Below are 255,794 nucleotides of genomic sequence, written 5' to 3'. Positions count from 1 at the left end.
GAAAGAAGGGGGTGGAAAGAGACAGAGAGAGAGGGAGAGAGCGAATTTCAAGCCGACTCCACCCTGACCGCAGAGCCTGATGCGGGGCTTGACCTCACAATCCTGAGATCATGACCTGAGCCGAGGTCAAGATTGAGCCACCCAGGTACCCCTACCCTTCCTTAGTGCTCCTACCATGTTCATGCTCCTAAATGCCTTAATTTAGCATCTGCTCTGACCCAAGGCAGCAAACCAACTATTTTATATTTTGGAGACATTAGGGCACCTGGAGGACAAATTTCATCTTTCAGATCTTGCACAAGACCTGTCTCAAGAGCAATCCATTAAAAATGACCCACTTTCGGGGCACCTGGGTGGCTCAGTCATTAGGTGTCTGCTTTCAGCTTGGGTCATGATCCCGGAATCCTGGGATCGAGCCCCGTATCGGGCTCTCTGCTCGGCGGGAGGCCTGCTTCTCCCTCTCCTCCTCCCCCTGCTTATGTTCCCTCTCCCGCTGTGTCTCTCTCTGTCAAGTAAAAAAATAAAATCTTTAAAAAAAAATTTTTTTTAATTAAAATGACCCACTTTCCTAGCCAGATACTTACCAGTTCCTTTTTCCATGTCTATTCACCATAGCAGTAGACAAACCAAGGCAGATTTTGCTTTTCCTCCATTTGGACTTGCCCTTCACTAGGAGTCCACCTGCAAGGCACTCATTCCTGACAAGTCCTGGTATGACTGGTTACCATGCCCCAGACCACCTTGCTGTTTCTGAATGATATGGTATCCTCCCCTGTCAGCCAGGCCTGGCTGGAGCCTCTCACTTTTGCATTTCAGGAGGGCCCCTCATGAACCCCAACAACACTAAATTGAGGATAGATGGCATGTTCCTCCTAATAGAAGATGTGGCATTGTCAGGATAGGAGGATTCTGTACAAAATCATTTAACAATGTCTTCTAAATACCTATCAATGCATAATAAAAAAGGCCATATTTAGAGAAAATGAAAGTTGAAATTGGGGTGTATAGCCTTCTATGCACATAAAGATAATTTTATAGCTGAAAGACAATCATAATCTTGACAGCTGTGGTAGGCAGTATAATGGCCCCCAAAGAGAGCCACATCTCAATCTCTGCAACCTGGAAATATGTCACCTTCCATGCCAAAAGGGACTTTGAAGAAGTGATTAAGGTTAAGTTCTTAGAGACTGAGAGTACCTTGGATCATCCAGGTGGGCTAACGTAATCATATGAATCCTTAAAAGCAGAGAACCTTTCCTGACCATAATCAGTGGGAGATGTGACTACAGAAGAAGGGTCAGAGGGATGGGAGACGTTGCTGCTCTTGAAGATGGAAGGAGGGTCCAGGAGTCAAAAAATATAAGGGAGACTCTAGAAGCTAGAAAAGGCAACAACAACAACAAGAAGAACAGATTATCCTCTAGAGCCTCTAGAAAGGAATGTAGCCCTGCTAACACCTTGACTTTAGCCCAGTGTGATCCATGTGGGACTTTTAACCCACTGAACTTTGAGATAATAAACTTGTTGTTTTTTATGCCCCCTCCCTGCAAAAAAACAACAGGAAACATCATGAAAATAGAGCCCTGTGCTACTCCTGTTACCTCAGAGCAGAACCTGTGCCGACATATGAAGGGCATCTAGGAGAAGTTGGATGGGCTACCAAGACATTTGGCCTGGTCTCTAGAGATGGTGTGGAATGACAGATGTTTTTAAGTGATGGAACCTTTGAATGCTGAAGAAATTGGCCCAGTTATCCTTCAGTCCTTCAGGCTATTAGAAGGCCACTGAACCAGAGAGTGATCTATCAATGATACCCTTGGGTTTGGAAAGAGGCGATGTGCTTCCCCAGTCTTGCCTCCTGGCCACGCATGTCCCCTTGGCAGAGCCAAATGTCCTCAGCAGACTGGTGGGTTTACATATAGTGCATCTCAGCTTCGATCACTTCCTGGACAGAACTTGGTTGCTGAGCCCAAGCATAGCTCCAATGTCAGGAGGCAGAAAGGGAATTGCTTTCAAAAAACAGGGAGCAAAGCTCACAGCATTAACCAGGCTTCCCTTATACATAGGCAGATAGATAACCATGATAACAACCAACCTTGATGGGACACTTAAAATGTGCTAAGCACAGGGCTAAGCATTTGATATACATTCCCTCCTTTAAGGCAGTCTGCATGAATAAGACAAAATGGCATTTTCCAACAACACCCTGTTCTTAGTATATTTATTTCAAAAAGTATCCAGATACAGTGTGAAGCTATTATAAAGCCCTTCCCTTTTGCACAGATGCAGTGATGATGGTTCAGCCCACCACTGCCCTCCTAGTGCAGAACACACAGGGCTTCCCACTAAAGCCAGGAAGCTTTGTCAGCCTCCCCTGTCGCCAGCCCTGGACCTTTGCTCATCTGGACTTTGACAGGCTTCCTAAAATCTTCCCAGAGGAGAATGTCTGCAGGCTGCAGGTTTCCTCCTCATTCACTCAGTGCACGTTTACTGAGCCAGTAGCATGTGTCAGGCCCTGTACTTGGTGCTTGGAATACATTAGGAAATGACGCATTGATCCCTGCCCTCAAAGAACTTACATTCTAGTGGGGGGGGGCAATAACAAATAACATAATAAATAATTAAATTATATAGTATGCTGAAGGTTGAAAAAGGACCATGGGGAAAAGGCAGAGCAGGAAAAGGTAGGAAAGGGGAAAGCAAAGGATGGGAATGCAAGTTGCAGTTTTAAATAGAGTAGTCACAGTGGGCCTCAATGAGGAGGTGACTTTGAGCAGACTTGAAGGAAGTGAGGGAGTTAGCCATTCTATCTATGGGAACAGCATTTAGGCAAAGGGAATGGTCAGTGCAAAGGCCCTGTGTTGGGAGTATGTCTGGTGTGTTGGGAGTATGTCTGGTGTGTTGGAAGAGGAACAAGACTAGTGAGACTGAAGTGGAGTTAGGGCAGAGGAAAGGAGTAGCTGTATTCAGAGAGGGAAGAGGGATAGGCAAGCAATTTGGAGCCCATGTGGCCACTGCCAGGCCTCACAGGATGAGAGTCACTGAGACTTTGGAGCAGAGGAGGGGCAGAATCTAATTTTCATGTTAAAAGCTTTATTCTGTCAGGAATAGAATGAACTTGGTCAGAGTTGAGAATAGAATGAAGTGGTCAGAGTTAGCTTTGGAGGAGGTGAGACATAGGCAGTTTATGGTTCTCTTTTGAAAGTAGAGCCCACAGGATGTCCTGATGGATTCTCTCATCACCTGTGGGAGCTGAGAGAAATCTTTCCTGTAGGTCCATGTTTCTTTCTATGCTACCAGTCAACATTTTAAATACTTTCCAGAAGGAAAGAGTTTTCTTCACTTCACAAGAACTTTCCTAATAAGATGAACAGCAACATCACGCCAAGATGCTGGGCTGTTGGCCAAGTGCACTCAAGAGCTAAGCCTCTCAGAACAGGTGTCAAGCCTGTGCCTCAATAAAACCCCCTATCTCTACCTGGCTCCTGTGTGGTCCATGTTGCAGGTGTGCAGGGGGGAGGTGTTGTTAAGAGTAGAGTTCTAAAACCAAACTGCCTGCATTCAAAGCCCAACATGAACACTTACTACTTTTGTAACCTTGAACAAAGGACTTTCAACCCCAGTTTAACACTATTCCTCATAGCATTATGAGCATAATGGCCCATGCTAATGATCCTATGTTTGCAGTCTGGACACATTCTCAAATATGGCCAAAACCAGCCAGAAGAGACATAAGGCTCTGCAAACGCTCCCAAAACCTGCCCAACCCTACTTCCTCGTCTCAAATGTAACAAGTGCACCACCCAGCAAATCCTTAGCAGCACCACCTAAGGGTGGCCTTGTCCTTCCCCAGCAAGGGAGGTGCCTGGATGGCTCAGTCATTAAACGTCTGCCTTCTGCTCAGATCATGAACCCAGGGTCCTGGGATTGAGCCCTGCATCGGGCTCCCTGCTCCGTGGGAAGCCTGCTTCTCCCTCTCCCACTCCCCCTGCTTGTGTTCCCTCTCTCGCTATGTCTCTCTCTGTCAAATAAATAAATAAAATCTTAAAAAAAAAAAAGAAATGCAGAGTTGGGGCCATTTTTTCTTCAGGAACTTCCAAGGCCATGAGCACCTTCATGTTGTGTGTGGAAAAAAAACTTCAGAAGGACATTAAGATCCAGTGGAGTCAGGCATCTCTACATGCAGAGAGATGTAATTTGCAAATACTCCCACAAGAATGGAGGTTCTTTCCCTTTTAAAGGGCCCTTATGAACCCAGGCTTGCTGAGTAATAGCCATATAAGTGAACCGAAGAACAAAAGATGATGGATTCTTTTTTAAAACAAAACAAAACAAAACAACATTTTATTCATTTATTTAGAGAGAGAGAGAAAGCACGCAGGGGGAGGGGCAGAGGGAGAGGGAGAGAATCCTCAAGCAGACTCCCTGCTGAGTATGGAACCTGATGCAGGGCTTGATCTCACAACCCTGAGATCATGACCTGAGCGGAAATCAACAGTCAGACACTTAACTGACTGAGCCTCCAGGCGCCCCATGGGATGATGGATTCTTTGTGGGGATATAGTGGTGATGTGTAGGATGCTAAAGAATATTTTTCACACCAAATGTGTGAGAATAGCTGAAATGTCAACACTATGTTTCAGTGACATCTGCTTTTCTTCATCTGATATCTCCCTTTTATTTTGTTATATTAAGTATTCCTTATGTTTCAGAATAATCTTCCTTTCACAGTGTAAACAAATGCCTGGAAAAAATTAATTTAAAAAAATGACTTTAGTCATTTGGAGCAGCAAAAGCAAAAGTACCACCTGCATTGAAGCCAACTTAAAATGAAATTGCTGGTACTTGCCTAGAGTTTAGATAAGTAAAGGTAATGTAAACATTGCATTATTATTAGGAATGAACGGGGACACCTCTGATCTAGAAATGTATGGGAAGAAGGGGGGGGGATTGGGTTCTTCCATATCACTGACCCTGGCATGGCTTCTGAATCAACTGTAACCTTCCTTAGGACCCAGTAACGCTAGGTACATCCTCTGTCACAGTTATATAACACACCACTACACACGTGTGTGTGCAAGCATGTGATCACACACAGAAACTGCAAACACACACCTACATGGTATGCATGCATACACACCCCCAGTGTGACACAGGTGTGTAGTACACCTCCCCAGAAGCACACACCCCTGGACAACACACAGGCTCAAAAAACACATGCCCACAAAACACACATGCACACATAGAGACCTCTTAAACATGTGTGCATCACCCCTGTGCCAACAGCACATGAGCACTACATACCCACATACGACATGTGTAACACAGCTGCACCAAAACACACACACACACACACACACACACACACACACACTGACTTTTCTCTTAAAGCCCCAGTCTTAAGCCCCAGTCTCAATATCTTGATAGAAACAGCTCACATGGGCATGGAAAGGGCTGCGTAGACCATCTCAGCTTTGGTTTTGCCACAACTTACCGTGTTTCCAGTAATCTAAAAGACTACTAAAATATCTCCAAATCATCACAGTGGAGTCACATCAGTATCTTAGTCCCAGGACAGTTGTGAAGCCTTTAGAATTAAAACTAAGACACCATGGACTAGGGATGGGACAATGTGTTCTTTCTATAAAAAACTGAACACAGCATTAAGTGCTGACTTGACACAGTTGTTTGAGTGGAGTATGAGAGCAGGTATGAGTGAGTGAAACGTGGGACAAGTGGTTTGAATGAAAAATTTTGCAGCAAGAGAAATCTTTTCACGTACAGGACCTGGACTCGAATTCTCAATATACCCCTATGTATTTCATGGCTTTAAAAAATATATACAAATGTATTATCTGTGATTTTATTAAGCTGTCAAGTGACAGATAACTCAAATTGTAGTGACTTGAACAAGACAGAAGTGGAAATATCCTCTGTCTCATGTGAATATAGGGTGTCCAGAGCTGGTACAGGGACTCCATGATCATCAAGGACCCAGTCTTCTTCTCTCTTGTTGTTCTAACACCTTCAGGTTCAGGATACAAGATAGCTGCTCCGCCTCCAGCCATCATGCTCAAATTCCAGCAAGCAAGAAGGAAGAAGGAGAAGGACATGCCCCTTCCTTTCAGGAACACTTTCTGGAAGGTGCCATACAACACATCCATTTGTATCTCACTGGTCAGAATAGTTAAATGACCACACTTAACTGCAAGAGATGCCTAGAAATATGCTTCTTATTCTAGTGCCCAGCTAAAATTGGAGGTTCCATTACTACAGAATAAAAAGAGAATGGATACTGGAAGACAGCTATTTGTTTCTGCCAATGCACTCAATATGACACATTTTTTAAAAGGATAAATATAGCCTCCACTCAGAAGTAATCACTGTTAACATTTTGATTTGTAGCATATGTATACATTTACATATATATAATTTCTTTTACAAAACTGAGTCCATAGTGTATACACTGGTTTTGTTGTTGGTGTTGTTTTTATTTTAGGAATGTCTCTTTATGACTATACATAGACATCTATCCTTTTTTAAAATTTCAAAAGAAAAATCCAATTAATCCACCTCCACCTAATAAAATAAGCATGTTATAAGTGTAATTCAAATCAATTATTCCTGCTGGAAGCATCATTCAGTTTGGGGTACAGGATAGAGATGTAAATCTACATCAAGTAAAAAGCCAGGAGGGTGTGAGAACCTATGAGAGGGCAGGGTCCCTAGCTGAAGGAACACCAGGCCCCCGACACCCTGAGAATGCAGGCTTAAAGAAGACCCTCAGTGAGGACTGTCCCCTGTGTACATGGAAGGATGTCTGGAGGGAGGGGGAGAGGGCAGAGCCCCGCGAACTCCCTCCTCACCCGCCAAACCCTCAAGTGCTGCTGGCTGGATTATTGAGCTCATGATATTTTGGGAAAATTATTTTATGGATTCAGCTGTTTGTGATACTTAGGGCTTTATTCCCTTAGCAACCTCTCCCAGGTTTTAGAATCCTTCTCAAAAGATCAGAGGATTACACTTCAGATAAGCATCCAGAATGGTGAGTTACCTTAGCTGCAATTCAGAAGTATCAGTTCCTGATTGCTCTCATTGACCGAGCCTGCGTTATTTGCTTGGTCCCTACAAGTGTGTCACAGAAAAGCAGCACTTTCTGCTCTCCACTCCCTGCTGTCTTCCTGAAGCATCAATTCAAATCATCTCTCTGCTCAGAATCTGCCCCGAGTCCCTATTTCTTCTTGCACCAAATCCAAATTCTTCCACTTGACCTGTAGGATCCTCCAAAATTTGCTCACTGCCCCTGATTCCCTTCTCCCCAGGCCACACATTGCATGGAAGCCAAGACACCTCAGCTCCCCTTTCCAGAGCCGAGATCTTTTCTAACGAAGTGAGACTTCGAGAATCAAATGGACTCCCCCTTAGAAGCTGTGTAGCAGTGAATTTTCTCTAACCCCCTTGAGCCTCTTTTCTTCATGTGTTAAGTGGGAGTAATAAACAACAGTCCCACAGGACCTATCGGTGGGTAAAATGATGTGCCTGGCCCATTGCCCACGGCAAGGGTCTAAATGAAGGTGACTTTCCTCTCCCCCTCCTCTTCTCCTGTAATTACTTCCGTCTGTTTAGGGCTTCTTTTCTGTTCAGAGTTTGAAGTGGGTTGTGTTCAAACCAGATGCCCCCCTTGTCCAAGGCTAGTCTATACCGGGCTCCAACTGGGCTGGGCTCTTCCATTACCCAGAGCCTACCGGCCTCCCTGTAGCTGAGGTCCTAATCTCTGACCTCCCTGAGGATCTCTGTGCCATAACGTGAGAGCTATGCTCTCCCAGCCCTGCCCAAAGGCTCTGCTGCTCATGTGCCAATACCTTCCTTGGTTATACCTATAGGCTTTGGCCAGAGAGTTGGGCTTTCAACACTCAGAGGAGACTGCAACCTCCCTAGGGTCCAGCCCTCCCAGGACCTTTTGTCTCCCCAGAGAGATTCTGTCCTCTCTCTTCTCTAATATATGTCAGAAAAATTCTACTCTAAAGCCAGGTATCTGCCTTTCTTAAGCTAGAAACTGAAGTATATATTATCTTTAAAAAAAATTTTATAAAATGCAATGCTCTTGAACAATCAAAACTAAAGGGAGAAAAGCGAAAATTTCCCTCAAGTTTGACATGCAAAAGATTAATATCTAACAGTAGACTTGATCAGCTATATAAAACCAGCTTTAAGTCCTAACAGACAGAGGTTAAGAATAGATCGTTCAAATAAAAGAAAATTCAAATTGTTTAAAGAAAGAGAGACAAATGGTCTACCTTAGTGGAAATCATATAAATATAATTTCAAATCATTAATGAGGTACCACATATACCCTTTGAACTGAAAGAACTTTTTTAAAATAATAAAACCCAGTGCTATAAAAGCTGCGGAGAAATCTGTATACTCACAGAGTGCTCTTGGCATTGTAAATTATTATAGTCGTTCTGAAAAGCAATTTGGCAGTGCATTTCAAGAGCCATGAAAATGTTTCTGCCCTTTGGCTGACAATTTTCATGTCGAGATAATCATACAAAGCAAAAATAATTATGCTCATGAAAGTCATCTTTGCAGAGTTATCTACAATAGCAAACATAAACAATCTAAATGTCTCACTGTAGGAGAATGGTAAATTAAATGCCACTCTATATCTTCAATATAATATTGTACAGCCATCAAAATGATAACTGTAAAGACCCCTTCCGTTTACCATCTATTAGCTGAGGTCCTCCTCCTCAAATTTCACAAAGAATTAGAAGTGATCAATTGAGTTTCTGGCTCCCCACTTAAAATTCACGTGTATGGCTCCATCTGGACCCCTCTTCATTCCTGCCCTTCCACCTGTGTTCAGACCCTCTATGTCTTTGTTCCCCACCATATCACCCCCTCAAATAGCTGCTTTCTCTGAAATCAACCTTGGCCTCTCAGCCATCTCTTTTCCCTTCAAATGTCTTCCATTTTTAAGGAATAGCTCTCCCTTGAACCGACATCTCTATCTAGCTACTGCCCTATTATTCTCTTCCCCTTGGAGCCAAACTGCACTCTCCTTTCGCACCTTTCATTTACAGCCCATTCACTACAGCCATGCTGCCCGCCCTTCCTGCACTTTCAGTGAAGTCACCAATAACCTCCTGAAAAGTGTTCAGCTAACATTTTTTCTTCTTTGACTTCTCTGGATATAATTTGGCTCTCTTCCTCCTGGAACTCACTCTTACTTTGATTTCCACACCCAAGCTCTACTCTCTGACCGAGGCTGAGCTTCCATGATATGTACTGCTTCTCTAACGGCTCTTCTCAACTTCCTCTGTGGTGACCTCTTCATCTCCCCGTCAGTAAAGACTGCATTCCCCAAGGGACTGTCTCTAGTCTTCTTTGCTTAGGTTTATCAACTCCCTTCATCTGGAGTCAAATGAATGATATTCAAATTCTGACTCTCAATTTCCAACTGTGTGGCAAAGTTATTTCACCCCCTAATCCTCAGTATCTCTTCTGTAAATGAGGAGTACAATAAAATCCACCCCACAGGGTACCTTAGTAAATCGTACAAATTCAATGAATGGTAGCCTTATTATTATTTATTATTATTATTATTATTATTATTATTATTATTATTATATAGTATTTTAACCTATGTTTCCAATCTACACTTTCTGCTGAGTTTTAGAACAACCCCTCTATTCATCTTTACTGGAGATCTGCACCTGGATGTCCCACCCCAAACTCAGTATATTCACAGTTGCCACACTGCCTCTCTCCAATCCCACTCCCGTCCACACCTGAAAACTGGAAGTCATCCTTGATACCTTCTCTCCATTTATCTGTGTCTGTCTACCTCCCCACCCACTTCAAGGCATGTCCCATAAAATACTCCAGGTAGAATTCTCCAAGCTCATTTCCTAATCACCAGAATGGGGAAAGGCTAAAATGGTGAATGCTGAAAACCTAAAGTCCTAGAGGAGGGTAGAACTAAAGATAGAAGGAGCTGGGTTTCTGCACTGACCGTGTGAAAGGCTGTCTGCCCATCAGAAAACTTGTTTTGAATTTCATGTGAGTAAGAAACAATATTCTAGTATGTTATGTCAGCAAGATCTGAAGAAGTATCTTTCACAGCATCTAAATTTGCTTTAATTAATACAATATCTAAAACATGCAACAGATCCATCAACTTCTCCAATCTCCTCCATCACTACCCCGTTAGGCCCCTAGAATCTCCTGTAGAGATCCCTGCAACAGCTTCCCCACAGGTTTGCCTAACTCCACTCTTACCCTTCTCTACTCCATTCATCATATAGTTGTTGGTAAGTAAGAGGGATCAAATCTGATTATATTAATCACCCTTGCTTAAGAAAAACCTGTCACATGGGGCGCCTGGGTGACTCAGTTGGTTAAGCGACTGCCTTCGGCTCAGGTCATGATCCTAGGGTCCTGGGATAGAGCCCCATATCAGGCTCCCTGCTCGGCGGGAAGCCTGTTTCTCCCTCTCCTACTCCCCCCTGCTTGTATTCCTTCTCTCGCTGTCTCTCTCTCTGTGTCAATTAAATAAATAAAATCTTTAAAAAAAAAAAGGAAAGAAAGAAAATCTGTCACTGGCTCCTCATCACCTTCAGGATAAAACCCAATGTCTGCCATGGCATAGGAGGCCAGCCCTTCATGAGTTGGTTCCACCTATCTGGTGTATCTCTTGCTCTTGTGTCTGACATACCACAATCCTCTGACCTGTGCCAGGTGTCTTTTGACTTCATGCCTCTGCACACGTAGCTCTTTCTGCCTGGAACACTTCCTCCTAATCTAAATGACTGCTACTCATCCTTCAAAATTCAGCTTGGGCAACATCTCCTCGGGGAGGCCTTTCCTGACTCCTCCAGGGGCAGTGAGAGTCTTCTCTTGAGTGTCCCCATTACTCCACACTGTTTTCATAGAATCTATTTACTTGTTTCTGCGGATAGGCACTTTTTTTGGTATCTTCATTTTCTGGCACAATGTCTAGCATGTAGTAGATGCTCAATAAATGTTTATTGAGTGAATGATGAAGCAAAAGTAACTATAAAATAACTAGAATGCAACATATAAAAATATTGACAACATACTCTTTGTTATGAAGTAAAAATTTAAATTGTACACTATAGATAGAGTACATGCACACTATGCAATATACCTACATAAGATATGTATGCATGTGGTAAATTCTGAAAACAGTCATTCATTAGACATTTATTGAGTACCAGTCCGGTACCAGATAGATCATACCGACAGAAAGATTCACTGGAGCTGGTTCAACCCTCAAGAAGTTTATGATCCGGAAAAAAAAAGAAAAGCAATCCTAGTTAACTGATGGGAATGTGGGTGAAAGTTTATCTTGCAAAATTCCCTTTAATTTTTTTACAATACATTTAAAAAGCAGTTTATAAAGCAGCAAAAGCTCATCTGTAAACACCTGTTCATAGTAATACTGAAGTTATAAAATACAACCTCCATCATTTTGAATACATCTATTCCAAGTAAAGCCTCTTAGAGTTTTGGAGTCTACACACCTTTGCATACACTGAATGATATTTGTTTTGTTTTCCCATAATATTGCTGATATCTTATATATAAGGTACCTCTGGTGTCCTGTGTGCCTTTGAACAATTCACTTCACCCCTCTGAACTTCAGTTGCCCCATCTGCAAAGAAAATAGCCCTAAAATCCATGTAATTGTTTTAAAGAAAGATATAAGATAAAGAGTATGAACTTGCTGTGTGAGGTCCAAAGCACTTTGAAAATGTAGGGCATGGCAAATTAGAAGATTTCTTCTGTGTTACTTTTCAAAAATACCAGCAGAGCCAACTTTGTCATTCTCATGCTAAGTCAGTACTAATCTAGTCTAACAGAATCTAACTTGTAACATTATACATATCTCCATGGAACCCCATGAAAGTTATTTTTGCTCTTTATGAAAAAGGACATATGTCTTTAAATGCTACTATCTTTCCTAATTTGTTTCTCGGCAAAAAAAAAAAAAAAAAAAAAAAATGTTGCTCACCACTGAATTAAATAAAAAATTTCAACTGTCCTGCACGATGTTTTGCATTTTGTGGACATGTAACGATAATAATTGTGGTCTGCTCCTTTCCTAAATTTGGTGGGAACATCAGGTTATGCTGACCTCCCAGAATGACAGCCCTTTGGAGGAAAGGCTACGCACTTGGCATGAAGCAGGAATATCCCTAATGTGTTTGGACATGCTGAAGCAGTAGGTAGGTACTTTGGGCATCATGACACATTTCCAGTGCCTGGAGACAGGTGAGAGCAGAGAAATTAAGATATTTTGAATATCATTCAACTGTCTTAACATGTGTCCCCAAAAGATTACACTCCATCCAATATCCTGGATCTGGACAAACAATGTAGGCTATTCAATGGCCCTTTGTGATTGCTGCCTCTTTCAGCAACAATCTTTCTTAATAACAGCTTCATACATCTCACTAAACACCTGCTCTCTTCCTGAGCTGTCAGCATAAGTATCTGTGTACTACCAAATAGACTTATACTTTCCAGTAGAAAACTATATTGCTTGTTTCTAAGAACCACATAGAGCGAGTGTGTGTGTGTGTGTGTGTGTGTGTGTGTGTGTGTGTGTATAGGTAGGATGTCTGCAGATGCCCAGAGACATGGGCCAGAATTGCTAGCTTGGGTCTTTCCAACTTAGTTTTATAAGGTTTAGACAGTTTGACTGACTGCAGCTCTAATTTTATAAAACAGAATTGATTTGCAAAAATCTGGGCCAGGAGAAGGCACACCTGGGAAACGACTGTGAACACAGAACAAAGAAGGAGACAGATGTTGAGGCATCCCGAGAGAGTTACAGAAAAATAGAGGGCCCAGGGCAACCAGAGTTTAGATTTCCCTGATGGGAGGCATTGAATTCATCTGAGCCAAAAGGGAACCAAGTGTCAGCAATCATCTTGGGCCATAATGGAGGTTCTTTTGGGTGTGGAAAATTAAGTTTGCAGAGGATATCTGGCTAGTGCTTTAAATCTGAAATTAAGTGACTGGATTGTTGCTAAAACTCCTTTGTTGCAATCATTCCAAACTCCAATCCACCATTTCAGGAGTTTTGCTGCAAGCTAAACTGATAAGGAAGGAGATTGTACAATTGCTTAGACAATGTTCTCAACCCTGGCTTTCTATTAGAGAAAATTTTCTTTAGAAAATTTGATGCTCAGTCCTCACTCTAGATCAAATGAATCAGAATCTTTGGGTGAGGGATCCAGGAATGAATAGTTTTTTAAAAGCTTTCTAGGTAATTCTAATGCACAGCCAGTCTTGGGAACCACTGGCTTAGGCTGAAATGGGCAAGAGTTACCCAGGGGAGCCAGAGAAAGAGTTGTAATTGAGAGGTTGTAATTTCTGGGCATAACCTCAGACAAGGAAAGCATTCTCATGTTAGTGCTTAGATAGTGCTAGAATAGAAAGGCACCAGAGGATATGATGGGCATGACACAGGGTTGGCAAGGATGAATTTAACCCGTGACTACAAGCCAGAAACCAAATTTTGCATGCCCCAAAACATAACCAGAACTAGACAAGCTGGTAGATGAATAATACATTTCATCAAGTACCAGTGATTACAGAACAGAAATTCACTCAAGGTAGCTCAAGATTAGGAAGGTTTGTAGTAGAGACACAAATGGCAATTTCAAGGCATCTAGAGATCCAGACTCCCAGAGTCAGGAACTAGACACTCAGTGACTAAAGTCATCCCCTCCATCTCTCAGTCATTTGATCTTCATCTCTGTTCGTCTCTGCACATCTGCTTTATTCTTTCATTGCACCTGGCTTCCTCTGATTACTCATTTCACACAAGGCTCAACGTGAGCGCTCCAGCCCTAACCTGTAATGATCTTTTACATCCAAAGTCAACATTGATTGACCCTAGTCACAAAGTGTCTTAGTTCAAATTTTCAAGAAGAGGAATCTGGTCACCAGTTCAGCAAAGGATGGCTGGTCTTATTTAGCCTTGGGTCAGGTGTCAATCTCCTCCCATAAGCTGGGCTGGGAGTGGAAAATGTCATATGGCTCATAGGCTGAACATTTTAGAAGACCACTGGAAGGGCAGATACTTGTGAGGAGCTGTTAGGAGAGTAGGTAACGAAGTATGTGTAATATTCATTCATAGCTAATGAACCACATAACGTTTCTTCTTTCCCATCTCTGTCTCCCAGGAGATGAGTTGGCATGGGGGAGATAAGGAGGAGCTTGAAAGAACGTGTTCTGTCTGCTTTCAAGGTTCAACCTAGCATCTGAAAGCGGTAACCACAGACTGGCATGATGAAAAGACAGCCTACAAACCCTCAACCTGCATCTATGTACATAATTCTACATGTACTATCTTCCTCCTGAAACCACCAAAAATTCCACTATTGGCAATGGTGAAAGCCTGAGGGTGTACAAAACACCCTCTTTGTTCAGGTTGAATCTCACACTTTCTGCTGCATTGTGGCATGTAAAAATGTAACACATATAGACATTAAGAAGGATTCTCCTCCTCTTGGGCCTTTATCTGATTGTCTGGAAAATTTGTAATTAACATGTTGTTACAGTGGTTTGGCTGTTCACTTGACAGCTCTGAAATAACATTCTTGGCTTTTACATGAGAGTCTTTTACTGAAATTCAAAATGGCTCTTTTCAGAAACTTAGAACTTCAGTCAGTTTGGGGATTCACGAAAATGGTGGTTGGAGAATTTTATAAACTTCCAACGTAGAGAAATTGTGTATAAACTCATTCTATTGTCCACACTGGCTATTGCAGCAAAGAATTGAATGGTCCTATGGTTGTCTTTTTTCCCTCTAGTTTAAGTTCAGCTGCATTGAGGCAGGGTGTCCAGAAGGAGTCTGGACTTGGGGGTTATGTTTAGAGAGAAAAAGCCAGGGTAAAAATCTACCTCCCACCCCAGCCTGTACACAGCCTGAGTTTTATTTTGTTTGTTTTGTTTTTTCCTTGTAGAGCCCATGGGGCTAGAGGGAAAGTGAAGCGAGGAAAGGGAAGAGGGAAAAGTAGGGGAAGCACCAATAGCAAATGTTGTCTATTTTCACTTTACCCAGAGCATGTGGTCCCTGAAAGTCATGGCTGTGACCTCGGTATTATGCCATCATGCCAACATTCAATCATTTATTTTAGAGCCTTCGAAGGAGTCAATTATTTCACCTTTTGCCCAAGTACAACTATTGGAGATTCTGATTGATTGAATAAAAGAAGAAGTCTACTACTTGTATTTTACTGACAAAACAAAACACCTTTAAACCAAAGGGATGATTTATCTGGGCTGAAAATAAAACTCCTGCCTACTGAAGTCTGGTGCAGCTGAGTTATCACTATTTTCATCCTGTAATTTGTTTTATAGGGTACTAATTAACAGGGCAAAGTCTGTTGCCAGGAAAGTAAATCACATTTTGCTGTTTTCTTCTTTTCTAACAAGACACAGACCTGGTATTTAATTGAAGAGCAAGTTCCAAGGGCACTATCCACACTGAAATTGGGAAACAGTGAGCTGGGAAATCATGGTGAAACCTGCTGTATAGAGTTCCAGAAAAACAGTGGGTGGGAGAGGAAGGAACGGAGGGAAAGAGAGAGAGAGGAATTGCACAGGTAACTTCCAAAAAGGCTGTTCTCCTCAAATGTCCCATCTTTTCTCTCTTTCTTCAATTCTACATTTCTCCTCTGGCTCTATTCAACTGACACACAGTACCACAAACATCCTCTCAGAAAGCTCATTTTCCCCCTAGTTCATTCATTCCTGCTCTCAACACAGTACTGCATCTTTTTTAAAGGTAGCAACTCTGTGGTCAGACCTCCCTGCTCTTACCTCCCCTTTCTCAGGGGCGCGTACTTCGACCTGAGCTTCTCAGTGACCTTTGACCGTGGGCTACGCGGCCCGGCCCAGCAGCTCACACCTGGTCCCTCCCCTCCCAGCTCACCCTCCTCAAAGACTTCATTCCTCTCTCCCTCTCCTCGGTCCCTCATCCCATTCCTGGACGTTCTGGACTGGAAGCGGCCGCTCCGGCTTCTCCTCCCTCCTTGAACCCTCTGACACGTATTTTGGGGGAGGAGAGACGGGGGTGGGGGGTTAGCGATGGGCGGTGGAGCAGAGTGAGTGCCGCCTCGCACCCAGGAGCCGAGAGCCTGACGTCACCGCGCCCTGCCTGTCAGTCTCCAGCGGGCGCGCTACTCCTAGCCGCCTTTTCTGCCTCTGACTGTGTCTGTCACTCTCGGCGGCGCCCGCACAGCCACAGGCGCCCGGCGCTCTGCTCCGCGCGGGCCCGACCACCCCGCAGGCATAGGCTCAGACCGCGCGGGAAGCGCAGCCTGGCGCCCCGCCGCAGCGCTCATGATCAGCGACTTCCTGAAGCCCTGACTCCCCAGGTGAGCAGCCCGGCTCCCGAGAGGAACTTTGAGGGTGTGGAGTGGGGAAGGGGTGAAGGATGGCCAGGGGATGAGTCCTTAAAGCCGGAGAAATGGGGCCACGCTTGGCTCCACATCCCCCCAATACACAGACACCCAGCTTCCCTCCCCAAAACTCCTTTCCCAGGGACCTCTGTGGCCTTCAGGGCCCGCTGGACTCCGCAACCTCAGAAACTTCGATTTCAGCACCGCGGACAGCGACTCCGCCGCCCAGTTTAGGAAAACGCCTAACCCCCTCGGCGGGAGCCGAGGCGGGACTCGCGAAGGCTGATACCCGTAGCTCGGGGCAAACGGGTGCGTGTGCAATTACAGGCACACTTACGGGACTGATCTGTGTGCAGGCGAGTGCATGTTATCCGTGTACACTTTTGTGCAAAAACTCAGCTCTATTTCTGCGGGCATTCGTGTGCATTTCACTCACACGTTCGCTCAGTCACTCAACAGGTAATTAATTAAATAAAACAATACTGTTTCCTCGCTCCGCTCTGGGGTCTTCGGGTGGGATGAGCAATATGAGCCAGGCACCCGGGGAAGTTCCCTGGAGATTTGAACCACACACCTGACCCTTGCTCTCCCTTTTCCACGCAGGGTGCAGCCAGAGGCCGCGATGAACGCGAGCGCCTCCTCGCTGAACGAGTCCCAGGTGGTGGCAGTGACGGCCGAGGGAGCGGCGGCGGCGGCCACAGCGGCAGGGGCGCGGGACAGCGGTGAATGGGGGCCCCCTGCGGCGGCGGCGCTGGGGGGCGGCGGCGCGGCTAACGTGTCCCTGGAGCTGTCTTCTCAGCTGCCGGCCGGGCCGCCAGGGCTGCTGCTGTCGGCGGTGAATCCTTGGGACGTGCTCCTGTGCGTGTCGGGGACGGTGATCGCAGGCGAAAACGCGCTCGTAGTGGCGCTAATCGCGTCCACCCCCGCGCTGCGCACGCCCATGTTCGTGCTGGTGGGCAGCCTGGCCACCGCCGACCTGCTGGCGGGCTGCGGCCTCATCCTTCACTTCGTGTTCCAGTACGTGGTGCCCTCAGAGACGGTGAGCCTGCTCACGGTAGGCTTCCTCGTGGCCTCCTTCGCTGCCTCGGTCAGCAGCCTGCTGGCCATCACGGTGGACCGCTACCTGTCTCTCTACAACGCGCTCACCTACTACTCGCGGCGGACCCTGCTGGGAGTGCACTTCCTGCTCGCCGCCACCTGGACGGTGTCCCTAGGCCTCGGGTTGCTGCCGGTGCTCGGCTGGAACTGCCTAGCAGAGCGCGCCACCTGCAGCGTGGTGCGCCCGCTGACACGCAGCCACGTGGCGCTGCTCTCCGCCGCGTTCTTTGCGGTCTTTGGCATCATGCTGCACCTGTACGTGCGCATCTGCCAGGTGGTCTGGCGCCACGCACACCAGATCGCGCTGCAGCAGCACTGCCTGGCGCCGCCCCACCTCGCAGCCACCAGAAAGGGTGTGGGTACCCTGGCTGTGGTGCTGGGCACTTTTGGCGCCAGTTGGCTGCCCTTCGCCATCTACTGCGTGGTAGGCAGCCGCGAGGACCCGGCAGTCTATACCTACGCCACCCTGCTGCCCGCCACCTACAACTCCATGATCAATCCTATCATCTATGCCTTCCGCAACCAGGAGATTCAGCGTGCCCTGTGGCTCCTGTTCTGTGGCTGTTTCCAGTCCAAAGTGCCCTTCCGTTCTAGGTCCCCCAGTGAGGTCTGAAGGCTCCCTCCGGCCTCTCACCAACACCACACCCACAACAAGCCAGCCTTTAGTGAGCTTCTCGGTGCCTGCTGCTGAACTCAGAGATCCCAGTAGTGTGATTCTGACTTTGGAAAGAAAGAAAGCAAGAATAAACATAAATACATCAAACTCAAAAGACAAAGAGGCTCTTTGGCACTTTACATATACAGTGTATACATGTGTACATATATATACAAATCTTTGTATCTTCTGGAGGTGTTCAGGTCAGGATGTGGGATTTCCTGTTCTGTGAAAAAACTAACAAAGATGTGGTTGTATACTCAAATTGTACATCACATTGTCAAGTGAAGACATTCCAATACTGCTTAATTATAGCACTTTATTTTTAGCTGCTGAACTGCCAAAACAGTGTTGCCATTTTCAGGGGCGGGGGGAAGAAGAATAAAAGGTGTATTTTTGTTGTATGTGATAGTATATTTTGCTGCACATGCATCAGTAAATTACAACATATTTTGTACACAAGTAAACACATAATAAAAATGTAATTTGGGGCATGTGACTACCTGATTACTATTTAAGAGCTGGAATATTAGTACTTTTACTTAAAAAGTTCATTATGTATCCTCTCCCTCCAATGAAATCTTAATGTAGAAAACCATATGCATTTGCACGTTGTTCATAAATTGTCACTGAAATACCTAATACACATTTGAGGGGGGGTGCTGAGAGGGAGTAAGATAGTCACATTAACAGTATTCATAGGACACCAAAGGGTTACTGGTGTTATCTGTGCAAATTAATCTACTCCTTGGTTTCTGGGTTCAGAAGACAAACTCCAGAGGATATCTGAAACCATTCCTTCCTCTTACCACATGAGTGCACTTATGAGTTCTGAAACCACAACTTTTACTTGTAGCTTTTCCAGTCTGGAAAGAATTTTAAATGTTTAAAATTCATATTGACTGAGTATATTCTTGCTGGCCAATTCTTGTAGCAAAATGCACAGCCTTATAAAATAAAATAAATTCTTCAAAGACAGGATTCTAAGATACATTGTGTTCATGCGGTAAGTGAAGGTATGTCCCGCAGCCCTTTTGAGGTGCTCATATCTTCAAAACACAGGGCATTAAGATTCCCAAGGACTAAACATTCCAATTCCAACAACGGCTCTGAGTTATAGTTAAATGGTTCCCCTCCTCCCCTTCTTACAGGGTGATGTGAGGATAAATAAAATAACATATGTGGACATGCTCTGAGCATCTGTGAAGAAATATGCACACTAGCACAAGTTGTTATTGATCTTAGGCCTTAGGAAAATCCCACAAGCAATTTTTTTTCCTACCGTCCACAAATATTTGTTGAGTGCCTACTGTTTGCTAGACACAATTCCAAGGCTGGTAATACAGAAGTGAACAAAATAGACAAAAAGTTTCTGTGCTCATAGTGTTACATTCTAGCGAAGGAGATGACCTACGGCAAATAAACACACACACATAGAGAGAGAGATTTATTACAAAGAGTTGGCTCATGCAATTTTCAAGGTTGAGAAGTCCCAAGATCTCTTGTCAAAAAGCCAGAGACACAAGAAAGCTGATGGTATTGTTCCAGTCTGTCTCCAAAGGCCTGAGAACCAGGAGAGCCCATGGGCTCAAGACCCAAGAAGAATTGATGCTTCAATTTGATACCAAATGCAGGAAAAGACCAATGCTCCAGCTCAAGACATTCAGGCAACAGAAATTCCCTCTTACTTAGCCCTTTTATTCTTTTCTGGCCTTCAGTTGATTGGATGAGGCCTACCTACATTAGTGAAGGCAATCTATTTATTCATTCTACCAGCAAATGTTAATCCCATCCAAAAACAACTCAGGAATAAGGCTTGACCAAATGTCTGTGCATCCTGTGGTTTAGTCATGTTGACACATAAAATTAACCATTGCACCAAGAGAGCACAATGATCCAAAATAAAGAAGAAACGGTGCTTAAGGATGAAGCAGTCAACTGTGCCAAATGTTGCTGAGAAGATAAGTAAAATAAGGATTCAAAATAACGACTATAGATTTTTTAATGTCAATATCATTGGTGAACTTGACAAGAGAAACTTCAGGAGAGTAAAGGGGAAAAATAGCTTGATTATAGAAGATACAAAAGAATGTGCATGAACAACCTAGTCTCCAACATCTTGCAACAGAGATCTGACCTTTTTAACACTATGAAATATGCTAAGTTTTACAGACAAATGGTTTTATAGTGTCTGTAAATTTAGAGCCAGGAAGATCAGCATTATTGCTCATTCATCAAATTAACATTTTCTAAAGAACTAACCTTCATAGACTATTCAGCATCATCAGACACTTTCAAGCACTATTAGTATCTAGAATGCATTCAAGCATACTGAAATAACAAAAGCTCTGGCTGTAAACATTTCCAAACACGTGGTGGAGAAAAACAATAGAATTTCAGAGATGGAACAAAGAAGTCAATATTATTATACATTTTATAATTACAGAGAAAAATTCCTTGCTATCAGTGAATTAAGAAAGTTCAACACTGGGATAATAACACAGGGACCATGGATCTGACTTTAATCCATTTGGTATTAATATTCAACTTTAGCCCTAGTCCTAATCAAAATGTTTGAGAGAGCCAAGAACAAGAAGATATTAAACAATCAGGTTGTTAATATCCTGACTTACGCAGTTGGCAAAGCTGTGTAATGTTAATAGGATTCAAATTAACCAACTTGACTATGTGAGGATATAAAAGTGTGAATAGATCTTGAAATACTTCTATGGAGGAATGTCACATATTCATCTGACTTATCAAATATTAACAATCTCCTATTTCAAGACCCTATGCTAGTTGCTGGAAGACAGTCTTTAAAGAAGGGCAAGATTCACTGTGTAATGCTGTGTAATGGGCATCCAAAATATCCTACATTTAAAATTGGGCCACTGATCTTTTACCCCAAGAACCTGCTCTTTTTCCCTTTCTTACTATCTAGGTTAATGGCAATGTCATCTTTCCAGGTGTTCAGGCCAGAAACCTTGGAATCACACTTACCGTTCTCTTTCTCTCATACCTCCTAGTCAATGTAGCAGCAGAGCCTATTATCTTTACTTTCCAAAATATATCTAGAGTCCAGCCTTTTCTTACCATCTCCACCACTATCATCATCTCTTGCCTGAATTACTATAGAAGCCTTTCTCTGGTCTCCTAGCTTCCATCCTTGTGCCCTTCATTCTACTGTCTTACAGAGTGGCTCACCTCCACAAACAGTTGCTCCCTTGAATACCTTTCAGATCCAGGCATGAGCCCACCAGCAGTCTGTCTCAAAAGGACAAACTTGGGGAAAGAAATATTTAGGCCTGGAAATAGACCTTGAGTAAAAATTTCTTGAGTAAAGAATTCTGGACTGGATACCTGATGCCTGGCTTAGATGTGGGGACATAGATTCACCCCAAGAGAAGGAACACAGCTGGAAGAGTCCTAGAGCAGGACCCTCTAAGGCATGAAGGGTCCTGCATGCCCCGGGATATTAGTTTTCTATTGCTGCTGTAACAAATGAACACAAACTTGATAGCTTTAAACAATACACATTTACAGGTGCCTGGGTGGCTCCGTCGGCTAAGCATCTGCCTTGAGCTCAGGTCATGATCTCAGGGTCCTGGGATGGAGCCCTCATCAGACTCCCTACTTGGCGGGGAGTCTTCTTCTCCCCCTGCCCCCCCCCACTCTTGCTCTCTCTCTCAAATGAATAAATAAAGTCTTAAAAAAATACACATTTTTATTCTTCATAGTTACGGAGATCAGAAGTCTGAAATAAATTTCACTGGGCTGAAATCAAGGTGTCAGCAAGGCTAAACTCCCTCTGGAGGTTCTAGAGAGAGAATCGGTTTCCTTACCTTTTCCATCTTTTAGAGTAGCATTCCTTAGCCAGTGGCCCCTTTCTCCATCTTTTGTGTCAAATCTCCCCCTTTTAAGGAAATTTAGGACTACATGTAGGGCCTGCCCAGGTCATCCAGGAAAACCGCCCCATCTAAAAATCCTTAACTTAATCCCATCTGCAAAGTCTCTTTTGCCATCTAAGGTAACAGTCACAGCTCAGAGAGCAAAATTACAATAATAAAAGTAAATACAGACTGGCAAGGATCCCGCAGGAAGGTTAGAGAAATCCTATGGAAGACTCCACTAGAGCGGCAATACTGAGCCGAGTCCAGAAGAACAGAAGAAGTTTGCATGGCAAAAGACATGGAAGGGGGTCATTTCAGACCAAGGGGACAATGTGAAGTACAAAAGTGTGGCCCATTTAGGGAAATGTATGCCATTCAATATGGCTGGAGTGTATAAGATTGAGAGCTCAGAGAGGAAGTAGCAGGAGGTAAGTCTGGAGAGAGAGGCAGGAGCCAGATTACAAAGAGAAGTTTTGGAAATGGATTGAAGGTGGGAAAGACTGAAAGCCAAGAGAACACTTTGGAGGCTGGTTGCAGCAATCCCGGTCAACAGTGATGTGAGCCTGAGCTAAGAAGGGCAAAAAGGGTGGGGAAAAGAAGATGAACTTGAGGGATTTCAAAGAAGTAGAGTGTGTCTAACTCAGTGAATGATTGTGGGGACTGAGGAACAGTTTAGGGGTTGAGGATATTCAACTGGGTGGATTCACTGAGATGGGAACATAGGGGGAGAGGCAGATTTGAGGAAGAGGTTGGTGAATCAAGTTTCTACATATTACATTTCAGGATCCGTGGGATAGTTATTTACAGGAAGCTAGTGACTTTGAAGCTTACAAAGATGTCTGGGATGGAGACAACATTTTGGTAATTATCAGTCTTAAATTAAGGTAGAAGTGAAGCTATGGGAAGGAATGAAGAGAGGCCAAGGTCACAGTCTGGGCACAATAATATAGGAGAGTACAATGCAGGAAAGCAAAAGAAAACAGGAGACCAAGGAGGAACATCCGAGGGAGACCCTTGGAAAACCAAGAGGAAAAATGTTTTAAGAAGGTAGTGACCAAGTTGCATAAAGTCTGCCCAGAGGTTAAGTAAGAGAGGATTTAGAAAATGTTAGATTTAGGAACATGTTGGTCATGAGAATCTAAGGGAAAGCAGCTTCAGTGGAGAGCAAGATGAAAGCTAGATTGCAGTGACCTGAAGAGGAAATGGAAATTTCCCCATTTTTCCCCCAATAAATTTAACTTTAAATGAAAGAAGAGAGATAGGGTAATATCTAGAGGACAATAAGGGGTCACAAGATAGTCTTTGTTTTATTTCTTAAAGATAGGCAAAAACTGACCATATTATTAGGCTGAGGGGCAAGTACAATACAATGAGAAAAGCAGATGAGAGCAGAGAGAAGAAAGATGGCTGACAGGGTGGGGCTTCAGAGAAGAAGAATGGGGTCCAGGGCAGGGTGTCACAGGGAGAGAGGGACTTAACCAGAAGGAGGTGGAAACACAGCTCCCCTGCTCTGACAGGAGGCAAGGTGGGAATGATTGGTACTGATAGAGCTAAGTTTATAAGTGGTGGGAGGAGGTGCACAGAGTTCCTATCTGACAACCTCAATTTATCTGAAGGAGGAGTGCCAGTTAAGACATTATTGCAAGAAGTATCAAGAACCCAAGTTAACAACATTGGGAATAAAGCTGTGAACTTGAGATAGCATAATCATTTCATCAAAATTAAAGGTCAGACCATACCATATTGATGGTGGGAATGTAAGATGGTACAAGACTTTGGGAAACCTTTTGGTAGTTTCTTAAAAAGCTAAACCTACTCCTACCATACAACCCAGCCATTCCACTCCTAAGTAGGTACCCAAGAGAAGTAAAGCATATGTCCATATTAAGACTTGCACATTGTTGTTCACAACAGTTTTATCTGGAATAACCAAAAACTGGTAAGAGCTCAAATGTCTTTCAAAAGGTAAACGAATAAACAAATTGTGGTACAGCCATACAATGGCACAACTAGAAATTACAAAGAAAGTACTACTATTGCATGCAACAATATGGCAGAATCCAAACAACATGTGCTGAGCAAAAGAAGGCAGACCAAAAAAAAGTACATATTATAAATTCCATTTATATAAAATTCTTGAAAATGTATAGTGATAGAAAGCAGGTCTTGTTTGGGATTGAGAGAGTAGGGACAAGAAAGACAGAGAGACAAGGATCACAATGGGGCACAAGAAAACTTTTTCAAGTGATGGATACGTTCACTAACCAAATTGTGATGATGATTTCATGGGTGTACACATATGTCAAAGCTCATCAAATTGTGTACTTTAAATATGTACAGTTCACCATATGTCGATTATAATCTCAATACAGTTGTAATAAATAAAGTTCAGAGAAAAAATCACAGTAAAATAGCAGCTAATTAAAAATAATACTATATGAAAATAAAGTGCAAAGTTTCAATATGACATGGTGTATTAATCAGAATAGGCTAAGTTATGCTGTAGTAATAAACAGCCCAAATCATAACGACTTAACACAAAAAGAAATTCTCGGGGCACCTGGGTGGCTCAGATGGTTAAGCGTCTGCCTTCGGCTCAAGTCATGATCCCAGGGTCCTGGGATCGAGTCCCGCATCGGGCTCCCTGCTCCTTGGGAGCCTGCTTCTCCCTCTGCTTCTCTCTCTCTCTCTCTCTCTCCCCACCTCTGTCGCTCATGAATAAATAAATAAAATCATTAAAAAAAAAAAAAGAAATTCTCACTTGTACACAGTTAACCGCACTACCTGTGTGACTTCCCAAGGTAACTGTTCCTTATCCAGCAAGATAGCCATTCATCTTCTGGCTCTATTCCTGCAACATGAAGCCTTCTCTACATTCACTGGGGCAAGGGAAGGGAACACTGGAAAGTATCATGCCAGCAATGAAATGCTTTCTTTGGTCCATAAATTACACTTCTACTCACAACCCATTGGGAAGAACTAGTTATATAGGGCCCCTAACTACAAGGGTGTGGGGAAGTGTAACACTGTCGAGCGCTCAGAAAGAAAGGCGAAGGGGCGCCTGGGTGACTCAGTCATTAAGCGTCTGCCTTCGGCTCGGGTCATGGTCCCGGGGTCCTGGGATCGAGCCCCGCATCGAAGAGCCTGCTTCTCCCTCTCCCACTCCCCCTGCTTGTGTTCCCTCTCTCGCTGTGTCTCTCTCTGTCAAATAAAGAAAAGAAAAGAAAAGAAAAGAAAAGAAAAGAAAAGAAAAGAAAAGAAAAGAAAGAAAGAAAGAAAGAAAGAAAGAAAGAAAGAAAGAAAGAAAGAAAGAAAGAAAGAAAGAAAGAAAGAAAGAAAGAAAGAAAGAAAGAAAGAAAGAAAGAAGGAAAGAAAGAAAGAAAGGGAGAGAGAGAGAAAGGCGAATCAGAAATGGACAAATTCAAGAATATTTTACCATTCATGGCTTCAAGAATAAATACATTGCCTTTACCATTCCAAACTGACCATCAAGTTGTAAACAGAGAAGAGATTCTCAAGATTCAAAGTCCAAATTTTCAAGTATTATTTAATATGAGAGCATTTGATATATGAGGACTGTTGAGTTAGCAGAACTCTGTATGAAAACAGTCAAGACTTGAGGTGAGCATGAAGGAAGTGTTGTGCCAGAGAGGAGCCTGATGTTCTTACTCAATCAGACTTTGCCTCTGGTCATACAGGAGGGGAGAATTATGAAGGTTTAGCACAAACCCTTCTCTGAAAACAGACAGACAATCCTAAACCCATGCTGTTGGATTTTTGTGGATATGCAAACTGAGGGTAAGAATGCATTTAATGATAGTGATCAGAGGATCCAGAAATACCTGAATTCCACCCACAACCTTATTAAGCACCTTAGGGAAATAGTCAGAGACAATATCAAGTCAAAATTTATAGTTGTTGGAGGAAGGGAGGGAGAAAATTTGCTGTGACTGTGAGCTGTGGCTCTGGCGTCTCACCTAAAAGCAGAGCATCCTTGGAGGCTGGGTTTTGTCATACAAACTGTCCTTTTTCCTGAAGCCAGGCAGGCCGAAAGAGGCTCCTCCAAAACATTGACTTGCTTTGCCCAATTTAAGCCCCCAATACTCAAATCCCCGGTCTCAGATCTTGGCATTAATGGCTACAAAGGAAAACAAACCAACATCAAATTTGCAGACCTGAGGAGAAGAGAATCAGAATGAGAGAGAGAAACACAGAAATGGCCAATGTCCAGTTAGCCTGGACCTGGTTGCCTGGGAGGATAGGCAAAAGGAACTGGCCGAGCCTCCAGACAGGAATGCCACTGTCTCTACCACTCCAGCCAGAAGGAAGAGAACGTGAAGTGGGCCACTTACTAGATGGACCAATCAGATTAGCACTCCTGCCATTTAAGGATGAAGTGAGAAAGGAAATGGGAAGAAGAGAACTGTGTCTTACAGGGTAGTCTCCCGACTTTCTAACTAGCTGTGAGATCTTAGGCAAATGCTCAGCTGTACAGTGGGAAATCATAATAATAACTACCTGCTAGCGTTGTTGTAAGTATTAAATGAGTTAATGTATAAAGGCCAAACTGTGCCTGGCATGTGGTAGCATCAGAAATACCACTACCGTGACTGTTGGTGATGTTGTTATTAAGCAGTCTTTATGAATGCTGAATTCCACATAGTCTAGATTTTATAGCCTGAAGTGCATTTTGTTTCTCAAGTTGCCCTCTTTCATATTTTTCTATGTTACCTGTTTTCAGTAATCTGTATATCCCAAAAATTGTCATTTCAACATCTTTAGCTGCTGCTCTGAAAATAATATGAATACAACATATGATATTTATATAACATTTTTGACACATAGCTAAGATTTACCTCCAAAACAGCAATCCAAATCGATATGTATGCCCATTTTTTCCAGTGGACTGAAATTAAGATCTGAATATTTGTCATAAAATATTGATCTTTAGGGCACCTGGGTGGTGCAGTCAGCTGAGCATCCAACTCTTGGTTTCAGCTCAGGTTGTGATCTCAGGGTCGTGAGATTGAGCTCCACCCTCAGTGCAGAGTCGGCTTGGGATTCTCTCTCCTCCCTCTGTTCCTCACACTTGTGCTATCTCTCTCTCTGTCTTTCTAAAATAAATAAATAAATCTTTAAAAATAAATAAATACATAAAATATTGATCTTTAATTTTCAAACAGAACCTTGATACTTAGGAATATTTGAACAGAGTAACATTAATGCTGATTATGTCTCTTCAGCTTCCTCAAACCAGATTCTTTGTACAAAAAAACAAAAAACTAACCAGTAAATATACACAGTCTCTCTGTCTTTGTCTCTGTCTCGCTCTAATGCGCGCGCGCGCGCGCGCACACACACACACACACACACACACACACACACACACACACTATGTAATATACCTGGGAGTCCCTGTGATTCCCAGGACTCACTCACTAGGAGGACACACTACACACCCAGTAGTAGTTTGTGTTCAAGGATGCTCTCCGGAACTGGATTATTTTCTAGAGAAGTGTAGCCATAAGGAAGAAATTTGTTGGGATCCACTCCAGAGGTGTACATGACCAGCAGAGCGAACATTCCCAGGCAGAGTGGTGGCCAAATGAACACACTTAAATAGAGCCATGCAAGTGACAGGAGTCGGGAGAAGGACCTATCGTCACTGAGAGAACACTCTGGGTACAGTTACTTAGGCTGGGAATGCTGTGGTAAGGGAAAGGGTCTACATAGTACAAGCCATTTGGCTGTGCAGGTGACAGCTGTGTCCTCGAAGCCTCCCTGTGTGTTGGGTTAAGTCATAGTGTAACCAAATCCAAGAATGAGTTCAATGCCTGATAGTGGGGTGTTACTGTAATATTTAAATAAGCCTTACAGTAAAAGAACCATTGCCCAGATGTTATGATGACTAATATTAATGGGAACACACAGTAGATAAGCAGGAGACAGCATTCTCTCTTTTGCCGGAAGTGTGTGAAATTTGTTTTGCACATATTTTACACAAAGGTGCCTACAAAAACCATGGCAGAAGGTAAAGACAGCTAAACAATCATTTGTTTCATAACATTTTGATAAATTACATTTCCACCTCCCTGACTGCACATCCACTTTATTACTGAAATGGTGACAGCTGATAACATTATCTTTTGTTGCTGAGACATTTAATCAGTGATTGGTGTCACTGGACAGGCTGGTACCAAGCCGGCAGAACTTTCTATATCATGCAATGTGCATGTGGAAACCAACCTGCCTGGGCTCTGCAGATTGCACATAATTCCAGGAGTCTGTGGCTCCCTCCTTTTTTCTCCACATAGGGGCCGCCTTCTCTGTCCAGAGAGGCACTGCTGATGGTTTGGGTTACAGAATCAGAGAGGGTCAGGGCCGGAAGGGACTTCAGAGGACATCTGGTACAGTTGCCTTGGGTTTCAGATAATGATACTGGGCCTCAGAGAAAGTGGGTCACTTACCCAAGATTGCACAGCTAGTAAATGTGGAGGACACATCTGGAGCTCAGTTTATCCAAGGTTCCTGGTGTTTCTCCCCTGTTACAGGAGGTGTTTGGTGATCTGTCAACCATACAGACTCAGGTGTGCTCTCATCTGTCTGTATAGCCTCTCTTGGCCCCTCCCTGTGGGCTCAGATGTCCCTTCCTTACTCTTAGAAAAGCAGCTGGGCCAGGACTCCCCACTAACCCTAGTGCCTGCACTGAGCTCTGAGCATTGTAGGGCTGGTGACCCAGGCCTGATCTTCGGCAAAGGGCTGCTGATGGAACTGTTTGCAAAGCCTGACACTCTCTCTTCCGGACTACAAACCCAAGGTCCCACTGCTTCAGAAGCCTGGTTCTTTGGTGTAATGGAGGAAGGGAGTTTTGACCCCAGACTCTGCTTATCATTCTCTCAAAACTCAAAGTTTGGCTGCTTTTCTTCTTTCCATCAGAGCCCACAAGACGGAATGAAACCATTCAGGAAGCAGAGCTTGGTGGCAGCTTCCAGCTCCATTGTTGGGGATGACAATCTTTGGCTAAACATCCGATGAGTTGGTAGACAAGCTGAGTCATCAGCCCTAACACCAGAGCCAAACTCTCTTGTGCCCTGTAATTCAATCCAAGACTTGTTCTGTGTTTTGTTTGGTGCTTTAATAACTAAATCATGCAGTTGACCATCTTAAGGACTTTAGGTAAATCTTTTAGTCTAATGAGTCAAGAGTTTTCTACCTCCCCCAATTAACTTTAATACAGATTAATGAGTTAAAAGTTAAATTTTTAGGGGCGCCTGGGTAGCTCAGTTGGTTAAGCGTCTGCCTTTGGCTCAGGTCATGATCTAGGGGTCCCGGCATCAAGCCCCGCATCGGGCTCTCTGCTCAGCCAGAAGTCTGCTTCTCCCACTCCATCTCCCTCTGTGTGCACTCTCTCTCAAATAAATAAATAAATAAAATCTTTTTTAAAAAGTTAAGTTTTTATTCTATTAAAAAATTAAAAGAAAATCCAAGTGAGTCCCTATCCATGACACGTCTAGAGAAGGGAGGACTCTCTGAGTTTAGAAACGATGAGCAAAATTACAAGGTACATAAGAAATTAAAGTATGTGTGCTAAAACAAACCTGCCATAAGCAAAATTAAAAGAAGAAGAACATAGTAGAGAAAATATTTTTATAGTATGTATGACAAAAGTGTTACTCTCTTACATCTGAAGAAATTTTACAAACCAAGATGATATTAATGAACCCTACAGGAAAATTGACAAAAACATGAAAGGCATTTCACAAAGAAAGGTAAACAAGTGTTCAATTATATTACCCAAAGAATGTAAATTAAAATGAGATGCCAGCTTTCATCTAGCAAGTCAGGTAATTTTAAATGAAATTATCAAATACAAAACAAAACGGGGGCACCTGGGTGGTGCAGTTGGTTAAGTATCTGACTCTTGATTTCAGCTCAGGTCATCATCTCAGGTTCATGAGATGCAGCCCCACGTAGGGCTCCGCCCCCAGTGCAGAGTCTGCCTGAGACTCTCTCTCCCTCTTCCTCTGCCCATCCACTATGAGTGCACTCTCTTTCTCAAATAAATAAATTTTATTTTATATATATAATATATATTTATATATATAAAATATATATATGTAAAACAAAACAATATAAAAAATATATATATATATAAAACAAAACAATAATCACACTGTCTTGTTGGGTCTTAAATATATGTAGAGGGGCACCTGGGTGACTCAGTCGGTTAAGCATCTGCTTTCAGCTCAGCTCACGATCCCGGAGTTGGGGGGATGGAGTCCTGGGATAGAGTCCCGCATTGGGCTCCCTGCTTCTCCCTCTGCCCCTCCCCCTACTTGTGCTCACTCACTCTCTCTCAAAAATAAATAAATAAATAAAAATTACAATATATGTAGAACTAACATGTAAGATAGCAATAACATCTTGTTGTCTAAGAGTGGAAACTTATCAATTAGAAAAAATGCATGGTGGAGAAAACAGTCTCTGCATTGTTTGGGAAATGGTAACAGCGCTGTATTAGTTTCATTTAGCTGCCATAACAAATTACTACAAACTGGGTAGCTTAAAGCAACAGATGTGTATTCTCTCACAGTTCTGGAGGCCGAAAGTCAAATCAAGGTGTAGGCAGGGCCCTGCTCCCTTTGAAGGTTCTGAGAGAACACTTCCTTGCCTATTCCAGCTTTTGGTGGTCCTATGCATTCCTTAGCTTGTGGCTACATCCCTCCAATCTCTGCTTCCATCTTCACATGGCCTTCTAGATAGAACCTGCGTGTCTTCTCCTCTTCTGTCTCTGATAAGGACCCACCCAGATAATCCCAGATGATCTCATCTACTGAGATCCTTAAGGACATCTACAAAGATCCCTTTCCTAAGTAAAGCCACATGCAAACATTTCATTCAGCTTGTATAGTTGTTCTGGGTGGCAGAACTGGTTTCTCACAAGCTAGGCCTCTGTCACAGACAGAGGTTCCTGATATGTTTTTCATGAGTGACTTCAATGAGTTACCATGTTGTTTGGGTAGACTCCTGCAGAATGTGTGCTTTCTGTGTGTGGGTTTTCGATGTACACTGGTGGTGTTGGGCTGTGTGACTCACCTTGTATCTCTCCCCCGTCTCTCTCGGCACTGTGCCTCTACAGCTGTCCTTACGGCTGCTGTGGACCAAAGAGTATGCTGCTCACAGGCTGCATCTCAATGTAGGCCCCATGCCAGTCTCCCAGTAACAACGCTCAGATTGCTCCCAACTTTCTACAACCGCAAATAGTATTGAAAGGAACATTCCCAGCTATGTCCCCTTATTAACCAGCCTGAAAATTTCTTTGAATTTTATATACCCAGGAGTAGAATTACTATATCATTTGACTCAGAATTTCTTTGTATATTTGCTAAATCTACAAAATAATTGCTAAATTTGACTAAGTAATACTATATTGTTCTCCAAATGGCTTTTTTTTTATTTAAATTCAATTACCCAACATAGAGTACATCATTAGTTTCAGATGTAGTGTTCAATAATTCATCAGTTGTTTTATAACACCCAGTGCTCATCACAACACGTGCTCTCCTTAATGCCCGTCACCCAGTTACCCCATCCCCCCACACCCCCTTCCCCTCCAGCAACGCTGGTTTTGTTTCCTAGAGTTAAGAGTCTCTCATGGTTTGTTTCCCTCTCTCATGACTTCCCGTTCAGTTTTCCCTCCCTTCTCCTATGATCCTCTGTGCTATTTCTCATATTCCACATATGAGTGAAACCATATGATGATTGTCTTTCTCTGACTGACTTATTTCACTCAGCAAATGGCTTTATCTCTATATGAATTGTCCGGTATCCCAGAAGTATCAGTAGTTGGGAGTTTTCCTGGTAGCAGGATACATACAGCAGTGATGCTGATCATCATGGTCTCACCCCTGCCACACGCACACCTGCTTCTTACTCTGGCCTCCTTAATTTTACCACATGAACTGGCCCCACAGGCCACAGTGGATAGCACAAGGGTGGACACCGAGGCCATGCTGAGCCAATAGGATACTCTCTACCAAGAATCTGGGATAAGGACACTGAAAGACCCAGTTAGAGGATGTGGACGCTCGAATTGGAAGTTTATATGAAGTCAGAAGTGGACTGGTTCCACCCCCTTCAGCACTTTTTGCACTGAGAGCTAAGCAGGGAGAATAAGCAGAGAGCTTCTGACAAGGGACCTGACCTTCGGCTCTGCCAGCGATGAAAGAAGCACTTTATCTCCTTGACTCTCTGGACCAGGTCCTTGTGGGCCTGGCTGCATGTTTGTTTCCCATTTTTGGATGTCTACAAGACTAGTTTCATGTTAAATCCTCAAAAACAAAAATTGACCAATGCTAGCTTAAACAGGCTAAGTTTCTAGTAACCAAATAGCTCCTAAAAACATATATAGCTTGTTTTCCTGTCTTTGTAGATAGAGCACCTTGTTTTCATAAGTAGTGTTCTTGGTAGACAGCTAACTCATTCATTTATGTATTGTCTACAATTCGCACCTGCCGAGGCAGAGTTGTGACTGTATGGCTCACAAAGTCTAAACTATTATCTAGACCTTTGCGGAAAAATTTTGCCGACCCCAGCTTATTCTTTAGATAACCCACTGGCATCATTATATTATCCGTTGCAGTCAGGACTTCTTGAGGTGTCCAGAGGGCTGTTTGTGCCACACTAAATGTCCCCAGAGAGCTGAGATGCTCTGGTGACTGGTTTTTTCTCTCTCCCACTCATGGCCATTGTGCTCTTCGGGTGGGATGGCGGCACCATGGTAACTATTCCTGTGTCTCTCGCCACCTCTGATACCTGCTGGGCCCTCCCCCTTGCTCCTTCTTTCTTCCTTCTCCTTTCCCTGCAGCTTCTCACTTTGCATTTTTGCCTTTGAACCTTGGTTTTAGGGCCAGCACCAGGCCTCCCGTGCTCTGCTGACAAGCGCTCTAGACATATTGCATCTCCTTCAGTCTTCTTCTCTGAGGTTCTTACTGATCGTTTTAATCATAATTTAGTTTTCTCTGGTGTTCAGGCTCCTGATTACCTCAACATTGTAGAAAATGCTGGAAACAGAGCAGTAGAAAGATACAAAAAGGACTCTAACAGTTCTCCAGGACCCGTCAGATACTAGGCTTTGGAACAAGTGTGGGGTTGGGCCACCCATCCTGTGCATCTTCACCTGGACTCTGCTTAGCCCCCTGCCCACACTTCTGCCCCAACTCTTCCCACTTCCACACAGGGAAGGCTGGGCTAGACTTCCAGATAGGCTTCTGTACAGATTGTCTGGGCACACAAAGATCCCACCCTGCTCTTTAGAATCATCATTCTGGCCATCTTTGGGGGTGAAGAATGCAAAGACAGAGGCCCTAGACACCCAGATCCCTCCACAGCCTTCAAGAGGCAGTAAGGTCCTTGAAAATTAGGGGGTTATGATGTCTGCTTCCTGGAGGATGGCACCTTGAAAGTCAGACTTGAGTCTCCACCCTGACTCTTCCCTTGAGTTGCTGTGTGACCTCAGGTGAGGCCCTTCACCTCTCAGGACCTCAGCTTGTTCACCAGCAAAACGAGGGGTTCTAATGGAAGCAAGTTCTAAGTTCTCTTTTAGCCCTGCCACTCTGTTTTGAGCAGCTCACCAGCCAAGATCCTATCTGTGATGGAGCGTAGAGAGATGTCGTGTTGGCTGAGAATCAGCTTATTCATCAGGATCTCAGGGGATCCCTTGCTTAAATACCTTAGGAGGGGGGTTCATTATATCCAGTGGCTCCTCCGTGCTTTCTGGCTCTGACTTAGGCAGAAATGCTTTGAAAATCGGTGGAATTTCATGTTCTAGAAGTTCACCATACAGCTCCAACCCCATTAGAGAAAGGTGTATGAAGAGCAGAAAAGTGAGCTAAGCTTGTCAGCTCCTCTGCTCTATTCCAAATTATTTCTGATGTGGCACATTACCAACGGAAATACACATTTATAATAAGGTATAAAATGGGGGATGTATTGTCCAGTATTAAAAACAATATAGTATTATGACCTTATAAAAGTTACAAATGTAATACTTGGCCTCTTGTTCCAAATTTCTAGTTGAGTTTCCTGCCAGTATTCTCCGCACACAGTAGCAAGGTCAACTCTTTATCAACTCTTAATCATCGTAGCGAGACCTGGGATGGTGTGGGCTTGCAGCAATCATCTCTCTGTAAGAACAACCATCCTGCAACACATTTTAAGATTAAGAATGAGTCACTCAAAAATACACTTGCTGGTGGAGTTTTACAGAAAGTCATAGCAGCAAATAGTCGAAGCCATGGTACATGGGAGCCCAGTGAGGAGAAAGGCCAGCTCTTATCCATGGAGGTTTTAAAAGGCTTAAAGAGGAACATTTTCTTCTGTTAGGTGAATTAATTCTAAATTAAGAATTCATTTGGAAATTGAACAAGACAAGAGAGCTGATGTTTACTGTTCTGTTTAAGAATACACAGGATGAGGAAGGTGAAAATCTGAGCTGATTACAGGAATTTTGTGTTTAGTTAATGTCTGCTTATTTTTAAGCAGAAGGTCTTTAGTACCTCCAAGATTATTTCCAATGTGTATTAGTCTCCTACTGTGGCTGTAACAAATCATCACAAATTTAGTGGCTTAAAACAACACACACTTATTCTTTTGCAGCTCTGGAGGTCAGAAGTCTGCAATCAATCTCTACTGGGCTCAAGTCAGCAGGGCTGGTTGCTTCCAGAGGCTCTAGGAGAGAACACAGTGCTTGCTTTTTCCATCTTCTTGAGGCTATCCTTCCTTGGCTCCCTGCTCCCCAGCACCTCTCTTCATCTCCCACTGTCTCCATCATTACATGGCCTTCTTTGTCTGACTCCGACCATCCTGACTCCCTCTTATAAGGACCCTTGTGATGGCATTGGACCCATGCATTTAATCCAGAATAATCTCCCCATCTCAAGATCCTTAACTTAATCACATCTTCAAAGTCCCTTTTGTCATGTACGGTAATGTTCACAGGTTTCAAGGAATATGACATGAACCACTTTGGGGCCCAGGAGGTGGAGGACAGTCAGTATTCCACCTACCACACTATGTATACCAAAATTCTCTATTTGGTAAAAATCAACAAAACTTTTGAAAATAAAGAGAGCAAACAGTTTTTTAGTTTAAAAAAGTGTTTTAATATCTGTTATATGTGATAATTATATTACAATGCAGCAACAAGAGAAGTGCCCAAATTAGAGAGGACTCAGATTTTAATTTTTCCTGACAAAGACGGAAATTTTAAATAAAAGCAGCACTTGTCTCAGCTGTGAAGGTCAAGAATTTTTTAGATGATTAAAAAATGCTTATTTTAAAATTAAAATATTGACTAAATTGAGTCTTCTTGATTAGAAATGAATCAATTTTATTCTAAAATCTCAGAGTTTCTAACCATCATGACATCCTCCATATGTGCCCTGTAATTCCTGTGATAAATGCAAGATTGTGATCGGCATCCTTTCTGTTAGTCTAAAGAGAAACCGCTATGTGGTACAGATAATATTGCTCCAGCTTGGAACAGCCCTGACCTATCTGGAACCCAGTTAAGAACTAGGAGGTGAGCAGGACTGAACTCTGAGCCTCCAAAGCGAGGGGTCCTGAAGATCCCCACTCAGCATCCTGTACTCCATTCTCAGGAGAGCCATCAGGCCCACACACAGAGCCACACTACTTTACCTTAGACAGCTTTCTAATACAAATGTGATCACCTGATTTCCCCAGGAGATAGGAGATGATAGGAGAAGGGAGTGATTTACCATAGCAGACACAATGGCCACAGCAACAGTTAGGTCTGGGGATGAAGATATGTGTGGGAATCTCAACGAGCACACATGCTCACACACAGCCACACTTCCCGAGTCTCCTTTCCAGCAGACAAATAGCCCAGGCCACTTCAGAGTACCCTGAATATTGGCGAAATAACAGTTGTTCAACAAATTAGCTTCGTATCACCTAGGAAAGGAAAATGATGTGTGGTTAGCTCTCCTTAAGAAAACAGAGAAGGGGGTGCCCAAGTGGCTCCGTCAGTTAAGTGTCCAACTCTTGATCTCAGCTCAGGTCTTGGTCTCAGGGTCGTGAGTTCAAGGCCTGCATTGTGCTCCACACAAGGCATGGAGCCTACTTGAAGAAGAAGAAGAAGAAGAAGAAGAAGAAGAAGAAGAAGAAGAAGAAGAAGAAGCAGTAAAGAAAGACAACAGAGAAGTGTATGGATGATTTTAGAAGTTTCACAAAAATTAAGAAATGCTCCCTCTCCCCCCTCTAATTTGCTTGAAAGGATAAAGCCTCAACCACCCGGAAAACTTGGTCCCCCCCAATGACTTACTCTCTGTTATCTAGGTAGCTATGATTGTTTTATAAATTAAATTTTCATTAATTTGCATTCTACTCATTCAGAATTTTTGATAATTCTTTCTTGGTTGAAATGACTAAAATTTTGCTTTTGTATAGCATACAAAGAAAAGGTATGCCAAACAAACTAATAACATAAATAAGACTTTAGAGAGATATAGTTAGTCTGCTTATCAAACGATGTAAATAAAATCCCTTGAAACACTTCTATACAAATAGAATCTACTCATATGTATTTTCTGTTCATTACTCTTAATGTGGGAACATCTCAATATCAGTTCTAGTTTATGTACATAAAAAATAGTTTTAAAAAAATACATTTCTTTAAATATTTAAATTCAGACTCGCCACCTCAGTTTGTCCACGTTAATGAGTTTTTTTCTTTCCCGTGTATTATATTACAATTAAATCAGTGAAAACTAAATAGTTTGAAAACTATTTATGTAAAATGAAGATTTTTTTAAAGACATAATCACCATTTATGATAATTCAGGATATGAATTGTATTTTAAAGCCTTTCTTTGTTAAATTGAAAATAACAAACACCGTTTGAATTGAAAAATGTACCCCAATATATTCAAACTAAACACCTCAATATATACAAAAGCTTCATAAATGTTTGCGCATTGTCCTAATTTTTCTTCACCTTAAAACAATGAAAAAACAATATTCACATTCTAAATCACAGACCAACAGAGGAAACGCTGAAATTGTAGATTGGAAAGAGTTGCGTATATCTTTGGGGGATCATCAAGGCCCTGGAGTTGCTCACACAGATGCAGATAGAAACACATCTGGGACATGCGTCTGGAAGGTGAGGCTGGTCTTTAACATTTCTAATTTAAAATTAGTTTAAGGGCGCCTGGGTGGCTCAGTCAGTTAAGCGTCTGCCTTCGGCTCAGGTCATGATCCCAGGGTCCTGGAATCGAGCCCCGCATCAGGCTCCTTGCTCAGCAGAGAGCCTGCTTCCTCTCCCTCTACCCTTGCCCCTGCTCAAGCTCTCTCTCCCTCACTCTCTCTCAAATAAATAAATAAAATCTTTTTAAAAATAAAATAAAATATAATCGGTTTAGCGCCTTGCTACTTTAGGTTCAGAAGAGTTTACAAACAGCAGTTGTATCTGACTACACAAACTATTTTGGAAAAAGAAGTTAAATTCAGCCCCAACAATTATTTTATTTCCTCTGGCAGCTGAATTTGGTCACATCCAATGGTTTATAACCGGACGGTAATCAAGTTAGTACTTCTGACTTCTAAATGGTTGATTATTTAAATGATGGTTTAGAAAACAAACGGTTTTACTAAGTATTATTATACCTGCAATTTGCTTTGCATTAAACCAGGAGTGGAGATGGATTACTATGGATGAAAAAGATGGGCCGTGAGTTGAGAGCTGCCGAGGGTGGGGGATGAGTACGTAGGGATTGGTTACACTCCTCTCTCTACTTTTGGTATGTTTGACGTTTTCCATAATAAAAAGGAAAAAGGAAAAACTATTTATGTTGAAGACAGTTGAAAGAAATTAAGACTAATTACTAGAATCAGAAAAGGAAAAGTGAACCTGAACTGTGGTTTATTAGCCTCATTTTCTTAAATGGTCTCTCCAGTCTCTAAACTGTGGACATCTACGGATAGTTCAGACAGTGCAGTCCAGAACTGAGTCTTCAGGCCTGCTGGACCCACCACACAAGTGTGGGTGAGTCAGTCCCAGAATGCTGGCAGCTTGGGTGCCAACATGGGATTCCTTTTCCACAGCATCTGGTTGGTCCCTGGGCAACTTCAGCCCACCTGCCATCCGGATATGATTAGGCCCAAGGAATTCATGGGTGAACACTATGAGATTTTCACATAATAATGATTCTGTGATTTTTCCAAGCCCTCAGGCCCTTCATTGGCTTTGACCATGATTCAATACCTGATTCTCACTGAACATGGGCAAATATGTACAAGCACACATGCACTTGCACATTTAAAAACGTCTAATTATACCCCTCCCTTGTTCCCAAAAGGATTTAAGGTATTTGTGCACATGTGAAATAAAACTTAAATTAGTTTTGCCATTTAAAATTTCTCTCTCTAAAATAAAGCCCCATGAATATTTATCTCATATTTGCATAAAAAAGGCAAACACCTTGTCATGAGACCCTTTTGTTCAGTTGCCTCACATCACTCAAGCTCAGGATGAGGAACTTTCCTATTTATATACAGAATGTTAGATTTGCTCTTGATTGAAATGTGGTTAAGATCAGAAAAGTTGCCCTGTTAAGAATTTTATGTTTCCTCAGTGACATCCACTTCAAATTCTGATCTCATGACTCCTCAGGTTGGTTTTGGTCATGGACATAGAGGTCCATGCCTTGTAAACAGACACACATAAGTACAAATGTTCCAGTAACTCTTGGGTAGAGGGACACCTTCTGCTGGAGATTAGTCTGCATTCCTCTTTGTCATCTCATCACCCATCATCAATAAGTCTCAGAATCAAAAAGTAGGAAGCAATTTTCTTACTAAACTAGACCCAAATCTCCAAAGATGACTTTGACCATTCAAAGGCTAAAGCGTTGGAAAAATGTTCTGCTTGAGCACCATGAGCAGGGATATTACACCATTACACCCACTTCCGATCAGTGCATAAATGCAGCCTCACTTGGCCAAAATTCTCCTGTTAGTTTGCAGACAATCGAAGCTTGACCTGCCTGAGTAGCAGAGGGGCAGGGCATGCTCCAGGCATGGCCACTCCAGCCGGAAGAACCAAGGACCATGGAGACAGTGGGAATTCATTTCAAATCAAGTTAAGCTGGAATAAGGAATTACAATCACTTTTTTCCCCTTCAACTTTATCAAACAGCTATCAGTGCTAGGCACTAATTATGTGTTAAGAATTCAAGGATGTCTACCTTCTGGTCCCTGCCCTCACTGTGTCCCTGAGACATGAGATCATAACCTGAGCTGAAATCAGGAGTTGGATGCATAACCGACTAAGCCACCCTGGCGCCCCCAGGCATAGGTATTTTTTAAAAAACTGCCCAGGGGCGCCTGGGTGGCTCGGATGGTTGGGCGTCTGCCTTCAGCTCAGGTCATGATCTCCAGGTCCTGGGATCGAGCCCCATGTCGGGCTCCCTGCTCAGCGGGGAGTCTGCTTCTCCCTCTTCCTCTGCCATTCCCCACTGCTCCTGCTCTCTCTCTCTCTCTGTATCTCTCTGTCTCAAATGAATAAATAAAAAATTCTAAAAACAGACAAACAAAAAACCCTGCCCAGATGATTCCAATATGAACCCAAGTTGAAAAGCCAGTATTTTACATTTGTGATCTCATTTCATCATTAAAATAACCTCATGAGGTGAATGTTTCCCATTCCTATCCTACACAGGAAGGAATAAGCTCAGAGAGGTCTTGAAATTTATAGGTAGTTTCGATCCTACATTTGTCTTATGCCAAAACTAAGGTTAGAACAAGGGCTTTCATCACATTATTATCTAAGGAAAACAGCTATTCAGACGTTGATCCTAATGTATCAGAATTCAATGACACATCAACAGATTAGTTTATCAGCCTCCGAAGCAAAAAGCAATACTTAGGGAGTATAGTGAATAGAGCCCAGGAAGGCAATTTTTCATAACAGGAAGAGGTTGGGGTGTTCTGGACTTTAGGTTATGATGACACCATGACTCCTTAGCCCCATGGCCTGAGGTATGTCTCTTGTCTGAATATTGGGTTGATTGTGTTGCACTGTAATCTGGTTAGGGCCTGACAGATGGAGGCTCTTCCCCTGAAGAAGAAATTGCCCGAAGCAACAAACAGGATGTCAGTGGGAGAAAGAACTCTTTCTCTCTCGAGTTAGGTGTTCTAGGAGTCCAGAGCTCTTCAAGGATGGTCTGGGTGGTGGAGGGAAACTGGAATATGCCTTAATGAAGCAGTCTGAGGCCAAGCAGCTGGGTACTGCGTATTCTTACACCTGGTTACACATCCCGGTCCTTGGACAGACCTTTTTAAATATGCAAATTCCCAGGCTCCACCCCAGTCCTATGGGCCAATTCCTAAGGATGGGGTAGAAATGTCTTTTTTTTTAAGTGGAAATCCCTTAGAAAGAGGCCCTATGGACTGAAGATTAATGCATCATATCTTATAAGTAACTACATTTTCCTCCCTGTATTTCTGTCCCTTGTGTCTTCCCCCAGCCCATCGCATAGCTTGTTTCAAATTCTAGCCTAGTCTACGGTGTACTATGAGTTGTGTATCCAGACTCATGCCAAAATATGAGAAGTGAAGTAACACCACCCCCAGGCTAGTGTAATGGTAGAAGTGGTGTCTGAGAGCTGCCCATCAGCAGTTAAATTCGAACTAGAAAAACCAGGTCCAAATCCTGACAGTTATGTCGGCTCAGAGATCAGCGTTCATCTCTCTGACCACTGGTTTCCTCGCCTGTTAAATAGTGAATGAAATAAAGCATGCACATAATGCATTTAACACAATGCCTCTAGGTTTCCAAAGCACAGTATTTTTTTAAAAACCAGCTGCCTTCTCTATGTGGCAATAAGTAAAAATGTTCTCATTTCTGCCAGCTTTTTGCTGTGAAAAGCAACCGTTTCCTCCCATCCCTGGTTAAGGAGAGCTATACCCAGATGCAGGATTTTACCAACCAATTGGGCAGGGAGGTCGGCCCAAGGACACTGGACCCAGGTCATGCATTGGACATGTACAAAAATATAAACTTGTATCTGAATGACGGAGGATTCATTATTCATTACTCACATTTCATAATAGATGTTATAGAAAATGGCCACAAGTGGGATTTCTTCAATCTGCCAGCCCCCTGGTATATAAAAAAGAATTTAGTCTGCACAGAGCTTTCTGAGGAAATCGTCTCCTGCATTAGACAAGATCAGGACTTATCTTTATGAAAGAGAAATTTCCAAGTGTAAAACCAAGTGCGAAGATAAGTGATCAGCTGGGAGCTCTACCAGCTCTCATTTTCCAAGTTTTTGGACTAATTCATCCTTTAAAGTAGACCCAAACCACCAGAGGCTACCATTGTATTTGGCAACTATTATCCATTACACCCGTGGCATTGTGCTAGGGGATGGGGCCAGTTTGGGTGGGGGTGGAGGACTGGAGCCCCGAAGAGAAATAGCGCATCCCCTGCCAGGAGAGTGAGGCAGGGATTGCACTAAGAATAGGAGCATCCCCTCCCTTTGCTACTCCGAGCCTCCTGCTACCTGCTCTGTCCCCCTCTCACTGTCCTCCCCGGGGCTCACCCTGCTCTGCCTCACTGGCCCCTTTGCTGTCCCCATCCCAAGTTTGTTCCCACTGCAGGACCTTTGCCATGTGGTGCCCTCCACCTAGGGTGCCCTCTCCACCCCACTCACTTTTCACAGACCCTCCTTCTCTTGATCGGAGGGAACCTGGCACTGTTAACCCTCCAGTTCAAATGAACATCCCCTCTCCTCTCCTCTCCTGTTAATCTCTCTCTCAATCCCTTGCTGGATTCCTTCATAGTATGATATATCTCATCATGTATCATTTATTTATGTGTCTGTTAAATCCCTCACAAGAACGTAAAGCCCGCTATGATATTCCCAGTGCCTATCACTGTGCTTGGGACACAGTTAGTTAGTGTCCAACAAATATCTTTAAACACATGAATGAGTAAAAAGTCATGGCAAAGCAAGAGGAAGATTTGAAATTAGAGAAATTAAAGAGATCTGAGTTGAGAGAAGAAAGGGAGAGCCCCCTGGTGCTGTGGTCCCTATGCTGAGTGGTATCAGGTCACTCGTCTCACTAGATTTGTGGGAATGGGTGTTGACCACATCCCTGGTCATCTCATGGCAGAGCGCAACAAGGGTAGTCATCTAAGAAGCCACTGGGTGTTTGTGTTATCTCAGTAAGATGCCAGAAGACAGGACAGGTTACGCTAACCCTGTTTCATCAGTATGCATTTGCCTCTGAGGAACCCAGGCTGAGTAATCCTGGAAGGCCATCCTCTAGATCATGACCCAGATCTCCTCAGTGCCTACAGCGTTCTTGCTCTCACACTGCACATTAAGAGCTCACATTTATCGCGTACCTTCTTATGGGTTAGGCACTAGCTTTATTGTTTAGTGCCATAGCAACCCTATACAGCGGGTATCACTGAGGAAACTAAGGCCAGAAAGTAATCCAGTAACTTACCAGGGTCACCTGGACTAGGAAGTGATAATGCTAGGATTCAGTCCCAAGCATCTGGCTCCAGAAACTGTTCTCCGAACCCCTGCACCACGCTGCCTCCCAAAACTGTTCACACACACACACTGTTGATCGATTTTACTCCTAGCCACTCTAGCTCAAATGGAGTTTGCTAAATATTGAAAAGCAGTTTTTGAGTCGGATAACCTATTTTGGGAAATTCTGTGAACCTTCCCTTTTGAGAATGGAGGAGCTCAATTAATTGATCTTTGACAGTGGAGGACGTCTTCACATATGCTAGGATGGTTTTAACAACCTGACTCTTCAGCATCTTCCCAGCACAGGGAAAGATGCTGTGGTGGCCTCAGCCAGCTTTGGAGCGGCAGGGTCAGTCTGCTGATTTGTTGAAAGTCCTCAGAGGTGTCCTTCTACCACTTGACGAATCCTCCTCCTCCTCCACAAGCTGCCTTTTGGATTTCTTCCCCCATCTTGGCTGGTATACCGTCTCAAATTAAAATGCCAGCTGGAGGACTGGCACACAAAGTCATGCGCTAAAAGCTCACGTGGAACAGTCAGCGCTGCTATTCCCGAGAAGCTGCTGGAAGCATGCAAGGGGCCAAAGCACAAATCCTTGATCTTTCTCATCCAAAATGATACCGAGGCAAAAACGCACAAGTTCGCTGGAAGCTCAAGGTGGTGTTGGGCTTTTTTGTTCAATGTTGGCACACCGTCCTTGGAGCTGTGCGTGCTGTTGGGACTGCGTGGGGAGCGGGGGCGGGGGGGAGTACATCGCTTCAGCTCCCTGCATAGAACTGCCGTGTAAACTCATCCTTTCCGATATCAACATCTGGATCTATTAGGAGAGAGTACAGGGGAGACAAGAGCCTCCTGTTGTCTTTTCCCCACACGAGTGTCAGCTCTCACAGGGACCAGGTAGGCCCAGAGTTCTACTGCTTTTTATCCCAAAACGCTTTGTTCCGCTAGAATGTACATAAAGGTTTAAAGAGGTTTAAAAGGGGGTCAGTATAGTGTCCCACCCAGAGTTACAGAATCCCATGTGGCCAGAAACGCGCGCTTTTTCTAACGTAGGTCTGTTGCAATTCAAAACAGGATTTTTTTTTCCCTTATCAGCCTATAGAAAAATATACATCTGCCTATGGCCAAATTGTAGAAAACTACTGAAAGACATTTTTCATCTTAGGTGAAGCATCAAATTATACCTTTTTTTCTTTTCTGTTTACTTATAGTTACAAAGCCATTCCAACAAGTTCTTCTGGAGACATTTCTTAAAAGGCCTTAATTTGAAGCAGGCAGAGCTGAGTCTTCTTGCAAAACACGGATTTTCATATACAACTTGCGATATGTTATCAGTGGTCACCTGGTGGTGGGGCTCCCAAAACGGCATGACTAGTAATAGAAGATGTCAGATCCTGAATTCGGCTACCTCGTTGGTGATATATTTTTACAGTATCTTTGAAAAATGGTTTTGCTATTGAAATATTTTAGTATTTAAAAAAATATTTTTAAAAAAATAAAAAATAAAATAAATATCTTAGCTACTAAAGTTGGACAGATGCGTACCCTGCACCTCAGCCATTTTCACTGACAGAAAATTGGAATTTTCTAAGGTGGAGGCCCAGGCACTGTAACTGTCAAGTGCTTCAGATAGGCTGACGTGTGTGAGAATATTCATAGCAGCACTCTTTGTAAGAGTCAAAAACCAGAAGCAACCATAATGTCTCTCAACAGTAGAATGGATAAAGGACGTCTGGTCACAGAAGAGAATTCTACACAACCGTGAAAATGAAAAACTATTGCTACATGCAACAACGACACACAACAACATGAATAACCTCATGAACAGTGTTGCGTGTAAGAAGCCAGACAAAAAGGAAGGTATATTGTTTGAGTCTTCTTGTACAACGGAGTTCAAAAATCTCCAGCAGTAGTGGATACCGTGGTGTTTGCTTTGTAATCATGACGTGGGCTATATAGTGTGTGTTTGCTGTTCTTTTCCAGACGTGAGTTATATATACTTCACAACAACAATGAAATGATTTTTTGGAAGAAAATAAATAGGAAGTAACTAAAGTCAATGCCTGTGGTCCACATTCTCCAACAATTTGGAAAAAAAAATCTGGTTTCGTCTTCATCCTTGTACCCATTCAAAGCTGGATCAACGAGGCTGGAAACCAGAGGCAAAAGTGAGTCTTCCCAAGGACCTTTATTATTGCTGTAAATCAAATCAGCTCCCCAGTTGCAAGTCCCACTTGGGGAAGATACTTAGTCTTGAACTCTGGAGTCTCAAATTCCATGTGACCAGCTTCCTAAAGGCTTTTTACTTGATGAACAAATTGCACTGCCAAGAAAGCGTCAAAATTCTATCAAGCTTAATTATGCAATTTCTGTCTGTAAATGACATCCCTCCTGTACCCGGTGAGACCCACCCATGCACTAATAAGATGTGACAGCTACATCACCAACAAAGCTTCCCCCGCGTTCGATTCTCTTCAGAGGTGAATGTCTCCTGCTTGGGAGGCACTGACAGGCCCTGTAAGTAACATGAATTCACTGAAGTCTCAAATTGGGACAGTGTGACCACCCAGGCTCACCCAAGGGCCATGCTGTACCACCAATGGCTGCACATAGAGATGAGGAGAAGGGATTCACCACATTTTTACCTTTTCAGACCAAAATACGTTCTTGATGGAAGTTGTGGTATTCTTTTCATGATTTTTTTTTGCTCGGTTGGGTTTTTCTTTGGTCAAGGTCATATGCAGGGTATTCCTGTCAAGAGATCTGGAAACCCAAAGGCACCCTTCCGTGAGCATCCTGGACTGAGGGTTTATCTAACCTCATACTGTTACCACCTGTAAGGCAAAAGGGAAAATATTTGTTCCAAGGATTTTCCTTGTTGCTTTGCTCATTCACTCATTTGAGTGAATGAGCAAATGGCTGAAAGCTTAGGTTGCTGATCTCAACAGAAGTAAAAGTTCTTTCAGTGCTGGCTACAAACATATTCCTTCCCGATATATTTGGGTTGGGGAAAGGAAACATCCAGTGAGCTAGAAAGAAAAAAGGAACAGTCCCCTCCCCAACTCCTCTGAACCACACACACAGTCCCTCCCTCAATTCTCCACTTGCTTGGAGTCCAATGGAAGATGCCAGAAGAAATTAGAGATCAATCCACATATGCGCCCCCCATGCCCACCCCCTATCACTGGCTCTCTTGGAACTTCCTTGGAAATACAGAAGGTGCTAACTAGAAGAAGGAACTATAAGGTAACAGGGCTGGATGCTTGTGTATGTTTCACTAGTAGTACCCAAGCAACCTCTATATCCAAAGATGCAAATTCTCGTGGAGGCTCTGACATTATCCCATTGGTGCTGATCCTGCTGAAAACATTTTGGTAATAGTTCTTTTGAAATTGTTGTTGCATGCACTGATGCCCTTTTGCAATGTAAGGATTTGGGGAAGTGTGTGTGGATGATTTTATGGAGCTAGGTCAAAGAAAGGGACATGTTCTTGGCTTTCCCTAGTAGTTTCATGGCGGGGGGGGGCGGGGGAAGAGGGAGGAAATGTCAGGAATGATAAAGGGAAAACTCAGGGCTGGAAAATTCTCTAAATCAGTGGTTCTCAAAGTGTGGTCCTTGACTGGCAGCCTCATGATCACCTGGGAATTTTTAGAAATGCATGTTCCCCACTCCCCTTCAGACCTATCTAATCCAAGTTTCTAAATGTCCCAGGTTTCTTTTTTAAGTCTGATTTCATTTTCATTTTCTTTTCTTTATGTAAAAATAACTCCTAACACCTTTGGATTTCTTTCTAGCCATCATTTGGGGATCTGTGTGTGAATGGATCCTGTCCTCTCCATTTTAAACTGTATGATTTGATTTCACATTAATACAGAATAACCCAGTCCCGCTTTCCTGTGTGTCATTAGGCTGCTCAGTGTGAACTGGGTCACTTCTGCAGCTCACTGATCTGGTTTTCCCATAGCTAGTGGGAAAAAAAGAAAAACTACCCAATGCAATGTTCCCCTCAAGAAGCAGCTAGCTTCTCATCTTTAATTAATTGTCCTTTCCTTGCAGAAACCCTATTTGAGTTAAATCAGGATTTCCTGACCCTCTGTGAGAGAAAAAGAGCTATTTCCCTATCCCAGGGTCCTTGAGAACTCCTAGGAGTGGGGGATGGGCTTGGTGGAGGAGAGGGAGGTGGCAGAGGGCACGAGGTATAAGGGAAGGTAGTAGTAAGTCCAGAGAAGATCAGGGGAGGCGGACAATGAGATGCTCCACTGAAGGAAACAGATCTGGAAGCCGCAGTAAGAGGAGGCCTGTCTGACTCCATCTGAGATGTACTTTCTCTTTATAAAACCATTTCAGCGCCTTTTGTAAAGTAAATTCAAATAAATGAAGAAGCATTACATGACGATAGATGCGGTCTCTCCAGCAGTGCTTCTATCCTTACTCTATTTCACCACAGAGCTATTAGTTACCGGATAGATGTTTGTGATTTCAATATGGAGGATGACAATGTCATGAAAGAATACATACAAAAAATGCCAGCTTCTTTCAACAATTTCTAATGACTTTTGGAAAGGGTTGGAAAACTCAAAGCATTTATGAAACCAAGATCTGCTTTGGGAAACCCTGAATAATTTTCAAACTTCTCTAACAGGTTTGTTTCCACAGAAGAGAGAAACAAATGGATAAACAAAATATGGTGTAGCCATACAATGGAATATTATTCAGTCATAGAAGGAATGAAGTTCTGGTATATGCTACAATATGGATGAGCTTCGAAACCGTTATACTAAGCGAAAGAAGCCAGGCACAAAAGCCTGCATATTGCATGATTCCATTCCCCAAACAGGGAAGTCTATATAGAGAAAGTGGATTTGTGGTGCTCAGGGCTGGGGGCACAGGGAAGTGGGGAATAATTAGATGAGCGTTAAGGGTATGGAGTTTCTTTTTGAGGTGATGAAAATGCTTTAAAATTGTGATAATGGTTGTACAGATCTGCGAATACACTAAAGAGCAAGGAATTGTATCCTTTAATTGGGTGAATTGTATGGCAGTATGTGAATTATATCTCAATAAAGCTATTTTTTTAAAACTCTGTTGTCATAAATTGTTAAGTTTTTGACAGGAAACAGACCCCATGGTGCTAGAATGAGAACACCTTTGTGAGATGAATGATTATTACTTCATATAAAGCAAGTTTCACAGGGCTTGACTCTAATCCCATAAAATAAAATCCGGAGAAAAATTGAAGCCCAGGCTTTGGGGCATTGAAAAGAAATGGTACAAACCAAGTGAATAGAAAAGTAGAGAAATGAGGTGAGGAAAAGTTACATGAAAAGCAGCATGAGGAGCCAGCCCTGTGTTTGGGGTGTTCAGGGATATGAAAATGATGCCCGAATGAAGACTCCAGGCCCTCAGTGACCCAGAGGCCAGCCACGGCGAGGACTGGATGGAATAAGCAAGCACTGGCAGGTAACCCGGCAACACGCGTGAGGTGGGGCCCCGGGCAGACTGGACGTGGGGGCCAGAAGCAATAACTGGATGGCCCAGCCGTAACCACCACTCCACCTACGGGCCCATCTGCTGGCTGAAGGTCACAGGGCCGTGGCTGGCACTCAGCAAAAGGCCCTCAGCCCATAGAGGCAAAACCCCCAAACTGACCGAGTTAAAAAGCAGCACCCTGACACAGACCTTGGCTAAGGTTCCAACCTGGAACACAGGTGCATGCAGCCTTTGAGAAAAAGTACACGACGTGGTGTCAAAGGGCTGCACTATCCTAATTCCTAGTGGGCGAGGAGGCTGGCTGGTTATGCGGCTGAACAAGCAGGACACTGCCCAATCCTCCCCTGAGGTGTAGTGGACAGCCAAACCGCGCCCCCCCCCCCCCACCGACCCATTAGCACTGGCAGACACACAGGCTCCATGGGATTTTGAGGAAAGCTGCTATAGGAAGGGCCAGAGGCCAGCAGTGAGCTCGACTCTTGAACCCCCGGAGGGAGGGCTCCCTACACTCTCCAATCTGGTCAGCCCAAGGCAGCGGTTTTCAAAGAACAGTCTGGGAACGTGTTAGAAATGCACATTCCTGCTGAATCAGAAACTCTGTTTTAACAGGGTGCACTGAAGCTGTAGAACCATTATCCAAGCCGCTTCCTCCTCTGGTGACCCTAATCCTATGCACCTGGGAGCTGAATCCTGCAAACTTTCTGAGGAAGGATCAGTAGGAGAGTCAGCAGCGACAGTGTCTGAGGAAAAGAAATGCCCCAGTAACGTGCCCCAAGGACAGAAAAACCCCGAGGTTTACCTGAACCCAGCAACCCATGCTGGGCCTTCCACTGACTCCCTCTTGTAAGCAGCGCCCAAAGGGTGAGCCGAGGTCCTGCACAAACACATCTCCCCACCCTACCCTGCCCTCCCCTCAGTTCCCACAGGGTGATGATTCCTGACAGTCCTGCCCTTCAGATAGGGCTTTTTGGTTATGAGGTCCACTCTCGGATTTGCGTGGCTTGAGTTATTCCATGCAAGAGCCTTGTGAGGTAGGGCTTTCCCTGCAGACATGAGAAAAACGGGGCTCAACTCAAGATCACCTGGCTGGGAGAGAGGGGTACCAGGGCTACACCTCGTCCTCTCTCTCAGGTCAGAGTGCTGGCCTGTCCCCTGAACTGCTACCTTCCTAGGGAAAGGGCTCCCAAAAGCTTACACAGCTGATGCAAAGCCTGGTGGCCTGCAAAACGAAAGCAGATGTTCTAGGTTTCTTCACTCTTTCTCTGAGTGGCCTTAATCCCTTCCAGAATCTACTACCATCCTGGTCCATGAGGCGCTTCTGCTCCTAAGCCACCCTGGCTGGGTGTGGGTGGTCGAGACTGTGTTCATGTGCCTGGGAGCACCCACCATGCATGCACCCTTGTTTCAGGCGTACTGACCCCAAGAGAGCCCTTGCTTCCAGCCTTGGGCCATTTAAATGGCCTGTAGGGGGATTTTATCTTATCTCCTTTGCCCCTCCCCAGTCATTCCGCAGTTCTGGATCCCAGTAAATCCTCTGCCATGTTTGTGTTTGATAATAGTAGAGGCTGGTAGTGTTTCACTTAATAACGAGTTATTGTAGAAATTGTTCCACACAATTCCAGCATTTCACAACCGTGTGTGTGTGTGTGTGTGTGTGTGTGTGTGAGAGAGAGAGAGAGAGAGAGAGAGAGAGATTGTTACATGACCAAGAGGTACCTATGGGAAATACTGTGTATTACACTCCCACTTTACAAAGCACATTAGCTTGTTAAGGGCTCTGAGAATTTCTGTAATCAAGAAATCCATTGAACTTTATTTGCACATTTCCCCCCAAAATATATTTGATTACAGAACTATTTCTCAAGGGAGACTTATTTCTCAGGGCAGGAGTGTCCCATAGAATGCATTTAGGGTGATGGGATCCTACATTCTCCCCCAGCCCATACTGGGGGGTTTGTCTGAAGCATGCTCACGATCTGCAGCCTTCAGAGGACTGGGGCTCTTACTCTTGGACTTTGCCCTAGCCCAGCTTTCTAGCTGTGGAACCAGCCTGTCCCTTGGAGCCTGGCTGCTTTGCATTAGCCCCTCCCCACTTAGAGGGAGGGCAGAATAGCCTTTAAGTCCACCGCCCACTGAGACTCCCCACCGAGTTCCTGGTTTCCCATCTAAAGGGTGTTTCTGGTGTTTCCTTAATTCTAGGACAGAGAAGACTGTGGTGTGCTAAGCTTGGTGCATGGCCGACCCTTCGTGAGGCAGGACCCCCCACCCCTACCCCGAATTCCTTTGGTGAAGGATAGGTCAGGCATAGTCTCCCATTTGTTGGAGATGTAGAATCACAGAAACAAAGCAGCCTCCAGGGACATTAACATGGAGACTTGTAGGAAATGACTAAAATGTAGGCCTGGGCTTGGGAAGGGAGGTCAGGGCCAGAGCTAGAGCACAGAGCTCAGGAGGGAGAACACTGAGGACAGCAGAGCTTCCTCAAGGGCAGAATGTGAGACTTGAAGTATGAGGACCAGACTCTGAAGAGAATCGGAGACTTCACTTGGCATCCTGGACCTGAAAAATCTCTCATTTGTTCTCATTAGACCCATTAAATCAAGCACAGTTTAGAAAGGCCTAGAGTTGGCACTACAAATACTGAGAAATTTCACAGTAAAAAAGGGAGGAGGCAAACACCGAATTACCATTTTCAAATTTTTAGCAAAGGTACAAAGAATTGATGAAACAGAAAACTTCTCAAAGAGTAACATTTTATGGAATGTTTTCCTGCATACCTTTGGGAAGCCGAGAAAGGAAAACACATGTGAAGTAACTACTATAGAAGAGTTGCAATAAAAACTCTGGGTATCTTTTACAACTCCTTATAAGTGACAACCCATCTTTAAGCTCAGGATGACTTTCATGTCACCATGCCTCTACTATTATCAAACACAGCTTCTATCCAAACTCTGCAAACCATCTCCAGTCTACACATTCCTCACTTCCAAGCACTGTGGGGTTTAGAGCTCTTTATTTCCAAGGAAATATTCTGGTAGAGATGTCCCAGAGGAGCCAGCCAACAATATTAGAAAGAACAGATGCAATTAGTTATTAAAAATAATTCGACTATAAAACAAAAATGTATTTTAAAACCGGATTCACACAACACCAGCTCAAAATGATTTGAACAATGGAGTAGAGGGAAGAAAAGAGGAAAAATTCATAGTCTTGGTGATCTTTAAAACATTTGCTATTTAGAATAGAATAGACATTTTTCTCCTGCATTGAACAAATAGCCCCTAACTGCCTCCTTTGAGACTTTCGCAAAAGATTACTCCCAAGGCAGGAACACCAAACCTAATGCACTCGTTGTCGTGAAAGCTAAGACTACATTATATGTCTTCTAAATTGGTCAGCTAATGAGATTGACTCCAGGTAAAAATCTAAAGTGTGTCCTCTTGCTATCTTTAACTCTTGTTAAGGGAGGGTCCCTCCGTTGCCTTTCAAAAAGTCAAAAGCCCCTTAGTGGCTTACAGAATTATATGCAGCTTCTCTCTGGCACTTTCTCAAATTTAGCACTTGCTTTGGAACATCAGTGAAGATAACTAGGGGTCTGACTGGGTATATGTGCAGCATGCTTGAACAGGAGCCCACATTTTTGTCCGTGGCCCATGGAGATCTCTGCTCTTGGGGCCAGCTGTCAATCATCATTGGTAAGATTCTTTTATCCATAGACTTGTTAAGACAAAAATTAAAAGGAAGTGTTAGCAATGAAACAGTCCCTGTTCCTCTCTAAAATGTATCTGGGATTTTTCTTAATCATTGATGGTAAGACACACAGACATGGAAATGACTGTTAGGAAAACATTTTTACTGGCAGATTCCTAGAAATAGGAGGCGTGGTGTACCACATGCGGCCACACTGGGAAGCACCAGGGTTGGTCAGGAGCCAGAACGAGTGAAGGGAAAGCCTAGGACAAAGACTTTATCATGGTTTTCCCAGAAAGGAATGGACACAGGAAGGTGATTGAGGGCAGGGGACACATTGGGTTGGCATGTGAGAGAGATAAAGGAGGTGATTGGGAGTATGGACTTTGGATTGGTTGCTTTGCCTATGAAAGGCCTGCGCATAGGCAAGTTGTTTACTGTCTCTAGGAATTAGCTAACCCTGGGGAGGAACAGTCTCTCCAGGATTAGCGAGGCCCCAAGATGTCAAAGCATCATAAAATACAGAAAATAAAAAAATCACCTGATGTCCTTCCCTGCAATTCTCATTTCCTCCTCTCTCCTCTCCAACAAGGGACCAGACTAGTCTGTACAGGCTCACTAGGCCCTGGATGTGCAGTACTATCCTCTCACCCATGCAGGAACCCTTCCAACATCCTGGTTAAGAAAAATTTTAAGACACCTGTATGTCAAAATCACTTGGGGTAATTTATTAAAAATAACAGTTCCTTGATCTAATTCCAGACCCATAAAATCAAAAGTCTCCAAGGTAGAACCAAGGCCTTCTGAGATGGCTAATCTTGTGTCAAACTGACTGGGCCCCAGGGCACCCAGATATCTAATTAAACAATATTTTGGGGGGGGGGGGCGCCTGGATGGCTCAGTCGGTTAAGCATCTGCCTTCAGCTCGGGGCATGATCCCAGGGCTCTGGGATGGAGCCCACATCGGGCTCCTGCTTAGCAGGGAGCCTGCTTCTCCCTCTCCTTCTTCTGCTCCCCCTGCTTGTGCTCTCTCTCTCTCTCTGTCAAATAAATAAATAAACTATTTTTAAAAAATAAAATAAACGATATTCTTTTTTTAATAGGTTTGGGGTTTTAATTAATTAATTCATTTATTTATTTATGTGAAAGAGTGCATGTGCATGAGCGGGGGAGGGGCAAGGGGAGAGGGAGAGGAAGAGAATCTCAAGCAGACTCCACCGAGCATGGATCCCAATCTCACAACCCTGAGATCGTGACCTGAGCCAAAACCAAGAGTCAGACACTTAACCAACTGAGCCCTCCAGGAGGCCCTAATTAAATAATATTCTGAAGGTGTTTCTGGATGAGATTTGAATCAGTAGACTGAGTAAAGCAGATTGCCCTTCCCAATATGGATAGGTCTCATCCAATCCATTGAAGGCTTCGATAAGACACAAAAGGCTGAGTAAAGAATTTGCTCTCTCTGTTTGACTATCTTTGACCTGGGGCACCACCAGCCTACTCCTTCCTTTGGACTCAGAGTAAGATTAACACTACTAGCTCTCTTGGTTCTCAAGACTTCAGACTAAAGCTGGAACTGTACTATCCACTCTCCTGGGTCTCTAGCTTGCTGAATGCAGGTCTGGGGATTTCTCAACCTTCATAACTATATCTATCTCCTATAGATTCTGTTTCTCTGGAGAACCCAGACAAATACACCTTGGAATTCCGTCAAGTATTTCAGATCTGCAGATTAAATCTGGGGTGTTTACCCTCTGGTCCCCCGTCCCTTCTGGCCCATAAAGACTTCTCTGCCTCAGCTCGCACAGAGTTCTCCTTTCTCTTAGCTGCTTGGTACACTAATGCCCAGAACTACCCATTTTTCTCTATATCTATGTTTGCACTGTCCTGACTACCATAGCTTTATATTAACTCACAAAATCAAGCAGTATAAATAAAGAACTCCAGGGCGCCTGGGTGGCTCAGATGGTTAAGCATCTGCCTTCAGCTCAGGTCATGATCCCAGGGTCCTGGGATCGAGTCCCACATCGGGCTCCCTGCTCCTTGGGAGCTTGCTTCTCCCTCTGCTTCTCTCTCTCTCTCCCCCTCTCTCTCCCCCTCTTTCTCTCATGAATAAATAAATAAAATATTTTTAAAAAAAAGAACTCCAAATTTATTCTTTTTATTCAAAATCAACTTTTCATTCAAAAGTGTTTTGGCTATTCTAAGTCCTTACCATTTTCCTATACGTTTCAGAATCAGCTTGCAATTTCTGCAAAACTCCTTCTGGAAATTTGGCTGGAAATGAGTTGAATCTATAGAGCAATTGGAGGAGAACTGACATCTTAATAATATTGAGTCTTTCCATCCATAAGCATGGTATATTATCTACATTTATTTAGATTCTCTTTAATTCCTCTAAGCAATGTTTTACACTTTTCACTCTATAGGTCTTGCACATATTTTGCTAAATTTATTCCTAAATATTTCATAATTTTGATGCCATTATAAATGGTATTACTCTTATACTATTACTAAATTATTCATTGATAATTCATAAAAATTCAATCCTTTTTGTATACTGGCCTTGTATCCGGCAACCTTGCTAAATTCATTGATTCTAGTAGATTTTTTAGGATTTCTTTACTTAGACAATCATGTCATCTATAAATAAATACAGTTTTATTTCTTCATTTCTGATCCATATATCTTTTATTTATTTTCTAATCTTATTAGACTGGTTAAAATCAGTACAATGTTGAATAGTAGTGATAAGAATAGACATTCTTACTCTGTTCCCAATCTTAGGGGGCTTGCATTCAGTCTTTATTTAGTATGATGATAACTATAGGTTTTTTGTTGATGATCTTTATCTAGATGAGAATATGTCCTTCTAATCTGAGTTTACTGAGGGTTTTTTTTTTAAATCTGCACTGATAATGCTTTTTATACATTAGATCTGTTGAGATGATTATATCACTTTTCATTTTCAGTCTGTTTAATGTGATGGATTACATTGACTAATTTTTGTATGTTAAACCAACCTTGCATTCCTGGGATAAACCCCCAGTTGGTCACAATGGTTTTCTTTGCTGGATTTAATTAGGTAATGTTTTTAAAGAATTTCTGTGTCTTTGTTCAAGAGAGATATTGCTCTTGAGCACTTTTTATGTGCCTAATATCTGCATTAGCTTATTTTGAGTCTCACAAAAAGCTTATGAAGATAAAATGTCCATGCATCTTAAAGGGGATATAGGCCTTTAAAATCCCTGTCAGTCAGGCACTTGTGCTGACTTTTTTCTTTCTTTCTATTATTTATTGATAATTTTTAGATGAGAAAACTGAGGGTCAAGAATTGAGTAACTTGTCCAGGTGTTAGAGCTGGTATTCAAACCCAGGTCTGTCTGACTACCACCATAATTCATGCTGCCTTTAGAGCGAAGTGATTCCTTTTCTCCTTGTGTAAGGATTCTGTGTCAGTTAGAAATGCATTTGGCTGCAAAGAACAGAAAACATAACAGACAATGACTTGTTCAAAGGACTTTTTTTTTCATTTTAAGAAAGTCCAGATTTATGAGGTTCAGAGTTGGCATGCTGGCTCCTCAATGCCACAGGGACCCAGGTTCCTTCTGTCTCTCCAATCAGCTCTCTCTAGTGTTTGCCTGTCACCTCATGGGCATAAGCTGGCTGGTCCATCCTCAGCACTGTGACAAGTTATAGGCAGGAAAGAAAGGATAGGCAGATAGCAAAAGGAGATTGCGGTCCAAGTCTGCCCCCCGCCTTTTTTTAAAGATTTTATTTATTTATTCGACAGAGAGAATGAGAGAGTACAAGCAGGGAGGAGTAGTAGAGGGAGAGAGAGAAGCAGGCTTCCCGCTGAGCAGGGAGACCGACTTGGGACTCGATCCCAAGACCCTGAGATCATGACCTGAGCCGAAGGCAGACACCCAACCATCTGAGCCACCCAGGCGCCCCAAGTCTGCCCCCTTTTAAAGAGTGTCCCAGAAACAACAATTAATTCCTTGTCACATGGCCACCCATAGTTACAAGAAAGACTGGGAAATGTAGTGTTTCCCCTTAAGCACACTGTCTACCCCCTCAGGGAACATTGCCACCCTTTGCAAAACGAGGTATGATTAACACATTGATTAGAAAGAGAGTAAACTTCTGCTTGGACTATTTCCCACAGGCCATCAAATTACAATATAATGTGTATATGATCACATATACACGAATTTAACTGAATTGTAGTCGGTGGCTCTCCTTAGAAGTGTGGCTTATCTCTCCAGCTCAAGCATTCCATAAATGGGGTTTCTGTGAGACCATCTGCAGTCTAAGGCTGAACTAGAGTTTGTAAAGAGACTTGAGTTGAAAGTTCACTGAGTCGTTAAAGCAGGGTTTGGCCTGCTACCAGTTTTTAAAAATAAAATTTTATTGAAACATAGCCAAGCCCATTTGCTTACATATTGTCTCTGGCTGTTTTCAGTCAATAGAGTGTTAAATACTGCAACTGAAGCCTAAGGCTCACAAAGCTGAAAATATTAGTTTGGCTCTTTACAAAAAAAGTCTGTTGACCTATGCTTTAAAGCAATGCTGCCCAATAGAACTTTCTTTGATGGCAGAAATGTTCTATATCTGTCCAATATGCTAGCCACTAGCCATCTGTGGTGGTTGAGTGCTTGAAATGTGACTTAATAGGACTGAGCAACTAAAATTTAAATTTTATTTCATTTTAATTAATTTAAATAGCTTCATATAGCAGTGGCTACTGTATTGGACAATGCAGCTTTAAAACAGTGCATCTTAAAGTAGATATAAGCCTTCAAAATCCCTGTCAGTCAGGTACTTATACTGAGTTAAAAAAAATTTTCTTGCTATCATTTCTTGTATTAAAAAGTTCCTTATGGGGCACCTGGGTGGCTCAGTCATTGAGCATCTGCCTTCGGCTCAGATCATGATCCCAGTGTCCTGGGATCGAATCCCACATCCGCTCCCTGCTCCACAGGAAGCCTGCTTCTCCCTCTCCCACTCCCCCTCCTTGTGTTCCCTCTCTCGCTGTCTCTGCCAAATAAATAAATAAAATCTTAAAAAAAAAAGTTCCTTTACATCTTTGCAGCTGAAGAAATGGAGATTCATCCCAATTAACCAACTTGCCTAGAGTTACAGTGTTAGCCGATGATAGATCCCAGAGTCAGACAGTCTCCACACGGCCTCTGTGTAATGTTTGCCAAGAGGTATGTGAATCCATATTTGGGTTCTTTTGGAGTTATAGAGGTAATGTGGGGGGCTTTGCCCCACATAGTCCTGCCCTCAGTGAAATGTGTGTTATTAACATCTTGTCCATTCTTGGCTCGCTATTGTTTTTTCTCATATAAGATGATAGAAGGATTTCTGCTATAAAAGATACTCATTATTTTATTGTGAATAGTCTTCTTGGGAAGTTTTCAAAGAACTGCTTATGCTCCAGATTGTTCATTATGACCATTCTCTCCCTGGAGAGAGGAAACAAAGGAGTCCCCAGTGACTTCCATTCCTTTGGTGGGGAGCAGTACCTGCATGTAAGTTGCTCCCAAGAGGTACCAGCATAGGGGGTCCATAAAGGGTGCTGACTGTATGACCCTTCCAGCCAAATGTAAGGGGCTGTACCCAGAATGCCCTCAAGGAATCAGTCCAGTGCAAGTACAAAATGCAACATTCCCTCCCGTGTGTGGGCATCTGTGGACTCATTCTGTTTTTCCTTGGTTAAGTGGTAGGTGCTGACAGTCATTCCTGGATCGGTTACAGAATACCATTCCTCTCTCTCCTTTCCCCCTCCTCCTGCCCAGCTCCCCATCCACACTGACCTGGAGAACTGCTTTCCCCATAAAATGAGATAGTGGGGAAGAAACATAATTTATGTTCATATCCATGTCAGCACAAAAGGAAAGGGTGCCCTGGCTGTGACAGGGCCTAAGTCAGGCAATGGTAGATTTTGACTGCTGCATGGACCTGCAATTTGTGGACATTAAAACAGATTTTAACATGCTTGGGGTGCCTCCCAAAGGAATCCTCTGATGTAGCCTCAGCGGGAAAAGATGCACTCACAACAGCAACAATACACTGAACGTACTTAGAGGCTTCATCTTCCATGTATGAGACCTGTATACAGACAATAAGAAGGCTTTGTGACAGACATGGATAAAGACGGGTGCTGTACAAGCCCTTAATATGGAAATGGAACCTGAGAGGATGGCTAAGGATAATGTGCCAAATTGTTCTCTTATTATGAGTAATAATAATTCTACCTTATGGATTGTGGCAAAGGTTAAATGGAATGGTATAAATAAAGAGCAAGGTCAATACTCGCTATATACTATTAGGACTTTTCATTAATTTTAACCAAACAAAACGTGATTTTAAAGGGACACAGAGAGAATTAGTTCTACCAGATATTTAAATACAATATAAAGGATTAAGTAAAAGCAGCAGGCTACTGACAAAAAGGTGGACATGTAAATAAACAGAGACTAGAAAGTATTGGAGACTTACTCTGATTGTGAGAACTTAATAAATAATAAAGGAGCCATCACAAAATGATGATGAAAAGAAGGATCCCTTAAGTATTCTTGGGATAAGATCAAGGTATTATTGCAAAAAATAATTTAGATTAACCTTCATACCATGCACTGAGAATAAGTTCCATATGTGTACTAAAGAGTTAATCATTGTTTTACAAAACACAGAAAAACTAGCAGAAAGCAAAACAGAACGACTATAAGGTCTCTCGTGGATTAATTAGCTTAAAAAGCTATAAAGTGATCAAAGTGTTAAAAACAAGACAATAGGTCCAAAATAGAGTAACTTATGCTAAGTCCCCACATCACCAAACCAAGAAAACTTAATTAACAATTTTGGCTCTCCTAGAAAGGGAAATATAAGCCAGTCAATCGGGAATCACCTGACCAGCACTGGTTAGATGATCTGCCTGACAGACCCGTGCCACACTTTATAGGAAAGTAACCCTGCAACAACCAATCCCTTTTTTGCCTAGGGTAACTTCCTTGTTCCTACTCCGTTCTGGCTATAGAAGTCTTTCTTTTTGTGTAGCTCCTCAAAGCTCCTTTCTATCTGCTAGATGGAATGCTGCCCAATTCATGAATCATTGAATAAAGCCAGTAAGATCTTTAAAATTTTCCCAGTTGAAATTTGTTTCTTAATGAAAGAAAATACAAAAGTAAAGATCAATAGAACAGACTACATAAAAGTTTGAAAAGACAAAAACTGAAAGAACAGTACATTAGAGAAAACATCTTTATTAAAAATCCAAAGGATTAAGATTTATATTACATGAGTAACTCACAAAGATTTATTAAGAAAACATTAAATCTCTGACTTATAAATAAGAAATGATACATACAATCCACACAGAAAAGATATAATGAGCAAAATATATAAGGAACATGTTCACATTCCCCCATCTCTTAAAATAACCACCAAACCAAAATATTAACCTAAAAAGGAGGAACTAGAGCATATGTATTAAATCGACAAAATGTAGAAAATCTGATAAAACCCAATATTGCTGAGACTAACAAAACTTGTACATTCGTACACTGTTAAGTGTTACTGCAATTTGATACAGAATTTTGGAAATCAATTTGTCAATACATATTAAAAACTATAAAAATCTTCAAATCTTTTGATCATGCATTGTGTGTGTGTGCGCGTGCGCGCACGCGCCCGCGCTTTCTCGCGCGCCTTGTGTATATTACGTTTTGATGTCTTAAAAAAGCCTTCTGGCTAAGGAGAGATTGCCCCTCTTTGGCTAGCCAGTTCTTAGAGACAACAAAGGACTCAGTTGGGAGCATGGCTTTGATATGCAAACTAACCAATCCTGTCCTCTATCTGGCCTGGTCATCCCACAAAGCAACATTCCTCTGCCTTAATTCATTCAGGGCCACCATTCAGCATAAAAGCAGAATACAAGAACAAAATAATGAAAGCAGTTTGATATATTGTGGTGAAAATATTATGAGTGAATTTTTTTCCATTTTATACTAGTAACTATTAATGTCGTCTGTGCAATAGAAAAATTAAAAGTTTCATAGCTGATAAATGTAAATAACTTCTAACATTAGGGGATATAGGATTCTCAAGAATATAATATGAAAACATCTGTACCCACTTGAATTATTACTTTTCATCCTTTAATTTAATTAAAATATAAAATGGAAAAGATCTTTCCCTAGAATTAGTATCTATTTTAATATGATTTTCAAATTGTGAATCTTTCGAGAATGATGACTGGAGTGGTGAATGCCAATCTTCCCCGAAAGCCTACTAGAATACCTCATATGGCCCATGATGCCCTGGAAGAATCCACTGCCCCAGCTCTGGATTCCCACAATCCTTCACTTCTCCACCAGGTGCCAGAGAGGCAATCTTATCTCAGTCACATTTGAGCCCAGAAAGTCTGTTCCTCTCTGGGATCCGCTTACACAAGGGTTACTTCTCCTCTCAACCTTGGTCTTAGAAATGATTTTTTGAATATGACACCCAAAGTACAGGCAACAAAAAAAAAATACGTAAGTGGGACTACATCAAACTAAAAGGCTTCTGCACAGCCAGAAAAACAATCAACAAAATGGAGAGGCAGGCACTTTTGAAATAGAAGAAAATATTTGCAAACTGATATCTGATAAGGGGTTAATATCCAAACCACGTATCTAATAAGGAACGCACACAGCTCAGTAGCAAAAAAGCCAACAATCCCATTTTAAAAATGGGCAAAGGACTTGAGTAGACATTTTTCCAAAGAAGATATGCAAATGGCCAACAGGTACATGAAGAGGTGTTTAATATCACTAATATCACTAATCATCAGGGAAATGCAAATCAAAACCACAAGGAGGTATCACCTCATGCCTATTAGAATGGCTATTATCAAAAAGACAAGAAACAACAGGTGTTGGTGAGGATGTGGAGAAAAAGGAACCCTCGTGCCCTGTTGGTGGGAAACGTAAACTGGTGCAGTCACTGTAGAAAACAGTATGGAGGTTCCTCAAAAAGTTAAAAGTAGAAGTACCGTATGATCAAGCAATCTCACCTCTAGGTACATATCTGAAGGAAATTAAATCACTATCTCAAAGAGCTATCTGTACTCCTGTGCTCACTGCAGCATTATTTACAAAAGCCAAGATATGGAAGCAATCTAAGTGTCCATCAACAGATGAATGGATAAAAATGTGGCATATATATATATATATATACATTGGAAAGTCTCCTTTTTGCTTAACCACTTTTCTCAGAAAGCTGATATGATAAATATACCATTTTTAGCAACAGACTTGTTTTCTCCTGTGGCCACTGTGATTACACTATGATTATGTTCCCTTTTTTGCTTCGGTTGCTAGGAAGCTCAAAGTCAATTTTGCAGCCTGTTTCTGCTGTAGAGGAATTAATGGTCAGTAACTACCTCTGTGTTTCTACCTCACCTCTAACTTTATCTGCTTTTCCTTCCATTTATTTTCCCTTTATTTCAGTTTTCTCAACTACTTATCTTTTATGCTGGTTGCAGATAATTTTATAAAATGACTCCAATCCATTTTTGAAAGAAGGAAGCAGAGAGATTAATCAAATAAGGAATTATGCCTATTGTCAGAGTTTCTGACCCTCCTCCTTTAGGCATCTGACAATCTAAAGAAGGACAGCTAGGGACAAACTGTAAGTTTTGACAAATGCAGACACCTTAGAGATCAATCACCCCAATCGAGATGTAGCAATTTTCCATCACTTCAAAATTTTCCTTGTGCTACTTTCCAGTCAATCCCTCACCCCACATCCTATTCCTGCTACCACTTAACTGCTCTCTATCATAAATTAGCTTTCCCTGTAAAGTTTCATATGGTTTGATGTAAGATTCTAGATTTGTTTTTTTTCCAAATGGATACCGGCATCATCTGTTGAAAAGACTATCCTTTTGGGGTGCCTGGCTGGCTCATTTGGTAGAGCAGGCAAGTCTTGATCTCTGGGTTGTAAGGTCGAGCCCCACACTGGGTGTAGAGATTACTTAAAAATAAAATCTTTAAAAAAAAAGAAAAGACTATCCTTTCCCCATTGAGTTACGGTAGCACCTGAAAATATGTTACTGAAAATCAAATTACCGTATTTATGCGGATCTATTCCTGGGCATTTATTCTGTTTCACTAATGGTTGTAGCTACATTACGTCGATACCACACCATCTTGATGACAGTAGCTGTACAGGAAGCCATGTAGTCAAATAGTATAAAATCTCCAGATTTGTTCTGTCTCCAAATAGTTTCGGCTACTTGAGGTCATTTTGTATTTTCATACAAATTTTGAATCAACTTGTGAATTTCTATTTTTAAAAAATGTCTGCTAGAATTTTGATTTGAATTGCATTCACTCTATTAATCAGTTGGGGAGAATTGACATCCTAACCATACTGAAGCTTTGGGTCGCCTGGGTGGGTCAGTTGGTTAAGTGTCCAACTCTTGGTTTCGGCTCGGGCAATGATCTTGGGGTTGTGGGATCGAGCCCCGCCTTGGGCTCTGTGCTCAGTACAGAGTCTGCTTCAGATTCTTTCTCCCTCTCCCTCGCGCACTCTCTCTCTCAAATAAATAAATAAATAAAATCTTTAAGGAAAATAAAACATATTGAAGTTTCTAATCCGTGAACATAAGTAATGAAACACTGTCTAATTTCTAAAGGGCAAAGTATTAAGATCTTGAGTGAACCTTCTGTTGCCATGTTTTTCATACTTGTGCTTTATTTCTCACTGAATGTTTAAAATGATATTATTGTATTTATTTAAAGAAAGCACTAAAATGTGATAAAGTAAGTAATCTGCTTTATATTTTTAAAAATGGTATAGTTCTCCTTTATGTAGGTGTTCTTTAATTTTTTCTGAGCAACATTTTATAGTTTCCTGCGAAGAGGATTTGGCTGTACTTTAGTATTTCATCTTTTTTGATACTGTTGTAAATAAACAAATGGCGTTATCTTTAAGTTTTTATATTTCAACTGTTTGTTGCTAGTATATAAAAATATAATTCACTTTTGCATACTGACATTGTATTGAGCAACCCTGTTAAACTCAGTTTTTATTTCTAATAGATTTTTGTTGATTCTCTAGGATAGCCTATATATGTGATCACTCTATCTGTAAATACAGGCAGTTTAATTCTTGACCCTTTAATTTGTATGGCTTTTATTTCTTCTTCCTGCCTTATTGTACTGGGCAGGATTTCCAGTAAAATATTAAATCAGAGTTGGAGAGCAGAAACTTTGCCTTCTTGATATGAGGGAAAAAGTATTGTCTTTCACCATTAAGTAAGTTGTGAGTAGTAGGATTTTCATAAATGCCCTTTTTGTATATGGATAGGTTCAACTTACTGCTAATCTTTAATAGCTCTGTACTTATTTCTGAGGACACATGGGGCCATGAAACTGACCCTTTGGCCAAGATAAGAATGAGATATATTATTTAGTAATTCATAATGTGCTACTTAAAGTCCAAAACTCTCCTAAAGGGCCCCTGTATCAACTTGTCGACATTGTTTATTGAAAATGTGTAGAGTGATAACCTGCCCCTGGTTTACTGTACATACAGTCTGGTTTTGGATACATGAGAGCAGAGAAAGGAAACTGGTTTGGGTGACTGTGTGAAGGGGCCTGAGTGAGGGTTCCTGTGCAGGGGGAGAGGGGCCTGCATGGTTTGAACGTCCCCAAAGCAGGGAGCATCTGGGTTTTCTATGGGTTTGTCCAGATGTGGATCAGAAGGGGAAGAGGAAGGAGTGAGGCTTAAAAGCTGTCAGCAAACATCAAATAATGGAGTCAGACACATCTGAGGAATTGACCCATATTACCTAAATTGTCAGATTTAATGACATGAAATTATTTATAATATTCCTATAGTATCCTTTTAATGACTCTAGAATCTGTAGTGATGTTTTTCCTTTCATTCCTTGTATTGGCAGTTTGTGTCTCTTTTTTGCTTGATTGGTCCAGTATAGGTATATCAGTTTTATTTAGTCTTTCAAAGAACCAGCTTGGGTTTCATTAATTTTATTTATTGCTTATCCATTTCCTATTTCATCAATTTTCTCTTTATTATCTCCATTCTTCTCTTGTCTTTATATTTACTCATGTTTTTCTAGCTTCTTAACATGAAAGCTTAGGTTGTTCATTTTAGACCTTTCCTTTTTTCCCCCAGCTTTATTGAGGTATAATTAATATATATAAAAATGTATATATTTAAGGTGTACAACGTGATGTTTTGATATATGTATTCATAGTATTATCTTTTTTCTTTCTTAATATAGGCATTGAAAGCTAAAAATTTTCTTCTAAGCACAGCTTTAGCTGCACCCCACACATTTTGGTATGTTGCATTTTCATTATCATTCAATGAGAAAATTTTCTTTTAACTTTAAAAATATTCTCTAATTTCCATTATGATGTGTTCTTTGACCCATGGGTTGTTTAGAAAAGAGTCACTTAATTCCAAATACTTGGAGATTTTCTAGATTTCTTTTTGTTAGTGGTTCTTTTTTTTTAAGATTTTATTTATTTATTTGAGAGAGAGAATGAGTGACAGAGAGCAAGAGAGAAAGCACCAGTGGGGGGAAGGGACAGAGGGAGAGGGAGAAGCAGATTCCCTGCTGATCAGGGAGCCAACATGGGCTCCACCCCAGGACCCCAGGATCATGACCTGAGCCAGAGGCAGACGCTTAACTAACTGAGCCACCCAGGCACCCCTTTTTTTAGTGGTTTCTAATTTAATTTTATTGTGGTCAAAGAATATACTCTATATTGAGTCAGCCCTTTTAATTTATTGAGACATGATTTATGGCCACCACATAGCCTACTGTGATAAATGATCCACGCATAACTTGAAAAGAGTGAGTAGTCCGCCATAGTTAGGTGGAATGCTCTACACACGGTGGCAGACTTAGAGCAGTCTGGGAGGGCTTTTCAGGGAAGGTGATTGTTCAAATTATAAATGACACAGAGGAAGCAACCAAGTAGAGACCAGGGTAAGGGCAGGCAGAACAGAGGGAGGGGCTGGTGCAAAGACCCTGAGGTGCAAGGTGGGCCCCATAACAGCTGCTGTCACTGGACGGATAGACTCTCATAACTCGTGCTCACTCAAGTGTTGGAGAGCAGCTGTTACACCTGGACTGGTTCTTTACAGCCATAATCCTCCTTTCTCTCCTGACCAGAGGCTGGTGGAACTGAAGGGGTAGGCATCCAGTTACCCAGATGGAGGACCTCTGGTCTTTGCCCCAGTTGTGATTCCCAGGCAGCTGCCTTATTCCCAAGACTCACTAAAATAATAATTCTAAAATAATGACAGCAGTTATCATATATTACACGATACCCAAGATATAAGCCCGGCAGATTTCACTTAATCCTCACAACAACTCTATGAATTAGGTGTCATTATCCCTTATCCATGTAAGGAAAGTGAAGTTCAGTGGGGCTGGAGAACGTGTACAAATTCATGCAGCTCGGAAGTGGCAGAGTTAGATTTTAAGCCCATATTGCACTGATTGTAAAGCCCATACTTTTAACCCTTAGACCACATTGCCTCTACTCTCCGACCTTGGCTACACCAGTTATAATCCCTGAATTCCCCAAGTTTTTCAGCACACTGAACGTGGGGCACTGCCTTGTTCCTGCTAACTCTCCTGGCCTACACACAAACCCATGACCATAACCTGCTCTATTTTGACATCCCCAGTCCCACCGCCCACCTCACTGTGTGACCCTGGTCTACACCCAGATCTCCTGGGGTCACATCAAGGGCTATGAACACTTTACCCGTGGGATTTGGTTTTTGGCCCCTGGCCTCGGCTTCCCTCTGGACTTTCTGACTAGGAAATGGGGCCAGTTCCAGGCCTCAGCCTGTCACCATTAGCTTCATGCCTCTGTGGCTCCCTGGACCCTGGATATGACAGAATTCCCACTGCCCTCCAGCTCCCACCTTCTTCTGGGGTTCTCTGTAGTTTATAATCCTGATGTTTATAGGGACTCCATGTGCCCTCCACTCGCCCTTCCCTGAACATCATCTTCAGCAGTAGATATCCAACTAATTTTATCACAAATCCCATCAGTAAAACATTTTTGTACCTGTACCCCCATATATATACATTTAATTATATATAAACTATAGACACACCCCTACTGTACCAATATTTTATACACGCCAGAAAGCACAAAAATATGGAACATGTTAAAGAATGAGATAAAGTACTCTCATTTTTTAATATTCATATGTTGCATATTATATACTATATACACAGCATTTAGGTATGCACACTAATATTTTATATATATTATGTAATATACACACTAATATTTTCCACCTTAAGAATTCCACCTTGGGGCACCTGGATGGCTTAGTTGGTTAAGCTTCCAACTCTTGATTTCGGCTCAGGTCATGATCTCAGGGTCGTGAGATCACGCCCCTTGTAGGGCTCAGCACTGGACATGAGCCTGCTTAAGAGTCTCTCTCTCCCTCTGCCCCTTCCTGCCTCTCTCTCTCAAAAATAAATAAATAAATAAATAAATTTAAAAAATAAAGAATTCTACCTTAAAAATATGTCTGTGTGTGTGTGAGAGAGGGAGTGTTTCATTTTATCTCATTCTTCAACACTTTTTATATTTTTGTGCTTTATAAAAGCATATAATCTACCAGTATAGTAGTGCATGTTTAATACACACACACACACACACACACACACATATATATATACACACATTAATTTTTCTATACCAAGGATTTTCATGTGGTTCAGTTGAAGTATACCACCCTCCTCTGGAGATCCCTTAACCACAGGATCCAAACCAAGCCCTTCAGGGGCTGTCCTGTCTCTCTGTAGACTGACTTGACACCTTCTCCACCCTAGTCTAGATCTCTTCATCTGTCAGGCAGCTCACCCCACTCCCCCCCGCTCCAAGTTTTAGAGTCAGAACAACCTGGGATTAAGCGCAGACTGCAGTTTACCAGCTGTGTGAGCATGGACACTGTGTGTAACTTCACTGGGCCTCGGTTCTCATTGGTAAAATTGGACAATAGCACCAACTATTCGTGGTGAGGAAAAGAGAAGAAACACTTAGAATGGAACCTGGCCCAGAGAGGGTGGTCAGTGAACGATGACCATCGCCATCAGTTTGCCAGGGGATCAATCCTGCCTCCAGCCCAGTCCATGCTGATCCATCCTACTCTGCTGGGGGCCCCTTACCTTCTAGTTCAAGGGCTACCTTTACTGATCACTCCCACCCACATAGACTCCCCTCACCCCACCCAGCTACTGTCCTTCATCCGGACCCCCGGACCTTCCGTACTTAGGCATAGGCATCCCCTGATTGCCAATTAACTATTTCTATCTATCCTCACTTCCCAACCGCTTCCACGCTCCTGGAGGGAGGGCCACATAGGTCCTGCTTCTTTGTTGCCACTGCAGGTGGCGCTCAGGCAAAGCAGTTGAAGTGGGCACATGCCCTTAACAGCACGGATCCAAAGTCTTCCCGAACCCCCACCTCCCGGCATTTTACCACCTTCTGTCCCTTTGCTGAAATCACAAGGTTGCATCCAATGGCCTATGAAATCCCACAGGCTCCTGCAGAAGAGGCCACTCCAACCAGACACTCCAGCAGGTTCTGCCGAGCAGGGATCTGCATCTAATCATGTTTCCATCACAACACAGTGAGAAACGTGTGACTGGCCCTTAGCAACGGTCTCTCAAGACAGCTACCCCTATAGAGAGCTCATTAAGTTAGCTGAGCACACGTGAGGCACAATCTAAAAACAGACCTGTGCTGTCTGAAGTCTCATGCAGCACGTGGCAGAAGCTGGAAAGGGCAAGGATGGAGCCTCGCTCCCAGTAAGGGCAGGGAAAGAGAGAGTCTGCTGGGCAGGCAGCCCCCGAGGGAGTCCAATTCCCTGAGCAAGATAGCTCTGGACTCTCACTGGGCTGAAGACCCTGAGGGCGGGCCGGACTAGCCGCCCCTACCCGCCCCCCCCCCCCACACACAGAGATGGCTTCTCCCAGTATGGGGAGCTCTCCTCCACCTCCTAAACCCCTAGTTCATTTGGAACCCAGGACATGGCACCGCCGGAAATTGGCTCTGAAGAGTATTTGAAATAGGATTTAAAATTTTAAATTCACTACCATTCAGCAAACCCCAGGGACCTACCACGCTGTAGATGTGTGCCCTAGGTGACACTCCTCATCCTTAAGAGGTTTACATGCATGGGTAGGACATGTAACAAATATCCCACAACTCAGGATAACACACAGTAAACACTCTAAGGGAGGGGCAGGCAGAGCATTCTGGGATCAGGGAGGAGCAAGGAGGAGTAACACCAGATGGGAAATGGGCTCTCATGGAGGGCTGCATAGAAGAAGCAGGGCTTGCCCTGAGACTGGGTTCCTGACCCCTGGCACCTGCAAGTTGTCTTCCTCAGTGCTCAGTTGAATTCAGCAAGGACTAGTTAACTGGTTAAATAAGAAAGTGTCCAGGAACTTGGTTGTCGCTTATGGCTGGTTGCGGAGGGCAGCCTTGAAGTGCTACAGCTTCTTTGGTCTTTATGGATCCAGCTGGAAGTCTAAAGGGACTCAGACCTCCAAGAGCCACACCCAAGGACCCTGCAGCTTTGTAATCTTTGCTAGGTGTCTGCCTTTCTTATGGAGACCATGGAGTAAAACAGGCTTCTTGGCTCACTTTGATGTAAAAATATGATGGTAAACTAGGGCAGCACGTGCTGGTGATTTATTGCTTTTAAAGTGGTTTTGAAATGCGAAACAGTCTCAGCCACTTTGGCTGAATGCTTGCCTTCAAGCAAAAGCGGCCGAGGGGTCAACACTAATCCTTCTGCCTGAAGTGTATGAAAAGCAATCTTTCCGCAGTCAAGGGGCAGCAAACGTGGAAAGAGAGGCAAGGAGGGGTATGCGTTCCACCTCTGACAGGCGGTATGTTTTCAAAAGGACTCAGAAGAGCAGGTGCCGGAACAGGCATCCTTAAGCTGAAGGTCTAAGCAGACCATAAGGACAATAGGAAACCGGGTCAGAAAAAGAACAAAGCACTCACCCATGCAAGTGCACGTGTGCCTGCTCGCGAGCCTACACCCGGACAGAGAGGGAACTTTCAAGAGTCTGCGGAGTTTAACCCAGGACAGCGGACATCCGGGCCACTGGAGCGTGGGTCAGAGATCTGGATCCACTGCAGCTCATGAGGGTGTGAAGAAAACTATGGAGGCCCCTGCGGGGTGTCAGCCGTGAGAATTCAGCTGTCACCTACAAAGTCACCGGGAGGCTCCATCCCCAAGGGGCACACCCCTGAAGCAAGGGGTAGCTCACGCCTGCCTCAGACAGAGCCACAGTCAAAGCTGGAACATGCCGAGGATTATCTCTCAGACCCATGGACCAGGTAGAAGTTGGCGACCTAGGGGCTGGAAAGACCTGGAGAGGGTGGCAGAGCTTTTGGGTAAAGAAGCGCTTTGTACACACCGTGAAGCACCATACAAATGTCAGGTTTTCATTTTTAAGGAAATTCACTTCAATTGGAACAGCCGATTCCCAGCCTCTTAGCAGCTAGTGCTGTTGGCTTCACTGCCACCGTCCTCTCTGAGAATTAACTGCTTCGTGTATTTATTCCTTTCCTCAATTCCTTCGAGAACTGAGCCCCTCACATGCGCTAGCTCCACCAGCATGAACAGGACATGGCTGATGCCCTCAGGAGATCCCCAGCCTGAAACAACAGATGTTGGAGGGGATGCGGAGAAAGGGGAACGCTCCTGCGCTGTTGGTGGGAATGCAAGCTGGTGCAGCCCCTCTGGAAAACAGTATGGAGGTTCCTCAAACAGTTGAAAATAGAGCTACCCTAGACCCAGCAATTGCACTACTGGGTATTTATCCCAAAGATACAAATCTTTGTATCTCTTTCCACGTTTGCTGCCCCTTAGTGATCCGAAGGGGTACGTGCACCCTAATGTTTATAGCAGCAATGTCCACAATAGCCAAACTACGGAAAGAGCCAAGATGTCCATCGACAGATGAATGGATAAAGAAGATGTGGTATATATACACAATGGAATATTATGCAGCCATCAAAAAACCGAAATCTTGCCATTTGCAACGACATGGATGGAACTAGAGGGTATTATGCTGAGTGAAATAAGTCATTCAGAGAAAGACATGTATCATATGACCTCACTGATATGAGGAATTCTTAATCTCAGGAAACAAACTGAGGGTTGCTGGAGTGGTGGGGGTGGGAGGGATGGGGTGGCTGGGTGATGGACACTGGGGAGGGTATGTGCTATGGTGAGCGCTGTGAATTGTGCAAGACTGTTGAATCACAGACCTGTACCTCTGATACAAATAATACATTACATGTTTAAAAAGAAGAAGAAGAAGAAGATAGTAGGAAGAGAAAAATGAAGGGGGGAAATAAGAGGGGGAGACGAACCATGAGAGGCTATGGACTCTGAGAAACTGAGGGTTCTAGAGGGGAGGGGAGAGAGGGGTGGGTTAGCCCGGTGATGGGTATTAAAGAGGGCATGTACTCCATTCAGTGGAGCACTGGGTGTTATACAGGAACAATGAATCATGGAACACTATGTCAAAAACTAATGATGTAATGTATGGTGATTAACATAACATAACAAAATAAAATTTAAAAAAAGAAAAAAGAAATCCCCAGCCTGGTAGAAATGCTCGAAAGTTACCCATTTCGCCGAGTGCACAGGAATCCAAAAGGAGGTGAGGATGGCTTGCCCTGGAGAGGGGAGAAGGATGGGGGCATTGCTGAATTCTTTACCAGGGAAAGACCGGGCTGTGGCACACCCGAGTGTACCTCCGATTCGTCCAAATCGGCTCCACTGTGAGTGGCCTTTCCACAGGCAACAAAATGTAAACGGTTGTTTTGACTTCAGAATAAGCCGCTATTTCCATTAGAACTTTCAGGAAAACGGACGTGGCGGCTTGTGGCAGCCGTTTCTCGGCCGGCTCCTGAGTGAACCCTGCAGGTTGCCTGAGCACTAAACAACATTTAATTATTTCCTATTTCATGCGGTCCGCTCAGAGGCCAGGCGAGTCCTACTTCATGTGAATGGAGCTCCTCGGACTCATTTTAGTTCTATTTTCAACTTCCTGTCGACCCAAATCCCTCTCTGGCCCCAGGAGTTAAGACTCCCTGTTCCAGTTACATAAATTCTAGGCCTCAGAAGAGCCATGCATGCTGACAGTCGTTTGCCCTGTCCCCTGGGCCCCAGAGCCCGCTGTCTTGCTCGGATGACCACAACACCTGTCAGCCCTCACAGGTGGGCAGGGCTGGGAGCCTGAGAAAGGTCTCTGGAGGGGAGGCCCAGACCACCCAGCCAGGCATCCTGACTCACGGTGCCCACTCCCCATTAGAGGACACGGGGAAGAAGGTTCTTCACTGTCTTCTGAGAAGTTTTAAGCAAGAGGAAGTATCTCTAACCTCAGTATTTTGAGGATGTGAGAATAAGAGTTGTATTAGTTGGCTACAGCTGCCGTCGCAAAATACCACAGATTGGGCGGCTTAAACAAGTCCAAGAGGTCTGGAAGTCCAAGGTCAAAGTGCCTGCAGAATTACTTTCCCCACGGAGGCCTCTGTGCTGGGTTTGCAGGTGGCGCCCTCTTGCTGTTTCTTTGAAGGGTCATACCTCTGTGCACGCATGCCCCTGGTGACTCTCGGTGTGTCCTAACCCTCTCTTTGGGATTGGGGCAACACTAACAGCCTCATTTTAATATAATCTCCTCTTTAAATACAATCTCCAAATACAGGCACATTCTGAGGTTGTAGAATGTTAGGGCTTCAGTGTATAGATTTGGGGGACACATTTCTGCCCGTGAGAGTCTTCTTGAAATAGACTGTTTTATCAGTATTCACCAGTCCCGTCTGAAACCCTCCCTGGGTGTGTGGAGTCAAAGTGAGGATGGCTACAGTCTCCTTTCTTCTCCTTAGCTTCCTCGTCACCACCCAGCATTCTCCAGGAAGCAGCTGATTCTACAGGCCCAAAGGCCCCTAGCAAGGAGAGCCATGCCGTTGGTTGTTCTGTCTGCTGCGATCTGCTGAGAAGCAGACAGGATGAGGAGGTATGGGCGAGGGATGGGCAAGAAGAAGGGGGAAGAGAAGATTAAAAAAAAGAGAGAGGAGAAAGACAAAGGGTGAAAGCAGTGATAGCTCAGAAGGGAGAGGCCTACTAGCCTTTGTTTCCAGAATCAGGGGAGATTCTAACCCCACCCAGTCTAGAAAGCCAGACCCAGGCTTTGGAGCCAGACCCAGGCTACATGGATTATGAGCTGTGTGGTTGTGGGTCAACCACTTACATTCACGGTGCCTCTGTTCACTCCTTTGTTCACTAGTTCATTCATTCTACAGAATAAGTATTGTCTTTCAGACACTGTCCTAGGTATTATTTTCTTATTGGTAAAATGGGAATAATAATCCGCATCTGCAGAGCGGTTGGGAGGATTCGAGATAAATAGGGAGTACAGTGTCTAGCACATCATATAGTACTGCTTTGCGAGTCCCTCCTCATGTGAATGTAAGCCTGTGAGGATGGGGACTTGATCTGTATTTGTTCCCTTCTGAATCCCAGCACCTGGCAAATGGCTAGTTACTCAGGGATATTTGAGGAAGGGAGAAAGATGGAGGAGAGGGAAAGAGGCAAGCATGACACACTGGCCGTTACCATCATTGCTACCACCTGGGATGGCCCAGATCCTGGGGCATCCTGAGAACAGAGTCACAACAGCACCAGATCCCAGAGCCACATCCCTTCCCTTCTTCCTCAGCAAGGCTTCTGTGAACGGAAGATCATAGGTTATTTGAGAGATTCTGGGTCAGCTTTAGACTAGCCCACGAAACAACTGGAATTTCTCTTTGACACTCTTCCAACTTCATGCCCATTTTAAGTTGTCCCTCATTCCTGATGCCAGGAGTTTCTTGTCACTCACAGGCTGCTAGGGCCCCTCACCCTGAAGGAAAGGGGTGGAGAGGCCAGGGCTCTGAACTCCCCCCCACACTGTCCCCCGCAACACTTGACAAGGCTGGTCTCCTTCCTGATAATCCCAGACATCAAGTCTGTGGAATTAGCTGATGAACAAATTCTCACTAGGGCGTGAATAAACATGGCAGCCTGGCGTTACCCCTCCCAAGGGTACTTGCCCTACGGCAGGGCCTGTGTGTTACCAAAGACAACCATTATTTGCAGCCCCACAAAAACATAAAAACTAATCCTGAGCCCCTAAACAGAATGTCTCATGTGACTTGTGACCACCTGAACCCCAATTTCCCTATAAGCCAGGCTATTTGGTGCTGACCGACGTTTTTGGCTTGGCAGAGACAAGCAAAGAAATTTTCTGTCTCACTGCCTTCTCAACACCCTCCAACACTGCCAGGTATTGCCTATTATCACTTTTAATTTGACAGGAAGTAATTTCCTGACAGTGGACCCCTCCCAAGAAACCACTCACACAAGTTGAGCTGAAAAACTGGAACACCGGAAACCAGCTCATACAAGACCTTCGATGTCAACCCCCTTCCTCCCACACGCTCCTCTTTGGAAGAGAAACAGAGTTTGCCTTCCTTCTCCTCTGGGCAGAATGAGACAGCTGCTTCCAACGCTATCTTTATAGCTAGACAATCGAGGGTCTGCATGTATCTTAGCAAAGGAGCTGGGGAGTTCACAGCAGGTCCGGCTGACTCCGTCCTGGGCCCAAGGCTAAAGTGACAGTAGTCCCAGCTCAGGGGGAGCCACACGGAGGCCTGTCCCTGCCACGTGTGAATGCCACACAGTAGCTAACCACAGAGCCAAGACAGGAAGAGGCTCTGCTTCCTTGGACAAACTAAAATTTGGGTTTCATGGGACATTTTATGTGGTCTGCAGTTACTTCCACGTGCTGCGAGATTATTGCTGGCCGCCCTGAGGAATGGCCTCCAGGAAATCTCCTGCTGCCCCCTCAGCATTCTCATTTGACCTCCTGACACAAAGGTGCAAGGCCAGGGGTTGCGTAGCAGGGCGAGCACATTCTGGAAGTCTGGGATAGTGAAGGAGAGCCAAGATCTGGAACGTATGAAGCCAGAAACAAGTCTGGAAAATCCACCCAGTTCTTAAGAGCTCACATAGAAAAGAAACTTGATAGCAGTTTTCAAACACTGACAGCAAGCCTAAACATGACATTGCCAATGAAGATTTGTGAAGTTGGAAGAAACCTTACTAAAATATCATCATGAAAAAAAAAAAAACGTTGATCAGCCAGATTTGATAAAAAATGAAGTATCTTTCTCTTTTCTCCATAAAAAAAAAATTACAAAGTCACTGAGTGTGCAAGAAAAAAAACAAACAAAAAATACCCAAAACTAAAAAGGAATAGTGTTATAAGGGCATTTCAGAGATTGAATGAAAATAGTATATTGTTTGAATTTTATAATGTTTGTGTTCTTTTTTGTGATTTCTCATTCTAAATAAATACTCACTTTTATACCTAATTTTGTAATGTGTGTTTTTGTTTCTAAGAGGGCCTCCAAAATTAAGTAAACTTTGGGTCCCACAAAGCCTGGATGGAACCCTGGCAGGGAGTCACTAAAGAAATCATTTAAACCCATCAGAAAGAAGTCAGCCATGTAACAACAGCAATGATGTTCTCCCTGCTGCAGCCCCAAACAGCTATTCCACATATGAAAGGCAATTGAGCATGGAGAAGCTTTAGTTCATAAGTAACAGAGAGTTCCCTCGTTAAAGGAAACATTCTCACTTGCAGATGGATGATGCACATTACCCTGTGCATGGGTACAAGGTGAGCTGATACAATGTGAGTTGTGGGTTAGTAGCTGGGACCTCCAAAGGAAGGCAAGATCCAACCTTAAGTGAACTTTGACCCTGGTTCTGGCTGGGTGCGGCTGGGGTGAACCCCATGGGAACGGGGGAAGTCTGTCTCCTGCCCGGGATGCTGAAAGGCAGGGGAGCTTCCCCTGACCTGGGTCAGAGGAGAGGAACACTCAAACATCTCTGGCACGAATCTGAGCCTTATGAGCCGAATGAATGCTTTTAATCACCCGAGTCTACTTTGACAGCCCATTTTCCCTTGGCTTTCATTTTCTTCCTTTCTTTTCAAGTTATTTTATGTTTGGGGAAATGACACATCAGCAAAAAGTCAGATCAACAGCAACACACATCTGCAGGTTGGGAGGGTGGCAAGAGTCCACGCTGGGGCTGGGTGGGGACTGGATCTTAACAGGGCCCCGGGGAAGGCTCAGTTAGGGCAAATGGCATGCCCTCTCCTCTGCCTGTTTTTTAGAATGTTCGCCAGTTTCTTTAGTAACTACTTTTTAAATTATTATACAAGAAAATGAAATAAATGCTTGTGTTTTTTTAAAAACAAAAATCCACTGCACGCTCTGTAGCAGGACCAGCAAGCACAGTTTGAGACCCCAGTGAAGGGGCAACCGGTGAGGTCACAAGGTCACCTTCCCCCAAATCACCCAGAACTTCCGAGTCAGAGTTTCTGAGAGGACATGGGGCCCTGAAACTGCATTTTTAACAAAGTGTCGTGCACCTTTCTCACCCAGAATCTGTGAGCTGAGAGCAAGGGCCCTGGACCAGGCCATCCCTTTGTGTGTCCCGGAGTTTGAGGGCCCTCAGTCCTGGGACCCCAATCGCAACCTCCTCTCAGGAGGCTCTTCTGGCTTCTTGGGAGTATCTCAGTTACCAGGGGCCCACTGAAAGGTCTGGGGAGAAGTAGGGAGGCAGGCGCCCAGCAGTGGCCACACAAGGATGGTGACGAGTAGCTGTGGAGATCTACCACCACCGCCAGAGTAGGTCTAGCACTCAAACCCCTCTGGCTCCAGCTTTGGTCACTTCCTACTCAAGCTCGCTTTCGGTCGGAAGACTTACAGCCTAGGGATCTGAGGCAACTCATAGATGTATCTAATACATTATTATTCTGTGTTGGGAAGAACGGCTATCTGGGTTCTAGGGCTGTGACTGGTGGTCTGAGTTTTTGTTTTTGTTTTGTTGTTTTTTTATTGAAGTATAGTTGACATGCAGTGTTATATTAGTTTCAGGTGTACAACATAGTGATTCGACAATTCTATACATTACTCCATGCTCACCATCTATCACCATACAATGTTATTATAATATGATTGACTTTTTATTAACCCCATACCTTGGCGAAAAGCACTCCACTTCCCTGTATGTGGCAGAGTTACATGGGTAAAGAAACATTCTCACTTGGAGATGAATAATGCACATGAATTTATAGGATTTGGCCAGCTGTGATCCCAAAAGGAAGTCAAGACAGGGTTGGACCTCTGAGTTTCGGGATAAGAGAGGCACCTGAACCCTGGTTTCAAATGCAGCCTCGGGCCCTGCCCGAGGTCCTGGTGCAGTTCTGAGGAAGACCCTGGAAGTCTGCACTTTAAGAAGCCTCCAGGTGATTCTGGTGAAGGTGGCTGCTGACCTCACTGAGACTTAAAGTAGATTAAATTCACAAAAGTGCTCGGAGTGGTACTTCATACATCGCAAAACGCCAAATAAACTTACCGTCACTCTCCTCCATTCTGGGCTAGGTTTGGGGGAGATAGCAGGGAACCAGATAAACGTGCTACCTGCCCTCCAGATGTTGAAGATAGAGTGATGTCAAGAGCTATGCGGTCAGGGGTTTTGCCAAGGCCTAGTTTCTAACTGTAGAAGCTTTTCTGGGCCACAGGCAGGAGCTCCCTAGCCTTACCTGAGGTGATGATCTTGGCTCTAGATTTGTACGTAGCAAGATTCTAAGCGTCAGGCTTGTCGGAAGGTGGGTAGGAGAGGTGTCTTATTCTTGTTTGCATGGCTCTGTACAGAAGATCGAAAAAGAGATGTCAGTTTCTCATCAAACCCTGGCAGTGGAAGGAGAGGCTGCTTCCCAGAGCTCGAGAGGAGGAGACCAGGCAGGAAGCTGCTAATCTACCAGGCATGACACTAGGTCCTTTCACAGAAAACTCACCATTTGATCTCATAGCAACCTGGTCAAACAGGCTGTATCATTGCATTTTTTTGGTGAAGATTTATTTATTTATTTGAGAGAGCACAAGAGAGAGCACAAGTGGGGGGTGGGCAGAGGGAGAGGGAGAAGCACACCCAACACAGGGCTCCATCCCAGGACCCTGGGATCATGACCTGAGCTGAAGGCAGATGCCTAACTGACTGAGCCACCCACGCACCCCTCACTGCATCTTTATATGTGAGAAAGCCAAGTCTCAGAGAGGGGGCACTAAGTCTAAGTTTCCACAGCTAAAGAAATGGCCACTGTGTCTAACTCCAAAGCTGCTGTCCTTCCCATCACAAAATAGTAATCTATTAGGTACATCTCATGAGCTGCCTTGGATGCTCTAAGCTCTAAGTCTTCCCACCCCCAGCTACCCTTGTTACCACTCTGCCAGATGGTCCATTGCTTGAGGCTGACACCTGGCATCTAAGACTCCCTACAGCACCCCTGGACCTGGGAGGGAGAGCAACGCCACAGGACATGGCGTAAGATTCCTCAGCAGCCACCCCAAGGGCCAGGGGACACAACCCAACAGCGTGGAGCATTTAATTCCACAGAGGATGAACTTGCACCAGTGAGGGTTTAAGAGTCAGGAGGGACCCAGGAGATAAATGCCTCCTCAATGCCCCCTCCTCTCATCCAACAGACATCTCATGGGGCCAACTAACAGGTGGGTCTCCTCTGAAGCCTTGGCCAAAGCTGGCCCATACTTGCCTCCCCACCCTCCCCGCCTCGCCCCAGCTGCCCCAAGGTTGCATTTCCTGATAAAGTGTTAACACTTAGGCTTTGCTTCACGTTCTGCTTTCCAGGGAACCCAGGCTGAGACTAAAAAAGAGCAACGTTCAGATCGAATTACCTCATTTAATCCTTATGACCCACATAAGGTATTATGATCACAGTTTTACAAATAAAGTAACATGTGGTTAAAGTCCCACAGCTTTGTGAGCAGTGCAACCAGCATACTTGACTCCAGATCCCACACTTGTGACTCTGCCCCAGGGAGTGTATGTCCCTACCAGCCACCCTCACCTATCTGGTCCTTCATGTGCCTCCCCTCTGGTTCATATTTTCCGTGGCAGAGAATGCTAGATGTATGCCATTATTCATTCTCTCCATCTTATAAAAGAATAAAATTGTAGGCGGTTCCCACTCTACTCCCAGCCTCCCTTGCAGCTAGGTACAGCCGTGTGCCTAAGTGCTGGGAGCGGTTGCATAAGAAGGATTAATGTGAGCCATTTCCAGAAGGTGCCCTCAAAGGGAGGGAGACTCCCTCTTCTCCCCAAGCGGGAATGCAGACATGGTCCTTGGAATTCGAGCAGCTCACACCATAAGAGGGAAGCTGAGTGCTGAGAGCAGCCAGCACGCAGATGAAGGGTGCCTGGGTGCCCACCCCATGGTCACCATGCTGGTCCTGGACTGCTGTGCTCAGCCTGGGATGTAAGAGAAATACTCTTTGAGCTTGTTTGTCTGCTCTTCCTTCAATCTCTGCTACCATACCCAAACTTGCATCCCAGTCTACTTTCCAGTAGGTAGTATGGCACGTCTGGATGGAAGCAGGCTTCTGGGTTAGACAGATCTGGGTTCAAATCCTGACTCCATCCAGGAGGATGGCTCTGACTCTTGTATTCATCTTCTTTGACAGCCACTTTGTAGACCTACTTAAGTGACCATTATTCATGTATCATATGTCTTCAGCATGACCTGGGCTCAGTGGCTGAGCCCAAGGACTCAGACTGTTGGGCTCAAACTCTAGATCCCTATGTTTCAACTGTATTATCTCAGACAGGTTACTCAACTTTTCTGTGCCTCAATTTCTCTATATGTAAATGAGGATCCTAATAGTGTAAGTTAGGGAAGACCACAGTCACCCAATATGAATGCAGAGCAGACTCAGTTTCCTAAGACTTAAAGATTCCTGGCACAGGACTTTGTATATGATAAGCATTCAATAAATGTTAGCTGTTGCAGCTGCTGATGATTATGATTATTATTATTTTTATTATATTATTATTATTATCATCATCATTCCTATGCTGAGCACAAAGCCTGGTACATAAGAGGCATCAGTGAATGCTTTCAAAAGGATTGAATGAAGATCCAAACCATATTCTGTGGAGTGGGAGAAGTCACAAAAACGAACCAAATAATCAAAATGAGACGTTTCACCCCAATGCAAGATCAGTATCTATCAGTGTCCCTGAAAAAATTCTGCTCCTCAGTCTGCAGACCTTCACCAGCATCCCTCAAGCTTGAAATAAGGGGGTTCGGTATTGTTTAGGCCAAATCAAAGCCTAGACTAAGATTTCAGATGGACCTCCCCAATAATGGGGCTCCCATACAGCTCCGGGGGACTGTTCAGAAAATGCAAATATCCGGTCCACTTCTACTCCGGGTATTGACTTGTGCTATTTGGTGAAGCCATGGAAATCTAAGATTGTTGTCATTCCAAAATGGTGAGTGTAATTCTCACCAAGGAGGCCCTGGTTAGGCACCAGAGGCACATAGTAAGGCCACAATAAATGTTTACTATGATCCCTGCGCTTATTTTTTGGCTGGGGCACGCCAGCGGGACGCAGGGGTCTGCGTGTGCTCTGCCCTCCTTCCTGTCCTGCCCTCGCTCCAGCCCAACGACCCTGCAGGCTCCGCCCCGCTCACCAGACAGGGCCTCCCCCCGCGCCCCCTCCCCGCGCCCCCTGTGGTCCGCTGCCGCTGGGAACACCTTTCCAGGTCTCACCCCTACGTCAAGTATGCCCCGCGATGTTTTTAAATTCAAAGTGAAGGGAAAAGAAATCTTTCCAAACATTTTATAAATTAAACTTGAAGTAACAGTCCAGTTGAGCCCAGCCTACTTGGCTTTGCTTTTTCCTTCTCTCAGTTCTTTCCCCTCAAAGAGATGAGGGCAGATTGCTCTGGAGGAGGGCACTTTGCCCCAGGGGCACTGCCAGGCACCATCTCCTCCCTTCAGCTTGGCAACGTTTCTAGAGAAGTTCTTAAACGGTGTTCTACCCCGAGGCTCAGGAACCATACCCCTGGGCTCTTCGGGCTAACGGGACTGCATAAGGCAGGGAAATACTGCCACCTGTTGATCATTCAGAATCCTTGTTAGAGCGCCGACCAATTTCCGGGCACAGGCACTTCCTAAAAATTAATCTAGGCTTTTTACTAGCGCTGAATACTTAGAAAATTCAGTATCTTATATTCTTCCTCCATGCGTCAGTTTTTACACAAATAACTCGTGAATAGACTTAAAAATCACCTTTCAACGCCAGTTCCTTATTGGAAAAGTCACCTCTGAATAAGCCGATGCCCACTTCACACACATTTATAAAAGTTGTATAAGGGTCAGAGGAATAAAGGAGTCTCGAGCTTCAAGTTCAAGAGTTCCGGGCTCTGTTTTTGCATGACCACTGTTAGCTGTGGGGCTGACCAAGCCCCTTCCCCTGACAGGCCCTCTGGTAAGTGGGGAAAGTGGGGACTTGCAGCTCCAATCCTATAGGTTCTGGGTACCTAGTAACACCTAATGTAACAATACATTACAAGTGGATTTTAGGAAAATTATACTGCAGGAGTTCTACTTTAAGAAATTCAATAGAAAGGCTCTCTTTGAGGCTTCTTTGGTGTATCATTACGACACTGCCACAGTTCATTGAGCAGGTGGAAAAGGGGTGCCTCAAATCAAGAGGATGACTGGGGCATGGCTGCACATTCATCTTCCCCACATTTATTGGAATGGTTCCCTCCCATCCTTTCAAACAGAAGGTGAGGTGTGCTCAAACCACCTTGGCTGCTGCTATCTCTAGGAGCCCAGATCTGCCCTGCTCATCACACACACACACACACACACACACACACACACACACACACACACACACACCCTGCAGGGAGGAACTGGGGCTTCCCCACATGAAGAACCCCCAGGGCCAGAGAGCCCTCAGAGCTTATGAGCACTGACTGGCAGCAAGCAGGAGCCCGCCCTACTGCCCCAGACCCCCGTATATGTACGTGGCCCCGGAGCTTTGAAGGTTTAGAGCACCAGGTAGGACTTTCTCTCACACCTGGAAAAACAGGGCCTTGTGAGTTGCAGAGTCAGCCACAGAAATGGAAGAACAAAAGGGGTTCCGAGGTACCTGTACAGCCCTGATTTGTTACGTCTTAAAATAAAAATGTAACTACACATTTGCTAGAATAAGAAAATCAGTTGCAAATTACAGCAATCAAAAAAGAACCTTTTATCCTAACATTTTCAAAATACTGCCTACACTTGTTAAGCACATGGGTTATGTCTAAAACGTGTTTACTTATTTCACCTCACTCATTCTCAGCTGTCCCGCCTTAGAATCCGGCTTAGTTATTCCATGCCTCGGACCCGAGTGGTTAGAAGAGCTTGTCAGCCATGCCTGCCAACGGCAAACCTCTTTTCTCAGTGAAGGCCCCCTGGGCGATGACTTGAGAATCTGAGGCATATTCTCCCCAAAGGAGAGGATATAGTTTTTAATGTGGGAAAAAAAGGCAGAGGAAAAATTATTAAATTTCTTTACTACCTAGAGCCTATTGACAAGTCCTTGAAACAGGCAGAGTGACCGTCCTCTAGGGACTCAATCAGGTTTTTGAAAAAATAGTAATATGAGAAAATATTAGTGGTATAATACTAAATGAAAAAAAGTGGATACTAAATTGTCCAACTGTGTAAAGCAGTATATACAGAAGGAGGGAAATACACCAAATAAACATTTTGAGTACTTTTATACGTGAGGCCTTGAGGCCAATACATATATTATTTTACCTAACCCTTATGTGATAGATACGATTTTTAAAAAGATTTTATTTATTTATTTAATATGGAGCATTAAATGTTATTCATGATATAAAACTTATTATTTTAATATTCTGCAGAGGTTAACCCCAAGTTGTCTTTTCCATCCTCAGAGCCCTGAGAAAGCCTTGGGAGAGTTTCCCCTGTTGTGCTGACTGCAGGAGTCACAGCTTATTCTTGCAAAATAGGAGAGTAAGAGAAGTCTGGGAAGGAGGACCAGGAGCAAGGAAATATGATCTGGGCAGATGAGGCTGACAAGGGAGCCGAGGGCGAGGTGCGGGGGCGGGGGGTAGTTGAGGGGACACGCAGTCCATCTCCGGCTGAAATCACCCACCCCGCGAGCCCTCTTGGAAAAGCAGGTTGAGCCCGGGGCGTGGGAATGGACGGCCGTGCTCCATGTAGGCGGCTGAGCCCTGCAGCGCCCGTCCGACCTCGTGTGGCTGGAGAGACCTACCACTCCGGGGAAAGAAGGGGTGGGGGGTCCCGGGAGTCTGAAAAGATGAGCATCGACTCCATCCAGACCCGCCCAAGGGGCAACCGCAGCCAACGGTGCACTTTGCTCTGGTCTTCCGCTTGTCGTTGAGGCTTAGCGGGAGACAGCGCGCCTCAGGAAAAGATGCGAGGAAGTGAAAGTCTGTTTTCACCGCCCCGTTCAGTTTCCCTCTCCCACCCTAATCCTCCCTTCCTGGCCCCGTTCGCTCAGCTGCTGACTGCCTTGTGAGGAATCCGCACACCCAAGAGGACTGGCCCATCTGCTTCAACTAAGAATTCCTTTCAAAAAGCAATTTGCGCTTTATTAATGGGCCCAGAGAGACCGAGAAGCCTTCAAGAAAGCAGCCGTCAGGGCAGGCGTGTGGGGGCAGAGGTTGGGTGGCCACCTTGGAGGGGGAGGGGGGCCGGGGTCTGGACCAAACCAGGCTGAGGCGATGGAAAACAGAAGCCCAGCACACGGGTGTCTGCCACATAGAGGGTGAGCACCTTCTTCGGAGGACAAAACAAGAGATAATGCGTTTACATGTCAGCACAAAATATATACTGATACAGAAAAAAGCTGCAGATGACAATAATTATTTTAAACGATCCACCGCCCTGGAATGGGCTGTCCTCTCATTGTCTGACTTAGTGACTTTCTTTTCTTTCCTTCTCAGATGCGATATATTTCTTAGATTTATCTTTTTAATTAAACAGATTAATCTAGAATTTCGCTTTTAGATTATCCTTTAAACTTCATTATATGAGATCTCCTGAGACATTATGGTGGGAACAATTTGGAAGTGACAGGATTTTTCTTTTAATGTTTGCACAAAGCAAATTCATCAAAATTGACTTGGTTAAGCAGAAACTTCTCCAGCAACATGTTTATTGAAATGACCTCTACCCAGCTGTTTATATGAGTTCCACACACTTTCTCTTTGTTCATTTGTTCATTCATTTTTAAAAGTTTATTCCTGGGGCGCCTGGGTGGCTCAGTCGTTGGGCGTCTGCCTTTGGCTCTGATCGTGATCCCAGGGTCCTGGGATCGAGCCCCGCATCGGGCTCCCTGCTCAGTGGGAAGACTGCTTCTCCCTCCCCCACTCCCCCTCCTTGTTTTCTCTCTCTCTGTCAAATAAATAAATAAATAAAATCTTTAAAAAAATAAAAGTTTATTCCTTTATCTTCATATCCCACATAATGCAGTATTTTTCATGTATGTATTTTTGCAAATCTGTGTTCCTATAAAACGTATGTTGTTTTATCCATATGGGTGAGACTGCGTTCTGAAGTTCACTGTCTTTGTGACTTTTTTCACTGAGCAATATGTTTTCGGTGTCCATCCAAGCTACTATCTCAGTAACCAGGTGAGTACCAGGACTTCAAAGTAGACAGGCAACATCTCATCTCATTTAGCACTGTCCTCCTTATCAGGGACCCAGAGATCGTTTACAACTCTCTGCCCTCACAAACAATTCTGTAAAGAGCAATCTCCTTAAGGATCTCAGGAGAGTTTCTCTTGCCTAGCACTCAGGAGAGAATTGATGGGTCATGGCAGGATGCATATACCCCATTTTTCTAAGTAGGACCAGAAACCTTTCTGCTTTTTCCAGAAGAATCTGAACCAAATCATTCCTTCCCTTGAGTGGTGCCTAAGGGTTCCTACATCCTTACAAATACCTGGCATTATCTAACTTCATATTTTTGCCAGGCTAATGAGTAGAAATTAACATCTCATCGTTGCTTTAATTTCCATTGTCTGATTGCTAATTATCTGAAGCATCTCTCCATCTGCATTACATAGTGGTGTACAATTCGCTATTGGGGTGGATATAAATGGTTGACCCTATCCTTTGCTTGTTTTTTCCATTAGGGCTTCTGTCATTTTATTTTTTATTTGCCAGAGGTTCTTGTGTGCCTAGATATTAATCCAAAGTCTAGTTGAGACTTTGAAATGTTGTCTGTCATCCTATCATCTCTTCATTAACTTCGTTTTTCATTGAACAGTAATGTTTAATTTTGAGTTAAGTCAACTCATTTGTTTGTTGTTTGTTTTGCAATGTGATTTGTGCTTTCAAAGTTTTGTTTAAAAATTCTTTCCCTGGGGTGCCTGAGTGGCTCAGTCTGCCTTCGGCTCAGGTCATGATCCCCGGGTCCTGGAATTGAGCCCTGCATCAGTCTCCCTGCTCGGCGGGAAGCCTGGCGGGAAGCCTGGCGGGAAGCCTGCTGCTCCCTCTCCCCCTCCCCCAGCTTGTGTTCCCTCTCTCGATGTGTCTCTCTCTCTGTGTCAAATAAATAAACAAAATCTTTAAAAAAAAATTCTTTCCCTGTTTCTGGGTCACCAAAGTAACTCTTTGTATTTTCTTGGATTAACTCTGTAGTTTTGTCTTTTATATTCTGGGTTTTAGTTCCTCTCCAGTCCCCTGGTGATGTGGTGTGAAGTAGGATCCAGTTGTATTTTTCTCTACATAGTGTATCAGACTTCCCATTTGTACTAAATAATCTCTCCCTTCGCACTGGTCTTTGGTGTCACTGCTATACCATTAGTTTACACACACACTTGCACTTGTCTCTGGGCTCTCCTGTTGATCCTTTTGTCTGTTCTTACTCCAAAACTACATTTAAAACAAGTAATAATGGCTTGGGAGTGTGTCAGGAACTCTAGGATTGGTCTCCTCCCTGTCTTTACTCTTCTTTTTTAAGGCAGATTAGTCATGAATCTTTATTCTTTCATATAAATGTTAGAGTAAATTAACCGAGTTCCTCAAAAAAAAAAAAAATCCAGCTGGCATATTGATTGAAATCACATTTGATTTATAGCTTACTTTGAGGAATAATTGACATCTTGATAATATCCTATCATGCCATCCAAGAGTATGGACTCTCTCTTCTTTCACTGACATATTATATGGTGTTTGTAACAGTTTAAAAGTTTTCTCCTCAGAGTTATCATATAGTCTCGGTCAAGTGAATTTCTGGATAATTTATTGTTTTTCATTTTTATTATAAATAGTATCTTAATTCTGATTATATAATGTAAAAATATTATTAATATTTACAGGTTGATCTTATCCAGCACATTGCTAAATTTGTATTACTGCTAATAATTTATAATTCCTGTTGATTTTTCTAGAAAGACCATTGAAAATAAAAGACTATTGGAAACAATGAAACTTTCAACTCTACCCTTTCAATCTTTACACATATTTTTTCCTTCCCTTTGAATATTATTCGGGACCTCTAGTCATCAGTAAGATAGTATTAAGGGGTATCTGTAATAGCAGGAGTAGTGTTTATTCGTATGTAAGGGGCATTATTGTTCTGATCCTTATCTTAAAGGAGCCACAGATAAACTCTTCCTGTTATGTGTAAGTATGTATCTGCTGTAAGATGTTGGTACATAAGCTTTATCAACCTAAGAAATTCCTTTCTATTCCTAACTTGATAAGAGTTTTTATCATAAATAAGTATTAATCCTTTCCGAAAGCTTTTTCTGCAAAGATTGAGATCATTATATAATTCTTTACATGGGTAGAATGTGAGGGATTATATTGATTAATTTTCTGATGTTGAGCCATCCTTTCATTTCTGGGATAATCCTCACTTGATTTTGATGTATTATTTTTTTTAAAGATTTTATTTGTCAGAGAAATGGTGCACAAGCTGGGGGAGTGGGGGAGGCAGAAGGAGAAGCAGGCCCCCCGCTGAGCAGGGCAGCGGATCCGGGGCTCGATCCCAGGACCCTGAGATCATGACCTGAGCCGAAGGCAGATGCTTAACCAACTGAGCCACCCAGGCACCACTTGATGTATCATCTTTTTAAATAAACTCAGTATTCAGCCAGTATTTTACTCTCTGCTTATATATCTACGTTCATAGAGGAAATGAGTCTATAATTTTCTTTATCTTCTGTCTTTGGAATCAAGGTGATACTAAATTCATAAAATGACCTGGGCAGGTTTCGTTCTTCCTCTTTGTGGATACAACCGGTGGAACTGCACAAGATAGGAGTATCTGCTCCTTGAAAGTTTCCTGAAATTCACCTGTGAATCTGTCTGAGCCTGGGATGTGGGGGGAGGTAGGTCTTTGATCTTTGATCTTTTCAATTTGTTTCATGCTTATTGCTCTAGTTCAAGCTCTTTCTTTCCTATGCCAACTTTAACATTTCATATTTTTTCTATGAATTCATTTCTTTCATCCTGGCTTTCAAATTTAGTGGCAGATAGGTATGCATGTGTCCTTCCATTCCTCTTTGTTCTTTCTGTTGTAGTTCTTTCCCTCTTCTTATTCTGTATCTTGAAATTACATCTACTCTTTTTTCCTTAATCAGTCTTGCCAAGGATCTGTCTTGTTAATTCCTGAAAACATGTTTTGTCATCCTGTCAATTGCTCTTTGTGTTTCAGTACTTTATTGATTTCTGCCCTTATAAACATTTCCTTCTTTCTTGTTTGCTCTGTTGCTCTCTTCCAAATTCTCTTATTGATTGCTCACTTCATTTATTATTCACATTTGCTTCCTGATAAATGTATTGAAAGCTATAAATTTTTCTGAAACCTTCAGCGGGGGCCCACAGTTCTGATGTGCAGCATTCACGGTAGTTCCGCTATTCCTTAAATTCCTTTATGATTTTCTCTGTAACTCAAAGGCTGTTCAGTAGCATATTATTTTGTTTCCTAACAAAAGGAATTGTTTGGTTCTGTGTTTATTCGTTTCTGAATGTATTCATTTTTAATTTGTTGCCTAGAACATGATCTGTTTTTGTAAATGTTCCAGTATGGTTGAAAAGAAATCTTTGTTTTAATCTTTATTTTACTTTATTGTTAGGTCATTGATAGCGCTGCTTTCTTTTTTTTTTAAGTAGGATTATCTGTTTCTCTCTGCCATTCTTTCAGTGGGTTGGAATATTTCTGAAGATTTCTTAATAGTATATGTGTTTATAACAGGTTTATCTTTTCTTTATTCTTTTTTGCACATATAATGTCAATCATCTGTGTCTTGTGATATCTTTTGCCTTAAATTCTTATTTTGTAAGATATTAATGTATTGCTGTCCCAATTTTCTTTTTGTTCATGATTGCCTGGTATATATTTTTATCTATGTTTATTGTCAATTTTCTATATTTTTGTCATACGTGTGTCTTGTATAGACAATATATTATATCATATTTTGTTTGTTTTTGAACATACTCTGAGAGCCTCTACCTCTGGTAAGTTTAGCCTTTTTGCTGCCACGTTAGGATTTAGTTCCACTATCTTATTTATTTTTTATTACTTTTTATAGTCACCCTGGTGTACATTGTATGCCCGGGATTTATTTATCTTATAACCAAAGTTGGTACTTTTTGATCACTTTCACCCATTTCACCACCAACCCCACCCCCCTCCTCTGGCAACCACCACCCTGTTCTCTGTATCTATGAATTCGGTTTTTGCTTTGTTTTGTTTTGTTTTAAGATTCCCACATATAAGTGAGATCGTACAGTATTTATCTTTTTCCATCTGACTTACTTCACTTAGCATTGTGCCCGGACGTCCATCCATGTTATCTCCACTGTGTGTTTTCCATTTGTTCTACTTGCTTTCTCTTTCGTTCTTTTCTCTGTTCCTAAATTCTACTGACTGTGTCAGGTTTTCTTCTGTAAGACTGAAATGATACATTCTGGTTTTTTCCTTATGGCGATTGACCTTAAGCCCCATCCTCCTGTTTACCTCTCTTCTCCTAAATGCATTGCTCTATCGCCCCACTTCTTTTAGTAGATCTCACATCCTCTTGAGCTCCCTCCCACTCTGGCCCCACATAATGTGGACAGAATTTTTTTTCTGGGTTATTATGTGAGAAGGTTTTTTTCCCTTTTGACACCAAATACATAATGTTTTTTCCAACACTACTTCTTCAACTCTGTAACACCAACTTCAAGTCTTACTTATAATTCTGACACTACCCAGAGTTAGTTGGATTCTACAGGTTCAAGCCCCTTGCCCTCCAAAATGGCCCTCCCTTCAGATGCCCGTCACAAGTATCGGGTTCCTGGGTCACCCACGCTTCTGTCCAACTTGGCTATAGAGTCAGGGGTTTTCACAACCTCCCCTCCCCCCACAGGTTCAATGAAGAAGGCACACAGGTCGGTGTCCTGAACACAGGAGCTTCTGTCCATGTGGAGTTGGGGTGCACCACCCTCCCTGTGCTCACCAACTTGGAAGTTCCCCAAACCCCATCGTTTAGGGGTTTTTACAGAAGTTTCACTTCATAGACATGATTGATGAAATCATTGGCCATTGGTGATTAACTCCATCTCCAGCCCCTCTTCCCTTTCGGAGGTTGGAAAGTAAGGTTGAAAGTTCCAAGCTTCTAAGCAAGGCTTGGTTTCTCTGGCCATGAGCCCCCATCCTGAAGCTATCTAGGGGCCTGCCAGAAGTTGTCTCATTAGGCACAAAAGATGGTCTTACCACCTTATTACAAGAGTTGTAAGAGCTCTGTGCCAGCAATCGGGGACAAAGACCAAATATCTTTCTTATTATATCACATTATGTAAATATATTTCCTTCCAGCCTAGCTTTTAAGACAATAGAAAACTTTACCAAGATACATGATCACTTTTGTTCCCCACAACTCTTGCTTCCTGGTCAGGATTTATTTCTCCTATTATCTAAGTACTTCTTCCAAAAGTATTATCAGTATGGATCTTCAGTGGCAAAACCTCTGAAGCTTTATATGCCTGAGAACATTTTTTGTGTGTCCTTACATTTGAATAATAGATTGGCCAGATAAAATAATTTAGTATCAGAAAATTTATCTTTACTATTTCTTCAAATATTGCCTTTTCTTGTTTTTATTTTCTCCATCTCTAGGACTCTAATTATGTGGTTGTAGACATTTCTCTATCTTCTATTTCTTTTAGCCTTATTTTTTAAATACCTATTTCCTTTCTCATCTTACCCTTTTCTGTTGCATTCTGGGAGAATTTCTCAATCTGATCTTCCAACTCACTGATGGTTTTTTAGCTGTATCAATCCTACTAGTTATCCCATGTATGCTGTTCATAATTTTATTGCTTACCTTTTGCACACCTAATATTTTCTACTTTGTTCTTTTTGGTGATTTTTTTTATTCTTGCTAATATCTTCTTTATTTCTTTATGTGTATTTATAGTGCTTGTTTTAAATTCTTGGTCCATCTGTTCAAATACTTCTGCCCAGTGGGATACGTTGTACAGTTTATTTACCTATTTATTTAGCCGTTGTATTTCTCCAGTCACTTTGGCTCATGAGCTTCTCTTCCTCTCCTCTCCTCTACTTATTTCACCTGTTAATATTTCCTCTACTCTGTTTTGTAATATGTTTTCTTAATACATAGGGCCAAAGACACTAGACTGTATCAGTTCCAGTGAGTTTAAGGTGGAAGGGAGGGGTGGAGCTGGGGATCAGAGAGTCCCCAGTCTCCTCAGTAGAGAGTCCCCAGCTGTGGAGTAGAGAGTCCCCAGTAGCATGGGATCACTATAATTCTTCAAGGCTCTTGGCCTTCCATCAGGCAACAACTTTGGTCAAGCTTTCATCTCTGAATCTTTAGGATAAGGCAGGATTGAGAGGAGGTCGTCTCCTAGCATTCAATTACCCATCCTTGGGGGTGTAGAGAGGGAGGACGAAAGGATGACTCTCAGAGATTAGCTGTTGGGTCCACATCCATTTTTTTTTTTTAGGATTTTATTAATTTATTTGACAGGGAGAGAGAGAGAGAGAGAGCAAGTGTGTGCAAGAGAGCACAAGCAAGGAAAGCAGAAGAGGGAGAGGGAGAAGCAGACTCCCCACTGAGCAAGGAGCCCGATGCAGGGCTTGATCCCAGGTCCCTGGGATCATGACCTGAGCCGAAGGCAGAGGCTTAACCAACTGAGCCACCCAGGCGCCCCTGGTCCACATCCATTTTCATCACTTCTTCCCCCTGGTTGGCTTTTGTGCTGCCATGACTTTGCCCTGCACACACCTATACCAATAGTCCCGGCTGCAGCCACAGGATCTGCGTTGAAGAGGCAGCCTATGAGTGCCATGAGGCTACTCTAGGGAGATGCGAGGACAGCCTTTAAAAGGCTTTTCTCCAGTTGGTCTCCTCACTGTGCTGCTTCTGGTTTCCTCCACATAAGAGTTCAAGACAACTTTCCCAGGGGCTTGTTGGGAGTTTTGTTTGTTTCTTTTGTTGTTGTTTTGGGGTTTGGTTTTTTTTGTTGTTGTTGCTGTTGTTGTTTTTCCCAAATGCACATTTTCTTCTTGCTTCTGTGTTTCTTCAGTATTGATTGGCAAGTGGCCTGATCTAGTCTGCCATCCTGGTAGGAATCTAACATAGTAAATATTTAATAAATGTTTGTGGTTGATTAGCAAACCTACCAGAGAAGCTTGTCTTTCTGTCCAGGTGTTTGTTTGTTTGTTTGCTTTAGACAGGAAAAGGTTTTCAACTGGTTATAAGGTTTCGGTTTATCCCTGGGGGATAAGAAAGAGAAAGAAAGGGATTTTTCATTGTGTGCCCACTGGGTGCTGGGCGCTTGCTAGGTGCTAAATATGTGATGTGGGTATGAAATTTACTCCACAAAGTTTGTTTCATTTCTTTATTTCTCTAAATCAGATAACCACTCTGGGCCTCCCCCCACCTGGCTAGTGGGGAAAAAATCTATCTCAGTGATGGAGGGAGCTTTCCCTCCCTAGTCATGCAGAAGTCCCAGGAGAATGAGATTTTATGCAGCTTAGAATGTTCTGGAAAGGGCATCTACTTTTCAGTTCCTACAGGCTTCTCCTGGAGGACTCTATGCAGTCTTCGGACAGAGGCGGTTCTGCTGCTTTTCTGCCAGGCATCAGCCCAGAGGGTTTTCTCCAAGATTGCCAAAGCAACAACTGGAAATGTACAATCTCCGTCCTCTCAAATGCACACCCCATCTGCTGGGGCTAAATAGAAGGGGGAGGAGACCAACCCTCACAAATCAGAATCCACGTCCACTGATCTTTCCTCAGTTGTAGGAAATTTCTCTTCCCTTCCCTTTAAAATCAAGACTATTCCCATCTCTTTACCTCCAAACAGGCCTCCATCTTCTCCGGGCTGGGACCATCCAGCCTGCTCCCCATAAATGAATTTGAAACATGAAAGCTTTTTCTCTCCCCTGCAGGGTGTTGAGTTTAAGGATGACAGTTCAGAACTTTAATAACACAATGCCACTTTTTCCAAGGACAAGGTTGGGAAAAGATGAACTAGGTCAGTTTTGTTTATTTGTTTATTTTTAATTCTTACCTTATTATAGAGAGGTCATGTCATTTGATTTCCTCCAACACCTTGTAATAGTTGCTGCAGTTCACTGCCTAGATCCCCCCAAGCTGTTGGAGGTGGGGGTGGGGGGTGTTTGAGTCACTTTCCTTACCCAAGGTCACATTCTCTCCCCAGGGACGGCCAGTGTCCAGTGGCTGGTTGATGAGGAATAATGAGTGAGGTGCAAAGGCCTGGCCCCTCTTGATTCAAGGTGGCACAGCTCAGAAAGGCTAAGGTTGGAGCTCCCTGTGAAGCTGGCAGAGGCCTTGTGACTGGCTGTCCCAATCTCTCCTGCTGCCCAGTCCTGCTTCCTTCCCATTCCCCTACGTGTGTTGGCCCCAGGGCCTTTCTTCCTGCACACGGATCTCTGCCTCAAAGTCTTTTCCTAAGACTAGCACAAAGAGATAGCTATCATGTCTTCACACTTTACAGATGTGGAAACCAAGGCTCTGGGAGCTTAAGTACTTGGTCAAAGGGGAAACTTGGTATTTGACTATAAAGTCTGTCTGACTCTCAGGACTTTGGATACGGTTTTGGTCTGAGGGTTTCCTGGGCAGGAATGTGGAGTAAATAACATTCATTCAACTGTTGGCTCCCAGATCCTCCCTACCTGGCACCATGCCCCAAACCTATAATTACATCACACAAACACACACACACTTCTTTGCACACTTCTTTGCACTACCATCTCTTCCATGTCAAAAATTCCCAAAGAGAAGGGGGAGCTGCAGGCTCTGAAGGTTTGCCTCAAATGCCTTTGCAACTTCAGCAACATAATGCCAGGCTCTGGGGCTGGGAAAGGGGCCCTGGCTGCCTGGCATTCCCCTCAGGGCTGACAGAGTCCTGAGCGGGGAGAGCCACCCACCAGGCTCCAAGAATCGCTGCTGCCCCCATGAGGGCGTCGCCACTTCTCTTGTCCTCCGCCCCCGCTGCCGAAGAGAGCAGCGTTAGGGCCACACTGGTTTTCAGACAGAACCAGGAGTTGATTGAGTCTTTAAGAACAAATGCCATCAGGTCAGAGCACAGCTAATGACTCTCCCCATGGCCTCCGCCGCCGTAACTCACTCACTTACTCTCTCTCCCTCCCCCGAAAGCCCACATTAATGTGCTGTGTGCTGAAATCTTTTCTAAGGGTAAACATGTTTGCTTTTTGCCTAGGACCCTTTTAAAGAGATGGTCCTGTTGTGTTGGAGCAGAAACACCCTGAGCTTGCCTGATGTCAGAAAGGCACCCTGAGCTGGGAGGTCAACCTCACCCCACACGGAGGGCTGGCTGCACCCCCACAGCAAAACCCAGCCTCCAAAGCAGCTCCTGCTGGATTTCTAACCACTAGGTCATCGTGGGTACAGTCTGCGCTGCTCGTCTCACCCAGGGGATCCAAAATTCCTGAGGCACTGTGTGTGGCTTGGCTCTGGCCCACCCTCTGCTTTCCTGGTGCTGGTAGAGCCCATGGAGAGAAGACGGGGGCCTGGGTGGCGGGGGGGGGGGGGGGGGCGGGAAGACCACAGCCAGAAATGCTCTGGGGCTCTTAGAGCCACTGGACAGAGGTTCAGGGTCAGGCCCCACATGCCAGCCGAGGGCCCACAGCTTAGAGTAGTGGCCTTTTCTGTTGGGCGTTGAGGTGACCTCCCCATGTCCTGCTTGGCTTTTTTTTTTTTTCCTAAAAGTTTTATTAAAATACTGGAAAGAGAGTCGAGGAAGTCACCTTAAATACTTAGAAGAGTTACGCCGTTTTGGTAGCAGAAAGGACATTACCAACATCAGAGCACAGCAGCTTGCGGGGGGGGGGGGGGGGCCAGCCTCAGCAGGTGCGTGTCCGCTCCTCTTGGGGGAGCAGCTGTGGTCCCTGCACCCGCTGTCTGTGCACTTCCCCTGCTCGGCTGCTCCTCCCACTTCCTGGACACCCATATGGCCCTCATGTGCTCCGCAGGATATTTCTGGAGCCGCAACCCAGAGCCAAGCCCTGCACTGGAGCTGGGAACAGGATGGCAAGGGGGAAAATAAATTTAAAACCCATCACAGAACTTACCAAGTCTAGGGAGGAAAAGCAACACTAAACACAAAATTAGACAAATAGAAGTCAAGCTTTCATTGGACCAAGTGCCGAGAAAAGGAGGTGTGCATGGTACCGCGAGAGTATGAGATGGAGGACTTGAGCTAGTCAGGCTCCCCTAGGGAGCAGTGGCTGAGCTGACTCTGGAGGAGGAGCAGGCAAAGCGGGTGATGACCATTCTAGGCAGTGGGGACAGCAGTGGGGACAGCAGTGGGGAGAACAGTGGCAAGAGGGAGCACGAGCGTGTAAGGGCAGAAAGATGGTCAGGAGTGGTAGGAGGGGTGTGCTGTGAGCCTGGAGAGGGGCCAGATCAGCCAGAAAATGTGTAGTCCTTAACATCTGTGAACCGGTCACATGAAATAATCAGATTTGCATTTAAAAAATCAGGATTCTAAAGAGGGCACGTGTCGTGATGAGCCCTGGGTGTTATGTGCAACTAATGAATTGCTGAACACTACATCAAAAACTAATGATGTACTATATGTTGGCTAATTGAACATAATAATAAAAAAAAATCGGGATTTGCTGCAGCAGAGAACAAAACAGGAAAAGATGATGTAGACCAGTTAGGAGTTACCACTTGGACCAGAGTGATAGTACAGATGGACAGGAGGGAACAGGTTTTGGAGATCTTTTGAAGAAGGGTCAGCGAGACTTGGCAATAAGTTTCATGTGGGGGTGAGGGAGAGGGAATGTCAGGGAGGACACATGGGTTTTGGCTTCATAACCGGTGGTATAGTAAGAAGAGGATCATATCTGAAAGTGAAAGAAAATAAATACATTTCAGACTTGAGATTGAGGTGCTTAGAGACACCCAAGTTGCACAGTCAAAGAGGCAGCTGGGTACCTGGGGCAGGAGCTCTGGGCGAAGCATCTAATTTGTGATGGGGGTGGTTTCCAAAGCCCTGGGCACAGACATGCTCACCCAGGGAGCAATTACAGAACAGGAGGAGAGAGAGGGCTGTGGACCATGGAGGGACTCTAACAGTATGAGCCTGCAAGGCTCAAGAGGAGCTTCTAGAGAAGCAGGAGACAAAGCCAGAGAATGTCAGGTCATGGAACCCAATTGGAAGGAACATGTCCCCTGAAGAAGAGGACTCCACTTCCGGCCACAATGGAGTAACAGGACCAGATTTACCCTCCTGCTTGTATCACAAAAAATGACAAGGTATACACAACAGTGGTTTTCAGACTTAGAAAAACAGAAGGCACAAGAAAGCCATGCCCGAGAGAAGAGAGGTAAATGAGGTGAGCCCTGCACTTGACACAGTCCACAGCCTGGAGAGAGTTTCTAGGAAAACCTAAGCAGAGCCTGATGGTCTTCCTGTTCCAGGAGACAGAAGTGAGAGTTCAGGGAGACCGCCTGAGTCATTCTTTTTTCTTCTTCCAGAGATCCTGAAAAGTGTTTTGAAATCTGGGTCTCGTGTGTGTGTGTGTGTGTGTGTGTGTGTGTGTGTGTGTGTGTGTGGAGTGGGGGGCAGACTGTTTAGAACCAGCTGCAAGGAGCCTAGAGAGCAGATAAAAATAGAGCATGCAGCCTGGCTGGGAGAGTTGACAGAGAGGCCCCGTTCTTCTTGGAAAGTCCAGGTGCAGGGGAAAGAGGTGTAGCCTTCGCGGGGGTGAGGGGCGGGCTGAGAAGGGCAGACGCAGCCCTTGGCAATTTCTACAGCCTGTTGGCGCTTTGGGGGCACTGGCCACACAAGTGTCTCTCCCCGACCCTGGGGTAGCTCTTCCTCAGGCTTGTCTTTGGAAAACCTCTCTGGAAACTCAACATTACATCTACGTTTGCTAACTTCCCAGTAAGAAAGAGCCGACAGAAGCCTACCCACCAGGCAGAAGCCCCCTCCTGTGGAAGAGACACAGCAACCATGTTTTTCCTCTGAATGTTCTTCTTTGCATGTTCTGGTTCCTGCAGTCCCAGGCTGACCTTCCCCATGGGTGGCCCAGCCTGGCATACCGCCGAGGCAGGGACAGGGAGAGGCTTCCTGTCAGTTTTTAGGACCAATATCTTCACACAGAGGAAATGATCCCCAAATTAGTCTGCCAGAGGGCATGCTCACTAGGCCTCAGAGGGCCAGCGCCCACCCACCCACCCCCGCAGCCGGGCAGCCCAGCGGGGAACGCACAAAACCAAGAATCTCCAGCCAGAAAGCCAGCTCAGAGAGGGGCCAGAGCCCTGCTCCCTCCCAGCAGCACTTGCAGCCAGGCCAGGGAGCCTGGGGAGGATGAGAAGATGGGACCAGGTGGGAAGGGAGAGCCAGAGTCCTGCAGAGCCCTGTCACCACGCCTGCCCCGGGACGCTGAACTGGATCCAGCTCCGGTCTGTGGTCTGCGCACGCGCTTTCCTTGAGAGCTGGGTGAAGCGAGAGCTACATGCTGTTCATCCCCCCACTCTATTAGTTTTCTGAATTTCTACTTAGAACACTGGTGTCTGTCAGCTAAGAGAGGAGCTCAATTAGGCTCCAAGTGTCACAATTTCTAGTAATTACCGTCACGCACAAACAATGGAAAAAAACTCAACAATGGGTCTGATTTGAATCATTAAGTTTTCAAAAATGCTCACAAATGAATCATTTCATCTACAATCAACTTCGGTTTGATATTTTTTCTCCTAGAGATAGAAAATAGATAATTACTGAGAGAAGAATTGGGAAAACTTTCCACGTGCATAATTTGTGTTCAGAAACATGGAAACAAACATTTCTCTGGAATGCACAAAACGATTCCACGTACAATCTGTTATCATTGTAGAAAACCTTCTAAAATGGATTTAGTGCGAGAAATCGTAGTTGAAAAGTGTCTGTGATGTAAAGCACATCGAATGTGAAATATGCATGTATGGGTGTGTTTGTGTATGTGTGTGCTCCTCACTTTGTGTAGCCCCCACATACGTGGGCATGAATTGCTTAATAACAAACCCCCAGGCTGCTGTACCCAAGAGGAATGTCTGATAGGCGACACAAGAAAAGGAGCATAGAGTCAGGGACTACTACGCGGCTGGGCGTGGGGGGTGGGGGGGGAGATTGGTAACTATAGCAACTTGCTTTAGAAGTTGGCCTTTCCCAGCGGAAGTTCAGGTAGGCCCTGTCAGCCCTCCCACCTTCACACCCAAGGGAGAGAGAAGCCATTCAGCAAGGGTGGCAGGCCAGCCACACAAAGGGCACACCAAGGAAAGTGAACCCCTTTTAAGTGCCAGCACCACATGGCTCTATGAAGCCGCAGACTAGGAACAAGAATGAGTAGTGTGGTTGAGGAAGGCTCAACAGAAAGAGTGGGTTTTGAACTCCTGCAAACAGAATGAGAAGTCTTCCTAATGAATATGTCAGCCCAGGGGTGGCCATTCTCATGCAAACTAGGTTGGGACCCAGAAAAATATCAGCAGGGAGGCGGAGCAAGATGGCGGAGGAGTAGGAGACCTGGATATCGTCTGGTCTCAGGAATTCAGCTGAATGGGGATCAAACCATTCTGAACACCTACGAACTCAACAGGAGATCGAAGAAGAGAGTAGCAACAACTTTCTGAAGAGAGAAGCGACCACTTACTGGAAGGTAGGACGTGCGGAGAAGTGAATCCGAGGCGATATTTGGGAGGATAGACGGTGGGGGAGGGGGCCTCCGACGGCTGCTTCTGGCAAGTGATAGAGCGCAGAGCACAAAATCGGAACTTTTAGAAGCCGGCTCCGCGGAGGGACGTCGCTCCAGTGGCTAAGCGGGGGGTGCAACCCTCGTGGGTCAGTGTGGTCTCAGGACCCTCGGGGTCACAGAAAGACCGGGGGTGCCTGAGTGCAGCAGAGCTCCCAGGGATCGGAGCGGGGAAGCCGGCTGCAGAGACGGAGCCGAGGCGCGGGCTCTCAGCTTGGGGTTGCCATAAACTGTGATCCGCCACACAGTCAGGACACTCCTCCTCCAGCAGGGACCCAACAAGCAGCAGAGCCGGGGAGACTCCCCTTCCTGCCCCAGGAGGAGCGGCGCGGGAGTGCACCGCAGGGATCTGCTGGGTTTGGAGACTCCACACGGGGTCGGGGGCCAGAGATAGAAACGCTCGGTCACAGGCCGGGTGAGCACGGAGTGCGGCCAGAGACTGGGGAGACGGGAGTGATTGACTGCTTTTCTCTGGGGGGGAACTGAGGAGCGGGACCCCGAGTTCTCGGCTCCTCCAGGCGGAGATTGGGAGGCCACCAATTTCACTCTCATCCTCCAAAGCTGTACCGAGAGCTTGCAGGGAACAAAAGCTCCGGAGAGCAAACCCGAGCAGATTGCTTAGCCCGGACCGACAAGGGTGGGGCAATTCCGCCTCCGACAAAGACATTTGGGAACCTCGGCAACAGGCCCCTCCCCCAGAAGATCAGCATGAACAGCCAGCAAGCCAATTCCAAGTTTACCGATCAGGGAGAACGGGAGAACTCCAGGGCTAGGGGAATACTGCACATAGAATTCATGGCTTTTTTACCATGATTCATTAGTTTTTCAAAGTTAATTTTTTTAACTTTTTTTTTAATTTTTCTTTTTCCCTTTTTCAACCAACATCTTATCAATTCCTTTAAAAAAAACATTTTTATTTTTCATTTTTAGAGTCATATTCTATCCCTTCATAGTACTTACCCTTATTTTTGGCATATATATATAAGCTGTTCTCTCTTTAAAATTTTGAGATACAGTTTCTTCTAACAGATCAAAATATACCCTAAATCTCTAGTGTATGGCTTTGTTCTAGTCTCCTGCCTGATTACATTCTCTCCTTTTTTTTTAAATCTTCTTCTTTCTTTTTTCAAACAACTTCTTATCAATTCCTTTTATAAAATCTTTTATAATTTTCATCTTTACAGTCATCTTCCATCCCTTCATTGTATCAACCCTTGTTTTGTACATATATAAGTCTTTCTTTCTTTACAATTTTAGGAGGCACTATCTTCTAACAGACCAAAATACACCCAAAATCTACTGTGTGGCACTGATCTATGCACTAGCCTGATCATATTTGATCATATTCTGTGTTTTTTTTGTTGTTTTGTTCTGTTTTTGTTTGTTTTTATCTTTTTCTTTTTCTTTTTTTTCCTCTTTCTTTTTTCTTTCTTTCCCTTTCTTTTCCCCTGGTTTCAGGTCTTTTCTGATTTGTTTAGAGTATATTTTCTGGGGACGTTGTTAACCTGTTAGCATTTTGTTCACTCGTTCATCTATTCTCCTCTGGACAAAATGACAAGACGAAAGAAATCACCTCAGCAAAAAGAACAAGAGGTAGTACCGTCTGCCAGGGACCTACTCAATACGGACATTAGTACGATGTCAGACCTAGAGTTCAGAATCATGATTTTAAAGATACTAGCTGGGCTTGAAAAAAGCATGGAAGTTATTAGAGACACCCTTCCTGGAGAAATAAAAGAACTAAAATCTAACCAAATCGAAATCAAAAAGGCTATTAATGAGGTGCAATCAAAAATGGGGGCACTAACTGGTAGGATAAATGAGGCAGAAGAGAGAATTAGCAATATAGAAGACCAAGTGATGGAAAATAAAGAAGCTGAGAAAAAGAGAGATAAACAACTACTGGATCACGAGGGCAGAATTTGAGAGATAAGCGATACCATAAACATTTTCTTACCATAACGAAACAACATTAGAATAATTGGGATCCCAGAAGAAGAAGAAAGAGAGAGAGGGGCAGAAGGTATATTGGAGCAAATTATAGCAGAGAACTTCCCTAATGTGGGGAAGGAAACAGGCATCAAAATCCAAGTGGCACAGAGAACCCCTCTCAAAATCAATAAAAATAGGTCAACACCCTGACATCTAATACTAAAACTTATGAGTCTCAGAGACAAAGAGAAAATCTTGAAAGCAGCTCAGGAGAAGAGATATGTAACCTATAAAGATAGAAACATTAGATTGGCAACAGACCTATCCACAGAGACCTGGCAGGCCAAAAAGGACTGGCATGATATCTTCAGAACACTAAACGAGAAAAATATGCAGCCAAGAATACTATATCCAGCTAGGCTCTCATTGAAAATTGAAGGGGAGATAAAAAGCTTCCAGGACAAACAAAAACTAAAGGAATTTGCAAACACGAAACCAGCCCTACAAGAAATATTGAAAGGGGTCCTCTAAGCAAAGAGAGAGCCTAAAGCAGCACAGATCAGAAAGGAACAGAGACAATATACAGTAACAGTCACCTTACAGGCAATACAAAGGCACTAAATTCATATCTTTCAATAGTTACCCTGAATGTAAATGGGCTCAATGCCCCAATCAAAAGACACAGGCTATCAGATTGGATTAAAAAACAAGACCCATCGATATGCTGTCCACAAGAGACTCATTTTAGACCCAAAGACACCCCCACATTGAAAGTGAAGGGGTGGAAAACAATTTGCCATGCTAATGGACACCAAAAGGGGTGGCAATCCTTATATCAGACAAATTAGATTTTAAAACAAAGACTGTAATAAGAGATGAGGAAGGACACTATATCCTACTTAAAGGGTCTATCCAACAAGAAGATCTAACAATTGTAAATATCTATGCCCCTAACATGGGAGCAGCCAATTATATAAGGCAATTAATAACAAAAGCAAAGAAACACATTGACAACAATACAATAATAGTGGGGGACTTAAACACCCCCCTGACTGAAATGGACAGATCATCTAAGCAAAAGATCAACAAGGAAATAAAGACTTTAAATGACACACTGGACCAAATGGACTTCACAGACATATTCAGAACATTCCATCCCAAAGCAACGCAATACACATTCTTCTCTAGTGCCCATGGAACATTCTCCAGAATTGATCACATCCTAGGTCACAAATCAGGTCTCAATCGGTACCAAAAGATTGGGATCATTCCCTGCATATTTTCAGACCACAATGCTTTGAAACTAGAACTCAACCACAAGAGGAAAGTCGGAAAGAACTCAAATACATGGAGGCTAAAGAGCATCCTACTAAAGAATGAATGGGTCAACCAGGAAATTAAAGAAGAATTAAAAAAATTCATGGAAACCAATGAAAATGAAAACACAACTGTTCAAAATCTTTGGGATACAGCAAAGGCAGTCCTGAGAGGAAAGTATATAGCAATACAAGCCTTTCTCAAGAAACAAGAAAGGTCTCAAATACACAACCTAACCCTACATCTAAAGGAGCTGGAGAAAAAACAGCAAATAAAGCCTAAACCCAGCAGGAGAAGAGAAATAATAAAGATCAGAGCAGAAATCAATGAAATAGAAACCAAAAGAACAGTAGAACAGATCAACGAAACTAGGAGCTGGTTCTTTGAAAGAATTAACAAGATTGATAAACCCCTGGCCAGACTTATCAAAAAGAAAAGAGAAATGACCCAAATCAACAAAATCATGAATGAAAGAGGAGAGATCACAACCAACACCAAAGAAATACAAACAATTATAAGAACATATTATGAGCAACTCTATGCCAGCAAATTAGATAACCTGGAAGAAATGAGTGCATTCCTAGAGATGTATCAACTACCAAAATTGAACCAGGAAGAAATAGAAAACCTGAACAGACCTATAACCACTAAGGAAATTGAAGCAGTCATCAAAAATCTCTGAACAAACAAAAGCCCAGGGCCAGATGGCTTCCCAGGGGAATTCTACCAAACATTTAAAGAAGAATTAATACCTATTCTCCTGAAACTGTTCCAAAAAAAATAGAAATGGAAGGAAAACTTCCAAACTCATTTTATGAGGCCAGCATTACCTTGATCCCAAAACCAGACAAAGACCCCATCAAAAAGGAGAATTACAGACCAATATCCTTGATGAACATGGATGCAAAAATTCTCACCAAATACTAGCCAATAGGATCCAACAGTACATTAAAAGGATTATTCACCATGACCAAGTGGGATTTATCCCTGGGCTGCAAGGTTGGTTCAACATCCGCAAATCAATCAACGTGATACAATACATTAACAAAAGAAAGAACAAGAATCATATGATCCTCTCAATAGATGCAGAAAAAGCATTTGACAAAGTACAGCATCCTTTCCTGATCAAAACTCTTCAGAGTATAGGGATAGAGGGTACATACCTCAATATCATAAAAGCCATCTATGAAAAACCTACAGCAAATATCATCCTCAATGGGGAAAAGCTGAGAGCTTTCCCCCTAAGGTCAGGAACGCGGCAGGGATGTCCACTATCACCACTGCTATTCAACATAGTATTAGAAGTCCTAGCCACAGCAATCAGACAACAAAAATAAATCAAAGGCATCCAAATCGGCAAAGAGGAAGTCAAACTCTCACTCTTTGCAGATATGATACTTTATGTGGAAAACCCAAGACTCCACCCCAAAACTTCTAGGACTCATACAGGAATTCAGTAAAGTGGCAGGATATAAAATCAATGCACAGAAATCAGTGGCATTACTATACACCAACAACAAGAGAGAAGAGAGACAAATTAAGAAGTTGATCCCATTTACAATTGTACCCAAAACCATAAGATACCTAGGAATAAATTTAACCAAAGAGGCAAAGGATCTGTACTCAGAAAACTATAAAATACTCATGAAAGAAATTGAGGAAGACACAAAGAAATGGAAAAATGTTCCATGCTCATGGATTGGAAGAACAAATATTGTGAAGATGTCAATGCTACCTAGAGCAATCTACACATTCAATGCAATCCCCATCAAAATACCAACCACTTTTTTCAAAGAAATGGAACAAATAATCCTAAAATTTGTATGGAACCAGAAGAGACCCCGAATAGCCAGAGGAATGTTGAAAAAGAAAAGCAAAGCTGGCGGCATCACAATTCTGGACTTCCAGCTCTATTACAAAGTTGTCATCATCAAGACAGTATGGTACTGGCACAAAAACAGACACATAGATCAATGGAACAGAATAGAGAGCCCAGAAATGGACTCGCAACTCTATGGTCAACTAATATTCGACAAAGCAGGAAGGAATGTCCAATGGAAAAAAGACAGTCTCTTCAACAAATGGTGTTGGGAAAATTGGACAGCCACATGCAGAAGAATGAAACTGGACCATTTCCTTACACCACACACAAAAATAGACTCCAAATGGTTGAAAGACCTAAACGTGAGACAGGAGTCCATCAAAATCCTAAAGGAGAACACAGGCAGCAACCTCTTCGACCTCAGCTGCAGCAACTTCTTCCTAGAAACATCGCCAAAGGCAAGGGAAGCCAGGGCAAAAATGAACTATTGGGATTTCATCAAGATAAAAAGCTTTTGCACAGCAAAAGAAACAGTCCACAAAACCAAAAGACAACCGACAGAATGGGAGAAGATATTTGCAAATGACATATCCGATAAAGGGCTCGTATCCAAAATCTATAAAGAACTTATCAAACTCAACACCCAAAGAACAAATAATCCAATCAAGAAATGGGCAGAAGACATGAACAGACATTTTTGCAAAGAAGACATCCAAATGGCCAACAGACACATGAAAAAGTGCTCAACATCGCTCAGCATCAGGGAAATCCAAATCAAAACCTCAATGAGATACCACCTAACACCAGTCAGAATGGCTAAAATTAACAAGTCAGGAAACAACAGATGTTGGCGGGGATGCGGAGAAAGGGGAACCCTCCTACACTGTTGGTGGGAATGCAAGCTGGTGCAACCACTCTGGAAAACAATATGGAGGTTCCTCAAACAGTTGAAAACAGAGCTACCCTACGATCCAGCAATTGCACTACTGGGTATTTACCCCAAAGATACTAATGTAGGGACCCGAAGGGGTACGTGTACTCCAATGTTTATAGCAGCAATGTGCACAATAGCCAAACTGTGGAAAGAGCCAAGATGTCCATCAACAGATGAATGGATAAAGAAGATGTGGTATATATACACAATGGAATATTATGCAGCCATCAAAAGGAATGAGATCTTGCCATTTGCAGGGACGTGGATGGAACTGGAGGGTGTTATGCTGAGTGAAATAAGTCAATCAGAGAAAGACATGTATCATATGACCTCACTGATATGAGGAATTCTTAATCTCAGGAAACAAACTGAGGGTTGCTGGAGTGGTGGGGGTGTGGGAGGGATGGGGTGGCTGGGTGACAGACATTGGGGAGGGTATGTGCTATGGTGAGCGCTGTGAATTGTGCAAGACTGTTGAATCACAGATCTGTACCTTTGAAACAAATAATGCAATATATGTTAAGGGAAAAAAGAAGAAGAAGAAGATAGCAGGAGGGGAAGAATGAAGGGGAGTAAATTGAAGGGGGAGAGGAACCATGAGAGACTCTGGACTCTGAGAAACAAACTGAGGGTTCTAGAGGGGAGGGGGGTCGGGGGATGGGTTAGCCTGGTGATGGGTATTAAAGAGGGCACGTTCTGAGTGGAGCAGTGGGTGTTATGCACAAACAATGAATCATGGAACACTACATCAAAAACTAATGATGTAATGTATGGTGATTAACATAACAATAAAAAAACTTTAAAAATATCAGCACGCAATCAAGAAGAGAGAATTGAGGGGAAAGAAAAAACAAGAGAGAACATAGGGTTTCTGGGGGCAGGGTATTTCCTCCTGGATAAGGCTCCACCCATTCAAGAGGAAGGAGGGACTGGAGTTAAGCCCAGAACCCCACCATTCACTAGATAGAGTTTGTAGCTGTTGCAAAAATTGTATGTTTAACTGTCAGTAAACAGCAGAGAGTTGATTCCATAGGGTGAGCTCATTTCTTCTCCTCATACCCATGATAGTTGTCATGAGAAAATCTGGAGTGAAAGGAGCTCCTCAAATAGAGTTAGACTAAGTCCAGTGACCATTAGCAATCTGTCTGAAGAGGGGGAGCACCCCTCGCATTGAAAAGGGCCTAGCGAGCGGCATCTCAATGAGGACTCAGGCTCAGTTTACTCATCTCATTGCAGCACTTCTGATTGCTGCCTCTGTCCCTTAACATTTCCTCCACTTGACTTCCAGAGATCCCACTCTCCTGTTTCCCTCTGAGCTGGCTGACTGCTCTTGTTCACTCCCCTTTCTTTGCAGGATCTTCCATTCTTCCCCAACTCTAGCTGACCCAGGGCTTGGCAGTCCTCCCCTCATCCACCTTCATACCCTGTGTGATCTCACTCACCATCAGCATGCTCACTACTTCTGCATGCTGATGACGCCTAGGTTGATGCCTACAGCTCTTAGACTCCACACAGATGTAGCCCATCTCACTGGGGGCCCGTGGAGGTCCAGCAGGCATCACACACACAGCAGGGCCCCGACCATCCTCCTGAAGCAGACGGGGGGGCTCCACCATTGAAGTACATCCCAGCTATGAGCACTTCTCACCCCTGCCCAGCCCCCATCCTGATGGGCACCGTCATCTCGTGCCTGGATTTGCACTAACGCTGTCCTGAGTTCTCCTCTTTTGCCTTTTCTCTTTCCTACAGTCTATTCTCCACGTGGCAACTAGAATCTTTGAACACCACAAATCAGCTCCTATCGCTACCTTGCTCAAATGTCTTCTGGTTCCAGTAAGAATCAAACCTGGAGTTCTTCCCAGGGCCTCTGGGGTCCACCGTGAGGGGGTGTGCCTGCCTCTCAGAGCACCCTCCCCTTTGCTCACTCTGCTCCTGACACGCTGGCTTTCTTTGCTGCTTCAAGCGTGACGTCAGAGCCTCACACTTGCTAGAACCTCTGCCGGAAACACCAGGCAGAGCTCATTCCCCCTCTCCAGGTTTCTGCTCTCTCTCAGACCCTCCCTGCCTATTCTACCGAACACCCTTCAGCCCCACATTCCCTTCTGTCCCTTTATCCTGCTTTACCTCTCTCTGCCACACTGATCACTACCTGTGTTCTCATAAGGGTTTGTCTCCCTCCGGAGAATGTGAGGTTCATAGAAACAGGGACTTTTTGTGGTCGTTCATTGCTTTTCTCCCGGGCCTCAGAAGAGTGCCTGGCACATGGTGGAGGACCAGCAGATATTTGTAAATGAATGAATACACACACGCATGAAGAAAACAACTGTTCGTCTGTGTACTACATTGGCTGTGACATGTAATGGTCTAGTGGTTTTTAAGCTACTTTTGATTTTGTTGCTAAATGATCTGGCTCTGGTAACAAATGAGGTGGTAAAATAAATCGTTCTGCCAGAGAATTAAAAACATCTGGGGTCAAAACATGGTGCTAGCCCATGTCTCTGACAGAAAAGAGGTTTCAGAAATTCAGCTAACGGGAGCCTGTAGAGAAGTAGAGCAATGGGATTTGGAGGTAAAAGAGACCTGTCTCCTCAAGGGATACGTACACCCTCCTCCTCCGAAGCAAATGCAAACTGTTCCTCCCATCCTGTGTCCTATGGGCTCACGGGCCCCAGGCTCACTCACCACACTGTCCTCCCAATACAGGTGCCTCACCCAGAGGAACCTTCCTTCTAGTTGCTAAAAAAAAAATTCTCTCCATATCATTACAGAATTACAGACTATTTAATAATAGCACCACGAGTTGAGCATGAACTAACATACTTGCCGTTCACTTGTTTGGTCCTCAAACAACCCTCTGAGGTGGTACTGTTAGTAGTCCTATTTCACAGATGAGGAGACCGAAGCACAGACCGGTTAAATGGCTCATCCAAGGTTATGAAGCTAGTAAGATGCGGAGCCAGGATTCAGCCAGAGGTTGGATTTTGGCATCCACACTCTTCATCACCTGCATAACCCCCCTGTTTTTAGCTGGAAGGGTTTCTCATTTTAAAGATGAAAAAGCTAAGGCAGGGGTGCCTGGGTGGCTTAGTCTGTTAAGCGTCTGCCTTGAGCTCAGGTCATGATCCTGGGGTCCCAGTATCGAGCCCCACATTGGGCTCCCTGCTCAGTGGGGAGTCTGCTTCTCCCTCTGCTGCTTGCTCTCTCTCTCAAATAAATAAATAAAATCTTAAAAAAAAAAAGAAAGAAAGAAAAAAAGAATAAGCTAAGGCAATTACAAGCAGGGTGACTTGGCCAAGGTCACACAGCAGACAATGGATGAATGTGGACACATCCAGGTCTACGTTTCTTGTTCTCTCCAGTTGGCTTGAAAGATCTCAGGGAGATATTTCTGCCCCTGGTGAGTGGGCAGCGGGGAGGTTTTATAGTGGAACCAGTCCTAACTACTGTTAAACAGTAAAACCACCAACAGAAGAAATTGCCTCGAGCATTTTTTAAAAGGGTTAAGATTAATCAAAGCAAGTATCCAGAACTTAATCTTAGTTTAAGTGGAAAAGCATGCCTTTTGTATTTGGAATTTTTTCCTTTTTACTTCTTTCACTACAAAGTATTGTGTGATGTCTGCTTAAAAGGTACCTTTAACCGAGTTTGCTCTGCTGTCCCCCATGAGTAAGTATACTTATTTTTAGACCTGGTGCAGATGCACCGTCTGTGTTCCTTAACTGTATCACTTTCAAAGACTCACTACTGTGTGTGGCCCTCATGGAGTCTTGGGGGCTGAATAGCATTGCCAGCCCTTGTCCTGGTCCTCGTGCCTAAACATACAAGGTGAAAGATGGGATACAATCATTGTCCCCATCGCATAAATGAAGAAACTAAAGCCTAGACAGGTTAAGAAACTTGCCCAAGGTCACACGCGAGCGGGGGGGAGGGGCAGAGGGAGAGGGAGAGAGAGTCCTCAAGCAGACTCCCCGCTGAGCATGGAACCCCACATGGGCCTTGATCCCATGACCCAGAGATCACGACCTGAGCTGAAACCAAGAGTTGGAAACTTAACTGACTGCGCCACCCAGGAGTCCCCCGAATGGTAACCTTCTCAACACTGATCAATAACGTGCTTTATCCCCCCTTTCCCTTCTATCTCCAAAATTAAGCATAGAGGTGCTTCTTCTTTTAGGTTTTTTCAAAGGGGAATGAGAAGGATAACGATAAGGCTCATCCAGAGGATCCAGAACCTTGAAAGTTGTCATAGTCTGATTTCTGCGTCCCTTGTCCCGTAGTACCAGGAGCTTTTGGCTCTCTTTCTCTCTTCTGTGGCTGAGGGTGCAGCTCTCCAAATCTCCTCCCCCAGCCTCCTGGGTCCCTGACACCACTCAGTGCTTTGTACTGTCCTTTTTTGTGAAAGTGCCTCTCACTAGGAAGCGGTTCTGAGCTTATAGTTACGGTGAAACAATGCTTATGAACAGCAGGGCGCTCAGGGGCATCCTACTCTCATTCAGGAATCATACATCTCAGAGCCATTTGTGATCCATGGTCACCCCGGGCAAGCTGTCACTTAGTAACTTTGGCAAGTGACAAGAGTCTGAGCTATGATGTTAAAAGTCGGATTTCAAGGGGAGGCGTAAGTAAAAGAAAGAATGCAAAGAGAAACGCAACGCAACTTGATACCTGACTAGTTCATAGATGGAGAGAAAGGAGTGAACAACTGTCTATGCCCTAGAATCCAAGACTTGAAGCTCAAGCAGCCAGAAGATCGGTGGGGTCAGAGTTAAACAAGACATCCTTTGTAAAGGGCTTTCAAAGCTTCATTTTTTCTAGGCTGAATACTGTACTTCTCAAATTTCCGAGGTGGACCAGGCATGGGAAAGTCTAGGAGGTAATGGAGTTTTCTCAGCCCTTCTCTGCACCTTTTCTGCTGGATTCCATGGGCTGTTCTGCCCCTCGGCTGCCTGTCCTCTAACCCCTGGTCAACTGATGAGCAGTATCAGGTGCAGGCTGATAAAGGCAAAAGCTGTTCCCTCTCCCAGGGGAAGCCACATTTTAAAAGGAGTCTCAGGAAGAAACAAAGCCTTAAGACAAAAAAAAGGATGCACCTACAAGAGTGGAATTAATGGGTCCTAGGGTTCATTTTTTCAGATGAGCTGGTAGTCCTAAAATCATACAACTGGTTAATCACAAGATTAATTCTGTTCTATTGAGACCACTTAATTTCAAAGCTTTTCTTGCCTGACCAACTATTGCTTATCACTGGAGCTTTAGTCCTATTATTGTGGGAGGTACAAAATTGCTTTCTAACCATCCATTTATTTATTTTAAGAGATAACAGTAGAGTTTGAATAAGTTTCTTCCATATTTTCTGACAGTCTGTTCTGGTGGGGTTTTCTGTGGTCCATAAGAAGTCCTCTCTTACTGGGAAAATGTCATGTTTAATGTCTCATTGAAGAAGACCAAAAACTCCATCACCACATCCAGAGGTTTAGTAGAGACACATGGCTCTTCTAAGAGAGACAATTCCCCACATCCGCAGTTAAGTGGAATGCAACAGAACGAGCTGATCTGTTATCACGAGCAAGTACACTCAGACCAGAACAGGAACTCAATAATGCATGCATGCATACAGCAGTCATCAATTCCAATGCAGCTGGGTTAGAGGTCCAGCTAGAGAAGACGCTTACTGCCTCACCTCCTCCAGGCATCCAACACTGAAAATGTTCATGCTGTATAAGTAGAAGGGTAGAGCGGTGCAGAGTATGGGCTCTGGAGCCAGGCTATTTGGGTTCAAAGACTAGATCTGCCAATCACTACTTGGGTGACCTCAAGACATTTAGTTAACCTGCTGTGCCTTGGATTCTGTAAAATGGGGACCATATTAATACCTACCCTACAGGGTGGTTGCGAAGATGAAATGACATACTGTATGTAGAGCTGTTAGTGTTAGCTTTTAATGATTTTACTGACTGAAACATTTCTTATTATTTCAGATTTTGCAGGCATTCAATTTTGCAATTGATTTTAGTTAAAATGAGACAAAAGAAAGTAAAATAGTATCTAGCATCTTTCTTTAATCATTTCCAGTTTCCCTCTGATGTCTCATGGTCTAGTAACGATGTCCACACGTGACAGGCCACACACTCAACGGCAGGCATGTCTGGGGACCCTTTAGAGTCATCCTTCAATTCTCATTGCCCATCAGGGCAACATAAACCCTTTCCATATCCCTTCACTGTCACACTGTCCTCCCTGGCAGAGCATCCAGTTTTGACTGTACTCAGCCAACAATTTCTCACTTCCGCTTCAAGCAAGCACCCCTGACAACAGAGACATGATCGTTCAAAGACACCACATTGAGATATATTCCACATCCATGTCTTAAAAAAAATAATGTATATGCCAAAGTGAGATTTTTAAAAAGTGACATGCTAATATTAGTTTCCTCAACTAAAGGAGATACAGGGTCCATATACGTACACATATACAAACACACACGATGGTATGTGTGTGTATCTTTCCTTCCCTCCTACCTCAGGCTGGCCCTAGCTGGTGATTCTAACGCAGCATCAGTGTGGTCTTCTGCAGATTTTTTTTTTCCTGTGATACCTCAGGATATGGAGAAAATTGATACCATTGAGGACTAAGGAACATCTGAAGACACATTGAATGAATGGGTCTTTTTCATCATGATGTTTTATTATTATTGTGCTGTGGAGCTATACAAATATTTATTGAATATTTATGCTTGGTGTTTTCCCTGTATGTGAAATGCCTCTCACGGGTTAATTAATGTTTGTTGATCTGTTGAAAAGTAATGGTAATCTTAAGCATTTAAATTGGGTGGTTGAAAATTATTTAGAAGGATTGTCATCTAGATACTATATCCTCTGTGTTCTGGCATCTAACCAGGGTAGCTTTTTCTAAAATACAATAGCAGAAAAAAATTTTACTCCATGTATTTTTTAAGTTTCTATTTTTGTGGAATTCAGCAGGATTCCAGGAAAGAAATATAGTGAGTTTAGTATTTTACCTTTTAGCTTAGCTAACGAATATCAAATTAAAGCCACATATAATTCAAGACAGTTTGTACTGCTATTGATAAAAAATTTACTTTGATAGCATTATTTTTAGATATGAAAATGGAACATATTTGAAAGAACTCCAGAGATTACACATTTTCTTTGAGAAGACGAATCATTTCCTGCTGAAAATATAAGGCTGAGTCAAATACTGATGTTAGAGGTCTAATAAATCTTATTGACAAATTACAGAAGTACATAAATATATCTGAAAGGTAGTTCATTTTAGAAGACTGTATTAAATAAATTTACATGTATAACATGTATTTCCTTCCTTCAATCTACTTTCCCAGAAACTGAATGAAGTATTTTAAGTTTAAACCAGCCCAGAGATAGCTGTTTTATATCCTGTATTACCTAATCTCTTATTCTTTTATCTTATTTCTAGAAAGACTAGATCTCTGGATAATGGGATACCTGGCACAATTTAATTTAACCAAAGATCTCAAAAGGCTACATCTAGAATAACATGAGTCTTACCAAAGAAAAGTAGGGTTCTTCAGGGTCATGTAACATGCGAGGTTAGGGTTGGAGGAGCTCAACTGACACAGCTGGATTCAGCATGATGTTCCTTCCTCTACAGCTGTGTTTACTGGACATCACGTATAGGTTCTCTCGCAGTATTAAAATCACAAGATAACCCAAGACACCTCAAGTCTTGGGGGTGAGTTGAGAGGCATCCAGGAAACCTCGGCCCCACACTTTCCTGAAATGCCAAAATTCACCTGTTAAATTATCATTCTTTTGGTTCAAGCTTTTCCAGTCTTCACTTTCTCCTGTTAAAGATGCTATAGGTAATAAACTATTAGCAACAAACCTTATGGGTGATTAGCTTATTGACTTACAGATAGTGCACAATAAGCCCACTCAAGATACAGAAGAGGACTAGTGCATTTTGTTGGTGAGACGGGGATGAAGCATTATGGGGGTGTGTGCCCAGTGGTGTTAGGGAGCTGCCGAGTTGCCAGCATAGTGGACGGAGGCAGCACTGAGGTAGTTAGGAAGGGGTATGTGAGGTGGGATGAGATGGAGAGGCCCTTATGACTGAGGGGGAAAATTTATTCCAGGAGAGAATGGAAGGTATAAAAAGTAAACATTTTGTCCCTGCATATACGTATATGTATACATAACGTGTGTGTGTATGTGTGTGTGTGTTTGTGTGTGTGTGTGTGTGTATGTGTGTATCTTTCCTTCCCTCCTACCTCAAGCTGGCCCTGGCTGGTGATTCTCACCTAGCATCAGTGTGGTCTTCTGCAGATTTTTTAAAGCTCTAAAGTATGGTTTTTTAAAATAAATCTTATTTTTGAAATTAAATTTTTATGTGGAAAATACATATAATCTGTAGAAAGAAGTGGCAATCTTATGATCTAGAGATATATCTGATATATAGTTCATTCAAGAGTTCTGTGTTTTATAATTTTTGCATAATTGGGATTATGTCTGTAAGATTTTTAAGAATCTGGATATATGTTTCTTTGTTTTTAAGGATTTATTTATTTATTTGACAGAGAGAGCGAGCATGGGGGCTGATAGGGGCAGAGGGAGAGGGAGAGAGTCTCAGGTAGACTCTGCGTTGAGTGCAGAGTCAGTCTTGGGGCTCCATCTCATGACCCCAAGATCATGACCTGAGCCAAAACCAAGAGTCAGATGTTTAACCGACTGCACCACCCAAGTGCCCCTGTTTCTTCAATGTTAAAAACAAAACAAAACAAACATTAAATGTTAGGAATTATGATTGCAATTATTGTTGTTGATTTTTTTTTTTAAATCTTGTTTTTTCCCCTAGGGATAAAACCTAAGTTTCATGGCATACCTCTCCTTCCTCCAAACTCTTGCCCATTTGTCATGGTTTAATCATTGGCTTTGGTTTACTTTTAGCTGTTATTTGGAAGCCCCCCTTCCCCACCCCCACCCCCACGAGACAAGGTTAATCTCACCTAAACAGTCAACTCCCTTGTGCTCATGATTTTACTTCACTCTCTCTGTCATAGTTGAATCCCTGTCCCTTCCCCTTTCCCTGTAACGTAGCATGACTCTTGTGGGTTGTAATCTTTACTGTAGTACAAAGCAAATCTTAAGTAACTCAAATGGTTGACAGATTGAACTGTCTTGTTCAGACCACGCTGTGAGTGCCTTCCTTAGCTTTCAGCCCTCAGGATGGAAAGGGGGCAAGATGGACACTGTTTGCCTGCCCGAGGGCTTATTAAACCCATGTTAAATTGAGTTCTTTCAGACAAGCTGTCCTTGTTTCTGGAGTAGCATGATATTTCCCTGTCTGGACCCAAGTACACCTTTCCGACACCAAAATTGCTTTCCACGCTTTGAGCTCTGCTAAGAAATCACCAATATGCTTTTTCTTCTGGCCCTGGTACCCCAGCTCTTTACCCAATGTACTAATCAGAGCCAACCATCTCCACTAGCAGATTCCAACCTTCAAGTTTATTCTTCCTTGTCCTTGCCATTCGCATTCTTAACTTAGTGAGCTGAGTGTCTCCAGCCTCTCTCTCTATTCAGAATTATCTCACTCCAATTCCCAGGGGTGTTATGTCTACCTACATCTTCTCTGAAAAGCCTCCTATCTCTGTATACCCTGTCTCTGTCCCTGGGATATCTAAGTTGTATCAGGGAAGGTCATCCTTCATGAATCACATTGTTCATGTACACATTAGCATGTTAGAAAGTTTCCTGGGAAAACAGAAATTTCATATGCTTCAGTTTACATATTTTATAAATTTTATATATTGCAAAACATATAAAAAGAAAATGCCTTCCAGCTTTTGCTACAACAAGCTAGTTCAGATATTTTATTAAAGTGAGCTGAAATTTTCATAGAATCATTTGTTATTTGCCTTCCCAAAATGTAAAATTCTGGTAAGAAGGTCCTGGTTTTATTTTCTTAGGAAGATAGCTTCCATGTCATTTTAAGTTAATGTGACACTCTCCAAGTACAAGTCACAGTAGGAAACTTCAATCCTAATTAAAACCAGCTCCTTTCTTTCTTAAAACTAACCGTGTTATTAATGTGGATCCGGCACTAAGTTTTTAAACTGATATAAGCAAACTTGCTCTGATTTCTGCTACGTTTCTATTCACGTTTCAGTGTCATAAATCACCACGGGCCAGTAAGAAAATCATGTTTTAATGAAATGTAACCACCGTTAGTATTTCTGAATTTATGAATTTTTCCTTAAAATATTCAGAGACTATCTTCTGTCGTATTTACCTGGCAGCAGATTGGTGCCAAGACCATGCCCACAGAATCCCAGATAACTAAAAAATTAACCTGTTATCACCTGGTTTGCTTGTCCCTTTCCTTTAAGCTACTTTTCTTTTTTGTACATGCTAGACTGGTACTACATGCAGTTACGGCAACCCACAACTAATGTCTGTGTGGCATTGGCATTTGCAAAGGGTTTTCAACCTGTGATAATCAGTCAGAATTCCTTTGTGGTGGTTTTCTAATACAAATCATTTGTCACTAACATCTATAAGATCTGAAAAAATTAAGTAAATATTTAAAAATCATACATTCCTGGGCCCCTGGGTGGCTCAGTCGTTAAGCGCCTGCCTTCGGCTCAGGTCGTGGTCCCAGGGTCCTGGGATCGAGCCCCGCATCGGGCTCCCTGCTCAGCTGGGAGTCTGCTTCTCCCTCTCCCACTCCCCCTGCTTGTTCCGTCTCTCTTTCAAATAAATAAATAAAGTATTATTAAAAAAAAAAACATACATTCCAAATAACAGACACCATGAACTTTAAATTAGATCTCATCCTAAGGAAGGAACGAAATTTATTTATTTATTTATTGTGTAGATTTTATTTATTTACAGCGAGAGAGGGGACACAAGCTGGGAGAGTGGGAGGAGAAGCAGGCTCCCTGATGTGGGGCTCGATCCCAGGATCCTGGGACCATGACCTGAGCTGAAGGCAGATGCTTAACGACTGAGCTACCCAGCACCCCTGGAAGGAATGAAATTTAAAAAAATTAATGATACCTCTAGAAATCATGCTTTGAAGACAATAGCAAATTATACATGTGGAACTATGATATAAAATATCATAATATTCCTGTGAGGTGAAAATAAATTTACTGGAGAAATACTAGGTGTTCAAGCTCCCAACCACCAAGTTCCTTATTAAATTCTCAAGATCAGGGTGCCTGGGTGGTTCAGTTGTTAAGTGTCTGCCTTCAGCTCAGGTCATGATCCCAGGGTCCTGGGATCGAGCCCTGCATTGGGCTCCCTGCTCCACAGGAAGTCTGCTTCTCCCTCTCCCACTCCCCCGGCTTGTGTTCCCTCTCGCTGTCTCTGTCAAAAAATAAAGTCTTTAAAAAAATAAAAATAAGTTCTCAAGATAATAAAGATGTTCTGAGTATATAGCAACTTCAGGCTAACATTATTCACAATAGAATGGAATTAAGTGTAAGCTTATATACAAGAGGTATCTGGATGTTCTTTGTACTATTTCTTATTCTTCTAAGTTTTCAAAAGTTTGAGATTATTTTCAAATAAAACATATTTTAAAAGTTAATTGGCCAGTTTGTGGGTTTAAGGGAGAAAGAGGGTAGGAAGAAGGAAGGTGAAGAAAAGGGGCAGATGTTAAGTTTCCAACCAAGCACACAGGAGTCAGCTGAGGCCTAGACCCTGTAAGTTCTAGTTCTGATACTGGCTGTCATCTCTCATTAATTACAGGAAGAAAGATTTTATATGGCAAATTTTCTGACCAAAAAAAAAAGTGTTCCTTTGGTCTTGGTTCAGAGTCCCAAACCCCAGTTCTAAAAGGTCCTCCTCTAAGATACGCCCAATTTTCACAATGTTCCTGCAATGATGTAAACAGGTTGGTCACAAAAAAATAAATCATTTGTGATGGTTCCAGTTGCAGGCAAGTCCCAGACAACCTCATTGGCTGCATGGTTACAGTTTAGTCTGTCAAGAACTGTAAAGGATCTGAGATTTCATCCTATTTGCAAGCTATTTTCCTGGATGCTGACAGAAGACATGAGACAGCTAAGTAAAAAGTGAAATACTTTATTACTCACAGCAAAAGCAGTAGCTAGAGTGTCAGATGTTGTCAATGGTTCCCCAAGCTCCGGGTCCCACTGGGGGGGATGTGAATGGGCCTAGATGTAGATGAACCTGCATACCCACTGGGTTATATTCCGGGAGAACAATACTGAGATTGGGGTACCCATGTTTTAGAGCAGGAAGCAAGCAAGTTTGCTCTTTGCTGGGGAGAGAGATATTACCTCATCCCTCAAGGTTGCTCACTGCAAAACAACCCTGAGAAATGGCCCAGGTAAACAGCAGTCTGGGGCTTGCTGGAGTGCAAGAGTATAGAGGACTATCTCTCAGCAGAGTCCCTTCTCAGTAACAGATAGCTAGTGAGTAGTACAGTGCAGGTTATCAGTCATAACCAAAACATTTTCGAATGGAGCTAATGGAGTGGATTGTGTAGGAAAATAATCGGTAGAAGTGGATGGGCAGACAAGTACAGCTCATCCAAGGTTTTATCTTTGATGAAGAAATAGAAAGGGTAGGAGAGAGCAGGAACTTACCAATTAGAGGCTGGAACCTCCCAACGAGGGTAGGAAAGGTCTCTTTCACTTGTACTGTTTCTTTCCCTTAGCAGCTGCTTCTTCCTACCCGAGCCTCTCCTTTTGTCCTCTATGGAATGGCACTTTGGTGGCTGGCCCTGCTTTGGACTGCTTTCCTCTGAGATGTTTTTCAGTCCTTGATATTAGGTGCAGTCATTTGCATCTTGTCCCTCCTTTGTATCTTAGACTTTACTGAAGGTTCTAGTCTCACATTGAAATGAATAGAATTTAATTTCTCAAATATCCAAAAACTTCTCTTGCAGTCCCAAGATCTCAAAAGTACAGAGATACTCAATGTTTTTATTTTTTTAATCAAGAATTAAAAAATCACATATGGCTTCCATACATTCCACAAAACATTTATTAATCACTTTCTCTATCCTGGTACTGTGTTAATGCTAGAGATATCACATTTATCAAGACAGGTGCCTATTCCCAAAGATTTTACAATCTCTTGCCTTATAAACAAGGATTGTAAGGTATATGTAAACAGGATGTTGAATGGGACTTTTCTGGTGCGTCATCCCAGAACTGTTAAGACTGAAAGTGAGGTCAAGAGTAATCAAGTACACTACCTACAGGAACACTACCATGAACCAAACACATTTGGGACGGCTCTTCCCTCTAGGGAATACAGAATTACCACCATCCACCTCTACTCCTGCTCAGTGTATTAGGTAAAGCATTTTACAAAGACAAAGAAGGAGTGGTCAGCAGTAAACTTAAGAGGAGTGTGGTAATTCATGGTTAGCTAAGTGGGGAGTAGAGAGGGCAGTTGGTTCAAGAGAGGCTAATAGTTTGGAGATGCCTAACAGTGAGTTCTCTATTGGTTGCTGACTGAGCTGCAAAATTTGTAGGCCAACTCAAGACTGTTAACCAAGTGTGGAAAGGGAGTTCTTGGGAGTGGCTCGGCATGTGTTCCCTGGACAGTGGGGTCATATTCTATCTTTACAGTCTATGCATAGATAGCAATCTATGCAATTTCAATCAAAATCTCAAAAAAAGTATTCATGGCGTTTGCTAAGTTGGTCTTAAAGCTCATTTGAAAGATTAGAGGGCCAGAAATAGCTAATATTCTTCTTAGGAAACGTCAAAAGATATTTGGCCTACCAGAAATCAAGACTTAGAAACTGTAAACAGGAAAATGTATTGTTGTAGAGAAAGACTAATATACCACCATTCTCATTCATACACTGGAATGTGATATGTAAGAGTAGGTGGCATTACAATTCAGTGGCGATAGGAAGGACTGTATAATTGTTTTTTATTCATAAAGAAAAGTGATTCTTTCTCTCATACTCCAAACAAAAATAAATTCCAGATAGTTAAAGGCCTACTGTGAAAAGGCTAACTTCTAAAATTTTCAGAAGAAATTATACGACAGTATCTGTACAACCTCAGGGTACAAAAATCTGTCTTTAATCAGCCATGAAAAATACAACCATAAAGAAAAATAGTAACAAGTTTACACATTAAAACTGAAAACTTCTGTATGATAAACTCTTCATACTCAAAGTTAAAGGCAAGGCACAGATTGGGAGAAGATATTTACAGTTCATATTATTGTATAATATAAATCAATAAGAGAAACACAAATATTCTATCAGAAAAATTGGCAAAGGATACGAACAGATACAGATGAAGAAACTCAAATGGCCAATAAAGATATGAAAGAAAATAACTAAAGAGATATTATTTCACATTCACCAGAACTGCAAAGAGTGTCAGTACCTATCCTTGCTGGAATAAGAGACAGGGAATTTTAAAACAACAATGATTACTATGTTAAAGACTACCAGAAAAGGTAGACAACACACATAAGCAGAAGGGGAATTTCAGTAGAGAGATGGAAATGATAAGAAAGATGAAATGGAAATGCTAGAAATAAAAAGCCCAGTAAGGAGCTGCAATGCGTTGGATGTTAGTAACCTGACACAGCCAAAGATGAAATCTGCAAACCTCACAGATAAGGCAATAGAAATTACCCGATCTGAAACACAAAAGAAAAAAAAGGAGTTTCTGGGAGGGTGGGTAAGAAAACAGAACAGAGCATCCAGGGGCTGTGGGACAGTATCAAATAATCAAGCGTATGTAATTAAAATCCCAGAGGAAGACGAGAAAGAAAACAGGGTGGAAAAGAAATATGCTGAGATAATGGCTGAGAGGTTTCTAAAAGTTCCATAGATGAACCTGATGATCAGCCAAGTTTAAAAACCACTGGGTAAAGGATAGGCAATTCTTCCTCACTCCACGAACTAATAATGCAAGTGAACTGGAAGTGTAGATAGAAGCTTTATAAGAGGTATCTGTATTCACTGCGTTAATGACGCATCAATCGTGCCGACAAGTCAACATAATAGAACAGTAGAGGATTTTGTTTAGAGCCAGAAGATTCTCTATGATAAGGCTATTTCCGTCTCTAATTTCTAACAATTTTTTTTTCTGGAAAGAACCAAACCCTCTTACCCTTCCTAAAAGAGGTGCAGCGGTACGAGCTTCACTCTTTTATGAGGAGATGATTGTAAGCCACTTTAGATCTGGGTCTTTCTTTTCTTTACAAGCACATGATAATCATATGCACCTGACACATAGCAACAATTTGTAAATATTTTTTGAATGACAGAAAGAAGTGAGCAAAAAAGAAAAATGACACCTGGAACTTTTCTCAAAGGGAAAAATTTAAGTACAAGGATGGACACACTAACCTTTTAGCTTCATGCACCACAAACTCCCTTAGATCTGCTTTTTAGCACCTCACAATAACTAATACTGAAAATAGTGACACTAACTCATTCTTTCATTATTTTAACATTCACTAAAGGCCTCCAGAGCCCTCTATGAAGCTAGGGCTTATACTATATGTAAGTATACTGTATACTGTATAAAGATACAAAAATGAACAAGTTGGACTTCTCAAGATGCTCACAGTCTAATATAAGGAGATAGTAATATATACACATAATTACAATACATTCTTTTAAGTGTCATGTTAGTATCATTTTTTAAAATGGAAATGATATCCACAATATCCTTTCTTAAAAGGTAGAAAATTCACAGTAGCTTTCAACAGTAACAGTAACTAAGGACATGGGTTTGGAGTCAGACAGACCTGGATTCAAATTCAGACTTTACTCCTGATAAGCTGTGAGACATGGGTCACAACTTCTCTGAAACTCAGCTCCTTCCTCTGCAAAATGGTGATAATACTAGTTCCTACCTCATTCTGTTGTTAGGAGGATTAAATGAGATAAAGAGTGTAAACTACACCAACACAATGAAAAGACAGCCTACTGAATGGGAAAAGGTATGTACAAATGATTATCCAATCAGGGGTTAATATCCAAAATATATAAAGAACTTATACAACTTAATACCAAAAATAATCCGATTTTATTTGTGCCCCACAAATAATCCAATTAAAATGGGCAGAGGACCAGAATAAACATTTTTCCAAAGTCATACAGATGACCAACAGACACATGAAAAGATGCTCAACATCACTAATCGTCAGGGAAACGCAAATCACAATCACAATGAGATACCACCTCATACCTGTCAGAAATAAAAAAAAAAACAACACAAGAAACAAGTGTTCGTGAGGATGTGGAAAAAAGGAACCCTCATACACTCTTAGGAATTAAATTGGTGCAGACACTGTGGAAAACAGTATGGAGGTTCCTCAAAAAATTAAAAATAGAAATGCCATATCATCTAGTAATTCCACTACTGGGTATTTACCCAAAGAAAATGAAAACACTAATTCAAAAAATATATGCAGGGCGCCTGGGTGGCTCAGTTGGTTAAGCGACTGCCTTCGGCTCAGGTCATGATCCCGGAGTCTCGGGATCGAGTCCCGCATCGGGCTCCCTGCTCCGCAGGGAGTCTGCTTTTCCCTCTGACCCTTCCCCCTCTCATGTGCTCTCTCTCTTATTCTCTCTCTCAAATAAATAAATAAAATCTTTGAAAAAAGATATATGCACCATTATGTTTACTGATATGAAAGCAATCCAAGGGTCCACTGATAGATGAATGGATAAAGATGGGGTACACACCAAACACACACACACACATAGGAATATTACTCGGCCATAAAAAAGAATGAGATTTTACCACTTTCAACACAAATGGCTAGGCCTAGAGGGTAATATGCTAAATGAAATAAGTCAGAGAAAGGTAAATACCATATGATTTCATGTATATATAGAGTCTAAAAAGCAAAACAAATGAACAAACAAACAAAAAAACAGAAACAGACTCATAAATACAGAGAACTGGTGGTTGCCAGATGGGAGGGTGTGGGGGGATGGGTGAAATAGGTGAAGGGGATTAAGAGGTACAAACTTCCCATTATAAAATAAATAAGTTACAGAGATGAAAAGTACAGCACCAGCAAAGTAGTGAGTAATATAATAATAATGTTGTATGGTGACAGATGGTGACTAAATTTATCATGGTGAGCACCGAGTAATTTAATGTATAGAACTGTCAAATCATTATGTTATACTCCTGAAACTAATATAACCTTATACAACTATATTTCAATAATAAAAATAAAAAATAAAAATAAACAAATAAAGGTACACTTCAACAGAGGAAAAAAATGTCAACTACTTAGGACAGTGCCTAAACAGATGGTTGGTGGGGGTAGGGGGTGGTAATGGTAGTAATAGTAATATACTTCCTTTATAATGTGTAAAGTTTTAATCCTTCATTATCTGGAAAGATTTACCCAGAATGATTTATTTTTCATGAATTCTAGATAGCTTATATTTTAACAAACATATATTATACCAACAACCAGAAGTAGAAAGATGTATCCTCTAGGAGAGATATTATCAGTATTATCAGGTATTATCTTAGGGCACCATTTATAATCCACTGAGACTCTCGTCACCAGAAAGTTAAAATAGAATTGGAAGTACAAATAAATGCTTCAAGTACAAACCTTCTTCCCTCAAGCAAGACCGCTTCAAAGAAAAGTGCCACTGGGGAATTTTAATTTATGATGAAGTTTTTACAATATGTGTAACTTCAAATAGCATCCTATAAGTCCCCAAGCAGTAAATTGGGAGCCATTTGACAGATCTGTCACTTGCTTTTCCTCATTCTTCGAAACCTCCAGGGATGCACTGTCTCCACTTACATAAACTTCTGTATCTATGCTTTTGAACGCTTCTCTTTGTTAGTTAAAAATAACCTGGATTGGGTGCCTGGGTGGCTCAGTTGGTTAAGCGACTGCCTTCGGCTCAGGTCATGATCCCGGAGTCCCGGGATCGAGTCCCGCATCGGGCTCCCTGCTCGGCGGGGAGTCTGCTTCTCCCTCTGGCCCTCCCCCCTCTCATGTGCTCTCTCTCTCTCATTCTCTCTGTCTCAAATAAACAAATAAATAAATAAATCTTTAAAAAAAAAAACCTGGATTGTTCACAGTTCTCTTTTTTTGTTCTGATGTGTCTTTAAATACAGCTGCATGCAGTTTCACAGTGAACAGTCTAATTGTGAGCTTAAAAAACTCAGTTAAAATTTGGAAATTGTGCATTTTATGTAACATGTTCAAGATGGAAAAATGTTTGGTTATTAATTTTAACTTTTCTTAAGTTCCAAAAATGGACTTCACATTAATTTTCTTTTTGTTGATAAAGGAACAAAAAAAGAGATTGGGCTGACCAATCTCTTCTGCTAATGGGGCACTAGGTAATTTGGATCTACCTTCTTGCTGAGGACAATTAGAAAGCTGGACAAAACATTAAAGATACATGCTTGAAACTACCTGAGAGATAACAAAATAGTAAAGAATTGGCAGGCCAAGATCTGGGGGAATTTGATGGCACAGTCACTTTCTCTTAGATGAATTGAATGATTCTGGAAGGGGCTATTGAGAAAATAAGCAGTACTTCTAACACCTTTATAGTGCTGGAATATATGGCAACTGGAGTCTGGGACTGGCCACAGGGGAAGGGCAGGTGAACCTCCCCACTTTAGGTTGGGACCCTAAAGGGCTGCCCCCCAGGAGTAAATTCAAATCAGAAGTGGATAGGCTCTGCAAGGACTGCAACTCACTTTGAAACACCTCCATTCCTAAAACTGGATTGAAGTGATCCTATACTGACTGCTGGGCCTGGAAGTAGCAAAAGTAATTCCTCTCTGGAAGATGATAAAAAAAAAAAAAAGGCCTTCGAATTATTTCTCTAAGTACAAATAACTAGGTACATAAAGATATATTGTCTTTATATAAGAAATATATATATAAGAAAACCAACAGAAATAACAAACATTAGAAATATGGAATATTTGACTTATCCAGATTCATTCCAGATCCTGGAATTATCAGATTCATAACTATCCTTACTATTTTCAAGGAGATGAAAGATAAGATTAAAAATTCTGACAAGAGAACTGGAAACTTTTTAAAAATTGGAAATTCTAGAAATGGTAAATACATAGAAATCAGGACTTCATTCAATAGGTATAAAAGCAGATTAGACACAGATTAAGTAAATTACAAAAGAGGTCATAAGAAAATATCCAAATTTAACAGAGAGACAAAAAAATGGAAAATAGGAAACAGATTGAGAGACAAAGAAGAGGCACTGAGGTCTAACATGTATGCAACTGGGAGTTCCAGGAGAAAAAGAAAGAAAATAGGCCAGAACTTTTTAAAGAAATAATGATCGAGAATGTTCCAAAACTGATGATAGATATCAAACCATAGATTCAAGAAGCCCTTTGGACTCCAAGGAAGATTAAAAACAAAAAACAAAAACTTCATATCACCACAGACCTTAAAAGGATAATAAAGACATATTATAAACAACTCTATGCCAGTAAATTCAATAATTTAGATGAAATGGACATAACTGAAAATCTAAATAACCCAACATCAATTAAAGAAGTTAAATCTCTTGTAACAAACCACCCTACAAAGAAAACTCTAAGCCTCCCATTGTTTCATTGGTAAATTTTATCCAACATTTGAAAAAGAGAATGCTCATCTTACAGAAACTGTTTCAGAAAACAGAGAAGGGGATACTTTTATAAAGTTAGCACAACTCTTATGTGAAAATCTGACAAAGACATTCCCCCCCCCAAAAAAAAAAACTATCAGCATTCCTGAAAAGTGTTAAAAAAAAATCTCTAATAAAACATTAGCAAATCAAATCTAACATAAAAAAGGATCATGATCAAGCAAAGGCTTATTCTAGCAAGGTTGATTTAATGTTTGAAAATCAATGTAATCCATCCCAGTAATAAAAGAAAGGAGAAAAATCATATCATCAGTTCAACAGATACAGAAAAAGCATCTGACAAAATGCAACTCAAATTTGGAATGGAAGAGTGCTTACTAAGTCTGGTAGTTTTTTTTTTTACAAAAACGCTGCAGCTAACATCATTTTTTTTTTTTTTTGTAGAAGGATTTTTACAAGCTAACATCATTCTTAATGGTAACATCATACTTAATGAATGCTTTCTCACTGAAGATGGGATCAAAGCAAGGATGTTCGCTCTTACCACTCTTATTCAACATTGCACTAGAAGTCCTAACCAGAGTAATAAAACAAAAATTAAATAAATAAAAGGCATACAGATCAGAAAAGAAAGACATTGTTTCTATTCACAGATGTGATTGTTTACATAAAAATTTCCATGGATTCTATAAAACAACTAGTAGAACTAATAGGTGAGTTTAGCAAGTTGGAAGGACAAAGTCAATACACAAAATTAATTGTACTTCTGTATACTAAGAGCAAATTGGAAAGGGAAATTTAAAAAATTAAATACTGTCAAAAACATGAAATTCTTTAGAAATAAACTTAACAGAAAACATGTAAACCCTCTACACTGAAAACTACAAAATACTGCTGAGAATTGAAGAGGACTTTAAATAGACAGACCATGTTCACTGACAGGAAAACTCAGTATTGTTAATTCTTCTCCAGTTGAGCTATAGATTCAGTGCAATCCTAGTCAAAATTGCCAGAAGAATTTTTTTTGTACAAATTGACAAGCTTATTCTAAAATTCACATGGGAATATAAAGGACCTAGAATATCTAAAGGAATCTTAAAAAGAAGTAATTGAAGGGTTTTTAGTACCTGACTCCAAGACTTACAAAAGGTACCAGTAATCAAAACTGTGGAGGTTGTGGCAGAGGACAAATAAACCAATGGGATAATAAGAGAGCCTTGAAATAAAGCTGTACTCGTATATTCATTTGAATTTGGCAAAGGCACCAAAGCAATCTGTGATAGCCATAAAAATGTACTGAGATCTCCTGCTGGGGGAAGCATAGTTAACTGAGGCCCCAGCTGCTACCCTTCTGGATCAACTATTATGTTCATGCCAAGGCCAAGCTTACCTTATGCTGCTCCTAGCCAATGACTAAGCACAGCAGGGTTAGTAATAGTGGCCCATCCCTCTAACAGGCAACTTTGGAATGAAGACTCCCCATAGGCCTAACCAAAACTTTTAGAATAGCTCTGTAGTCTGAGACACTTTTCAACAAATCTTCCTTTTTCCCTCCTCTCACCATCCAAAGGCCCTCCACATGCCTTCTTTGGTCCCTTTCCCTTTCCCTCCCCTAATAAATATCCTGCACATCTAATCCTGTCTTTCATATGTATCTCAGAGGACCTAAACTAACATAGGTGGAGGCAGGAGTGGTCTAAGAACACAAGTGGTAGGATGGAGTTTTGGACTGGCTTATTCATCACCTGGCAGGCAAAGAGGAATGTTACCCTGAGTGGTATGCGGGGCATGGATACAGCCAAACTGCTACAGATTTCACCTAAGGTGATGTAAGAAAACATCCTGGAGAGGTGATTGCCCTTGCATGCATAATGATTCACACATTTGAATGAAATGAGGAGAACAATGCCTAAAAAGACAGCAGGGTTGGCTGGTTATTGCCAAGTTGCTATGATGTTCTGCAGAGGGCTAATGAGAATGTAAGGGCTGGTAACAAGCAGGTTGAGACTATGGGTGAGAGCTTAGTTGGGTTGCTTACAAAAAGGCCCTTATTTCTGGCTTTGGAGGAGCAGATATAACTGAGCAGCTGACTGAAGATTTGTTCATTTGAGTCACAGAATTTCAGAGACATTTAATTGCTCAGTTGATGGAGGTCTACTATGTGAAGGCCAGGAAAATTTACATGAAGGCATATGAACTGAGCAGCCACTGTGGCAAAAGTGAAGACCACATAGTGGGCTCCCACTTACCAAGGCAAATCTAGCTATAGCTGCATCTAAATGTTCAATCTGTTAGCAGCCAATCTGATTCTAAAATGTATAAAGAGGGGCGCCTGGGTGGCTCAGCTGGTTAAGCGACTGCCTTCGGCTCAGGTCATGATCCTGGAGTCCCTGGATCGAGTCCCGCATTGGGCTCCCTTGCTCAGCGAGGAGCCTGTTTCTCCCTCTAACACTCCCCCCTCTCATGTACTCTCTCTCTCTCTCATTCTCGCTCTCTCAAATAAATAAATCTTTAAAATAAATAAATAAAATAAAGTGTATATAGAAATGCAAAGGGCCAAGAATAATCAATGCAATCCCTATCAAAATACCATCAACTTTTTTCAAAGAAATGGAACAAATAATCCTAAAATTTGTATGGAACCAGAAAAGACCCCGAATAGCCAGAGGAATGTTGAAAAAGAAAAGCAAAGCTGGCGGCATCACAATTCCGGACTTCAAGCTCTAATACAAAGCTGTCATCATCAAGACAGTATGGTACTAGCACAAAAACAAACACATAGATCATTGGAACAGAATAGAGAGCCCAGAAATTGACCCTCAACTCTATGGTCAACTAATATTCGACAAAGCAGGAAAGAATGTCCAATGGAAAAAAGACAGTCTCTTCAACAAATGGTGTTGGGAAAATTGGACAGCCACATGCAGAAGAATGAAACTGGACCATTTCCTTACACCACACACAAAGATAGACTCAAAATGGTTGAAAGATCTAAATGTGAGACAGGAGTCCATCAAAATCCTAAAGGAGAACACAGGTAGCAACCTCTTCGACCTCAATCGCAGCAACTTCTTCCTAGAAACATCGCCAAAGGCAAGGGAAGCCAGGGCAAAAATGAACTATTGGGACTTCATCAAGATAAAAAGCTTTTGCACAGCAAAAGAAACAGTCCACAAAACCAAAAGACAACCAACAGAATGGGAGAAGATATTTGCAAATGACATATCAGATAAAGGGCTAGTATCCAAAATCTATAAAGAACTTATTAAACTCAACACCCAAAGAACAAATGATCCAATCAAGAAATGGGCAGAAGACGAACAGATATTTTTCCAAAGAAGACGTCCAAATGGCCAAAAGACACATGAAAAAGTGCTCAACATCGCTCAGCATCAGGGAAATCCAAATCAAAACCTCAATGAGATACCACCTAACACCAGTCAGAATGGCTAAAATTAACAAGTCAGGAAATGACAGACATTGGCAGGGATGCGGAGAAAGGGGAACCCTCCTACACTGTTGGTGGGAATGCAAGCTGGTGCAGCCACTCTGCAAAACAGTATGGAATTTCCTCAAAAAGTTGAAAATAGAGCTACCATATGATCCAGCAATTCCACTACTGGTATTTACCCCAAAGATACAAATGTAGGGATCCGAAGGGGTATGTGCACCCCGATGTTTATAGCAGCAATGTCCGCAATAGCCAAACTGTGGAAAGAGCCAAGATGTCCATTGACAGATGAATGGATAAAGAAGATGTGGTATATATACACAATGGAATATTATGCAGCCATCAAAAGGAATGAGATCTTGCCATTTGCAACGACGTGGTTGGAACTGGAGGGTGTTATGCTGAGTGAAATGAAATAAGTCAATCAGAGAAAGACATGTATCATATGACCTCACTGATATGAGGAATTCTTAATCTCAGGAAACAAACTGAGGGTTGTTGGAGTGGTGGGGGGGTGGGAGGGATGGGGTGGCTGGGTGATAGACACTGGGGAGGGTATGTGCTATGGTGAGCACTGTGAATTGTGTAAGACTGTTGAATCACAGACCTGTACCTCTGAAACAAATAATACATTATATGTAAAAAAAAAAAAAAAAAGAAGATAGCAGGAGGGGAAGAATGAAGGGGGGGGAAATCAGAGGGGGAGATGAACCATGAGAGACTCTGGACTCTGAGAAACAAACTGAGGGTTCTAGAGGGGAGGGGGGTGGGGAGTGGGTTAGCCTGGTGATGGGTATTAAAGAGGGCACGTTCTACATGGAGCACTGGGGGTTATATGCAAACAATGAATCATGGAACACTACATCAAAAACTAATGATGTAACGTATGGTGATCAACATAACATAATAAAAAAAAAGTAAAGATAATTTTAAAGAAAAACAACAAGGTAAACAGGTTTGCTTTCTTGGATATCAACACTTTCTATAAGACTGTAAACCATTTAAAAAACTGTGATACTGGTTGAAGAATAGACTGGTAGAACAGACTAAGGTCTACAAATAGACTCATTTGTGCATATCTGTACTGTCATCATTATACAGTCATATTATGCAATCATATCAACATAAATACATATGAACTTTTTATAAATTGGTCCTGCAACACAGAGAGGAAAGAATAGTCTTTTCAATAAATGGTGTTAACTAGATTGGATATCCATAGGAAAAGAAAATGACACTTAACTCTGACCTCACATGGCACATAAAAATCAATTCCAGATGGATTACAGATCCAACTGTGAAAGGTAACACAACAAAGTCTCTAGAAGACAGTATAGAGTAATCATTTATAAATTTGGCATAGGGAAATATTTCTTAGAGCACAAAACACACTAATCATGAATAAAACTGATAAAATGGACTACCTGAAAGTTAGTAACTTATTTTCAAAGAGCACCAATAAAGTGAGAATAGAAGCCACAGATGGGGAAAAGATAAAGCTAATAAACAGATGGAAAGATACTCAACCTCATTAGTAATCAGGGAAAAGAAAACAAACCACAATCAGACACTGTCACAAACCCACTAGAATAGCTAAAACTAAACAGAATAATACCAGAAGGTGTGACAAGGATGTGGAGCAACAGGAATTCTCAGACTGCTGGTGGGAGTATAAATTGGTACAACTTCTTTGGAAAACTGTTTGGCATTTTATCTACTAAAGCTGAAGATACTCATGTCCTGTGACTTTGCAATTCCACTTCTAGGTATATACTTAACAGAAATGCCCACACATGAACAAGAAACATATGTAAAAATGTTCACACCAGTACTATTTGTAAAAGCCCGAAACTACAAACTAGAATATCCATCAACAGTAGAATGGATAGTGTGTGACATATTTATAGCATGGACTACTATAAAACAATGAAAACAAACCAAGTAGTTTACATATAACATGGTTGAAACTCACAGACAAAATTTTAAATCAGACACAAAAAAAGCACATATTAAAAGATACCACTGATGTAAAGTTCAAAATATAGGCAAAATTAAACTATTATATTCGAAACACATACTTAGGTGGTGAAAGTCTAAGACAGAAACAAGGAAGTGACTACCATAAATTAGGATAGTGGTTACCCTTGGGGTTGGAGATGAAGAAAGGGCTAGTAGTTAGGAGGGGGCATGAGCTTTCTAGAGTGATAGCAATATTCTATTTCTTGATCTGGATGGTGGTTATACTGGTACTCACGCTGCAGTAAATTACTGAGCTGAAAATTTTATGCACTTTTCTGTTATGCATGTTTCACAATAAAAAAGATTAAACAACCAAACAAAAGGAATCAGCTGGTCTTTGAAATCAAAATAAAAGGCTTAGTGCTTGGTTAGTAGGCCCCACTCTTTATTTTTTTGATAATGGTAAGCAGTTCACATTGAATTATCCAGATTGTTTTACTGAGACCCTATGCCAGACATTTCTGAGATGGGTGGCTATTAATCAATCCAAGAATCAAATCTAAAAATTTGGCCTCATTTTATATGCTCTAAAAAACAAAATCAATAGAATCAAGCATAGAATTTATTTTTTGAGCTGAGGGCAGTATCTTCAAAAGAAAATGGATTCCTGCCGACAAAGTAAACGAGGCAGAGGAGGCAGCTCAGACTTGAAAGGGATAGATAAAAAGTCAAATCCCTTGCTACTTCTTTGTTTTGAATTACAGAACCTTCGTGGCAGAATTATCTTTGACAGAATCCTTAGAAGATTTCTAGATCTGAAAGATAACAAAATAAAGGGTAGCTGAGCACATTAAAATGGGAATAGAGCAGGAATTCTGCAGGTGTGACAGGATAGAAAGGAGAAGCTGCGTAATAAAAGAAAACCAAGACAATACTGAGCATAGGGAAGGTGGAATATAAAGTCTCAAAACAAGAGAAGACTCACCTGTGTGATCTGACAATCTAGAAGAGCCTATGAATGTACTTAATGAGAAAAGGAGATCTAACTAGCATTATGGCAAAATAGAGAAGAACTCCAACATTGGAGCTTAATCATGGAGTTAAGATAGCAAGGAGACCAGTCAGTCTTTCCTAGAGATTGTCCTTCCATATCACAGTACAGTCAAAACCCGATGCTGAAAGAATTCAATGGTTTCCTTCTGGCAACTGTCTCCAGACTCCTAGGGGGGGAAAAAATTCATAGAGTGTACAGCCTGGAGCCACTATAAATTCATGGTCACCAATCTCAACAATGTTTTCAATACGGTCTGACAATTTCCTAATTTAAAGCTCTCCCATTTATCACAATGACTATTGCATTAAACTAGTCGTTTTGAATGACTTCTCTTTTCTTAAAACTGTTGACATTCTTCCTGTCTCCCCAATCACCCAAGGCAGCACTGTCATCTACTTCAAAGAGAAAACAGATCCTCTATTAGAAGGAAACTTTCTCAACTTTTTGGGACCAGTCCTTCCTGCAAAGAGGTTTCCTTTTACAAATCCAAGATTAACTCTTCCCTCCAACCATGTAGGTGATCCTTTCCCTACCTTATGTCCCAAACTGCATCATCCATCCTGCTCCCCCGCTCCTCTAATGGTCTATCAGAAAGCCAGGACTCTGAAGTTATCCTCAATTCCTTCCTCTCTAATTACCAAGTCCAGTGTATTCCACATCCCGAATTTCTCTTGAATCTATCTAATCATCTACCTCTTCTGTCACCACCATCCCTAATTATTATGTCATCTATTACAAAGCCTGACTGGTCTCTTGACCTCCAAGCTTACTACTCTCTAATTCATTTACCACACTGCAGCTGCCAATTATCTTTCCAATATGCTATTCTGATATGTCACTTCTTCAATTTTACTGTCCACGAAATAACTGCAAACTCCTTAATATGGTTCCTAACCCTCTCATGATTTGCTCCTGCTTACCTTTCTCATTTATTTCTACTTATACCCCTCCAACCATGCATGCTTTGTATCAAGCATTTCCAGACATTCATACACCTACTTCCTTTGTCTGGTAGACTGTCCACCCTCACTTCAATATTTATCCGCCTAGGTCCACATCAAACTTTAAATGTCATTTCCTTTGGGAGGCCTTTCCTGACTTCCTAGACTAAGTCTGGTCTCTGTGCTATGTGCTTCCCTAACATAACACTCATTGTTCTTTGTTAGTTTATCAGTATGCTCGGAAAGTAGGGCTCTGTCTATTCACTGCTGTGGCCCCAATGCCCAGCAAAGTAACTCTGTAGGCATCAAAAAAATTTATTGAATAAATGAAAAGAAACATCAAAATATAAAATTAATAAAAACAAAGCATTAATGATAGGAGATGTGCTCCTTCATCTGGAATGGTCTAGATAGATATACTTCCTATAGATTTTCTTTAAAGTTAGAAGTGCAACATTTCATGGATTTCAAAGGTAAGAATAAAATTGATACCTTTAAGTTATATTGGAAGCTATTACAATAGAAGACATATTGTGATTTGATGGTTCTTACGTCTTTTATGTTGTTTCTGAGCCAAAAAGATGGATGGGAAATTTTATTACCCCTGGAGACATCAGTGTCCTATATCAAAAGAGTAGTATTGAAAAAGCTAGCCTAAAGGCAGGATGGATAAGTAAGAAATTTATTAAGAAGTCTTTGAGTATAACACACACATACACTTAAGGAACATATTTATATAGATACTATAAAATATTCAAAATCATTACCACTAAGCAAATTTATCTACAGTAAGAAAGAGGAGAAACTATAAATATCCTGAGAAAGATGACTTGAATACATGGTCAGTGGTTTAAATTTTTTTTCTAAAGGAAAAAAAGAGCAGCTGGCCTTACAATAATGAGAAAAAGGTATTGATAACAAGTCTGTAAAAAAAAAAAAAAAGTGCCTGAAATGTTCATTCAAGGCTGGTATTCATTCTTTATTCACAGCCTGGCTGTCAGGCTTGAAAAGCAAGAGATTACTGATGCATTCTACAGCCAAATCATGGAGAACATAAATAAATTTGTTCTTCATACAGCAATGAATAAAGGGAGGAAAAGACATATTCTTTGTATTTTAAGTGTCTCCTATTTATTGTTTGGCTTCAGTAAGATGATTAGCTTATTAATTACAGTTAAATGATACAACTTAGAAATATCATTCTAGAGGGGAGGGGAGTGGGGGATGGGTTAGCCTGGTGATGGGTATTAAAGAGGGCATGTACTGAATGGAGCACTGGGTGTTATATGCAAACAATGAATCATGGAACACTACATCAAAAACTAATGATGTAATGTATGGTGATTAACATAAAAAAAATCATACTTTGATATTTCATTTTCATTACTTCAATGCAGCAAAGCCATCTTCAAATTCTGATACTGCATGATTAATATCTTGCATTGGTTTATTTACATTTTTTTACTATGTAACATAGACAATACAGAGATCATGAATTGCAAAAAGGAATTTCTTAAACTATTCAGGAGCTTTAAATAATTTATTTTGTACTTGCTTCAGTACTTTTAGGGAGGTAGTTTTAAAAACAGCTGGGGTCAAGGTAAATGCGGTGGAGTGAAAATGAAAAAATAAACAGCAGTAGTATGTTTACTAAGGGCAAAGTTAAAGCTATGTTTTGAAAGTAATTCATGATATTCCCATTAAATAAAAACACTTCATCAATTTTGCTCTCTGCCTTAAGACTTCAGAAATATTAGTAACTTTTAAGTTTTGGCCAGAAGAGGCAATCTTATGCTTTCCATTTCTTAAATTACACACACACACATACATACACACACACACAGTTTTAATGAAGTTAGGACTAGTTTTAGCTCAACTGTGTTACTGAGATTAATGGAGGAAATTTTTCTAAGCAGGAGCAGTGCCTAGGAAGATATGATTTTAAGAGCACCAGGGGACAGAAGAAAAAAAGTTTATTTCGGAATCTGTTTACAAGAAGAGATAATTATGAGTTGCCTGTTTAAGACAAGGCCCCTTTTCTCTTGTGAGTAATCTATTTGGCAAGCTTGAATAGGTAATAACTGTAATGCAAAATGGCATTTAAGTGTACTTGAAGAAGGCTTATAATAAAAGAATTAGAAAAATTGAAAAGGAATATATATGAACTCCAGTCGTGGTGATCTGAGAAGACTTTATGAGAATATGGATGTGAGATGGATGTTGAAGAAAGGGTAGGGCTTTCCGAAAGTGAAAATAAAAGGAGGTGTTTTGTAACTTACAGAACACAATCCAAATGAACATTTTCCTTAATTGTCTTTTAATAAATATTTATAACATGAAAATGCTTCAGAAGTCATCTCATCTGCCTAAATAGGTAAGTTTTGAAAAGCAGTGGTTCTAATTTAAAATTACTTATAAATATGGAACTTACAAATATTCCTTAGAAAAAGTTATAGACACACTTCTTTTCCCTCTATAATGACTGAATGTCCTCCTAAGCTCCACTGCAGCTAAATATTCCCCTCCTCTTCTGTCTTACCATTATTGTGAAGGGGAAAGAACAGCATCACAGACAAAAAAGCCAGAGACAGCTTCAAGGAACAGTGGAGTGAAAATGAGAAATATACACAGAAAACAATACACAGAATATGCACAGAATATATTCTGTATGTATTTTTTACAGACTAAAGGTCAAATAACTTAAGGACTAAAAAGTATTTGTTGAATTTGGCAATATGGGGAGGTAAACGGGTAACAATTCTGACCAAAAAAAGTGAAGCCAATTATTTCTCCATGATATACAATTCATTTTTCCTGCCTCTATGCTCCATGACCTAGTGGAATAGTAATATAATTCAGTAAGAAGAAGACAGTAATTGTCCAGTAACTTTCATTCTTAGGGTATTAAAATTGACCACTGAACAGTTGTTCCAAAATTCTATCACCAAGTTAAGCTGAAATATCTAGACTGAAAGGTTATTCTGCTTTCAAAATAGATATGACACATAAGGCCCCTTCAGTCTACGGGCACTTTCTTATCTTTCAGGAATGTTCCAAACAACAAAATAATCTCATGAACTATTTAGGATATGTACTGCCAGGCTTTAAAGCAGATCCACTTCTATTATTAAGAAACCCCCAACCATTTCCTTTTTTATTACCCGTAACTACTCCAATGCCAGTACCATTACATTTTGGTTACTGGCCCAACTGAGCTTTATAAAAACTATATACTGCCACTGCCTTTTACACACTTAGGAGGATAAACTTTAAATTGTGTCATATTTTCTTGAGTTGAATTCAACATATACATATATATTTGTAAAGTTGAAGGAAATCTCAAATCACTAATCTTTTGAGAGAAAGAGAGAGAGAGAGAGAGCATGTGTGTGCATGTGAGTGGGTGGGTGGGGTGTGGGGGGAGGGGCAGAGGGAGAATCTTAAGCAGGCTTCACACTCAGCACAGAGCCCAACCCAGAGATCATGACCTGAGTCAAAACTAAGAGTCGGATACTTAACCGACTGAGCCACACAGGTGCCCCCACTATCTAATCTCTTGTTCTAGGCAAAGCTACCCAAAAGAACAAAGCAAATCTTCTGTTAATTAGAACTATTAGGAAATTTTTTTTTTAATGTCCAAACTATTGCCACAATAGAACTTAGTTCCTCATTCTTATTCCACAAGGAGTACGGGTCATTAGTTATTTACCTAAATAACCCCCAAATTATCAAGTTACCAATGACCTCATCTATCAGCTATCTATTACTGTTGCACTAATGCTATATGAAATAATCCATCTCAAACCTTAGGTATGAGACAATAAGCATTATTTTTTTGCTCATAAATTTATAGGTTAGTTGAACAATTCTTCTGAGCTGGGCTAATCTTAGCTAATCTTGCTCATCTGTTTACGGCTGGCCAGTGGGTGAGCTTGTGCTTGGCTGGTCTAAGATGGTCTCACTTGGCACAGCTCTCTGTATGAGGTTTCTGATCTTCTAGCAGGCTTAACCTGAGACAATGCTATTGGCTAGAACAAGTCTCAGCAACACTCAGATCCAAGGCGGGGGGGGGGGGTGGTGGAAAAGAACCCATGTCTTGATGGGAGGAGCTAGAAATTGCACTGTAAAAGGATGAAGACTACTGTCACTTTTACAGTCCAACTACAAAAACTTCACATTAAACAATCTAATATTAATGCTGCTTTCCCTCCATCCTTTAATCTGGACTGTGTAAACATTAACAACTCACTTTATCATTGTAAAATATAATTAAGAATGCTGTTAAACTGAAGTCAAGTTGTGTTGAAATTAGACAGCACATTGAGATTTTAATTTAAGAGCATGAGTTAAAAAATACTGATTTTTGTGACCTTAGGATAAAATGATATAAAAGCTACCTTACATACCAGACAACATGAATCTCTTTAATTAAGAGGAAATTATACAGCTTAAGTGGTTTTAACATTTTTTGCTTACTATCTATGTATTAAAAGCCTACTTTATATATATTTGATAAATTATCAGAAACAGTTTGATTCAAAGAGCAACACCCATGAACCTTTAAAATGAACCATTTATTAAATCAGACTGTTAATTCTTAACAGTTAATGTAAGTTACATGTATGTTTATGTCAGAGTATTTCACATGGAAATTTTTTAAACTCTTATAGGCAAGCAAAATCGTACCACACAATATATAAGTGGAAAGGGGGTGCTGCTAAACATTCAAATAAGGCAAATATTTAAAAACGGTAAAACAATAATTAAAAAAAATTCAAGCATTCCTTTAAGAGAATTCAATACTACTAGCTAAGTGTACTTTCTGAGTGTATTCATATAATCAAGGCAGTGTTTCTTCTTTTAAAACATCAGGAAATGGAATAAGGCTCATTAATAGATACAGCTGCCCTCAAGATTTCAATCTCAGTTGCTTTCTTTAAATTAAAATTCACAAAGTGCACAATTAAGATATCTCAAAAAACTGAATCTGCTACTCTAACAACAGCTGTCCATGCTTAATACTTAGTGGTTTTTTGACCAAATTATCTTTTCAGGGAAAAATAAAAAAGATAAGCCACTGTAAAACATTTAGTTTGAAATGTATGCTATTATTTTTCTTAGAAATCAAAAATTATGGAGGATAAGGGTTATTTATCATAAGGAAAAGAAAGCAAAACACTGGAATGACCAAACATTTTCAAAGAACAAGCACCACAAAGGACATTTGCATTCAGTTTTGTAATATTTATCAATGCATTTTTCTTACTCCAACCAATCTACTTCATCAAATTCTGAATCATCTTCTGAATCACTATACTCCACAGCAATACGGCGAGACAGGATGGTGGCAACATCATTTTCAATGCGTTCATGTTTAGCTTCCTGTTCACGCTGCTCTTCTACTTTGCGTAGCTGAATACCTGATATAGAAAAACCAAAGCATTCATTGTAAACCAAAATACTAAATACTACATATTATTAATCTTTCTGGAATAAAATCAAATACATGTGAGAAATACTACCAGGAAAATGAAAAGCAAGATCTATTAAAAAGAATTTGAAGGGATCATATTTGGAATCATATTAATTTGGTCAATTAATTCTTTCATTATCTATAAAACTAGTTGGTCAAACTTACCAGCTATCCCAGTGAGTATCTACAGTTTATTTAGCCATGATGGTCTACTGTGCCTCCCTACTCAGCAGCCCCCCTAAAAAGTTAACCAGTGGTCAAATGAATGTTGTTGAGTATATTTCCTGTGGCTTTATTCTCCCAAGGAATCGAGGGAAAGGCGCTATTATTCATTCTATACTGTTGGTGCCTGGCTTAAAGTAGGTGCCTAGGAAATGCTGGCTGAATAAGAGGAAATGCTGGCTCCTGAGAGAGGAACGTTAATCCTATAAAGGCATCTGGTAGAGCAAGTGTCACTGATACACCAAATGGACAGCCTTAACACTGAAGAAAATACCATTTTTAAAGGAGTTAATATACATATTAAACATAATATAAAGGGTTTTAACTAAATTTTCTGTAAGTCTGATATTTAAATTTCTCATTTATTCCATAAACATTTTAAGAATCCCTACCAAAGTATGAAAATAAAATAATTGTGATATATTTTCTGGAAAATGATTTAAAATATACGTTGAACATAGCTTTCCTTTCTAAAAACCATTTGTGAGGGGCACCTGGGTGGCTCAGATGGTTGTGTGTCTGCCTTCAGCTCAGGTCATGATCCCAGGGTCCTGGGATCGAGGACCCCATTGGGCTCCTGGCTCGGCAGGAAGCCTGCTTCTCCCTCTCCCTCTGCCTCTCCCCCTCCTCATGCTCTCTCTCTCTCTATCTCTCTGTCTCGAATAAATAAAATCTTCTAAAAATAAAGAAAATAAAAAATAAATAAAAACCATTTGTGCAAAAATATCATCTAAAATTTTATAAGTGAGGAAAATGTTACTGTGTCAAATATTTAGAAAGTTTCTAATGCTACCATAGCAATGCTCTCAACGGCCATGAGGCAATTACCTTTTCGTATTGCTTCCAGAAGTACACTCCTGGCGTCACTGATTACAGGTAGAGTTGATGGATGACGCTTTGGCTCAGAAGCAGGTATAACTTGCGATGGAGGAGATGGAGGCATTAATGGAACATGGGGACCTGGGGCAGTAGATGGAGCTGGATGGAGCCCAGAGGGAGGATGGGTAAGAGCTGCAGCTGTGACAGGGGATGGTGGCCGAATGCCAGGCGGAGGCAGAGGAGGCGGTGGTGGGGGTGGGGGCAGCCCCTGGACTTCACCCTGTGGGAGCGGATGAACTGGTACAGTCTCACACACTGGGGCAGCCCTAGCGACTGGCGGAGAGGGCTGTACTAGAGGGGGTGCGATTGGAGGAGGAGCTGGGTGCAGAACTCCAGGGGCAATCTGAAGAGGAGCTGGAGGTGGAGGTACTGCTGGAGCCTGCAAAGCAGTGGCTGGAGGTGGAGGCGGGGGAGGTACTGGTGGGGGAGGAGTCGAAGTCATTGAGGCTCGCAAGGAAGAAGCTGACAAGGCAGATGGAAGAGGTGGTGGAGGAGGTGGGGGAGTGGGGCTCACAAACACAGGTGTCCTGCCTGTAGCTGGTGACTGAGGGCGATTTTCCATCAAACCTGTAGCAGAACTGAAGATAAAGAAATCCTAGCAAGTTATTAAAAGAGAAAGAAAGAACCACAGGAAAGATACAACTATCAGTCATTGTATCAGGGTAGATGCATTAACATGTTCCTAAAGAAATTAAAAATTCTTCAGTATTTAGGGTGAAGGGAAGGTAGCAACAAGAAAATGAAGAGGTGGTGCTTTCGTTTGTAATATTCTAAATGGTCTCATCCTTCCATGCACCTGTCATATACACTCAAGCATTTTATGCTTACTTTGATAAATAAAATGTTCAATTTTATGCTGTGATAGGAGTCTTTATAATGACTCAACATTTATCATATTACAGTATTTGTAGCAATACCTGTGGCCATTAAACGCTGCATTGATACTGAAGCTATTAAGACTCATCATATGTCATTTCAGTTAAATCAATAACAACTAATTACAAGCCACAAAAGGAAATTTATGGCTCTCTTCCTTCCTGAGGATGGAACATCAAATGACTCAGTGACAGAAGGCTGATTTTTTTAACTGAAAATTATAAAGCTGGTCTCTATTTACCTACTAAAAATTTTATAATCTGGGTAACAATGGACAAAATTCAACTTCAAAATTGCTTTACTGAAAGATTATTGCCTCTTTTCTCTCAAATTCTCGGGAGTATTCCCCATAATAGCAAATTAACACTTAGAATCACACCTTTGGTTCCCATTTCTTAGTCCTTTACCACAGTCCAGAAATTCTTAATTTTTATTAATATACTGCACATCATGTGCTTGATAAGAAAGCTATAATAAAATGAAACACACTTTAATCTTTAAAGTAAATTCTCATTCACTAAATTTTCCCCGAGAACGTGTCAACTGCTCTCTGTTTTTGTAAATAAGGTTTCGTTGAAACACAAACAGGCATTTATTTATGTACAGTCTATGGCTATTTTCACGCAACAATGGCAGAGCTGAGTATATAGCTGTGACAGAGAATGTATGCCCACAAAGCCTAAAATATTTACTAACTGGCCTTTCAAGAAAAAGGTTACCAACCCCTAGGAACAAATATCATGTGCCTGTCCCAACATACCTGATACAGGTCGGTATGGGTTTGGCATCCCCTGCTCCATGCATTGGTGGAGGTGGAGGAGGTTCGTGGGGTCTGACTAAGACCCTTTCCTCAGCTCTAGTCAGAAGCTCACTCATCTGACTAAATGGCAAGGCAGAAAGTGAGTAAGATCCATCCATATGGTCCACATATGTCTGAGGTCTAAAAAAAAAAAATACAGTATCAGTGTATTTCTCTTGAATTACTGGTGTAGTAAAGTGTTCTACAGGAGATATTTAACATGTATCCTTTGAATGCCAATATTTTAACCACTACTAAGAAACTTTAGAAATTTATTACTGCTTTTAAAACAAAGAATGCTGCTCACAATGCAACCTACTAATAATACTAATTCAATTCAAAAGAATAAAAAGTATTACATATAGAATCTTATAAACAAGAAAAGAAAGTAATTAACTTTTGGCAAATTGTGTTCAAGGCTATCTGTCTCTCTCATTTTTTTCCTTTAAAACACGATGCCAATGACGAAAAGCTAGAATATGAAAACTGGAATTTTCTACCATTAGGATATCTCGTTGCTCTCTTAAACCTAAATGACTTCCAAATGTCTTTATCAGTGAGAAAGGCCTCCATGATACTAGCACCACGGAGATGGCTAATTATATTGTTTTGTCTTTTTGGTGTTTGTTAGGGTGGTAGGGTACTCAGAAAATAACTGAGTAACAACAAAGCAACACGTGACTTAAGATTTATAAATATTTACTGATTGTAGTGCATGCTGGGGACGAATGTACACAGAGGAAGTTAGAAAATACAGCTGACTTTGAACACAGGTTTGAACTGAGCACATCCACTTATATGAGGTTTTTTATTTTATAGTACAGCACTGTAAATGTATTTTCTTTATGATTTTCTTAACATTTTTTCTGTGGCTTACTTTATTATAAAAGTACAGTATATAATACACATAACATACAAAATATGTGTTAAATGACTATGTTCTCAGTAAGGCTTCCAGTCAACTGTAGTCTATTAGTAGTTAAGTTTTTGGGAAGTCAAAAGTTACATGTGGACTTTTGACTGCAAAAGGGATTGGTGCCCCTAACTCCCTCGTTGTTCAAGGATTAACTGTATTGTACTTATGTTACCGGGTAAGGTAATATCATAATTACTTAACAGTAGTAGAAAAAAATGTTTATCTATAGATTACTTTTTATTTATTTATTTATTTTAAAGATTTTATTTATTTGACAGAGAGAGAGACAGCGAGAGAGGGAACACAAGCAGGGGGAGTGGGAGAGGGAGAAGCAGGCTCTCCGCTGAGCAGGGAGCCGGATGAGGGGCTCGATCCTAGGACCTTGGGGTCATGACCTGAGCCGAAGGCAGACGCTTAACGACTGAGCCACCCAGGCGCCCCTATAGATTACTTTTTAAAATAAATCTCAATCCTTTTTGGTCTTTTTCTTCCAGTAATGCATATAAATAGTATCTTACACGTATATTACTCCTAAACTTGGCCAAGATATGAGCCTAATAATTTACATGTATTATTCCAAAGAAAACTTTAAGCTCTTTTCCATTCAAAAATCAGTAACTATAATATATATAATAATAACTATACTCATTCAACTATACACAAATTCCTTTACAGAAAGATGCTAGTATAATGTTTAGTTAGGATAGCATGTTACTTAGATGGGGCCATGGCTACTGAGAGAGGAAAAAAGACCTATTCTATAGTTCTGCAAAAGGGGATGAGTAATGTTGTTTAAAATTCCTGATGTAACTGAGGTGGGAGATGTGGCATAGAAAGGGAGTCAGGAGAAAGAAAAAGGAACAAAATATTACCCTTTCTCAGCTCCTACTTTATATGTAGTGAATCAGTAATATTTCAAAAACATTCCAGACCCCATTCCTCTATTATGAAATTCTAGCAGACTCTGCCTGAGAAAGCATGGAGACTTCATATGAAAGCTAAAACAACCCTGAAGATCATCTATTCCAACCACCTCTTTCTATAGATGACAAAACTAAAATCCAGGTATGAAAACGACTGGCCCAAGATCAGACTTTAGTAGGCTCACAGTGGTCAGGGTTTCAAAATTATTTCTATAGCTAAAGCAGGGTCTGCTGGTTCAACAATTCAGGACCTAAGAATTAGAGGCATAGATATTAGAAACAGAGCCAGTATTTTATCATTAATTTTGTTAACAAACAAACAAAAAAGAAACCTTGTTTCAAAATGAGAGGCTGGGCCATTAGCAACTTCAATATGCTTATGTAGGAGATCAGCATCATCTTCCGCCAGCTCCGGGCCTTGGGCCAGCTTCTGCCACTCTCTCCGCCTGTCATGAGGCGCTCTCGGCACTTTTTCTGGTTCATGAGGACGATCTAGATTTTTCTGCTATAACAGATGTATTAAAACAAAGCCAAATGCTGAAGGGCTAAGTTTTTAAAAAGATGTTATAACAATCAAAATAAAATTCTAACATTAATACTGAAAAAGACAATGCCATCATAATATAGTCAAAGTAACACAGAGAGTTCATTGGTACATTCAGAATTAAATCTTAGCTAGCTTGCTTCCAATCCCAGTTTCTTTAACCTCTAATTTGAATTGATGCACCAGATAAAAACAGTATGCCTAAATAATAAAATTTGAGGTCAGAAAGTCCTTTCGGATGAAAAAAGATTCACCAATTCTGCTCCCACATCTATTAGTTTTTGCTATAATGAGTGAAATTTCTACCATTAATGGCACTAACTCTAACCAAAACCTGAAAATTTAAGGCTATGTAATCTGGAAAGTGACCAATTAGCTAGCCAATACAATTATCCAATTAACCCATAACAACTGTGTCCCTCATCAGAAACAGGGTATTCAAAAATTAAAACACAAAATAATTCAAATTGTGGGAGAAAGCATAGCGAGGTCTAGAGTTGGTGTAACAAAGTCAAATGCCCAAAGGGGCCAAGCAGATCACATACATGAATGTGAAATGTTAATGTGAACATTGTAAAATGAATGAAGAAAGTCAGGTGTAAGATGGGGATTGTAATGAAAAAACAAAACAAAACCAGGCATGCCCATTCAAGGCTTTCCAGTTCAAGAATTTTAAAACCACTGTGTGTGTCAAACAAAACACTGACTGCAGGCATAACCTGAGCTTCCAGTCACCAGTTTGTAAACTCTGGCTAGAATGCTGGGATACTATCTAGTACAGAAAATAAAATGAAGCCACTATGAGGGAAAGGGAGGAGAGGAGAGATAGTTACAGGAGAAAGAGAGGGATTTTGCCTCCTTCATAATTCTGCCTAAATCCCAATTTTGCTTCCTCTTTCTTTATTTCCAGTTATCATCAACATGGAATAAAGGAGATCCAAGTGAATTTTATTACCAAGTAGGAAATGGCAACACAGCAGACAGACAACAGGAATTTAGTGAGAATATAATAATCTTTCCAAAACATTTAGGATATGATCTGTGGTAAGAAAATATAACTTAATCTACTTTGCCAATATCTGCACAATATTCCTTCGTCCCTTCTTACCAGAATGCCCTTCTCCTTTTCCCTGGTCCACTTAATTCCTGTTTGTTCTGCAATATTTATTATAAGCTTTGTTGAAAGTGTTTACCAACCCTGTCTTCTGGCTAAAGCAGGTACAGTTTTGTGCTACCTAAACCCTCCACACATACCTCTGTTATGGCGCTTATCAGACCATATTGTAATAATCTGATTGCTCACCTGTTCCTCCAGTAGACTGTGATCTTCCTGTGTGGTTATAAAGACCTCAGTATAAAACTGTCAAGATACAAGCCTAAACAAGTTCCCCGTATGCAACAAAACACAAATACACCAAAACTAACTTCAATTTTTTGAATCTCTTTTAATACCTTCTGTTTCCTCTTTTCCTTCCTCTTATCCTCTGTATCTTGCAACATTTTTTCTTTCCATAGATCAAAGAAATACGAAGGATTGGTATAAAACTTCAAACCTTCTTTACCATCATCTCTGAAATATAAAATATCAAAACATATATCAGTAAGACTTAGGCAATCAGAATAATTTTACTAAAATGTTTTTTTCTCTTACATTAATGAAATACAGCATGTGTAAAAATACTGACAAAATAAATTAGAATGCTGCATCAATAAAATATTTCTCACGAATCAGACAAAAAACTAAGGACAATGGAAAAAAAGGTGTTTTTCAGAGTTGGTGTTACTAATCTGAAGAACATCTGGACAAATTTCATCCCTAACTTGTGCTGAATACCAACTTTTCTAAAAGTCCTTTGGGAAATTCCAATAGTTACAAAAGGTTCTGCCAAAGATAAAAGCCTGAAAAGACAATAATATCATTTAGAATAGGGAAATTACACAGGGTTTCTGCCAATACTCTAATTTACTTATTATCTCACCAAATCCCAAAAATATCCTTTAAAACTCATTCTAGTAATCACAGTTATTTTCATCCAATGACTTGCATACTGACAAAACAGTTTGAGATAAATATCTGAATACCATTTTGTTCAGGATATGTGTTGTGTATCTTAAATTACCCATTTAACCAATCATGTGAAAGTACCCCCAAAGAAAGCCTGAGGAATTCCAGATTTTATTTTAAATGGTAAAAAACATTTTAAAAACAGATACTGCATATGCATTTTGTAAAAACTTAATGCATATAGATCAAGAGTAGGCACGAGCAAGCAAAAATGATATTTATTTTGTTACCGTGGTGGAATTTTGAGCTCTTCATTTTTTATTTTTCATCTGACCAGCTATTACATTAAAAAGACAGTAACTCTTTGCCCCTTCATATTAATAAGTCTGCCATTGGCTTTGATTAATAAGACTTCTTAAAACAACTCCCTTGTATAAGTCTTGTCTTCTGTATGCCAGAATCTTAGGAATGTACCTAGTGAATAAAGCAAAAGTTTTCTAAATGTGGTAGATGAAGAGGGTTCTGTGTTGGTGAAAAGCCCAGTGACGTAAAAAATGTTTGGGGATAGACTGCTACAGATTTGGACTGAAATTCTGCAATAAATAGCCAGCCTTCATATTTAGTAGCCCACTGACCTATAAGGAGTGAGTATATTGAGAGGTGGAGGCTGTTCACAAACATCATACGTCTCCTGTAATGGAATAGGCAAAGTCTTGCGGTCGAAAAGCTGCTGATCTTGAATTGTAGAACTTCGGAAAGCTTTCCTCATTGTTATATCTTGCAAAGACACTAAAACAAAAATCAAAAATGTATTTTATTTATTTTACTAAGTGGATTTCACATAAATACAAATTCACAAACTGTATTTGTTTAAGAGTCAGCACAGCTCAGGAAGTTGTGACTGTAGAGGCTTGTAAATCAGGAACCCTATTTTAAATGTTCTATCATTATATCCCAATATCATTCCAACCAGGTAAGTTTGAAGGCACCTTTGATTTCTAAGGCTCAGAAGGCTCTAATGATACCTGAAGCATTATCTACATTTCCCATCAAACATCTTTTTCCTACTTGCCATCCCCAGCCCCCACTAACCCACATTTTTCTTCTTCCTCTTTTTAAATAATCTTTTTTCCCATTTCCCTTTATTACTTTTATTTAGCTTATATCAACAACACTAAAGGAATTACTTAGTCTTCAGTGGCATTCTGGGCTAAATATACTGTTGACCTCTATGCTATCTAGACTATAAATATTATACATATGCTTTAAACTTAAAACAAACTTTGCCATAAAGAAAATATTTTCAAGTACCGGGGAATCTATATCATCATCTATTTCACTTATGTTTTATCTTATACTGTAAGGATCTCTACTTAGCTATAAGCTCTTGAAGACTGACACTGTCTTGCACATTAGTATCTCCAGTAACCAGCAGAGCTCCATCACATACATGATAATCTAAAATAACTTCATTTACTCATTTTCTTTTGGACTATGCAGCATGTTAAAATAAGAAATGTAACAAATTAGTATGTTCTTAATTCTTAGATTGACTTTTTGATATTAAAAAAGTAGGTGATTTCTAACATATTTAATATGGCTTTAAGTATGTAGATAAATGCTTTATACCACAGCAAGGCCAGTACTACACAATTCTAAAATTATTCTTCTCCCTAAAATAGTATCTCTATCATCCTCACAAGTAAAATTCACTCAGCAAGAACCTTTGGATCTAGGAATAGTTGGAGCAAATGTGGCTCTGCAATGGCCACACCAGGACTGTCTTCCTAGTATTCCACTGCTGCAGGATTTCTAACACACTTTCAAAAACAAAGTAAAATTCAGAGAAGGAAAGAAAAAAGTTTTTTCTCATTATCACTAAAGAATGATATGAGATATTTAATGAGTATGGACTATTTGTGCTAAATATTTTCACTAATTTTTATTTTACTTAATATTTGCAACAATTCAATAAGAGAAATTATTACTCTACTTGAAACATAAGAAAACCAAGACTAGGAAACATTATATAACTGGCCCAAGGCAAAATGGTTAATAAGCAATGGAGCCAGAACAGAAAACCCAGATCTGTCTGCCTCTGAGACTGATCCTTTAGCCCTAGCACCACACACTGTTCTCTGGCTCCTGTCAGATGTGGCCTCTGTTTTCTATAATCAAAATGGATCAATTCTTGCCACTCCCCAACCCCACTTATTTACCAGAAGTATATAACCAGGATGGAACCTAGTGTTTAATCTTTCTAAACTTTCTTAGTCAAGGATGTAAAGAATGTATAAAGTAATAAGCACTTTTTTAAAAAACGATTTATTTGAGAGAGAGAGAGCGGGGGGAGGGGCAGAGGGAGAGGGAAAGGGAGAGAGAAACTCTAAGACTCTGCACTGAGGGTGGAGCCCAACATGGGACTTGATCTCATGACCCTGAGACCATGACCTGAGCCGAAACCAAGAGTCCTACACTTGACCAAGTGAGCCACACAGGTGCCCCATTAATTGGCAATTCTCCATCTTTAGCCACTCTCATTTACCATGTGTCTTAACAGGCCACTGTGACAAAAGCCCGTCCAGTTGCCAACAACGACATCTGGTATTTAAGTAGTATTATGTAACACAGAAAGTCAACAAAATATTTGTAAACATAATTAAATATAATTATATGTCTTTGTTTAAAAACTCATTTTTTACACATTTTCTAAATTATAGTCATAGTTCTCACCATTACTTAAATTATTTAACAGTAATTTAGAAAACAAAAATACTAATATTACACTCCATAATTTAGTATTGTCTTCATAATGTTATTTCATGTGAACTGAATTTAAAAATCTAGGTTAAATAACTTTGAAAATTTCTTCTTTCCAACAACCCCAAAACGACATCAGATTAAGCAATTCATCTTTTAGATTCTGAATCCTTCTCCAATGCTCCCCATAATTTTAAAGGAAACTATGAAAAATTGTGACAGTTACTGGCACATTAAAAATTTTTTAAACATTTAAACATATCATTTAAGTTACTTAACTGTTATGTGTATTTTTGTTTTCAATTTTAATTGGGGTACTAAGATATTTGTTGAAATTTAACAGTATTTTGAAACTGAGTGTTAATTTTTATTTCTGTTACATATAGGAACTACCTCTGTATTTCTGTATTATTAGATGGCATATATTTATAACTTAAATGTTTAACTTTAAAAATTTTGGAGGTAAATTATATATTTGAATGTATGGTCATAAAATACTTTTTCGCTAGTAGCAATTATTTCAAGAATTTCTTGAAGTATAATTAATATACATGTACATGCTTCAAAAGATATCACTAAGAAAAATCACCCACAGAACGGGATGTAAATCATATATCTGATAAGAGACTTGGATCAAGAATATATACAGAATTCTTATAACTCAAGAAAAAGAAAAACATTCCAACTTAAAAATGGGAAAAGAACCTCCAAAGAAGATACACATCTGATAAGTCACTTAAACCTGATTTTAAATCCTAGCTTTACCACTTCCTGCTGGATCACTTGTCTTTAAATGGTTACAAGCCATGAGAAAAAGCTCAACATCATTAGTCTTCAGGGAAATGCAAATACATTCTACAACATGAACCAATAATGAAAATATTAGGTTAAATGAAAGAAGTCAATCACTAAAGGCCACATATTATATGATTCCATTCATAAGAAATGTCTAGAATAGGTAAAACCATAGGGACTGAAAGTAGATTAGTGATTGCTAGAGGCTGGGAGAAAGGGAAAATAGGGAGCGACTGCTAATGGGTATATGGTTTCTTTTTTGAGTGATGAAAATGTTCTAAAATTGATTATGCTGATAGTTGCATAACTCTGTGAATATACTGAGAACCACTGAACTGTACACTTTAACTTTAGACAGGTTAATTGTAGGGTGTATGAAATATATCTCAATAATGCTGTTTAAGAAGAAAAACTACTGTTTTGATTTTTCACATCCAGATCTGAGTTTATCACTTTGGAATCAGTAGAAACTTAACATGTTGTCTACTTTTTTAAGCTTTAGATTAGGTTATATCAAAAGAAGTTGGTTCAGTTATGAAGATATTTATCATTACATTCTATTTTTTGCTTTTCCCAGTGATATCTTCTATTGTTTTCATTCAAGTTTAGGTCTATTACACAACTTGCACTTATACTAAAAATGTTATTCGACAAAAAAATATTTTGAAGAAAGGGTTATAAGAGACATACATTAAGTAATTCTCTAGGGAAAATAAGTGGAAATTATGTTCTGAATAGTTCCATTTCTTTTTGTGTAAGAAAAAAAACACCTAAAAAACCAAAAAGAGGAATGTGAGACACAACAGCATTCAATGTATTCTATCGAAGTATAATATGTTGTTTTACCACTGAAGTTTCTACCATTATTTCAGATTGCTATATTGTTTTCTACCTGATATCCCTGGTTTAATACTCAGTATAGAACACTTTTGTCCTATATACAGGCTATTTGGGTATTTTGGGAAATGGTGATTTAAAGTGGGGAGTAACATTCAAATAATTCGTTCAGAATTTAGCAATTTAACAATATGCACACACAAAAGAATATTAAAAGGAATTATATTCTTACAGAATAAAACCTAAAGATTTCAAGTAATTTTCAAACAATTTTTATTTCTAGGACAAAAGTATACAAATAAATTATAAAGGAGAAAAAAAAAGAATGGAGAAAAAGTCTGGCTAAAGTTTTTTTTTTTATGTCAGGGGTGCCTGAATGTCTCAGTTGGTTAACCAAGTGTCCAACTCTTGATTTCGGCTCAGGTCATGATCTCAGGGTCATGAGTTAGAGTTCCATACTCCACACTGTGGAGTGTGCTTGAGATTCTCTCTCCCTCTGCCCTCCCATGCTCACTTTCTCTCTCTAAAATAAGTAAATAAAATCTTCAAAAAAATTTTACGTCAAAAAATTAAAAGCTATTTAATATACAAAAAGAAGAAGCAAAAAAGAAAAAGACAATAGAAAAGCCAGGAGCCATACTAATGATACTTTTAGATAATTCACTGACTTATTACAACATGTACATCAAAGGCCATGGGTAAAAAAGACTTGTAATAAACTGTTTAATACTTTTCTTAAATATATTGCTCATCTCACCAAACCTAAGATATATGTGAAAGAAAATATAATATGAATAAACTTACATTCTTCTTCTTTAGGGTCAAGCTGTGTAACACTAACAGATAAGCGGTCCACACGTTCTTGCAACGAGTTAACTCTGAAGGAAAAACTATGTGCTTCATTGAACAATTCTCCAAATATATCTTCAGCATATTTGCCTATGCAAAAATGAAACATATACCATAAAATTTAATGTGATCAGAGATAAATATCAGACAATTTAACATTTTAAAAGTGCTGTCCTGATGAATTTGGCATTTATTTGGAACTAGTTTATACTTTAAATCCTAAAGTAACCAAACTGAGACAGAGTGGGAAAACAACATAAACCCCGGGAAATCTGGTTTTAAATACTAGTTCTACCACTTCCTGCTAGGTGTCTTGTGCCCAAAATGCAAATACTCTACCTGCTTTATCCATACCTGCCCAGTTGTTAAAGGTAGAGAACATTATGATGTAAAAGTACATACAAATAATACCTCTTTTAAATCAGCATTCATAAATAAACTCTACACTAGAACTGATTTTCAGGCCAAATGGCAAGATCTAAGAGTCTTCACAAGCCCAACAGAAGACCAGTCTCAGATATACCCAAAACATAGATTCTGAAAATTTATGAGATATTTTATATTTTCTTGTTCTATTTTCCTAAAAAAAGCATCATAAATCTACAATCACTATATTTTCTCTAGTCATATAAATTTCTATCACTGAAAAGAATAAGCAAAATAATCCTATTCTAAAGGAGAAAAAAGGAAGAAAAAAATAGAAATTTCTAATCTAGTAAGTAAGCCAGGGAGAAGTTTAGGTAACCTATAATGAAAACATTATTCAAGTATATTTAGAACATATAAAGTAATGCATACTTACAATATAAAGGTGAGTCAATTATTATGTGCACCTTTGAATAAAAAAAACTGATGATCTTCCTAAATAAAGATATTTTAGACCCAAAGATACTGTGTAGGTTAAATCTAGCTTAACAGGAAGCTCTATTGGGACAGTTCCTGAGACAGAGATAATAAATATTTATTAAATGAATTCATTAATCTCACTAGTTTATATTTGAATAATATTGCATTTTTTCAAGGCACTTCAATAAATTATCAGTTAAATCAACAAGTATTTAATGAGGGCTCGCTCTGTGCCAAGCAGGTGGATGACCTTCTGAAAGGCACCAAAAAGTAAAACATAAAATGCCTGTCCTAGAGATTCTATAATCTTTAAGAAAAAAAATCAGAACTTTAAAGTCTCTATAGTAGATTAAGAACTTTAATGTCTACAAAAATATAATAAAAAGAATCATTTTGTATATATTCATTTACTCACATATATCTTTAAACCAAATTGACTGAAAAGGTCTCATGTGCCAGACATTGTACCAGACCCTGGGTATATAAAAATGATGGAAGAAGGTCTCTGCCATTGATGAGTTTTGAACAGAGGGAGAAACAGACATCTAAACAAATACGAAAAGCAATTTAATAAATAAGTCCAAATCTTTATTCCATTCACTTTGAGGCCTTGGTATCAACTTCCTCACCTGTAAAATAGGGATAAAAATATCTGCTTCAAAAAGAATTTATAAGAAAAGGAGACAGTGAGCAAAGAACCTGGTAGGGTTCCACATATAGGGTAGGGGGTCAGCAATAGACATCCCTTACTGTGATTTAAGGTAAAAGCCACAGAACATAGAGAAAAAAGCACCTAACTTTTGGGTGTGGGATGGTGTCTGAGACATTTCCAGAACAGTTTCTCTGGCAGATAAGGAAGGCACCCCAAGTCCCAAGTGTAAGAAAAGGCAGGTATAAAGTTATTCATTTATTCCACTGATGTCAGGGATACAAATGCTAGGAATACAGAGATAGAAGAGACAATTTCTTCTTTAAAAGAGCTTAGTTTAACATAGGGAACCTTAATTTATAAGCTGTAAACCAATGGAAAATTATTCACAGGTTTTTAAATGTTTTTTTCCGGAGGGACCAGAGTTTCTCAAAAGATTTTTTAAAAAGAGTCTATGTTCCCCCCACTACAGGTTTAAGTACTAAAGTACTTCAGTGGATAAAATAAACATCCCATCTGGTCTCTTTTCATATCCCTTCTTAATTTCCAAATTTACCTCCTCTTTCTCTTTGAGGTAAAAGGAATAAAGTTTGTAATGTAAAATTGATTGGGCATGTATCTGAATTTGAATTAACCTGAGAAGTATTATACTTCTTACCCAAGAACCTACTTGTTCTCCTTACTATCTTATCATCTATGGTGTTTAAATCTAAATCAAAATCCTCGCAACTAACATTTTTTCCAAAATCAGGGTCTGCCATATTATCCAATATCATCTGTCCCTTTAATCCCCCTTACATATTTATTTTTGCCTCTATTCATTTGCCTATTCTTGCAAGCTAAAAATGCCTTCCTTCTTCTTTCCTCTCCATTTTCCAAATTCTTTTGTTTCTTAAAGGCCCAATTCAATTCACATTTCATTCAGCAAGACTCTTGTAATGACTTCACCTTATTTTTATCTCTTTTCTCAGTTCCTGTAATCTAAAACTCATTATTTTAATTATATACATGATCACACTGTTCAGAATGGTTTCAGTATTAATCATATTCGACTCTTCAATTCAAAAGGGGTATACTCTTTTCAGACAAGAACCATGTAGCTTTATCACACAGCAAAGTGTTCAGTGTTATCAGTTTATTGTCTATATTTCCAATTAGTCTTATCAGGCCAATCTATTTATCCTCCCTCCTACCTTGCTATCATCTGTCTGTCAAATTTAGGCTCTACCAGCTCATCTTGGCAGCATGAACTGACTGTATTCAACAGAAGGATGGCCTTGGGAAGAGAGAATGGCAAAAGATCCCTCAGGTAATTAGAGACTCAATGGTCATTAAATAAGACAACAATAAAATGGGAAAGAATTTTGGTATAAAAGAAGAAATTTATAGAAAGTGAATTCTATGTTTTCAGTTATTATTTATTATAAAAGAGAATTGTGCTCTACTAGGAAAAACATTTTTGTGAGGAAGAAGACAGGAGGATGTCCCCTAAGACAGGAGGATGTCTCCTGCAATTGACCTTTATTTTGGTGTTCTCTTAACACTTTTGTGCTAACGATAGTACCAAAGTCAACATCTCAATTACCTAGAACCATTTTGGATAGCCAAGTTTACTAAGTAATTCACAGATTATTTAATGCATTAATTATTTTAACTACTTCGGATGAAAACTGATGTAAAATCTATTTTAAGCTTCTCTGTCTTAAGTAGAAATACAAAGTTAAACATAACTTAATCTTTTCTTGAGGACTCAGTAATGAGCTGATTATGAAATCAAAATGTTCTATGTGAGAAGCAGCCTTGAAATGTGTAAGAATATCTGCTTTTACATGAAATGGCCTCTATCCGGTTTTTATATTGCTTCTTCCCTTATGTCTCTTCCTCCTTTGCTGTAAACTACTTCTTTTGACTGGCTTAGGTAATACCTGCTTCTATTTTTATCTCCCCTATACCTCCCTCTTTTAATGTTATGAAGCATAAATGTCTGGAAATCAGATCATCAAACCTGTATGAAATACCAAAGTAAAAGTAAATGACTCTGAGAGAGGAATCAATCGGCTATCTTATGTACATAGTTTTAGTGCATGGGCTTGTTTATTCTGGCTAGCTAGGGGCATTTTAAATTTAATTCTTGATTTCCAACTATGTCAGTAGGAAAACTGTCAGAGAGTTTAATTCCAGGGCAGTAAACTATTGTTACACCTTGCTACAATATTTATGGGTTTTCTTTGTTTTTGAATCTCTACAAACTGCTTAGAAAATGTCTACAATAGTCTCAGACTCCAAATCTGAAGCACCAGTTATATTTTTACAAGGTATTTCTATTTTGAGAGTTTGACTACAACATGACCATGTGCTTGCTGATAGATGTTACTTACAGGGATTATACCAGACTCGAACATTCCTTAAGTTTCCATCTTTAGGTTATATTAAAAAATGGGTTAGTACAGCAAATTAACACTCTTAATTGTTATATTAGCTCTAAATTCTACATTGGAAATATACCTAAAACATCATGCCTGTATTAGATCCAAAATTCACTTTAAGAAACATTTTAACTTGGGGCACCTGGGTGGCTCCGTCGTTAAGCGTCTGCCTTTAGCTCGGGTCATGATCCCGGGGTCCTGGGATTGAGCCCCGCATCGGGCTCCCTGCTTGGTGGGAAGCCTGCTTCTCCCTCTCCCCCTCCCTCTGCTTGTATTCCCTCTCTCGCTTTGTCTCTGTCAGATAAATAAATAAAATTTAAAAAAAATAAAATTTTAACTATATTGTCATTTCTATGCTCTTAATATGTATTTCAATATTAACTGACATACTCATGTACATGCAGTAATACAAATTTTACTTTAGTTTTATTTTTTTAGAAGATTTTATTTATTTATTTGACAGAGATAGAGACAGTGAGAGAGGGAACACAAGCAGGGGGGAGTGGGAGAGGGAGAAGCAGGCCTCCTGCCGAGCAGGGAGCCCGATGGAGGGCTCCATCCCATGACAGGGGCAGAAGGCAGACGCTTAATGACTGAGCCACCCAGGCGCCCTGTAATACAAATTTTATACAAAGTCATGTTAGATTCAATTGGTGCTAGGTCACAAAAAAGGTCAGCAAATGTCTTTAAAAATATCGTTAATTATATACTAATTTGATATCTAGGACTCTTCTTTTGACTTGTCTCGAAAGTATATTCTACATTGACTTTCCCAAGAAAAAAAACAGGTAAATAATATGTTAATGATTCACTGCCAACAACCAACCTGAAAAAATAACCACCGAAAGGGGCAAAGAATATACTTAAATTCAAATAAACATCCTTTTATTTTTAAAACTATTTCACAGGCAATGTAGAAATTTAGTGCTCTCACCAAGAGCATTCAAAGGTAATTTTTATGTTGCTCTAGCTGGATTTATTTTTTAAATTTTCTCGATTTTAAATTTAGAATAATTTACCTAATTCCTTAACTTAGCAGTTCTGTTCTGCAGTCTTATCATGGGAACACATTGCCTACCTCCTCCCCTACCTGTCCCTTTACTATCTGGCCAAGCTGCTTGCCTTTTGTCTGTGAGAGGCCAGGTTCATTTGCTATTTTCACAGCATGCTACATGTCACACTCCTAATGTCCTTTAGACAACTCACTTGACTAACCTAATCCTCTGAGTAGTGACTACCTCACACCTTTTAATTTTAAATATTTAATAATATAAAAATATTTCCTTAGGCTAACAGAATATATGTAAAGAGAGAGATACCAGTGAATAATTGAAGCCTCTAAAAAAGTAACAATGATAATTAGCAAGCTAAAGTACAACCCTGGCACTACCTTTCATAGATCAAATCATATTTTAAAAACAATTTCAGTAATTCTTATCCATCATGTGATCCTGCTCCTAAAATTGTCCTTATTTCTCTTTCCCAGAGGAAACACGCAGAGAAGAAATGATTCTAAAACTCATTAATTTTATTTAAAATGGCTACATTTTTCAAGATAACTCTGTATTCTTCTCATCAAACATTCCCCCAAATTAATCATAAGAACATCTTCTTCATACTCATACTCTAAAGCGTAACATTCTGATTTGCAAGAAATATTTTTCATTGATACAAAAATACTTACTTAGGCTACTTAGTTGTCTAATTATATTTGCCAAGGAAATATTGGTTACACATTCTAGTTCATTCTTAATGCCTCTAGGCAGTGCTGTGTGGCACAAGTGCCTAGGATCAATGTTTCTTTTCACTAATGGCATCTTGTGATCAACCTCTGTGTCAGTTCACCTGTAGGAAATCAAACAATAAATTAACATTATTCAATTGCACCCAACACAGAGTAATACCTCATCTTTCACATTTAATAATAAAATATTTGCTAGTACAAAGACAATGAAAATGGAGTTACTGACTAAATGAATCAAAATTTATTAACCACCTTTTTCATCTTCAATTACTAGAATGTCAACATTATATAAAAATTGAAAAAAAAACTTTCAATGTCATTTGCTTTATAATGAACTCATAAATCACTATCACTATTATTCTCCTAAAACCACAGTTTTTACTTACTACAACTAGATTTTTGTTTTGTTTTCAGAAATGGTGTGAAAGGTCTTCTCTAAGGAAGCACTTAAGAGAATTAAAGCTGGAAGAATAGGATCAAATTTACACTTCCACATAAAATGTATCAGGCGTTCAATGGCTTAGAGATCAAACAGTCCAAGTAATCCTACATCTTCAATCTCATCAACACCGACCATATCTTTAATTGATTAAATAGTTCCACTTTCTTCCATTATAGGCAGCCCTTACTTCCCAGGTCTCACATCCACACAAATTTCAACTATCATAGGTTTAGTTCAAAAATACCAGTTTCCAACAACATGGTTCCAATTTCACTTACCACACTATATTAACTACAACTGCATAAATATAAATTTCCTTGTTAGCACTTCAGTCTACGAAGCACTATGTTAATAAGAGATGTATATTATGATCAGTGACTGATCACTTCCCTTCCAAAGTTGGAAGGTGACTGGTCATTCAATTCACCTGTCTAAAGACAGCAAAGCATGTAACTGGGTTACCTTCTTGCCCCCAAACCCACCTGAAATTTTACAAAATGGGTAACTAAAAGAGAGAATTGGCCAACAGATAAAAGTACAGTAAATAAATGAAAAATGATAAAGCTGGAAGTGAAACTGAGTTCAAATGTAAATAGAGTAATAGAAGAAACAGCCAATTGTGGGAATGTTGCCATTATCACTGTTTGAGAGACTCGAAATCTGCAATCAGAAGAATTTAGTGAAGGTAAACTTATTGACATAAATAAGGAAAGTGGTTGAGACAAAAAAGAAGATGTCCCTGAGGAAGTGAGGCAAGCAAAAAACTTCACATTAAAGAAACTCTTGGAGATATTTCCCGACATTAAAAATCCAAAAATAAAATGTTGGAAGCTGATCCAAATGGACAATTTGCCAAGGCACAGAAAAGATGCTCACTCTGGCTAGATCTACTATTCTAATTTATACAAGGAGATGGTGAAGCACTGTTCAAGCTACACTTGATAAATTTTTTACAAAGAAATAAAACACTTTTAATTCTAATTGTTTTTAATGTTTTATAGTACATTGTATTAAATTAATATAGTTTTACTATTTTTCATTTCCCTATATACATTTTAACCAACATAAGAGAGTTTTTAAACATCTTGACAAAATTTTTTAAAGATCATAGAACAATTATAATTTTTCCCATTGATTAAGATCGTTACATGTGGTTTTATTTTGTATGGTCATTTTTTTGGTCCCACACTACCATGCAAAGTGGGGACTGCCTGTACTCACCCAGTGATTATGGTCATGAAGAATGTTGTTTCAAAATATTACCCTAATCGCAAAAAAAGATGGACAGCTTTTGTTGTAATTAGAGTAGTGCCTTTAGGTAAAATTCAAAAGCGTTTTGTAGAGAAAAACTCTCCTCTTCATCCTTTTACTTCAGTTTCAATATTAGATTCTTTTTCGTATTTTTCTCTCTTATTCCTTGGTGATTTTAATGCTCACTTATCTAACTCAACTATCAAAATCTTGGTGGCAAAAGTAAAATAAAGCCTGACAAATTCATCTCTTAAATCCTGAGAAAACTGTCTAATTTCTGTTTTAGAGAGTTTACAACACTACCTTTAATGCAGGATCATTTGTCATACTGGGAAAGGGTGAAAAAAATCCTAAATGCTAAAAGGTATAATTTAATTAGCAAGTAAAACTAAAATCAAATTCATTTCAGTATTTTTTTAAATACTGCAAATGATAAACAATAAAAAAAATACTGCACAGAATGAACCAATAACATATATGTTAACATCTTTTGATTCACCATTGACTAACTTGCCTTCTTAAGGGTGAAAACCTTTTATTTAATAAAAAAGCTAAAGTATAGTGCTAAGACATAAAACAACTAATTCTAAAAATTGTTCATCTATTTTCTTAGGTCATAACTAAATTTAGCAAACAAAAATTTCCCAACTATTATATAACCTGTGTGGTTATAAAAGTAATTGTTTGCTAAAACAATTCCTAGGCTGCTTCATCTATTTTCCTGGGTTCTCAGCAATTAAACTCCCAATTGTTGAAGCAAACATCAAGAGATTGAGAGAATGCAAACTAAAGTCTACATCCCCTAAAGATTTTAAATTATTTAAGATAAAATAATTCAGCTAAAATTTCAATAAATCTGTTTCTTAATTCAAAGAACATTTCTTATGGGTTTAATTTTAAATCCTAATATGAATGTTAAAACTAAAAACAAAATTAGCTACAATACTGCTAAAGGCATCATGTTTATTTATTAAAAAATTCCATTCATCTATTTATTTGAGAGAGAAAGAGAGAGAGAGAAGAGAGTGCAAGCAGGGGGAGGAGCAGAGGGAAAGGCAGAAGCAGACTCTGCACTGAGTGCAGAGCACGATGCGAGGCTCAGTCTCACGACCTGAGATCATGACCTGAGCCAAAATCAAGAGTTGGACGCTCAAACAACTAAGCCACCCAGGCGCCTCAGGAATCATGTTTTTTAAACTAGTATATTAAAAATCTTCTTACAGAAGAGTAAGGAAAATGAAACTTAAAATCTAACCACTGCAACATGTTTGATAGAATTCTATATTAAAATTATATTTTGGTGATTATTATTAATATCAATATGTCCTCTAAGTTATTTTAAGAATGCTTTTGTTGACCCAAATTGAGACCACATATCTACCTAAAAGTATGAAGCAATATGTAAAGTGTTAAAAATAATCCAAGATCAGACATCACCGTAATTTTATGGCTTTGGAAATCAGAAAAATAAGTTATCCAAATTCTCTTTTTCAGGATTCAAAAATGGACTGTAGAATTTATTTAAAATGTGTAAAAGATTCCTTTAGTAACAACTACAAGAAAAATAAAATAGTTGCTTTTAAAAAAACATAATTATAGTTAATAATTGCCTTGTATGGGTTATATAAAGAACATAAGAAGAGTATTCTATTATGTCATCGATGACAAGTGATTAATTCCTTATACTCATACATCAATGAAGAAAGTAATCTGTGATCATTTAAGGGTGTTTCTGTATTAATAAAATAAGGAAAATTTTATATTAAATTATAGAAAGGCAATTTTCAATTTTCCTAACACTATTCAGACTAAAGGATTATATTGTGACCTAAGAGAATGGGTTAAAATAAAATAACTATTCGAATAAAAACAAATTTCAGTATTTTAAATACTTTAAGAATTTTTAAGGGAACCAGTGATTTTTATTTTATTTTTTTAAAAGATATTATTTATTTGAGAGAGAGAGAATGAGAGAGAGAAAGCACATGGGGGGGGGGTCAGAGGGAGAAGCAGACTCCCTGCTGAGCAGGGAGCCCGATGCGGGACTCAATCAAGGGACTCCAGGACCATGACCTGAGCCGAAGGCAGTCGCTTAACCAACTGAGCCACCCAGGCGCCCAAGAGAGCCAGTGATTTTTAAGAAATGTCCTACTTCCCTAAGAGTAGAAGCTACTTAATTATGTGTAACAGAGCAATTAAATAATTTGAGCACAAGAACGTTTAAGTGGAGATATGTTTTTCATGGCAATAGTTTTCCCAATAAACATCTATCAAATGACAAAATGCTTTATAATTCTGACAGACACAAGGGATTAAAATAATATAAAACATTTTGAAATAAGAATGCATGAAATAGGGTCAGCTGGGTGGTTCAGTTGGTTAAGCGTCTGCCTTCGGCTCAGGGTCCTGGGGGATCAAGTCCCGCATTGGGCTCCTTGCTCAGCAGGGAGTCTGCTTCTCCCTCTGCCTGTTGCTCCCTCTGCTTGTGCTCTGTCTCTCTCTCTGTGTCTCAAATAAAGATAAAATCTTTTTTTTTTAAAAGAATGCATGAAATAAGAGTTCACATTAACAAATATATCAAATCTAATTAAAAATACTTCAATTATGTAAAACCGTAGGTCTTTAAATAAAGTGACAGAATTTAAAATATATAAAAAAGGATATTTAAAATGTATCAAGAACACAATTTTTATAACTTCCCCCAAATCTATACTGTATATAGCCCAAACTGTTTTAATATTATAAATAAACTGAAATAGCAAGTAAATGAACTTATCAGTGAAACAACATAAACTTGTATAAAACAATAGTAGGGATATATAAAAATAACAAATCTCCCTTTTGTTATAAAGAAAACTTCAAAATTACTTATTAATCATAAATCTCTAAAATTCTACACACAAAGATATGGCAAATCCAAATTAGGCACTCATAGGATTAAAGAACTATTAATCATGCTGAACACCTCTATTTATTTGATTGCTTTGAGATGTTCTGGCCCTATTAAAGAATTTGCCCTAAAAAAGTGCTATCCTTACCAAAAATAAATAGGTAGATAATTATATCTTTCATCTTCAGTCACAATAACAAAGTATTAAATTTTGATAGATGAAGGCTGAAAAGAAATGAAGAAATAAGCTACACACTCTGCAATTCATTATGGACATTACTGTTAGACTCAAGAAGAAAACTGGAGGCTAATGAAATAATAAATAGTATTACACACCTATCGAGTGGAATTAAGACTAAGGACAGTCAAATTAGTAATAAGATTCACTAGACAGTAGTAATTATGTGACTCCAAGTCATTTTCAAAGAAAATATGTATTTCTTTTAAATTAATACAACCACAACAGAAAACTTACTTGACAAATCATTATACAAATGTAATATTGCTCCAAGGTTATTTTTAGTGGTTTAAAAGATGTTAATTTGAAATTTGAGGTATGTATACCACAAATGCAGATTAAACTATATGAAAAACAAGATCAAGTATTCTTTACACTATTAAAAAGTAATACTTCTAAAAACAATAATTACCTATGAAATAGGTTGTACTTTAAATGAAAAATTATACTATGGATATACTGCCATCCATCCATTCATCTAGCCATTCATTTATTGAACACCAGACTCAAGCACTGTGCTAAGTGTTTAAAGGGGTGAGCAAAACCAATCTCCCATGGATTAGCTAGAATAAAATATCTAATTATATTTATGATAAGTTCAATGAAGTAAAAGTACTGGGCACTACAAATAGATCTATAAGGAAATAATATTTAAGACCAACAGGATTAGTAGGAGTTAGCTAGCTGGGTCGGGGGAGCGCGCGCGCGCGCGCGCGTGTGTGTGTGTGTATTTTCATTCTAACTTAGACGGTGCATCATATGCAAAGACCCTGTGTGTGTGTGTGTGTGTGTGTGTGTGTGTGTGTGTATTTTCATTCTAACTTAGACGGTGCATCATATGCAAAGACCCTGTGTGTGTGTGTGTGTGTGTGTGTGTGTGTATTTTCATTCTAACTTAGACGGTGCATCATATGCAAAGACCCTGAACTGGGAAGGGGCTTGATTCACCCACACAGTATGATAGCAGTCCAATAGATAGGAGTGTAGTGAGCAGAGATTAAGAGTCAGCAGGCGATCAAGTCAAGTAGGACCTTGAAGGTCATGTCGAAGATTTTCAATTTGATTCTAATGGGAAAGAATTCAAGAATTTTAAGTAAAAGAGTACCAAGATCAGAAATGGCTGTTCATTCTAATTGCTCTGTAGAGACTTAGTGGGGAAAGGGGCAATGGCAGAATAAATGGAGGTAGACCAATTAGAAGACTGAATTAGAAGATGACTGAAATAGTCCAGGTGACTGAGATGGTAGTCATTTGGACACGGTGATGGTGATATAGAAGCATGTCCATTCAAGATACATCCTGAAGGTAGAACCAATAAGATTGACAATGGGTTAGATACACGGGTGAGGTCTAAATTCCTGGCATAAGAAACTTTCTGTGGTCAGCCAAAACTAAAACTAATTTCTGAAGCAGATCTATTATTCCTATCCACAAAATCTATGGGATTAGGAAGAGATTTATGACCAACACTAGTAATAAGTACTTGTGATACCAGATAACTGCGATCACATAGAGAGTAACTTAATGACATCTGGAGTAGAGCACTGTGAGAGAATGATGGCTTTTAAAGCCAAAACTAATCAAGAAGATAAAAGAGTATTTAGTGGCTTTCTTTTTTCCCTTTATTTTTACTTTTTCCTTATATTTCATTATTCTCCTATATGACATGTGCCTACTTTACCTATTTTAGCTCCACAGGAGGAATCTTGTTCCACCTAACTCCTTTGTTCCCCTACATTGTCCCAATCTCTGGACCCTGTAACTCAAGTTCACTTGACTTCTAGACTAGAGGGTCAAAGTGAACACAATATTCCTAGCATGTCACCTTCCAATGTCCCTATCCAAATGAAATGTCCAGTCATCTTCTTTCTGTAGGGGACAGCATGGCAAAAATGTGTACCTGCATTATGAAAAATTCAATTTCTCCAATGTTTAACTGTACCTTTCTTTTCATGTGTACTAAAAACCAAAATGGATTGTGATCACTGACAATGGCAACAGCCACACTATTCTGTGGAACTCTACATTCATTAAGGGACAAATTTCATTTCTTTCTCTTTTGTTGAAGTTTACCACTCAAATGAGCATTTAAAATACCTCCTTAAGTATCTTAAGGCTAACAGTGAAGTGACATACATATAGGAAAACTTGTGATGTTTGTACACTAAAAATTTAATAATGTATTAGCGCTTTTTGAAGGAGGAAAAAATGCTTCAGATTCCTGATACTAACTTAAATTATTTTGAATATAATGTTACTTAGCAGTATACAAATATAAAATCAGATGTAAAATCCTTATGCTTATAAATCTTTATATAAAGTCAAAATAGATTTTTAAATTTTTAAATTTATGTATTTTTTAAAGATTTATTTGAGAGAGAGAGAGAGAGAGAGAGAAAACGCGGGCAGGGGGGTGTGGATGGAAGAAGGAGAGAGAATCCTCAAGCAGACTCCCATGGAGCCAGATGCAGGACTCAATCCCAGGACCCTGAGATCCTGACCTGAGCCAAAGTCCAGAGCTGGCTACTCAACCGCCTGAGCCACCCAGGCAGCCCCAAGCCAAAAGAGATTTAAAATTAAATACAAAAATACAAAACCAATAAAATTCAAAATAACATTATTAAATATGACAAAAATCACTTTGTTTTAACTCAATCATTGCTTGCTATATGAATCTTGTACTGACTGCTCCAAAAATCTCCTTTATTTTGTTCATGCCTGTCCTGCTATGTAACAGCCTTTCCTTTATTTGAACTATCGTGAAATTTTATTCATTTGTTACCTAACTGACACTATTAGGTTTTATTATGTTCAAATACAACAGTTAGGTGCAAGTGTGTCCCTGTAATATCACCATTAGACTGAAACAATTAAAGTTGTACTATCTGGCACCAAAGTTATGCTAAACACAATCATAAACAGATACTAAAATTATTTCCCAGGACTCATCATAAGGTAGACATCCAAATGACTCAGAATATGCTTTCATTAAGTCCTTTCAAAGTAAAGAATTTTTATAACAAAACAAATGAAAAAAACAAAAAGAATCAGAGCTATAAATACAGAGAACTGAAGATTGCCTAAGAGAAGAGGAATGGGGGGTAAAATGGGTAAAGCGGAGTGGGAGATACAAGCTTCCGGTTATGGAATGAGTAAGTCATGGGAATAAAAGGCACAATGTAGGAAGTATAGTCAATGATATTGTAATAGCATTGTATAGTGACAGATGGTAGCTACACTTGTGATGAGGTTAGCATAATGAATTGAGATTCTGAATCATTATGTTGTACACCTGAAACTAATGTAGCACTGTGTCAACTTACTCAAAAAAATTTAAATAAAGAATTTCAAAAATTTTAAAATTCATAGAGAAAACTCACAAACAACCAAAAATATGTCCAGGCTGAGAACCATTCTAGGCCAAGCCAAAGACATCACTCAAGGAGGTACAATGAGTTGTTTAAGAAGTAAGGTTAGGAACAGAACCTATTTGTGTACATGCATGTTTTATCAAACCTTATTGCTTCTTTCATATTAAGATGTATTTACACAATGTGCACTTTAAAAAAACCATTCTAACAATTCACTATTCAGGGACTGAGCAAAATTTCACATAAGAGGAGAAACAAAATGATTCTTTCACAAACCAAAACAGATGAACACATATTTTTAAGAAGTAGGGAAGTACAACAGTTATGTATCATAGATAACAAGCCCACCAACAGACTCCTTCTGTACCTGATTTATGCCAAAATATGGAAAATTTTACCCCCTCCTGACTATCTTTCTTTCATGTTTTCTTTGTTTACCTTCACATACATATTTCCAAATACTGACTATTTATCTCTTTCTGGATATCCTCATGAATAAAACCTCAAAATAACAAGCCCCAAACTAAAGTCATTATTTCTCCCCAGCAAAATTCTAGCTCTTTATTTCTTATAGTAGTTAACAGCTCTTATCAAAGTATAGCCTAGTTAGATACAATCTTCTTTGACTCCTTTCGGTCTTAACAAATCTAACCTGTACAAGAATATCTAATCAATTCCTAGGATATCATCTGATGATATCAAACTGTTGGCATTTTCCTCAAAATTTTTGAAAATCTTCCAAATTTTTGTATAAATTTATATTTCCACATCCTCAAAAACATGTGGGCTTTCTAATACTCATGTTATACTCTGTAAAATATACCATAATTTATTTAACATTCTCCTAATTCTGGACATCTTGGTTACTTCTAAATTTTTATGATAATAAATAATACTTGACAAACTTACATTATATAAATCTTTATACAAGTTCCTGGTTATTTTCTTGGAGTATGAAAAATTCAAGACTCTTAATATTTATTTCCAAATTGCTTCCAATAAAATTATTCTATTTTCTTTTTTACCACACGAGAATATTTTAAACACTTACTGTTTATGAGACCTCTTATAGTTCAATTTCCTCACCTTAAAGTAGGGAGAATACCACCTAACTCAAGGGTATTTTATGAAAGTTAAAATGGTTGTTACATGCAGAGTTTTTAGAAAAGTCCTTGGCACTCCTGGATAACCAACAGGTCAAAAAAGAAATCAAAAGGAAAATCAGAAAATATCCGGAGACAAAAATGAAAACATGACATAACAAAACTTACGGGATACAGCAAAAGCAGTTCTAAGAGGGAATCTGATAGTGATAAACGCCTACATTAAGAAAAAAAAGAAAGATTTCAAATAAATTACACTTCAAGGAATTAAAGAACATGCTAAGTCCAAAGTTAGGAGAAGGAAAAAAAATAAAGTTAGAGCAGAAATAAAATAAAGAAAGACAATAGAAAAAAAACAATGAAATTAAGAGTTGGTTTTTGAAAAGATAAACTGACAAACCTTTAGCTAGACTAACCAAGAAAAAAAAAGAGAAGACTCAAATAAACAAAATCATAACTGAAAGAGGAGACATCACAATTGACACCAGAAACACAAAGGTTCATTTGAGCTACTATGAACAATTATACACCAACAAATTAGATAACCTAGAAAAAAATGGATAAATTCCTAGAAATATACAACCTATGACATAATTAGGAAGAAATAGAAAATACGAACAAACCAATAATGAGAAAGGAGATCAAATCAGTAATCAAAACCCTCTCAACAAAGAAAAGCCCAGGACCAGATGGTTTCACTGGTGATTTCTACCAAACAGTTAAAGAATTAAAGCCAATCCTTCTTAAACTCTTCCCAAATACTGAAGAGTAAAGAATACTCCCAAACTTATTTTATGAGGCCAGCATTACCCTGACCAAAGCCAGACAGAGACTACAAGAAGACTATAGGCCAATCCCCAATGAATACAGACACAAAAATTTGCAGCAGAATACTAGCAAACCAATTTCAACAGCACATTAAAAGGATCATTTACCACGATCAAATGGGATTTATCCCTGAGATGCATGGATTTGAACATATGCAAATCAGCACCACATTCACAAAATGAAGGATAAATAACATCTCAATAGATGCAGAAAAAGCATGTGACAAAATCCAACATGCTTTCATGATAAAGCTGTTCAAAAAACTGGATATAAAAGAAACATATGTCAACATATTAAAGGCCATACATGACAAGACCACAATTATTATAACATTCAACAGTGAAAAGCTAAAAGCTTTTCTTGAAGATCAAGAACACAAGGATGCCCACTCTTAGCACTTCCATTAATGTAGTACTGGAAGTCCTAGCCAGAGTAATTAGGCAAAGAAGAAAGAAAGAGAGAGAGAGAGAGGAAGGGAGGGAGGGAAAGAGCATCTAAATTGGAAAGAAGTAAAACTGTATCTATATGAAGATGACTACTATAACTAGAAAACCCTAAAGACTACCCAAACACACTGTTAGAACTAATAAATTCAGTAAAGTTGCAGAATACAAAATTAATATACAAAAAATCAGTTGTATTTCTATACAGAAACAACAAACCATCTGAGAAAGAAATAAAGGGAACAACCCTATTTACAATAGCATCAAAAACAATAAAATTCTTAAAATTTAACCAAGGAGGTGAAAGATCTGTACAATGAAGACCATAAGACACTGATGAAAGAAACTAAAAAAGGCACAAATAAATGGAAACTACAGATTCAATGCAATCCCTAGTAAAATTCTTATGGCATTTTTCACAGAAATAGAAAAAGCAATCCTAAAATTTGTATGAAGCCACAAAAGATCCCAAGAGCCAAAGCAATCTTGAAGAAGAACAAAGATGGAAGCATCACAATTACTGATTTTAAACAAATCTAGAAAGCTATAATAATTAAAACAGTATCATACTGGCATAAAAATAAACACATAGGTCAAAGGAACAGAAGTGAGAGACAAGAAATAAACCAATGCATATATGGTCAATTAATATTTGACAAGGAAGCCAAGAATCCTCAATGGGGAAAAGATAGTCTTTTCAATAAACAGTGCTGGGAAAACTGGATATTCACATGCAAAAGAATGAAACTAGGCCCCTATCTTACACCACTCACAAAAATTAAGTCAAAATGTATTAAAGATTTAAATGTAAGAACCAAACCCATAAAACTTTTAGAAGAAAACTTAGGAAAAATCTCCTTAACATTGGTCTTGGCAATGATTTTAGGAATATGATACTATGAGCACAAGCAACAAAAGCAAAAACAAACAAGTGTGACTACAGCAAACTAAAACACTTCTGGACAGAAAAAGAAAAAAATCAACAAAATGAAGAGACAACCCATGGAATGGAAAAAAAAATTTGCAAACCATTTATCTGGTAAGGGGTTACTATCCAAAATATATAAGGAATTTACACACTCAATAGCAAAAACCACTAACAATCCAATCAAAAAACAGGAAAAGGAACGAATAGACAGATATTTTTCTAAAGACAATGTACAAATGGCCAATGGGTACATGAAAAGATGCTCAACATCACTAATCTTCAAGGAAATGCAGATCAAAACCATAATGAGGTATCACCTCATACATGTCTGAATGGCTATTATCAAAATACAAAAGGTAAGTGCTGGTGAGGATGAGGAGAAAAGGAAAACTTGTGCATTGTTGGTGGGATTATAAACTGGCACAGCCACTATGAGAACCAGTATGGAAGTTGCTAAAAAAAAAAAACCTAAAAATAGAATTACCATATGATCTAGCAATCTCACTTCTGGGTATATATCCCAAAAAATGCAATCACTATTTTAAAGAAATATCTGCACCCCTAAGTTCACTGCAGCATTATTCACAATAGCCAAGACACGGAAACAACCAAACTGGCCATGGGGAGATGAATGGATAAAAAAGTTGTGGTAAATATATACGATGAAATTTTATTCAGCCATAAAAAATGACATTCTGCCACTTACAACAACATGGATGAACCCTGAGGGCATTATGCTAAGTAAAATAAGTCAGAGAAAGACGAATACAGTATGATTTCACTTACATGTGAAATCTAAAAAAAGCTGAACTAAAAAAAATAATAAAAATAAAAAAGCTGAACTCATAGAAAACAGAGAGCAGAATGGTGCTTGGTAAGGCCTGGGGGTTGAGAGAAATGGGGAAATGTTGGTCAAAGGGTACAAACTTAAAGCTGTAAGACAAATAAGTTCTGGGAATGTAATGTACAGCATGACTACTGTTAACAATATTGTATTATATAATTAAAAATTGCTAAGAGAGTAGATCTTAAATGTGCTCACAACAAAAAGTGGCAATTATGTGAAGTGCTGGGTGTGCTATTATGGTAATCATTTCACAATATATGTGTATCAAATTATCACACTGTTATATGTTACTTACATCTCAAGAAAGCTGGGGGGAAGTCCCTGTTACATAGTAAGTGCACAATAAATATTACTACTATTATAATTTCTCACCAACATTAATCACGAAGAGATAGAATTGACAGTACTCGATGATTAATTTTTTTAAAGATTTATTTAGAGAGAGAGAGTGCAAGAGAGAATGTGGGGGGGAGGGAGAGAGAATATCTCAAGCAGACTGCACTGAGAATGGAGCCCCCCCAACAAGGCTCAATCTCACAACCCTGAGATCATGACCCGAGTGGAAGTCAAGAGTTGGCACTCAACCAACTGAGCCACCCAGGCACCCCTCTTTGACGCATTTTAAAGTGGGAAAAATGATACAGAAGCAACATCAGAGAGCAAAGAAGATACCCATGTCTTTTCTAAGTTTAATATATGTGGGATGTATGAATTTAGGTAGCACTCCCACACAAGAGGGTACAGATGAAACTAATTTTAGGGACTAGCCAGTTATCAGTTAAGGCAAGGAGACTGAAGGTTTAAGTTTGGAAAAGAGAACAAAAATAACTATATATAGGGAAGTTTGCAAGTCACAGAAGCAGAAGCTCTCTGGAGCACAGTGGAAGGATTTGAGAAAGATGGAGAAATGGGTCAAATGAGGAACTGTTCAAAGCAATACAAGATGTGAGTTCAGAAGATAAGAGAACACAAAGGCAGCTTGTACTTCTGCCAGCTGACTCAGAAAAACAGTGGGATGAAACATAATGGAATTATTTCTAGGTCTTTTGAAAAGAATATGGGCATTCTCTTTGGTTTATGCTATGGTCCTGAAGGTGTCCAGAGATGAAGCTATGAAACACAGAAGTAAATATGCTTTCAAACTTTACTACATATTGTCCTAAAGCTAATTACTGGCATTGGAGGGATAATCATCTCACTCCGACTTCCAGTTCAGTTGTTTCCCTCATTATAACAGATTGACATTTTCTCCTAAATTTCATTCCTGGATTTGCAACTAATTACTTGGAATAAGTAATCATATGAATATAGTTTAATTTTTCTTTAGTTGCATTTACCGTTTGCTATGAAAAAGTTGATTTGCTATTTTCCTGCCCACTCGCAGTCTCATGAGATCTTCACATAATTTTTTATTTTGGCATTTCACTACACAGAGGAGTGTTTTGGCATTTCAAACTGGGCATTTCAACATGTACTTTCTGTTCCTGAACATTTTAAAAAATACAAAATATAACTAGTACTGACATTAATTCCCACTGCTAATAGGTTTCAATTCAGAAAACCCAGCTATTTTTAAGAATCTTAAATATATGGAAAATATATGGAAGCCAAATAATTCATCTTTCATTTTTGTAGATGAACAAATTTACCTGAAAAAGTTAAGAAACTTGTCTATTAACAAAATTGACAGCAGAGCTATGATTAGATTTTAGGTTTCCAGATTTTGAATCTACTCTTCTATTTTTAATTTGTTACTATTTTTAAAATCTATTTTATATTCTTGAGAAGTCAGTCTCCCAAATTTCACAATTTTTTCAGTGGTATTTTGAAGTTTCCTAATTCCCAGATTACTACCTCCTTCAACAAATACCTCCAGATTATGTATGATGATCAAAATATAGGTGGTAAAAGAGATATGAAAGAAGTAAAATACCTTACCACCCAAAAGCTTACAAGATAATGAGGAAGCAAAGATATATGCCAAAAACTTAAAAATATAAAAGTTGAACATATGGATAGCTAAGGTTTAAAAGTAGGATAAAACAAATTATTAGGTAAGCAAAGAGAATGAAATCAAAACAAGCTAAAGAGGTTAAGGAAGACAACAGTGATAACAGACCTGTGCTATATTTCACTGCTAGCCCCATGTAGCTAAATTAAAATTAAATCATTTAAAAATCAGTTCTTCAGTCAACTAGCCACATTTAAAGTACTCAAAAGCCACATGTGGCTTGTGGTTGCCACATTTGACAACACAGCTACAGAACATTACACCATTACTGCAGAAAGTTCTATTGGACAGCACTGATGCCCAAGATGGATAAAATGGCAAGGAGACAAGATATGTGAAGTCAGGCATAAGGGAAGAAATACGAGAAAACTTGCTTGAAAGGTACATGGAGGTAGAAATATAAGATAAATGCAATCAAATTGAAGATTTTGAACTTTTTGATATTCAAGGAAGAACACAGGATTCTTCTTAAGGAGAAAAAGATCACAAACAGTGGATTTTAGAGAATTTTAAAGAGATTTTACTGTTTCCTCTGGACTAAATGTGAAAGGATGAGGCAGTAAACTGCTGGATCATATATGTGGTATATATACACATACGTCTGTATCGTTTAGTATCGTTAAATGGTTTCCCAAAGTGCTTGAACCAAATTTATACCCCCACCAGAAATTTATGATAATTCCAGCTATTTGACATCCTTGCTAACACTTGGTATTATACACTAATAATTCTTCTTAAGATTTATTTATTTTAAAGAGAGAGTGAGTGGGAGGGCAAGATGGAGGAAAGAATCTTCAAGCAGACTCCCTGCGGAGTGCGGAGCCTGACACTTGGCTCGACCCTACAGCCCAAGATATTATGATCTGAGCAAAATCAAGAGTCAAATGCTTAACCAACTGAGACACCCAGGTGCCCCTATACATTAAGACATTAAATAATTTGATGACCCAAGCAAGACTAATCACATTTTATTCTAAAGTTTCATCTAGTCTATCAAAAATTTTAATTTCTAAAGTCTTTGGCCATTAAGTAATAATTATAATAAAATATTAAATATATTATTCTTGATTGAATCTTTTCTGGAAAGTAAACAATCAGTAGATAAAACCCCTTCCATGCTATAGAAACACTATTCCCTACATTCTGTAATGTAAGATTTCTGTAAACTAAAGAATTCTATGATTGGTCTAACTAATAACAAGAGCAACAAAATGCACAGCTACACTAAGTCATCTATTATACAAATTTAAATAAAAATAGATATTTTAAAATATTAAATTTATATTTACAGACATACATTAAATCACAATATTAATCACAATTTTGAGTCAATTTGTGAAACTTACAAAATCACCTCTTCTATCATGTTCAATTCTTAGTCACATCCTCACTTTTCTACTGTTTTCTCTCATGACAAGTGAAAGAAAATACAAATATTATTAACATTTTAGTTTTATTCCCTGATTTGGACATGGAAATGCTATGCTAAATCAAACCAGTGAGAATAATCTACATTCTATTTGAGTCTCACAATCATCCCTTTACAAGCATTTATTATCATTACTATTACTTTTTGGTTTTTTGTCCTACTTTTAGGAAAAATATATAAACCTTACTGAGGCATGATATACTACATGTAATAGGCAGAATTCTTAGATGGCCCCCAAATCTCCTCCCCCTAGTGCTACTTTTATGATTATGTTATATTGCATGTTAAGAGAGATTTTGAAGATGTAATTATAGCCATTAATCAGCTAACCTAATGTAGGGAGATTATATACGTGGGCTTACTCTAATCACATGAGCCCTTTAAAAGCAGAGTATTCTCCAGCTGATAGCAGAAGAGGAAGTCAAGAGATTCAAAGCATGAGGGAGATTCACCTGCCATGGCTGGCTTGAAGATGGAGGGGGCCACTTTTTGAAAAGGACCTGAGTGTGGCCCCCAGCAGCTAAGGGCAACCTGACAGCCAGGAATAAAACAGGAATCTGAATTCTATAACTGCAGGAAATGGATTCTGACAACCTGAATGAGCTTATACGCTGATGTTTCTCCAAAGCCTCCAGAAAGGAAACTAACTCAGTTGACACCTTGATTTTGGCCTTGTGAGACCCTAAGCAGAAAAACAGACATGCCCAGCCAGATTTCTTCCTTCCTTCCTTTCCTTCCCTTCCTTCCTTTTATTTTTCTTTCTTTCTTCCTTTCTTTTCTTTCTTTCTCTCGTTTTATTTTTTCTTTCTTTTCTTTTCTCTCTTTTTTTAATATTTTACTTATTTATCTGACAGAGAGGGAACACAAGCAGGGGGAATGGGAGAGGGAGAAGCAGGCTTCCCGCAGAGCAGAGAGCTGGATGTGGGCTGGATCCCAGGACCTTGGGATCATGACCTGAGCCTAAGCAGATGCTTAACGACTGAGCAGTCCAGGCACCCCACCCACCCAGATTTCTGACCTATGAAACTGTTAGATAATTAACAGGAGTTGTTTTAATCTACAAAATTTGTGGTAATTCATTAAGCAGCAAGAGAAAACTAATACACTGCACATAAAGTGTACAGTTTGATCCGTTTTAAAACAATTTTACCACAGTTTAGCACTGTTGAAATCACCAGTCACCCCTTATATTTTGTGTCCCTTGGTAATCCCTCCCTCCACCCATATCCAAAAGCAACCACTGACTTGCCTTTTTTATGCCTGCCTTCTTACCATTCAGCCTAATTATTTTGAGATTCATCAGTATTGTTCCATGTATCAATAATTCATTCATTTTATCAAATAGTATTTCATTGTATGGATACATCATAGTTTATTCATCTGTTGAAGGACATAGGATTATTTTCAGTTTAGAGTTATTGCAAATAAAGTTACTACGAGCATTTTGTACAAGGCTGTGTGTGGCCATATTATTTTTGTTTCTCTTGGGTAATATACCTAAGTTTGTTTTAAGGACCTCGGGGGAGGGAGAGAGAGGTAGGAGAAGAGTTAAGGGTACTTCTGAAGTGAAAAATGAGAGGGATCCGTTTGACTGCCAAAAGTAAATTTCAGGAGCTGTGACCTCTCTTGTATCTGAAGAAATGTTCAAGGAAGTGGTAGTCTACAAACTGGCTGAATGACAGCAAGGAAGATGAGTTGATAGGCAGAGACTTAAGTCCCTTCTTTCTAAATTCTACTTTTCCCTCCCAACATATTTTTCAATGTTTTGATTCTGTTGCTTATATGCCTAATAAAATACAGTATCATACAGATTACATTTAATGCATTTTAATGCATTATTACAAAGATGTCTGCATTCCAGATTTCTCATTTACTATGATGAACAATGTTACTTTATCTTCTATGAACAGGCTATATGACAGCAAGAACCATGGCACAGCCTTAACCTAATCACAGTGGAAGGACACATTTTAGTTAGAACCTAGCCCATATGGGAAGACCTCAATTAATATTTTTATACACATAAGCAAATAAAGAAAAGGGATCCAAAACAAAACATGCAATGAGGAGACGTGGTTACCACCACCTGAACTTAATAAATCCAAAGTTTATTGTTAGGCAATTTTGAAAGAATACACATAAGTGATGAAATTCAGAATTCTGTCTCATAAACGTATCTGAAGTGATTATTGGAAACTTACGTGAGTATATTTCAGAAAACTAATTCAAAGTGTTTTTAAAGAGTAAAAGTGATGTCAACACATCAAGAATGATTAGATGGGTATGAAAAAAATTTTCTATTTTTAGGGACAGGTCCTAGAACATAGGGAGATAAATTCTACTTTACTTCCCCTATTTTTTCCATGATTACTCTTCTGTGAGAGTCCACTCTGACCTAATCACATTTTTGCTTTTTCATTGTACAGTATTCTCAAGATAAGCAAGATATAAACTAAGATATGCCAGGCAGACAGCATATTTCTTCTTCAAAAGTCGTAAAATGAAAGACAGAAGTACAGGGAATACTCCCTAACTCTATGAAGCTAGAGTTACACTAAAACAAAAAGTGGAAAACAACACTTCAAGAAAACTACAGACCAGTATCTCTCATAAACACAGATGCAAAAATCCTCAATAAAATTAGCAAAGTGAATTCAAAAATGTATAAAAAATTATACACCACAACCAAGTGGGATTCATTCCAGTTACAAAAGGCTGATTCAATATTCAAAAATCAATTAATGTAATCCATCACATCTATAGGCTAAAGAAGAAAAATTACAGGATCACATCAGTAGATACAGAAAAAAAATTTGACAAAATCCAATACCCATTCATGATAAACTCAGCAAACTAGGAACAGAAGGTAACTTCCTCAACTTGACGAAGAACATCTACATAAAACCTATAGCTCACATCATACTTAACAGTGAGAAACTAGAAGCTTTCCTGCCAAGATCGGGACAAAGGAAAAGATGTCCCCTCTCATCCCATTATACTGAAAGTCTTAGCTAATGCAATTAAGACAAAAAAAGAAAAAAATATACAGATCGAGAAGGAAGAAATAAAAAAATAAAAAATAAAAAATAAAAGTCTTTACTCACAGATGACATGACTGTCTACACAGAAAATACAAAAGAATCAACAAAAAAACCTCCTGGAACTAAAAAGCAATTATAGCAAGGTTCCAGGATACAAGTTTAATACACAAAACTCAAATTGTTTTTCTATATACAATAATAAACAATTAAAATTTGAAATTAAAAGCACTAACATTGGCATCCAAAACTCCAAAATACTTAGGTATAAATCTAACAAAATACACATAAAATCTGTAGGAGGAAAACTATAAAATTCTGATTTAAAAAATCGATAAAGAACTTATCAAACTCAACACCCAAAGAACAAATGATCCAATCAAGAAATGGGCAGAAGACATGAACAGACATTTTTCCAAAGAAGACATCCAAATGGCCAACAAACACACGAAAAAGTGCTCAACATCGCTCAGCATCAGGGAAATCCAAATCAAAACCTCAATGAGATACCACCTCACACCAGTCAGAATGGCTAAAATTAACAAGTCAGGAAACGACAGATGTTGGCAGGGATGCGGAGAAAGGGGAACCCTCCTACACTGTTGGTGGGAATGCAAGCTGGTGCAGCCACTCTGGAAAACAGTATGGAGGTTCCTCAAAAAGTTGAAAACAGAGCTACCATACGACCCAGCAAGTGCACTACTGGGTGTTTACCCCAAAGATACAAATGCAGTGATCCGAAGGGGTATGTGCACCCCGATCTTTATAGCAGCAATGTCCACAATAGCCAAACTATGGAAAGACCCAAGATGTACATCAACAGATGAATGGATAAAGATGTTGTATATATACACAATGGAATATTATGCAGCCATCAAAAGGAATGACATCTTGCCATTTGCAACAATGTGGATGGAACTGGAGGGTATTATGCTGAGCAAAATATGTCAATCAGAGAAAGACATGTATCATATGACCTCACTGATATGAGAAATTCTTAATCTCAGGAAACAAACTGAGGGTTGTTGGAGTGGTGGGGGGGTGGGAGGGATGGGGTGGCTGGGTGATAGACATTGGGTAGGGTATGTGCTATGGTGAGCACTGTGAATTGTGTAAGACTGCTGAACCACAGACCTGTACCTCTGAAACAAATAATACATTATATGTTAAAAAAAAAAAAAAAAGAAGATAGTAGGAAGGGAAAAATGAAGGGGGGGGAATCGGAGGGGGAGACGAACCATGAGAGACTATGGACTCTGAGAAACAAACTGAGGGTTCTAGAGGGGAGGGGGGTGGGGGGATGGGTTAGCCTGATGATGGGTATTAAAGAGGGCACGTACTAAATGGAGCGCTGGGTGTTATACGCAAACAATGAATCATGGAACACTACATCAAAGACTAATGATGTATGGTGATTAACATAATTAAAAAGAATCAAAGAACTAAATAAATGGAGAAAAATTTCATGTTCAAGGATAGGAAGACTCAATGCTGTTGAATGTCAGTTCTTCCCAACTTGATCTATTGATTCACTGCAATCCTAATAAAAATCTTAGCACGTTATTTAATGGCTATTGACAAATTGATCATAAAGTTTACACAAAAAAGCAAAAGAATCAGCATAGCCAATGCAATACTGAAGGAGAACAAAGTTAGAGGACTGATATACCTGACTTCAAAATTTACTATAAAGCTACAGTAATCAACACAGTGTGGTATTCATGAAAGAATAGACAAATAGATCAGTGGAACAAATAGAGAACCCAGAAATAGAATATACACATAAATATATGTATTATCTTTGACAAAGGAGAAACAATACAATAAAGCAAAGATAAGACTTCTTAATAAATGGTGCTGGAACAACTGAACACCCACATGCAAAAAAAAAAAAAAGAATCTAAACACAGACCTTTTATTAAAAAAGGTTTTATTTATTTGAGAGAGAGAGACAGAGATAGCGAGAGAGCACAAGCCAGGAGAAGGGGGAGAAGCAGGCTCCCCGCTGAGCAGGGAGCCCGACATGGGGCTTGATCCCAGGACCCGGGGATCATGACCTGAGCCAAAGGCAAACACTTAACCAACTGAGCCACCCAGTTGCCCCTAGACACAGATCTTATACCCTTCACAAAAATTAACTCAAAATGGATCACAGACCTAAATGTAAAATGCAAAACCATAAAACTCCTAGAAGATAACACAGAAGAAAATCTAGCTGCCCATGAGTTTGGTGATAACCTTTTAGATACAACACCAGATCCATAAAAAAAATAATAAGCTAGACTTTACAAAAATTAAAAACTTCTGGTCTGTGAAAGACATGGTCAAGAAAATGAGAAGACAAGTCATAGACGGGGAGAAAATATTCACAAAACACTGAAAAAGGACTGTTATCCAAAATATACAGAGAACTCTTAAAACTCAACAGTAAGAAAACTAACAAAAACTAGTTAAAAACTGGGTAAAAGACCTAAGCAGCTTGCCAAAAAGAGATACACAGATGGCAAATAAACATATACAAAGATGCAAAACCTAAGTTGTTAGAGAACTGCAAATTAAAATGAGATACTACCACATACCTATTAGAACGGCCAAAATCTGAGACAATGACAAAATACAAATGCTGAAGAGAATGTGGAACAACAGAAAATCTCATTATCGGTGAGGACACATACTGGTACAGCCACTTTGGGCGACAGTTTGGCAGTTTCTTATAAAACTAAACAAACCCTGACCATATAATCTAGCAATCATACCCAATGAGTTGAAACCTTATGTCCACACAAAAACCTGCACGTAGATGTTTATAGCAGCTTTATTCATAATTGCAAAACTTGGAAGCAACCAAGATGCCCTTCAACAGGTGAGTGCATAAACAGGGTATGGTATATCCAAAAAATGGAATATTAATGCTAAAAAGAAATAAGCTAACAAGCCATGAAAAGATATGGAGGAATCCTAAATGCATATTACTAAGGGAAAGAAGCCAATCTGAAAAGGCTACATACTGTATGATTCCAACTAGATGATGTTCTGAAAAAGGAAAAACTATGGACACAGTAAAAAAATCAGTGGTTGTCAGGGGTTAGGGAGGAGGGGAAAGATGAATAGGCAAAACACAGGATTTTCAGGGCATTCTGTATGATACTAAAATGGTAGATACATGTTATCATACATTTGTCAAAATCTACAGAATATATAACACCAAGATTGAACCTTAAAGTAAATTATGGACTTTGAGTGTAGGTTCACTGACTGTAACAAATGTACCACTGTGGTGCAGGATGTTGAGATGTTGATACTGGGGGAGGCGGTACATGTGTGACCTAAAGGTGAATGTGGGAATTCTCTGTATTTTGTGCTCAATTTTGCCGTAAACCTAAAACTGCTCTAAAAAAGAAAGTATTTTTAAGTCATAAAAAATGTGAATGTACGTAATGCCAAGGAACTATACACTTTCAAAATGGTTAAAATGATAAATTTTGTTATGTATACTTTACCACCATTTTCAAAAAGTCATAAAAGGGTTCCAGCCACATTAGGAACCAAGAAGATATTTTATTTAGATGTCTGTCTCCTCTCCATCTCTTCTTATTCAAACTACTGTCTTAGTCCCTCTGAGCTGCTGTAACAGAATACCATATACTGGATGACCTATAAACAACAGAAATTTATTTCTCACAGTTCTGGAGGCTGGGAAGTCCAGTATCAAGGTAGATCAAGGCTGTCCAAGATCAAGATGTCTGATCAAAGCCCCCTTCCTAATCTATAGATGGCTGTATTCTTACTGTGTCGTCACATGATAGAAAAAGCAAGGGAGCTTTTATTTTTAAAAAATTATCATTTAAGTCTCCTTTAAGGCAATATTTTTTTAACTACTTCCTTCTGGCTTAGACCTTCTATAGCATTGCTCATTTAAAGTGTGGTCCTAAAACCAGCATCAGTAGCATTAACATCACCTAGGAAATTGTAAGAACTACAGAATTTTAGTCCCACCCTGGAGCTTCTGATCAGAATCTGCTTTTTAACAAGATCGCAGGTAGTCAGGATGCATGATTAAGTTGGAGTACAGTATTCTAGAAGACTTAGCACCCCTCTACTTCCTCTGGTAGGTTCCTCACAAGGGGCACGAATTCTAGAAATAAATAAAGGGAGCAAGGTACAAAAGTCAAATGGATAGGCCACGATTTTATCAAAGGAAATGGAATACGGATGCAGTAATGCAAAATTAGATATAAGGGGTATCATGGGGTATAGCTGGGAAAAGAGAAACATTCATGAGAAAAATAGGTGATATAACAAGCCAAGCTGCTTATTTGGTCATTTTTGCAATCTACACAGACCTACATATTGTGTATTATGTTAAGGTCTTTTGGAAAATAAAACTCTTACTTTGTGCCAGGAACTTTGATAAATGCTATATACATGTAGATGTGTATGTTTTTATGTATTTAATCATTAAAATAAGTCCTTACAAAAAGTCCTTAAGGGAGAGATAGGGTATTCCTACTTTACACGAAGGGAAATTGAAGTTTAGGAAGCTAGTAACTAGCCCAAAATACTCTTACTTATACACAGCTGAATCAAAACTGGAAATCAGGTATTATATAGTTCAATGTTTTTTCCCACTGTATCATCCTATGTTGTCTGGAAATTGATTACAAGATCCTAGTGATCCTATAACACACTCTTTCCTGGCACACCACTCTTTTCCACTGTAGGGCCGTTGTATGCACTGTTTCCCCCTAGCATTTCTGGCTCCTTTTCATTTCTCAAGGCTCAGAAAGGCCTTTCCTAATTCCTCTTAAATAGATCCCCTTGTTATCCTATTATAGTGTCCTATTTATTTCCTTCATAGCATGTTTTCAACTTATAAATATATATTTACTTATTTGTTATATCTTTCCTACGAGACTATAAATGCCCTGAGAGTAGAATCTATGTTTCATTAATTACTGTCCCAATACTTAGCATATTGCTTGCTACAAAGCAAGTATTCAGTAAGTATTTAAAAAATAAGCAATGTTTACTTTCTGTATGGCACCATATTGGTTTATTCTCCAATAGCAGATAGTGAAAGAAGAAGGGACAAAACTAAATTCACCACAGGGAATTAAAATGAAAAGGTCTCCAGGGTCAATACTGAACATGAAAATAAAATTTATTACCTGAAAATAAGTACCTGTCACCATCACCTAAATTATTAATTGTCTGACAAATAAAACCTAGTTCCTATGTGCCTAGAGTATCTAGGATAACCATTTTGCTACTTCGAAACACAGGGTAATCATAACACTGCTAGTGTGACTTTGTGACTTCACAATAGGCTTTTCACTTTTCCTATTTCACTATAAGAGTATTTGCCAGGTTAAATACTTGTTGAAACACACAGAAATGAAATTTATATACTAATTCCCAAACACAGCACAGTGTAGTTCCAAAGACAAGATTACACTGTTTCTGGCATTAAAGCAGTAACTGTGTTGAAATAGATTTTTAAATAATGGTTGTTTTTCAGGCAGTTGAAAAGAGGGAATTTCTAAGGTCAGTTATTTTAAAGGGGAATAACATGTCTGTATGGCATGCAAATTAAAATAGTGAACTAAATTTAAGTAGGTCACTAATTTAAAAAAATTGTATCAAACAGTAGTTAGCAGTGAACGAAGTGTTCCAAATATATTCAGAAACAACCAACCTTTTAATTTTGTGAAATAACATTTACTGCTGCTGGTTACATCAATATGTTTCTTGAAGGAAATTTGGGAAATATTCATATACATAAAAATAAAAATCATCTCAAATCCCAGCAACTAGAGAACAGTTAACATCTTATTCAACAAATAACTATATTTCAGATTGACTACAGTATTATGTAGATATACTCTTAAAGAGACTAATTCTCTCTATATATTGTGCCTATTCATTTACAGATTTTTGTTCATGCCATTCTCTCTTCAACGAATGAACCCAATCTTAAACTACTTAAGATTGAGAGCTATTTAACATCTCTGAGCATCTGTTTTACCACAAGATTTTTGTGGGATTTACAGGCTTCCAGTTTTGGATGAATAAATCATGGGATTAGGGAATATAGTCCATGACATTGTAATAACATTGTATGGTGACAGATGGTAGCTACACTTGTGGTAAGCATAACATACAGAGTTGCTGAATTGCTATGTTGCTCACCAGAAACTAATGTAACATGGTGTGTCAACTCTACTTCAAGTAAAATAATAATAATAATAATAATACACATTAAGAGCCTAATACAGTAGGTGTTATACAAATGATAGTCACTGTTATAGCTAAATGTCACCTCTTTGGTGGAACTTCCACAGATTATTTCAGTCCGTATACTATTTGTATGTCACTTACATTATGGTACCTCATCATGAGCCAACATATGTCTTATCTCCCTTACTAGGATCTGAGATGATCTGGCAATTCCCACGTCTCCCACATTTTTAGGGTAGATAGAAACTTAAGGTCAATTCAATAATATTTTTTCAAACTATTACCTGTAAACCATTAAACTGAGAGACAAAGAGATGAGCAATAAGTCTCAATTTCTGCCCTCACACAGCTTATAATCTTGTAGTGGGAAAAGAGACGTTATTTAGTGTAAATGACTCTAGATCCACAAACCCTTTTTTTGAAACCCTTGGGAATTAATGTGTTTCAGAATTTAGAATTTCTCTAATTTTAGAAAGGTAATACAACATATATACTCATATTAAATAACTACTCAGTAAGGTCTAAGTCAGTACCATATGATCAAATTTTATTATTTAGGGGCACCTGGGTGGCTCAGTCGTTAAGCGTCTGCCTTCGGCTCAGGTCATGATCCCGGGGTCCTGGGATCGAGCTCTGCATCAGGCTCCCTGCTCAGCAGGAGGCCTGCTTCTCCCTCTCCCACCCCCGGGTTTGTGTTCCCTTTCTCACTGTGTCTCTCTCTGTCAAATAAACAAAATCCTAAAAAAAAAAATTTATTATTTATATAGTAAAAAAAGAGAAAATATATTTACAGTACTGTACTGTAAAAAATACATATATAAGTGGACCTGTGCAGTTCAAACCTATGTTGTTCAAGAGTCACCTGTACAGTACATATTGGAGGAAGAAAGAGAATTGCAGTTTGAACTATATCAAGTAAAATTAAAAGAGTAATTAAAGAAAGTTGAAGGATAGATACAATAGGCTATGTTGCTTGTCAGGATGAAGAGTTTGTCCTTAATCCTGGAGAAAGTAAGTAATTAGGTAGAAATAGTTTGAACAGAGAAATGACATGATATGATTGATGTTACACTGGAGAAAGATTAACTTGGCAGGATTGATTCAAATTGGAAAAAGAAGAATAGCAGACCAGTGACTAACCTAAAGAAGTCATAAGTATCTTAAGTAGGGAGGTTGAGAAGTAGAATAAGATAACTAAAATTCATAAGACATTTTGATCAACATCATTTTTAATAAAAGTAGCTACCAATTATAGTGCTGCATGTTAGATGCTATTCTAAATGCTTTCTATCTCACAAAAGAGTATGAAAGAGTTGAACTCTACTTTATAGATGAGAAGATTAAGGCATAGAAAGTGTAAGTAATCCTACAGTGAGTAAGTAGCATGGCTAGGATTTGAATCAGGTGGATATGACTTCAAAATTTAAAGGAATATGAGCCCAAAATGACAATGTTAATCTGAAAGCTGGATAAATTAATTTGTGAAAAACTCACCATTCCACCTGACAATAAACTATGGTTAAGTTAAAAATGTATACTATTAACTATAAAACAAACACTAAAATATCACAAGGAGTTATAACTATTAAGCCAACAAAGGAGACCAAATACAATCAGTAAGGAATCAGTTAAAAAAAAAAAAAAAACCACACTACTCAATCTAAAAAAAGACAAACAAGGAGATAAATAGGATTGATGAACAGTCAGGACAGCAAGAAAACAAACAGCAAAATATCATGACAGATTTAAACTCTATCATATCAATAATCATGTTAACCATAAATGATCTGAACATGCCAATAAAAAGGTAGAGATTGTCAGACTGGATTAAAAAAAAGCAAGGCCCATCCATATGCTGCCTACAAGAAATCTGCTTTAAATATGAAAACAGAAATAGGTTAAAAGTAAAAGAATGGAAGATGACATATCATGCTAATGCTAATGAATAAAAAGTTGGAGCGACTATTAATATCAGACAAAAAGTCAAAGAATATTACTAGAGCTAGAGATCATTCATAATAATAATCAATTCATCAAAAAGACACAAAAATCTAAAATGTTTATGCAACTTAGAATAAATAGCTTTGGGGGCACCTGGTGGCTCAGTCGGTTGAGCATCCGACTCAGTTTTGGCACCCCTCATGGTCTCAGGATGACGGGATCAGGCCGAGTTCTGCATTCAGTGTGGAGTCTGCTTATCTCTCTCCCTCTGCTCCTCCCCCTGCCCTCTCGCTCTCAAATAAATAAAATCTTTAAAAAAATAATAAAAATAGCTTTAAAGTACAGCAAAGATAGAACTTCAAGGAAAAATAAAGTACACCACTGTTAATCAGAAATTTCAGCATCTCTTTCAATAATTGATAGAACAAGTAGACAGAAAATAAGAATATAGAAGTTCAAAAACACCATTTATTTGAGAGAGAGTGCGAGAGAAAGAGCACAAGTGGGTGGGAGGGGCAGAGAGAGAGAGGGAGCCTGAGGTGGGGCTCCATCCCAGGACCCCAGGATCATGATCTGAGCAGAAGGCAGAAAAATAATGGAAGAAAAAAAAATATGAAACCACAAGCTGGTTCTTTGAGAACATCAGTAAAACTGATAAACCATTAACCAGACTGATCAGGGAAGAAAAAAAAGATACAAATTGCCAATATCCAGAATGCGTAGTGTGATAACACACTCCTATCTATAAATTCTATAGATATTAAAGAATAGTTAGGGAGGGCGTCTGACTGGCTCAGTCGGAAGAACATGCAACTCTTGATCTCATCAGGGTCATGAGCTCAAGCCCCACATTGGGTGTAAATTGAGATCACTTAAATAAATAAATATTTTTAAAAAAGAATAGTTAGGGAATATTATAAACAACTTATCCTAATAAATTCAACATCTTCAAGTGAAATGAACAAATTCCTTGAAAGACACAACTAAAGCTCACTCAAGAAGAAATAAATAACTTAGATAGCCCATTGAAAAAGTAAAATAATAGTGACAGATTTATACTACTGGAATTCAATACTTATTATAAAAATAATCCCACATATATATGGTCAATTAATTTTTCACATAAAAAAAAACTTTGATCTTTACCTCACACCATGTACAAATGGGTCATAGACCTAAATGTAGAATATAAAGTAATATAACTTCTTACAAAAAAACCAAAATCTTTGTGACCTTGGGTTAGGTAAAGATTTCCTAAGTATACCAAAAGTACAATCTATAAAATGAAACACCAGTAAACTAGAATCCATCAAAATTAAGAACTTCTGCTCTTTGAAAGATACTGTTAAGAGAATGAAAAATCTACAGGTTAAGAGAAAATACTTGCAAATCACATGCATCCAGAATAAAAAATTCTGCAAATTCAATTAGAAAACAAATAACCCAATAAATATATAACCAAAGATTTGAACACTTTACAAAAGAAAATATACAAATGGCGTATGAAAAGATGATCAAGATCATTAGTCATTAGGGAAATGCAAATTTAAGCCATAATGAGATACCACTACAAACATATTAAAATGGCTAAAATCAGAATGGTAAGAATGTAGAGCAAATGAACTCATAAGTTTCTTGTAGAAATATAAAATGGCACAGCTGGGGCGCCTGGGTGGCTCAGTTGGTTAAGCCTCTGACTTTGGCTCAGGTCATGATCTCAGGGTCCTGGGATCTGCCTGCACTGGGTTCTGCAATCAGCAGAGTCTGCTTCTTCCTGTGCCTCTGCCCCGCTCCCTGATTCATGCTTGCTTGCTCTTTCTCTCAAATACAAAAATAAAATCTTTTAAAAAAATGTAAGATGGCACAATCACTTTGAAAAACACCTTGGGACGTTCTTATAAAGATAAAAAATGCCTACTATGCGACCCAGCCATTCCACTTCTACATATTTAACTCAGGAGAAATGAAAGCATATGTCCAAACAATGACTTTTACATGAATGGTCACAGCAGCTGTATTTGTAATAGCCAAAACCTGAAAACAACCCAAATGTCCATCAGCAGATGAATGAATAACAAACTGTATCCACTGGAATAGTGTTCATACAATAAAATACCATTCAGTAATAAAATGAACTAATTATGGATGAAACAACTTGGGTGAATTTTAAAATCATTATGTTGAGTGAAAGGAGCCAAACAAAAGAGTATATACTATATGATTCCACTCATATAAAGTTCTAGAAAATGCAAGCTGACCTATAGTAAAAGAAAGTAGATTAGCGGTTGCCTAGGGTGGGAGTTGGGACTGGTGAGGTTGGTGAGGTTGGTGGAAGGTGTAGGGAAAGGTAGGATGCAGAAAATATAAAGAAAGACTAGGAAATTTGGGGGGATTCATTATCTTGTGATGATGGTTTCAAGAAAGCATCCATAAGTCAAAATTTATCCAATTGTGTTATTGTATGTCAATGATATTTCAATAAAGCTATCAAAAATCCATTTCATCAAATAGCATTCATTAACTATTGCAATATAGTCAATACTCATATCACGCTATAAAATGCTTATTTTCTATTACCTATAAACAAAAAATAGATGATTTAAACTTACAATAGTAATATTAGATATCAACTTCGATGTGCAAGAGAATGGTTTTTCAAAAATTTTTCTGGAAATATGCAAGCAAAAAATCTTAAAGACTAACAGATTAACAGTGCAAATTCAGAAAGGTTCAGGTAGATCGGTGAGCTTGGCTATCCTCTGTCCACATACAACAGTCCTATTGATTTGAAAGTAAATACAGTATAATCACTATGGAAAACTGGTTTAAGTGTACAACTTTAATAATTCCCATCCCATCACTAAAAATAATGCACAACTATAAAATAGAAGATGAGTTGGATTACTAGAAATTTGTAATTTGCCTATGTCAAAGTCAAGTATTTTTCCACAGAATCCACTTCACACGGTGGCCAAGTTCCAGACCAGTTCCCAAATCCTATTTAAGCAGTAGGGATTAATTAACCACTCCTTCTGCATCACTGTTTTTCCCTCTACTGGATCACTGCCATCAGCATAGAGACATGCTATAATTTCATCCTTCTTAAAAAAAGATCAAAAACAAAAACATACCTCTCTTGGGCTCACTTCTCCCTCGAGCAATTTTAACCCCTCTCCCATTTCTCTGCACTCTTTTATGGGAATATTCCTTGAATGAGTTCTTGGATTCTCTCCTCTTTCTTACTTAAATCTGTCCCATGCAGACTTTCATTCCCAGTATTGTACCAAACCATCTCACCACTATCAGTTATCTGCTCTAATTCTCAGGCCTCTTCTCACTCAACCTCTAAACTACATCTGACACAGGTGTTCACTCCTTGAAAACGCTTTTTAAATCCTGCTTTCAGGAGACCTCAAGGTCCTGGCTTGCCTCTACCACCTTCTCGTCTTCTGTACGTCTAAATCTTAGAGTACTTCAGGCAGGACTTAGTCCTTGGACCTATTTTCCTTGTTTTTATTTACACTCACTCCATTAGTGAGTTCATATTAAATTTTCTTGAAGTGAGATACATCTATATTTAACTTGAAGAATTTATATGTTTTACTGTCATCCTCAAATAGAATTAACTATAGATAAATCTACCATTATTTGGGGATGCAGCTGCAAATAAAACCAGATTCAAATAGAAACAAAAATATTAAGTAAAATAGGTGACTTCATTTTCAATAAGTTATCACCATCTTTCTTTAACTTCAATATGACTGATACAGGGAGTTACTTTAAAGTTAAAAATAAATTAATGGGTACCAAAACAAATAACTTAGTATTTAGTCTAGTCATTTATTAAATTAGAAACATTTAAATACCCCACTACATATTTCATAAAAATGTCAATGACGGCCTTATCTACAGTCCTAGTCCCGTGGGCCTATGACGTTAGTAACACTCTATATTAATATAGACTTGCTTCAAAAGCCCTTTTACAACAATCACCTCATTTTACCCTACAAAAGACTCCACGAGGATATTACAGTAAATACTGTTTTAACCAGCAGTTTCTGCCCCTAACATGACCGCTCACATAACAGTAAGACTTTTAATGAGTGAATTTAATGAATTTAAAATTAGTTGGGGAATCATAAATCCATCCCCACCACAAGTAATATAGATTAAAATTCATGTTCAACTGATGGCAGGTCATTAATGTCATCTTTCTGTATTTAGTATAACATTACAACAAAAGAAATTTACATTTTCTTTTTTAATGCTAATGAATGAAACCAAGACCTTTATAGACAAATCGGTAGAGACGTGCTTTATTCCATTTACTTCCATGACTAGACTGACAACGAAAATAAGGATTTTTATGATATTAACACTGATCGACTAAGATATAGGTACATGGATGTTGGCTGCCTTTATCACAATGAAAAAGATTTATTTTTGCAAGCAAGGAGAATGCACTTATAATCGAGCACTCACTAGTAGTCCATGACTCCTTTCCCCCCTCCAAGATCTCCACTTCAGATGACATGGCATGTAGTGCTTGCCAACCCCAAACCAAGTGTCAGAAGTATGTAGATTAGAGCAAGGCTTTTCAAAGTGTACCACACTTCTCTTGAGGGCTCCACTGTCAATACTTCCAGACCTGAGCACTGAGGAGTTAGCACCTCCCCTTCTACTAACTATATGAAGTGTCTATGTACACATTCTTATACAGTTCTACCTCAAAGATCTCCATTTCTGAAATGTTCCTTCCTGATTTAAATATTCTATCCTACCCCTTCAATTTCTCATCATAAAATTTTTGTCCTTACACAGTCTTTGTAATCCTTTCACTCTCCTCTATTTTCAAAACCATCAACAACCTTTTGGCTTTGTTTCCCCTCCTACCTCACTAGCATTTCAGATGCCTCTTCAAAGAAAAAGAGCCCCAGACCACAAGACCTTACCTCCTGGTCCCAAAAGCACAGCCATATCAGAATGCAGCATATTATATCCTTTCTGACCACACCTTCAGCATCCCTTTTCTGGTTCTCCTTTTAATTCTTAACTTGTAAATACTAAGTCAGGAGTCAACAGTTTTGTTACACCCCATTCCTTCTACACTCTCTTCTTCATAAACCCATCTATTTTCAAATCTTGAACTACCACCTCAAAATTACTTACACAAACAACCCCAACATCCCTATAAATATTTAATCCTGTGCTATCAGTCTGCCAGACAACAACACAAAAATGTCTCATTAACCCAAATTCAACACATCCAAATTCAAATTCATTTTCCATGACTCCCCAAAAAGAAAATGTACTCATAGTTTGGACTTCTCTATTTCTGGTAATAGCACCAAATCACTTAGAATTTGAGATCACCTGTAAATTAAAGCAAAGTACTGGATTCCTTATTAATCAATTCGCTAATCTTTTGATTGTGTGTGAATTACTGGCAAAAATAACTGCAGGCTCATCAAAGGAATATGATATAGTCATTTTCACTTAATTCCTTTGATGGTACACTAATTTGGTACAATATTTTACTCTGCGCATGGCTTGAACTCTGGAACCAATCTCCAACACATACCTCCAGTTTTGCTACCTAACAAATAAATCAAAATAATTCCATTTTCCCCCTACATCTAGAGAAAGCTTAAGTCAGGTATAAGCATTATGAGAATGGGCAATTCAATTTTGGCTAGTACTGAAGGATTCTGCAGCAGCCTATGCTCAAAGCTTAATTTGTACCTCATAAAAATTAGAACTCCACCTTTCACAGGTTGAGGATTATATTATCACGTATGTCTATCACAGTGCCTAGCATATAATAAGGGCTCAAAAAAATGGTACTGTTATTACTGGTGTCACTATGAAGTCAGGAGTAGTACAGCCAAATGGGAAGCCATTCTGTTTCTCCAGGCGACTGCTTACAGCACACATTTCTTAGTGTTATTTTAAATCAATCTATGTCCTACATTCTCTACAGCAATTCTAATTTAGATTACTGTATTATAATGGTTCTTTTAAACCTTTTAAAGTTCTAAAAGTTCCAACATTTTATCATCTAAACTTCATCTTTCAGCCTGCCTTTCATCCCAGAAGTTAGCATAAAAATTTTTAGATGGTGATGGTAACCATACTTTTGGTTCCCATGTTACACAACAAAATCAAAACTGCAGAAATACTTAAAATGTGTACCTTAAGTAAACACCTGAGGATTCTAGGCAAAGAGGAAGGCCCTGTCTATGCACTAAATTTTTGTACTCTTCTTTTAAAAACTATTACATCTCACTTTACTTCATTCAGGTCTCTGCTCCCCTCACTGAAAGTAGTGGCTCCTCCTATCACTTTCTATATCTATGCCCTGCTTTATTTTTCCTCATAGCACTTATTGCCACCTATCATTATACCACATTGGTATTTGTTTATTGCCTATCTCCCCCACTAGAATGTACGCCCCACATGAGCAAGGATTTTGTTTTGTTCCCCCCTGAATACTCAGCACTTAGCAGAATCTGGCACCTAACAGTTGCTCAATAAGTATTAATTAATTAATTAATTAACAGAGAGGCCAAGACCCTCCAAAGATATATAATCTCATTTGGTTTCCTGGAATGCAGTAGATCAGAAGTGACAATTTAGACAGGGAAGCTATTAGAAGCAGGCATGTAACAATGACAGAGAAACATTAAGAAAGTTCAGGAGCATCCGGGTGGTTCAGTCAGTTAAGCGTCTGACTTCAGCTCAGGCCATGATCCCAGGGTCCTGGATTGAGCCCCATGTGGAACTCCGTGCTCAGAGGGGAGTCTGCTTCTCCCTCTCCCTCTGCCACCCCCCCATTCATTCTCTTCCTCTCTCCCTCAAATAAGTAAAATCTTTTTTTAAAAAAAGGAAGTTCAAAGTGTCAAACACAATAATGTAGGCCAGCAATGTAGGATAACTTATTATATGGATAAATAATCCTATATCCTCTAATAACCAACATCTTTGTATTACAATAAACTAGAATAACAATAGGTTTTCATGAATGAGTCAATTAACCAGTTTAACCCAGAGCATCTATACATATAAGGCTTCAGTAGATGACAAGGAATCTTTATCACTAAGAAAAAATTATATTACATTCCATATACTTTTTTTTAAGGAAATAGAGAACTGTATAATACTTTCAGAACTGTTCCCATAAAAATTAAAAACAAATTTTACTTTTAAAGGGAGAAGATATAATTTTTAGAAAAGACATTTAAGTGGAATCTCTCAATTCTCAGGGAAGTCAGATAAAGGAACCATTACCACATTTTACAAGTTTAAAAATCAACCAAATTTTCTTTTTTTTAATTTCAATATTGACCTATAGATCATTAGATTTGCAATAGCCTATCCTCATCTTTGTTAAGTGTATAAGATTTTATTTTTTTTTTAAAGATTTATTCATTTGAGAGAGAGAGAGAGAGAACATGGTGGGGGGGAGAGGGGGCAGAGGGAGAGGGAGAGAGAGAAGTAGACTCCCCACTGAGCAGGGAGCCCCCTGCAGGGTGATCTCATGACCCTGAGATCCTGACCTGAACTGAAGGCAGATACATAACCAACTGAGCCACCCAGGTGCCCCAAGTGTCTAAGAATTTAAAAATAGATTAGTGCATCTTTCTGTTTAGCACCATTTTGTCAATACTGGTAAAGTTACACTTAACCCAGGATGCACTTCTCTCTTTAAGCCGTAAGCTATTCAGAGATACTATATAGTTAAAAACCTTGACAACAGTCTTTCTCTCTTGCAAGATTTATGCATAGTAAGTCAGAGATTCTGAAACATTAAAGTATATACCAGTTACCCAGGGATCTTGTTAAACTGACTCAGTACTTTCTGATTTAGCAGATATGGAGTAGGCCTAATATTCTGCATTTCTAACAAGCTGCTACTGGTCCACGGATCACGCTTCTGAGTGTCAAGTCACTAAAAACTATGCTACCTTAAAAATTACAATATTATTTGGAGAATAATATTGAAATAAGTGAAATATCTGAATTCTATCTGATTAATAGCCTTATCAAGTGTTTCAGAAATATACTGAATGCCTGCCCAGTTGCAGAACTATATAAAAACAGCTTTCCTTATTTTTCTTAGTTATCTTCATAAAACCTAATGTATTGTATCATATGTTAAACAATATTTCATATCAACTCCCAGCAACATATTAGTCTATCAAGTTTTTGAGGTGTACTTGTTACTTAGCTATCTCCCTCAGGATCAACTGTGCCCCCTTTCTCAGAATTATCAATAAATCATAATATTTACTTTCAAAACACTGTCCTAGGCAGCCTGGTCTCAAGCTAGTTAATTACCAAGGTGCTTGATTATTATTAAGCCTCAGAGTTTATATCATAATATACCTAAGTTACCTAACTTTTACATAGTGTTTCACAGTTTACAAATACCTTCTAATGTATCTTTAATCCTACAACAGCTCTTCCAGGTGGTGGTTATCATTCACATTTTACAAATGAGGAAACTGATCAGAAGTAAAATGGTCCAAGATTACCTAATAAGTGAAAGTACTAAGAATTAAATCCAGTCTTCTGGTTTAAGTATGCCAATTCCCTAATCTCTGGGTAATTACAGGAGATATATATAACTGAGAAATAGCCATTAAAATCAAAATTGCAGTTTATTCAAGGAGAGTTTATTAGAGCATGGCTTGCCATATAAAAGAAAGGAAGCAACCTAAACATCTAACAGTGGGGAACAAATGAAATAAATTTTGGTATATCCGTACAGTGGAATACTACACATTTTTTTTTAAATATAGGATTACTTCCAGGTTCCACTCCAACATGTAAAAAACTTGGAAGTCATCACTCTTCTCTCTCAACAAAATAAAAGTTGAAAAACCTGAAAAATAATGGACTTTTCCTAGATCCTTGAGATACTGAGGCCAGAGGACACTCATCCAAGAAACTAGAAAGAATGTTAAAAACAGAGAATATAGATAAGCTAACCAAAGTAGAAGGCACAGAAGTCAGGAATTGATGTAAACACTTAAATGGTAACTTGAACAAGTTGCTGGGGGCTGACTGTGGACTAGTTTGAGAGTTTAAAACTCCTGGGGATCTAGTCTGAGGAGGCTGATAACACTTTCCAAGGTTTTACGCCCCACAAGTTTCTCACAGTGAGAATCAAAGAAAAATCTCCTTCTCCTTGGCTGGAGTAAGGAAAAAGTAACATTTTGAAACAAGTCCATAGAATTCTCCACAAGAAAAGCCTATCTAGCAAAGGAAAAGACTTCATCAGAGCCTCATCCAACTTGGAGAAATGAAAACTACCCAATTCCTGCCCCCTTTTGCCTTACTGACATACCCATAGTGGGGGGGAAGAGAAGCTGAGAAGCACTTGTGGAGGTCCCGGGGCACAGGCTAAGTAAGAGATTGATATCTAAACATAGAATTATAGGGTTGCCTGGCTGGCTCGGTCCAAAGAGTATGTGACTCTTGAACTTGGGGCTGTAAATTTGAGCCCCACGTTGGGTGTAGAGATTACTTAAAAATAAAATCTTAAAAAAACTCACATAGGATCATAGACTATTTCTTTACTTCCCACACCTTACCACCGTATCAACAGGGCTCCTATATAGTAACAGGATTATAGCTAAAAAAAAAAAAACAAAAAAAAAACTATAAGGCTCAGACTAATATTTAAGAAGGTATTTCTAGGGAAACCAGAAGATAAAAAGGGAAACAAAAACAACACTATAGGAAACTGAAACCTCTGGCACCTACAGCTACAGCAAACAGTCAACACAACCTAATTCCTAGTTAGAGAAATATAAAACCTCATGCAAAAGACCTACCTCCTTCAGTTTCTATTATTATCCTACATATCATGTCTGGCTCTCAACAAAAATTTATAAGGCATGCTAAAAGGAAACAAAAGCATACTGAGAAATGACAAAACAGGGTGCCTGGGTGGCTCAGTTAGTTAAGCGACTGCCTTCGGCTCAGGTCATGATCCTGGAGTTCCAGGATCAAGTCCCGCATCGGGCTCCCTGCTCAGCAGGGAGTCTGCTTCTCCCTCTGACCCTCCCTCATGTGCTCTCTCTCTCTCTCATTCTCTCTCTCAAATAAATAAATAAAATCTTTAAAAAAAAAAAAGAAATGACAAAGCAAGCATCAGAACCAAATTTGGATAAAGCAGATTTTGAAATGATTAGACTGGGAATTTACAATAACTATGATTACCAATGCTAAGGGCTCTAATGGAAAAAGTGGACAACATGCAAAAACAGGTGAAATATAAACAGAAAGATGAAAACTCTATGAACCAATCAAAAAGAAACATTAGAAAAAAAAAAACTGTACCAAAAATGAAGAAGGTCTTTGATAGGATCATCTAAGCTGGACACAGCTGAGGAAAGAATCAATGAGCTCAAAGAAGTATCAATAGAAACTTCCTAAACTAAAATGCAAAGAGAAAAGAGAACGAAAAAAAACAAAAAACAAAAAAACAGAATATCCAAGAACTGTGGGACCATTAAAAGAAGGTGTAACGTATACATAATACCAGAAGAAAAGAGTAGAAGAAATGTTTGAATAATGCCTGACAATTTTCCAAAATTAATGACAGAAGCCAAACCATAAATCCATGAAGCTCAGAAAATATCAAGGAAAGACAAATACCAAAATATCCATACCTAAGCATATAACACTCAAACTGCAGAAAACTAAAAACAAAGAGGAAAACATTGAAAGAAATCAGGAAAAAACAAAACAAAACACTTTACCTATAGAGGAACAATGATAAGAATTCTGTTGGACTTCTCGTCCATAACCATGCAAATAAGAGGGTTGAGTGAAATATTTCAAGTGTTGAAAGAAAAAACCACCAACCTAGAATTTGTCATTAGAGAAATTATCCTTCAAAAATGAAAAGAAATACTTTCTCAGCCAAATAAAAACTGAATTTGTCACCAGTAGACCTGCCTTGCAAGAAAAAAGTTCTCTAGAGAAAAGCAAAATGACATAGGTTAGAAACTCTCCAATCTACATAAAGAAAGAGCTACACTGAATGAAGAAATGAAGGGAAGATAACATATTTTTTTTAATTCCTGAATCTAAAAGATAATTGTTTGTTCAAAGTGATAATAGCCACCAAGTTCCGGGTGATTATAGCATATGGATAAGCGAAATGAATGGCAGCAATGTTCTAAGGGATGGGAGAGAGAAACTGGGAATTCTCCATTATAAGAAACCTGCAATATCTGTGAAGCGGCATTGCGTTATTTATGTTAAGCAGGCAACCTCTAGGACAACCACTAACAAATATTTTAAAAACAAGTATAATTGGAACTCTAAGAGAGGGGAGAAAATGGAACCATATAAAATGCACAATTAAAGCCAGAGAAGGCTGAAAAAGAGGAAAAAAAAAGAAACAAAGAACTTAATGAATAGAAAAGTTACAAATATGACTGACATTAATCCAACTATATCAATAACCACTTTAAATGTAAATGGTTCAAATACACCAATTAAAAGACAATTTCATAACAATCCTTAATGTATATACACCTAACAACAGAGCACCAAAATATGTGAGGCGAAATCTGATAGAACTACAAGGAGAAATGGATGAATTCACTATTACGGAGACTTCAACACCCCTCTATAAGTAACTGACAGATCCAACAGGCAGAAAATTAGTAAGGATAGGGTTAAACTGAACAACATCATCAATCAACTGGATCTAATTGACATTTATATAGTACTTCACCCAACAACAGCAGAAACCACATTCTTCTCAAGTTCATATGGACCTTTCACCCAGAGACAACATTCTGGGCCCTAAAACACACCTTCCAAAAAAAATTTTTTTTAAAGATTTTATTTATTTATTTGACAGAGAGATAGAGCCAGAGAGCACAAGTTGGAGGGAATGGCAGAGGGAGAAGGAGAAGCAGGCTCCCCACTGAACAGGGAGCTCAACTGATGCGGGGTTCAATCTCAGGACCCTGGGATCATGACCTGAGCTGAAGGCAGACACTTACCCATCTGAGCCACCCAGGCGCCCCACACCTTCCAAAATGTAAAAGAATAGACATCATACAATGTATGCTCTCAGACCACAATGGAACTAAAATAGAAAGCAACAGCAGAAAGATAAATTAGAAAATCCTAAAATATCTGGAGATTAAACACCACACTTCTAAGTAACACATGGGTCAAAGAAGTCTCAAGAGAAATTTTAAAACATTTTGAAGTAAGTGAAAATGAAAATACCACTTATCAAAATGTGTGGAATCCATCAAAAGTAGTGTTTAGAAGGAAATTAATAGCACTGAATGCATACAGTAGGAAAGAAGAAAGATCTAAAATCAATAATCTCAGGTTCCATCTTAAGAAACTATAGAAAAAGCAAGCAGAAGCAGCAAAGAAATCAACCAAATTGAAAACAGGAAATCAAGAGGAAACAAATGAAACCAAACGATTCTTTGAAAATATCAACAAAATTGGTAAATTTCTAGCCATGTATTATGATGTATCACAAAGCTTTTATTTTAGTTTTAGAATAAATAAGTGCTAGTCTTCATCCTCAACTAAAATATAAATGCTTCTCTTGTTCCTTTTTAACCTTTCCACAATTTTCTAACATCATTTCTAGCACATGTATGTTACAAAACTAATCCCTGCCCAAAAAAATATACAACACATATAAGATAACAGAGTCTTATTAAAGAGTGGAAAACAAAAAAGCTTACTTTTGTAGCATAATGTAAAAAATAACAGACTTCATATTTTTGGTAGAGAAATCAAATAAGTTAATCTATGCCCTGACATGCAAGCTTTTTCTTTTTCTTTTCAAATGAGTTCATCAGTATAGAAACATTAACTTATTAGAGTAGACCTGAGTAACTGTTACTCAAGAGGAAAGAATGGCAGAAAGCTATACCATTGTCAAACATACCCAAAATAAAGCATTGCTGCCATCATCACCTAATAGGGGTCAACTGCACCCAACCTCCACCTCCTCAGAATTCCATTAGAACCATTAGGTTAAGAAGTGGTACTTTATTGGCACAGGGTAGCAGGAAAAAAATGGGATTTTAAAATCTGTGTTCAAATTTTACCTCTACCATTTTTATTAGCCATGTGACCTTATACAAATTAATCTATGACAAGACTTGGTTGGTTGGCTGCCAAGTACAAGAAATATAATTCCAACTAGTTTATGGGGGGAAAAAAAGGACAACTTATTATAAAAATTAGTAGCAGCAATAATATTAACACTTGGGTGTCTCTTGGAACCCAATCTCAGGACCATGGACAAAGACAGGTGACTACAGCTAAGACTGTGTATCTGCTTCTTTTTTTTTTTTTAAGATTTTATTTATTTATTTGACAGAGAAAGAGACAGCGAGAGCAGGAACACAAGCAGGTGGAGTGGGAGAGGGAGAAGCAGGCTTCCCGCCGAGCAGGGAGCCCAATGCGGGGCTCGATCCCAGGACCCTGGGATCATGACCTGAGCTGAAGGCAGTCGCTTAACAAACTGAGCCACCCAGATGCCCCCTGTATCTGCTTCTCTTGTTCTTTCTTCCAGATGCCCCTGTTTATCTAGTTCACATGACAGGAAACAACACCATTAACAGTTTCTGGATTTTATATCTTACAGTTTCAATCACTAGAGCAAAAAACAAATTATTCAAACCTCTGGGCACTTACAATTCAGGAAAAGCTCTGAGTGTCCTCCTGGCTTAGTGCAGGTGTATAGAACTGCTATAAACTACAGAAATGGGCAGAATTGTGACTGAGATCTCCCAGAGTGATCTTTTTAAAAGACAGATCTGATCCAGTTGTTAACCTGATGAAAACCCTTCATGGCTTTCCCAATATACTTACAATCCACAACCCTAGTTGAAACAAGACTTCTGTGGGCCTTACAGGTCTAGCCCCTGTTTACATTTAACAACCTTGTTACATTAAGCCATAATCCCTCTTGCTAACTATATAGTTGAGTTTTATCTACTTTGGCCTTTTCTTAGTTTTTAGTGGAATCTACCAAGCTCTTTCCCACCTCAAAATTGTTGAACATGTATCTTTTGCATTCTCTTCTTTTTCACATAGCTAACTTCCACTAATTTTTCCTCAAAGAACCCTCCCTGACTCCCAAGGTAAATTAGGTTCCTCGTTCTTTTCCTTTATAGCATTCACTACAATTTCTAATTACAGATATGTGTATTTGTTCAGTATCTGACTCTTACTATACTGTTAACTCCGAGAACTGAGACCTCTGTTTTGCTCTCCATTGTATACTTCTAGCACCCAGCTGGCCTTCAGTAATTATGTGCTAAATGAATAATTGGTTTAGCATAGGACAAGTGGTAACCACCACTAGACTGACCAATTATAGATGAGGGGACGGGTAGCAAGCAGGCAGAATTACTGTTATCAAGTTATTAAAATGGTTGCTCCAGAGTAACTTACTGAGGAAAGGGAAGAGAAAGTGGTTCCCAGAGAACCTGTGCTTCTGATGAGCAGAATAAACAACTTATTTATTTCAGTTAACCCTCTTTTTCCATTAAATTCTAATGGGACTATGATACCAATTAAATAAAATAATAAATACAATGGTAGCTACACAGTGACTTGTACATATAGCAAGCATGTAATTTTTTATCTACTTAGGAAAACATGTTACCTATTATTTTTTGAGTATTATTAACCTCCAAATAAGAAATTAAATAAAAATCTACAAAATACTACAATGTGTATGACCAACACAGCTGTGTTTCATGACCCTTTTTCTCACAGATTCCTGATCTTTCCACCTAAGAGAATTACTTACCTTGTTATTCTCAAATATCTCAAATATCCATTTAACTTACAGAACGAGTTCTAGAAACACAAAAACGAAGCAAAACAAAACCACCAAAACAACAACAAAACTGTTTCTGTTCTCAAGGAATCCATAAACTCCCTTTCTCACACTCTGCCTCCAACCCCACCACAGCCATCCTCCTGCTATGCCCGAAGTTCCAGAGCACCCAGTGTAAGACTGCCAGATTTAACAAGCGAAAATGCAGGATATCCCATACAGTACGTGACAATCCTATTCCCAAGCCTTATTCCATCACTTTACCTTCATAAGCCCATTCCAAAACCTTAGTTCCAATATTTTTCCTTATAAAAACAATTTCTCTGGAGAGTCACTGGATATGATCTTTCTCCAAGGTATAAATAAAATTTACCTTGACTTTATTTAAAGGCTGTCAGTAAAAAACTCAAAAGAAGAAAACAAAGCAAATCATCTTAACTCAGTTTCTTGGTGGTACTAGGAGTTAAAAAATAAAAATGAATAAAAATAAAAGCAGACAACAAACATTACAAAAAACTCCTTTAAAAACCCTAAAAAGTCTTGTTTCCAAGAATAGGCATGTGAGAAAAAAGACTATAATCGTTTCAAAGGTAGATCCAGAGAGAAGAAATTCCCTGAGGGGAAGTACATAAGCAGCAACATTAGAAAGGAAAAATGAACTCTCAGAAAAAAGTGGCTACACTGAGCATCGAAATGCTTTTGAATTTTATTTGTAACTGAAAGGAACCTCAGAGATTATCTACTTCAACCTTCTCATTTTACAATCGAGAAAACCAAAGACCCTGAAAAGTAATGACTTGTCAAATTGTCACATAGAAGACCCCAGCTCCTTCCAATTTCTCTCATTCTCTCACGTCTTGCCCCATATAATGTAAGGCTCACTGAACTTAGGAAGATCCTCCTCTCCATATCCAGTGGATATTAGAGAACAAGTTCCTAATAATGTTGTCATGTCTAACGCAAGAGAAATGCATTCTTAGAACTTCAAAGAAAATTCTGAATGGATTTTCTGAAAGAAAAACTGTTGTATACAGCGTAGGTATTTTCAATATAATATTATCCTAATTACTAATATAATTCTCTAGTATTATAAATCTTATAATTTAGGTACATTAAGGGTTAAATTTGGTGGGCTGCCTGCAAATCTAACCACAAGAATATTGTTTTTGAGGAAGTTCCAAGTTCTAAACCATTTTACAAATTTTAAAATATATATCTCATGCTAAATTAGGAACCAGTAATACAAAATGAATCAAAATTATAAACTGAATGTGATAAATTAAAAATACAAGATTCTTCACTTTATAAAAAGCTCTACCTCAGGGGTCATTTATTTTTAAAACTTGGTATTCAGGCACATTTGGCACAAGATATAATTTACATACATCTTTTTAATAATATTTCACTAGAAAACTGAAGTAAGCAAAAAAAAAAAAAAACAAAACATTTCTATACTTACTAATTTAGGAAAAACAACAAAAAACCTTTAATGCATATTTTCATGAAGTGACCTATAAGAAGTAAGAAAATTAATCATTTTATGAATGAAAGGTTGACAATCTACATTATAGTACACAGATATTTAGTAACCTTCCAAAAAATGTGTGGGTAAAGGAATTCCATCTGAACAGGTAAATAAAGTTCAAAGAACCTCCAAAACATTTTCTCTTTTCTCCTGAAATAAAGCTATGTTTCATGAATTAAAATTTATTAGATAAATCTATTTTTAAAAATTTCTATTCAGTCCATTAAATCAATGGATATTCTTCACTCATTCATTTTATTTGTCTAACAACAACAAAAATGAGCCCCTACTATTTGCTAAACACTATGCTAGCAATTTTGGATTTATGACAATAAGATTCAGGTTAGTTTCTGTCCTCAAGGAGCTTAGAAAAACCTTTAATTACCTGTATTTACCCAAGTGATAATGACAGCTGAATTTTAAGTTGGTCATTTGCAAAAACATTAAAAATGTAATCAAATTCATTCTCAAAAAAAGAAACTATACAATAGTAATTTTAAAGACATTTGAACAAACTCATCATCTATATGAAGTTTCCCTACAAAGTAACCAAAAATATGGCTTTGGTAAAAGTTCTAATAATATATTTTAATAGTAGCTTTTGCTATGAAAATTAACTGAGCTAATAATACCCCAATAAGGAAATCAAAAGCTATTATTACCATCTCTGTGAAAATGAAAACCAAACACTTGGAAATGGGTACCTTAAACTATTCTGAAAATGAAGAAAAATGTATAATTAAATGTAGTATTATACAATATTAATACATTATATCTGAGTATGCAATTATTTACAAACCTGAATAATAAACAAAACTTATCATACCTTATAAATGATCCCAACTATGCATTTTGGATCATGTCATCTGTGAATTTTTCAATGAAGAAGGTCTTAACGTTTTCTGGAAAAATTTTTTTTTTTTTTTTTACAAACTTAATTCAAGATTCTACTTGTTTATTACCAAGTCATGTAACTTTTTTCATCAATGTGAACTATATCTATAGTTATATCTACATATAGGTATTAACTACAGTACCTGTTAAATTTGTAATTATTAAAAACTCTTGATGGATGAGAAACATTTTTCAATTTATAACCATATATCTCCAAAGCAAAATTCAATGTAAATCAGCCATTCTAACATGCCAGGGAGTATCCTAATAACATTTTTTTCCTTGTATTTTAACCTGAAATATTTTCATCACCCATCAGCTAAAATATCTAAATTTTCTTTAAAAGCATTATGAAAACATCTTTACTGAATTTATGCATACTACTCAGTGACATAAATGGATATTATCTCCATTTACATATAAGGAAACCAAGGCACAGAGGTGTCCATTTTGTAAATTGCAAGGTCATTTCCTAACCAAGCAACTGATCCTACACCATCAAGTTATATTGTATGTGCGCCACTTCCAAATGCCATAAAACAATTACTGTACCTTAAAACAACTGCCTCTGCAATGCCTATGGGCAATTCTGTTTTATCAAAAGGGTTATGACAACAAGCTTAAATGAGAAAAGCCAGAAGGGGAGGATTACAAAAAAAAAAACACTTATTTTTGGCAGTGAATCATTTATTTTTAAATAACGAGAGGTAAACAGTTCTTAACATAATAATCAAGTAACCAACAGTTGTTTCTTCCGTTTTCAAAAAAATATTCCATCTTTCAGGTAGATCATGCAAAACTGGAGCCTGCCCATCCTTGGAGAGAGAAGTTAGAAAAAAATGAGAAAAAAAATTCTACAACAAGTAATTAAATACATGATATTGCAAAGAACTGAATGAAAAATATTTAGAGAAATTAGGGAATGCTCATTATGGCAGTTGAAACCCCACCTTAAATATTAAATGCTTCCTTTCTTTCAACTGAAGGCTATGGTCAGCAATAAAATATTACCGAAAAATAACGAAATACAAAACTTTTTATTCAAAACTTGAGAAATTTTATATCAAGTGCTTTATTCAAATATTTGCCATAAATAAAAACACTTTGCTAACAGAAACTTAGAGCATACGGGAAAAACTGTTACTGAGAGTTCAAAGACAGACTACATTTATAATTATGAGATAGTACTATCAACAGAAAGATAAAAGTTACCTATCATCCATATTAAATTTAAGAACATTAGATGGGTTGAATAATCAATAAATCAATTACCGCCCAAGAAATAAGACTTAACTAATGCGTGAATCTAACACCAAAGAAAAAATTAAATTATAATCCAAAGCACACCTTATACAGAAAAGGACAGGATTAGACTGAGTCATATAAAGTATCTAGTCTAGCTGGGGGTTAATTAATCGGCTATAAGACAGGTTGCGAATGTTCAGGTCAGATGTGCTTTCTTTTCATCATTACTCCAGTTCATCACCCGCAAGTGCATGCAAGAGAAGGCGTCAGAGTACCGAAGCTAGGGGGCATGCTGTAGCAAGGGGAAAAGAAAAATGGGAAAGGTGCAATGGATGCTGCATAGTTGAATAATTATCTGGGTGGCACAATGGGCGAGTCCTGCCGACAGCGGAGCTGAGTAAGCGGCTCCCTAACTCTGCCCGAGGCACTCCCCCATTACCAGGCATCGGAGGCGACCTCCCCGCTTCGCCCCCTCTTCCGGGGAAGAAAGGGATCCCCGCACTCGCTTTACCTTTATGTCTGTAATATAAAGACGCGCGGCGCAAACACGCAAACGCACTAGCCGGCTTTACAGAGCCTCCCGCACGTAGCGCAAGCGGGGGCTTCTCTGCCACCCAGTGCTGCAGCCGCCCCCAGAGCGAGGAGGAAAGGGGGTGCCGCCAGGGCAGGGGCGCTCAGGCGGTGACACCCCAGGTGAGACCAGCCGTCTCCCCACCTACAGCAGCCTCGGGCGGTCCCTGCAACCGAGACCCAGGCGCGCCGGCCGGCTGCTGTCTCCCTCGGCACCCAGCCGGGCTGGCGGGTGGGCGGCCGGAGCTCCGGAAACCCGCGAATGGGGGTGGGGGCCGTCGCGGGGGAGGCGCGCCCATCCCCGTCACCTTTGCCGGGCAAGAGCGCCACACACACCTCTCTCCGTTCTGGCCAGTGAGAAAGAGTTCCTCTCCCAGCACCCTGTCCCCACCAAAAAGCAATTCCTGAGAGACTCGCGCTCACCGTGAAATCATGGGAGGCTCTTGCCTTACCCCGTCTTCATGCTTCGGTGGCGGCCGCCGGTGCCCCTCAGCTCCCGGGACTCCACCTAGAGCCTCCAGGAGCGACAGTCTCCGGCGTGGAATCCGCTCGGGGCAGCGGCCGAGGCACCGGGCTACTGGGAACGCCGCCTGCGGCGCCCGCCTGTCGCCGGACCCACCGTGTGCTCGACGCGCGAGCGAACAACACCGAGAGCCGCCGCCGCCGCCGCCCCCCGCCCGCCCCCTCCCCGCGCGCGACACTCCACAACCGGGCGCGGGGATCCGCGCCTGAAGCAGGGGGGACCGCTGGCCCTCGCCACCTAATCTCCCATCCTTCCCAACAGGAGCTATTCTCCACCACTCAAGGTCTTCCAATTTAAGATTCTCACTTTCCTCTTCAGCTCCCGTGCCAGGTGCAGCCGTGGTGGAAAACTCAGCCTCCACCCACTCACCCAACGGAGGGAATGAATACGGCCTTCCCCCCCATTTCCTGAGGCTGTATGGTATTGCCCAATCCTCAATTTGGGGGAAGGGGACGGAGAGAACAGTGCTTGGCCAGAGAGTGAGGGAAGATGATAGCCAATTGAATGAACCATCCATTCAGGGGAGGAGTCAAAGAGAGGCCTGCCCACTTCGCCCCGCCCCTTGCTCCAAACTACACTTCCCATTGTGCCTCTCCCACTTCCCGCCGCGCTGCACGCCGGGAGTGTAGGGCCTCGCGGCCTCAAGGTATTTCGGAACTCGTAGTCTTTAATCTAGCCACATAGGTCCTGAAAGCTATAAGGTATTATAATTCTCTCAATTTCCCTGAATAAATGTTTTCATATTCTCGGTTCTCTTATACGTATTCAAATACTAATTAGTGTACAATTTAAAATTTCGTAAGTGAATTCTTAGCAAAGGAAGTAAATAATGTGTGTTATGGTCATCTGTCAGGACCTGGAAGCTGCTTCTTCCGCCCGGGCCTGGTCTCCGCAGAGGATCTGTTGCCGTCATGTCGGCTGCAATTGCAGCGCTGGCTGCGTCCTATGGTTCCGGTTCAGGGTCCGAATCGGACTCGGACAGTGAGAGCGGACGGTGTTCCCTGCCAGCCGCCGACTCCCTCATGCACTTGAGGAAATCAGCTTCGACCAAGCCCTCTCTGGCAGTGGCGGTGGACTCGGCTCCGGAGGTGGCAGTTAAGGTAAGCTCTTTGGCCACTGATGCAGTGCGGGACTTGTCTGCTTCTGCTCCAAAATCCGGCAGTCTCTTGTTAGGCCCCGGGTTACCTCTTCCTCAGTGCTGAGATATAAGTTGCTTAACGCAACTTTCTTCCTACGTGCATCTGCCTCGGGAGAAGCCGGGACTTGGAAGTTCAGGACAGCTCTCCACTGCTCCCCGCTCTCGCCTCCCGCCAGCAAAAAGTGGGAAGGGGGGGTGGGGGTCGTGAAATTTGAATTTATTGTGATTAGGATGTGGCCTGGGTAGAGCAGGTTTAAATCAGAACTTCCCAAACTAGAGCATGTATCCTCACTTGAAGTGAGTAATGGCCCGGCTTGGTTTTGTTTCTGAAGTCAGAACTAGATTCTGATCCCGGCTCCACCACTTCTGTGAACTTGGGAAAGTTATACAACCTCCACTGTGTCATCACCTGTACAATGGAGATAATTTTAGAAGTACGTGTCTATGTGAGAGGGTTATGTAAAACTTAAGTGAAATGATACAAATGTAGCTTATAGCAAAGAGCCTAGTATCTAATAAAAGTACAATAAATGTTAGTTTAACCCTTGTGATTATATATGTCAGTACAGTGAGAAAAGGCCTTGGGCTTAAGAAACAGTGTGCTTGATCCCAGTTGAGGAAGGTGATAGAGGAAGAAATTGGGTTGTGTGGATCATTTAACAAATATTTACTGAAGACATTATTTGCCAGGAACTCTTCTAGGGGCTGAAAACACAGAGGCCAACAAGCTAGACATCTTTGCATACATGCTCGTGGAAGAGGCAGCCAGTAAAATGTGAGCAAATAAAGTGGTTACAGCTTAGATTGAGTACTATGAAGGAAAAAGAAAAAGAGTTCCATGATAGGGAGTAAGATAGGATTATGACTTCCATAGATTGGTCAGGGAAGTCCTTTCTGAAAAAGCAGCTTTGAAGGAGGAGGAGAAACCAGCCATGTGGTAGATAAGGTGAGAGTTTCCAAAGGAATCAGCAAGCTTTGAGATGACAAAGAGCCTAGGTGTGTTTGAAGATCTGAGGAGAGGTTGGTGTGTCTAGAACCAGAGGAAAGCATCCACCAATTGGTAGTATAAGCTCAGTAGAGCCTAATGGGGGTGATCAGAAGCTCAAGATGTGGTGATGAGAGGCAGTGTGCAAAAATTACTTTGTACTTAAGATGTTTCTTATAGAATTGTCAAATCAGTATGTTGTATGCCCGAAACTAATATAACATTGTATGCGAATTATACTTCAATATAAAAAAAAAATCAAACAAACCAAAAAAGGTGTTCCCAAGTCTAGTGTTATAACTTCAAGTCTTCTGCAAGTTTTATGAATTTTACTTTTTATTAATAGAATGGTTATGAAAGAATGCTTAGGATCCTCCTATCTTTATAAGAAAACAAACTCCCCAAATTTGTATCACTCCAGCAACCTCCTGAGTTGTCATTCTTTGCACAGCTTAGCTTTTTGGAGCTCTCACTTCATCTCATTTTCTCCTCAACCAAGAGCAACCTAGCCCTAGCCTCTTAGGAAACTTACTGTCCCTAAGAAATATTGAGAACGTGTCAGGTTCTGCCATCTGACTTGAATATCTGCATCAAATGACACTATTAAATAGGTCTTGTTTCTTGAAACTTTCTCTCTCTATGGCTTCCATAGGGCCATCCTCAGTCTTCCGAAACCCTGCTCTTCTGTGCTCCTTTGTATGTTTCCTTAGTCCCCCTTCCACCTCTCATATTCTCTCATGCCTTCAACTTCAGTCTATGCTTCTGATGCCTCACAGGTGAACACTGTGAAGTGGTTCACACAGGCTCTGGAATCAAGACTGTTAGGATTCAAATACTGCTCCAGCACTCACCCAAATGGTCACCTTGGATGAGTTACTTTTTTTTTTTTTAAGATTTTAATTATTATTTGAGAGAGAGAGACAGAGAGGACAGAGAGCACAGGTGGGGAGGAGAGGGAGAAGCAGGCTCCCCACTGAGCAGGGAGCCTGACGTGGGGCTAGATCCCAGGACCCTGAGACCGTGACCTGAGCCAAAGGCAGACGCTTAACCGACTGAGCCATCCAGGCGCCCCTTGGATGAGTTACTTAAGTGTTCTGTGCCGAAGGTTTTTCTCATCTGTAAAGTGGAGATGACACTAGGACCCATCTCGTGGATAGACTTGTTCGTAAAGCACATTAAGCACTTATAACACTGTCAGACACACTATCCTTACTATTTCCAACTCTAAACTCCTTGCTAGCTCCAGAACTACCAAACTTCTCTCTCTGGAGGGTTCTCAGGTACCTCCAATCCAATGTGCTGAAAAATTAACACTCCCGCCCCCCCACCACCACCAAGGTCTACCTCACCTGTTTTTCCCATTTTGGTTAATGATCCCACAACCCACTTACCAGACCAAGCCAAAATAGAAGGGTCTTTTCCTTCTTCCTCAGCCCCTGAAGCTAATTGTTCAGCTGGTTCTAACATTTCTGCTTCATTAATTTCTCTCAAATTAATTTTTCCTCTCCATTTGCACTGATACAGCCTTACTTCATGTCTGCATTACTTCTCCCAGAAACCATTCTTGTTTTTCGTTTCTCTTTCATCCCCTGCTTCTGGGTATTGGGTTCTGTCATCGTGATACAATGGTATTTATCAAATATTTTATTTCAGATTCTTATTTCTCTGCAAGACTATAATAATAATAACCTTCTAACTAGTTTTTCTACTTTTTCCTTTCTTGTTTCCTACTTCCATATCCCATTCTTTTCCTTCACAGCGCTCCCAAAGGGATCTTTCTAAAGTCCAGTGTTTTATCACTTCCCTGCCCAAAGACACTGTGTTACTACTGAATAATTTCTAACTTCTTTGTATAACATGAGGCTCGCCAGTCTCCCATGCTGAACTCTCTACAAAGCCCCAAAAGCCTTATTTTCCTCTCAAGATTTTTGGCCATACTAGTCTCTCTGCCTGGAAATCCCTTTCCTGTTCCTCATGCTGCCCCACCCCCCAAAAATCCTACTGCCCTTCTGTCCCAGTGCACATGTTTCCTCGTCCATCTGTCCAGGCAGCCTTCCTTTGTACCTCAGTTGTAGCAGCTGCTGCATTGCTGTGACTTGTTAACTTTTTCTTTACCCTGAACTAGTGGGAGACCCTGGGGACCAGAGATGATTGTGTCTATTTATTTTCACGTCTCCTGTGCCTAGTATACAAGATTGAGGGAAATAATATCTGGTGAAAGAATGAATGAAAGAGTAAGTGAAAAAGAAAGGCTTGAAAAAGCATGTACATTGATTGGGTGGGGGCAAGGGAATGTCTCTAGAACTTGCTTTGTTCAGTCACCTCAATTTTTAAGTAAGATAATCCAGGAAGAGAGGTTGCATAAGTTACCAAAGGTCCATTAGAAGCAGAGCACAGATCTGGAGCTACACAACCCACCCCCCGCCCCGCCCCAGTTGATGAAGGTTCTATGATGAGAGAGTCAGGGACATTAATTATCACTAGTTTATGAACCAGCACGTGCTTATATGCAAAACAAACAAAACCTCTAAACCTTACACATAGGAAATTTACGATAGAAAAATGACCAAGGGAGGAGATGTGAAGCATGCAAATACATTCATCTGTATTTGACTAATTGTATTGTGACAAATAGCAAGCATTTGACAAGAGTATAAACTTATGCAGTGTTTTTAATCCATTTCCCTGAACGCTGAGATTGAACATCTTTTCGTATGTTATTGGTGATTTGATTTTTTTTTTTCTTTTTGAAGTGACCATTGGGTTGTCTTCCTTCTGATTTGTAGATCTTTGTATATTCTAGATAATATCCTGTGTCAGTCACATGTGCTGCAAATATCTTTTCCAGTTTGTGGCTTGTCTTCTCACTCTCTTTACTGTCATGATAAACAGTTGTTTACTTGTCTAGTCTTATCAAATTAGTCTTTTATGAATTGTGGCTTCTGTTTCTTGTTTGAGAGATCCTTTCTTATCCCAAAGTCAAAAGAATATTCTCCCATTTTGTTTTTTGAAAGCACTAAATTTTTGCTTTTTACATTTAAGTCATAAATCCACATGGAATTAATTTTTGTGTATGGTGTGAACATTTTTAATAATATGGCTCGATCTTTTGGTATAGCTTTGCCCCTCACCCCATTTTGTTGTTGTTATTCAAGAACGCTGTGGCTGTTCTTGGCCCCTGTAATTCTTTATACGGTTTAGAATTGACTTGTAGAGTTTTACTAACACCAAGGTGGAATTTTGTTTAATTACATTGAACCATAGATCAGTTTGGAGACAATATCCTATCTATTCCTTTCCTTAGGATTTCTTCAAATTTTTAATTTCTTCCAAAGTTTATAATTTTCTCCATCAACATCTTGCACAGTTTTGCTGCAGGTATTTCTAGGTGTGTCTTATTTTTATGCTAATATATTAATAAATAGCATTGTTTTTTTCTAGTTATTTTATTTATTCTCACTACTTACGTAGTTAGATCAGCTGCAAGTATGACAGTATTCTTCTCTTTATTTGAATCTTTATTTCTTTCATTTTTTTTCTTGCCATGCTTGCTAAGTTTTCCAGAAAGATCAAAAGTAAGTAGTTGGAAAAAGAATATATCCAGCAAAAACTAAATAAAAGAAAGTGACACTGGTTGTATTAAGATCAATAAAGTAGACTTCATAATGATACAAAGGTTCAGTTCACAAAGAGGTGTATGACAGTTTTAAATTCATTTGCACCTAATAATGTAAGCTGAAAGTATTTAAGTAAAAACTGATAGAACTACAACGAAAAATTGACAAATCTACCATCACAGCAGGAGATTTTAATATACCTTTCAATAATTGATAGAACAAGCAAAAAATAGCAGTAATGAAACATTAAATTTGAACAACAAAATTAACAAACTATGTAAAGGGTATGAAGAACTTGCACTCAATGCAGAATATTGTTTTCAAGCACTAATAAAACATTTTTTTAAAAGCTGACCATACACTAGGCCAGGGATTGGTAAACTTCAGTAAAAGGCCAAATAGTAAAGATTTTACGCTGTGCTGTCCACGTACAGTCTTTGTCATTCTTTTTTAAACAAGACTTTAAAATAAACACCATTCTTAGCTTGTTGGTACAAAAACAGACTGTAGGCTAGATTTTGCCCACAAACTAGTTTGCCAACCCCTGTACTAAGCCATAAAATAAGTCTCAGTAAATTTTAAATCATATTATCACATTTTCTGACCACGGTGCTTCTAAGCCAATCAGCTGCAAAAAGGTAACTATATAATTCCCATATTTGAATATTATGAAATTGTACTTGTCAATAACCTATGGGCCAAAATAAAAAATAATGGTAATGGAAAATATTTTGAACTGAACAATAAGGAAAATAATACTCACCAGAACTTGTGAGGTGCAGCCATAGCAATATTTTTTTTTTAAGTATTTTCTTAAATATAGGTAATGGGAAAGAAGACAGAAAGTTAGTATGCTAGGCATCCGTGCTTTTGGGCTGATTTTTTTTTTTTTAATCATTTCATTCTTTTCCTGTACTCATTTGTAAATTATGCCCTTAGTTTCTGTTCTTCGAGTGGTTACCTGTAGACATTAAAACATAACCTGAATTAATTAGTACCTTTGCCTCATACTGAACAGTGCAAAAACCTTAGAACACTTCAATTTTATTAACATTCCCCTACCCTTACTTTAGCTATTATTGCCCTGTATCTTTTAATATTTAAACTTACAAAGATGACGGTGAGCTAAGCTGATTCTTGCATCTCATGCAAGAGGTTTCTTTCTTTCTCCCTATAGTGCATATTTCATGTTCTCTCGTGAGGGTTAATTGGTGGCAACTCCTTGCAGTTTTAGTTTGTCTTTTTTTATTTTTTTAAGATTTATTTATTAGAGAGAGAGAGAGAGAGTGCGCGCGCGCACGCACATGCATTGGGTGGGGAGGGGCAGAGGGAAAGAATCCCAAGCCGACTCCCTGCTGAGCATAGAGCTCCACATAAGGCAGGATCCCATGACCCTGAGATCATGACCTGAGCAGAAATCAAGAGTTGGCTGCTCATCCAACTGAGCCACCACCCAGATGCCCCCTCACTTTGTCTTTAAAATGTTTTTATTTAACCCTCTTTCTTGAAGGATCTTTTCACCGGGTGTAGTTTACTTAGCTAGCAATTTTTTCTCTCAGCATATTTAAAATATTCTATTTTCTGATTTTCTGTGTCACTGATAACAAGTCAGCTGTCAGTGTAGCTTTTTTCTTTTTTTCTTTTTTCTTCCGACTGCTTTTAAGACCCTTACCCTCTGCCCCCGTTTTTTTTGGGGGGGAGGGTGTGGTTTCAGTCTTTATAGTCATTATGGGATACCTCGGTGTGGGTTTCTTTTTGTTTGTCCTGCTTAGAGTTTGTGGGGTGTCTTTAATTGGGAATTGATTGGTTTGGAGTGTAGATCGTCAGTGTTTCTGGAAAGTTCTCAGTTCTTATCTCTTCACATATTATTTTAGTCCTGTTCTCACTTCTCTTCTGCTAGAACTCCAGTTAAACATATTTGTGTTCTCCCATGTTTGACAACAGTTACGTTCTGGTTACAAGTGTATTTTAACGCAACACTGGCACACTTGGCACTTTGGAAATCATGTAATGAACCCTATTGGGTTGCAAAAGTTGCTTGTTAATTGACTTTAAAGTTAAAAAAATAAAAGCAGGCCTGGCTTTCTCTCATTTTAGTCCATGACTGTGTTACTTTTCCCCAATGCATTCCCTGCTTTAACATAGCCAGCTTGAGTAAAATGAAAATTCTGCCTCTGATTTTGAGCATATTTCAAAATTTCTTCTTTTTGGGTGATCTTTCTCATACTTATGAACTTCACATAGATCACCTTTTTCCTCTGCATTTGTTAAGGGCCAAACCCAAAGGACATCTTTATATGAATTTCTGTTCTTTTATCTCATTCATGTAAACTTCCATTTTAGGAAGTTTATTCATTTCTACTTTCTGGGGGGAAAAACTATAAATTGATAACTAGTTCATAGTAATGATTAATATTTGTTTTCTGCTTTATAGTTTACAAAGTGCTTTCCCATCTATTTTCTTATTTGTACGTGAGTAAAAAAATGTGAAAAGGACTCAGAAGTAAATATTATCTCATGATTCTCAAGTTACTTTGAATCAACAGAAGATAACCTGTTCAAACTTATTTGACCCATAGGGTACCCTTCACTCACTGTACTTTAATTTTTATGGATAATTAAAACTGAATAGAAGTCCTCTCTAATTCTGTGGTAATTTCAATTGCATGCTTAATTATTATTAAACTCCTCTTGGGTATTAAAACAAGGTTGCGGTATTGTCCAAGTTTTTCTAATTAAATGTATAATTAATTAATAACTCTTCATTTTCTGGAGGGTTGTTCAATTTGTTCTACAATTTTAGCAGGAACCAGAGACTGGGCCCTATTTACATTTTTTATTCATTGCCACTGTTGTGTATATAAGAGTAATTCTTTTTAAATTGTACTCTGCATTTAAAATTTGGTATCTCCTGGTACTCTGTTCAAAATCAAATTGAAAATACTCATAATCGGAAAGATCTGGTAAACCATATTATAAAGTGGTTCTAGCAACTGTATTGTATGAAATCCACTGGGGAGGTATGAATGTGGCTAAGCCTTGTTATTTTAAGCAGTTTATACTAGAATTAAATATTGAGAAATGCATTTAGTTTTTATGCAGTTGAAGCCATTTGTATATGACCTTTTAATTTTATGGTACTGAATTTTTCTACTCAACATTTGGCAGATACTATCTCTAAGCAATGAAGATTCTAGTGTGCATTCTAGGGTAATAAACAGTTCACCCTTGAACGACGAGGGGTTAGGGACACCAACCCCTCCCCTCCACTGTGCAGTTGAAAATCCGAGTATCACTTTTGACTACCCAGAAACTTAACTACTGATAGCCTGTACTGGTGACGGAAGCCTTACTGATAACATAGTCAGTTAATACATACTTGTCGTGTGTATTATATACTGTATTCTTACAATAAAGGAAGCTAGAGAAAAAATGTTACTAAGAAAATCATAAGAGAAAATACATTTACAGTACTGTACCATGTTTACTGAAAAAAAATCTGCATAAATTCAACCCGTGTTGTTCAGGGGTCCACTGTATATGTATCATATTTTAGGTGGCCCAGCATCTGAATCCCCTCCCTAAGAGTCTTAATGTGAGGAACAGCCCTTGCTGCCCCCAACCTTCAGAGGCCGAGAGCCCAGATTCTTCTTCTCCCAGCTCCTTTTTAGCCAAGGCTCAGGGATGGTAACTTAGGCCGAGCAGACAAATGCACTCACCTAAATTCTAATTTAAAGCCAATCCCCAAAGAAGCAAGGAAAGAGAATATGTTAAGTGGCAGTGGTGGCCAACATGTAGTTTCTCGGGCCGGTAGTCTCAGCAGCAGCATCCGGTGACAGCCACAGTAGTTCAGTAATGGTGAACTCCTGTCCTCGGTGGACTGGTTCTGTGTTATGATCGATTTTCAGTTGTGATTCCATCTGTATACTCACTCTTATTTATACCTCTTTCCTCAAACTGATTCTCTACCCTTCTTGGCAATTCTAAGAAAAAGGATTCGATACTCAGAAGGGCTCGATACTGTTTAATCAGTCTGTAAGGCTTTCAGCTGCTTGCAGCTAAGAACCCTGACTGATAGATAGTCTGCCAGTGATTTTTTTTTTTTGGTTTGGTGCTAATTGGGTGTCTTTAACATCATTCCTTGTGGTTACTTGAAATTTTTCCCCTTCTCATTTATTCTGTGAGCATTTTGGGGTAAATGACTTAATGTTGCTAGTACTTATTTCATAGAAGTGTTGTAGGAATTATATGAGATAATGTGAGACAACACTGAGGTTGTTAAACACTCTTTTTCACTTACCCTCTTCTAGCAAACTATATAATTCACTTACTCTATTGCTTATTGTCCGTCTCCGCCACTAGAATACAAGCCCCACAAGGACAGGGAGCTTTATCTGTTCCCGTGGGCCTAGAACAATGCCTAGCACACAGTAGGCACCCAGTCAATATTTATGGAATGTATGAATGAATTTGAAGTTACCATACTTGCTTTGTGAAGAGGCCTGTGCCCCCAACGACACAAAGAAAATAACACCCGTTGTGAGTCCCCAGCCCTCCCACCGGCTCCAGACATCTATCACCCATCCCCCACCCTGTCTTTGTTGTCTCTGTTTCACCTCACAGAGGGCTCTCCTCTCCTCAGAGCATAACCTTCCAACTGTGCTGGCTTTTTTCCTGCGTTTCTCCCAACTCACTCATATCCTGTAGCTTTAATTGACTAAATCTTGGCTTAGTCTTTTCTTAAGGAGGGAAAAAACAAACTTAATTTTACCTCAAAAATCCTTCAATCTGGCACCCCATCTCCTCTTCTTTTCTTTATCGCCAAATGAGAGAGGAAAAATTCTACTGTCTTGTTTTTCTGAATCCTTAGTTGTACCTCTGCCTCTTACAACTGCTTTTCCATACTCTACCCCGCTGCCGGAATCGCTCTGGCGAAGGTTTTATGTGATGTCATTGCCAAATTTAATGATCTTTAGTCAGCCTTCATCCTCTTTCTCAATGGACTTGACTTTGTCTTTTTTCAGTTAACAAATGTTTATTGAACATGTACTGATTACCCCGCATTCTACTAGACAGTGAGGATATAAAATGTTAGTAAAAGTCATGTGCAACAAGTTATATAACATCGTAATTGCCATAAGGAATTTTGTAAAACATTCCTTAGGATGGGCGCCTGGGTGGCTCAGTCAGTTGGACGACTGCCTTCGGCTCAGGTCATGATCCTGGAGTCCCAGGATCGAGTCCCGCATCGGGCTCCCTGCTCGGCAGGGAGTCTGCTTCTCCCTCTGACCCTCCCCCCTCTCGTGCTCTCTCTCTCTCTCTCTCTCTCATGCTCTCTCTCAAATAAACAAAATCTTTAAAAAAAAAAAAAACATTCCTTAGGATTATGGAAAAGCAGTTTTCCTGAGCCAAGAGAAGGGAAGGTATAAGAGAAAATAAGAAGATGACACGTTATCAGATAGCAAAGGGAAGTGCATAAGGAACATTGCCAACAGCACAGCAAGGGTGAAAGTGCTTGGTATTTTTAAAAATCAGTAATTTGTCTCATAAGGCAAAGGTGGGAGTGTATTACCCGATAAGGAGGTATCATAACAGGCGAGGCAAGGTACGATGAAGTCTGTCCTAGGATAGTGGAGACGGGGGTGTGAAGGACAGTAGAAGCAGGGTTGCCAGAGAAATATTGGAGAGATAGGATCAGTAAGGCTCAGTGCCTTATCTGTTAGTGAGTAAAGGTGGAATCATGGAATGAGACGTAGAGAAGTGTTTGATGCGGTGGAACACCCACAGCATGTAGTTCACTAGGCAGTTAGATACAGAGGCCAGGAGTGTGGTCCCGGCTGCAGATGAAATCGGCGGTGGAGACTGAAGTCCTGAGAAAGACGGGATCAGGTAAAGATAGGGACAGTTTTGCAACTAGAGAGGATGGCAGTTTAAGGGAGTCATACTTGAGGAACGCTGTCTTTGAGAAGTAGAGAAATTAAATTGCCTGCTTTGGGTGAGGGTTACTTTAAAAAGTGGTAAAATCTTGGAATACTGATTGTGTGCCTCGAGTATTACTTTGTTGTTGCTGTTTTCTAGTCTTTGGTCATTAGTTGTTCTAAGACTACCAAATCTTCATTTGTCAGTGGCATTGCTTCTTCTCCAGCATCACTGTCAACTTCATGGTATCTCACCTTTTAAAAAAAAATTTCGATATTACTTTGAATTGTGTTTTGTAATGTGTTGACAGATGTATCCTACGTCAGCAAAAGGCCAACAGAATAAAGACGGTGATATGACAGGGATAATTCTAGGGGTCGAGGATACATTTGTGCATATGACATACAACTTGTGTATCGTATACTTCAGTAAGGGGTGGTAGACTATAAATATATATGTCAGATGATGATAAATATAATGGACAAAAATAAAGCAAGGTAAGAGGAAAGTAGAAAAATTGAACAGAAACCTGATAAAAGGGAGAAAACGATCATGTGGATATCTAGGGAAGGAAAGAACATTCCAGGAAAAGGAAATAGTATATGCAGAGACCCTGAGGCAGGATTGACCTTTGGTGAATTCTAGGAATAGCAAATGAGCCAGTGAGGCTGGAGTTGATGAGCACTGGCACAGGACTTGATGAAGACAGAAGTTTGTGAGGGCAAGTTTGGCGGGGAGAGATTGTTCTGAGATCTCAGAAGAGGACGATAATTCTCAACCAATTAGATTTAACATCCTCATTTTGTAATAGCATTTCTGTAATTCTGCTTTACTGAAATATAATTCATAGATGATATATAACTTCCATAAAAATTTCAAAATATAACTTGAGTGCCCTAATTAAAGGGAAGGTATTTATAGCCTGTTTAATATGTGAATTAAACATGTACAAACAACATGTTTTTTAATATGTAAATACTCAGGCAGGACAATACAGGAAGATAGAAATGCCCTATAACACTACCCTGGGGAGCCATACTTGTTTTCTGAGAACAACTGGTATTGAGCCTGCTGGCTTTCATTAGGCTTTTACTCTGAGTGGAGAAGCTACCTGACGGTTTAGAGCAGGAGTAACATAATCTAATATTTTTTTAAAATCACACAGCTTCCTGCATGGAGTGAGGCTGTGGGGGGATAGAGCAGGGAGCCCAGTTAGAAGGCTATTGTAACAATCTGGTGTGAGTTGGTAAATTGGACTGTGAGATGACTGTGGAAGAGAACTTGAGAAGTGGTTGAACTTTGTATGTATACAGAAGGTAGAGGATTTGCTGATGGATTGGAGATACAACGTGAAAGAAAGAGGAATCAAGGATAACTCTAGGAGTTTCCACCTGAGCAAATGTAAGGCTGGGAAGAAGTCATTGGGGAAGGGGAGACCAGAAGTTCCCTTTGGGATGTATCAAGTTTGAGATGTCTGTTAGGCATCCTGGGAGAAAAGATGTTGAGCTAAACTTTAGATAGACAAGTCTTTAGAGTTCAGAGGAGAGGTCCAGGCAAGAGATACCAATTTGGGAATTATTATATTTGTTGTAGGTGGTGTGGTTACACAAGATAGAGATCACCAGTGATTCTCTAGTGGACATAGATTTTTATGTTCATTAAACTGGGGGGTGAATTTCAGAAGGTTGAAACACTGGCATAGAGTGGAAGATTTAGATTTAGAATATTAGGGCCTTGCCACTTCTGTAGCCTGGAACCGTGGGCCATCTGGGCATATGTCTAATAAGGTTTGCTGCATAAAGAAGGAGTTGTCCTGAATTTGGAACCAGAGGTTAAGTTTTTTGAGTTCATAAAAAAGAGGACTTGGACTCTCTTAATTTAAAGCTTTGAGTAGCTTATTAGCCTATTTAGAAATTTTTAATTTGTTCAGATGGGAGAAGGTCAGCATTTTGAAAGGAAACAATGTTATGCATTCTAACCTTTATACTGCATACATTACTTTTATTAATCTTTGAATTATTAATCATATGGCACAAGTATAAAAATCATAAAATTGGTATTAAAATAGCTAGTGTGACCTTAATATAGTTTCCAAAACAAAATGATTACTTGTCTGATCTTTAATGTTCATTTGGTTTTCTTTTAGGAAGATTTAGAGACTGGAGTTCACCTTGACCCTGCTGTCAAAGAGGTTCAGTATAATCCTACCTATGAGACCATGTTTGCTCCTGAGGTGAGAAAACAATATATTTAAGATTCTGCCTTTTGCTAAAGCATTTGAATTATACATAAGTAGATAAACAGTTGATGAATTTTTCAGAGTTTTCTCACAAGAGTATACTATTTAAACTTTTAAAAACTATGTCCTGTTGTATGTCAGTTATATCTCAATTTTTAAATAAAAGGAAAAGAAAATATACTTTTAAAAATCCACTACTGTTTCTCTACCAACTTGTAACATCTGATAGAATGGAACGATGTCTTTTGAAAAAGGAAATTTTTAAATATCTGATTCTTAGATGTGAACGTAATTAATATGTTCCTCAATATTGTTAAGGGAGTATTATAAATTAACCATAAGGGAAAAAGAATTTGTTTTATTATTAGCATCCTCAATGCATGGTATATTTTGAAACATCTGGTTACAGATGCTCCTGCGCTAAGTGCTAGGAAGAAGTGCCATGCTAATGTGTTTGCTGCTCAACAGTAGTCACAGGTATATTACCTGCTCTGGGTGAGACATCTTATGATGGTGATCATGATGATGGTGATGGTGATGATGATGATGATGATAAATGGTGATGGAAGCATAAAGAAGATGAGAAAGGAAAAAAGGCAAAAAACAGTGAAGATTGTCCATCTAGGAAAGTCTTTGTAGAAAAAATTAAATTTCTAGCTATTTCATTTTTAAAAGGGGAAAGAATACTTGATTGAGAAAATAGAGATGCCAAAAAATGGTCATTATAAAACAAAATAAGCCTTCAGTAGCAGGATCTTTAAGAAACTTTAAAAATGAGGGTGAGGAGCCATATTTTATCGCAACTGGGTGGAGAAAGAGGAACTTTTTAATTTTTTGTTTTTTAGCATGTAGTCATTGTCCCTTTTTTTTCCTTTTTTTTTTGATAAAGCAGAATCATAAAGCTGTTTCATATAATTTGCCTGCTCAGGTTTCTGTAGTCACTTAAAATATGGCAATTGAAATATGTAGCATAGCCGATGATGTCAGTGGTAGTATTTAGACAGTGCTCTAGCAGTTCCCTGGGTGTACAGTAAGCTGAAATCTCTTTCTCATACTCTTGAGACTGCAGCACTTTTAAATTTTATTTTTCTTAAATCATTCTAGCCTGTCGAACCTGTAGACTCATATCCCTTGACACCATTTTAGCTGGCACAGTGAAGAAAGGTCTTATGTTACATGTATGCTTCATGATTTTTTAAATGAAAAGTGCTTCCATAAATTAGGGCCACTAAATTACAGAACAAGAAAATTTGGAAGTAATATGGTGTGTGATGTTCCTATGTCAGTGCATTTTATATGAAATCTGTTTCTCTTCCATTTTTAGATCTTGTGCATAACTAATCAATTGCTGTGTGATTTTAGTTTTCCGAAATTTAAAAGATTAAGATTTTTTTGGTGATATTGATGAGGCATTAGGCCTATCATTCTCTTTGTGAAATTACCAATCCTTTTAGTATTCTGGGGTTTTTTTTCTCATCTAGGGAGCCTCACATTCAAAATATAAATTAATTTATGTTAGGAACACTGATGCTTATTACCAATTTAAGAAAAGAGAGATGAGATTGAAAAGTGAAGAAAAATTACTATATTTCCTGGTTGCCAAATGAATTGTCTGTTACATAATAGATTATTACCTTTGAATTTTATGACTAGGGTCTGTATAATTTGACAAAGTATGGAAAGGTGTTAAGGAACTTTGCTTGTTGAAATTCAAGTTCCCATATCTTAAGAATCCATTGTTAGGGGCGCCTGGGTGGCTCAGTTGGTTAAGCAACTGCCTTCGGTTCAGGTCATGATCCTGGAGTCCCGGGATCGAGTCCCACATCGGGCTCCCTGCTCGGCAGAGAGTCTGCTTCTCCCTCTGACCTTCCCCTCTCTCATGCTCTCTCTCTCTCATTCTCTCTCTCAAATAAATAAATAAGATCTTTAAAAAAAAAAAAAAGAATCCATTGTTAGAAAAAGATATAATCCTCCTCCTCAAGCTACTGTTTACCAGAGATGATATGCTCAGTGTTATTTTTAGAAAGATACAGAGACCAGACTGTTTCCTATAATGCCTAAAGTGCTATTCAAGTTAAGGGAGAGATTGTATCTGGTTGTGAAGATAAGAAAAAGTTGCCTAGAGGAAGAAGTATTTAAAATAAGCAATAAAGTCCAGGTTAAGAACATGAGATTTGGGATTAAATACACTGCTTATTAGCTTCAGTATAACCTTGGATTACCTCAGTTTTCTCATAGATAAAATGAAGACAATTTCTCCTTTACCGAGTTGCATGGATACATGCACTAACGTATGATAGGGTTAGGAAACTCTCTGGTACTCAGTAAGCATTTAGTAAGTAGCAGCGCTTGTTGTTATTTATGTTACTATTATTGGCATTGATGCTAGGAAGGCTTTTACGAGGAAAGAGGAGAAAAGCATTAGCTAAATCATAAAAGATCCAAAGAACAGGAATACTTTAGTCGTCAGTAAGGGAGAATAGGGAGGTCAGACCAAAATGGTAGTTTGTGTAGCATTGCACAGGGATCTGGGAGCCAAGGTTAGCAGTTTGGTCTCGATTTAGTAGAGGATAAATAGATTTTTAAGGTTCTTATTAAAGAGTGGGATAATCAAAGCTGAATTTGTAGGAAGGCTAATTTGATAAGGGTTTGCATGATGGAAAAGAGCAGGGATAGAAATTAATGGAATAAAACAATCATTTATTACTGTATACCAGGTACCATATTGAGGGATTTATATATTTGTGTACCTTATCTCTTTTAGTCTTCACAATAATCCTGTGAAATAAGTACTCTAATCCCTATTTTATAGCGAGGAAACTAAGTCTCAGGTTTTGCTACCAGCAAGTAACGTATTTGGGAATGTGAGTTCACATCACTCCTAACGATTGCTCTGTGGCTGGAAGACCAGTTTGCAGACCATTACAGGGTTTGCATGTTACACCCCTATGCGCATGCTTTGACTTTGCTAGTTCAGGAAATTAACGGAATTGACTATTTTATTTTATAAAATATGTTTTTCCCTCCCAACCAAGGACTTTTCCTAAATGGGCTAACATAGTATCCAGGTAAACTTTCTCATATTATAGACAGAACTTGAAGAGATAATAGCCATTGTTTTAGTCCACTGATTTTCTTCATTTCACTCAATCCTTTTTGGGTCTACTTAGAGAAAAGTGTATTTGTTAGCTTTTCTAGGCTCACGTAAAACCCCTAAGCCTGAAGGAGATTTTCAGATTTAAAATAATAGTACTTTTAGGAATAGAAGATATATCAAAGTTAAAAGGAAAAAAAATCCTAGTTTCTGTTAAAAATCTGGCCATAGGGCTGCTATAAATATTAATGTTAGAATGAACTTTAGAAATTAGATAGTTCAGCTCTTTTATTTTATAGATGAGGAAACTAAGGCTCAAGGTCATAAAACCCACACTAAGAAAATATTCTTATATTAGTAATATTTAAACTATGCTTTTATGTCTTAAAAGACTGAGATATTCTGCCAATAAAATTGAATGGTGGAGATCTTTTCCAAATTTGTGGAAAATAAGTTATTCAACAGGCTCTTCTTACCTTAAAGTTTGTTTATAAGTGTTTAAACATTGATGACTACAATAAATATTAATGAAAAACTTACCAGCAATCTAAGTATAATATGATTATTAGTTCAGTAACTTGGGGGGGGGCATTCTATATGTAAACTTATTGTTATGATTTCATATATTCAGTTTTTACCAGTGTAAGTTCTCAATTCCTGTGATGTAATGTTACACTACTAAGACATCGATCCTCAAGCATTCTACCTTCTGAAGACTTTTGAGAATCACTGCTTTACAATACACAGATTTCTTAGATTTATCTACCAGTGTCTTAACAAGTTAAAAATGCTTTTCTCGAGGCCCCTGGGTGGCTCAGTTGGTTGAGCCTTGGACTCTTGGTTTCGGATCAGGTCGTGATCTCAGGGGTCATGGGATCTGTCTGTGTGGGGCTCCACGCTCCGTGGGGGGTCTGCTTGGGATTCTCTCCCTCGGCCCCTCTCCCCACACGTGCATGCCCTCTCTCCTCTCTCTGTCTCTCAAATAAATAAATCTTTTTAAAAATGCTTTTCTCCTGTTTTATAAATAAATCACTACTTCACTCAGGTGAAAGATGTAAGCATATTCAGGAACATCCTGAGATGTGATCTGAATTATGAATTAATACTTAAATGTATATATTTTATATGGGAGATTAAAGTTATAATTGTGGTATACTTCAGTATGGTCTTAGCTAAAAACTGTTAAATACTCATACCTAACTCAAATATGTATTATTAAAATCCCCTGAATGCACATTTACTCTTAAATTTAATTACCGGAAGTTAAATTTGGAAGTCAGTTTTGTGTGTTTTTTATATGCTTTGTTTTTATTTTTTTTTTTTAAGATTTTATTTTTATGTAATCTCTGCACCCAAAATGGGGCTCAAACTTAACAACCCTGAGATCAAGTGTTGCATGCTTTACTAACTGAGCCCTCCAGGCACTCCTATGCTTTGTTTTGTTTTTTAATGGTTAACCCAGAATTAAAAGAAGTGCATATTCACAGAGACTGGGAACATCTGGGACACATAATTTTTAAGTAATTGGGAAGAGCTGAGTTCTGCGGAATAACATTCTCTCCCTTTCTTTGTTGGCATTTATTTAATGTCTCTGAGGTCAGTTCCAATAACTGCTGGTAACCAAGGCAGTTAAGGTGAGCCAAAAGTAGATAGATCCTCCCACAACCCAGCTTCCTATTAGATTTTTTTGTTGTCTCAGCTTAAATAGCTATAAAATGTAGCACATTTAAATTTTTAGACTGCTTTAGAAATAGCACGCATATAAGATATACTTAGCTATAATATGTGGATCTGTATTCATATAGAAATCAAAGTTCCTTAGCACTGAGAATTTTTCTTTAAAAGATGGAGCTGATTTGATATGTATGACTGATAGAAGAATTGTTCTTTTTTTGTAAAATCTTAATAAAATAAGACTATGGAAATTGTATTTTCCTTTTTCAAATTGGAAAGTATAAACATAATGATTAACTTATTATATGAGTAACAATAAGAGTAATGGAGATTTTTATCATTTTAGATTTTTCCCCCCAGAAATGTTGAACTGCTTTGCAGATGATAGCTGACTATATTAGGTAGAATATCTAGGAAACTTTTAAGTCATTTTATTATCTTTAATTTTATTGGATATTCCTTGTTTTTATAATAAATTTCATGACTGAACGAAGTTACTGTAAGTGCCAGCATTCAGCAGTCTAAATTTTTTTCTCCCCTACATTGCTACCATTAGCAAGGAGGAACTAATATGAGCTATGAAGTCTTGGCACTGTCCTTTATACAGTTCAGAATAAATAGTAATGAAAGTTTTGTATGTAAATCAGATATTTTTAAATTGAATCATTTTAAGTATAGAAATGGAAGCTGTCAATATAAAAGAATATTGTAGTAATTTATTTTCTGAAGCAGAAAAAAACATAAGGCAAGTGTAACAATTAATTTCGGATTTTTGTGCATAGTATAATGTTGATACTAGAGAAGGCAACATTCTGCTTAAGAGAGGATCAATAATTTATATTTATGGCTCTAGAAATGTATCATAGGAAAGTGGTTTCTAAGGGTAGTGACCTAAGATGTTCTAACATCAAAATAACTTCATCATGATACTAGACCTACAGAGTTCAAATAAAAATATCCTGTCTAATTCCACAATTTCCAAAGTGGGAAGTTCATTTTATTCTTTATTTAAAAAGAAAATACAGGGGCACCTGGGTGGCTCAGTCTGTTAAACGTCTGACAGTGGCTCGGGTCATGATCTCAGGTCCTGGGATTGAGCCCCATGTCAGGTTTTCTGCTCAACTGGGAGTCTGCTTCTCCCTCACACTCTCCCTCTGCGCTTGCCCCTCCCAAATAAATAAATAAAATCTTAAAAAAAAAATACAAAATTGGATTTTCCCATTACCATTAAATAAATATCATTAAATTAATAGTGTTTGATATAATTCGGTACTTTTTTACCCAATTTTTTAAAAAGTTAGTATGATTGTACATTTAAGGAATGTCTGATGCAGTAGAATCCTAGACTGGGTGTTGTTCTAACCTGAGTTTGCCAATTAAGAATAAAACTATTGACTCTAGGGCAGATAAAATACATCATCTTTGGCTTTTTTCCTTCCTGCACTTCTAACAAAAAAAGGAGACTACCTCTCTAACTTTCCAGGATTTTTGTACAGACCAAAGTAAATAATGTTTGGAAACCATTATGGAAACTCAAAGCATTATAAACAAACAGATAATGATGTACTATTTTGTGTGAGACTTCATAGTGTGACTTTTCACAATAGAGAAATTTTATTTTCATTTGTAATGTCTTTTCTAGGGACTTTTTCAAGCATTTTACTTTTATTGTCTATTTCCTATGCTCTGCCCCCAGTGGGCAGATTAATCTGATTAATCTTTCCTTCGTTAGTGCTTTCTATATGCCAGGCATTATGGTAAGCATTAAGAATTTTAAGTCTCTACCTTTGAGGAACTCATAATCTAGTGGAGAAGAAACATGTATTTTTTAAAAACTACATCATGGTGCCATTATTGATATAAAAGTCACCAAAAATCATCTTTACAAATTAAAAAAAAAAAGTTACCAAAAATCCCCCAAATCATGGTTTAGACAAAAATATAGTTACTTTAATTATCAAGAGCAGCATTGTCAAGTAGAACTTCCTGCAGTGATGGAAATGTAATAGCCAATAACCACATGTGACTTTTGAAGTCTTAAAGTTTGGTTAGTGTGACTGAGGACCTGAATATTTTATTTTACTTATTTAAATTTAAATAGCCGCACATAGACTTAGGTGAGCTGGATTCTTCTTCTGACCTAGGGACTGACAAACAGTGCTAATCAGCCATTGCCCAGCTGCACTGAACCATGTGTGGTGAGCATGTTCCCAAATAGGTTACTCAGCCCCTAATGATTTAGAGTTGAAAATATATTGTACAATAATTCTAGTAACTCTGGCTTTATATACTCAGAATTTAAGTTTGTTTTTTCTTATAACATTGCAGTTTGGACCAGAAAATCCCTTTAGGACACAGCAAATGGCTGCCCCTAGAAATATGCTTTCTGGATATGCTGAACCAGCTCATATCAATGATTTTATGTTTGAACAACAAAGAAGAACTTTTGCCACATACGGTAAGGTGATTAAGATTTACAGTTTCCAGTTTGACACATTTTTGTGTGGATAATCAGTTTTGTCTTCTTGCTTTTTAAATTTATTAATCTAGATTCCTTTTAAAAAAGGTAGTGTATTTTTCTTAAACACGTCTATAAATATTTATACAAATGGGGAGATGAACTAATATTTTTAGCTATCATTCTAAATTTGCTGTGATTTCTGAATATTAGAAATATTTTGTGGTCTTAAAAACAGAATATTCTCTGTTGTACTTGATAATGAACACTTGTTATTGAATGTCCATCATGTGCAGATTGCTGTTGAAGTTAGTAAATGACCAGATCGGGTTAAGAGGTTACTTTTATTTTTAATTCCAGTATAATTAACATACAGCGTTATATTAGTTTCAGGTGTACAATGTAGTGATTCACCAATTCTATACATTACTCAGTGCTCATCATGATAAGTGTACTGTTAATCCCCTTCACCTATTTCACCCATTCCCCCAGCCACCTCCCTTCTGGTAACCATCAGTTTGTTCTATCTAGTTAAGAGTCTGTTTTTTGCTTTGCCTCTTTTTTTCTTTGTTCATTTCTTTTATTTCTTAAATTCCACATATGAGTGAAATCAAGTGGTATTTGCCTTTCTCTGACCGACCTATTTCGCTTGACCTTATACTCCCTAGATCCATCCGTGTTGTTGCACGTGGCAAGATTTCATTCTCTCTCATGGCTGAGTAATACTCCTTTGTATATATATTACATCTTCTTTATCCATATATCTGTCAGTGGACACTTGGGCTGCTTCCATAATTTGGCTATTGTAAATAATGCTGCAATAAACAGGGTTACATATATCTTTTTGAATTAGTGTTTTCATATTCTTTGGGTAAATAGTAGTAGAATTACTGGATCCTGTGGTAATTCTATTTTTAATTTTTTGAGGAACCTCCATACTGTTTTCCATAATGGCTGTACCAGTTTGTATTCCCACCAAAGGTGGGATCCAAATCCTTGCCAATACCTGTTTCTTGTGTTTTTTATTTTAGCCATTCTGACAGGTGTGACGTGATACTCATTGTGGTTTTGATTTACATTTCCCTGATGATGAGTGATGTTAAGCATGTCTTCATGTGCTGTTGGCCAGCTGGATGTCTTCTTTGGAGAAATGTCTATTCATGTCTTTTGCCCATTTTTCATCGGATTATTTGGTTTTCTGGCACATTCTTTTTATCTTGTTACTTACTGATGGACTTTATTCTGTTTCTCAGATCTTATCTCTGAAATGTTTTCTGTTGTTCACTAAAGGATATCAGGAAGTAGAATGGCCACAGATTCATTGTGTTAAATAATTATATCCTATCAGTGGTAGGATTTAAGAAAGTTAACATGCACACAAGATTGGGAATCTCACTAAAAGAAAATGGTCTTTATAATGTCCTTGTTGATAGTTCGTGGTCACTGATACCAGATGCGCTAATATTTGGCGGTGCCTTTCCTTTCTCTTTCTGTAATCTCACCTGTGTCTTTTGCGTATTGTAGCTGTGATCTTTCTTTATAGTTACTTATGCTAATGTTTCTTTCCCAAAAAAGTAATTGAAAAAGAAAACTTAGAATTTTACAACAGATTTAATAATCACATCTTTAGACATCAGTAAGTTGTCTTTTTTTCCTTTAGTTTTCTTTGCAGTCAGAATTCTACCTCTTCCTTTTATTTCTTCCAGAATTTAAGTTCTGAAGAAATTTTTCTGCCCTCTCTGCCATTAACTCTCATTATAAGACAGGATTAAAAGTTAAAAAAAATAGTGTCATGTGAAATATGTATTCAGTGATGCTTTTTTATTAATAACAGTTATTTTCATTAAATAATAGAAGTAAATTTTATGCTTTTAGGAAAGAGAGAAGAAAAAGTTACCTATAATCCTGCTATCCTAAAATATCTACTCTTAGCATTATATCTTTATCTCTCCAAGTTACTCTATACGATAATCATTCTGTACTGAAAAATTTGCATCTCATTTATTCCAGTGTTCTATCATAAGCATTTTCCAGTGTTAATTTATAATCCGTTTGTCATTTTTAAGAACTATGTAGTGGCTGTACCATAATTTACGTAATTATTCTAATGTTGGAAAGTTACTTTTTTCTAATTTTTAGGGAGTAATAATGTAAACTGACTCTCCTGTAAAGTAGTTTAGAGTTTTAGTACAGATAGTCTTAGTTATTTATCACAATATATCCTTGGAAACTGGTTGTAAAAAGATTGTCATATATTAGATCATATTTCACCGTGACAAGGTTATAATTGACAGTGTGCCAAAAGCTAAGACTGTATACCTCTGAAATCAACCAGAAGGGTTGGACACTTCCAGTCCAAAAAATGGTTATCAGTGCATTGTACCTGTTAATTCATATAAGGGATCCCACGTAAATATCAAGTATATATGCAGCACATAAAAATCAACTTTATTGCATCATGAGTTTGTTATAGTCTAGCCTATAATGAAACAGAATTTTAAAGACGTTTGCTTGTTTTCTTAGACTTTAGAAAGGACTTAAGCAATAATTTAGATAGCTATGACTACTTTAAAACAAAACAGAAAAGAAGAAGTTTAAATAAGTTTATCTGATACCTATTTTCCTTCTTAAATTATCCTATAGTAAGAGTAAGCATTTAAAACTACTCAGTTTTGGGGCTCCTAGGTGGCTCAGTTGGTTAAGTGTCTGCCTTCGGCTCAGGTCATGATCCCGGGGTCCTGGGATGGAGCCCCGCACTGGGCTTCCTGCTCATGGGGAGCCTGCTTCTCCCTCTCCTTCTGCCTGCCACTCCCCCTGCTTGTGCTCTCTGTCAAATAAATAAATAAATAACAACAAAAAAAAAACTACTCAGTTGGCTTTAGACCTGGTTTCAAAAATGGGCCTTTTTTTTTTTTTAATAACAGTGGTTTTTTACCTCTCCCTTTAGGGGGTGGTGGACTAAGACACAGATTGAACTATTTAGTGAGTTACAGACATAAAAAATGAAAGCTAAAACTATCCAACAGATTGTGCCTTAGTGTTAGCACAAGTTAGACTAGTCACTACCTTGGTGGGTGGCCTCAGTGTGTTTGGGTTCAGATTCTACACAGTAATACAATTTCTTGGTGTTTCCAGGTAAGAGTTCTTGGTTTGCACCAATCCCAGGGTGGCCAGAGGGCACCGGACCAGTCTATTCATTTTTCAAAATGCTGTCGTAGACCTGATAGATATATGGAGAGACTTCGGGAGCTCTGTACTTCAGTGACAGCATATAATTTGGGCTTCCTGGCTGTCTGCATAGCTCAGCCAAAATCCAAATGCCATTAGTGAGCTTCAGGAATTGGTACAGCATGTCCTGCCTTTCCACATTCCTTTTGGCAATAGTATAAACATTGTTGTTTTGCAATTTGTTGGGAATAGTGCCAGCATTTAAATGACATTCCTTAACCTGAAACTGAAGCTCATTTTTATTGGGAATATCGTTCCATGTTGCAAGGAAGACCTGGCGCTCCATTTTGCCATCTTCTACGGAAAGCACGTTGAGTGGGATGAGGCAGCTGAAGGAGAAGACATCAATTATTACTTTTCAGAGCTACCTGCAGTTTATTCAAAGGTTCCATCTTCATGACTGGGTCCAAGGTGTTGAGAGTTAGGGAGACATCTGTGCTCTGGTTTGGCATCAGTGGTGTATGGATGGCCAGAGGAGCGCTTGGGATGACACCAAAGCTGTTCTTGTTAAACTGGATTGCAAAGTCTGTCATGTGCTACAGAGCTTTGTTGGTGAAGTTCCTTTCCATATAGATGTGCCCTTGGCGGTGACTAAATGTTCCGGAAATCTCCAAGCCTTTAGCTTTTACTACAGGCAGCGAGACATCCATCAGGTGCTCTCCCCATGGAGAGTTCAAACAGGTCGTTCAGACCACTGTTGACCACAGCAGGAGTAGGTGAAGGAGCAGAGGTTGCAGACACTGATGAGGGGATGAAGGATTGTCCCACCAGACCATCTAGTCCTCCTCCCAAGAGATCCACTGCTCCCATCTGCATGGAGGACCTGTGGCACATTGATTGGGCGGCCGAGGTCAAGGTTTAAGGTTTAAAAGGTCTCCTAGAAGGTCACCTTGAGAGGGGCTAACCTGAGGCTGTTCCAGGTTGGTGGCAGTGGTGTTGCCAGCAGGGCTGTCACCTGCATTAGTGCTCCCATGGTGTATTGGCAAGTGTTTGGGATGGATTCCGTGACTTCCTCCCACAAAAGCATTGGGGGGCTAATGGTATACTGAGGCCAAAGAAGCAATGTGGCAGATTAGCTCATCTAGCAGAGTTGGCTCAAGAAGATCTGTCTCCTCAGACATCAGTGGCTTCTTAGACAAGACTGCTTCTCTGGCTGTGACAGGGTCCATTGAGAAAAGGCACCAATAAATATAGCCCCGGTCTTAAAGGTCAGGATTATCAGAGTCCTGTGTTGCCAAACTCAAGACTTGCTGTACCAGCTCCTGTGTATTTCATGGTTTCTTGAGAAACAGCTTCACTATGGCAGTAAGTAGAGTAAGCTGCACCTGGTGCTTTCATCATGAAAACCCTCCAGGAAGCTCTTCAGTAACTCATCTGCATTGTCTGTTCTCTCAGCATATTCTCCCCAATCCAAATCAGAGCTGCTCGAGCGTCTGGTTCATCCAGCAAGTCTTAAGTTCTCACATAGAGTGGCAGTGATACTTTCATACTTGTTGGAGTATTTGTGAAAGCTGTCCCTGATGGCAACAGTTACCTCTTGGACCACATAATTTCCTTTGGTCCGGATGAGATCAGGCAATATGCGTACATGGTGCCCTGCGGATCACTCCACTTTGATGGCACACCGTCCAATGGCCCACACAGCTTTGCGAACAAAGCCAACATCCACCTCTGTGGCATATTCCTTTAATTCTGCCAGAACAGGGGCAGTGTTGGCTTGGAATGCCAAATGAATCATGATGTCCAACTTCTCTAGTTTAGGATAGATGGGATCGTTGTACTTTACAAAGAAGACTTTGATTTCCTGCTTCAAGATTTTGGGCCCTTTTTTTGACAATTACATTGATATTTCTCAGGGTGACATATTGCACCTCTGGCTCCCCAGACAGCAGAGTGACAAGTGGAGAGGGACAAGTGAAGAACATATTCTTCAGCAGCATATTGTAGTAGTCAGAGTCCTTGGATAACAACTTTAGAAACTTCACTAAGACTTTTACTGCTGAAAGCACCGCTGATGAGTTAGCATGAGACAGCCAGTGAGTTACCCGCTCACAGGTGCTCTGAGCCTTCCGGTCATCTTTAGGGTTGTAACTAGACAGGCAGTCCAAGATGAAAATCCGACCCCATCCAGTGCACTCATGCAGGGCTGTCAGCAGCTTATTAATGCTCTTTGGGTTCAGATCAAGTAGGTTGCTATTTGGGCTAGATTCACTGATTTCAGATCATGCTACTACAGCTTTAGCCTGCACCATTGGGTTTGAATCTACTATGAGATCCCGCAGAGAATCTAAAAATCCCTGATCTTCCACCATTTGGGCATTGATATCATGGAGTTTTGCCACACAGACTGCTGCTGTTTTCCAAACATAGGGATCCTCATCCTTCAGGCACTTGCGGAAGGGTTCACAGAGATATTCTGTAACCTTGGGCACCTGGATGTACCACTATGGTCCTGACGACCAAGGCCCAAATTAGAGGATTGGCATCTTCACAGTCCTTCACAAAGCTGTTGACAGCCGTGATGGCCATGTCTGGCTGACTCGTGGCATAGTTCATCAAACAGAGATGCACAAGCTTCTTTAATTTCAGATTGTCAGTTTACATCTGGAAAGAGAGCTGACATCCTTCCCCACAGTCATGGCAGCAATCACTTTCTTCATAGTCTTCTCCCTCTTTTCTTTCTTTTCATTGTTGAGTTCCGCCTTAATTCAAAGATTTCTCCTTTTTTATTGATTGTGAAGTACTTGGAGTCAGTCGTGGTTTTGGATCTTTAATGTGCACCAGAGGCAAGGGGGAGTGGGGTGGAGGCAGCAGCCAGAGAACATGGCCCAAGTGGTGGTGTAATGGTTTCCTGCATGTAACTGAATATAAATATTTTTAAAGGTCTTGTTATATCTTGTCAATATCTTGCTTTCCAAAAGAATTCTCCCAACTTAACATGGCCACCACCACATGTGCAAATCCTCTTTCTCTTTACCCAAGATCTGTGTGACTGTTTTTCCTTTATTTATGTGATAACAAAAATATATAATATTTAATCTCTTTAATTTGTTTCATTTGGACTGCTAGTAAAGTTGAAGGTTTTTCCATATATTTGTGACCATTCTTTGCAGACTGTTTTTATCTTATTTACACATTGGGATATTAATATTAATGATCTCAAGGATCTAATAATAAAATTGGTATTATTAGAGACTCTTAACTCTAGGAAACTGAGAGTTGCTGTGATGAGGAGGTTGGTGGGGGGGTGGGGTAACTGGGTGATGGGCATTAAGGAGGGCACTTAATGTAATGAGCACTGGGTGTTAAATGCAACTGATGAATCACCTAAATTCTACCTCTGAAACTAATAATACACTATATGTTAATTAAATTGAATTTAAATTAAAAATTTTAAGAAATAGAGCCATTTCAAATAAGACTACAAAGGAAGAAAGTAGACATTAACTGTATTAAAAATATAAAAAGGAAAATAAACTTTAGAAAGATGAGAATATCTCAGAACTAAAATGCAGACATAGTTACTTGAAACATAGAATATTAGAAAACTAATTGGACTAAAATTCTGTAGTGTTAGAATTATATCCTGTTCTGTCACTGGCTGACTTCTGGTAGGGCATATAGCTAAATATTTAACTTCTCTTGTTTGTAAAGGGAAAATATTATTGTCCTTTAATTACCTGAGGTGGGAGGCAGTAGTAGTAGTAATGGTGATAATGGCAGTAAAGATTTATTTTACCATAGATGATGTGGAAAAGGAAGAGAACATAAATTCCTGTGCTCAGAAACAAGACTATGGCCAAATGAGCTGGGGATTGGTGCTTCTGTAGGTATCACAAGAAGTACCAGGCATCTCCCTTTCCTCTCTGCCTCCCATTCCATCCCTCCAAACATAAAATGCAGTGTCATTTGTATAGACATAAATCTCTCTCAAGATCGAATTACATTCTAGGTAAATTTTTATGATTGAGATGGGGATTTTTAACATCAGATATGTTGGTCTAAATTTTATATGAGCCTTATAAAATCTCATTTAAAAAATCCTTTACAGAATACTGTTCTGTACATCAAAGAGACAACAGATAAAATAACTCATGAGATTTGGACCTGTGATTTCAGAGAGTTTACTCCAAAGCGGCTTTTCTACCATCAAACTCTCTCCTCCGGCTAAGAACATATTTTAATACTGAAAAAACTATATGCAATTGAGTTAATAGCCAGGTGGTTAGTTCTATTCTAGCATATCATGAGAGTGAGTTGAACACCTATATCCTTAGCTTGTTTGAAAAGTGTGTTTGATGACAGATCTTTTTCTGTTCCCCAAAAGAAGTTCTCTTTCATCTTTAGCTGGAAAATTAAAGTGTCAACTTTATCCCCTAGGATGTACCCCTTAAAAAACTGGCTAGTACTTTTATATATTTTATGATCACTCACATAGGTCATAGACCGTAAACTGATTAATGACCTAGTCTCTTTGCTGATTACTAAACTAAAATTACTAAAACTAATTTTACCAAACATATATCATGTTAAAGCACCCCCACTTAAGAAAAATTGATTTGAGTTAATATAGATAGATTTTCTTTCCTTAAGTCCCCAGAGACTACATTTATATAGAAAGTAGCTACATACTTTCATCACTTTTTGAAGGAGTGTATTCACATGCCAGTTGATATTCTTACTTAACTTTTCTTACCAAGGAAACATACATAATGATTTATGAAGTAGAAGTGTAATATTTTAAAATTGAGGGGCGCCTGGGTGGCTCAGATGGTTAAGCATTTGCCTTCGGCTCAGGTCGTGATCCCAGAGTCCTGGGCTCATGCCCCATATCCGGCTCCTGGCTCAGCGGGGAGCCTGCTTCTCCCTCTCCCTCTGCCTCTCTCCCTGCTCATGCTCTCTCTCTCTGTATCTCTGTGTCTCAAATGAATAAATAAAATCTTTTAAAAAATAAAATAAAATTGAGAGGGAAGACTGTCTTTACAGAGAATAGTGTTTTCAAAATAATAGCTAGATTTTATATAATTCTTCTTACTCTATTCTGTTTTAAATTATTTAATAGTTTATATAATTTGATAAGCTAAAGCCATGTATTATCTAGTACCAAAAACAAAAAGGAAATGGTTTCTAAACTTCTAAATGTGTGATGTACATATATTTGTAAGATCTTTGAAATTTGACTAAAGTTTGATATCTTGGCCAGAGAGACTGTTAATAATGTAATGTCAACATGCTAAATTCATCCTATAAGATACTTCTTACTCAGCTGAAGTCCTTCATGGTCCACCCTGAGATTTGGCTTAATTGTTCTACATAGGAATATAGCTCAGGAAAGGAAGATCGGTCCTAAGTTAAAGAGACCATTTCAACATCTGGGAAGGAAAATGTGAGATGAGTATATCTGTATAGAAATAAAATGAATTATAAATGGCAAAAATGGAGTCAGTAATGGGTACTTTTTTCCTTCCAGGTTATGCATTAGACCCTTCATTAGATAATCATCAAGTGTCTACTAAATATATTGGTTCGGTAGAAGAAGCTGAAAAAAATCAAGGTAATTTATTCAAATTTATTTGAAATATTTTATGTCAAGTATATGTATATATACACACATACTTATAATTACTGTCTTGCAGATTGATCTGAGGCAGTAGGAAAAACTAGTATTTTAGTAGACTGATTTTATTTTTAAGTTGAAACAAGTAATATAGAGCAGTATAGTTTAGGACTATTATAGTTTAGAGCTTGTTTTTTGCACTTATGAGGCATGCAACCTTGTAGGGAGGATGTTGGGACCTATTATTCTGGGTTGTTATGAGTACTTGGCTGAGTGCCAACCATGTAGAACTCATTCAATAGATTATAATTAATGTGTAGCAAATGTTTACAATTTATCTTTCAACACTAATGTCAAGCTACATTTTTACAGAGCAGAACAAGTTTTATTATACATTGTCAATGGAGATTGTCTTAGGGTTGCTTTGAAGGCTGAGTTTGAATATGTTTTAGGATATGTTTGTGCTCATATTCATTTTGTACTTAGAAGATAAAGCGTTATACTCTAAATGCTAACTTGTCACAAAGCTCATCATTGGAATCTTACCCATAAAATATGCTCATTAGAAAAAGAATATGCTGCTTCTATGAGGATACTTCTGCTTAGCAGCTACAGGCCCTGTATCATCCAGCGACCTTCAGTGTATGAGCTACATTATTGTTAAAATAGAATTTTGACAAGCCGTTGTTGTAGTACACAACCTTATAAAGGACACTGATTTGAATTAATATAGGTAAGCTTTTTTTAAGTTAGACCTCTACAAGCCGTATCTTTTGTGTAGTTAGATTCTCCATTAACAGTTAAATTGTGATTATGACTCCCATAAACCTTTCTTTTTCCAATTTAGTGACGACACACAGCTTGCCACCTCCTACTGATCAGATCAGAATCTCAACCAGAAACATCCTCTTTCCTCTTTTCTTTTTAATCTAAGATTTATGATATTAGAGGTCAAATTTAGATTTAGATCACTTAGAAGAATACCACATTCTTGTGAAACCTTGCTTAGCATATATTTTTAAGTTACAAGTGAATCAAAGTTATTAATTACTTACTATGATTTAATTCAGTTTTTAAATGAAAAATTTTAATGTATTCTTGCTTTCAAAAGTAGCTTTATCTGGGCACCTAGGTGGCTCTCAGTTGAGCATCCCACTTTTGATTTCGGCTCAGGTCATGATCTCAGGGTCATGAGATCAAGACCTGTGTCGGGTTCCATGCTGAGTGTGGAGCGTGTTTGAGATCCTCTCTCTTCCTCTCCCTCTGTCCCTACCCACCACATGCACACTCTCTCTCTATTTATCAAAAAAAAAAAAAAGGCTTTATCATTATTTAGTAAGGTTAATTTGCTGGATTCCTTTCAAAAAGTGGTAAAATCCACTGATATATGTCCTTGATTCATTAAAAGGATTGTGTACCTTGTAGGATTACATAGCCTGGTCTTTTCTTTAAGTATATTAGGACTTGCAAAATATTGCAGTAGTTGAAAGCTTCTCTTCCCAGAAGATTGAGTTTCTTTTTGTATGGTATGAGTTGGTATACCTGGCAGATTCATGTAGATTTTATTTTGTGTTCTTTAATAAATCTTTGGTCACTTGAACAATCACTTTTCTTTAAACATATAAAGTAAAAATTATATATATGCTACTGTTTCTTTAGAAAATATCCATATTTGTGATCTCTGTTTGTTTTTTAATGTAGGTTTAACTGTGTTTGAAACTGGTCAGAAAAAGATAGAAAAGAGGAAAAAGTTCAAAGAAAATGATGCATCTAATATTGATGGTTTCTTGGGACCGTGGGCAAAATATGTGGATGAAAAAGATGTAGCCAAACCCTCAGAAGTAAGTTTTGATGTTTTTCATTGCCAATTCAGGTAGATGCTGTGTGTCTGTGAAGGATATCTAGAATAATAAACTTGAGATTTCCTTAGAGAACCAAATGATGACTCATCAATATTTCTCTGCCATGGTTGATTGAGAAAATAAAGTAAGATTTTTAAATTTTTCTTGGGAAAATAAAATAATAAAATAAATTTTTCTTGGGAATATTTTTAATTCATCCTCTTCTGATTTATTTTCTTCCATATTTTTAATTAAAATGCAATATTGGACAATTTTAATAAAATTTTTAAATTTCATAAAAATTGATAATGCTATTAAGCTATGGTGGCAGCTGCTCTTGATACCAGATACTCAGATAGTAACCACAGAATCAGCCTCTCTGTAATTTTAGAATTGATGGTGGGTTTTATTTGTAAATTAACTTGTTTAAAAATTTTACCAAATAATCTATATTTAAAAAAAAAATACTATGAAGTTCTATAAAGTAAAACCATAGCACCCTACCTGTCCTTCTCCATCTCCTAATCCTAATGTCTCTGTGAGCCAGTGACTGACTGTCCTAGGTCTTAGGGGTATAGCAGTGAACAAGATCAAGAAAATCCTGTTCTCATGAAGCTTATATTCTAGCTGTATCTTTGATCCATGTATGTCAATCATACACATGTGCTGCTTTTTATTTACATTAGACATGGTTGACTTCTTTTTATTATAATAGAGATTTACTACTATCCCACCTTCCTTCCTCTGCTCCTCCCATAAAAGTTGTGTCAAAAATCTGTAGTCATTGCTTATATCCTCATGACTTAGGAAAATCTGTTTACTAGAGAACAACATTGTGTATGCAAATTGAGTTTCCAAATACTAGATTTTTTAACCACTTTGTCTTTTTGTTTACATAATTAGCATAATACAATAAATTTGTTTCTAGGTGTTCCAAAAAGATGGGTTTTGTATGAAATGAGTTTAAAAGTATTAACTAGTACCCATTATGTGTTAATGTCATTTTGTAATCTGTCAAAGAGTTGAAACTGTTATCCCAGGAGACATACTTACAGCTCTTGCTTCACCCAAAATTGGACCTCATTATAAAGTATTTACAACCAGCTTTGGGTACAGTGGAGTTCCAAAACATCCATTTTAAAGTTCACTCCTTAATTTCCTTAGGAAGAACAAAAAGAATTGGATGAAATCACAGCGAAGAGGCAGAAAAAAGGCAAACAGGAAGAAGAGAAGCCTGGGGAGGAGAAGACAATCTTACATGGTAATATATTTTTTATGCCTCTTCATTTTTATGATAAATTTTCAGATATTCACTCTGTTCTCTGTTCATGTAGTGTCAATTGTCTTTACTAATCAGCTGGTGTACTTCACTATATTAAGAATAATTGTATTTCACTATTTGCATCTCAAAAAAATTACAGCAGACTCTTCCATATTCTAATAAAGGAGAAAAAATAGCATGATTAATGATTGCCACAGATGATTCTTTGAAGTACTAGTGGATTTTTAAAAATAGTAGATAAAGAAGAAATCTGAATTGTCCATAATCTGTTGTTTCCTAACAGACTCTTTCCCTAGTCATTTATCCTTTTGTTTTTAACCCAAGTCAGATATTCTCCAGATATCCACATAATTCATAACTATTAGTAAATTATATATATACTTTAAAAGAAAAACTTTGTTTTTCGTGTGAATAGACTGGAGATTAAGATTCTCATACTAATTTTGACATGTGGAAGGAAATGCATATTCAGGAAATGTCTTCCAAAATAAATTATAAATAATAATAATGTAATACTAATATAATATTAATAATTAGTTATATTTGGAAAATTATGTAGTTATTATCAAACCATAAAGAATAATTTAGTACCGATGTATTGATTATTCTAATGTTAGATCACATATCAAATATTTAGGTTTGATGAGGCCGTATTTGGTTTCTCAAACTCCAGCTTTCTTTCCAAGGACACTATTTAATGCTGTGGTGCTTGCTGCTTGCAGCTATAATAAAAATAACAGCCGACATCTATTGAGGACTTACTTTGTGCCAGGCAAGTTACTAAATGCTTTATATACACTATGTCATTTAAGTCCCACAAGGGACTTCACTGCAAACTTTGTGTTGAAAGTGTCAAAGAGAATGGAAAAGGAACCTGGACGGGCGTAAAAGAGGAAGGCAGGGAAAAAGGATAGTTGATATTTTTGCTTTAACTTCTTTTCTATCCGGTTTTGCTTCTGGGTTTTTGCCGGTGACTCAGAAGGCCCAAGTATTTTCTTTTCTTCCCTCGCTGTAATTATGTTACGGTGAAGTCTTTTTTATATATCATTAAAATGTGTAACTAAGTAAAAGAAGTATAGATTTTATTTAAAGGTCTGGTATTCTCTGGGTAGTTAGAAATTCCAAAATACTACCTCTAATTGTAAATAATAGCAGTGATTTCAAGCAGCTAGATTTTAGCTGACTCTTGGTCTTAACTTCATCAGAGTGTTATTACCTCAACCTTAATAAGGAACAATATCCGTATGAGTAAATCGTTATCATTAAGGATATAGATCTTATGACTGTAGCTTGTTTATTTGTTCACTGCTTTCCTTTGTCTTCTTGTTTTAGTTAAAGAAATGTATGACTACCAAGGTAGATCCTATCTTCACATACCTCAGGATGTTGGTGTTAATCTTCGGTCCACTGTGCCACCTGAGAAGTGTTACCTTCCCAAAAAACAAATTCATGTGTGGTCTGGACATACAAAGGTAAGCAGATTAGTCGAGGGATTGACCATGACATAACATTCATAATTTGGTGTTCTGGTAGCCCAAGCCTTTCCCCACAAATTCCTGCCACAATCTACTTTTTCTGGGCTAACATGTCAGTGAGTAATGGATTGGTAGTAGCACCAAAACCTCAGTAATTTTGCCTTAGCTCTTGGGATTATCATGCTTAAGATTAGATGGTTTCTGGTTTATAAACTATGGTCATATTGAAACTAATGCAGAGGGGCGCCTGGGTGGCTCAGTCGTTAAGCGTCTGCCTTCGGCTCAGGTCATGATCCCGAGTTCCTAGGATCAAGCCCCGCATCGGGCTCCCTGCTCCACGGGAAGCCTGCTTCTCCCTCTCTCACTCCCCCTGCTTGTGTTCCTGCTCTCACTGTGTCTCTCTCTGTCAAATAAATAAAATCTAAAAAAAAAAAAAACACTAATGCAGAGACAAGATACTTGAAACTTTTGATGTTGATACTCCTTGTCATCTGCACTATTCCAGCTGATAATTCCCAGCTCTTAGCAAAGAGCAAAAGAACTGAAAAAAGAAGGAAGAGGAGAGAGAGCATTAGCAACTTGACTAAGAATTCCCTTGGGTGAGAAAGTCAATATTAAAGGTTAAAAAACATATCTTCCAAAAGCTTAGTGTCAATAAAGGCTGTTCTTGGAATACTAACGAAGGTTATTCTGGGGCATGATTTTTGGAATGAAGAAAAACAATAAATTAGATTGCTTAAAAATATACTGTCCTTTCCTTATGTTTCATTTTAGCTGATAGTAGAATGTTTCTGATTGATAACTGTAATACCTTTTTATAGGGCGTCAGTGCCGTCAGATTATTTCCTCTCTCTGGCCATTTATTGCTGTCTTGTTCCATGGACTGTAAAATTAAGGTGAGTTTTCAGTAACAGAGTAGGAATGCTGCCAAGCTAGTGCTTTGGTCAAGTCTGTTTGGTTAATTATAAATAAATTTGGGTTTGTTAGCCAATTAGAGGCTAATTATTAGGGCCCATGAATGCAGCCACTTATGAACTCCTTCCAAACATGTTGATTCAAATATGGTTCTATGGTCCAATTGGCTAGGCTCTTTTGTAAGCTAGATAACTGAGTAGAACATAATCAGTCACTTTGGTTTTAGTTACATAAATATTTAATCACTAATAATGCATTTTTTTTTAGAGGTTTTGGATATGTAACTAAGTTCATTTGTTCCTCAGAACCATATGAGGTAGAGAGGACATAGGATAGAAATCCCATTTTAGAAAGTAAACAATGCAATTCACCCTTTTTCTTTATAAATGCAAGTAGATACCAAGTAGCAGAAATGCTCCCAGCCTCTTCTCTCAGTTTTTATATTATAGTCTTAGGAAGCTCCGCCTTAAGCTAAATTTCAGCTACAGAGTATGTGGGAAAAAAACTCAGTTGCAGCTGCATGTCAGCTTGAACATGGGAAAAGCCTTTTTAAAAAATCTTAAATCTGAAAGAATAGTTATCTTTTTTTGTGTCGTCTGTGTCTAGATTGTTATGATGGTCAAGAAATACCAACTCTGTAATACTCTTGAAGCTTGGAAAGTTCAATCGTTAAAATTTTACTCTTTGTAAACAATTCATGGGTATTAACAATATATGAAGGTAGCTTTTCTTGATGAGAGCAATCATTTAGGCATTTGTCTCTACTCAGTAGCTTAAAATCACAGGCCAACAGTTTGGAGTAAAAACCTTTATTTCCTTTAGCTTTGATTTCATACAAGCTATGTTCGTTGAGATTAAGGTCTTTTGACCAATTAAAAAAGCATAGAGTTCAATTTTGTTCACATACATAAACATTTATTAGGTACCTATTATGTGCAAGGGGCTGAGCCTAAAAATTTATCAAGGCCTTGTCCCTGCCCTCAGGGTAATCATTTCATTATGATGTAAATGATGGTTATAGAGTCAGGTGGAAAGTGTTCTGGTTTCTAAGAGGAAGCATCCTTCAGCAGGAAGGTAACTAAGTAAAGTGTGAGGGAGGGGTGTGTAGGTAGTGGAGTATGTCTGAAATGAGTGAATAGAATGGATAGGCATGGCGTGTGCTGAACACTACGAGTTTTTGGTTGCTGGAGTCTCAAATCTGAGAGATACAGAATGGCGACAGTCATCGGCAAAGGATCAGGTGCTAGAGGTCCTTGCTTGGTATGCTTTGGGAACTGAAACTTAATCCTATTGGCACTGGGTGTCCAGGAAGTGCTATCTCTTTTAGAACACTAGTAACATTATTGAGGATTAGATTTGAGGCAGGCAAGAGTAAAGGTAGTTTTAAGGACACCTGGTTTGGCTGTCGGTTAAGCGTCTGCCTTCAGCTCAGGGGTCATGATCTCAGGGTTCTGGGATCGAGTCCCTCATCGGGCTCCCTGCTCAGCGGGGAGCCTGCTTCTCCCTCTGTCTGCTGCTCCCCCTGCTTGTGCTCGCGATCTCTTTCTCTCTCTCTCTGACAAATAAATAAATAAAATCTGAAAGAAAGGAAGAAAGAAGGTAGTTTTGAAGCTATTGTATTAATTAGGTGTGATGAGAATTATTAGCCTATTACATTTTAGTCTAGATCATCATTTTCATATAGCTTCTATAATATTTTGTTACTTCAGAAAGTTAAAAAAAATTCTTCTGTACCAAAATGTTATAAACATGGCAGTTTCAATAACCTTTAGTTCTTCTGAAAGCAGCTCATAATATTATATAAGTAAAAACTTTTCATCATAGAAAATATATCAAAAATAGAAAAGAATAAGAAGAAAGTGAAAATAACTTGTTTTAGCTCCATCTAAGTTCTCTTGATATTTTGGTGTATCTTTCAGTATCAGATTTCATATTTGTGTGTGTGTGTGTAGTCCAAATGGTACAACACAGACTAGCAGCGCCAAGCATCATGTTCATTGATGTATAATTCCTTTGGTTAAATCCCCAGTACCCACAGATATGCACACACATAGCTGGCATATGATTGTTGTTCTTGATTGAAACTTGTCATTTTATCAAAGTCTTGTATTCAATTTAATATTTCTATGTGTTTTTTTCCCAGCTATGGGAGGTTTACGGAGACAGACGCTGTCTGCGAACATTTATTGGTAATACTTCTTTTCTCTGTCTATAAATCTGTTTGGAAAGACTTTTTAAACTACATCATTGACAGTAATATTATTACACTGATTATGAAGGAAAGTCTTCAAAGGCTCGAACTGAGTCTTGAAGAGGGAGTGAGTCCTCCCACATAGACAGAAAAGGGAACTGGGAAAGAGAGAACAGCAAAAGCAAAATTGGTTTGAGAAAGCATGCTGCTTTGGGGCAGCCAGGTATATTTCAGAATTGCCGGGGAGGGGATATGGTGAGAGATGACAAGAGGAAAAAGCAGTATAACCAGGGGCAGAGCATGAAGGACCTTATGTGCCATCAGTGAGGAGTGTAGAATCTATCCAGAGGGCCTTGGAAAGCCAGCCATTAAACAGCTCTTGCAGGAAATTAACTCAATCAGATCTGAAGTTTACAGGGATCATAGTGGCAGTATGGAAGATGCTCTGGTAGGGGGCAGGCCTGCAGGCAGGGAAATGAATGACAGGGTTGTTTCATCGGTCTAGATTAGAGATGATGAGAGCCTGGACTAAAGCAGCAGATAGAGAGGAAAGGAACAATCAAAAGTTAAAATCAGTGGGACTGAGTCACTGGATGCGAGTGATAAGACTGAAGCAGAAATCTAGGGTGACTCCCAGCCAGCTGGCTGAACGGTGATACCATTTGCCAAGAGAGGGAACATAAGAGGATGATGAGGTGTCACTTGTTAAATTTGAGCTGCCTTTGGGATATCAAGACAAAAATGTCCAGTAAGCAATTAGCCAGGTGTTGAGCTTTGAAAAGAGGTTCCGAATAGGCAGCTAAAGCATATGAAAGAATAAAATTGAGCGAACTCCTTGAAAGAGGAAACAAGGCCAAAAAGAGAACAGCTTTGTGGCAAACTAGCCTTTTTGGTAGAATATATTTACTGTCTTTGTGAGATTTCGTGTGAAGTCTGGTTACATTTCCAAATTTAACTGTACATTATTGAAACACTATTTGTGTGAACCTTAGTGGCTCTGTTTTTAGATTCAAGTGGGAGTCCGTTCTGCAGCGCTTTGTTAGGATTTTAGGGCCTTGTTAAACAAATAAATAGCCCAAGGTACCATAGCATCCTACAGGAAGACTCTCCACAGCAGACGGAAACAAGATGCCTCTTGTACCCGTAGTGGACTTGGTCTCCATCTGTCTCCCCTGCACCGGCAGGCAGTTTTTCAGTGGGAAACAAAATTACCAGTTTTGGAAGATGGGACTCTTGCTGTAGAAAAGAATGCCTAATTACTGTGGCACATAGCCTGATTCGAGTTCACTGGTGATGGCCGTCCAGCGCTGCCATGTGTGGTTGATGATTTGTGCAATGCATGTTCTGTCAGTCTTGGTCTTGATGGGGTGGTAGAAAAAAGGAAGGTTTCTGCTTTCATTTAGCCACATTTTATTTGTCCCTACAACTTTCAAAAGAGTGGATTGGTCTGGCAGACTGATTTCTAAGCAAAGCACCTTAAAGTTAATTTATTGTCAAAATGCTATTTTAAAACAAAATAGAAGTTAATGTTAGTTTCCAAAAGGTTAAGTCTCAGATTCTGAAGTCACTTCTCTGAAACTTGGTAATGTGATCACAGAAGTCTGTAGGTATTGAAGAAGAGCTATGATTTCATGAGCTTTAGGGTAAAGTCACTTTGTTTCACTTAGTGAGTAATCTGGAGAATGAACCTCCCAAATGTCGCTAGGCCCTCCTCTTTCATTGGCAATAATTGGTCTGTTATGTTTCCTTAAATTCTTGGCTGCTTAGTCATCAATTATGTATATTGCATATTAAGAGATTTCTATGACAAACTCAAAAAAAATGTTAGCTCTTTTATCTTGGTTCTTACCTAAATGTTTTGCATCAGAAACACCTAGGGAGCTATCTGAAGGGGGAATAAAAAAAAATGCCTACGTTCCCAAGCCCACACCTAACATATTCTGCGTCAGTAAGTCAGGGGATAGGATTCCAGAGATTCTGACTCACAGGGTGGCTTGAAAATGCTGTTTCTCTTATGGTGTTTGTGTTTTAAGAGAAGATACTTCACCTCACCTCCATTTCTATTGTCCCTGCCTTAGGCCACAGCAAAGCCGTTAGGGACATCTGCTTTAATACTGCAGGAACGCAGTTCCTCAGCGCAGCTTATGACAGGTACCTTAAGCTCTGGGACACTGAGACAGGTAAGAGCTCACTTATACTAATGCCAATACATATTTATCTTATAAATTAGCATTTATAAACAGTGCAACATTGAGTAGTCTTCTGTGGCAAAATGGTGCCTTCTGTAACTGCTGATTCTCATATCCTCCACTGTCAGCTAATATAAAATGTTTGTAGAGTTCAAACTCAGCTACATAAGTAGCTCTTTTACTCTGAAACTTTGTTTCCATTAAATACAATTTATAAAGCAAACATCCTGATAAACAAGCAAATTTGAAATCTTACATAGACTACTTAATTGATCTTTTTGTTCCCCTCTACCACCAAGCTCGCTGCATTGCACGTAATAGAAGCACAATAAATGTCTGATGAACAAAATTAAATTTAATTGCCCACATTGATTAAAAAGTAAGTCTGTTTACAGACCCATGGGTCAGGTGGTTTTATATATTCATAGACATTAATTGTATTAGTACATTGTGGCTAGTATAATTTTGTATAATTAGAGAACCATCGTTCATCTCACTAAGTTTTAAGGGTAAAGATAATAGTTAATATTTATTGAACACTTACTGTTTACCAGGCATTGTGCTGTGCACTTGTATCCAGCATCACATCCAATTCTTAAAATATCCCTATAATTACTGTTATTATTATAGATGAAGAAATTGAGGCTTAACGGGGGAGCTTTTCCAGACCCACACAGCTAATAAGAGGCTGAACTGATTTAAACCAAGGTCTCTCAAATGCCAGAGCCCCTACTCTTACCCCACAGTGGTTCTCAACTCTGGCTACACATCATAATCACTTTATTCTGCAATTGATACAGATTTACTTTTGAAAAAAATATTTTTAATCATAAAGAATCTGTGAAAAGGAACAATATAGTTTATAGTAAAGAACAAGCAGGCTGCCCTTCCCCAAAATGTATTAAGCAAATGATCTCAAGATGTTAATCCCTGGGCTGTCTTTGAAGTGATCAAATTTCTTTTCCCTACTTTAACTTGAGTCTTTGGTTTTAGGACAGTGTATATCAAGATTTACAAACCGAAAAGTGCCCTATTGTGTCAAATTTAATCCCGATGAAGATAAGCAAAATCTCTTTGTAGCTGGTATGTCTGATAAAAAGATTGTGCAGGTAAGTCTTTTTTACAGTATTCTTAGTAAGATCCCTATAGTTTATGTTGTATTAGGGGATGGAATAAGGAATATTAACTTGTTTAATGCTTGCTGCTTTTAGGGACTGCTAAGGGTCTATTTTTAGTAGAAAACAGTCGTTATGTTAGAGATCTTTTTTCTTCACTTTCCATAGTTCTGATCTTCATTTTCATATCTGCTCCACTTCTGTCTTTACCTTTTCTCTTGTTTGATATACAGTGGGACATTCGAAGTGGAGAAATTGTGCAGGAGTATGACCGGCATTTGGGAGCTGTCAACACCATTGTTTTTGTGGATGAGAATAGGAGATTTGTGAGCACATCTGATGATAAGAGCCTAAGAGTTTGGGAATGGTGAGTTTCTGTCAGTAGAAGATCTGATTTATATAATTATAACAAGCAATTTAAAACTTTGTAGCCAAAGCAAAGCCTGATAATATGCAACCATTTGAATATTTTCACAACTATGATCTCTGGCTTGCCAACAAAGCTGCTTTAAACATTTAAGTACCCAGAATATGGAAATAAAAATTTAGACATGCTACATCTCGTAGTCTATGGGCAGTCTATCTAAAGGTTATATATTTTAAGGCATTTTTCTTGCATTGGTGAAAAAGTTATATTGTGTTGCCTTACATTTGTTTATTAGGTACTTTATTTGTCTTTGCAAAATGACTGATGAGATGCAGGGCCCACAAATGTATAGACTCTATTATTTACTGTTGGGATTGAACATTAGATCCTGGCCTCAGAGTCAACCGAAAGAAAGAAAAAATATTTTAAAATCTTTTAAGTTTTTAAATGTCTACATTATGATTATTCAGTACTGAAATTGGCCCCATGCCATCACCCATTGTGTCCTGCCATTCATAACGCATAATGGTAGAAAACAAATGTTTTATTTATAGAGTATGTTGGTAATTTTGCTTTCCTTGAGAGAGGAAAAAAAGCTTTTCTAAAGTCAAGAAATACTAAAGCTAGTTTCACTAAGTGTCATAGATCATGTTTTATCATTTATTTACAAAGAAATGCATAATAGTCTTTTTGTTCAAAGGAATGTTAGGATGGAGCCCAGCTCATTTTAATAGTCAGTTATGAAGCACAGCTCAGCCGTGGTTACAGCCTTGCAGGGCCTAGAAAGTGTGACTTCCCACCTTGGAAGTTGTTCTGCTGTAAGAAGTGGGAAGCTTTGCACTACAGCCAGTAGTTTGCTCCTGAAACTGAGTCCCTTTGAGTAGCTGAGCAGGTCCCTAACCATCGTCAGGGAAATTTGGGTAACTGAAGGTTCCATGTAATTTAACTGCAGTTTCTCCCACCCCTTCAAATTGCCCTCATTGATGGAGAGCCGACTGTATACTTTATGTATAGTTTTAATATCATCCTTAAAGTCCGTGCTTTGAGACTGTCTTATAACTGAGATCTTTCTTACTTCAGAAATGATATTACATGCAGAGAATCTGATACAGACATCAAGTTTTATATGAGTCACCTTAGACTACTTATACCAGACTCTGAAGATAGACATATACATGTACTTGTTTTGTTTATATACTTTAGCAGTTTGATTATACTTAAACTTTCAGATGTTTCTATCTTCGGATGATATTTCAGCTCCATTTTAAAATGTGGAGTGGTATAAACGAAATTGGTAAATATTTAAATGAAGCACCAATTACAGGGCTCTAAGAAGACTTGTGTGTGCTTTCTAAATTAGAGCATTGGTCAGCAAAATATTTTGATTAAATTAAGGGGTAATGTCAGCCTGTTTGTTGTTTTCCCTCCTCGGAGCTTAAGAAATACTCCTAAGAGTCATAGTAATGTGTCATTATAAATGATGACATCCTTTAGACTTCATTTACTATTGGAACCTTCTTCACTGATCCTCTCGTGAGGGTCTGTGCCTCTTCTCCATGTTCCCACACAACGCTTTGCTTCTCACAGTTTTGGGTTTTTTTTTAAGATTTTATTTATTCATTTGAGACACAGAGATAGAGAGTGCATGAGCAGGGAGAGAGGCAGAGGGAGAGGGAGAGGCAGGCTCCCTGCTGAGCCAGGAGCCCAGTGTGGGGCTCGATCCCAGGACCCCGGGATCACGACCTGAGCCAAAGGCAGACGCTTAACCATCTGAGCCACCCAGGCACCCCTGCTTCTCACAGTTTAGTGCTTGCACATTTGTTCCTGTGTCAGCTGTGCTCACAGTGTGTCCCCAGCACCAGCACAGTGCCTGGCACGTCGTATGTTCTAAATATCTAAAGAAGTCAATTACTGTCATAATTATTAATGATGCTACATCTGTTGAGCCCTGTCTGTGTGCCAAGCATGCTAAGCATTTTATGTGAACTCTCTGATTTAATGTGCCAAAGTAGTCTTATGAGATAGATGTATTTGCTATCCCTGTTTTATAGATGAGGAAACTAATGTAGCTTAAGTAATTTACCCAAGATTCCATGAGACATGAAAAGCCAGAATTCAAACTTGTATTAAGCTGATTATAAAGCTTGAGATTTTTTCCAGCTTTATTGAGGTATAACTGACAAATAAGTATATTTGAAGTGTATAACATAATGATTTGATATATGTATACATTGTGAAAGGATTCTCACTGAGTTAGCCCATCTGCCACTTTAGATATTTACCTTTTTATTTGTTTGGTAAGAACATTTAGGTTCTACTGTCTTAGCAAATTGCAGTTACACAATATGCTATTTTAAGTATAGTCACCATGTCCTACATGAGATCCTCAGACCTTATTCATCTTACAGATAAGAGTTTGTACCCTTTTACCAGTCTCACGTAGTTCCCCACCCCAACCTGAGCCACTGGCAGCCACCAATCTACTCTGTTTCTATGAGTTTGAGGTTTTTTTTTGAGTGCACATATAAGTGATACTATGCAGTATCTGTCTTTCTCTGTCTGGCTTATTTCACTTAGCATAATGCTGTCTAGGTTCATCATGTTGTTGCACATGGTAGCATTCCCTTTTTTTAAGGCTGAATAATATTCTATTATATATGTAAATACCACATTTTCTTTATCCATTCTTTCACACTGAGACTGTTTCCATACCTTGGCTATTGTGAATAATGCTACATTAAACATGGGAGTACAACTATCTCTTCAGCATAGTGATGTCATTTCCTTTGGATATATACCCAGAAATAGGATTGATGGATCATATGGTAGTGCTGTTTTAAATTTCTTGAGGAATCTCCGTACTGTTTTCCATAGTAGCTACATGTACCAGTTTACATTCCCACCATCAGTGTATGAGAGATCCCTTTCCTGCACATCCTTACCAGCATTTATCTCTTACCTTTTTGGTAATAGTCATCCAGTGTGTGAGGTGCTGTCTCACTGTGGTTTTGATTTGCATTTCCCTGATGCTCAGTGATGCTGAGCGCCTTCCTGTACCTGTCGGCCCTTTGTCTGTCTTCTGTGGGAAAATGTCTGTTCAGGTCTCTGCCCATTTTTTAACTGGGTAACTTGGCTTTTTGATAATAGTTGTATGAGTTCCTTATATATTTTGGATATTGACCTTGTCAGATATGTGGTTTGCAAATATTTTCTGCCATTCCTTAGGTTGCCTTTGCATTTTGTTGATGGTTTCCTTTACTGTACAGAAGCTTTTTACTTTGAGGTACTCCCACTTATTTATTCCAACTTCCAGGAGCTTATCTCCTGTGTTTTCTTCCAGGAGTTTCAGGTCTTACGTTCAAGTCTTCAGTCCATTTTGAGTTGATTTCTGTGTATGGTATAAGGTAGGGGTCCAATTTCATTCTTTTGCATGTGAATATCAAGTTTTCCCAACACCATTTAGTGAAGAGACTATCCATCCTTTCTCCACTGTATATTCTTGGTTCCTTTGTTGAAAATTAATTGATTATATATGCATGGGTTTATATCTGGGTTCTCTGTTCTGTTCCATTTGATCTGTGTATCTGTTTTTATACCAATACCATACTGTTTTGAGTACTATAACTTTTATTTAATTATAGTTAAAATCAGGAAGCTTGATGCCTCCAGCTTTGTTCTTTTTCAGGATTGCTTTGGAGTCTTTTGGGGTTCCATACAAATTTAAGAATTGTTCTGATTCTGTCAAATATGCCATTGGAATTTTGGTAGATATGAATTGGATCTGTAGATTGCTTTGGGCATTTTGAACATTTTACAATATTAATTCTGTGTACAGATCTTTCACCTTGGTTATATTTATTCCTAAATAATTTCTTGTTTTTTGATGCTATTATAAGTGGGATTGTTTTCTTAATTTCTCTTTCCAGTAGTTGTTAGTATCTAGAAATGCAACTGATTTTTTAATATTGAGTTTGTATCCTGCAACTTCACTGAATCATTTATTAGTTCTAACAGTTTTTTTTGTGAAGTCATTAGGGTTTTCTATATGAAATATTATGTCATTTGCAAACAGAGACAGTTTTACTTCTTTTTTATTTGGATACCTTTTCTTCTGGCCTGATTGCTCTGGCTAGGACTCTCAATACTATAATATTGAATAAAAGTGCTTAGAGCAGACACACTTCCTGATCTTAGAGTAAAAGCTTTCAGCCATGTACAATTAAGTATGATGTTGGCTGTGGACTTGTCACACATGACTGTGTTCCCCATATACCCAGTTTATTGAGGCTTTTTATCATGAAAAAATATTGAATAGTGTCCTTTCTTTGGCATTTATTGAGATTATCATATGATTTTTATCCTTCCTTTTTGTATTTCATTGATTGATTTGCATATGTTGAACCATCCTTGCATCCCAGGAATAAATCCCACTTGATCATGGTATATGATTCCTCTAACGTACCGTTGAATTCAGTTTGCTAAAATTTTACTGAGTATTTTTGCATCTATATTCATCAGGGATGTTGGCCAATAATTTTCTTGTAGTTTCTTTGTCTCGCTTTGGTATCAGGGTAATATTGGCCTTATAAAATGAGTTTGGAAGTGTTCCCTCCTCTTCTATTTTTTTGGAAGAGTTTGAGAAGGATTAATATTAATTCTTCTTTAAACGTTTGGTGTAACTCACCAGGGAAGCCATCTGGTCCTGGACTTTTTTTGTTAAGAGGTTTTTGATTACTGTTTCAGTCTTCTTAGTCATTATTGGTCTGTTCAGATTTTCTATTTCTTCATGAGTCTGTCTTGGTAAGTTGCATGTTTCTAGGAATTTATTCATTTCTTCTAGGTTTTCTAATTTGTTGGTATATAATTGTTCATAGTAGTTTCTTGTGATCCTTAGTGCTTCTATATCATCAGTTGTTATGTCTCTTTCATTTCTGTTTTTATTTGAGTTTTTTTTTCTTAGTTTAGCTAAATGTCAATTTTCTTTTTCAAAAAAACCAGCTCTTTCATTGATCTTTTCTATTATCTCTTTAGTCTCTATTTCTTGTGTTTCCTCTTTGATCTTTGTATTTTCTTCCTTCTGCTAACTTGGGTCTTAGATTGTTCTTCTTTTCCTAGTTCTTCAAAGTGTAAAGTTAGGTTGTTATATTTGAGATTCTTTTTCCTTAATGTAGGTGTTTATCAGTATAAACTTCCCTCTGGCTTTTGCTGATCCCATAAGCTTTGGTATGTTGTATTTCTATTTTCATTTGTCTCAAGATAGGTTTTGATTCACCTTTTGTTTTCATCTTTGACCCATGTCTTGTTTAGTAGCATGTTGTTAATCTCCACGTACTTGTACATTTTCCAGTTTTCTTGTAATTGATTTCCAGTTTCATACGTTTGTGGTCAGAAAAGATGCCTGATATGATTTCAGTCTTCTTAAAAATATTAAGACTCTCTTGTGGCATAATATGTGATCTATCCTGGAGAATATTTCGTGTGCACTTGAGAAGAATGTGTATTCTGCTGCCATTTGGTGGAATGGTCTATATACGTCAGTTAGGACCATTTGGTCTAATGTGTCATTTAAGTGCAATGTTTCCTTAATTGATTTTTGTCTGGATGACCTATCTATTGTTGACAATGGAGTATGGAAGTCCCTTGCTATTATTGTATTGCTTGCTATCTATTTTCTCCCTTCAGATCTGTTAACATTTGCTTTATGTATTTAGGTGCTCTGATGTTGGGTATATAAATCCTTCTATTTGTTATATCTTCTTAATGAATTGACCTCTTTATCATTATATGATGACCTTGTCTCTTATTGCAGTTTTTGGCTTAAAGTCTATTTTGTTTGATACAAGTATAGCAGCTACCCCTGCTTTCTTTTAGTTTCCATTTTCATGGGATATGTTTTCCATCCTTTCACTCTCAGTCTGTGTGTGTTCTTAAAACTGAAGTGAGTCTCTTATACACAGTATATAGTTGGGTCTTGTTTTGTTGGTTTTTTTTTTTTTTAATCCATTCAACTAACTTGTGTCTTTTGTAAATTTAGTCCATTTACATTTGAGGTAATTATTGAGAGGTCTGGACTTTTATTAGTGCCATTTTGTTCATTGTTTTCTGGTTATTTATAGTTCCTTTGTTCCTTTCTTTCTTCCTCTTCCTTTGTGATTTGATGATTTTCTATAGTAGTATGTTTTGATTTTTCTGTTTCTCTTTCGTGTCTCGATAGATTTTTGCTTTGTGGATACCATGAGGCTTACATAAAACATGCAGAACTTGAATTCTTATTCATATGGCTAGATAGTTAGATGAATGAAGGGTCTGGTGGGGAAAGAAGATAACTTGGATCCAGTTTGATTAGTCAGAAGGAAACGTGACGATCAGTCTTGCTACAAAGACAAGTAGGAAGCAAAACCAACTCGGGATCCCTGGAGCTATCCTTTACCACATACAACCATCCCTGAAAGCAATTACTAGTGTTACTGGCAGCTTGCAGAAAGGGAGGCCCTGACCACCTCAAAGTGAAAACTGACCTCAGCAATGGGAAAATTCTTATTACCAGGACCTTCAGACAGGTGGTGTTTGCCAAACTTTTATACCTTGTGCCTGCTAAGAGTAGCACAATGATAAAAGAAAATAAACTAAAGGAAACTTGGTTTTCTTAAACAATACTAGATTATTAAGACTAGTAGACAGTTGTAAAGGAGAATAAGAGATTATAATTAGATACTGGACAGCCTATGGTTATGCTGATTGGCTAAATTCATGAGATGTCATAGACATGTTTTCTCCCAAAGGTATTTATTATGTTAAAATATTTTTAGAAGAAAATTTGACAGATGTTGATCCTGTTTATCTTTTATCTTTAAAATTTCATAGATTTTTATTAAAGTTTTTTTCAGTGATTTCATTTCCAGACTGAAGATTATGTGTAAGATGTAAGTTACTAGCTTATTTATGGAATTACAGGTTCTAATTAGAAAATAGTGTTGTGTTTATTAAATATAACTGCCTAGCAGACATTTTCACTAGCAGTAATAATGTTCATAGAGTGTTCAGACCCATTTCTTGTTCTAGAGCTCATTGTACCAAGAGTCCTTGAAATAAGAGATCTGCATACATTTTTTTTTTGTTTACTTTTAGGAGAACATTGATTGATCTGAACCTAGACTATGGTTAATTTAGAAATGCTCTTATGTTTTAATCTGTTATTGATTATTATTGGCTAATAATTTTATATGAGGAGGGAAAAACAGTTGAACCTTTTTCAGACTGAGGTTCTTTTGAGTACATTTGGGTCATTTTGAATGTCACTGCTCATTGGTCCTTTAGAGAGGTATAAAGGGTTGGAGATTTGATAAATGATATTGTTCCCCAGGTTACACCTAAAAATACTTTCTTCTAACCAAGACCCTCATAGAAGTTTTTTTTCTAATCATTTGCTTCTTCTGGATGAGTAGATAGATGGATAGAGAAAATCCTTACTTAAAGGCAAATAATTACTATAATTATTGTTATCATTTCCTAATTAATCAAAGTTTTGGAACTTGAACCATAGTTAGACATTGATATTGCTGCTTTATATTCTGTGTTATTCATCAGATTACATTTTCCACACGTTACTCTGTAAAAAAAAAAAAAACATTTCTGGTTACTCATGAAAAGCAGCAAGACCAAAATCGTTCAGAATTACTAAAGAGTTTATCATGGAGAATTTTTTTTTTAAAGATTTTATTTATTTATTTGTCAGAGAGAGAGAGCACAAGCAAGGGGAGTGGCAGGCAGAGGGAGAAGCAGGCTCCCTGCTGAGCAAGGAGCCAGATGTGGGACTCGATCCCAGGACTCCGGGACCTTGATCTGAGCTCAAGGCAGACACTTAACTGACTGAGCCACCCAGGTGTCCCTATCATGGAGAATATTAAAAACAAAAAGGCATTTGGAACTTTTCATGGTTCTAGATTTAGGTGACTAGTGTTGGATTTTTGTTGTGTTTGTTTTATTCTTTGTGTCACTCATATAGGAATTTCTTTAATGCATTTTTCTCCTGCACCATGCACATTGAGAGTAATAGATGTCCAGGTACCAAGCACTTAATCTCCTTTACCCATCCAGAAATCTCATTACTTCAGGATGGGTTCTGCCTGCTTGCAGATCCCTATACAGCTTCGCCTACTATCCCTTTGCACTGCTTAAGGCTCTTTAATCCTCTCAACCTGCTTGCAGAGTTAACCAGTTAAGGCTGAAACTGGCAGGTAAACTAAGAGTACCTCCCTCCCTGTAGGCTTGCCTCAGACATCTTGCTCCTGCCTACATGGTACATTTTTAGATGAATTCATTGTCAGAGAACTTCAGTCACATTTTTTAACATAAAGGCCAAAGTTTAAGTCAAATAGAGTTGGAAAACTAAATCACTAACACTGTTATAATTATCATGGAAAGGCATTTGTGAAGTACAAGATTTTGTAATAAGCAACGGGATGCCATTTTGTGATTTTCCTTCCCCCCAGGAAGTTTCATGAAAAGTTAGTTAAATATATAATCTCAAGAATATCTCTTTAGTTTCAGAGATAATTCTTCTGAAGGTACTTTTTAAAACTTACTTAATTCTGATAAGCCGTTTTTAAATTTTAGGGATATCCCTGTGGATTTCAAGTATATAGCAGAGCCCAGTATGCACTCCATGCCTGCGGTGACTTTGTCTCCAAATGGTGAGTAAGTAGGTAGAATGTGGTTTTAAATGAGCCTCTAAGACAAGAGTGTGATTTCTGTATTCAAAAGAACTTTGGCCTTTTCCTCCTAGGGGAAGTCCGTCACGGCCATACTTGTATAAGGAAACCTTTTCAATATTAGAAATAGTCACTGGTTTTCCTCTGTGAGTCACCTCACCTATTCTCCTGTTTTTAAAAAAAATAATAATAATAATAAACAGTGGATTGCAGCTCACATCGACAGAACATCTAAGGATTTCCATCTGAGGATCAAGTTTTTTTTTTAAAGAATTCTCCTTCCAACAGATTCATGTTCAGTCATTTAGTGATTTATTGTGAGCTCTTTTTCTTTCAGAGGAGAGAAATTTTGATCTGGTTCCCCATAATAAGAATACTTTAGCAATTTACTATAAAAGATTTTCTCAGGCAAAATAAAAAAGATAAATCCATCTACTACTGTTTTCTGTTCAAAAGTGCATTGCCTACAAATTACAAAGTAATTTGTACTACAGATATCCTGACAGTATACTGATAGAATTATAGCTCTGCATGAGGGTATTAGAGTAGAGGGGCTGATGTTTGGGCAACACTGTCATCAAAGCCCCTGTTAACTCCCATAGCTCCTGTGAGTGTGGAGCAAGGAAGAGGAGGCAAGAAATAGTTTGCTCTTCCATCAAGGCATCTGCCACCGGCAAATCAGTGATCCATTTTTGTCAAGTACCCTATGATTTTTATGAGAAGAGCAACCTAACTGGGTCCTATTTTGATAATGACTGCATTGTATATTGTCACATTTGTCTCTCTGTATCTACACTTTATGTGGTATATTTTTACACTACCCATTACAAATATTGTGCCCATCTTGAACAAGGCTATTTACCCTCTCAGACTGAATATTGTTAAGAGCATTCCCTTAGTTAATAATGTCTACATCGGATGCAAGAAGATACTACAGTTCAGGCTCTAGAGACTTGGATGAATCTTGGTTAGATAAAAGCAGTTTGGCCTTTCAGTAACAGTTCTGATAATTTTTTTAATTGCATCTTTTTGTATGGTTTTATTTAATAATCCTAGGTTTTCTCACCTAGTGTTAATCTTTCCTTTTTCCATAATTAACACAGATAAGTCTCTTTTCCCCAATGGTTCTCTTGTCTGTACTTACTCCAAATTAATTTCATTTCATAAAATTTTACTTTAGTTCTGTTAATGCTAAACTCAGAATTTCTGTATATCCTTATTTAAACAAAAAAAGCTTTTATATGAAGAGTGCTCAGTGATATGGGATTATTTGAGCAAAATCCATTACTTCTTTATATATAAATCCCTCTTGTCAGTGACAGATTTGTAACATTTTACAAATGGTATGGTAAATTCATTTTCCTATTATTATAAAGTAATTGGGACAAAAGAATATTAATGTCTGAACATATTTAAAATAAATAGTCATTTTAGAATTTTCAGTCTTGCTCTAATATGTCTCCTTTATTGAATTTACAGGGAAATGGCTAGCATGTCAATCAATGGACAACCAAATCTTAATTTTTGGAGCACAGAACAGATTTAGATTGAATAAGAAAAAAATTTTTAAGGGCCATATGGTCGCGGGTTATGCTTGTCAGGTGGACTTTTCACCAGACATGAGGTAAGTTTAAATCTTCTCTTGTGTTCTCCTATTCAAGTGTGACATAAACTAATGTCATACAAATAATAACACTTTAAAAAAATCACTGTCACATATGTAATCTCATGATAACTGTGCAGATTGTCACAGTGCCTGATGGAAAGACAAGAATAAGTTATGAAAACTACATTTGACTTTAAGTTCTTCAGTGGGTCTCTTTATCTTGCTTCGTCCTGTGCCCTTTAACCACATCATAAGTTCCTGTCTATATGGGCTATGCCTTATTTTCTCTCTGCTTTTCTCACAACGCTTGGAGGACTGTAATCACTATATGGCTGTGATTAAACACTGGCAGAATTAATTCTGTATTGCAGTGTTGACATTAACAACTTCACTGCAGCTTTTCTGTGGTGAGACCTCAAATCCAGCTCTTGACTCTTTCTAGACTGCACTGTATTCGTGAAGCCCTATAGATAGAGTCTCTCTGTGAGGGAAACTCTGCATTCATTTCCCCATTCTTAGCTAAAATATGTAGGTAGAAGTAATCCAGAAATCTCTGTAACCTTGTATGTTTAGGCTGGGATTTGTACCTTAGACTCCTACGAGTCAGTCTTAGATAATTTCAAAAGATGTTGAAACCAAAAAATAATTATGAAGGTGGTCGAGTCTAACTACAGTAGAATGGGTGTTCCCAGGCTCTGTGTGAGGCTGGTTCCCATACGCTGTTTCTGACTGTCTAAAGAGTGACTTGTTACTGCTTTTATTGTGGCCCCTGGGTTTCCCAACCTTTCTGGTTAATACATTTTTTTTACTCATAGATTGGTAGCTCAATGGGGAGATTTTTTTTGGTAGAAGTTTAAATTATAGACCGCTTTATGCTCTACCTTGTTATTCTCACTGAGTATTGTATATTCACATTGACTTTTTTGTTGCTGTTACTGTGAAAAAGATAAAACTCTCTGTTCCTTATACACTTTGTCAGTTTAAGGTGTTTGAACAATTTGAATTTATTTCTCTTCTCATTCTAGCTATGTGATTTCAGGAGATGGAAATGGAAAATTGAACATCTGGGACTGGAAGACCACAAAACTCTATAGTCGATTTAAAGCTCATGATAAAGTGTGTATAGGTGCAGTGTGGCATCCTCATGAAACATCTAAAGTCATAACATGTGGTTGGGATGGTCTCATTAAATTGTGGGATTAATGAGATTAATCCTTATCTAGGCTCATTTTTTGATCCAATTTCATATTTAACTATATTTAATTATTAAATGTGTTGGATGACAACTCGATTTACAAATTATGATTTCCTTACATGGCCTTATGAAGTTGACCCATTGTTTAAAAATATTTTTTTTTGTAAATTTGGCTCATATAATTTCATTGGCAACTTCATTTTGTTCTTTATAGATGTTATTTATACAGAGAATGACCATTGACTTTCTATGTGGTGAGTAGTTGTTGGCAGGCAGTTTGGGTTTACCCCCCTTGACATACTGAAAGGATCTCTTTGGAGTTGAGGAAGAATCCCTGGTGGATTTGGTGTTTTAAAGGAGGTAATACAATTAATGACAAATAATTCTGAAAGGCACCATGTTTACCTCTTCAACAAAAAGGGAAGTAAGGAACAGAGACGATGTTATTTAATATGAATCTGAAAGAAGGTAAAACCACCCACAATTACTGTTCCCATTATTTTTGGTGGTTCAAGTTCAGATCTTTTGGATTCAAGAGTTCTATTTTTTATGACATATATTGTATGTTTACTTGTAAGCCAGCAATCTTCTCTGACTGTAGCATTCCTCTAACTATTAAACAATGGAAAATAAACAGTCCAGAGTTTTTTCCTTGGCTTTCTTCCCAATCAGTATAGATAGGACTATATATAAGCAGAGAATTATGTTATTTTTGAAGGTGAAACTCAAGAGAATTGAGTCAAGACTTTGAGTTTTATTTGTATTTACTATATGTAAGGACCTGGCTACACTTCCAGAAATCAGGGTCTCCTAGGTCATCGATTCACAGATGTTACTACTGAAATACTCCTCATAGGAGCTAGGGTATAAGGGCATCATCCAAAATGTCAACTTGTAATTTCTTTGAAGTGGTATGTTTTATCTTTAAAATTACTCTGATTTTGCTTATGAATATATGCAATAGAACTTTTTAAAGATTAGAAAAATTTTTAACTTCTTTCCAAATCTTTGAATAAAATTGACACTCCAGAAAGATGGCTATGGTTCCCCTGTTTGAGAAGCAATAACTGGTTGGTTTAAAAAAAAAAAAAAAGTTTAAGAACTTCAGATTGTGAAATCAAGATAGTAGCTAATAGCACTTTGGTTGACAAGCCGTTTCTCCTGTTTTATTAAAAATCTCTGTAAGACATTTGAATATTTGAATGTGCTTTGAAATAATTTCAGTACCATGCTTCAAAACATTGGTTCATAAGCTGCTCAGAGTGCCAACTTGGAGAACAAAATCATGTTGAATGTTGATATCCTAAGGGCATTAGCTCTGAGCCCTGGACTGTCAATAGCAATTCATGCTCCTAGTGCTTAGAACTTCCATTTTTAAAAATTAATTTTTAAAAAGGCCTGGTCTAGATGACCTGGCACTATGGCCACATATAAATAAATTTCAAAGAAGAAGATAGAAAAAGGGAATTAAAAAATGGTAAGACACATTATTTTGGGGCACACAGACACTCAAAGAAATGAGAATGCACTGCCTGGCTGCTACCTTTCTGTATCTGCCAGCAAGAGAAGCTGCACTTCCTGAAGAGGGAGGAGGAGTTCACAGGATACCTTTTCTTTAGTCCCAAACCACTGGTTTTAACAAATGTGAATGATTGAAATGTAATGGGACAGAAAGAATTAATCATACATTTAAACTATCTCATTCAGCATCAGTATTGTATATGTTACAAATCATAATTTCTAAATCTGGTTTTATTTTATTGTGTTTTTGACTGTTTCTAAACTAAGTAACTGTACATAAAAGTTGTCTCTTTTTTTAAAAAAGATCATATTTTTAAATAAAGCATTTTTTCTAGAAAGTGTTATCAAAATTTTTATTCTTAGTCTTAAGTCTTAACTGTTGAGACAACATATTAAACCATCTGCAGATTTTAAATGGGTCATTTTTATTTTATGGGGAGAAATGATGCTTTAGAGGTGGGGATGAGATATTAATATGGTATGTTAATGGGTTTGTTCTAGTTACCTAACAAAAATACAGGGCATTGCGCTGAGAGCACACAGATTAAGTCTAACACATTCCGTATTTGTTCACTTAGTGGTGGCACTGAGTTAGGATTGCACCCATTTCAGAGTACACAGATGAGTGGGGTTCTTTTCCAGCTTAAAAAAGTTTCAAGATCATGTTGTTACTGGAATTAAGTGGTTACCTTCTGGCCCCTTTTCCCCACTGCAACCTTCTTATCACACCCAGGACAGATTTCCTTCCTAAGGTTAGAATAAAAGTGATGCTTTACTGAAAGTTTTAATCAAGTGAATATTTAAATATTGAAGCACAAACTGGGAATATTTTGTCCTTATAAGGAGACAGTTTTAAGATGAGGAACAGAGAATAGCATCAAACAGGCACTTCTCTTAAGTAAAAAAGTATAGAGTGATACTTGACGATGTATCGTGAGGCTGGTCGATGTCCTTATTAGCATGTTTATAAATTACCAGAAGGAAAACAATGACAGTGAAATACTAAACTCTTGAATGACAGCCGTAAGGACTGCAGCACTAGTAAAGATAGAAGGCTTTCCTTGAAGAACGGTGTTCCTCGGCACAGACTGAGAGCCATCTGCATCAGAATCACCCAGAGATTGTGTTGCTCACTGAGATACAGGAGAGG

At 39.3% G+C, this 255,794-nt stretch overlaps 3 protein-coding genes and 1 pseudogene across 6 annotated transcripts; 2 read left to right on the top strand and 2 right to left on the bottom strand.

Annotated features, from left to right (window-relative positions):
• Positions 1-17,067: 17,067 nt before the first annotated feature.
• On the top strand, positions 17,068-18,156 carry GPR6 (G protein-coupled receptor 6). Its single transcript, XM_028104290.1, has one exon. It carries the CDS (start codon positions 17,068-17,070, stop codon positions 18,154-18,156), a length of 1,089 nt encoding a protein of 362 aa, XP_027960091.1.
• A 116,724-nt stretch (positions 18,157-134,880) lies between these two features.
• On the bottom strand, positions 134,881-200,429 carry WASF1 (WASP family member 1). 4 transcript variants are annotated; one of them, XM_028104174.2, is made up of 9 exons: positions 200,228-200,429; positions 153,660-153,820; positions 148,010-148,144; positions 143,449-143,602; positions 142,261-142,378; positions 140,597-140,769; positions 138,387-138,566; positions 136,700-137,328; positions 134,881-135,596 (listed from the first exon to the last, which is right to left on the bottom strand). In XM_028104174.2, the coding sequence occupies exons 2-9, from the start codon at positions 153,790-153,792 to the stop codon at positions 135,439-135,441; spliced, it is 1,680 nt and encodes a 559-aa protein (XP_027959975.1). In that variant the 5' UTR covers positions 153,793-153,820; positions 200,228-200,429; the 3' UTR covers positions 134,881-135,438. The 4 variants fall into 4 exon arrangements, with proteins under 4 accessions (XP_027959975.1, XP_087880390.1, XP_087880389.1 ...); XM_088024264.1 differs by having other exon boundaries at positions 140,597-140,766; XM_088024263.1 differs by lacking the exon at positions 200,228-200,429 and adding an exon at positions 197,030-197,085.
• A 779-nt stretch (positions 200,430-201,208) lies between these two features.
• On the top strand, positions 201,209-254,953 carry CDC40 (cell division cycle 40). Its single transcript, XM_028104231.2, has 15 exons — positions 201,209-201,427; positions 214,133-214,219; positions 221,322-221,451; positions 230,150-230,233; positions 231,938-232,077; positions 233,242-233,338; positions 234,692-234,831; positions 235,656-235,730; positions 237,893-237,938; positions 240,019-240,120; positions 241,123-241,238; positions 241,478-241,611; positions 250,228-250,304; positions 251,802-251,946; positions 252,954-254,953. Exons 1-15 carry the CDS (start codon positions 201,239-201,241, stop codon positions 253,129-253,131), a joined length of 1,740 nt encoding a protein of 579 aa, XP_027960032.1. The 5' UTR covers positions 201,209-201,238; the 3' UTR covers positions 253,132-254,953.
• On the bottom strand, positions 224,642-229,122 carry LOC114209914 (AP-2 complex subunit beta pseudogene; annotated as a pseudogene).
• Positions 254,954-255,794: the final 841 nt, after the last annotated feature.

This window comes from Eumetopias jubatus, unplaced genomic scaffold (assembly GCF_037043125.1).
Source record: "Eumetopias jubatus isolate StellerSeaLion01/CBP00866 unplaced genomic scaffold, mEumJub1_p1.0 scaffold_6, whole genome shotgun sequence".
In the NCBI taxonomy this organism is placed as follows: domain Eukaryota; kingdom Metazoa; phylum Chordata; class Mammalia; order Carnivora; family Otariidae; genus Eumetopias; species Eumetopias jubatus.
The sequence above is the reverse complement of the archived record's forward strand: the minus strand, read 5'-3'. Positions and strand labels throughout refer to the sequence as shown.

Excerpts from the sequence above, each read along its gene's own strand:
- GPR6 (XM_028104290.1), top strand. The coding sequence starts at position 17,068 with ATGAACGCGAGCGCCTCCTCGCTGAACGAGTCCCAGGTGGTGGCAGTG.
- WASF1 (XM_028104174.2), bottom strand. The coding sequence starts at position 153,792 with ATGCCATTAGTGAAAAGAAACATTGATCCTAGGCACTTGTGCCACACA. Across the intron at positions 142,379-143,448 it reads AATATACTCACTCCTTATAG|AGATGATGGTAAAGAAGGTT; the intron begins GTCAGTGGGCTA and ends TTTATATTTCAG. Across the intron at positions 140,770-142,260 it reads AGGAAAAGAGGAAACAGAAG|CAGAAAAATCTAGATCGTCC; the intron begins GTATTAAAAGAG and ends CATCTGTTATAG.
- CDC40 (XM_028104231.2), top strand. The coding sequence starts at position 201,239 with ATGTCGGCTGCAATTGCAGCGCTGGCTGCGTCCTATGGTTCCGGTTCA. Across the intron at positions 230,234-231,937 it reads AGAAGCTGAAAAAAATCAAG|GTTTAACTGTGTTTGAAACT; the intron begins GTAATTTATTCA and ends TTTTTAATGTAG. Across the intron at positions 232,078-233,241 it reads ATGTAGCCAAACCCTCAGAA|GAAGAACAAAAAGAATTGGA; the intron begins GTAAGTTTTGAT and ends TAATTTCCTTAG.